Source organism: Drosophila sechellia, chromosome 3R (genome assembly GCF_004382195.2).
Source record: "Drosophila sechellia strain sech25 chromosome 3R, ASM438219v1, whole genome shotgun sequence".
Classification (NCBI taxonomy): Eukaryota; Metazoa; Arthropoda; class Insecta; order Diptera; family Drosophilidae; genus Drosophila; species Drosophila sechellia.
The window spans coordinates 10,918,649-11,166,331 of record NC_045952.1 but is presented as its reverse complement, the minus strand read 5'-3'; the positions used below and the strand labels follow the sequence as shown (position 1 = coordinate 11,166,331).

At 42.8% G+C, this 247,683-nt stretch overlaps 31 protein-coding genes, 1 long non-coding RNA gene and 18 other non-coding genes across 67 annotated transcripts; 27 read left to right on the top strand and 23 right to left on the bottom strand.

Moving 5' to 3' along the window:
- Positions 1-2,545: 2,545 nt before the first annotated feature.
- On the bottom strand, positions 2,546-3,484 carry LOC6616744. Its single transcript, XM_002041045.2, has 2 exons — positions 2,956-3,484; positions 2,546-2,886 (listed from the first exon to the last, which is right to left on the bottom strand). Exon 1 carries the CDS (start codon positions 3,452-3,454, stop codon positions 3,185-3,187), a length of 270 nt encoding a protein of 89 aa, XP_002041081.1. The 5' UTR covers positions 3,455-3,484; the 3' UTR covers positions 2,546-2,886; positions 2,956-3,184.
- Positions 3,485-20,347: 16,863 nt separating this feature from the next.
- Positions 20,348-52,142, bottom strand: LOC6616742 (Down syndrome cell adhesion molecule-like protein Dscam2). The gene is made up of 35 exons (XM_032722079.1): positions 52,083-52,142; positions 50,539-50,682; positions 44,880-45,163; positions 43,976-44,195; positions 40,701-40,843; positions 39,060-39,221; positions 38,679-38,828; positions 38,346-38,466; positions 36,893-37,010; positions 36,284-36,507; positions 34,536-34,663; positions 34,338-34,438; positions 33,811-34,015; positions 31,789-31,920; positions 31,567-31,716; positions 31,327-31,472; positions 30,807-30,942; positions 30,374-30,493; positions 29,859-30,011; positions 29,272-29,794; positions 28,654-28,864; positions 28,250-28,505; positions 28,017-28,160; positions 26,961-27,269; positions 26,729-26,884; positions 26,215-26,394; positions 25,606-25,980; positions 25,080-25,205; positions 24,052-24,367; positions 23,358-23,521; positions 22,930-23,178; positions 22,519-22,746; positions 22,121-22,388; positions 21,556-21,819; positions 20,348-21,392 (listed from the first exon to the last, which is right to left on the bottom strand). Exons 3-35 carry the CDS (start codon positions 44,917-44,919, stop codon positions 21,341-21,343), a joined length of 6,270 nt encoding a protein of 2,089 aa, XP_032577970.1. The 5' UTR covers positions 44,920-45,163; positions 50,539-50,682; positions 52,083-52,142; the 3' UTR covers positions 20,348-21,340.
- Positions 52,143-71,435: 19,293 nt separating this feature from the next.
- LOC6616741 (ubiquitin-conjugating enzyme E2 J2) lies at positions 71,436-73,652 on the bottom strand. The gene is made up of 5 exons (XM_002041042.2): positions 73,217-73,652; positions 73,114-73,155; positions 72,721-73,039; positions 72,365-72,435; positions 71,436-72,304 (listed from the first exon to the last, which is right to left on the bottom strand). Exons 3-5 carry the CDS (start codon positions 73,019-73,021, stop codon positions 71,825-71,827), a joined length of 852 nt encoding a protein of 283 aa, XP_002041078.1. The 5' UTR covers positions 73,022-73,039; positions 73,114-73,155; positions 73,217-73,652; the 3' UTR covers positions 71,436-71,824.
- Positions 73,653-74,106: 454 nt separating this feature from the next.
- LOC6616740 (pyrroline-5-carboxylate reductase 3) lies at positions 74,107-75,974 on the top strand. Of its 2 annotated transcripts, none has more exons than XM_032720890.1 (3): positions 74,107-74,137; positions 75,091-75,756; positions 75,820-75,974. In XM_032720890.1, exons 1-3 carry the CDS (start codon positions 74,122-74,124, stop codon positions 75,894-75,896), a joined length of 759 nt encoding a protein of 252 aa, XP_032576781.1. In that variant the 5' UTR covers positions 74,107-74,121; the 3' UTR covers positions 75,897-75,974. The 2 variants fall into 2 exon arrangements, with proteins under 2 accessions (XP_032576781.1, XP_002041077.1); XM_002041041.2 differs by lacking the exon at positions 74,107-74,137 and adding an exon at positions 74,757-74,900.
- A 17-nt stretch (positions 75,975-75,991) lies between these two features.
- On the bottom strand, positions 75,992-79,001 carry LOC116801429 (nucleolar protein 14 homolog). The gene is made up of 3 exons (XM_032720889.1): positions 78,416-79,001; positions 76,410-78,360; positions 75,992-76,348 (listed from the first exon to the last, which is right to left on the bottom strand). The coding sequence occupies exons 1-3, from the start codon at positions 78,915-78,917 to the stop codon at positions 76,243-76,245; spliced, it is 2,559 nt and encodes an 852-aa protein (XP_032576780.1). The 5' UTR covers positions 78,918-79,001; the 3' UTR covers positions 75,992-76,242.
- A 523-nt stretch (positions 79,002-79,524) lies between these two features.
- On the top strand, positions 79,525-84,156 carry LOC116801440 (splicing factor 1). Of its 2 annotated transcripts, XM_032721005.1 has the most exons (6): positions 79,527-79,832; positions 79,988-80,592; positions 80,673-80,807; positions 81,425-81,500; positions 82,498-82,650; positions 82,721-84,156. In XM_032721005.1, exons 1-6 carry the CDS (start codon positions 79,678-79,680, stop codon positions 83,922-83,924), a joined length of 2,328 nt encoding a protein of 775 aa, XP_032576896.1. In that variant the 5' UTR covers positions 79,527-79,677; the 3' UTR covers positions 83,925-84,156. The 2 variants fall into 2 exon arrangements, with proteins under 2 accessions (XP_032576897.1, XP_032576896.1); XM_032721006.1 differs by lacking the exons at positions 81,425-81,500; positions 82,721-84,156 and having other exon boundaries at positions 79,525-79,832; positions 82,498-82,639.
- A 185-nt stretch (positions 84,157-84,341) lies between these two features.
- On the bottom strand, positions 84,342-85,505 carry LOC6621082 (peroxiredoxin-2). The gene is made up of 4 exons (XM_002045237.2): positions 85,362-85,505; positions 85,189-85,255; positions 84,945-85,086; positions 84,342-84,888 (listed from the first exon to the last, which is right to left on the bottom strand). Exons 1-4 carry the CDS (start codon positions 85,392-85,394, stop codon positions 84,426-84,428), a joined length of 705 nt encoding a protein of 234 aa, XP_002045273.1. The 5' UTR covers positions 85,395-85,505; the 3' UTR covers positions 84,342-84,425.
- A 12,140-nt stretch (positions 85,506-97,645) lies between these two features.
- Positions 97,646-106,642, top strand: LOC6616737 (homeobox protein Hmx). Its single transcript, XM_002041038.2, has 3 exons — positions 97,646-98,894; positions 104,181-104,290; positions 105,793-106,642. Exons 1-3 carry the CDS (start codon positions 98,065-98,067, stop codon positions 106,620-106,622), a joined length of 1,770 nt encoding a protein of 589 aa, XP_002041074.2. The 5' UTR covers positions 97,646-98,064; the 3' UTR covers positions 106,623-106,642.
- Positions 106,627-107,753, top strand: LOC116801698. The gene has a single exon (XM_032722802.1). The coding sequence runs from the start codon at positions 106,650-106,652 to the stop codon at positions 106,989-106,991; it is 342 nt and encodes a 113-aa protein (XP_032578693.1). The 5' UTR covers positions 106,627-106,649; the 3' UTR covers positions 106,992-107,753.
- A 17,401-nt stretch (positions 107,754-125,154) lies between these two features.
- On the top strand, positions 125,155-125,834 carry LOC6616735 (salivary glue protein Sgs-5). The gene is made up of 3 exons (XM_002041036.2): positions 125,155-125,411; positions 125,477-125,665; positions 125,723-125,834. Exons 1-3 carry the CDS (start codon positions 125,198-125,200, stop codon positions 125,746-125,748), a joined length of 429 nt encoding a protein of 142 aa, XP_002041072.1. The 5' UTR covers positions 125,155-125,197; the 3' UTR covers positions 125,749-125,834.
- Positions 125,835-126,145: 311 nt separating this feature from the next.
- On the top strand, positions 126,146-126,920 carry LOC6616734 (salivary glue protein Sgs-5). Its single transcript, XM_002041035.2, has 3 exons — positions 126,146-126,453; positions 126,510-126,698; positions 126,762-126,920. The coding sequence occupies exons 1-3, from the start codon at positions 126,168-126,170 to the stop codon at positions 126,794-126,796; spliced, it is 510 nt and encodes a 169-aa protein (XP_002041071.1). The 5' UTR covers positions 126,146-126,167; the 3' UTR covers positions 126,797-126,920.
- Positions 126,921-127,384: 464 nt separating this feature from the next.
- On the top strand, positions 127,385-127,786 carry LOC116801725. Its single transcript, XM_032722895.1, has one exon. It carries the CDS (start codon positions 127,433-127,435, stop codon positions 127,631-127,633), a length of 201 nt encoding a protein of 66 aa, XP_032578786.1. The 5' UTR covers positions 127,385-127,432; the 3' UTR covers positions 127,634-127,786.
- A 9,410-nt stretch (positions 127,787-137,196) lies between these two features.
- LOC6616732 (adenosine 3'-phospho 5'-phosphosulfate transporter 1) lies at positions 137,197-139,652 on the top strand. 2 transcript variants are annotated; one of them, XM_002041033.2, is made up of 5 exons: positions 137,197-137,417; positions 137,473-137,650; positions 137,712-138,765; positions 139,035-139,160; positions 139,242-139,652. In XM_002041033.2, the coding sequence occupies exons 2-5, from the start codon at positions 137,607-137,609 to the stop codon at positions 139,410-139,412; spliced, it is 1,395 nt and encodes a 464-aa protein (XP_002041069.1). In that variant the 5' UTR covers positions 137,197-137,417; positions 137,473-137,606; the 3' UTR covers positions 139,413-139,652. The 2 variants fall into 2 exon arrangements, with proteins under 2 accessions (XP_002041069.1, XP_032577893.1); XM_032722002.1 differs by having other exon boundaries at positions 137,466-137,650.
- An 806-nt stretch (positions 139,653-140,458) lies between these two features.
- On the top strand, positions 140,459-141,654 carry LOC6616731. The gene is made up of 2 exons (XM_002041032.2): positions 140,459-141,287; positions 141,360-141,654. The coding sequence occupies exons 1-2, from the start codon at positions 140,523-140,525 to the stop codon at positions 141,498-141,500; spliced, it is 906 nt and encodes a 301-aa protein (XP_002041068.1). The 5' UTR covers positions 140,459-140,522; the 3' UTR covers positions 141,501-141,654.
- Positions 141,655-141,947: 293 nt separating this feature from the next.
- Positions 141,948-142,636, bottom strand: LOC6616730 (pupal cuticle protein Edg-91). The gene is made up of 2 exons (XM_032722845.1): positions 142,534-142,636; positions 141,948-142,470 (listed from the first exon to the last, which is right to left on the bottom strand). Exons 1-2 carry the CDS (start codon positions 142,555-142,557, stop codon positions 142,033-142,035), a joined length of 462 nt encoding a protein of 153 aa, XP_032578736.1. The 5' UTR covers positions 142,558-142,636; the 3' UTR covers positions 141,948-142,032.
- Positions 142,637-143,838: 1,202 nt separating this feature from the next.
- On the top strand, positions 143,839-144,524 carry LOC6616729 (pupal cuticle protein Edg-91). The gene is made up of 2 exons (XM_032722697.1): positions 143,839-143,848; positions 144,057-144,524. The coding sequence occupies exons 1-2, from the start codon at positions 143,839-143,841 to the stop codon at positions 144,410-144,412; spliced, it is 366 nt and encodes a 121-aa protein (XP_032578588.1). The 3' UTR covers positions 144,413-144,524.
- Positions 144,525-144,955: 431 nt separating this feature from the next.
- On the top strand, positions 144,956-146,166 carry LOC6616728 (keratin-3, type I cytoskeletal 51 kDa). Its single transcript, XM_002041029.2, has 2 exons — positions 144,956-145,152; positions 145,526-146,166. The coding sequence occupies exons 1-2, from the start codon at positions 145,141-145,143 to the stop codon at positions 145,973-145,975; spliced, it is 462 nt and encodes a 153-aa protein (XP_002041065.1). The 5' UTR covers positions 144,956-145,140; the 3' UTR covers positions 145,976-146,166.
- A 2,254-nt stretch (positions 146,167-148,420) lies between these two features.
- Trnav-cac lies at positions 148,421-148,493 on the top strand. The gene has a single exon. It is a non-coding gene; the product is annotated as a tRNA-Val (tRNA).
- Positions 148,494-148,723: 230 nt separating this feature from the next.
- Trnap-ugg lies at positions 148,724-148,795 on the bottom strand. The gene has a single exon. It is a non-coding gene; the product is annotated as a tRNA-Pro (tRNA).
- Positions 148,796-148,888: 93 nt separating this feature from the next.
- Positions 148,889-149,399, bottom strand: LOC6616725 (protein FAM98B). The gene is made up of 2 exons (XM_002041028.2): positions 149,375-149,399; positions 148,889-149,319 (listed from the first exon to the last, which is right to left on the bottom strand). The coding sequence occupies exons 1-2, from the start codon at positions 149,387-149,389 to the stop codon at positions 148,939-148,941; spliced, it is 396 nt and encodes a 131-aa protein (XP_002041064.1). The 5' UTR covers positions 149,390-149,399; the 3' UTR covers positions 148,889-148,938.
- Positions 149,400-149,697: 298 nt separating this feature from the next.
- Positions 149,698-150,306, top strand: LOC6616724 (glycine-rich protein 23). Its single transcript, XM_002041027.2, has 2 exons — positions 149,698-149,766; positions 149,832-150,306. The coding sequence occupies exons 1-2, from the start codon at positions 149,746-149,748 to the stop codon at positions 150,222-150,224; spliced, it is 414 nt and encodes a 137-aa protein (XP_002041063.1). The 5' UTR covers positions 149,698-149,745; the 3' UTR covers positions 150,225-150,306.
- A 44-nt stretch (positions 150,307-150,350) lies between these two features.
- On the top strand, positions 150,351-150,423 carry Trnaa-agc. Its single transcript has one exon. It is a non-coding gene; the product is annotated as a tRNA-Ala (tRNA).
- A 148-nt stretch (positions 150,424-150,571) lies between these two features.
- Trnap-ugg lies at positions 150,572-150,643 on the top strand. The gene has a single exon. It is a non-coding gene; the product is annotated as a tRNA-Pro (tRNA).
- A 149-nt stretch (positions 150,644-150,792) lies between these two features.
- On the bottom strand, positions 150,793-150,865 carry Trnaa-agc. Its single transcript has one exon. It is a non-coding gene; the product is annotated as a tRNA-Ala (tRNA).
- A 1,065-nt stretch (positions 150,866-151,930) lies between these two features.
- On the bottom strand, positions 151,931-152,783 carry LOC6616720 (postacrosomal sheath WW domain-binding protein). Its single transcript, XM_002041026.2, has one exon. The coding sequence runs from the start codon at positions 152,702-152,704 to the stop codon at positions 152,114-152,116; it is 591 nt and encodes a 196-aa protein (XP_002041062.1). The 5' UTR covers positions 152,705-152,783; the 3' UTR covers positions 151,931-152,113.
- A 374-nt stretch (positions 152,784-153,157) lies between these two features.
- Positions 153,158-153,230, top strand: Trnaa-agc. Its single transcript has one exon. It is a non-coding gene; the product is annotated as a tRNA-Ala (tRNA).
- Positions 153,231-155,215: 1,985 nt separating this feature from the next.
- Trnat-agu lies at positions 155,216-155,289 on the bottom strand. Its single transcript has one exon. It is a non-coding gene; the product is annotated as a tRNA-Thr (tRNA).
- Positions 155,290-155,456: 167 nt separating this feature from the next.
- Trnat-agu lies at positions 155,457-155,530 on the bottom strand. Its single transcript has one exon. It is a non-coding gene; the product is annotated as a tRNA-Thr (tRNA).
- A 421-nt stretch (positions 155,531-155,951) lies between these two features.
- LOC6616716 (attacin-A) lies at positions 155,952-156,759 on the top strand. The gene is made up of 2 exons (XM_002041025.2): positions 155,952-156,149; positions 156,254-156,759. The coding sequence occupies exons 1-2, from the start codon at positions 155,989-155,991 to the stop codon at positions 156,636-156,638; spliced, it is 546 nt and encodes a 181-aa protein (XP_002041061.1). The 5' UTR covers positions 155,952-155,988; the 3' UTR covers positions 156,639-156,759.
- A 238-nt stretch (positions 156,760-156,997) lies between these two features.
- On the top strand, positions 156,998-159,707 carry LOC6616715. The gene is made up of 5 exons (XM_032721218.1): positions 156,998-157,995; positions 158,213-158,566; positions 158,725-158,902; positions 158,956-159,152; positions 159,211-159,707. The coding sequence occupies exons 1-5, from the start codon at positions 157,788-157,790 to the stop codon at positions 159,654-159,656; spliced, it is 1,383 nt and encodes a 460-aa protein (XP_032577109.1). The 5' UTR covers positions 156,998-157,787; the 3' UTR covers positions 159,657-159,707.
- Positions 159,708-159,729: 22 nt separating this feature from the next.
- On the bottom strand, positions 159,730-159,802 carry Trnav-aac. Its single transcript has one exon. It is a non-coding gene; the product is annotated as a tRNA-Val (tRNA).
- A 1,854-nt stretch (positions 159,803-161,656) lies between these two features.
- On the bottom strand, positions 161,657-161,729 carry Trnaa-agc. The gene has a single exon. It is a non-coding gene; the product is annotated as a tRNA-Ala (tRNA).
- Positions 161,730-162,284: 555 nt separating this feature from the next.
- On the top strand, positions 162,285-162,356 carry Trnap-ugg. Its single transcript has one exon. It is a non-coding gene; the product is annotated as a tRNA-Pro (tRNA).
- A 12,372-nt stretch (positions 162,357-174,728) lies between these two features.
- On the bottom strand, positions 174,729-174,801 carry Trnaa-agc. The gene has a single exon. It is a non-coding gene; the product is annotated as a tRNA-Ala (tRNA).
- A 235-nt stretch (positions 174,802-175,036) lies between these two features.
- Trnap-ugg lies at positions 175,037-175,108 on the top strand. Its single transcript has one exon. It is a non-coding gene; the product is annotated as a tRNA-Pro (tRNA).
- Positions 175,109-175,812: 704 nt separating this feature from the next.
- Positions 175,813-175,885, top strand: Trnaa-agc. The gene has a single exon. It is a non-coding gene; the product is annotated as a tRNA-Ala (tRNA).
- Positions 175,886-176,143: 258 nt separating this feature from the next.
- Trnaa-agc lies at positions 176,144-176,216 on the bottom strand. Its single transcript has one exon. It is a non-coding gene; the product is annotated as a tRNA-Ala (tRNA).
- A 912-nt stretch (positions 176,217-177,128) lies between these two features.
- Positions 177,129-198,765, top strand: LOC6616703. 2 transcript variants are annotated; one of them, XM_032720779.1, is made up of 8 exons: positions 177,129-177,557; positions 180,804-180,863; positions 190,062-190,083; positions 190,137-194,039; positions 194,102-194,221; positions 197,876-198,133; positions 198,197-198,388; positions 198,449-198,765. In XM_032720779.1, exons 1-8 carry the CDS (start codon positions 177,406-177,408, stop codon positions 198,518-198,520), a joined length of 4,779 nt encoding a protein of 1,592 aa, XP_032576670.1. In that variant the 5' UTR covers positions 177,129-177,405; the 3' UTR covers positions 198,521-198,765. The 2 variants fall into 2 exon arrangements, with proteins under 2 accessions (XP_032576670.1, XP_032576671.1); XM_032720780.1 differs by lacking the exons at positions 177,129-177,557; positions 180,804-180,863 and adding an exon at positions 183,759-183,823.
- On the bottom strand, positions 185,739-186,311 carry LOC116801420. Its single transcript, XR_004361997.1, has 2 exons — positions 185,956-186,311; positions 185,739-185,880 (listed from the first exon to the last, which is right to left on the bottom strand). It is a non-coding gene; the product is annotated as an uncharacterized LOC116801420 (long non-coding RNA).
- On the top strand, positions 186,633-186,705 carry Trnaa-agc. The gene has a single exon. It is a non-coding gene; the product is annotated as a tRNA-Ala (tRNA).
- On the bottom strand, positions 187,865-187,937 carry Trnaa-agc. Its single transcript has one exon. It is a non-coding gene; the product is annotated as a tRNA-Ala (tRNA).
- Positions 197,593-197,665, top strand: Trnaa-agc. Its single transcript has one exon. It is a non-coding gene; the product is annotated as a tRNA-Ala (tRNA).
- Positions 198,534-200,258, bottom strand: LOC6616701 (transmembrane protein 192). The gene is made up of 4 exons (XM_032720781.1): positions 200,022-200,258; positions 199,774-199,906; positions 199,435-199,711; positions 198,534-199,018 (listed from the first exon to the last, which is right to left on the bottom strand). The coding sequence occupies exons 1-4, from the start codon at positions 200,162-200,164 to the stop codon at positions 198,789-198,791; spliced, it is 783 nt and encodes a 260-aa protein (XP_032576672.1). The 5' UTR covers positions 200,165-200,258; the 3' UTR covers positions 198,534-198,788.
- Positions 200,259-200,656: 398 nt separating this feature from the next.
- LOC6616702 (dual specificity protein kinase Ttk) lies at positions 200,657-203,714 on the top strand. The gene is made up of 4 exons (XM_002041021.2): positions 200,657-200,956; positions 201,272-202,288; positions 202,353-202,908; positions 202,982-203,714. Exons 1-4 carry the CDS (start codon positions 200,760-200,762, stop codon positions 203,111-203,113), a joined length of 1,902 nt encoding a protein of 633 aa, XP_002041057.1. The 5' UTR covers positions 200,657-200,759; the 3' UTR covers positions 203,114-203,714.
- On the bottom strand, positions 203,160-211,981 carry LOC116801428 (ribosome-binding protein 1). 4 transcript variants are annotated; one of them, XM_032720882.1, is made up of 7 exons: positions 211,911-211,981; positions 206,236-207,577; positions 205,486-206,148; positions 205,031-205,126; positions 204,462-204,920; positions 204,276-204,398; positions 203,160-204,214 (listed from the first exon to the last, which is right to left on the bottom strand). In XM_032720882.1, the coding sequence occupies exons 2-6, from the start codon at positions 207,517-207,519 to the stop codon at positions 204,276-204,278; spliced, it is 2,625 nt and encodes an 874-aa protein (XP_032576773.1). In that variant the 5' UTR covers positions 207,520-207,577; positions 211,911-211,981; the 3' UTR covers positions 203,160-204,214. The 4 variants fall into 4 exon arrangements, with proteins under 4 accessions (XP_032576773.1, XP_032576775.1, XP_032576774.1 ...); XM_032720884.1 differs by lacking the exon at positions 211,911-211,981 and adding an exon at positions 211,856-211,909; XM_032720883.1 differs by lacking the exon at positions 211,911-211,981 and adding an exon at positions 209,059-209,441.
- Positions 211,982-212,141: 160 nt separating this feature from the next.
- Positions 212,142-213,210, top strand: LOC6616700 (nurim homolog). The gene is made up of 2 exons (XM_002041019.2): positions 212,142-212,568; positions 212,628-213,210. Exons 1-2 carry the CDS (start codon positions 212,242-212,244, stop codon positions 213,060-213,062), a joined length of 762 nt encoding a protein of 253 aa, XP_002041055.1. The 5' UTR covers positions 212,142-212,241; the 3' UTR covers positions 213,063-213,210.
- LOC6616699 (nudC domain-containing protein 3) lies at positions 213,196-214,352 on the bottom strand. The gene is made up of 3 exons (XM_002041018.2): positions 214,178-214,352; positions 213,587-214,119; positions 213,196-213,525 (listed from the first exon to the last, which is right to left on the bottom strand). The coding sequence occupies exons 1-3, from the start codon at positions 214,276-214,278 to the stop codon at positions 213,239-213,241; spliced, it is 921 nt and encodes a 306-aa protein (XP_002041054.1). The 5' UTR covers positions 214,279-214,352; the 3' UTR covers positions 213,196-213,238.
- A 166-nt stretch (positions 214,353-214,518) lies between these two features.
- On the top strand, positions 214,519-215,077 carry LOC6616698. Its single transcript, XM_002041017.2, has 2 exons — positions 214,519-214,783; positions 214,847-215,077. The coding sequence occupies exons 1-2, from the start codon at positions 214,606-214,608 to the stop codon at positions 214,963-214,965; spliced, it is 297 nt and encodes a 98-aa protein (XP_002041053.1). The 5' UTR covers positions 214,519-214,605; the 3' UTR covers positions 214,966-215,077.
- A 197-nt stretch (positions 215,078-215,274) lies between these two features.
- On the bottom strand, positions 215,275-216,444 carry LOC6616697 (RNA transcription, translation and transport factor protein). Its single transcript, XM_002041016.2, has 3 exons — positions 216,280-216,444; positions 215,883-216,209; positions 215,275-215,784 (listed from the first exon to the last, which is right to left on the bottom strand). The coding sequence occupies exons 1-3, from the start codon at positions 216,344-216,346 to the stop codon at positions 215,429-215,431; spliced, it is 750 nt and encodes a 249-aa protein (XP_002041052.1). The 5' UTR covers positions 216,347-216,444; the 3' UTR covers positions 215,275-215,428.
- A 1,025-nt stretch (positions 216,445-217,469) lies between these two features.
- LOC6616696 (trithorax group protein osa) lies at positions 217,470-247,439 on the bottom strand. 11 transcript variants are annotated; one of them, XM_032720873.1, is made up of 16 exons: positions 247,342-247,439; positions 244,945-246,024; positions 237,239-237,532; positions 236,956-237,174; positions 228,818-228,974; positions 228,366-228,758; positions 227,492-228,232; positions 227,244-227,425; positions 226,919-227,179; positions 225,669-225,884; positions 225,221-225,449; positions 224,118-224,597; positions 223,416-223,575; positions 223,005-223,203; positions 222,818-222,899; positions 217,470-222,748 (listed from the first exon to the last, which is right to left on the bottom strand). In XM_032720873.1, the coding sequence occupies exons 2-16, from the start codon at positions 245,857-245,859 to the stop codon at positions 219,111-219,113; spliced, it is 8,166 nt and encodes a 2,721-aa protein (XP_032576764.1). In that variant the 5' UTR covers positions 245,860-246,024; positions 247,342-247,439; the 3' UTR covers positions 217,470-219,110. The 11 variants fall into 11 exon arrangements, with proteins under 11 accessions (XP_032576764.1, XP_032576768.1, XP_032576763.1 ...); XM_032720877.1 differs by having other exon boundaries at positions 225,221-225,409; positions 225,668-225,884; positions 247,049-247,436; XM_032720872.1 differs by having other exon boundaries at positions 247,049-247,436.
- Positions 247,440-247,683: the final 244 nt, after the last annotated feature.

Genomic DNA, 247,683 nt, shown 5'->3' with positions numbered 1-247,683 from the left:
TTACTTAACAATTTTTATATGAATGCTGTTATGGTAAATTGTTTAAATAGAGCATTTTACCGCTGCTGATGAAGTGGACTATCCGTGTCACTTGATTACGTCGCGGTGTAATTAGTCAGTTTGGCCCCAAAAAACGTCACTGGCTGGCAATGAGACCAAACGTTTGTTAATTAGCAAACGCAAATATACACGTGCGTTTGCCAGGATGTGTGACATAAATCGAACTGACGGATGGCTCAACTGGGCTGTGAAGAGTGGGCGTGGCTACATTGGGAACCCAGCACTGACATGCACATGGCCAAAATGCACAGCTCGACAAAATGTCAGATAGCCGAGCATCCTTCTCCTCTCCCCTCCCCTTGACTAACCCGCCCCTTTCTCTAGGTGCGGAAATGTGTTGAACTCTGCCATGTTGCGATACGACGAAAATTGGGTCGCATTTCAAAAATTTTTCGACTCCTGCTGTCCGGTGAAATGCAGGTCGACAGTGCTGAACCCAGGTTGGGCAAAAATACCCATTAAGTCTGAAAAAATAAGGCTTTAAAATAAAACAAAAGTAAAAGGGTGGGTCAAAGTATTGAGTAAACTTGCCATACTTATTTTCCTTATAGTGTATATTAAATGTGTATTTTTTTAAAACTTAATAAAAAGTGAAGTTGCCTTAAGTCGATAAATCAATTTTATTATATTTTAATTTAATCTGCATTTTCATGGCAACCATTGTTTTTCATAATAAATAAAGCTCGATGTTTTAAAAATATTTTGTGTTATTTTAAGGTCAAAATATCGCTGTGATGGCCAAATTGACAACACAATCACGTTAGTCGGAAAAGTGCACAATTCGCATATTGCTCGATGAATGTCTGTGTCATAGTATGTGTATCTGTGTGACTTTGCGTTGACATTTCAACTTTGCCCCGACCAGGCTAATGCAATGAAAACTTCCAGTTTGCCTTAGTTTTTAGGTCTTTTCCGTTGCTCTTTGTGATTTTTCCCGGTGCCTTTAAGTCGAGACAAGCCAGATGAAGCCGAAATTGCAATTAGACGTACACAGTTCCATAATCGGAGTTCGACAAACTGTGGTCCGGCAAATCGTCCAAACGGATGGCCATAAATGTCCAGCTGCCGGCCATTCGCAATCAAAATTTATGCTGACTTCAAAGAGCTGATGTCGCAAAAATAAAGCCTTGCATAGCTCAAGGCGCAGCGGTAATGCTTCAAAGGCTCACAGTAAACTGCTGCAAATGCCCCAATATATTGCAAAAAAATCAATCTTATTTTTTTCTCATATTAAAACGTGTATGCGGTAGTTAAAATAGCGTTCTGTAGTTTATAAAATCCGCAGAGTAAGGCATTTAGCACGTTATACTTCAAAAAACAAATGTATGCATTTAATAATTTGTTTTTAATGAATTTGTTATTATGGTTATTGAATGTCAGTTTCAACTTTGATAATGTTTCATTTTTAAAATGCAATATTTCTACATTTAAACTTTTTTAATTCGATTTATTAATTATTTTTAGTAATGAATTATTATTTTAGTAATTTTTTTGTTCAAGTTCAGCCGACTTACTGTGCTGAAAATGCCTTTAAGCTCGGCAAAACCTTGGTTTATCGAATCTGCGGCAGCTTGAAGTTTTCCGATGCCCAAAAATAGACCGACCTCGAGTTCCTTTTGCATTGTGAAAGTTTCCTCCTGCCATTTTTATTTGAGTTTTCACTTACCTGGCGCTTAAGTGTTTCTTCTACCAGGCCATTTGCCATTTGTTTCGTCGATGTGAAAAGTTTTTGCGAGAGACTTGTGTGCGGGCTACTTTTATGATTATTGCCAGCCAGCCTGCCATCTCAACCTTGGCGAGAAAGTATCTGCTCTGTAAAGTATCTCGTATCTCGTATCTGTGCGCAGTGGGCCCACGGCATACTTAAGCCTTAATGTTAATTTTAAGCAGCTTGCCCATAAGCTTTTGATTTAAGGCAGCCACAAGGCCGCCTAGACTCCTTTTTTTTTTTACTTTTTCCTCGATTGAGCTCCGGATTCCTTGGCGTGATGCCATACCGCAAAGTACACACCCGACATGGACGTGGACATGGCAGAACAGTTGGAATTGCAATTGCAATTGCCACCCCCAATTTCAAGCCCAATCCCAATCCCTAACCACCAGCCAGCCCATGTGCAGCTGCTGCCCGTGTGGAAGTGCACTTCACTTTGTCTAATTGTAAAATAAATAAATGAGATAAAAATGCAAAGTGGCAGGGGCGCGTAAAAAATGCAAACGGAAATGAAAAACTGCGCTTCGGTTGCGTTCTTACCAAGAACTAGATTCACTGAGAGAACCAGATGCTTGATATTAAAGAAATCAATTAAAAATCGTTTACTTCCGTTTTCAAAATAAACTAATTGGATAATTTCATGATTAATTGTATTTAAATTTGTCCTTGACCCATGCGAATAAGCCATTATCTAGATTTTCTTTAACAAGAGGCATAAGTATAGTATATAAATAAATACAATCTAATAAAATAAACAATTATTTTCGTGTGGAGCATAAAGAATTTTGTATAATTTATATATTCCGTGAAGTTTAAGTCAAGTAACTTCGTTTATGCAAAAATTACTGTGTTCGACACCAATTCATGCTTTTGGTGTAATTTTCTGCTCAGACTCACGAGTCCTTTAAGCGGAGTTCCATGGGGAGGGCTGTCGAAAATAATAAATCAAAGTGACACATTGAGAATGCAAAGGCCCGGGCTCCATCCCCCATTCTATTCCATCTTTGCCCCACCTGGCCGAAAGATAAAGCGAGCGGAGCTTTCAATTTCAACGCTCCACAACGCCAGGACTGACGTTTGACAGACACAAGACGTTGCAGCAACAAGGAGTGCACCTTAGGAAAAAATAAAAAATGAAGAAATAAAAGGGGGAAGATTACTTGGAATGGGTGCAGACACTTTACTTTGCGGGTAGGGCTGGCATCCATCCACATCAACCCTTTCGGCATTGTCAGACGAAGGCGGGCGAAGTTGTTCAAGTACTTTGCGGATAGAATAGCTTGCTGTCGCAATTTAGATAAATTTTAATTTTAATAAAGTGTTTGCTCTGCTCTTCTCGGCCACTAGAGCGGATACTCTCGGCATTATGAATTAATTATGGCAACAGTCATTCCCCGTCCTTGGTTGCGGTGTTTAGCATTTCCGACGTCTGGCGGGCGCACGAGGCGGTTTTGGCGGTATCTCGTAGAAGAGTCCACCCACTTGGCGGATGCTCTTGCAGGCCATGGCCTCCTCGAGGGCCTCCGTGATAACCTTAAAGCAGACTTCGCCTGGAAATCCCGTCTTCCGTGTGACAAAGGTGGCCAGATCGCGAAGGGAGGTACCTGTGGTGGAGTCCTTCAATCCCGCAAGGACGAGCTCCTGCGGCGAGTTAATTGTGCGATCGAAGTATATGAGAGGCATGTTCGATTAGGGGTAAAACGAAAATTTGTGCTGTCAGCTCAGGGAAATTTTTAAAAATACAGTTGTCAATTTAACAAAAATAATAACTAGTAAATGGTTCAATAAACACCTTGATAAATTTATTAAAATTGTTCCGAAAATTAGCTTATTTTTAATTATCTTCACTGGGACTTGAAGCTATCATCTCTCCTTGCCGTTGACCAAGTTCAGGGAATTGAATCCCAAGCTTGGCACGTTGATGCGTTAAGTTGCTAACGCTATTCTTTTTTTGGCCAACGACGACAACTCTTAACCCCTTGGCGCCCCACACTTTCGCTATTTTTCCACATATGCCCTTGCACCCAGACGTTTCCTGTCAAATTAACGCCGCATTTTATGCGCCCCGTGACGCCCCGACTTAACTTTTTTTCGGCGTTCGTTTATTTCGCTGCCTTCGGTTAAATTGAAATTAAAGCAGCAGGCTGTAGTTCGGCTTAACTGGCTACAAGCTGGGCGATTTACAGACTCAATAATACATCGGTGGCGAGTGCCAAAAAGTACCAAAAGGTTCAAAAGGCGACCAAAACTTTCACATTTCTTTCTCCACATCCCTCGGCGAACAATTTGAATGAAGCGCGCAAATTGAATAAAAGGCCATTGCCACAGTTCAAGCTGAAAAACTGCTGGCTGTGATAAAATCATCAGTTTCCATCCTGGCTTCCCGTCTTCATTTTTTCACTGCTGAAGTTTTTTACGGCTCAGTCTAGGTGGAATGAGCCGGATTGGGTATGCTGGTAATAAATTTTTATTGCCCGAACGAATTCAACGAAACAAGCCAGGGAGGAAGAATTGAGCTAGAAATGAAATCGCCGGGGCTTTGTGCTTCTAAATTAAATAATTTTTGGCCTTGTATGGATTTGAAAATATGTGTTCATTGATAGAGGTTTTGGATTTTAAGATTCGAAGTCCACAAGGATATTCATTCAATGAACAAATTTTAATTGTAAAGGCAATTCCTTTATAAGAGTAAGCCTATACTTAAATTTTGCTGTCTAAAAAGCACCAGTTGTTTATGTATACTTCGTAAAATATACAATGCTATAAAAGCTGTTTGATTGAAAGATTCGGATAAATAACCAAAATTTCCATTTCCAAATTAAAATTTAAATTGCTGGCATATTTTTATCAATTTGCCGATGCATTAGTGAGACATTCGCACAGCTTAGAAAATCGCTTTGCCATTGATTACCGACAATTATCCAATCAGTCACGTCTGACTTTGATTTGCATAACCCGATCTCAACGAAGCATTCATATCGATATGCAGCCAGTATTAAATGCAATTTATGCAAATTTCTGCCATCATTTGCTCTAAGCTAAAAATGGTCACTGGCATTGGAAGGGGCTTGGCCACATTGGGAATTACATTAAATCAAAATTGAATGCATTCGGAAAACTTAAAAAGGATGGGCTAGTCTGTATGTCTGTGTGAATTGAATTTAATTTTATGCATTTGCTGTATCAACGCATAAATTATGATAAAAGGCATAAAATATGCGCGCTGGGGTTTGAGTGAGCCCGAACGGAAGTCCGAGTAAATTAAGCTGATGGCGGCGAGCGGAAATGCGAGGAATAGAATTGAATAAAAGCTATCTGCGGGATAGCCTTCCCTCATCCCCAATTTATGCTGTGTGCTATGTAGCGCCATGTCAAAGATCCGCTCGACACAGATGCTCAGTGAACTAGCCAGCGCAAATATTTATGACCATCCCAAAGGCAGTAATGGTACGAACACTTTACGTAAATGTTTGCCAGCCACCTGTTCGCAGTTGTCAGCGCCCCTAAAATGCAGCAAAAAGGCGAAAAAAGCAGAGCAGTTGCAGATTGTAGCAAAAAGCAGCTAATCCGACTGAGCGCCAATTTGGGGCACATGTAGACAGTTTGTGCAGTTGCCAGTTGGCAGTTGCCAGTTGCCGGCATTCCGCTCCCCGTTTACCTTTGAAACTCATTTGGCGCAAAGCTGACAAGTCCTGGAAGGATTGGATAGTCCGACGCTCGTCGTTCAATTAGCAGACGCTCGCAGGACATTCCCATGGCCGTCTGTCTTTTATTAATATGACCCGGGCCTTTTTGGTCCCTGCACAAATAAAAGAGGAAGTAACCAAGCGTATCGACAATTAGATACCGTGTAGATACTAGTAGTGAACCACAGATAAGGCATCGAAATAAATATAGAAGATTGTATGACCACTCCACAATAAATTTATATTCATAAGTTCTACTCTTTAGAAAATTACAGCTCCCTTCAATGTTATATTGTTATGTTGATTTTCCAACTACTTAATAAGGCTCCACCCCCATTATGCATACAATTTTATTCAACCTTTTTAACCACAAATACCGGGCATGGAAAGAAGAACGGTGCAAGAAACAAAGAAGTGAAGGAAACGACAAGCGAAATGCAAACTAATTGAAAACACTTCAAAGGACATCAATATCAAAAGCATAGACGTCGGACAGAGGGCAGAATAGAGATAGTCAACCCGTCCTTCAGTCATCCGGCAAATGTCAACCGAACAAAGCGAAAAATTGTCTCCAGTCCGCAGAATGTACAAAAAAATGGAAACATTCTCAGGACGAAGAGAAAGATTCGCCTCGGCCAGACACAATCAAATCAGAGCTAAGCCAAAATTAAAAATATTTCCACACAGAAGATCAGTCATTCATGCAACTTTCGGACCGCCTTTCTTCGACCCAAATTTGTAATGTTACATATAAACAGTTGAGGTCATGAATATATTACTTTCTGGTGTAAATTAAAAATATATTCGTAATGTTATTTAGCGCTAATGACAATGTGGGACTCATTAGTTGTTGAAGTTTCAATATTCTAACAGAATAAGTGAAGCAACATCATTCCAATTCCCCAATCACACTTCCTTAGCTGTATGAACGAGGTTCGGCAGTTGTGCAAACGAACTTGTGTAGTTTTCATTTCAGGTGGTGGCCAGGCACACGACCCCTGGCAACAATAAGTGGATAAAATCCTTTTCATTTTCCCTCAGTGTGTCCGGCTTTGCTACAAAATCAATTTACAACGGAAGCTTACTTACATAACCCCCCGAGACACATAATCCTGTTTATACGAGTGTGCCTGTGTGTCTAGATGGTAACCGCCCATCCAATCGCCCAATAGCCGATGCATATTGGGGCTGTCTCGGTTTGGTCCTGTGATTTCCTTTGGAATTTCACAAAATATCACAGGTAACTGTCTCTGGACAATGTCAGCACATCCTTTCGTTCAACTTTGCCGCTGCTGTGGTCGGAACTTTTGCATATCGGTCACATTGTCCTCGAGGGCGGCACGTGTCCTGCCCTCTCTGCGAATCGTATTTTCCCGGAGTCCTCTAACATCCTTCCATTCTCGCCCATCACCCTTTGTATGTATGCGTAAAGGCTTCGATTGCAGTTCATAATACGGTTATGCCTGCAAGAATTTATTTGCCTTAGTTAGATTTTGTTTGTTGTGAAAATTTCATAAATATTTACGTGCTGTCAGCTGCAGTTTTACTTATTGTTTATGGCCCCTTTAATACCTAACTGAATAAAAATCCCATCCGTGTGCGATGTGTACAAGTGTGTGTTGAAAGTAGATTTTCCTGTGCATTAGGGCACTTAATTACGACTCCCTGCTGGGGCAACAGTGCGTATACACAATATATACAATCAATTCGTCGTGTGACTTGCGTGATATCGAGGCCAAAAGGATTAACGAATATCGACAGATGTCCGAAGGGAATTATTTTCATTTCGACTTAAGCTGTTTTAAAGCGTCCTTATTTTATATTTCCAAATACTATTTGTTTAACTTTGTGCACAGACTTAAGCTGCAAATGAAAATGGCAGGGCTTGCATTTTCCATTGTGATTACGGTTTTTCTCAGGTAAAATGTGTAGATTTGATAAATTCGATTTAATGTAAAGCCTCCTGTGAAGTATTTGGCAATTAATATCCTAATGCTGTCGTAATAATCTTCACTGAAAACTTAAATTAATGATTTGCAGGATATTTTGTTTTTTTATCGTCTATTGCACTACCAAAAGTATGGCTCTGGTTACTGAAATTTTAGTTGCTATGCGAAAGGACGGAAAATATATTTTTTTATCAGAAGTCAACTGAAACTAAAAGCATAATAGAAATTTGGGCTGAGGTACAGAAAAGAATGAGCTGTTAGAAAGTAAAAGCATATTGAATATTTGGCAACTTAGGCTAGCAAAATCAAGCCGTTCAAAAGCCAAAAAGACTGCCAAACTTTTATGGCTCAACGAAACTTAAGTGCTGGCCAAAAGGGGAGAAATCAAATTTTTAAAGCAAATGAGAGCTGGCCAAACGCATTTCGAATGCAAATAGCACAACGAGCAACTTTGATTTGAGTTTCAATGTAAACCGAAGCCCATAAGTTCCCGCCCGTTGAATATGCGGAATGATTATGTCTCTCTGCCTGAACTGAAGTAGATTAAAGACACCCGAAAGCCACTCAAAGCCAACTGGAGGGCCTGGGCGAGTTGAGTGAGTGAATAAAGTCGGATGGGCACTAGAAAAGTTTTTAAAGTTTGTGCGCAACAATGAGATCCTTGTGCTGCAGCTGCTTTGCTCCTTTTCCTGCTGCTGCACCTTTTATCCTGATTTTGCAGTCAAAGTTGCTTGGCAACATTGCGCCAATTCAATTGATTTGCTCTTCGAGCGCAGTGCGTTTTTAAGCGCAGTGCAAATAAAACTAATGCAATGTGCTCTCTGAAAAGTTGAATGGTTACAGAGTAATCCAGGCCTTAATTAAACTGATTGAATCTCGGTTTTGCCGTTGCCGGTTTTGGATATCTATTTTTCCATTAAGCTAATAGTAGTTAGTTTCCAACAGAATTAATCCAGGCTAAGTATTTTATAAATACCGGATAAATACACAAAATGTCAGTTTGAGAATAAAAAATGTTTTCTGATGAAAACACAATACCTATTGATTTATCTCCAACTTTTTTTTTAAGATAAAAACAAAGTTATCTGCCGTCTTAAATCGCATTTTTTCTCTTTTTCTTGAACAAGTGTAATTCCTCCTTGAAATCGCCGCCAAAAAACTCCCAGTTGAGTTAGGCAATCGGGGGTGGAGGTCAATAATTTATTAGCCTCTGTTTTTCGCAACGCATTTTTTATTGGCATTTTCAGTTTGCGTAACAAGTTTGGCTAATTTATTACACCCGACTACTCGTAAATTGTGCGGAGCAGCCTCTCGATTCTCCATCCATTATTTCCGCTGCCGAAATCCATGATATTCTGGTTTGTGTCCGGCAGCCATTCGCTGAGCAATGAGCCTTTTAATGCAGGAATTTGTGCTCAGCAAACAACTCACGAATTTCATTTATTTCCGTGAAGAGCGTTTTCAACAAGCCGGCTGCAAAATCCCGCTTAATTAGCTTCAATTGTCGCTGTCATAAAGCGCATCCTCCCGGGACACTTAAGGGCCCAATTTGCAAATAAGTCAGTCTGTTTCGCAGGTGTCCTGGTCCTCGTTGCCTCGTTGGCATAACCTTAAGATCATTGGCAAATTAATTAGCTGTCAATTTGCTGGAAAGTTTACTTCGGTTCCTTCGGTTGGCCCAAGTTTAATTGCGTTTTTGTGCTTGAAGTGTTGGGGACCTGGGCGCCTCATTATGACCAACTTTGAGGAGTTTTATTTGGACTGACAGCGGGATGCGAATACCCCCACCGAACAGACACCACATGAATCAAACCATTAAACTAACAAGACCCCAAAAACACACGCAACCCACGACATTTGCTAACGAGAACCCAAGGAAAACCTTCGGTGGCAGCGGAGCATTTGGGTTTATTGAAGCGTTATGAAATCTTGAAAGGCGGAAAATGTTATTTGTCTTCCAGGATGAGCTACAACAATGGCAACAACCACGTGTATAAGCGACATGCTTCTTGCGTAAAGGTGTCGGGTTTTACAAATCGGTGCGATATGGGAATAGGCATCTGTTTTCATGCGGGTTACAAGGATATACACCACTGGGAGTGTAGATGTAACCCAGGGACTTGAACATCAATAAGACCAAGTGGAAGCTGAAATGTTCCCACACAATTTGTACTTTTATTTTTAAAAGGACCCCCCTAGGCCACGAAGCAAAGTTTTCCCAAAATAGTATTAATATCAACCACAATCATTAGAAAGATACATTGAAAACAGTAAAATTTAAAGAAGTAGCTGAACAGATCAACTTTAAATCTTATATTTAAGGTTATTTTATATAAAAATAGTTTGCACACAATTATTTACCCCGGGAAAACTACCTTTAATCAGAGTAAATGTTTGTTTAATAAGGACTCAATGGAATCCTTTTAGAGTACAAACTTTTACCATTAGTTGCTCTACTTGCATTTAAACGATGCATTTAAACGTTTTTCAATTAAACTTTGGCCCAGAACGTGTCACATATTCGCCTGGAAAGTGAACTGATTTAAGTGCTGTGGCCCACATAAATATGCACATACTAATGCTCGTTTTTGTTTGGTATATAAACGTATTTACGACACGTGCTAACTTTGATTGTCTTTGCAGCAAACACTCGTACTTCTATATAGATTCTGTCAATGCCGAGTGGCAAGTATCTCACGTTTTGTTCGTCGACGATAAATCAGACGTCCTTGCAGTCGGACTCGCCTGCCGTTTTCTTCTAGGCAACTTAAGTAACGCAATCAGCGTGAGTGCTTTTTCCAATTTTCCCCGGAAGCCTTTGGGTGCCACTTGGTCCTTAGTAGGTCCTGTCCTTTTCGCTTTGCAGTATTGCATTTAAATAAAATACAAATCCAATTCATTGACCAGCTCTAAAAAGCAAATTGAGTTATTTCATTTGCTTGGCAATTACACGAACTGACTGCCTGCGAACAATGGGCTCCAATTTGTTGCGTTGCACAGCGCTTTTATTCCATTGTAACACTTATTAATAGAAAATTCATATTCACCATTGTTGCAGCTAATGCGATTTTGTTCATTAGAAGGCAATGAAGCGAAAAATTTAACTACGCCTGAAGTTTTTTGTACGTACTTTCTAAATAGTGCACTAAAATCGTACTTTAGTACTAAGTTATACCCACCTTAATGATTTCCGCTGTTGGTTTCAATTTTTAAATATTTACACACAAAAAGCTCTTAATAAACCAACATGGCTTCTAATCCCCAATTCCGCTGTAAATAGACGAAAGTTAGATGGGCCAAATGCCCCGCTGCACAATTGGCATTGCATAAATAATGGCAACGAATTTCGCCGACTCGCAGCCACTTCCATTGCTATTGCCACGCCCACACCCACATCCACATCCACTTCCGCTGCTCCAGCGACAGCTTCCGCTGCAGAAACGCAAGTGTGCATTTCCGTTTGTTGCTTATTGCTAAAAGCATATCACTCCTCGATTGACAATAAGAAATGAAATTTGCTGACAGCACACTGGCAGACAAACTCCGGCACAAAGCTCCATTTGCAATGCCATCAAAAATGTATGAATTTGTTGATTTGACGGAAGCAAATATTTGGCAAGCGGATGTGTGTCGTACACTGGATCGTCCTGCTCCTTTTGGGCCAGGAGCATCTGGAAAATGTATTTCATTTAGCCCGGCAAGACGCAAGCATTCCGCATGCATAAAGCAATCGACTGCCAGCCCTTTGGCCCTTATTGAGCGTCGGCCAAATGCCCATTTATCCAACCTCGCATGCAATTAGTTTGCGCTGCCAGCAAAATGCATCGGCTTCACAAAGCCCCATATATACATAAGTTTAAATCTATTTTTCGTAAATATATCTAAGCGAGCGTTATCGCCGCCGGCAGTCGTGGCCAAAAAATATTTGAACGCATATGCATAGTTGGATGATTTTGCCATCCTCAACGAAATGCAATTTGCGGCGCAGCGCGTGCCCAATCTTTAATGTGGCATATTCCAATCGAACATTCAACCCATATGCTCGTTGAGAGCTGACAAAACGAAAATTCTAAATAAAATGCCAAAAGGATCGAAGCAAGCAGAAGAGACGTTACATTGAGAGACTGTGTCCTTGTAGTTTTATGCGATGGTGACCCCGATGCATTCGCCTAATGAGGCTAATGTAGCGTCGTGTTTGAGCGTTTCTTAGAAGCTGGGTAGTCTTGGGGATATGTGTATAAGGACTTTGATCTAGAAAGAGTTTCTTACTATACGATCCATAATTTATGAAGCTTTTGAAATAATACTAGAAAACCTATTTGATTACAAAAACGTGTATTTTGACAATTATTTTATCATTGTTATTATAAAAAAATTCGTTACTCAACATGTTGCATTGTGTTAGTTACTAAATTAAGCCCTGGGTATCTGATAGTCGTGTTGCTTTTCATCCGGTTAGTTTATGTTTGTTGGTTTGCGTGTCTGCGATTCGCACGCACACACTCTAAAAATGGCTGCTGCACACTGCTCAACTAAGCATATCGACGTCAATAAATCATCCAATAATGCGCTGATGCTGATGCAGTGCATGGCGCAAATGGCGCTGGAAACTCCCTGCTGTCTGCGGAATAGAAAAATGGGTAACATGGAGTTGGGAGTTGTCGGTTACGAGGTGGGGCCAGGGCACCCAGATGACGATGCCGATGCCGAATGCTGGGACTATGTCTTTGGCCATTTTTCGTAGTAGTTACATACGAGATGCTCCTGCCCGCGTTGAGTGCTTTTTAACTTGATGGTACCACTGATGCTGATGCGGATGCGGATGCTGGCGCTGATGCTGATGCTAAGGCTGAAGCGACTGGCTGGCTGTGCTGCACTTATGTTTGCAGATTGTCAGCAGAAAATGCGAGAGCGTAGAGCATTCCACAGATTGAATTTTATTCGGTTGCGGTTATTGCAGCCATTACGACTGCTCCACACACAGAGAAAAACTGCGACATTTTGCAGAGAAGCCCAGGAAATATTATTTAAAATATCTATATTATTGTTAGGATAAATAAAGAATATTGTTAGGCTACCTAAAGTTCACTAAATTTTGAAGAAACAAAGATAGTGATGAGTAAAATGTTACTATTATATTACCAATACAACAATAAACACGTCTATTTTAACTTCTAGCTAAAGTCCCTTTTAATTTATTTTGATTACGTGCCAAATATGTTCGATTTTTTTGTGCTTCTTGTAGAATCTCAGATAAGTTGTTGCCAATTTTGTTTACTTACTGACGGGTTTCTTTCTTTTTTCTGTTGATTCTTACTTAGAGTGTACGCGTGCTATATGCTGTCGAAACTCGCTGTTGGGTCGAGTTCTTGCATCAATTTACTGGATGGAGCTTATGTGCTGCCACTGCAAAGTGCCTGCCATTTGTTCGGATGAATTTCGCTGGCGTCAATTTTGTTTAGCCAGCAGCCACAACCCAGCTAGTCAGCCCCAACCCAACCCTATCACCACCCCAACCGAACAAACGACCACCCTCCGCCAAAGTTCATTAAGTTTCATTTGTTTTTTTCTGTGCAAACGCCCAGCTACTTAACAACTTGTCTTTCCCAACGACCCACATTGATGGCTTCTAAAGGGGTGGCTGGCTGGGTGGTTGGGTGGCTAAGCGATTCGATAGTTGGATGGTTGGGTGGTGCGATGGTGCGGTGAGGTGCTGCGGCAGCTAATCATTTTATCGTTAACGCCCCACTGCATCGACTTGGCCCCATTGGGTTAGTCGCGTGAAAAATAGTTGCGTTATGGCAGACTGACTGACAATCTTCACAGATTTGCTGGCGCCATTAATGCGATTTTAATGCTGCGATTTGATTGAGGCCAATTTACAGTTTGCTAGAGTGCGCCGTGCATACTGCTTCCTGGCAGGAAAATCTAATGGAATAAATAAGTGGCAATCGTAAGCGGTCTTAAAGCAGTTTGCTATAAATGATTACGTGAGGACGTAAGCACACCTCGAAAATATGTCTTATGTTTAAAAAAAACCAATAAGAAATGGACATAGCGATATTAATTTTTGTAAATTTTCAAACATTTTTATTTGTCTGCTAAGTTGGCAAATTAATTTGATTTTTCATCCCGCAAATGCATTTGCAGCGTGGACCGACTCCTGCTGCATCCCCAATTAAGGACTTGCACCCAATACTTTCCAGTTGCATGCGCATTCTGCACAGCTTTGCACCTTTGGCCGTGCACTTGCTGACCGCAGCATCTCGACCAGGTGGGTCGAACGTTTAATTAGACTAATTAAAGTCCGGCAGGGGAAGCTGCATTAATAAGCTGCACTCTGCAGCTGAACCGGCCAACCGCATTGACCTGCAAATCTCCGCTCGACGGAGCCAGGGCGTTTATGCAAATCAAGACAACGTCTCTGGATCTGAATGACAGCGTGTGGCTGTGACTGTGGCCAGTGCCTTTCGGTTGCAGGCAGAAATTGTCAATTTGAGATGCGAAATTCAGGGAGAGCTTTGGCAATTAACGGAATAATTGTCCTCCGGCTTTTGCATCCCACTTAAGCGTTTTTTTACGGCCCGGCTTGGCATGCGAATAATGCTTGAGTAATTGCATGCATATTTCATGCATATTATTAGCATGTAATGAAATAAGGACTCTTCAGAGCGTTGGGGATAATCGGAGCCTGCAGGAAAGGCAGCCGCTTCAAGAACCTTTTATACAAAGGCCTTCTGCATTTAGCTTTTAAAAACATTGCGACTCGTTCTCAATTTCTTAGAATTTGCATTTCTGCCTTTGACAACACTTTTTTTCACTTTTGCCTCCGTTGTATTTCTTTGGCAGTCGCTATCTATTGACATGGGACTTTGTCCGTCCGTCCGTCCAACCGGCCATCCCTAGGTCCACTCGTCCGGCGGAGTAAGTAGCCGGAGTCCTGGGCCCGGCTGTGAATTTCCGTTTCCGGTGGCCTGCGACACGCTTTGCAACAGCACTCAAGCGCAAAAAGTGCCTTTCAACTTATTTTCCTGTTTCCACTGCGCCATCTTCATTCGATGGTCTTCTTCGGGGATCTTCTCTTCTCCCTCGGAGTGTCCCTTTGTTTCGCATTTTTTTCTGATTAGATTTTTATACTCATGAATTTTCATTTCCGTTCGTGAATTTTTTATACGGACATACGTCCATCGCTTTATCTGCTGTTGGTAAATTTGTTCACAGCAAAAAACAGCGTTTATTTCGTAGATTTTACTATAAAGATTATAAGATTATTGAACTATTTATTTGCAGGAAAGAATCTAGTATTCAAATACATATTTCGGTAAAAGAAGGGAAAATAACTGAAATACGTTTTTCTAAGTGCTTAGAATCCTGTTGATTAAAACAAAATGTGCAAGGCCAACTATATAAATAAGAAATGATTGTTGGAAAGTGTATCTGGCGGATATCCGTCTTATCGATAACTGTCTACGTATTTGTATCTGATACTGCGTGTCGCATTTGGTCGCTCCGTTTGCTTTATTCCCCGGCGTCCGACTTAATGCACATTTCAAATTACCGGGCAGTTGTTGTTGACCTGATTACAAAGCCGTTCCCTCCGGCACCACTTACCTTCCTCTTACATTTTGCTGCTGCTGCAACCGTCTATAAATTTAGTGCCGCTTTAATTAAACAGGTTCAGTTTTTTTCGATAATGATTTTGTGGGCAATATTATAATAACATTGATTGCAAAAGCGCCGCAGGATAGGGTCGATATAGAAGGGGCGGAGCTGGCGTTTACAAAACATTCCCCCGATTGTGCAGCTTGTTTATCGAACCGAAATTAATTAGGGATTTTAAAGGGCAAGGTAAAAGCATAGTTCGCCAGACCGTTCATGAAATTAAAGTTAATGGAGTGGATCAAGGGATAAAATGACCCAGCATGGGACTCTTGACAAGAGATTTTATTTTTGGAATCTATCTTTAAACCTTACCTTGAGTAACTAACTCTTTTCTTCCATTTCCTAATAAGCTTCGAGTACTGTGAACAGTTCTTTGGGTTAAGTAACCCATTGTCATTCCTGAATGGTGTATAAGCTGCTATCATAAATGTTTTCAAGTTGAATTAGTCGCTGTACAGTCAATTGGCTTTACTTCCAGTTGAATCGATTTCCATGCACCCCAGGCAATCGAAACGACTCCCAGATGCTGCATCATCGATGACAACTGCACACAAGGCGAACCCACATGGAACTGGGAACTGAGAGTTGGAAACTGGGAAGCCATCAACGTTCGAATGAGCAAAAACAATGGCCTGAGTAGAGGGGTGAAAAGTGCAGGACATAAAGGAAAAGTTGGCGGAAGATAAAAAAATCTGGAGCAAATGACCAATTCTAAGTTTGGGGGTGGCAAAAATGTTCTAGTGATATGGCTACGCATGTGAAAGTGATTTAAAAGCATTCCAAAACGTCTATTTATAAATTTATTTCGATAACTCATTGATTTCTTATCAAGTGCATGTATTTAAAATGTCCTTTTATGCTTATGTTAATCAAAATAATGTTTATTATTTTTCGTTTAGCTTAGAAATCGATTTATTCCATCATCTGATGCTGTTTGTTTGATAATGATATACGCACAAACTTTTAAGCACTCCAAAAAAGTTTCACTTTGAACAGGTGCTTCACTGTGGGACGCATCCCCATTTTTTCTTTGCCATTTGCAACAGTTTAATTCCATTGAATGCTTAAACGAGGACCAAACCAGTGCGACAAAGGCTTTTGTGTTAAATAGTTGAACGGTGCCAGGAATTATAATGAATCCAACACCGCACATGTTGCTCGTTGTGGATGGATAAACCTGTGATAATTCAAATAATCAGGGAGCGGCAGCATCCGGCATTCACAGTCGCATTCGCATTCGCTTCGCACTCGCATTCGCACTCGTATCCGCATCCACATCCGCATCCGCAACCCGACAGCCAGTCAGCCAGGCAATGCAAAAGCACTTTATTTAAGTGAGTCCCACATGAATTGCACTTGGATGTGCGTCCCTCTAACCGCCGTCTGTATGTTTGTCTGGCCGTCTGACTCCCCTGACTGTTTGTATTTGTAACACTTCTTTGCATTTTTTATGCCCTGTCTTTGTGAGGGATGCACACAGGCAGTCAACTCTGTGGTTCGTGGCGCTCCATCTCCATCTCCGCCAGCAGCGCCATCCCATATCCCCAGAATCCCCATCATCAAGTGCCTTTGGCAGCAGCTGTTTGGCATTTCTGTGGCGGCGGTTGCGGCGCTCTCTGTGGCGGGAGCTTCTGATTCCGGTTCTGATTCTCATTTCGCACCATATCCCGATCCCACGGTCCACGCCTGCTCATTACGTTGGGTTAGCTTTGCCTTCGACTGGACGCTGCTCCTTGCTTTAAAACGGGCTCATTTGCTGGCCAACGAATTGAAATTCTTTTAACAATGGTTCAGCAATAATATTAACATTAAGTTTAAGGACTTTTTGAAGTTTTTTATTTAGTATAAATTTATTTATACATTTATTTAATATAAATACGATAAACCATGCTAACAAATGCTAACACACATATCAATTCATCAGTTAACTATTTTAATTTTTTGCACTAAACCTGCTTAAATTCATTATGCAATTACAGTGGAATGCGTTTGAATGCATGCATTTATGCTGAGTGAATTCCATTTCGACGGCTGGGGGGCACATCAAATATGTTCGAAACTCGAATAATATGGTTAGACAGTCACAGCCGTCGTATGGCTATGTATTTTGCAATTTCTTTCGGGCATAAATCAACAGGACGTCGTCGGCCAGCCACAGGCAACGAAATGTCCTGTCATTTCGTATTAAAACAGTTGCAGCAATTTATGACAAGACGTGCGCTGGGTTTACCTTTAGTAATTTGAGAATTTTAATTAAAGGCACTGGTCAACAGCAGGCTGCCTTTCAATCTACGCACTCGATGGGCGGTGGGGATTAAAGGAGCGATGGTAGGGGTCACACAGTTGGGCGTCATGTGCAAATGCATCAAAGGACATTTGCATTTGCCCGGCATTTGTAGATAATGCCCTGCGTCCAGGAGGACAGCCGAACTCGACTATCTCTGGCGTACACACAACAAAAAACTCACTTACTTTGTATTTGTAAATTTATTAAAACATTGAATAGCTTTTATTCTCAAAGTGTTAGACTAGTTAGACTAATTTTCAATTACTCAATTTAGATTACTTCGATTATGGTGATTTCTGAAGAAAATCCTTTTTTTAAAAAAACACTCCCCTGTTTTCTGAGTGCCAAAGACCGAAGGCTGGGCTATCGAGGTCATTATTAAATGCAAGTGCATCAGGAGTGCGGCTGCCTAGCATCCTGCTTTTGTGTGTCCTGTGCACTGAGCCGAAATAGATCATTGTTTTAATACGATGTTAAAAAGGTTTAAATATAGCTAACTTTTAATTTCAGAGGATGTACAACTTATTCTTTCTTTAACAATTTTAAAAGTTAGCTGGTTGTTGATTGGGATACACAATATTTCTCCAAGTGCATGTGTATCCTGCAAGTGCGTTGCAGTGTGGGTGCTTCCTGTGTGCATTACAACTACATGGGAGCAAGTGGGCCGCTTGTACTACTAACCTCTTGCAATTTTCGGTTTTGAATTTGCTTAAATTGCATTATTGTCCTTGTTGTTGCTGCTGCTGGTGTATCTGCTCTGTGCGCTATTGTTGTTGTTGTGGTGCTGTGGGTTGATGATGGTGGCGCCCCCAGAATCTGATTGCCTTCCATTGTGTTTGCTGCTCAAATTTATCCCCTTGCAATTTTGTGCTTATTTGTTGTAGACTTGCCAGGCTTGCAGCTTTAACTAATTGAAATCGATTTTGGGCAAGTCCTTAGCCAGCGACGCATAAGGACACGGCCAGAAGGTTTCCGAGTTCGCTCGACGGGAATCGAGAATCATGTCAGCGTTAAGCCTAAATACGACAAACGCAAAGTGACTGTCAGGATTGCGGTTGCCAAATCGATTTTTGGGGATTTTCGCATTCGGTTGCAAATGAAGCAAGAGCGTAATAAAACTTGCATGTGCCTTAAGTGCACTTCAACTTTCAACTAGCAGAGTAGAATGCCACTCTCTACACGTGGAACAAAATTGAGCTTAATTTTATAAAAGGAATGCATTTAATAGAAAATATAGGGAAATGGAAAAATATCCAAATTTAAATGTTGCACATGTCCAAAGTATTACTTCAACTGCTTGCAAAAGAAAAGGAACATGTCCATATAATTTATTTCACTTTCATATCCTATAATTAAAAATGTCAAAATATTCTAGAGTGTACTTTACTGCAGAGCCGTGTGTTTTCATGCGTAATTAGATGGCAATCGAAGCCACAGAGCGTAAGGCCTTGCCATAATTAATAGCAACAGAGCAGAAAAGCAGTCTTGCACAATGGCACAACATGAACTCCATTTCTGCTTTGATTACGAAAGTTCTTGTAAGGTATAAGGGGGGAGCTCCGAAAACTTTGCCTATCCAAATGCACACGCCTCCAAAATGTGTGGACTCCATAAACAGTTCGATACGTGAATTGTAGGCTTTGCGATTGGTTGTATGCTAATTAGCAGAAGTTTTGCGCTTGGCTTAGATTTAACAATCTAGGCATCGAGTTAAGTACTTGGATTTCATTGGGGAACAAATATCACTGGCATGAATCAAACCGTTTCGGCTTAAGCTGAGTTTTCCGATGACTTTAACAATGAGTTGAAGTTGCCTGGCAACTCATTTCTTAATGCTGTCAAAGCTCATTTGTAAAATCATTTAATTCGAATAGTTTCCCGAACTTCAATATCTAAATGATTTAAAGTGTGAAAGGATATCAGATTACTTGGATTTTTATTTTCCTCATTTTATAATAAGACATTTATGTTTGTGTGAAACTAATACACTTTTTAGGACACAGCTTTTCCTAATTTAATTTTAATGGCGTGCGCCTGAATGTCTCGTTTTCATTGTTAAGTGGCCATCGATGCGTATACGCAACATCCGATGCAAGCATTTATGCTTTACCTCTGTATGTTCCTCGAACTCTTTCGTAATCCCATTAGATTTGACTGGCTGTGTGTCACAATGCCACGCACACAAACACACGCACACACATCTCGGATGTTACCTTACTGACATGACTTCAAAAAAGTTTGAAAACATTTGTGAAAATTGACAAAGTTTCAAGTCGGCAACAAACAGCTGGTAAACAGTGCAGCACCATGCCATGCATGTTTAATATCACTCTGAGTGAGCTGGTGCACCGTAAAAAATGATAATTAGTTTTTTAGTTTAGAAAATTACTATATTAAAAAATATGTTTTCTTTACTTGAAAAAATCTAAATCTTACTTGTACTTACTTTATTCCTAAAAGAAACAATATCGAGTTTTCATTTCCAGCACTCTTTTTAATAGTATTATTTTATTCCAGATCAAATGTGACTACAGCTTGATTGATTGTACTGTGACTTAAGATTTTTTCCCAGTGTAGCTGTGTGCTCGGTGTGCGGTGCTGGTGCGTCTGTGTGTCAAAAGCATCTTGTGGTTGAGTTTACCTAGTGAAATTGAAGCCACATTGCGGCGACCATCGCCAACTCCAACTTCCACTGATTGCCTAAATGACGTGCGTTCTTCCTTGCCATCCGTGTATATTGCTTCTCCCAGTGGGATTTGGGGATGGGATGGTAGGGAATGGAATGGCGGAGTTTGTCTGGATGGCGACCACTGGCTTGTGGTTAGACTGCACTGTATTTGATTGATTTGGCTTGCTCTCATTTGCTTGCATAAATATTTGCACAGCTCTGGAGCAGGGAGAGGAAATAGAATACTGACCAGATAAGTGGAGCATTTTTGCCCAACAGCCGGCTGGCATTGGGCAAATTTGGTTTTTAATGAAATTACCACAGTTTGATTTTGTTTATTTTTACACTTCTTTTATTTAATTAATTTGCCGTACTGGTTTTCGTTCACTGCCGCACCTCATTTCCGCATATATATTAATTTAGGTGTATTTCGTATGTATATATTTTACCTATGGTAGCAATACAATTTAATTGTTGATTATCTACTTTTAATTAAATTCCATAATTATTACTTTTCCAATAAATGCAGTAACAGATTTTTGTCAATTGTACAAATGAATGAAAAAGTCTCTCGAACAAACCAAATGACATCGATTAAATAGCCGGCATTTATGAGTGCTGCGAAAGTGTCAATCAAGTTACGCAGTTCATTAACCTGACATGCTTTTTGCATCAACGCGCACTTCAGAACAATTTAATTTATCACAACAAATTTAATTAAATATATGCGTGTGTATATATGTATATTGGTACTATTACTAGCTAGCAGATACAGTTCAACTCGTCTCGTAACGATTATCAGTTTAAATATCAATAGAAATCGCTGGCAACCTCAGTTGGGAGCATCAGTAATCAATAGTCAGTTAGATCTCTATAGATATAGTCTCTAGATATAGTCTTTAATTTGCTGGATCGAGTGTGCGAGAACTTTGGGTGCCATCTTACAGACTAAATTCTTTATACACCACGTTTATGCGCTTGACTTCTTGGAATGACACTTAATTACTTGTGGGCTCTCAATTATAGCCATGATTTTAATTGAAGTTTGGAAACGCATTATTAATATTGCTGGTAATTAAAGAACAATAAAGTAACTGGTTAAAATGCTTCTTTTTTCTATAATCGTTCCCTGTGAGCACTTTTTTTAACTATTTACACCTTTTTTTATTTGCCACATGTCAGCCCCATAAACGTGGTAGTAGTGTACACTTATTGAACAACGCTTAAGATCTTAGCTAAATGCATTTAAATGCCACATTTCGTATGTCATCGTGTGTGTATTTTTCTGAGTGACACTGCCATGTACAGTGATCACTATTATACGTGTATCGTGTATTCTTGGCGCTCCTGCTCCTTCTTCTCGTGATACCTAGAGGTTCGCAGTACTGGTTAGTATTGGCTCAAGTTCAAGATCAAGAACAAGTTGAAGTTCAAGTTCAAGTTCGGGGTAGGTAGACGCTACAGGCATGCAACACAAGCTACGGTCAAGCACTTTGGGCGGCATTGTAAATTCAAAGCGTCATATACGTTACCTTGCCAACAGTGAGGTCAACTCCTCGCGGTCCATCTTGGCCAGCTGAGAGTCCCCGGTGCTCTCCATCACGCGCTGCACCTCCAGATCCAGCGCCCGCTGTTCCCGCTCGCAATCGCTGTGGTCGCCCGGCTCCCGGCCATCGTGGAATCCAGCCGGCGGGCGGAAACCACCTGAAAGGTCGGCTCCCGCTCCCGACCCCGCCATCGCGGCTATGGAGGCTGCCAGAGAGGCGGCGGTCTCCGCATCGACCTCACTGTCTAAACTAAAGATGGTCGAGGAATATGGCTTTAAAAGTCTGGGATCAAGAGAGTTTCTTGTAAGCTAGTCTAATCTTTAGTAGGCAAGACATTTACTTAATAAAAGCTAAATATAAACTTTAATATTGAGTCCAGAGTCTTAGTTTGAAGACTGTGAGTTACTGGTATAATTTCATCATATAAATTCTATTACACCTTATAGAAGCCCTCGTAAATATCTTGCCTAACCTTACAGCTACACATTTCGATCGATATTCTTTTCGCTAATTTAATTTGGATTTGTTAGGGTTTAGGTACCTGAACTACCTGTTGCTACTACCAGGGCACTTTCTTCGCTCCAACGTTTGGTTGCTGGGCTGCTGTGCCGCGCTTCCGTGCTTCCGGCTGCGCTGTCCGCCACTCCGCTTCTCGGCCGACCCGTTGCCTCCACCGACGCCCCCTCCGCCTCCACCACCACCTAAGCCCATGGCCATGCCCATCCCAAGGACGTGGCGTGGGGTGTTGTGTCGACGCTCGGGCGCCGGCGAGCCCTGGTCGTTATTGGACTCGGTGCTGGAGTCCGGTCGGAACATATCTACAAAATTGCAAAATTATATATAAAGTATATATAAATAATATGTGTAAAATTATCATAACTGTTTAATTGGTCATGCAATGTTCGCAACGCGACCTGAATATGTCTGTCAAATATTACGTATACGCACCTACGACCGCCCGACCATCACTGCTGCGCGACGACTTGCATGGCACTCGATAGGTCGGCATGTTGGAGAACTCGGTGCTGGGACTGATGCTCGTATCCGACTCCGATCCGGCCACCACTCCGCTGCAGGCTGCGCTGCTCTTTGCACTCCGTCCTCCGTTGGATTTCTTTGAGTGTCCTGCCTGCGAACCGGCCACTATGGTCATCGATTTGCTCAGCGTAGACTCATCTTAAATTTACAATAAAACGCAACCAAGTGGATGAGATTACTAATTAATTTGCCTTCTAATATTTGTCAACTCTCTAGCCTCTGGCACTATAAAAAGTTGATAGGTTCTTGATAGTCATAAATTTCCTGTCACGCAATTAAAGCGATTGGGTCAAATGATTTTAGATTTCCGATTTCACTCACCTTCCGTGTTGTAATAGCGCTGTTTGTGCCAGCTGGACTTGCTCTTCACGTGACCGAATCCCGAGCTGGGCAGGAGTGGGTAGGCGGTAGCGTTTAAGTTCTCCCCCTCCGGATGGCCGAAGGTTTTGAATTGCATGGTGTAATCGAGGGGCGTCTGAGCCGCCACGGCACGTGTGGGCGTCTTGGCAGGAGCCCCTGTCCGTCCGCCATTCACGCTGAACGTGGCGTACGGTGAAATCTCGTACATTTCTAGGTGAGACACGCAAGCAAATAAGATTCTATATTGCACTCAGTAAGGATGGACTTTAAAAAAGTTATAAATTGTTTTTTTTCTTTTATTTATAAATTAATTATGAAAGTGTGTTATAGGAGGTTTTATTGCCACCTTTAAGTAAAAGCACGTTTAGCTCCTGACTCAATCGACTTACCCGACTCATTTCCCTTGTCTACCGTTTTCACTGGCGAGGCACTGTACACCTGCTGATTCCGCCGATTTTCGTGGTCCTCCTTGTAGTCTCCGGGTAAAGTCCTGGTTTCGTAGCCCTCGGCAATGGGTCCGCATAGAGTGCGTCGATGTTTGATGGTCAGAGCTCTGGAAGTCGAAGGAAAGAAAATTATGACTTCATTACGACCTTAATTGAAAGATAGGGCTATGCTTCTCTTATCCACTTCCGCTGTTAATAACTCAGAACAGGCTGTGTAGAACAAGTTGGTTAGATAACTAAAATTTTGAGATTTATTAAGAAACCCTTATGAACGAGATTAATATGAAATTTATTTTTTGTATGAGTGTGTAAGTGTTTATTGACTCACTATAATCTGCGCAAGTATCCATTAAAATATAAAAGGAAATCCTTTTGTTAAAATTCCTGATTCAATTCACTCGAGGATTAAGGGGTATCTTTTTATAATGCCTGAAGAGCTCGCGCTCGTTACTTTTCCATTCGCCTGCCAGAGAGTTAATAAATCCTTAATTAACATTCGCAAGCCATTACGACAAACGACTTCGTCCTGCACGGGCCTGAATTCCCAATTCAATTCCCTCTTTCCTCGGAAAATTCATGGTACCAGAACCAACCAGTCCAACCGCCCCCAATTCGCATAAGAGCCGGACGCACTTACATCGTTATGATGGAAACCGTGATGATGACGACGACAATTAGCGTTGCAAACCAATCACCGCTGGTCGGATTTGTTGAGTTTATCAGATTGTTCATCAAATCGTTTTCCGAGGGGAAAACCGATGGCGGCGGAATGGTGATGCCATCGATGTTCGTTGTGCTGAAATGATAATGCTCCGTCGTTTTTCCCGCATCGTTGGTGGCAGAGATTCGCAGCTGATACCACTTGGCAGGCAGAAAGTCGCAGAAGATTAAATTTTCACGGTTTTCCTCGGCGTTCGAAATATCCGATGTGACAACTGTCCACCGTATGTCGCCTAGGGGCAATGGCCGTTGGAAAACCCACGCAAAGTACACACGAACACGTTCCGGAAAAAGAGAGATGGAAAAAAGGAAATTATGCATCATACGCCACGTTGCACGCGGCACGGACTACGGAATAAATTTGATAAATATTTATAAATACAAATGGCTGTAGATTGGTCAGTTAATTGAAAACAAAAATAATTATATTAACTGTATTTAATTTAAAGCAAATTAAACGTCAGCAACTGGGCGACACAAGGCCATTTGTGGCCGGAAGAATGACGCGTGGATACCCTTAATTAAGCAATTGCAATTTGTATATAAAAGCTTGTTGAGGCGCGTGGTCTTGAAAAGAATGTTTTAAAATATGTGTGGTTAAAGATTATAAAATAACTGAACTTCAAAAAAAAAAAGAATTAATTTAATATTTTCAAAGTCGAATACCAGAAAACCGCTGATACTTTTTAATTACTATAACATTTTATACGAACAATTAATAACAACAATTTAAATAAACAATTCAATTCGTTTTTTGGATTTTGGTAAAGATTTTAGTTATATCTGTTAACCTTATATAAATATTGGCTTTGTATGTTTAAAAAAACGTTGTGATCTGCTTCTTCGGTTATAACACGGTATCATTTTTCAAGGACATGGGGCACACAATTCAGATGGGGAACGTGGCCATCTGAAATGCATGCTTCATTACTAATTTGGACTCACCCAGCGGTCTGTGCTCGATGGAGAAATGATGAATGCTGCAGCCACCATTTTGCCACGATGACAGCTTCAAATTCACGCACGTCGCATTTGTGGCAATTAGTTCGTTGGCATTCGGTGCTTGAGAGGCTGCGAATGGAAATCGATAATGTTAATGAAATGAAGGAAGGAAATTGCCATGTTGAAGGTAATAAAAAAATAATAGAGCTATAATACAATAGTTATAAAAATTAAAATAGCTTGGCAATTATTCTGATCTGTTTTTTTTAAGATTTTAGATCCAAACAATAAATACTTAATTTATAACTGCAATTAAAATTAAATCCTGTGTAGTTTAAAAAAACTTCAGTTTATAGTAAACATCTTTTATGCCTATTAAACATTGTATATATTATTCGAACAAAAATTCAAAACTATTCATTTATTTTTTCCCATTTCCACTGTATGACTTCGACATGATTTGTGGTCAACAGACGAAATTTGAATTCAGGACAGGACGACTGGGAATTGCCATCCAGTTCCGACTCACCTTTACCCTTGGTCCAGACGTTAATTTCCTCACTGGCCACCCCGGAGCCAACCATGTTGTGTGCGGACATTTTTATAATGTACTGATTTCCGCACTTCAATCCCGAGATCGTAAAGGCATTATTCTCGGGCAGCAGCTCCGTGATGGACCAGCTCTCTCCGGCCGTGTGGTACGATATGGTGTATCCCTGCAGCGGAGCTCCACCATCGTCGGGGGCATCCCAGCTCACGCGAATGCTGTCGGCGGAAGCGTACTGCACGATGATTTGCGGTGCGCTCGGTGTCTTCATGGCAATCACCTGGTACTGGATCTCATCACTGCCGAACAGATTGTTCGCCGTGCATGTATAATTTCCGGAGAGGCTGCCTTCGACGCCTGCAAAGGGTAACGAGGAAATGGAAAAATCAGTTGTAAATCTACATAAGGAAAAACCTTTTATTAGCTTATAGTTAGACTAATTTAAACTTTGTTTTAACACCACCCTGCCAAATATGAACTAATCCCCCGTGGGCATAGAAATATTTATTATTATTTAGCTATTGAATTGCAAATTTCGTTATCTGATACTTGCTTCGAAATATATTTATTATAATTTGAGTTATCACTTACGGTGAATCTTCAGGTTGCCCTCGTTGGTCACCTCGTAAAAAGGACTAAATGTGACGGGACGATCGCGGGTTAGCCATCGTGCGCGGGGTGTGGGATTGCCCACCGCCAGGCACTCCAACACCAGTCCAGTGCCCACCGCCTTGCGCACCACCTGACCAAAGGAGGCGATTCGGGCGGGAGCTGAAACGGGGGAAATGCCGAGGAAAACACAAAATGAACAACAGAAAGGCAGGACATTAAGTTAGGTGAGCGAAATTAAAATGTTGCGGCCGGTGCGGCTTTTCGCTCGCACGCTGAATAAATGTCAATTTTTAATTAAAGCGACATTTACCGGCTCATTTATATACGTACACTCGGAAAAAGTAGTCATTTCTTTTGTAAATAGTTTGGCTCTATATATACAAATATTATTTTATGCATGTTTTTTCCATTGAATTCGAACTCTGGTCTGGTTCTCCGAATACATGCGTGCAAATATTTGTATGTATATTGTATTTATCTGGATGCAACCTACCTCGCGTATTGGTGGCCTGAGCGATCACAGATGTGGGCTCCCCTTCGCCCACGGATGTCGACGCCGAAACCCAGAATTCGTACATTTGATTCTCGGCCAGGCTGCGTGACTCGAATGTCACCGGATACCCGTTCTCGTCGACACGCACCATGTGAGCTGGACCGGACGAAAAAATTAAATGTCAGTATGCATTTCAGCGCCCCGCGCTGGGCGCCATTTCTTTGAAACTTACTCTTAGCCTGGCCTTTGCGACCCGCCTCCCTGGAATAAACCGTGTAGTGCGAAATTATGCCATTGCGATTTTTCGGCGTGAGCCAGGAAATCAAAATCGAATCTGCCGTCAGGGCTGCTGCCTTAATGGCCGCCGGTGCATCGGGCACGTCGTCATCCGTCTGGCAGAAAAGCGGATGACTGGCCAGGCCATCGCCAGTAGCTGTGTAGGCCAGGACGCGGATCGAGTAGTTGCTGGCCTTGTGTAGTGTATGCAGGTACGTCTCCAGGTTCGATGTGCGCTTGATCTCCAGCTTGGCGGGAAAATCAACTGGTAGAAAATAATACAAGTTTAGGGCAAATATAGTATAGAAGGATCTGTTCCTAAAGATATTCCCTAAAAAATTCCGCACGATACCTACATTTTAAAGACAAAAAGTGTTTTTCTTAAGCTACTGCTGTTAGGATGTCTATCATACAAGTTTTTATCTTAATCCTCTTGCTTCAAAATTAAACAGAAATATCTTTGCAACTTTGTTAATTTTAACGAACACACCAAATCCATGCAGCGCCAGTTGGCGTTATTGATTTGATGAGATTTGAAAAATCAGTGCCAAAATCAACAACTTGCAGTGTCATCAATGGGCCCCAGCGCCAACCCATTGAACCCTACGCCAAAACCAATAAAGTTGAGCAACTCTCTTCACCCTTTCGCCTCCCTCGACCACTTCATCCTGGCACATCTTGCTGCCTGGATATCGTATCATATCTATAGCTGTTTGCACAGCGCTCTCAGGCTCCGGCAATATCAACAAAATCAGCGTCATAAAGTGCCAACTGCAAACTGACGCAGCTGTAGTAAGTGGGGGTATACAGCAGTGGCTAAAATAGTAGCAGCCAGAACTCAAATTGAAATATTTCCTTTGATTTTTTATAAATTATATATATACCTCTTTGTAAGATTGTGTTGCTCTTTTTAATATTTAATTATATTAGATATAAATTTACATTTGTATTTAGTGTTGGATAGTTTAAACATATAATTGTGACCATTATTGTGCTTGCCACATATACTCACTTTGATGCACAATCGGGCGATATAAAATTTTATAGCCCTGTATAATGCCGCCGTGGAACTGCAGCGGTGGCTCCAGCCACGAAATCTTCAGACTCTGCGATGACAGGGCGGTGCAGTTGACGTTCTGTGGCGCTGCCTCGGGAACTAGAAAAAGATTAAGATACACATGCCGCGAATTGCAATACATGTATGCATAGTGTCTGCGCATCGGTCTCATTAGCTTCTCAACCCACCTCCCTCCGCGGTCGTTCCAAAGATAGCTGCACTCCAAGGACCGGATCCAAAGCTGTTCATCGCTCGTATGGTGACCGCATAGCGGGTGTACTTCCGGAGACCCCTCAAAGTCGCCTTAGTCGTCGCCCATCCGCTGACAATCGTGGACTTCAGCGAACTGTTCACCACGCTGATGAAGTTGATATTCTGTTTTTCCTCGCTGCAGTTCACAGTGTAGCCGATGAGCTCGCCGTTCCAGGATTCCCGCGGCGGTATCTGCAATTAGATGGTGCAGATACAGCAAATTACATAATGAGGTAATAGTATTAGAATTATTTTATCGTAACTAACAAATTATCTTCTTAGATCATTAATTCCATATCGACCTTTCATTCACAAGTTCATCAATAGACACGACACTCACCTGCCACGTAACAATCAGCTCGCTCTCCCCACCCGTCTGCACCTGCACATTGGAGGGGGCCTCGGTGGGCGCCTCCTCCTGGGTCTTGAGGACAATGGCCTCGGTGTAAGCGCTCCGCTCGATTTCGTTGATGGCCTGCATGCGAATCAGGAAGGTGGTCGCAGGGGTCAGACCTGCCACAATGGCGCTCTCTCGCAGGTCGCTGTCATAGCTGTCCCAAAGGGCAAACAAAAGGGGCGATACAGAGAAAAACGCAAACATAAGCGGTATAATAGTTCACTTATATTTTTTATGGAAATGTTTTTGATAAGGTAGGTGTGTGCGTCTAACAATTAGCTTAAATGGACGTTTACTGACTATCTATTATTATGAATGCCAAACTAAGTCAAAATCATAATATTTTTTTAATGCAAGAGTTAAATAGTAACTTTTAGTCCTATTATTGAACTGGAATTATTAACAAAAAATTTAAAATTTTCCACATTACAAATTAAAAATGATATTTCAAAATAAAACAGGACATAATAATGAAATAATATTCATTAATAGTATGGCGCCTATTGTTAAAGTGTAGGAGGAAACTGTGGTGCCAAAAAAATTTCCAGTATGGACACATACCTGCGACTAATGCTCGTCGACGGCAGGCTGACGTTGATGACGTTCTGCCCATTCCAATCCCCTCCAGCTGCGGCCAGGGAACCGTGGGACTGTAGGTACTTTAAAGCCTGGTACTGCACTAGATAGCTGAGCACGGGCGAGTTTCCGTCGAAGGGTCGACGCCAGCTAAGCTTCACTGTGCGCGAACCCACCTCGAAGATCTCCAGATGGGAGGGCGTATCTGGTCGCTCCTGAACAGCGAGGAATATAATCTGCTCCGCCCTTCCGTAGGGATTCTCCGCTATGCATCGGTATACTCCGGAGTCGTGGCGGTCCGAGTGACCAATGGTCAGCTGGGAGTCCACGCCCTTTTCCGTTTTCATCTCCGCTATGCTAAACCGGAAGTTATTCAGATCGATGCGTCCGTTATTCTGCGTCCAACCAATTGTGATGGGTTCGTCGCCCTTGGCATGGCAGTCCAAGGTCACGGGATCGTTGCGACGGGAACTTATGTTACGGGCAGATTGCTCGAATCGTGCGGGTTCTAGATGGGCGGATTTAATTATTAAGCCATTACTTCTCCCAATGAAATTTTTATCTGCCATTACCATTCACATTTATACGAATGGTCTTTTTGAGACCAGCTCCGATTTCATTGGTTGCCTGGCACATATAATAACCCTCATCATTGTCCGTCGCCAGATTTAATAGCAGTGAGTGATTACGCATACTCAGGGGCTTAAAGTCCTTTGAGCCTTTGCCTACACAGATGAAAATGTTGTTTGGTATTTAATTACAAACAGTATGAAATAATAAATCGTTCATAATTGTATAAAATACTAACACACCATTTCTTTAAGTTATTTTGAGTATGAATATTAATACAAAAATGAGAAAATGTTGATTTAAAATATTCGGAATTTCTGATTTATTTTTTAATTATTTGGTTTTCCTCTTATTTTTTTTTCTTTTTGTATAAGTCTTTCAGCAAAGTCTCGAAATGTTAATTGATTGAACAGAGTGGGCGGTTCCTAGAGGAGAGCATCCACTTGGCCTCCTTGAACCCATTTAATGAACTGTATACGAAATCCAAACCAGCTGGGACTGGGATTGGCAAACTTACCCTGCCCTTTGAACCAGGTAATAGTCGGAATCGGATATCCTTCCGCCTCACAATTTATCGATATTGTGTTGCCCAGCATAATGGCCGTGTCCATGGGCTCGTAGCTCCAGCGAGGCGCCACTGAAACGTGACCGGGCCACAGGGCGAATGCGTAACGAACGGAATGGCATGGAATAGAGAACAACGAAAACGGCAACAAAATTAACAACTCTCGACCCGTGTGCATGTGTATCTTTGTTTTGATGGCCCAAAAAAGGGGCAAACTTCGCAGCCAACGGCGCACAAATCCTGTGTGATTTATTTAGAAACAGCAGCGCATCGCTTCAATGGACCCAGACACACACACACACCCAGCATCGCATTCCAACCCATCTGGAATCCGAAATCCCGAGTCCTGAATCCTGAATCCTCTCCAGGCTCCCCGCCCACTCACCTCGCACCTGCAGCTCAGCCGTGTAGTTCACCTTGGCAGCAGCGTTGCTGGCATAGCAGGTGTACTTGCCACTGTGCCTCGCACTGATATCCTTGAAGACCAGCAGCGAGTAGAACTCCTCCTTTTTCTCGGTAATCTTGTAAATTGAAAGAAACACAAGTAAGATGGGAGCTTTGGAAATTACAGACTATTGGATACCCAGTTCTTGAACTGGGTTTATGAAAATCTTATGAAAATCTATGCAATAAGTACTGAATTTATAACCCTATTGTAAAAAAAGTACAGTAATAAAAACATAATGCTAAAAAAAGCTTTAACCAAGCATTAAAACCAAATACATAAAAGCAGAACAGAACAAAAATACAGCAGCTAATGAAAAGTGGCATTCAAATGCTGGAATCGTAAGTCCTTTTAAAAATCGAAGTACAGACTGGCAAAAAGTCTACCGGGTATTTCCGAAATAGCAAGGACAAAAATATCTAGGAAACTTTTTCGTTGCACTTCAGAGTGACAGGCTTACCTGCAAACTGCTTGGGATGGAGCTGTCGTCCTTCTTCCAGCTGAAGTAGATGGGCATGTCGCCGGAGGAGACCGCACAGGTGATTTGGGCCCGTCCGCCCTCCTGCAGATTCTTGGGGAACTTGAAGGGCTCGATGACGGGCGGACCTTGATGAGCGATTAGCCGCCAGACATTAATGTCGCTCGAAAGGAGAAAAATAAAAGGGACATCGCCAAGGAGCCGACAGTCCTCTCTACTTACTGTTCACATTCAGCTGCATGTCCCGGCGCGCCTCCTCGCCAGCCCGACTCCTTACGATGCACGTGTATATGCCCTGATCCCGACCCGGCTCCACATTCTTGATGACCAGATGCCCTCCGTCGGCCACCGAAGCCAGTTCGTAGTAGTTGCCTGGTTGTGCGGTTGGACAATAATGTGTTAGACCCTCAGGACTCTAAGTTCTCCCCCTGCAATTTGTCTTACTCGTTGTCAATTCCTGGTGTGCCTTCTCCCATCTAATTTGCTCGACGGGATAACCGGCAAACGGACAGTGCACAATTATATCCTCGCCCGCAACGGCTTTAATCGGTCCAATGGCTCTCACATACGGAGGTCCTGCAAGTATGCAGTGGAAAAATTAAGTATTCACTTGTTCACCATAAATATTTATTAAATTGTATTGATTAATAAATAATTTGGTTCACAATGTGACACATTTTAAAAATATTATTTATCCGGCAAAAGATTTCGATAACCAGATAAGAAATATCCTATTAGTTTATTCCTTAATTTGAATAAATTATAATATTAGTTCCTTTATACTTAATTGGTGAATATTGCAGATAGTTTGTAGTCATCTAGTTTGATTATTGATACAATTGCTTTGGCACACATTATTTACGCAAATTATTTTAGGTGTGTGTGCTTATTTAGGGGCATTGTGAAATTTATTAAATTAGTTACAAAATGCAATTAGGCGGGAATACGGTACGAATGCTGAATAATTCCAATTATATTCGTTTGGCGCACATGCGACGTTAGTACTTAAAGTGCAGATGCTGCGGCAAGATGTGTATGTGTGTGTGTGTGCCTGTGCATTTTTAGTGCTGCTAATGCAACTCGTTGCATGGGTGAATGCGTTGCATAAATTGCAATATTCATAATTAAACAGGCGAAGCGAAGCCTGCGGCTTCATCAGTCCTCAACAGGCCGAAGTGTGTGTGAGTGTGAGCTGGGCGTTGCGGACTGTGGGCGTGGCCGGAGTGTATCAGCTTGTGGCTTGAACTGTTCATAATCATATTATCTCGGCAAAAATCGCGTAGAGAAGGATGAGCGAAGCCACCAGCGCCAAAAGGACTGCTGAGTGTCCACTACGGAGGATTAAATTTCGATATTTATATGCATCCCATCGATGGTTTTATGTACTCAATCACATATTCCCCAGCATCTTCAACCTCTGCCCGTAGGTACCTAATTTGATTTTCAATTTGATTCTTGTGAAATCTCCTCGCTGCAGGGCAGCATTCAAAACATCATCATTTATCATCAATACGCACGCCCACTTAAATATCAAGTATACGCACTGAGACTCAAGCTGCCTTTGCTCCATCATCAATCATTCGGCATATAGGGCGTATGATTTATATCTGTCCCACATCCACTCGCTTATGCATTATTAACACATTAAGATTACGCTCTCGGAACTGCTTACAATACGCAAAAGCTCAGCAGTCAAGAGAATCTTTCAGACGTCGAAGCAAAAGTGGAGGGCACTCTTATCGTCTGATACTCGTATATTTGTGCAGTTTATACGCCGATGTGACAGTGATTATCCTGCCAGATACTCAGGCATTCGCCAGGCAATTCGCACTCTTAAACTTGTTAGCAATGCCATCAGTTCACTTAGAGAAATTTTCAAATTACATTTGAAATACAACTTCTAGTTTGGTAATACTGGATAGCTAACAAACTAAAATATTTGATGAATGGAATCAAACTTTGCTTTTACTTTACAGGTTTTAATATGGCTACAATAGGAACCATATATGTTTAGGGATTTTTCTCGGTGTATCCATGTGCTCTATATCTTGCGACATGATTGAACTGAAAGCAACATCGTCATCGGCTTTCTTGTTGCTTTTGTTGCCAATGTCTCTGCCCCAGGAGATTTTCTTTGACGCGCAGCCAAGCATTTTCCCCATGAATAGCGGAGTTATTTTCCCCATATCCTGAACTCCTTTCGCCACGATGTTTTTGTTTCGTTGCCTTGGCATTATTTCCAATCAGCTGCCGTTTCGATTGCCGATTTTGAAGCTTCTCGGGTAGCAAAGTTCGCGGCCCAGACTCGGCGTCTTTTGTGATTTGCATTGTTTGGCCAGCGCACAAAGGACGCCTTTCGGCGGCTTTGGCGATAACAAAACGGACGCGCAGAAACCCACTTTGTGGGACACAATTAAGGCGACCGGGTGTGGGTAATTGATTTTCCGAGCCAATTTATCAACTCACCGTAAACATTCAACCTGGCCGAGTGCTGTACGCTGCCCATCGAATTGCTGGCCACGCACTTGTAGAGACCACCGTCGTCCGGACGCACGTGCGAGATATTTAAATGGCTTATCACATCGCCAGACATATCGACAAATTGCCCGATCGCGAACCGATGATGCAGCGATACGTCCATGATGGGCTGCGAGTCCAGCAGCCAGGCGAACTGCAATGAGATGGAGGTGGACACCGCAAAAATCAATAGCAGCTCGAAGAGTGGCCTCCAACGGGAGGGCAATCATTTCCGGGCTTAACCAGGGGGTAGCATTTTGTGGAACCACGCGGAGAAATACATACTTAAGTAAATAAATAAATAAATAATATTTAAAATAAAGTAAAAAACATATGTGCTTATTTAGCTTAAAAGTATTTCTTTCTTTTTTCTTTTTCATTTAGCATACATGAATAAATTTTTTTCAGTGCTTGCTTGTGCGTTACAATAATGCATAATAAGGCCAATAAAGCATTTGAGAGTGTGCTCTACTCACTTGTGGAGGCGGCGAACCGCTGGCGGAGCACTTAAGCGATATTAATGGCCCGGGACGAACGTTCTGCTCAATGAAGGTGTAAATCAATTCCGGCACAGTGTCTGCGAAATAACGTGAAAAAGCGGGATGGGGTTGAAACGAAGACGTGATAAATGCCACAACCCGCATCATAAACTATGCACTCCGATGTCAACTTACCGCCCAACTTCAACTCAGCCATCGCCTGGGCACTGGCGCGTTGGTTTTCCACGAGGCACTGATAGACACCGCGGTCCCGCCGTCCAACGTTTTGGACCAGAAGCGAGCTCTTCGACAGGAATCGTATGCTGCCGGGCGGACAAAAGGGGTTAAGGTTAGCGCAGGGGTTAAGGGTTCGCTCGGGAAAAAGTGTTAAAAATGCCGAGCTTGGCAGGCAAGCTTCTATTGCTGAAAACTGACAACGTTGCACAAAAAGGGAAGCGGCGGACCCACAATTTGCCATAAACTCACGCCAAAACAGGCACATGAGTGCACTGACAGAAAAATATGTCACGAAATATGTAAGCCCTGCTGAAAGGGACTAAATATTCTATAAATTTGTTAGAGAGAGGGCAGAAAGTTTGTCTTGAAAGGATATTAAACCCATTAAATAAAGTCCTTTGACGTTAAGTTTGTTTCCCTTGACGAATTAACATCCTTTGTTTTCTTTAAGTGCAAAGGATGTTTGTGTGCTTTTGTGTTGGCTCGTTCGGGCGAAATTTGTTATTTATTTTATTAGCATAAGCATAAAAATTTCTGCTTGATTTGTAATGCTGATTCGCTCGGTCTCCCATTACCCATTCTCAATTCGCATGCTTATCCTTTGGGCGGTTTTTCTTGGCCAACAGCTGGCCAGGCTGATATATTTACATATGTAGATATGGCTATATATACGACGTTAGGTACGCACTTACATACGCATGTATATAGAGAAGTATGTACATACATGCGTTTGGAGCATGCGATGTTTGTTTTTGCCGGCCGAATTGTTTGCCAGCTGCTGCTGTACAAATTTTGCGTGCGAATTTAGTTTGCCTTCGGTTTGGCTTTGGCCCAGGCCCCTCCTGCCAACGTATTATGCTGATTTCATGTAATTTGCATTAAATTATCAAGATGTGTCCAGGCCATTCGGGCGAAAATATGCACAAAGCAAAGGATTTCTCCCAGAGGCCTAGGTAAGCAATGCCAGGATTTGCATAAATTAGTCAGAAAGGACGAATGGGCGAGGGCGGCAGAGGGCTTGATTAAAAATAATATAATACGAGAATGTATCTCCATAGCTGTGAGGCATGCTGCAAACTAATTGCAAAACCAATCGATGCAAAACTGTTCACAAATATTTATGCAGCTGCATTAACAGCGCCAACAATCAAAATCTTTTGAGCACTGACCTTATACACATTTTTTTCTATGGTCTCGCTTTTTCCAACCAAAACAGGGCAGAGCTTTTAAACAATCAACTGAGCTGAACTGAACTGAACTCAACTGGACTCGACTGCACGGAAATCTGAATGTCGGGGGGTGCAGTAAAAATACAAAAATCCCCCGCCAGTCGGCACCAACCCACGTGCATCAATAGTAATAATAATAACAGTAACAATAAAACATTTTCGCCGGTCGAAATGCCCTAACAACGGCGGAGCGTAATCTATGGACTTTTTCCACGCTCCTGTTTGTTTTCCATTTTTTATTTCATATTTTCGGTGCGGTCGGAAGGCTTTTCGCAACTGGCGAAGAACTGATATAAATCGAAATCGGCAATACAGCGTTGCATGCCTGTCTCTCTGAATGTCTGTCTGTCTGTCTGACTGTCTGACTGTCTGCCCCGTTGTTCCTATTTCACACAATCCCCAGTGGAGACCGGCCGTGAAAGCCCCAATACCCAATTCCAGAGATGTATGTATATTTTGGGCTACGGCTATACTTACTTATCCCTGCCGGTGGTGAGTGCATTATTCGCCTGCAGCGGTTTGCCGTTGTGCATCCAGTCGATGGCATCGATCGCTGAACCCGTTGTCGTACAATTGAAATTCGCCGTTCCGCCCGAATTGACAATTTGAACTTGCGGCAATATATGCACGGACACATACGAATTGACACTGAGTCGGATCTCGATGCGCTGCTCCCCAAACTGATTCGAGGCCTGGCAAATCTGCAAAAGGAGCGGCGGGTGTTTAGATGGATTAGGGGAAAGCCTCGGAAAATTAGAAGGAATACAGTCGCACTCTTATAGCAAGTAATGTGTATAGGAATATTTCCGAGAAATATCATTTATAGGGATTAATGGAGTAAAATCGAAGTATAAATTTACAGTAATCGGTGCATATGCCCAACTAAAAACATCTTAGATTACAATGCTTGTCATATGCACTTCTTAAGCATGAGAGGTGAAACCCATCAGCTTGTAAGCTTAGGCTGAGAAAACAACTTTTTAATGAAAATGTTACAATTCCAAGAATCTAGTTTAGCGAAGTTCGACTGTATTCAGTAGCCCGAGGTACAGATTGTCAGCGGTTGGCAGTTGGACGGTTACTTACCCACTTGCCCGCATCGCGTTCGTCAGCATTTTTGATGAGCAGCAGTGTGCGCGAAAGTATCACTCGCTGTGACGAGGGTATGGGATAGAGGGCTGCCGAGTCGGAAACGCGATACCAGCTATAAATCAGAGTGAGTATATATGTATGTAAAGCTGGTTGGCAAAGCCTCTGCCGAAGGCACAAGCTCTTTATTGATTTAAATTTTGGGGCCTGCTGCTCGTCGAGCTGTATCTGCAAACAGTATCTGTCTCACATGCTGGCTAGCTCAGATCAATAAACTTAATTTTATTTGCACAGAAGCACTGCACTTCAATGCTTCCCTCAGGTATTTTTCGAGCACAAATATTATTTGAACAAATACTAACAGTTTTTGAATTGAAAGTAATAAACATTTTGATTCAATTAGCCGAATGCAGTGTTCTAAAAACATATTTAATACAATTCAAGTTGCATAAGCAATACCAATCTAAAAGTTAAATAGGTTTCTGATAACCTAGAAAGAAAGACAAACTCTATTTTGGCTCACTAAGTGAAATGTACTATTAAGGAGAAAAACTCGGCTCTGCCTGGAAACTCAATCAGTTACAGAATCACACACGAAATCAATAAAACCAAGGAACCTAGTTTGTTATTCCAGACACGCCTCAACTTATGCCGAAAACAAAATTATCGCCCTTCTTCTGCGATTATAGTAATCAGCTGGGAATTTCCCCCTCCTTTCAGGCGCTTTTCCCGTCTGGATCGGCATTTATGTTTTCCCAGCGAGAACTTTGCTCTTTGCATGTTTGTCTTGTGTATTTTGATTTTTCGGGGTGTCTGCGTCCTTGTCGCGAAAATGTCCCCCACATGCACCATATATATGTACATCCACATATTCGTGAGGGGCTCATCAAGTGCTTAGAACTGCGTGAAATTTTAATAAGCTCTGCTAAGTGAAACAGACTGTTAAGTTATGCTATCCTATTGAGGTCCTTGCAAACTGTTTTATTTTGCTAATTATCTGTGAGGAGGGTTGAAGTCAGGGGTTACTTGATATGTGTTATAGGCCCAACTTTCGTAGACCCGAGAATTGCTTTTTATTGTTCGGCCAACAAAGTGTTGTGTCCAGTAAGTCAATCCATTGTGAGTGGGTAAACAAGATGATCAAGTTACTTGAAAACCAAGTTACTGTGCGGATTGGCTTTCCAGTCTGTGCCTTTATTAGTTTGTTTTCCTCCCTGCTATTAGCACATGGCCTCGTTTCGTCCATGAAGTCACCTAATTAGCACTAAAACATCAGTCCCTAATATGCAATAAAACCAGCATCCCCAGGCAAACATTCAAATGCACTTAAGGGCTGTCTATAATCTCCAAACCGGAACCTTGTGATGTTATTTTATTGCCAGCTGCGTAGATACTTGGATACAGATACACCCATTGCACAGCTTTTTGGCCTGGTAATCGATAGACTCACGTAAATATGGGAAATGGGTTGCCCTGGATGTTGCACGGCAGATGAACGTCGTTTCCACGCTCCACGTGAATCTCCATCACCGGTTTCTGCGTGGTTCGAGGAGCAAGATTCTTACTTAGCTCTGTGAAAGGTTACGGCATGAATAATGAAATATAATAATAAAATAATTATATAATAATGAAATATTATCACTATAGATATAACATTATTGTCGAATTGTTAAATAACTGGATTCTGTTCTTTGGAGTTGTACCAAAAAGTGTAATTTTAAGAACAAAATATACAGGTCAGGCTCCTATTTGAGCTCTTGTGCAAATACTTTTTGAAACTCACCTTTGACCTGCAGCATCACTGCATCGCTGCGCTGTCGCTCGCCGTTCAGTGTATTTGTCACCAGGCAGCTGAACTTCATCAGTCCGTCCTCGGAACGCACGGAGCGCACATAGAGATCCCCGGAGGCGGCGAGGACCACATAGCGACCCGCTGTTCGGAAATCATACACTCAGGTCACATAGATGACAAAAGCAAGGAAAAATCAAAACTCGCCGCCCGGCACCCGCTGCGTATACGCAACATTCGCCAATAAATGTCATCCGCCCCGTTGCCGCCAACCGCCAGCCCTGAATTGCTGGCGAGCAACAAAACCGAATCGTTGGCACATAAATTTCAGCTGCCGATAAACTCCCCCGCCCGTTAAAATGTGGCAACACTCACCGACATCCGACAGATCCGGCAGGAGTATCTCCTCGCCGCGATGCCAACTGGCCACGCGCACATAGGGCCGCACATACTCCGGAATGGCGCACTTAATCAACGCCGAATTTCCCAAATAGACTTCAGTGTTTTCCACGTGCACGTGGAATTGACGACGCACCACTAAAAGAGTGAAGGAAAAAAGAAATCGAAACAGTTGCAGAATCAGAAAAGGACTCCACGTTGGACTCCAATAGTTGTGGTTGTGAAAATATAACAAGTGATTGGTTCATTTTTATTAAAAAGGAATTAAAACTACATTTAAAAATTAAATTTTAATTAATTAAAGAATTTTCTTCAAGGTTCCAAAGACTTTTTGTTAAGTTACTCCATTTGTGATATGATTTGGAGACCTTCAAAATTTATGGTAGCCCAGCAAAATCGCGATATACTGATTATTATTTTACTCATATTATTTTGACCGCTGCTGTGAGCGCTGGATTGGGGAACTAAAGTCAACAAACGGCAGTGCTGCTGCCTGCTCTCCGTCGCAAACTGCGCATACAGATGAGCGCATAAAACGCTTTCGGGCAGCAGAATCCATGGCTTGCAGCCCCAATGGCACTGGGCCCAATAAACGGGGAACAATGCAGAATGGCTGCCGTTTAAAGGAATGAAATTGCTTGAAATTACATGCAAAGCGGAAGTTGAAGAGCAGCCAAAATACTCGAAGGAAAAGCGACTGGCACTGGCTGAGTGGAAAGCGGGGCGACACAGATGATACACATGGAAAATGCAAAGTGTAAATATTGAATGAGATTTTAAGCGACTATCATGCAGCGTTGGTTTTTTCTGTGGGCCCCGCGGGGTATTGGGCTGGATTGGCGGGGCGGGAATTGTGTTTACTTAAGGCCAGGCTGTGCAAATTCGACCGACGAGCTGCGTTTTTGAGGTCAAGAACTAAGAGGCATCGCAAACAGTGAGTGCATAAAATAATTAAGTTAATTTCGAGAGCCTCGAGAAAGTTGCAGCTGGCCAAGTCTGTGGCATCGATCACTGCTCAAGAGCTGGCAGGACTCTCGCAGGATATTAATGTTACATGAAGTGGAAGAGAAGAAGCGGAGAAAAGTGGCGCACAGGTGACATCCCAAGGGCTGCCAGAAAGCAGAGCCGTAAAGAATTCCAGGACAACGAACGTGAGCAGTTTTAAAATGTTGTCAACACAATGCACACTATCTCTTTCTGTCAGTTAGCTTTGCCATCTTGGCTGTTTTCCAGCCAGATCGGACTACTAAAACAAAAAACTACACAACTTTCAGCAGCACTTTCCTATGAAATAAATAAGAGATTTCCAGAGGTTTATAATAAATTTCCCACCATATTTCAACGATATCTAAAACTGAATTAGTTGTTCGGACTTTCATATAAAAAGTAGATTTGTGTACCGTATATGTTAAACATTTATTTGGCTACTATTTCTAAAAAATCCATAGCTGTAGCTGGATACACTGCTCTCCTCAGCTCGAGGCTCGGGTAAGTAATGTAACTGATGGCAGCAGCGCATTCCGCACTCCACGCCAATGGGCGTTTAGCCACTTGGCGCTCCGCCCGCTCCCAAGCTGGGATCCATTCCATAGCTCTACTAAAGTACATTACACTCACCTGCATGCACCTGAACATTTCGACTGAGGACGGTGCCCGCCTCGTTGCTCGCCCGGCATCTGTAGGTGGCCTCGTGAACATCCGTGCGATAATATTGGGCCAGGAATGGGGGGAAGTGCAGGGTGCCGTTGCCTGATATTTTCCTGCAAGTACAAAAGCATCGCCGGCGAACGGCGAAATGCAATATTTTAGTGGGCACATTCTTTCGAGGTTTCTTCTACATATTTATTTATTTATTTGCATTTGGGAATGGCGAACGTGGCGCACAAATTTGCTCCACAAAAGCGACAGCAAAGTGGCTGCCATTTGCTGGCTTGTATTTTTATAGCAATAGGGTACATGGGGCGCAAAGTGTGAATTTACATAAAAATGCAATAAGCTTAATGCCGGATGTGTGCATGTTGATCTCAAATGATGTGAAACGGCCTAAGCATCTAAGGATTGCACCTGCATTTTTAGAATGTCCTTCCATATAGCAGAACCAACTAAGCTTTAAGCTTCTTACCTACTTCTAAAACAAAATAATTAACAATGCCCTCAGAAGTTTCCATATTACCTCTAACTGACGTTGAGAAATTGTTGCTCGAATCTGTTTCGGTTGTTTGCAAATTATATTCCGTCAAAAATTTCTGACATAACTCAGTTGCTCTGCCGTCATTCAGTTGCCAGTGCATTGCGGCTTGTTTCTGAATCCGAATGCTGCCTAACATGATTTTCGAAATCAAACTTTAAGTCCCCGCAGGGCTTTAATGCATTTGATTAGCTCTCTGGCTTTTGGATCAGGCCAAAACACATCAACCTCCCATCACACAAGTCAGGCAAGTTGCCACAGAAACTACACATTCCTACCCTGCTCCGCACTCCAAATGCAGATGCAGTCTCAGTACCGCTAATCATCTCAGCTGCAGTCGCATCGGGCTAACAAGCTATGACAACGATGGGAGCACATAAAGAAAATCCAGGCTCTTTATCAATTTCCTTAAAATTCAAATTACCCTTATCACGCATGCAAATGAGCGTGCAACCAGCTGCACATATAAGTATGCAACAATTTATTACAACTCAAAGTGCACCCAAGGCGAAGATGCTCTTTTGCTGAATTGTTTTTGGCACCTTATTTTTCTTTGCAATATTTTACATGATTTAAAATATTTAAAAGCGAAATTTATCAAAGTGATCAACGAATAGTGCTTACACCGTTCAGCATGGATCAGCATAAACTATCATAATTTTTCGTGGTGCAGCTGGTTGCGATTCTGGCTTGGCTTGTCCTGGTGTGGCACACTGAATGCTGATGCGAAGGACAACAAGCAAACCAACATCAACATCAACCGAAAAAGGGAAAACTTCATCAAGCGCTGTTTTCAAAAATGTTTAAGTGCCAGCAATTTGTTTACGTCTATTGCGTTTGCATGGAGCACACTGAAAAAAAGAGCCAGATAACTGTGCTCTATGCTCCTGCTCCATGTTCCCCGTGCTGTCCGTTCTCCATTTTCCGGAGTCAGTCCAGCCATCCATCCAACCGACGGTGCAGTAGATAAGTACACGTCCTATATACTCGTCACTTGAACTCAGCCATGCTCTTTAGTAGCTTAAAATAAATTTTGTTTCATTTCTATGCACTGCCAACGCAACTGAGTTTTGTCTACTTTTTGGCTTTTTCGGGTTTGCCAGACTGACAGTCCATGTCGACATATACTCGTATATATAAATATATATATAATATATATATATATATCGCATAGCCGTTTGGAATCCTCGGCTTTCGGACGCCGCTGCGAGATCACGTATTTGAAATGACATTTCATTTTGCGAAACATAAAAATTCTTTTAGTAAATTTGTTGCCATATGCGAGCGGTGAGTTTATACATTTTTATCTTCGTATTTATTTTTGGGTCGTGCGCTATTTTTACGATTTATCTGCTTTATGTGTTTGTCTGTCATTTTCATATATTTGATTATTATTATTTTCTCCCGTTGTGCAATAATCTGTTTAAGAGCCCGTAGAATGGATCAGCGGCAATTTGTTAAAAGAGCTCTAAACCAAACAAAATAAATATATGTATTTGAGTAACAGCCCGCAGTCCACCGGCAAAAGTGCGTTAATTTCTTTTTTTTTTTTTTTGTTTAACTCTACTAATGGATTTCAACAAAATAACCGCAAATTAAGGCCTTACTTGTGCGAGAAACTAATGTACTCTCCGTGATTAATGCTAAACGCGTGTGTACTTTCCCATTCAACTTGTCATCCGCTAACGTCTGCGTTTTTAATATTTTAAATGCTAGCACACATGTCGCTAACAGACGCAGAGTATAGAAAAAGTCACAAGAGGGATAAACACCCCGGGACAAAATAATGGCTGTAGTAAGTAGAGCTTATCCTTAAACTAAGATATTAGTTACTACTTCAATGAAACGATTCTTATATTCCTAAAAAATAATTTTAAAAATGTAATATTTTTAATGGGTAAAGCCATATGAAAATATACCTAATATAAGAAATGATTTTACATTTTGTAAAACAATTACTTAGTGCTAATTTATTGACCCCGCCTGTGTGTACATGAGTATTGCTCTGTCGGCAACTTGGTTGCATTACTTTTGTGTAATTTCTTTGGCTTTTTCAGGCAACAAAACCAAAAGCGCATCTTTTGTCTGGTATCCCGCAGTGTTGTTCTTGTTGCCTTTCAAGCATTTTCATTGAAAATGTACCCACCAACTGGGATGAGGATTGTGGAGAAGAAGGAGGAGGTCGCAGAGACGAATGAATGTTAACATTGATTTTCACAGCTTTTCGCGACGGAGTCTTTGCGCAATGTCAATTAAAACGAAGCAATTCGGAAAATATAACATTAAGGCAACCCGCAAAACTGAAGCCGCAGGAGTGTGACTTTCGAAACCGCCGTCAGGAAGCCAAACGACACATACTTGTAACCGCCAACTCGCAACTATAACAGGTACACGTAGAGAAATAAATAATAAATATAAATAAATAATATAATAATAATAATAGTAATATAATATATAAATAACATAAAGAGCCTTTAAAAGAAACAATTATTTGCAAGTTAATAAGAAAATCAATTATTAACCAATACCTTTGTATGTCTTTTCTGCTTTTCAAGGAAATACAAATCCTTATTTCCAGATAAATGCTAATTATGCTACATCAAAGCAAACATCACTTGGAGAGCTTTACTTTTTTGCCCAGTGGAGGATGTGCATCCGCTTATTACTTGACAAGTTCATTGTTGCGGAGACCGCAGGAACTTACCTGAGGTCCGGCACCTGGGTGGCCAGCGATCCGTCGCGGAGCACCCACGTGACGAGGGGCGGCGGGCTGCCGTGGGCGGTGCAGGTGACCTGGGCGCCCGTGTCGTTGCCGAAGAGCAGCCGGGGTGCGGGCTCCAGCAGGAATGTGGGCACCCGTAAGCCGCTTGTGGCCAGAAGTGGTGTGGCAAGGACGGCCAGCAGCAACGCTCCCAAAAGCAGCGCTATAAAAGGGGGTGAAAATGTCGAGAGGGGGCAGGTTAATTACCAACATTGTGGCTATATGGCTTGTTTAAAACTTTAATGTCGCCGCAGCTGCAGGCATTCCACCATGTGTATGTGTTTTTGTGCAACTCGAGTGCAACTCATAAATGCGGTTAATTTGAATTCGGTTTCGTTTACCCGCCGCCAGCGAGCCCTTGATTCAGATTCAGACTCACATTTGGGCGCCACTTGACTGCTGAGCCGAGTCACTTGCAAAGCGGTTTAGCGGCTGCAACCTGCAGCCAACTTTTTGATAAATTTATGCAGTCTGTGTGCTGTTTGCTCTTATGGCTGGTTGAAGACTGCAGCTGGGGCAAAAACAATAATAATAACGTTGTAATGTGGGACGCAAACAGCAAGCTCGACTTATAGTCACCCACTACTTTATTTAATAACTCTCAAGCTAGTTTTTTAACTTTGAAAGAAAAGTGTTTAAGTTACAACAGTATATATATAAATAAGAAAAGTATTTAAGTTACAGCAGTATATTTAAATTTATACTATATTTCGAACATTTGTTTTTCTTTAATACACACATTTTCATAAATGATTTTCAGGGTACTGTGTAACCAATATGTCTGTCATGCATATTGTTTTTTGCTGGAATAAAACAAACGTAGTATGATGCCTGCTTTGAAACTTACCCTTTTCCAGGACTAGACAAGGAGGCTCTAATAAACTCATTTCGTTGCATGAAAATTCAATGTGTGGCTGGTAGAAAATTAAATTCAGTTTCGTTTCGTTTAGTTTAGTTTTGCAGCAGCTTCTTCTTGTATCCGGGCTTGTTTGTTTATCCAATATGAACGTACACTGTTCTTTCCACGTGGCTTTTCCTATATTTGGCCTTTGTTTAAGCCCCTTTGCTGCTGTTATTATTTCTGTTTCTATTTGGAAATTTACAGTTCAGCTTCTGATGTTGCTCAGCCACCTGAAATGCAAGGAAGATGAAAGCCAACAGTTTAATTTACATATGAATTATGAAAATGTTATCCTTGCTATTGTTTGGCTGCCGAAAATGTAAAAGCTTGCATTTTTAAACCAAAATAAGTTAGCTCAGCAATTATGTGTTGCATAAGTCTGGATGGACTTTCAAATTGGAGAGAGTCAAATTAAAATAAATACACTCAAAAGGATGTCGTCGTTACGTCGAATTTCGTTACGTGTGTTTGTTAGTGACTTTCAACAAAATGTAATATGATGTCTACAAAAGAATAAAATATGTATTCCAATGCAATTCTCACATTTGAATGGAACTAAACAGTTTTAAATTTAAATTTTAAGGCTTCGTCAAAACCCTGTTTTTATTTGCATGTCAAGTTCAAATGATTTTCGCCGTTCAGCAATTCCCCACTAAAGCTTCGTAAACAATGCAAAGGACAATTACAACAATTCGACGTACAGCATACACAAAGTGCTATATAAATATGTCGAAAGTGGAAAACACATGACGACAGAGGCGAGAAATCAGCACGAGTCCTGTGAATTGGGGAGCTCCTATCCTCGCAATGGCCCCAACAGAAGCAACCTTCGCATACGGAAAACATACACACATCACACACATCCGAAAAACACATACATAAATGGAGGGAAATCCTGCGTTTGCATTGCTGTAGAGCTCTTGGCAAATACATTTAACGTGTATTTATGAGCGAGCATACGAAATGAATGACTTTTGCCATCATTAAATTTTATTTCGAATGCCCCGGCCCAAGTTTCCCCTCGCACGAGCTGCCGACTACAATAAAGAAGACATAAACATGTTTTGAGGTCGAGAAGCAGGGGTTCAACAGCCGGGGAGCAGAATCCTTTGCCGCCACCCATCTCGATTTTCCTGTTTCCTTAGCCAGTCGGGCACTTAGCTTAGCGACTAAATAAACATCATCATGACACCCATTACACACAATCGACAGGCATTGGGTTTTACAGTGCAAGAATATTCCTCGAATTTCAAGTATTAATACTGCATTGAAGTTCATTTTTGGATTATCAAAATGTATCTATCGAACTGGAGCTAGAGAATTAGGTTCAGATAGTTATGCTTGGGCACTTAGAGGTAAATCTAGATTCAAGGATCTGCAAGTTCTGAACTGTACTATAGACAAATATGTAAAATTACCGAAAAAAGTAAAAACAAATCTTAATTTTCTGTGTAATTTCATGGATGGTGTGCGCTCAGGATATCAGAGGGCGGGAAAGTAGGCGTGAGGGTCATACTGAAGAGTTCTTTGAATGTTTGCAACTTGACACCTTTTTAGACGGCACATATGGGCGGAGGAAGCGGCTCTGTTTGCATTTAATTGAGAATTTGAAATGATTTGTTTATTCTGGCAGCGTCTTTTGTTGAGCGATTTGCCACGAGCAATTCGTTTCTTTGCTCAGCACTTGGACGGCATCCTTCTCTCCGAGTCCTTGCAAAGCACAAACACACACGCACATAGCTGGGAAAAGACTGTGGTGTCTGTGTGTGTGCTGGTGTTAGCTCTTTATTTTTAATGAGTTTTTATTTTCCACGCCTTTGTGCCGTCCAACTGTCTGACTTCGGGATCCCTGTGCCGGTGGAGGTGGACCAGCTTCAGCTGACAGGATACAAGCCGCATCCGCCCCACATCCTGCACCCTTCGCCCTGCGTCCTTCATCCGGCGCCCTCGCAAAGCGATTACTTTAGCTTGTGTGTCGGGTGTCATAACTGCTAACTGTCAGCAAATTTGACACTAAATATGTGGACGGCGCTTTAGTTGTGTCACTCTGGATTATATAAGCTTTTTGTAACTGGGTGTTGCCGTTTGGCGCAGTTGAGCTCTTGTTTATTTTACTTCGGTGTGATGTGTGGCATTATTATAAGTCTGTTTATTTGTTTTGATAATCCAGTTATGGGAATTCTGCGGTTGTGCAGTCGCGTGTTGGTTGCTACCAGCATTTTGCTAATTGATCTTTAAATCTTTAATCTTTTTTTTTCGAGTATCAGTTTAGTAAATTTAAAAACATGAAGCTTACATTGCAAGACGAAGTTTTGAATTCAATCTAAAAAGATATCTGTCGAATTGAACCAACTAATATTATGAAATCAAAAGTGCCCAAGGGAAAGCTTTATTTAGCAGTGTTGATTTTAATGCCGAAAGGTACTGACATTTTTATTTTCCCTCCCTAATAAGTTGATACAAAGCTTCTTATTCCCCTTGTACTGGGCTTATCCATTAGGAACATTAGGTTCATCTCCGCCAACGTGGAAACAATTCGTAGCAGGCAATCAATCCTGCACAATGGAATTCCCGAAAACATGGCACTTGCCATTGCTGCAGCTCGCCAATGCAACGGATACTCCTTGGGAGTCCTTTGCTCAGCATGCACCTTGAGCTCACGAGTGGATGTTTTCATTTTTTATTTCACACCTCCTGTTTCCCATTCCAGGATTTGTGTGGCGTGAAAGGCTTTAAGTGCGGAACGCCACAACAAACAGCAAAAGCAATAGCGACGGCAACAATTCAAAGGCAACATGGCCATGCCTTCATGTGTTGCCGAGGCAGTCGAGCGAAAATCACCCCCTGATCCCAGGAACACTGAGGAAAATCAAAGCGCATAATGGCACAGTGTTTAATACAAAACTTCACCGTAACTGGGTTGATTTGGGTATATGAACGAACAATATACATTAATTAGCGATTGTATCTATTGACTGCATTGATTTTTTTCAGTGCAGCTCTCATGTCCTGGCTGAGGTTAAACGTTGCTGCATCCGCCGCTGCCACGCCCTTATCCGGTGAAAGGAGTGGGTGTTGGTCCTTGCAACTGAAAAGTGGGGGGCAAGTGGTGGTGTGATGGTTGCCGGTGGTGCAGGCGTTAAGCAATATAATTTTTCTTGCTTTGAGACGGAGCTGTTGAATCGTTTTAATGCTCGTCACCTGCACTGTTTGCCTTCTTTTTGTTCTTGCATGCATAAGGTGTTGCATATATGTACGGTCATGTATAAGTAGAGTACATATTCGCAGCACTTTGGGGCGGATGTGTTTGCGTTTAGCGCTGGTTGACAGCTTGGCAATTTATATGCCCGACTTCCTGCCAGCCGGCGGTTTAAAGGTGACTTAAAGCGGTGCCCCTCCTCGCAGCGCCAGCAATTTCCTGTTGCCAGCACCCACGGTTGGATCCCCGTGCTCCGGCCTAATGCGAAATGCCCGGAACAATGGCTCCATTTGCACTCGCCGAGACTGAAGTGCAACTCTTTGGTTATAGCCAACAAAGGCTCTTGGCCGCAAGTCAAAGAGCATCCGTCGCGGACCACGGCCCTAGTAAATGGCCGGGCTATAGCTCCAAGTACGGCTGCGAAACAAAACGGACTCTGGAACAACGTGCTCCCAACTTGGACAATAGTTCAGGATGAACTGAAATGAGGCTAAGACTACACTTAAAGCAATGTAACAGACTGATGCGAGCTATTCCACTGGCTGGTTTGAAAAGATCAATGCTTAATAGATGGGATACAAAATGAAATTCATTGAAAAGCTTACATATTTTACAGATTTTGTGCAACACATTTTGTTCAGTTTATTCAATTAACAGCTATGGTGAATTTTTCTATTATAAAATCGTTTTTTAATTCTTGAAGTGCCAGCAGTCCAGTAAACAAATGTAAATTGTATTATACACAAAAAAATAACTTTTAATTAGCTTCTGAGAAAATGTAATTATATTGGCAAACAAAAACGAAAATATAATTTAAAGCCCGTTTTTTTTTACAAATTAATTACAATTTTTTTCAATGTGCTTGGGGATGGGCCACCGGAAATGCAAAGGCGACGAGCCACCTAATAACATTGCGCCCTCGCCGACCCATGGAGAACGCCCCCGCTTCTTCCCGCTTCCGTCCCCGATATCGCGTGTCCCTACAAATGTTTGGCCACCTTTTATATAACATCAATTCGGGCACAACATCGGTTGTCTAGGAGGGCAACAAGAAAAATGAGGCACGGCAACAACAAAATGTAATGGGCGCGCATATTTTTTCTGCCATGGCAACTTTCTATTGTTCGCCGTCTGGCGCTGCAACCGTCCCTTTGGGATCCGGATTCTACAGATACATAGTATATCTGCGATGGTTCCAACGGCTCCAGCGGTTCAGCGATGCTGCATTGTCACATTGACAACCCCCCGAGCTTTCTGTGCTGTGTCCCTCTATCTTTGTTCTTGGCCCTCTGGCGTTTTCGAGTGCCTTTGTTTAGTCGCTGTTGGATGCACAGTAACTAATTCAGATTTGCATATAACAATTTGCCATGAGAAATGAAATAAACCTTCCTTAAAACATATCCAGTTACTCTTTCGTTTTTAGTTAAATTTTAAATTTTATAGCATTTTTTTAGTCCCTTATTTTTTCAGTGCACCCTGGCTGCTGTCGTGCAGCACGGGGTACTTGTTGTTATTATGAATAAAGTTGACTTGAGTGTATTGCGAGGACGTTGGCCATGGCGGTGACATCGCTGGCTCGTCTGACAAATAAATTTAATTGGTACAACCGCTGCCAGCTTACCCTGTTCGCAACTCTTTAAAATTTTCCGCTTGATAGCAGTTGGAGGTGTCGAATGAGGAAGTAATTTGGCGTGAATGTGGAAGACATAAAGACGTAATGAGACCGCTAAATGCAGCTGTAATGACAGCAACGATTATATCTTCTAGGAAGTTCAGTGGACTGGATGGAAAGTGAAAAGCTGACTCATCCTCGAATCCAAACCTTTTAAAAATATGCAACTTTTATCCGTTTTCAGCCCTGCAGTCTTTAATAAAAGCTAGAAACCCAACTGGCATCAAACAGAATTGCAGAATGCAGTAACACTCAGAAGAATGGGGAAAAGGTTTGGTTTTTTTTTGTAAAACTCAACCAAATCGAATAGAATTTCCAATAAAATGTAAATTTTTCCCTTGACCACATTCCTTTGCCTTTGTGCACCCGCTATGCCGGATAACTCTTCAAGATTGGCTTCACAGTCGCACCCGCTGCATACAAATATTTTCCGAGATTAAAATTTAATGGACACCCCACCGACAAAGCCACAGCCACAGCCACAGCCAAGGTCTCCGATGGCCGGTCGAACAGAAATTGGCAGCCTTGTGCAACATTTCCAGCTTATCTCTGGGCAATGCATAATTCAACAGCTTGCGGATCCCAGAAGCAAAAACCAAACCAGAAACCGAAAAATGCGAGAAAGCATGGCCGAAAAAGCAAACCAATTCTCGTTGGCCAAGCGAGCAACTCAATTTGCTTAGACTAAGCAACAAAACAAGCGGCGAAAACTGCGAATCATTCAGTGAAATTACCTCGTTATCTTGCAGTTCTGAAATCCTTCGTCCTGGCTGCCGGATCCCTCGCTCATATGAAGTCGTCTGACATAGGATGGTGATTTTATTATTTTTGGCAGCTTGCCCGGAACACTAACACATATGTCTGGCAGCTTACACATGCTAGATGGCGGAAAAAAACATCATGGCAGATTTTGCGGCTGCATTCAACAATTGCCAAAAGGTGGTCCGCAAAAAAAAGGAAGAAGGCATTCGCTGGAGAAAGGAGAACGAATCGCGGCCATAAATTATACGCAGTGCATAGACGGTAAATTTTTATGGACTTGTGAGTGGGTAGCGATTCTGGACTCATTTCTCCATCCCCCTTTCCATTTCGAGCGTTTTTCCACCTCTCCTTTCGGCCATTGTTGCCGCACTTTTATCACACTTTGATAATCGCAAGGCACATGCTTCACGGCACGTCATCGCTGACAGCTCGGTGGCCATTCGATTCAATTTGCCGCTCCATAAATTTCCGCAAAAAGTCACCGCTACATTTGCATTTTTCCCAACGAGAATATTCGCCGGTGTTTTCCCGGTCTTCTTTTTCGCCCGCTTTTTATCGAGGTTCACTTGGCCAACCTTTTTCACACTTTTCCATTAGCCAGCATTCGGCCTGCTTAGCGCTCAAATTATTTCACCTCTTATTCAATTTACTTTATCCACTTGCCCGGGGGGTCCTTTTTCGGTTTGGGCTTGTGCTTGTGTGTATGTGTGTGTATGCACCAGCAGCTTCCGTTTCCGGTTCCGGTTGGGAAGTTAGAAGCCCGCGTGCACACAAAAGCGTAAGCGTTTCAGCCGGCCCAGTGAAAATCCACTTTTGTTACATTTTTTATGAACACATTCGTGCGGACAAATAACCCGTGAAGTCAGTAAAATCCACGATAAAACCAAACACCACTCACACCAACACACACGCACGAATACTCGCAGGAGCGAACAAACAAAATGTCAGCTTCAAAATTGCGCTGCATAGTTTTAGGCAGCGCCACAAATACACATCAAAATCTCACAGTTGCCGAAGCATTGACGTGTGCACTGAGAGAATGTTTGGGTCATATGTAGATAGTCCACTTGCTCGTTAGTCAAAATAGATTTTAAAACTGCAAAAACATCATTCGTTTATATATGAAATGGATTTAAGTGCCCGAATTTCACTGATTTACTTGTCGGCATTTGTATAACCAATTAAAAACTGTAATTTATATTAGTTAGTTTTGGTTTTGAAACAAATAGTTTTTTGCCTTCTTATATAAAAGTTGACTCTTTGATCTACATTCAATAAATGCTTTCTTTCTGTGTACTTATCCCTTTATGCCCACACATTCTCGCCCACACACTCGTGCACTGGCCACTATCACCGTTGGCACTATAGTCATTCCCCGAGGCAGCATCCATTAATGCTTTTTCCATTAAATCCCCAAATAGTGCCTAACACACACGCACACCCGGCGGATAGTTCATCCTGCTCTTTGTAGCTGTGTGTGTGTGTAGCCGATGCTTAACCAATACTAAAACACTACCGCTGGCAACTATTGACGCTATCCCGATTTCATCCGCTTGACACGTCCAAACAGTTCGAAACGCCGGCAATGACTGAATCCTGAAATCGTCCTTCGCTGACGACGTCGCTGCGGCGTCGCAGCGCTGCCCTCATCCTGTCGCTTGGGCTTATCTCTGTCAGCGTAATCGTTTCACACACACATCGCCCCACTTTATTGCCCGGGCAGCCACCCATCCACCCAGCGCCTCCCACTTTTGGGGCCGTTACTGCAACTGTTGCCACTCGTGGCCCACAATCGAACGACGCCGACTGCGGCGCCGGCTGAGCAGTCGGCACTGCGCCGGCGTCAGCGCATCCTTCGGCGTTTCTCTTCTCTCGCAGGACCTTCATTCTCTTTGCTATCTGTCTGGCAATGTCCCTCGGGAAAATGAAAAGAGAAAATTAAAGTACAAAGAGAAATAAAAAAGAACACTAGGAGGGGGTGGTGGGTGGCTTTCACTTGTTGTTGCTCTGCGGTTGTTGACATTTCTGTAAATGACAAAAGTCCAGGGATATCCATACCTTCTTTTAATTCATTCTACAACATCAAAAATGCCATTGAAAAAGGAAAGATTTTTATAGAATGCAGAGCGAGATTTAGTAAATGACATGGAACTAAGTATATACGCTTATTAAAAAGTGTTCGAATACAAATAACTTAAATATATTTTCGTACCTTTTATTTTTTTGGTTATAAACATTATTTAAATATTTGTTTTACCTTTGTAAAACAAATTCTTGTTACCAAACTTAAACAAACCGATAAAAATGTCATTTATTTGATGCAAGATTTCCTAAGAATTAAACGTCAAAGGTTTATATTTAAATCAAACCGGAATTGTTGCGATGTGGAAGTATAATAAACACGTAACCGCAATATTTGATTTCACGCTTTGACAGCAAAATTTGATTTAAAACCTTTCAGCCTTGCATTAGCGAGGAAATAAAATAAACACAGCTTCTAAACTCGTATATCTGCCAGCAGTCTTCGATATTGTTGTATCTCGCTGAATTCCCATTGAATGCTAAATCCGCTTTTACTGCATTTCGACTGCAATGGGCACTTCATCACCTCTGCGGCGACATGTGACATCATAAATCACGCCGAATGTCCGCTGCACGAATGCCACTTTGGCGCCAAAAGTTATGCTACATAAAGCATGATGCACATGCCAGCGAAATGAAACCACCGCACCACCCAACCGAAAAACCCACCACCGCGGCACATTTTTTTTTACATATTTTACTACGCGACTTTTAGCGTAAACTGTCATTCAGTTTTTCGCTCACACACTCAGTTGTTGTTTATTTATTTGTTTACCCTTCATTTTTTCCACCCAAACACTCGTAAAATATTGGCAAGCACGTGTTGCTTCCCTGCGACTTTCTCTGCTGTCAACAAAATCCGTGCGCATGCGCGCTCTTTCGACGTCGGCGGCGGCAGAGCATTCAACTGGCGGCTTTTAAAAAGATTTAAAAAAAAAATACTTGACCTAGGGCAAGCGGTAGGCGAACCAACCAACGCGAACGTTGCATGCCACCTATTTAGACGCAAATGCGTCCGATTGAGAGGCTCTCGAGGGTTACGGCTGTCAAAGCGCATTATGATTTTCATATATCATGCGGAATCGGCTATTTTGATTTTCCCTACATCGCTACATCGTAGTAGCCGAAAGGTGAAAGGCATTACGACGTGCCTGCCCTGCTCATCCTGGCAAAAATGATGAATCAACTCGATTTCCATCATTGCCGCAGACCAGGGGGCTCTGAACTCAAAGAAAATTCAGTATCCCATTCATAATATTAATAAATGACAAAACATTTATTTATAGACACGTGGAAATTAAGTAAAGTAATATGTAAACTTTTAATAGCTATGATCTATGTATTTATTCATTTGTTAGTTAAAAGTTAAGTTTCAAATACATTAGCAATTGTTTTGTAACTTTCTGTTAAAATTAATTTTCAAGAGCGAAATGTATTTAACTTGAAATCTGTGTCATGAGTGCGAAATGAAAACATCCTCTTTTTTGTTCATTAAATCAAACAAGGAATGTCTGCATGGACTTGTAAGAATTTATATTGAGATTGATAATCTAATAGAAAAACATTCCCAACAGTATTTTTTTTCTCAGTACACAATTTGGCCGATAAATCAAAGACGTGCGGCAAATGAAGTTGCATAACTCGATTGCCTGGCAAACATATTTGCCGTGTCATTAATATTTCTGCCAAGTACTCGCATGGCTATGTTTCTCGCATGTTCTTTACTGCTTAGCAGGGATATTAAGTATACGCCCCAGTGTCGTGTGGGTAAAATGCTTTGTAATTAAATTTAAAAGCATTTCATGCAACAGAGCTTAAGTGAATTATTAGCTGACACCCATAAACAAGAGGCAGGACACCAGTTTGCTTATCCCGAAATGAATGTATGCGTGTGCAGGTTTAAACAAATGACTTTGGCCATTTATGAGCCGCTCTCAGATAAATTGCGAAATTGTTATAATTTGGCGGCGCAGCACATTGGCAACAGACCCAAAGATCCGGTCCCACAATAGAGCTATTCGAGCTGTTTTTGCCGCATTCCTGTTGCTTTTTGCCAACTTCTAATATAATGCTATGTGGCGTGGTGCGTTGCTTTTTGCGCCTTTGCGGCTCGGAAATTGTTTGGTGCGAACCCGGGTCTTAGCAAATGGCATAATTTACGTAGTCTGCTTATCTGGGCATTTAATTTTAGATTTACGAGCCTTATGGCCCCTTTGCATAGAGGTCTTGTTGCCTTTGAATGAGTGCGACTCAAGTTGGCATACGTGAGTTTTATGGCCAACAAACGAATTATTTATCATCCGGTGGCAGACGACGGCCTTATAAACGAGTTTTAGAGCAATTGTGTGTTATGTTCGTTTTATGAACAGGAATATATTAAAGTTGGTCATTAATACAAAGCTTCGACTTTATAAGCACTAGAAATCTAAAACATAAATTTGTGTGTCAGGTAATTAGAAAAGCAAACTGAAATGATTACCTGGCCTCTAAATCGATAGGGGCCATTTAAGTAGACACAGTATTGTATTTAAATATTTTATACTCTCCTTATTCACCCTCAACTTTTGTTTAGTTTGTGCGGCTTTTCACACCAGAAAAGTTGCGGAGTCTAAAAACAATTATCTCCAAATTGCTGCCACCGCTTTCGGTTTTCAAAAGTTTTTCGAACTCATTTAAAGTTGATCAACGCATACACTTCGCCCCTGTGAGCTGTCATAATTTGCGCTTAAAGTGTCATTAAGAAATAATTATGCCACAACAATGAAAGAGACCCAAAAATAAGCAAATTATTCAAGTTGCCATTGCTGGCACAATGCTAATACAAACCACACCCAGTTGGATGCTTATCCTTTTGACTTCTCACGGCCCCGCAAATTTTCGCCAGCAATGGATACCCTGAACTTTTCCCGGTCGCCACAAATGCAACAAGAATAACAACAGCAGTCAGGGGTTGTGTAAGGAAAAAGTGTTTGCCAGTACACGAAAACTTTTTCCAGAGGGTTGGGATTGAGATTGGGCTGTGGATGCGCCACTGAGTGTGGGTGCGGATGTGGGTGTAACGTCTGCTTTCCTTGTTGAGTGGTGCAGACCGCAACTGGGGGGCGGTGGTGCCGATGATGATGGCATTGCCGTTTCCCGGTGCCCGTGCCCGTGCCCGTGCCAACAAAAAGCCATAACAAAACCGCATCATTATCATGAAGCCAAGAAATAGAGCAGCAGCATCCAGCATCCAGCACCCGGCATCCCAGTATGCCAGTTCCCAGTATCCGAGGGCCAGGAGTAAGGAACCAACTGCCAGATGGAGGACGAATCGGAAGCGTGGCGCTGCGGCGACCCAGGGCAGCAATTTTGTGGGCTGTGCTTGCTCAGCTTGTTATAACAGCGGCAAAATTTAATAAGCGTTTTATTATATTACGGCAGCAACAACAACCACAGGAGCAGCCACAGTCCAGGAGAATCACCCACACTCGGAGAATTCTCGCTTTCCTGGTTATTAGTTTATGCACTGAATGGTCATTCTAAACACTTGAGCACTTTATTAAGGATAGTACTTCCCTTGGATTAGATTGTTTCTTATTACTTATACCTTTGATGATCTTTAAATTAAATCGCTACGTCCTTAAAACGGGGTGAGTTCTTAATTCTTTCAGTGTTTTTGGCCAGGGAGTCAGCGGGCAAAGTTCATTGCCGAAACCGAAGGAGCAACACTTGTTGCTGCCGCCAACGTTGGCAAGTCAAATGTGTTAATTGTGGAAGTTTCAAAGGGTTAGCAGCTTACCGATTAAAAAGTCACAAACGGTCGATATAGTTTGCGATAACTTCCCTGCGTAGGTCAGATGGCTAATGTTTAGCTCCCGCCTCGGGCGAAATTAATCGTTTTTTGGCAGACTTTCTCGACCCGGTCAACTATTAAATTTTGCCTCGATTCGGCAAAAACTACGCGAACAATTTAGTGCTGGAAAATCCAGGCAGCCAGACTTAATTTAGCACACTTCATTGACTTTTATTGGGACTCTAGAAATATTGTGGCCAGTCATTCCTCTTACCTGTGCCCACTGATAGGTGGCAAATTGTTTAAACCATAAATCATTTAAGCCCACATTTAATATGAGTACTTGGGCATGGGATTAATTACGCGTAGCGAGTTGAGCTGAGACCATTCGCCGGCATAGAGCGCTGCGAGAATGTTTGTTAATGAAACTGCAATAATTTATCGGAACACTCGGATTTTAATGCATTTTTGTGGCTTTTAAATTGCCCGACCGCAGCATGAATGCAGCGCGGTTACGCATACGACACGTTGGCTGGCTGGAGTTGGCGAGTGGTGACGCGCGAGTAGCGAACGGATGACGGGTCGAGATTGGAGGTGGAGCATCGGGCGAAGGACATCGACAGCCAGGCAATTATTGATATCGACTTGTTGGCGCCGCACAATTTCCGTTGATGCGTGGCAATGCAATTATGAAAATTATGCGACAGTCAACTCGACGTCGTCGATTATTCTCGCATTTTATGCTCTTAGCGAGGAATTATAATGTTGTCGTTAAAAGGAAACCCTATTTAAAAGGACATTTTCTGCCCTATAAATGGAGAGCTAAATTAGTCTGTATCTATTGTATTCATTTTTAAATCGACCTTTCATACAACTGGCCAGAAAGAATTGATTCTTTAAATGAAATACTATTTTTAAGGAAATCAATTTAAATAGAAGACCTTATACAAACTAACTTATTGAACTGTAGGGAGAAGAAGTGTTAGCTGCTACCATGGATCAGCACATCAAGGATTAATCAGGGTATTAACTGCTTCGCTTTTCCAAGCTACCTTGTCTTTGTGGCACTCCTCTCCAATCGCTGGCAAATCACTCGGGCCCACAGATAATGTCAATCTTCCTTCCATCCAGAGAAAAAGCTGGAACATTTTGCCGCACACCCAAGCGAGTTTTATAAAGGCGAGACGGGCTTTGACTTTGGGGCGGTTCTGTCAGCGTCTGCTGACATGGCTTTTGTGTAGTTGACTTAAGTTAACCCCCTTGCCAAGGGGGCTGCACATGCATACGTATGTTGGAGTGGGGGTTGGGCTGGTTGTGTTGCGCCAGCATTACTTGTCAAGTGAGCTTCAATTTCAATGACATTTAAGTGTGCCGTCGACTTCTCGGTATGGTTCCGTCTCCCTATGAATCCTGCGAGTCATGCCGCAGCCACTGCTGTGTTGCATTTGACACATAAGTGGCCTTTAATGATATCAAACTTCATGTTCCTGCTTTCACTGCCATCCACAACCCGGTCCTTAGTTTGCATGCCTAACTTTTTCATTGAGTTGTCATTGCGACCCTTTCATTTGTCGAGTTCTGCGTCAGATAAGGATGCTCCAGGACGCTAAGCGGGACAGATGGGGTAAAGGGAGCGGCCAGCAACTCCTTGCGGTGTCGGTGTCGTGGGCGTGGGTCTCCGCAACTTTGGAATCGTTTTGTGACAAATTTTAAAGTCAAACAATAATGTCGGAAGGTCACGCTAAATATAAAGCTAATAACTAAATCGATAAATTATTTTACTATTTATGTGACCCGTGTTGCCAAAATGTAAATAAATATAAATATATATAAATCTATTTATATTAGAATTTGTGTAGAATGCATGCTCCAATCGGATTTTCAATTTCTTTAACACTTAAACAAACTAGTAATATTAACAATATAAATGCATTCTATTGTTATAACAAAATGCATACAACTTAAAAGTTTGAGTCAACGCAAGAAATGCATACATTTAAGAACACAACATTTAAACAATAAATAAAATGAAATATTCCGTTAAATATTTTTAAAGGAGTTTAGCATGAAGAAAGAAATCACATGAAAAGATATGTAGCAGTCCCTGTCAACAAGTATAAATATCTGAAACCCCTACACTAAATTCTTACAAATCCCGTTTTGACTTACTCAGCATTATTGTTTACCATAAACACTTACAAGCTGAGTTCTATCTACTTCATCTCACCAGATTCTTTTATCATTAGCTCTTGACCAGATGTTTCAATAGCCTTGGAGTCGTCAGTTTGTTGCAATTATAATGATAAAACTTTTCAGCTCAGCCGCCAGCATCCCTCTCGGCCATAAAATTGTGTTTAAGCCATTGAAATCAAAATAAATGCCTAAGTGGCTAGGCTCGAAAATACCCTGTACTACTAAAAAAAATACAACAAATGAAAAATATTTCTTTGGTTTGTTTAAATATGAACTGTAGTAGTTTTTTAAATATAGGTAAATATTATAAACGTGTAAGAAATCAATATACGAATATTTAAAAAATTTTATATAGCGCCATAAAAGCAATAGAAATATATAAACTTCTTTGAAAGTGATGAAATTAAGAAAATTTTAATTTATTAGTGAATAAGTACATATTTGAATAGGCATATCAGATTTTCAAATGGATTTATTTATTTATTCAAGCAATGTTATCTTAGGAAGGGATAATTTTCCAAAGCCCATCATACCCCAGTAAGCTGCTAGTAAGGGGTACAAAAAGGAAGGCGAGACGAAAGCCTCTTCGCGGTTTCTGGCCTGTGACCTTTGGTCGCCGGACTACGAAAAACGGACAGTGGACCTCCGGACAGCATCTGCCGTCGTCGTTTGGGGGCGACCCTTGTGAATTTGAAAAGTGCTTAGCCGTGAAAAAACCTTTTTTCCACTTAGACAGCGGCGGCGTGGGCGGATGCGAGTGTGTCCAGACCAAACTGGACCGGACTGGCCAGGGTCGGAAAGTGGCGGAAGCAGGCGGAAAGAGCGGACCGGAATCCGGCAAAGCGTGGCAGTTCGCGCCCCAATCGCATTATTCCAAAGGAGCCCGCCTGGCAGCTACTTTCCACGGCACTTTAATGCGCCAGCCCCAACTTTTTCCTTTCCCGCCTTTTCAATAATGAAGGAATAATAGTACGAGCTCTGAATTTCCAAATGATACACGGCGGAGGACTACAGCCGCAGACAGATGTATATATACATTTGTATATATATATATAAAAACGGGGGCGGACACAGTAAGCCGGCAAAGGAAGTGGCAAAAGCAAAGTTTGAAAAGTGGACGTCGAAGTGGAAAAGGCAAATTAAATTATTTCTCATGAAAATGCAAGACGCGCCGGGCAGAAATTGAAAAGTGCGCGGACGGAAATAAAACTAAAATGCGTTGCGCGTTGGAAAATTACAATTAAATTGACTTTGCCGGCGAAGCGATAAAAGAAAATTAGCATAATTCAAAGTCGTTCGTCCGCCAATCGAATCGAAAGCGTAGCGAAATGTTAAAAAGTGTAGAAGTAACGAGTGAAGGGACAGAAAGCGCATACTTTCAGGTGCTTATCCCGTATCTCTGAGATGGCTTTTGTTATTAATGCCACTTGACAGTTTTTCGCCCGGTCCACTTCAGGTAACTCAAAACTCCCCCATCTCCCACGCCTTGCCGCATCCTTTCTTCTAGCACTTTTGCAAGCCGAAGATGGCATCATATCTTGCAGCTGTGCTGACACTTTGGCCCTTTAAAAGCAATGTTTCCTTATTATTAACGTAATTTGGTAATAAGGCTTTGCAAGGATTAATGTGTTAAAAGAATATTATGAAAATAAATATCATCATATTTGATTCCTTAAATGCGTTGCCTGTGGCTTTGTATTTTTGTAGGAATTTCTTCAATATTTTTTATAATTGTTTTATAAGAATATATATACCAAATATTTAATATATTTTATATTTACTTATTTTAGGCTACTTATTACCTAAAAGTCTACGTCAAACTTTTATAACTTTTGTCATAACATTTAAAAAACCATAACATAAAAAAAAAACTTTTAAGCTTTTGAGCTTATCTCAACTTTACTTAGATCAGTTAAAGGACCTATTAATCTGCAAGGATACTTATTTATTACGACTGATTGTGATAGTACCGAAAGTTCAGCCGCTTTAATAAAGTGCAGCAGCAGCAGCAGCAGTGGCAGACATTCACCGATGGTTTCGGGCCAACAACACAGCGCAAACGGTGAATAGACTGAAGAACTGTGCAACTGTCGCCGGGGGGCAGCTGAGTGGGCGTAAGAAGTGGGCGGTGGGCGGTGGGTAGGGCGAGGAGGCGTGCCGGGCATGCAAAAAACAAAAGGCAGCAAGCGTGTCCTGACTGGGTAATTGAAAGCAACTTTGCGACGTTGCCCGCATGGAATTGGCTACAGTATTTTTTTGTTTCAGTCTGCTACTGCTACTGCTGCTGCTCCTGTTTCTCCGCTTTGTTGTGAGTTCTCGGGGTGCATGCGGAAATTGAAATGTCAAGTGTGCACTGGCATGTGTGCTGAGGCACTCCCACACCAGGCTCTCCTGGTTTTCCCTGGGTTTTCCTCTGCCCCGACCAGGTTCTCCCGCCCCCACGTGACGTGGGATTCAAACTGGGCTTAATGGTCTCGGGGCTGGCTTAAGCGCATCAGCTGATGCTGCCATTGATGGGTTTAATTGTTGGAAATAAACGAAGATCCAGGGACGTGGCAACACGAGCTGATTCATTAAAAGCCTGAGACTATCAGCTCGGCTTCCATTTGCAACTACTTTTTGAAAGGAAAGAGCTGCTAGCCATTCTCAATTGCTTTTAAGTTGTCGATTTTCTTTACTACCAAATCTATTAACCACTATGGTAGGTATATATTTTGCCAGTTATATTGTAAATTGTTAAGAAAAAATATTTTTTTTTTGTATATAATTTATTTTACTTGAAAACATTTTTCAAATATTTATATTTACTTACCTTCTTTTTCGCACGTTACGAAGTAAGCAGTTATAGCTAGTAGGGCCTAAAGCTATGACTATTATCTATATATATAGTTCTTGTAACGATGGCTCTATTAATAATGGATAACTGCACTTTAATTCGCCTATTTTCAAGCTTCTTTTTGTGCAAAACTCATCTGAATTCGAGCCAGGAACGCGGCAGTGTACTACCTTGTGCCCATAATGTGCTTGTGGCTATCTGACTGCTATCGGCTGGCCGCCATTTGCTGTTTCCTTAATGGAAAATACGTGCTTGGGCATAATTGGATTTTTGCTATTTTTGTTGCCATTCGAACGGCGATGATCGCAAAAAAAACACACATACGATACGGCATGGAGCACTTTCATTTGCCGCGGTATGGTTTAAAATATTTTGCATGGGCAGCGCTAATGGTGTTCAATGGCAATTATACGCGATTTGCGATTACAAGCGAACTAAATAAATCGATACTGAAGGCTTACAAGCGACTAACTTTCCGGAAGATAAAGTGCACCGATATCACGTATCTGGTTATAATTAAATCGTATCGTTCTGATAGCAAATTAATTCAATTTCATTTCCGCAACCATCCTTCGGAGCAGGAAAGCACTTAAATCTATGTAAGCCAATGACACCTACAAAGATACAAATGAAAAAACGTGCAAACAGTCAAGGCGGCCAAAATAAATGTCGTCTCGGCCAAAATGATAAACGAGAGCTAAGAGGAAAGTTTTTATTTTGTGTAAAGAGAAAGGAATTTGCGAGAATTGAGATTATACATGAAGAGATGCCCAACTTAGCTTCATTAAAATATTCAAATTCTTCATTAAAAATTTAATGTTTCTATATAATTTTTCGGATGAACATTTCATCTTATATATACCTATTTAATTATGTTAAAACTAAGAGCTTTGTTTTATAATTTTGCTTAAACTTACAACCTGTAACTATACAACATTTTTAATAAAATTTTGAAATTCTTTTTCGAAATATCGAATTTATATTTGTCACCATCACTACTTATTGCAAAAAAGCTAACTTCGATCATAGAACAAATACTGCTTTGTTTTTCGCCCGCAGATAAATGCAAGAAATTGATGAGACAACTCTCGTGCTTCCACTTTTATTTGGTTTTGCCGTGAAAAATAAACCACTTTCTTCTCTCGCACTTATTTCAACTCGGTGCGGCGCTTATTGCAATTTACTGACTTCGCACGTGACAAACGAGCCGCACGTTTCGCTCATTCGACGCGACATGCTGCGGATCGCACATACGCACCGTTGGCCGCCTGGCTTATTTATTGCCCAGTCGGCTAAATGAGCTAACATTCTTGCTGGCAGAGTAAGCGGAGACATTCATTTGAAGCTTGTGGCAAGTTGCTCCCTCGGTCATATTGCAAATTGATTTTATCCTACGCATTAATTAAAATCATGGTCGTGCGGTCAAAATCAGAATTGGACACAGAAATTCTGAAGCCAGCGGGCTGTTGAGATAAATCACAATGGAAAATTACTTAGTGTGTCAGGCGTATTTGATAGTTGGCATGGAGACAACGATACACAGAAAGAAAAGTAATATATGTATGGCTTTTTTAAAAAATGGCTAAGTTCATCCATCTTCCCACTCATCAATAACGTAAATAGTTTGGCGTATCGAAAGTATCTCTGTCTCTGCTAAGTCTCTATTTTGATTATGGTTGCGTAGCTAACAATTTTCCTATGTGCACTTTGTTTACTGACTACTAAATTCATTTTGGCCGGCCTGTAGAAGACGTCCGGAGTTGCAGGCATGCATCAGCATCTTTGGCTAAGATGCCGTATAATATGATACATATGGCAGCTTGTTTGTTGACCAGCTCTCATTTCTGTTTATCTTGGCATCGTCGATGCTTTGGAATCATTAATTTGCGGTACGGATTTCAGCTGCAGAATGCTAACTACGTGCCCAGAACCATAGAGAACAGCTCAGAAGCACATTAAAGTTGTTAAATGGCGCACTAATAGTCACGTTGCCTCGGCCCCGAAAACCAATGACAACAGAGCATCCAAATAAAAATGTAGCCGTATCCCGGTGTTAGCCAGAGGAAAAGCCAGAAATTGGCTCCACCATTCCGGCCGAAACGTGTGAATAGCCAGACGCGAAAAGTCACGGAGCAGCAAGGCGAAACGGAAGGCGAAGGCGGCAGGGAAAGGGATCCGGCGGGACAAGGCGACGTGTCTCTGAAATATATTACCAAAGCTGAAATTGAGGCGAAACAAGGAGAAATTGCCAGAGCAGAACTAGCTGCCACCAAGATGAAACTGAAAAAAGGAAGATATTCAGATTGACAAAGATATTGAAATCGGCCAACGGACATTGTATTAGCATGGGTGAAATAATGGTTTTACAACATGCACTGATTTTTTTGAGCATAGCATTTCACTCTTACTATCACTGAATGCATAAAAAGGTCCTTTTATTCAGCATACTTATATTAGTAATAGCTATGGGATTAAAATTAAAAGGGCTTTCGGTAGGAGCAGATAGTATTGAAACTCAAATAGGACAGGCTCCGCAGTTGAACACCGACTGTAGGTGCCAATAAATGTTGCATCCTACCGATTCGGATTTCGTAATACTTAAAAGCCAGTTTTAAATTTAAAGAATTTCAAGAGGCAAAGTTCCTAGCCTCGAAAAAGATCCCGACAGCGCCGCAAAAGTCCAAATCGTTTCATCTCGAGAGACCTTATCGTCATCTGCGATTAAAGTAGCGCCTGAAGAAAAAAGTTCCATCAAGCTCTCCAGTCGCCGAAAACACCTACAGGTGCTCCATTTGCGGTTTAAGTTGTTGCGGCTCTACTTCATATAAGTATTAATTATACAAGAGTTTAGTTAGGTCCAAGCAAATGCTTTAGCATAATACCAAAGAAAATAATATCAAATTAAATTGAATTGAGTCAGTAGTTATGATATAAGCCAACTTTTCTAAACTTAAATTTTAAATTTTAATATTAAAGATTATTTATCTTCCATAGAAAATGTCAGCAGCAATATTTAAAACCGCTTGCCTCAAGTCAAACCCCATAGTGCGGCTTTAATGCAATAATGCTGTACGCCACCACATAGTTGCCGCTTCGCATTTTTCGGAATCGCTGCATATGCAGGAGAAAAAACGTGCCCCATAAAAGGAGCACCGGAAAGGGGAAACAGTGTGCTAGTTGGTGCTGGCCATGTCTTCAATCAGCGGAGCAGCTGGAGGGGTGTTGGAGGGGGTGGCAAGGACGTTTTGCACTAAATTGAAATACTTTTTACGACTTCCGGTGTTTTGCTGAGCTGCAAACATTTCTTTGTATGGCTGGGCACAGTGTGTGTGAATAAAGTATTTTGAGAGTTTTCTACATGACAAATAACTGCTTATGTGTGTCTTTCCCACCTCTCTCACACGCACGCACACACACAGAGCATTCACACACACACAGATACGCTGATTCGTCGCTTTTGGGGCCGCAGCAACAATGTGTCTTCGTTTCCGTCATGGCTGCCATTTCCGGCTAGCGAATTTCAGTAGCGCTACACCACCGAACCTTTATTAAAAAAAAGTTGAATCCAGCATGCAGAGAGAAAGAAATGGCAGCGATACCATATAACTTGTTATGTTGTTAAAACACTATAAACTATATAACTAAATCGAATCTCTTTTTAAAAATGCAATAGCTAAACTTAACACATTCAAATATCAATATTATTTAAAACTCTGTAAAAACGAGGTTATTTCGCGCAGTGCACACCTACCGCCATGCATATATGGAACCATCCGTCTGTAGCTGCTCATGTGAGTGTGTTCGGGTAAATTGATTGAAATGACCAGCGGCGGATGTGCCCGGAGCGGAGCTCTGGCGCCCAGCGGAAGGGCATCAACTGCTGTTCGTTCATTTCGCCTTTCGGCCGCCTTTGCGCCTTTGCCGCCTTGGAGGATGTAGCTTGTATCTCGTAGGATGTTGCTCGTATTTTGTATCTTTTCTGCTGCTCGGCTCATTGCGGGTCGAGCTTTTATTTTCATTTGTCAGGCAGTTTATTGCCTGCTTGGCTCTGTTGATTTTCTGTTCGCTTTGACGGTCCCTTCCTTAGGCCCTAAAATCGTATACATATATGTTGTTCTGGCCCTCTTTTTTTCCGTTCACCACCCATCCTAGCCCACTCTTTACTATTTCTTCTTTGTTGTGGGCCCCAACTTAGGTGTCCAATTTCCATGATTGCCATTGATGTGTGGGGGCTGTTTGGTTGTTTTGCTGCTGTATTTCGTGTTTCCGGTTGCCTGGTAAATACCGTCATTACCATCTACTGGACACCAGCTGAGACTTGGATTAGGGACCAAGTTGCGACTGCTTAATTTGTTCGGAATTTATGAGCTTTGATTGTTTGCAGGCTCTACTACAAAGGATTTGTCCGCAAATTAATTAACGTTCGCTCCTATTGTTGTTTCAGTTTCGGCTCCTTGTCGATTTATGCTAACAATCCCAAATGTTAAGCTCAATTAGGGAACTTGTTCGCAGATATCCACGGCCGGAAATGGGATTCCCAGAATGGTTAAGTATATTTTTGATGTATGCTCTTCAGCTAAATTTAATTGCTTTAATTTTTCTTTGAAATAGTAAAGCAATATCACGCTGTTCTTGATAACGTATCAATGCAGCTCATTGCGCAATTCTCGGAACCCTCTGATAAGAACTTGCCATACGCCGCTGGTTGCGACTGAATTTTATGGATCAACAAGAAAATAAACAAAAATAATGCCCAAACTTTATCGTGGCCTTACTCTGCAGAGGCGGAAAACTCAATTGAAAAGTTTGCTGTTCATTTCCGGTTGCAAGTGCGGAAGCCAAGGGGCGGGAAAAAGAGGAAAGGTGGGGGGCGGGGTAGAGTGCAAAATGGGGTGGAACCCGGCACGACCGGAAACGGGAGGTGTCGACCAACAGGAAAATGCATTTGAATCTAATATGGCGTTCAGTTTTCCGTTTGCACAGTTCGGCGACAGTTTCAACTATTCCGTTTCGTCCTGTCCCTTTTCGTGCTACATCCTTGTTTGTATCTAGTTGTGCATAAATTAACTTTGTCGCTTTTTATTCCCGTTTTAATTCAGTTTTTGCGCGGACATCGTCGACGTCATTTAGCTCGTTGTTGGCGCTTTGTTAATTCAAAAAGTTTTAATAATTTTACTTTTCAACAACTCGTGCTCTTGCTGCAAAAACGGAGCAACAAGTTGGCGTACATATATATGTGCATGTTGTGCTTTTAACCCAACATCCTTCTGCTTGTTTTTGCATAGTCTAGTGGGGCACTTTCTTTTTACGCGTCTCTCTCTTTGATGACTACTGAAACTGGGAATGTCCTTGAATGCCGCATGAGAAGGAAACTTTTCGACTAGCTGAGCTGCAATGGAAATGATAAGAGTCAACATGCAGAACTCAGCTTTGGCTGGGTGTTAGGAGTAGAGTTTTCGCACCAAAACAAAATATTTTGTGACCCTTAAAAAATTTACTTATACTAAGAAAATATTTTTTTATGTGGTGTGGAAGAAAATGTGTGTAAATAATTTGTACCCCTTAAATAATGTACTTATACCATTAAGCAAATATTTTATATGTTATGAGGAAGAAAAGTTGTGTAATTCGGATTATTTACTAAGCAAGGAATTTAATAATGGACTATTCGTCTGCAATGAGTACCATATCCCAGTTGCTTGAGACTTCCATGGCAGTTGCTTAGCCAGCTTGATCCATCAGTAAATGAAAACACTTGACAAATGTGCTACCTCTGACAGGCTGATCCATAAATGCCAGCCACTGACCACACGAACGCCCCAGTTGGCCCTCCACTCAAGTTAATTCAATGCGAAAGCCTCACACATGGCCATAAAAACAACAAGTAAGCACCAGCACTCGAGGCTTAAAGTCCCCCCAGCAGCAGAAATGGGAGCAGTGCTGGAACAGGAGCTGGAACAGCAGAAGGAGCTGGAACTGCCCAGCAGTAACTAGTAACTAGACATGGAAGTGGAAGTGGATGTGAAGCATCTGCTGGCCGGAAGTGCCTGCCACTTGTGTAAGTGTCGCGTGCTGCATTTGTTGTTGCCGCTCATGTAGTCGCACTCGTTCTTTTCCCTCTTGCCACTTTTATTGTGCTCATAATTTGTTGGAGTTAGGACAGAAGCAACTCGACACTGACAGCAGGCGATGAGCAGCATACACAGCAAAAAATTTCAATAGATTTGGAAGAGCGAAAAACGTGAGCCAGAAGGAAACCGATTGTAGGTAATATACAATATATTCGATTTGAGATTAATTTTGGTCGCCTAACATTCCCTTTTTTGATTACTCATATACATTTTCAACCATCCACCGAACACTTGCAATATGATAACACTAGCCATAATTCAATCTCTTATTTAAGGCACCATCACTCAAGTCCCTCCCATGGCCTCCCATGATTCCATTCCGTGTGCACACACCCTTGACTTTCAAATTTTGGCAGTTTGCTGCTCCGTTCCCCAGAACTTCGGAGAACAGAATGACCCAATCGCCTCTCGACTGGGACAACAATTACACATTGATTGGTAGATCCACTAAATTGGCAAAAGACCAATGCCACACCAAATCCAGTCCCAGGCGCAACTCAATCAGCAATTAGTCAGTTGGCCAAATCCCGAGTTCATAATTCAAAATTGGCACATTCAAATGCCCAAATGCATCCGCACTAATTGAAATTTATGGTGCTGCGGTTGAGTGGCAAGTAAACCTTTTCCACAGCCCTCTACGCATCAGGTCGCATTAGAATCATCCTGCGAATTTTGTCATTTACAATTCGCAGGACAATGCGCCCAAGCAATAAATATCAGACCTGATGATGATGGAGCAGGGCACATCCAGTCCAGAGAACTGCAGCAAGCCCCTGGCACTCTGAGTGCACCCGCTAAATACTGGGTGTCTAGGCATCAAGCTGTATTTTCACGCTCTACTTGGGACAATACTTGATTCGCGTGCGCGCACTCCCGCGATGAGAGTGGTGAGTGGCACCCGCACTCAAAATTGTTGAGTGTGAGTCGAGTGGCAAAAAATGCCACCTTGCAGTTATCTGATCTAGTCCATAAAGCTCACCGAGTAGCCATAGATTAGCGACCAAGTGCACTCCTTCCGCCAGTTAACGAGCTCCACACCGTTGACAGGATGAATTAACGATTGTCCAGCCCTACAATTGGCCATCCACACCACTGCTCATCCTTTCGTTTCATATGAGTACACATGTGGCCACATGGAATGCCCATAATCAGCCCATAATCATTTATCGATTTATGCAAATGTTCAAGCGGAATAAATAAATGTACATATTCTGTTTTATGCAGAATATCTTCTTTTATAGCTGATTGAACTGTAAGCCTAGATGTGAACGAATTCTTTTTTTTTTCGATTTGCAATAGCTCAAAAACAATGGAATGATTATTTACTCAATGGCTAACGAGCACTTGAATTATTTAAATTTATTAAAAGCCCAATTGTAACACATAAACTGTAATAATGCAAATAGTCATTCCTTTTCTATATATTATATTATTAGCTATCAATACTTGCTTCCCGTATTTAACTTTACCGTACCGTACCAGTACGGGACCAGTACCGAGTACGAGACTGAGTATTATATTATAATTATATGAATTTATATGAATTTCACTTAAAAATGATTTTTTTAAATAAAATGTAAATTTAGGAGTGCAAATGGAACAACTATATCATATCTTTTATTATAGCAAAAATATGTGCACGGCCTTTTTTTTGGGTGTGTTCCCTATCACCCTTCATTTCTTATACCGTCACGCTTCCACCCATACCAATTTTATGCATACAGCATCAAAAAACACCCGGGTGCCTAGACACCCAGTGTTTAGCGGGTGCACTTAGAGTGGAAGTGGCTTGCAGCAGTTCTCATCTGGGCACACCCACACACGCACACACTCGCCCACACGCGAAAGGGAAAATATAGCATACATTTCGGCTGTTGCTATTTTCGCGTGGCCTTTGCATGTTAAGTTTATGCTTTATCGTTTATTGCGCACACTGACACAGGCATAAACGTATATTGCCCACATAATTTAACAAACATTTCATTTATATGCGCATCGGCCTGCGATTGTGTTGGTTTTCTGTGTGCGGATGTGTTACATTTACGACCTCCCAGATGGTCAAGTCGCAACACACCGAGAAAAATTATGAACAAATTGTAACCAATATTTAGTAAATAATATATAATAATATAAAAATATTAACATATTTTAATTTAACCGTTTTTCAACATCAAATGTTTGCTTTTAATAGCCTTTATTATATTAATAGGATTTTGTTTTGAAATTATCTATGTATTTATAGGCTCCCCACATACTTTGTACTTATATATTTGATTTGCCATTATTTTTGTTTTCCTTATGTGCAGAACCGAACGCATAAAGGGCAGCTCCAGATGGCCAGGAACTTCGGCTGGGCACATGTCCGCCAATGAGGCGTACTTAATGATTATGGCATTTGTTGTTTTTATTTATTTACATTTATTTATCTGACCGGCCGCCTTGGCCGTGGGCACTCGCTTTTGTTTTGGCCATTATTTTTATAGCCCAGTGGGCCGACTTCCCCTTGTGGCCATCGCATCGAATAGCCGTTGACCACTCCATTTGTGTTTTGTTTTCGGAAGCTTACTCGCGCATATTTATATTTGCTGTGGATAAGCCGCTTAGCCCGGGAGCATCGACATTTATTGCCGTCAACTAATGTCCTGCAGTTATTTGTTGGACATTTAAGCCTGGCACATTTTGGGGATTTCAGCTCGGCGGCGAACAATGAACTCCTTGGCGCTGCGACGCCAGTGACCCCTTTTCGGACAAACTGAAGCTTATAAATGCCAAGAACAAATGAGCAAAAATTGCACATCCGCCCGAGCATCAAAAGGATAAGGCGGAAGTGCAGGAGACACTTCGGCCTTGGACGCCAGTTGCCATCCTGGTGGGTACTCAAAATAAATTTCGAGCAAAAAGCTCAAGCGATTTCGAAATCCCCGCCCATCGGCAGCCCGCATAAAAATACTCGATGACAGGACCAGAAATGTCTCGGTTATGGGGTCTGTGGGTCTTGGACTCTTTGGCAATCCGGGATATCATTTAATGTCTGGTGGTTTTCTCCCTCAGTGCAGCCGAAATTGGATTAAACTGTTGCAAGTTCATAAAACAAACAACCAAATTTGAAAAGTTGCGAGTGGCAGCAGCAGTCGAAAACTTTGCCATGCTGCCTGAACTTGAAATTTACGTTAGTTAAATTATCAACTTCAGCGTCTGGACAAAAAAACTTTCTGTGCAAAACAAAGTCGTCGCTGCGTCCTTGTATTTTAAAGGAGTTTGCCGCGTCTGCTGGGTAATCGGATTTTCTTTTCCTGAATTTTCTAAAAATTCTGGACTCTCTTCTCTATAAATCTGATATTGTTCAGCAAGTAAGTCTTTTATTTTCCTAGATAACTAGTAAGACGACTTTAAATCTATAAAGCGAATATATCCTACAAATATTTAAATTGATTTTAGATAGTTTTAAAAAATCATAGCATTATTTCACTCTGTAGTTTTTACTTCGAGGACATAGATTGTGGTAACCATATCTCACTGTAACCAACGAACTTTGTCCGCAACGCCCACTTCCAGCAGTAATAAGCGTCATGTGTGTAATTTCGGCTTAAGATGGCCAACAATGTAAGCGGTTTAAATGTGAAACATTGTTGGCCACCCAGGCATCAGTTTATTGGATTTGGCGGTACTCAGCAAGTGTGAGGAAAAATTATAGCCGACTGCCAGCGGACTTTGCTTCACACTTAAGCCGCTTAGCCAGCGAAAAGCCAACTACAAATTACAACTTATTATACAAGTTGAATCAACCGACTTCCAGGCAATTTGTGGCGGCTGAAAATGAAGATCCGTTTTATAAGCAGGAAACGCACACATAAATTGGTTAATTTGTACACGAGCTCATATGTTGCCGGACTTCTTTATTCATTTACAAACATATTTCTGGCATTATTCACGTTGCATTAAACTAGGCGTTAATAGTAATGAATACATAACAAAACAAGTTTTAAATTTCACAAATCGAGTTTAGAATTGTGTTTCTAAATTTTGCTGCCGATAATTTTCAGACTAAGTCAACAATCGTGGGAATCGTGGGAATGGATGCCGGGTCTGGTGCGGTTGTTTTTGGATCAAGTGGGGTCTGTAAATACTTCTCAAGCGGTATAGAATCCACGAAGACTATTTTAAAGTAAACTAGATTAGATATGCACACGCATACGGATGTGTAACTATTTCTGTATATAAATATAGAGGCTGTGTTGGTAATTCTATTCCTGATTCAGGTTCTTGATCACGTAATTAACAATGAGGGCAAAAATTGCAAAGCAGATAATGATCACCAGGTTTGAATAGACAGACTGCCAGTTTAGATAGGAGTTCCGTGCACTATTCTGCACCGCCGCTCCTCCGCCGCTGGCCAAATCCGCCTGACCCGCCGCCCCGCCATCGATTGCGTCCGCTGCATTCAGTGGATTGGCCAAGCCGCCCGCCGCCAGATTGCCATCCGCAGATGCCAGGCTCGCTCCGTTGGCCAGTCCGTTGGAACGCTTTACTCCGTTTGCACCGGATCCGTCCACAGCAGCTGCCGCCTGTGTTCTCTGCAGCCGCTGCTTGATCTCGTTGACCATCTCTGGAAACAGTTCACAGAAGTTGGTGTTGCGCAGGTTAAATGCTAGTGATTTTTGAGCAAACATTTGCTTGTCATAGTTCGATGATTCGATGGATCCGAGTGTGGGTGTACTCTCCAGCTGTGAAGGATTTAAGATTGGCTTACTCAAACGCATGAACATGTATTCGTTATAACTTACCATGAAGCTCAGCAGTCCAGTGAGAATGGTGCCTACGCACCAAGTCGGGTTCCAAGTGTCCGGATGAAAATCTGAAAACCACGATAGTGAGGATAAGTTATATGTTTAGAACAATGGAATCTACACAGATTGCAGCTAGCATGTGCTACAGTAAAATCTATTTGAAAGGTCGCCAAAAACATATTTGAAAGTCCATCGGCTTCGTTAAACATAACTAACTATTCAGGGTTCAAAGTATAGTGGTTTGTAAGCCTGTAGTTACTAGCCTTTCTTTAATGTGCCACAACTGTGACAACCAATCCGCTTTATTTCTAGCTGTGTATTCATACTCCTACGGATATGGAACTGACACATACCTGATATACTCAAACACAGTCTGGTGTTGGTCTTGAAACGACCGTTCGGCGTCAGCATGTAGATGGATGGCGGCTTGAAGGGGAACTCGCGCGGAAAAAGCAGGGTGCCGTGGTAGTAGCCGCCGTAGTAAGGCGAGTCCTCCGGCCCCTTGACGCAGTAGTGCCACTCGAGGATGTTGTTGGGCAGCGGCTCGGCGGTGATGTACGGCAGGGGATCCCGCTTGAGGCGCATATAGTCCTGCTTCATGCGCGACACAGCAGTGGGTTGCTTCCGGCCGCCGGACGCCGACGACGAGGACATGGTGTTGTTTTGGTTTTGCTAATTTTTAACGAACTTAATTACTACCGCCCGAGTTTGAAAACCTAAACGATGATCGAACGCGAGTGGCTTACTGGCTTTTCTCTCAGTGTAGCAGATAAGATAGCGACGTGGCCCTGTGGAATAATTTGCAAATCAATTAGACTCGTATCTGGTCGCATAAATACCAATACGTACCGTCCTTCTCCTGAATTTCGAAGCTGTCGAAGGTTCTTGTTCGGTTTGTTTATCATGCGATGGATTTCAGTCTCGCCAGCTCGGTTGTTTATTGTTTGCTTTTCTAGTACTGGCAGCCAACCTCGGTAACAAGTGCGTTTTCTAATTGTTGTTGCTTCTGTTACTGCGCTTTTGTTGATTTTTTTAAATTGCACTGAAATTGAGTGAGAAAACAACGCACACACACACACAATCACACACGTGTGGGGGACAACTAGGGCTGGACTTTGGTGAGATTTGGTAGTGCCACGGGTTTACTCTGCTACAGTGGATGCCCCTAATTTGTATTAATCACTCGTGGGGTTACTTATCCGGATTCTGGAGCTGGCAATATCTTAATTTACTCTTTTATTTTGGCATGAGGAATTTAGTGGTACCGTGTGCAGAAATTAGTTTCATCTCCAATTTAGTGTTACCAGAGTCTATGTTGTCTTGCTCACCACGTGGTGAAGGAGGGAAACTTTGCTGCATACGGTGAAAAAATTGGATTGAGTGGTTGGTGTATCCGCTAATTAACTGATTTTCAAATCTATTCAATTCTTTAAAAACAGTGAATAAGAAAGATCTATAGACATTGAAGCGCGAAAGTGTTTTAGCCAATTTTCTCGACTATCTAATACCTTTACCGTTACTTAGCTTGTTTCAATGCGAGGTAAATTAAGATATGATAAAAAGAAGAAAGGACTCTTCGAAAAGAGAGCATTTTTACGTATTTAGTATACCCTTTCAGTAACGGTACATCTCGGAATCCTTATGACAATATTTTAAGACATACAAAGTAAATACTTTACAAATAAACATGTGTGTTTCGCCTCTACTGTTATCACGCTCTCATTGATAACGATCGTTATCTTTTAAAGTGCGGAATGTTTTTGAAACTTGGTAAGTAAACATTGCCAAACAGTACAGCTTGTTTTTATAGAAATGGAATCCAAGACACATGAAAGTGGATCAACGGACGATTACAGGGATTACAGGGCATCGGCATCTCGCATTAATTTGGACTTCGTCACGCCGATTAATGGGTTAATGAGTTGTGGATGACAGTTGTTCAAACTGATATGGGCATACAACGGAGGCCAAAATATTAGCAATAGCGGAACTTGAACTGTAATTTAAACTACATATTAAATTGATTGTTATATAAACTCAAATCATAAGAGCTGCACTTTAAATGATGGGCTGTAATTTATGATTTTTAAAAATTGAGGTCTATCTTAAGTGGTTTTTAATGACTATTTTTATTCTAATATAATTCGATTGTAAAACAGCACTATTAATAGTTTAATGTTTTCTTTATTTACAATGTGTGAAAAGTTCTTAGTATTTATTATTATTTTGCCCCGCTGTCGATTGCCGAACCTACACATAGAAACCTCAATGATAAGCTCAGATCGCTGGGTTTGTTATTCCTACAAAGCAGGGCATTCGGAGGGGGTTGGCCGGACAAGATTTCTTATCAATCCTCGCGTCTGTTTTTGGTCAACGCCGGCGGCGGGCGCACAGTTGCCGTTCCACCAGCAGAAAGTGCAGTACTCACTGTCCGCGTAATTAACCCATTGAATAATGTCGGCAATCGGAAAGATCGGATTCCTGGGGGGCGGAAACATGGCCAAGGCTTTGGCTAAAGGCTTCCTAGCCGCAGGTGAGAAAGTCCATGAATCCACTACTAAAAAAACTTTGTAGTCTGACATACTTTGTGCTAGACAATAGATAAGACGCATTTGGATATGCAATATTTATATGTACTAACATCGTCTTATAATTAGATATAAAAGGATAGGACGTTAAGAATTTTATCATCTAATAGAAACATTTCCTATTTCATTTCCTAGGCCTGGCCAAACCCAATACCCTGATAGCCAGCGTGCATCCGGCAGATAAGCTCTCCCTGCAGTCCTTTCAATCCCTGGGAGTGGAAACAGTGGTCAATAATGCACCTGTTGTGCAGCAATCGGATGTGGTCTTCGTGTCCGTGAAACCCCAAGTGGTTCCCTCGGTTTTATCGGAGATTCAGCCACTGAGCTCGGGCAAACTATTCCTTTCCGTGGCTATGGGCATCACTTTGTCCTCCATCGAGTCCAGTTTATCTCCACAAGCTCGTGTCATCCGTGTGATGCCCAATCTGCCAGCTGTCGTGTGTTCCGGCTGTTCGGTTTTCGTTCGCGGATCCAAGGCCACCGATGCAGATGCGGAGATTACCCAGAAGCTGTTGCAATCCGTGGGCACTTGTGAGCCGGTGGATGAGTCCCAGTTGGATGTGGTTACTGCTCTGAGCGGAAGTGGACCGGCCTATGTGTTCGTGATGATTGAGGCCTTGGCGGATGGAGCCGTTCACATGGGCATGCCCAGGGATCTGGCCTATCGTCTGGCATCGCAAACAGTCCTGGGCGCTGGTCATATGGTGCGAGATAGTGGTATGCATCCCGGACAACTCAAGGATGGGGTCACAAGTCCGGCGGGATCGACAGCAGCGGCGCTTAGACAACTCGAGCTGTCAGGTAAGTTGGAATGATGACGCACTCGCTTATCGCCGCCAATTCAACCTTTGATGTCGATTGCAGGTTTTCGGGCAGCGGTGTCTGGAGCGGTGGAACAGGCGACGCTGAGATGCCAGCAAATCTCGGGAAAGACGACGTAGGCACATAGGATTATCATATACAGATACGTAGATTGGGGTGGGTCAATTTTGTTAATAAACTTATAGTAGTTAAAGGAAGTCGTTAAATGAATATATAGTTTTATCAAGAAGAATCCTATTTATATTTTGGTAATGTATGTTGTTGCTATAGTCCTTTCAAAGAGCAATGATGAAATATTTCACTTTAATCGACCCACCCTTGTGCTTAATGTGGGTTAGTAGCTTTGCATGACTATAAAAACTGTGAAGGCCGATTTCGTGATACTAAAATATAAGCAAAATGCTATATTCTTTACTCTCAGCTTAGTTTATAGTCTAGCTAAAAATAACTAATTCAAAGTCGAGCCTAAAACTTCTTCTTCTTTTTGGCCCGAGCCAGCTCATTGAGCTCGCCCTGTTGCACGGATGCCTCCTGGTAAATGCGCTTAACCTTCTCGTGGCGCTCCTTGTCACTGTGGATATGAAATACAATAGATTAGAAAGGAGGGGTTGACTTGTAAATGAAACACAAACCTTTGCAGGGTCTGTTTGAGCCTAAGCGTCTGGACGAAGGCCGTATCTCTGCGTATTTCTCGAATGGCACCCTTCTTCTCGCGCTTGATCTTGTGCAGCAGCTTGGCCCGCTCTTCCTTGGCCTTGGACATCTTGGGACGCCGTTTGTCATCGTAAACCGCCTCGAATCGTGGTTCCAGCAACCTGAGAGCCTTGGGCTTCTTTTCCGCCGGAGCCAGAGGTTTCATTTTCTGCGCAGCCAGCTTCTCCGCCAGTTCGGTGGCTTCCTTGTGGTGCTGATGCACATGCTCGGGATACGAGTCCAGTGGAAGACGGGAGAGTAGTCTCAGGAAGGGTTGAGCTAGGTAGCAGGCACCGTCATGCTCTTCCACCAGCTGGAGAGCTTCCTTGATTAGCAGAAGGGAAGTGTCCAGTGCTCGAACTTTGAAGTCTGGAGTGATCGTCTGGGTGACCAAGTCCGACGGCTGCATCCGTTGGGGCTCCAACTTTGTGGATTCCATGTTAGCTGGAAGTGCTAGGAGCTTGCTCAATGGACCATCCCGCTCAAAGGGCGGCGTGATCTCCAACTGCTCCACATCCCTCTTGGGTATGGACATGTGTACAATGCCCTGCAGGAAATTGAATATGGCCGGAACCAGTCTCTTAGATTGGGACACAAACTCCAAGACTACGGTGACCAGGAACAAGCCCATGGATATTTCCTGGCGCGTTCGCACTCGTGATCTGGACAGGACGTGTTGCATGAATATAAAGCAAGGAGTGACCACCGGATGGCGGAAATCGGAAGTCGAGTACAAGTTGGCCACTAGTTTGAAGTACACCAAAGTGTCCAGTGAAGGATACATCTTGTGATTTTTCCTGAACTCTCCGTACTTCTCTTTGATCACCTCCAGCAATGTATTGGACATGCGCTCGGGATTCAGTTGCGTTAATTCATATAAGTGAGGCATGAGCTTTGAAAGCAACTGGAAGTGTTCGCGAATGTCCTGCTCGCTGGCATCCTCAAACAAATCCTTTAGATATTGCAGCAGAAATGAGTACAACTTAACCACGTTCTCGCGGTTAACACCTTCCAGTTTGGGATGATTGCATTTTATGATCCTTTCGATAATGGTGACTTTCTGGGCCGTAGCATGCTTGGAGAGAAGCTCTGTGAAGTTCTCGTATGTCTTGGGCATCTTGATAGTAAACGGAATACTGGTGTCCAAGGAGGCGGGTATTGTATCCGCAGACTTTTTCGCTTTCTTTTTGCTAGCCTTTGGAGCTTCTTCTGGCTCTGATTCACTTTCAGATTCCTTGAGATCGCTCAGATTGTCGACCTCTGAATCACTCTCCTCATCCGAGTCCTCCTCTTCCTCTTCTTCCCCCTCCTCGTCATCGTCGTCCTCATTTTCGTTTCCCTTCGCCTCGGCTTCCTTCTTTCCATTGAGATGCGTGCCCAGATTGCCGTCCAAATCGTAAGCGAGTGTATCATCTCCCTCGTCACCTTCACCAGCCAAGAAATAGCCATCATCCAGGTCATCAGCGGATCGGTGCTTGGGTTTGGCAATGGAGGTCTCCTCTTCCTCCTCGCCATCTGCTCGCATGCGACGAAGCCGCTCGTTCTCGAGCTTCTCTAATCGAGCTGCCTCCTGCTTGGCCAGCTCATCTGGATTGATTAGCTTATCCGCGACACTGCCACGAGGCTCGAAGATCATCTCCTTGAGCAGCTTATCGTAGGCATCTGGCGGTGGCTTGGCATCCTGCACATCCTTCGTGGCCTTGGCGACCAGCGGTAGCAGAAGCTTATAGTTGGCATCCAGTTTCTCGGTGAGATCAAACACTTCATCCTTCTCTTTGGCGATTTCGTTCTTTCGTCGTTTTTGCTCAACGATCATCTCATCGATGGCCGCCTGGCGATCCTGGGCAGAGTCTCCCTCTCCGCCAAAATGGGCAGCAGCAGTGAAGTCGGCTGGAAGGATTTAAGAGTTAGTTGTACGTTGTAAAGTACAAACTTTTGGGTATACCATCTAATGCCTCATCGTCTAGCTCCTCGTCGTCGGAGCGCTCGTCCCTGTACTGTTCAATCTCCTCCAGAGTTTGTCCCCTGTGCGTCAGTAGCTCGTCGTCGTTGAGGTTGAACTTCTCCGCTTTTTGGTTGGAGCGCACTTGGGACATCTTTTCGGCCAAGTAGCGGGCATTCATCACGGACTCGGTTAGCTGATCGCCACTCAAGTGTTTGCCAATTCGATTATCCCTGAAGCGATTGGTCTTGTGCTTCACGGCGAACTGTTGACCCAAGGTCTGTGCTCGTTTCTGCAGGGCCTTGGCCCGCGACACGCCCGGCATTCCTCTGTCATGCTTGCAGATTCTCCCCAGAATCTTGAACTTCTCCTTGTTCACGTGCACATCGAAGGGATTGCCCCGCTTGCTGGACTGTGCCGTCGAGTTGTCGAAGGGATTGGCCGACTTGGTTGTCTTTTTGGCGTAAACCGCATCTGCGCTGGCCTTCTTTCCTTTGGCCACCATTGTTTTATATCGCGTTTTACGGATAAATTAAACCGAGTTCATGGAGCAAAACAAAACACCTCACACGTGCAACCCAATAACGGACTAGCGCGTTTATAAAATGCCGAAATCAGTGTTGGCTAATCCTGCAAACAGTCACGTCCAATGGTAATGGGAACAGTTTCAATTCGAGCTGTGACTACAAATTAATCATAATTTCCTGTATAAGAATGTAGTTTTTCCATGTCAATGTAAATGTTAAACTACACAATTAAAGTCTTTGTTTTGGTAGGTACTTCGAAAAACTATATTATATTAGAACCAAACGGAACATACACTGTATTTAAGTCATGTAACATTAACAATATTAAGGGTAGATCAAGAGTACGGTGCTTTAATTTGAAAATTTCGTAATCAAAGGAATCAAGTTGTATATTTTTGAGTGGATTACTGAATTATTTGTTATATTGTTATATTGTATTGTTATCACATTTCATTTATAATAGCTAAAACGTTAATTCGATATATATAAGATTTCGTGGAATTCCTTGATACATTATCCGCTGAAATGTAACAGTTACCGCTGGTCATCACTAATGGCATGCCTTTTCCAGCACTGAACCACGTCGCCATTTTCGTTTCGTTCCTTGCCACAAAAATTTTCACACGCAACGCCGCATACTGAAAAATTGGTTTTTACTTTATAAAGCGTGTTCGGAGCTTTTATAACTTTGCGTGGCTACAGTCAGTGAGTTCTTGGTGTGAAGGTGGTGAAAAAAGCATGAGCGCCACGCCGCCGGACCTACTTTCGTTGTCGGCGTCCCGAGAAGTCTCGGCCGCAGTCGCCGCCTCTGCCAACGGAGGCAGCGGCAGAAGCGCTGATAAGGAGCGCTCACGTTCCAGAGATCGTGGGCGAGACAAGGACAGGAAGAAGAGGTGCGTGCGTTGTAGGCAGACCGATTTTGTACCCCTGTCCTCTTAGCTTTTCACACCCTTTTCCGGTGTACACGTATTTAAACAATGTGCTTTTATAAAAGCAGGACTTCTATTAATATTATTTGGCACATAATAACCTCTTCTCAACTTTGCAGGGACAAAGACAGCAGGGACCGGGACAGTCGCCGGCGGGACGATCGCGGCGACCGAGATCGTGACCGGGAACGCGACAGGGATTCCCGCTCGCACCGCAGCAAGTCGCGCAATTACGACGACGGAGACAGACGAAGGAAGCGATCGCGCAGCAGGGATCGTGACCGCAAGCGGGACAGAGATCGCGACTCCCGCTCCAGGCGCAGTAGCTCGCGGGGTGGACGTGATGATTATGACCGGAGTCGTCGACGCCGCTCACGCAGTCGCAGCTACGAGCGTCGACGCAATGATCGAGGTGGTCAGAGAGATCAACGAGACCAGCCTTCGCAAAGGAGCAGCCGAGAACGCACACATGTGAACCCCTTCGACACATCCAACAGTCGAAACTCATTGAATCAGGATCACGATCAACCCAGAATCCCGTCGCTCTTCGACCGACAGCAGGGATTGGAAACCATCAGGGAGGAAGGACGTGAGCAGCGCTTTGACCTTACCCAGACCATCCAGGAGCTAATGGGCAATGCTGGAGGCAACAAGGGATTCGCCTCGTTCTTTAATAACCAGAACAGCAACGACTCCACCAGCAATGGAGCATTCGATAACTCAGGTTGGTATTAGAATAGTGCAGAAATGTATATCCTTTGGCTTTAGCATGCACATTTTATTAAATCTTGTTTCCTTATTTAGCGGACAGCGCTGCGGAGCGAAAGAGGAAGCGAAAATCTCGCTGGGGCGGCAGTGAAAACGACAAGACCTTCATTCCTGGAATGCCCACAATTCTGCCCTCCACCCTGGACCCAGCACAGCAGGAGGCCTACCTAGGTAATACTATGCCCCAAATCTTTGCTGATCCCGCAACTAAGTTAGCCCTTAAGCACTTTAACTAGTTCTAAGTTTAATGACAAACTATTAAGGATGAATACAGAGAGAAAGTCACACTTCAGAATCAGACGCTGGGGACGTGCAGCTGCCGCAGATATCGTAAACCAAACTTAAATCTGAAATCAACAACAAACGGCATTGAGCATCATATAATAATCTCTCGTTCTCTTTTTGAAGGGATTCCGGCGTGGCACACAAACGTTACGAAACGATACGACATGAGTTGCATTCCAAATCCAATTCGCAAACAGAGCATTAATATGTCTGTTAAGCTTTTATTTATTTTTGCAGAGGTTAATACGCATTTAAACTAATCAAATTAAACCCCCACTTAATTAATTAATTAATTAACTCAATTGTAACGCTCACAGCATTTTCAGTTAGTTTAGGAGCGGACACACTAAGCGATTCAAGTCTCAATAGCCTCAATATCACTTTACCCTCCCCCCATTTAATTGATATCTCTCCCATTCTCTAGAAAATCAACATGTGACGTTTACTAATGTCGAGGTTGCGCTCGATTTTCTTCCTTCTTTTCTAACGCCTTCTAATTGCAGTTCAATTTCAAATCGAGGAGATTAGCCGCAAGCTGCGAACCGGCGACCTGGGCATCACGCAAAATCCGGAAGAAAGGTTTGATACAGTTCTCTCTACCCCACTGAGTCTCTCAATCTAAGGTCTCGTCCGTGTGAGGCCAATGATCGTTACCAGCCACCCACTGCAGCACTACATCTACCCCGAAATGATGGATTCCGGTCCGGAAGGATGCGCCCATGAGTCCAACAGGTTTCATTGTGGCATGCCATTGATTTCCGGTTGCACATGTATCTCCTTTACCATTTAAGATCCGTTGAGTGGTGTATCACTCTTAATTCAGTTGTTAGTACAGTAAAAGTCGGTTCGTTTCGAAATTAATTTGATCTATAGAGTAGCTTTAAAATTTACTAGTAACCGATATTTATTGTATTTAACATCACATGAATTTAAAGTTATAAAGTTTTGTCCACTTCCGTGTAACGCCCTAACTAGTTAAACCGAAGTTAAACACTCGTGCTTGGAGTGAAAAAAAGGGAAAAGAGGCTGTCTGGAGGCAAAACGAATGATCTGAGTTTTGTAGCTAATTTGCTTATAAAAATAATTATTTTTAACTAATAACACTCTTCAAGGGTTTCTAGAGGCAGCGATCATGTCATTGATCGATTGAATGATACCACCCAAAGGGGCAACCAATAAGTAAGAGCCTGAGGATAACCGGAATAGATTCTACATCTTCATTAATGCCAATTCTTCTTTTCTTCCACTAAGCGTCCCGGTAGTTCGGGTTTCTCGCAAAGAAACTCAGGGTGCGGCAGTAACAGAAACGAAATAGATACAGCTACCGAATCGAACGAATTAATCAAAATTCTTCTTTTCTTAATTCCCCAGCAAATAATTCTTTTCCGCTAATGCTAATGCTAATGAAAACTTGATTAATGAATTTGATTTGCAACTTACAGCATATTCGATTACAGTTACTAGTTAGTACGTACGTTAAGATCAATAAGTCTAGCGCCAATAGCATCCTGTCGTCTAGAAGCTCCAGATCAGTCTCACCAAAGTCGCCTCTTCCCTCTGCTCCTCTCATCCACAGGTCGCCCTCGCCGGAGCCCATTTATAGTTCTGATGGCAAGCGGTTGAACACCCGTGAGTTCCGCTACAGGAAGCGACTGGAAGAACAGCGTCATCAACTGATCGTCAAAATGCAGACGGTCAACCCGGAGTTCAAGCCGCCAGCGGATTACAAGTAAGTACTTTTTATAGTTCGCCGATGGCAATGTTTCGGACCACGTCTAATTGAATTATTGTGTCTTCAGACCGCCAGTCACTCGTGTCAGCGACAAAGTGCTGATTCCACAGGAGCAGCACCCTGACATCAATTTTGTGGGTCTGCTCATCGGGCCGCGAGGCAACACGCTCAAGGCTATGGAGAAGGATACGGGCGCGAAGATCATAATTCGTGGCAAGGGATCTGTGAAGGAGGGCAAAGTGGGCCGAAAGGATGGCCAACCGTTGCCGGGCGAGGATGAGCCACTGCATGCTTTCATTACCGCCCCCAATCCAGAGGCGGTGCGCAAGGCAGTGGACAAAATCAAAGACGTCATCCGTCAGGGTATTGAAGTGCCCGAAGGTCATAATGATCTCCGTAGAATGCAGTTGCGAGAACTGGCTCAGCTGAATGGAACACTTCGAGAGAATGATATCCAACGCTGTACGTGTGGCTCAACGGACCACAAGTCCTGGCAATGTCCAGATAAGCCGATCATCACGAACACCATAGTGTGCACCTCATGTGGCGGTACCGGTCATTTGACCAAGGATTGCCGCAACAAGCGTCCAGGATCCGGAGTACCCGGCATGGCCTGCGAAGATTCCCAGGCTAAGATTGACGAGGAGTATATGAGTTTGATGGCCGAATTGGGGGAAGGACCACCGCCGCCATCCGCTTCTGCTAAGACCGATCCGCCGGCCAGTAATGGACCGCAGTTGCACCGGGCCAGCTATAGCATTTTTGACAAAAAGCCCTCCCAGATGCAGGCCATCCAGTCGCCACCGAGCTCCTCGTCGCGAGATCACCAGCGCGACCTGGGCGGATGGGGAGCGGCGGCGCACGATCACGGCATGGGCATGGAGCACGGTATGGGATTGGACCAGCACGGTTTGGCAGCGATGGATCACGGCATGAGCCTTGGCATGGAGCACGCAATGGCGGCCTATGTGCCGGCACCGCCGGGCACCCAAGCACCGCCTCCGATGCCGCCGCCGCTGATGCCGTGGATGAGCGCACCGCAGCCTCCGCCGCCGGCGACAGAACCGCTGAATCCACCTATACCGGGCACCTTGCCACCGCTAATCCCGCCGCCACCTGGCACCAGTGCCCCGCCCATGCCGCCGTGGGGTGGAGGCGCTTACAGTGGCTGGGGCGGCGGCTATGCGCCGCCTCCACCTCCGCCCTGCGCACCGCCGCCACCAGCCTTGAGCCTGTCGCAGCCGCCACCACCTCCACCGCCATCCGCTTGAGCATTTGGACTCCATAAGATCGATCCCGAGAACACTCAGCTGCTCCAACGATAGTGCTCGACCCTGTGAGACTGTCCCTGCAATCAATTATGAAAGTAATTTTAAACCCAGACCACATATTCGCTTTCACCATAAAAGATAACCGATTCAAACCTACAAAACTAATTTGTATTTACGATGCTTCAAATAAAGGACGGAATTAAATAGTTTTTAATTCGATAAAACCACTAAATCGGCAGTTTGAATAGCAAGTAATCATAGTAATTCATATGAGAAGCTGATTCTCACTAATGAAATGCTTAATTCCCACATCTGTCTAAAATACAAAAATAAGAGATTTATTAGGAATAATTTCCTTGGTATACTTCTGCTAAATTATAGCGAAGAGTTTTTTGTTTTTAAATTGTTATACAGGAAATTCCAATCTTTATCCTCTTTATTCTGCGAGTCTTTTGGTGTAGTGAAATGTTTTGGGTGTATAAGAAATAATCAGATGATCCTCTAGCCGTGCTTGCTGAAGTACTTCTTGGACTCCTCTACATCGGGCTTGATGGTAGCCGGATTCGACTTGGGATTCCAGTTGGCCGGGCACACTTCTCCGTGCTGCTCGACGAACTGGAAGGCTTTGATCAGACGCAGAACCTCGTCGACGGATCGGCCCACGGGCAGGTCATTGATGGAGTACTGGCGCAGGATGCCGTTGGGGTCGATGATGAAGGTGCCGCGCAGCGAGATGCCCTCCTTGTCCAGCAACACATCGTAGTCGGCAGAGATCTTCTTGGTCAAATCGGAGAGGAGCGGGTACTTCAGCTGGCCCACTCCGCCGTTCTTGCGGTCGACATTGCACCAGGTGAGATGGCTAAAGTGAGAGTCCACAGAAACGCCCAGAACCTCGGTATTGATGTCATGGAACTCCTTGATTCTCTCGCTAAATGCAACGATTTCAGTGGGGCAAACAAATGTGCTGCAAATGGGATCGCAGATTAGGAAATAGTTCAATGCAATGTTCAATTTACTCACAAATCCAGTGGGTAGAAGAACAGCACCAAATACTTTCCCCTGTAGTCTTCCAGCTTCACCTCCTGGAAGCTGTTGTCCACCACAGCCAGACCCTTGAAATCGGGAGCGGGATGCTGGACGCGGACTGCAGCAAGGGGAGCGGCTGGAAGGGATTAAGGAAGACGTTTAGGCTAAATATTATACAAAACTTTGAAATTGCCTTATCTGCCCAGATCCCAACGAAGTATAATCTATCTCTACTCACTTTGATGCAGGAGACGGGCGGCAATCTGTTTCTGCTGACTCAGGATGGCCTTGCCCATCAGCGGCACCTGAAATGCATAATATATAAGATTCAGCATTGGAACGCGGGTTCAGCCAATTACGTAATCGCTGCGGCATGTTTTCGAATAAATCTCGATCGTTCGACCAACTTACATTGCGAATCAGCGAGCGTGCTACGAAAGACATCTTGTTCTAATAGATAACGTTTCTACAAGGCTTATGTTAAGTCAGAATTCGACGGAAAGCCGGCAGAACTTTTCGTAAAAAAAGTGAAAACAAACTTGACAGCAGGGTGTAACCAGCTCTGATTAAAGCTCAAAATACACAGAAAGCTGGCCACACAGTACATGAGTTCGGCTATCGATAATTATGTGGCGCGAATTTCAATTTAATTTTTAAAATTTATTATCAATCATCTTAAATAACTTTAAAATTACCTTTATATAGGATGCTAAGATATAAGAAATGTGTTGCTTACAGAACTTCGAATTGATTCTCTTTTTTAGTTTTACATTAGATGATGTTTTTCTTTTTATAAATCGCCCTCTTAATCCTTGCAAAAGAACATGCCTTGAAGATCAGAGATAAGCACGTATCTTCCGATCACCTCTTCACATGTGCTGCTCTGATTATATTAGAAACCACCGCCCCATATCCCTCAGAAGTCCATCTTGTTGTCCTGCCGTGTCCTTTGTGCATTGTCCACGGTGGAATAAGGCCGGCGATGAATAATGGAAAGTGTAGCAAAATATTTACCACGTACTGCACACGCCGCACAATGGTAATGAGCCTCTTACCCGGCGAACCAACCAACTATTTGCATTACATGCGTTTTGTTCGCCGCTCGTTAATCCACTAAATGCGGCTCAGTTGCCCAGGCTTTGGATTCTCTCCCTTCTCGAGGAGGGTTTGGTTTTGTCTTTTCCCGGCTACAATGCCCGATCTAGATACTTTTGTATCCAGCTAGATGCCGCCGCGTTCGGCTTGGTTTGACGAGACAATAACGATAGATACATGCGTGTCCTCAAATATTTTTGCATATTTGGCCTGAAGTTGGCAAAACATCTGACGGATTCCAAAACGCCCACACACCTCGCTCCTTGTCCGTTCCCATTTCCATTTCCATTCCCGAATCCAAGCCCATATCCACCAATGACGCTCGACTCTCTTGCTTTCCCGCAATTAGTCAATTCCCATGTTTGCAATTTCGCTCGCCTCCCCCATTTTCGCATCCCCCGACAGGGGTAACGCCCTGCCACCCAACTACCACCCCCGCTTTTTACAATTTTCACTGCTTTTCATCTGTAATTTTGCGCAAATTACGCGCTCCAAGTGGCTACCAGCCCGCTCGCCCTTCTTCACATCTCCTTTAACCATTCCCGAAAAAAACACGGGAAAAAATAGTTATTAAAAGACTTAACTATATAGTCCATATAATAACAGTTATATTGTAAAAAAAATAAAAATACTTTTTAGACAAAACGAAACTATTTTTGAGATTCAAATTAATCAATCAATCTCATCAATCAAAGTTCAAATTAACTAATATCTTCTGTAAGAATTTCCTTCTATTAATTTATACTATTCCCTTAATTAGATTTTTGCACTTGTTCTAATATGTAGCACTTCTTTCTCTCAGTGTACCTGGTCGTTAACTTGTTTATGAGTTGGGGCCTCGGCACTGGGGTCATGGGGTCGTGGGCTCCGTTAAAAGGCATCGCTAAGTAATTACGGCCAGATTGGCAAGGGGTTCCAAAAGTGTGTGTTTGAGTGTGTGTGTGTGTATAGCAGGGACTTCCAGGAACTCCCCGAGCACGCTTAGAAAATCCATGGCCGTGCACTAATTCCCAGACAGTTGGACTACTTTTACCAATTAAAAGTGCACGTCGCTTTGTCTGCGAGGGTCCAGACCAGTTCGGATCCGGGATGCGTATCGCTATTTGTCCGATGGCCAGCCCGCCCGCAGGATTTGCGCAGATTTGCATAATTTAAACAAACACTTGAGCACTTGAGGCACAGTAGTGCTCGTGTGCCGCTCGCGAAGGATCTGGCCAGGATGCGAAGATTCGGGGGATTCTCTGTAGGCGTTGCCGACATTCACACGCACCTCGCCGTCCCTTTTTTTTCTGACTCGCGCTCTCTCTCTCGCACTTTCATTGTCAAACAGATGCCGTCATATTAGCACAAATCTGCTTAGATCTTTGTTACCATCTCGAGTGCTGCTGGCCCAGATTGGCAGGATCTTGATTTGTGACAATTGTCACAATGCCGGGATGCTTAGGATGCGACGAGGTGCCGAGTGCTCCTGTTCGGGGCAACGCGTAATCCTGATGCAAATCTGGATAATGTGATTCGTATCAGTCGCATCACCACTCCATATCCTACGCCATCTCCATCTCGCCTTGCAATTCGTCGCCCTGTCCCGATGTTCTTTTTTAACACTTTTGAGATTTTGGAAATTCGAGATGTTCGCCAGCTAATTAAGAAAGTGGCAAGGACAAAAAATCGCACAAAAGGCGTGAGAACTCTCTCTTCCGTTGGGGAATCTTTGTCACACCTGCCCCTTCCATAAAAAAAAAATACAATAGGATTCTCTATAGAGTGTCTTAAGTTTCGTTCCTACTTCGATATTTGATTCATATTGCCAATAGCCAGCATTTTTAATTAATATTTATTTAAAAAATTATTATAAATACTGGTATTTATAATTGCATCTCTCTGTTAATCAGAGCATCTCCAGCCCAAGTATTTTCGGAATTTTCACAACGACTTCTATAACATTATCCATTAAAATGGCGTTAAAATTACTGCCATTGATTTTTGCCATTATAGCCGCAACAACTGCCGCAGAATCCATTCTCTTATTATTGCGCCAATTTGAATACATTTATAAAAAGATCTGGCTCGGCCATTAATAATAATTGCTGTGGTTTAAATTTTAATGGCAATTGTTGGTAAACAAGCAGAAAAGTGGGCTGCACTCGGCTGCCAATGGAGCTTCTTCTTCTCTCGACCCGTTTAATTTGTATTTATTGCAATGGAGAGTTATGCGCAATCGATGTGTGTGTCGCTTGCAAATAGCTAAAATGCATTTGCCACTTAAGCCGGGCGGTTATTTCGAAAAGATATTCCGCACGACAAATAAATATGATAAACATTTGATCAGCCCATTTTATCAGAGATCTCGACGTCCATACGGACGGACATATGGGAATTTTCAAGTCGGATTCAACTAGTCACCGTGAGCAATATATATTTAATATATAGTTTATATAAATACATAAATTCCTTAAAATTTTTTAACTATAATTACTGTTTGCATAAGGAGTATAGATATTGTCCAAGGTTTAAAATTATCAAATTACTCGTTTTCCAATAGAATTACAATTTAATTATTGATACATACATCCTAAGAAATGTTCTTATTTTTTAAGAGGGGCGTAATCAAAGCACTAAAACTCCACTCATTTCCACCATTTTCAGTTACAGACGTTGGCGATTTTAATTTAATTTACATTTGAAAAAATAATCGCCCCATTCCTTCGACGCCTTTTTTGATTTTCAAAGCAATCGCAACAATTCAATCACTTTGATGTTTGATGTTTTTAGCCCACAAAAAGAGCGCCTGCCCAGACACGCCCACCCTACACCACCCACCGCCTCCACACAGAAGCGACCGTATGTAAACGCCCATTTCCAGACATTTAAGCGCCATAGTCGTCGCTTTTTAAACATCAATGCGATTGCATTTACCCCATCCGCCCTGCGCCCATCCAGCGGCACATCCTTCTGGTTCGATCCCAACACCCTTGGCCCTCATCCATCCACCCATCCATACATCCAGCTATCCATCTATCCATCCTGCGGACAGGAGCTGCCGGCAACAACATGTAATTTCTTTAATGGTTTTTCCCTCAACCCCGTTCCCCTCACCGGGCCACAATTCAAAACGAGTGTGTCCGAAAATAAATGAAATCAAGTTTCAAATGCATTAAGGTGTAAAAAAGAATAACACACGGGAAAACAATTGGAAAACTCACAGGAAAAAAAGGATAAAGTTAGCAAAAGTTAGCAATGCTTAATGAAGGCATATCAGGATAATGAAAAACAGCTTACAAGATGACACACAAATATTAACTTTTTATTTTAATTACATTTACATCTCTTAATTAATGCCATAATTGTAGATCTTAATTTACAATTAATTTCACTATCTGTCCATTGTAGGCTACTTATTGAATTCATTTTATGAATGTACTTAAAGGAAATATCTGTAAATACTTGATTAAGTAATTATATTTATATGAACATAAACCGATATAACAGTTATCACCACTACCGTGCAAAAAACACTCGCTTATTATAATTGAAGTATATCAAGCCGTAAATGTTTACAATTTAATTACAACCCGGCTATTTCAGCCATTTGCCGTGTTAGTGGGATCCTGGCATCCTGCGTTCCTCTTCCTGTGCTTGTGTTTGTTTGCCTAAACGCATTAAAACACTTCATTATGCCTAATCCTGTGTGACGTAACAAAAGCCAGACACGCACGCACTCTCAAGCTTCGCCCAAAAAAACCCTTCGACTTCCCGTCCGAACATATGCCACTCGACTACACTTGAGCAACTTTATTAACAGCTCAAGGATATGGGAAGGGGGCATACTTCGAGGACGAGGTCCTGGCAAGGGGTTAACGTGAGCCCAGTGAAACTAGCTTCCCGATCGGGGTTCTCGCTTTAATGGCAGCAGAGCTACATGTGACTATTTGCATGTGAGGCAAATAGCTGGAATCACGGGCTGTCAGAAACCATAAAGTGAGTAAATGCCTTGTTACAACTATTTATTTAGCCCAGCTGCACTGAGAGAAATTCTGGCACAATAAAATATACAAATTATGCAATGAATATATCTTAGGACTTATAAAAACAGCAGGTCTGGGAACTTAAAGTAAAATAATATGGAGTTGATCATCATAACCGCTTATTGTGTTATAAAAGTTGCTGTTTTCATTCACTTTATATATGTAAGTAATTCTTTTGAGTGTATCCTGTATCCTTTGCACACGGAGTGCGCGCACGTGACGCGAGGTTTTCAACCACTTGGATGTGCTCCTGTTTGCCCTTAATTTTACGCCTGATTACAAGTCGTGGCGGTCGTGAAGGTAGATGATTGATAAAAATCTCACGGATCGGGTCCGCTACTAGGGTTCATAAACATATTTATTTGAATTTATTCCTTTTGCGATCCTCGAAGTGAACAGCATTTGTTTGGCCAACAGGCAGCACGCTCCTAATTGCACTTTTCGCCGGGGAGACCCCGACTATCTGCGACTATATCTGACTATAACCATCTGCAGCTAACTAAAGTTGAGCACATAATTGCTGGAATCTGGTCGAATCGCGGGCTCAGACTGGCGCCGGGCGACTCAGGAGCACCAAGTCGAGTCCCATTCCTTGACCATTTTAATTGCAGTAATAATTCCTTTGTGTAAGTGCCTGCGATGCAAATGTGGTTGGGCCAGGGAAGAGTAGGGAAACTGCGGGAAGCCCAGGGAAAATCGGGATGCGAAAAGCGGAAAATGGATGAGGGATGGGCAGTGGAGGGAAGGGTGCAGTAGCGGCAGTAGCAATCGCGCATATCTTAAGCCGATCTAACGCCGTTATCCCAGGTATATCACCGCTACTGTTTCTCGTTTGGCTGCCCGTTGCGTTGGCAACAAATTGGATTACAATTAAATTGCATTTACATGCAGCGCAGCACCGCCTTTGTTTGGACCGATCCGATCTCAATTAAAACCTGGCCATATTTTCTATATTTGATATGGAAACCCGGTGGCCTCCAGCTGCGCCCGGCTCGCCAGATAATTGATGCAGGGTGGCCATCGGGATTTGCTCGAACTGCATTCGTATGGGAAACAGGATCATTACGCCTTTGCGTACTCAACAATAAATTCGCAATAAAGTGGCGATGTAAATATTTGGTGTTTCCAAGTGTTAGGGGTTGAATTGATTATCATATCTTGTGGTAGTTATTTTAAAGATTAAAAATAAATGATACTGTTTTTAGTAGAAATATCGCTATTAACCGCACTTACTTAACCATTTGACTTCATTTCTAATAACATGAAATATTGCTGCTTACATTACCTTTTCAATACTTTGTTGTATTTGTTGCATGTCCTTAAACTCCTTTTCTGTCACATATATTTTTTTAATGGTCCCATGGTAATCTAATTAGCCTGTATTTGGCTGCTCCATTGGTTTACATCTGCGGTTCATGCCCAAAGTTTAGCCGGAATCCTTGGGGGAATGAGATTTCGCCTGAAATTGAATTCTAGTTTAGGGCTCTCTTGTCTATCAGCTGTATTTTGGCTTCGAGTGTGGCATTGTGGCAATAACCCGGCGCAAATCCAGCCATAATGCATCATCATTAGCCAAGACGGCGAGCACTGCTGTTTGAGCCACCGCCCTTTGTGCCGCGATTGCGCTGGCTTTTAACATCGCCCCGAAAAATAATTGAATTGTTCTTCGTTATTTATTTTATTATTTTGCTTGTCTCTCATTATTGTTCAGCCCACTTTGGGCCAACCATACGCGCACAAAGCCACCGACATCACTATCATCCTCGGCCACCAGCTCCATTGTTTCTTGGGGCGGAGAGCGGTGAGGGGGAACCGAAGGGGATGTGGATGCGGACTTGGCCATGGAGGTGGCTCTATAGATGGGTAGCACTTTTGCGCCATCAAAACTGCGCGTCATAAAATACGCGAATTGCATTTGCCATTTACGATGTGATTCTCGTTTTATCTTTGTTCTTTTTTTGTGTGTGCTGCTGCCGTCTTGTGTTTGCTCTTCTTTGTTGTTTTGCTCCTTGGTTGGGGCTTTGTCTGATGCACTGAGAGAAACTGTGAGTAAGCTGGCCAAAAAACTAATCATTTATTCTTACAACTGGAGTATCTTACAATATACTCGAAACAGGTGTTTAAGTTGCTCTCAAAGTATGATAGTACATAATCTCTAACTTGTTATTATTCTTTTGATTACCAAGTTTAGAGAGTACCTCGTTTTCAGTGCACCCAGGACTCCGTGCTGATTCCTTTGGGGATTTTGCGCACAAAGCAGTGCGAAATTGAATGTGGGATTTGGCAGAGAGATAGACGGGGGCTGCATCCCCTGCGTTGGGGTATATGTACACATTTGCGTGGGGGAGGTAATTTTATTGCACTGCTTTTTATGATGTGGCGACAAATTGATATTTCGCTTTGACCACAGACCACAGTTGGAGTGAGTGGCAGAGAGGATTCACTGTGTTGTGCAGGGAGGGGAGTTCTTTGAGGGCCAATTGAGCTACAAGACGGCGACCGCAGAGCGGGCTAGGACTGCTTGTTTTAGCCAGGACATGTGGAATCCCACACCGAGGGCGGTCCACCGCCCGCTGAGTTGGCCGCGTCTTAAAAATAATTAAGACTCAGCCTCCATTTGGCCCCTTTGTACCGTCGGCGGTTTGTCTGTTGTTCGAGTGGCTGTTGTGCGTGCGCATCCTAGCGAAATTAAGGACTTTAGCGCGATTTCTACGTATGTATGTTTGCCGACGCCTTTGTTTTGGCCGCCGACACAGGCAGGCTACCGTTAAATGTGAAACTTTTACTTTTCATTCACGATCTGCCCATTCAGAGGGTTCCGCATTATGCTGTTTGTTCCTTGCGCTGAAATCAACTGTAAGTTAATCGCATTAATCCGCGATCGTCTTTCAAGTGGATCGGGGTCCTCGGCGATCCTTTTGCCGGCAAATTATTCAGTTGGGAAATCACAAAGGGTGCTGATCGCTAGAAACAAGGGTTCTTCCATTCACAGCGATCACCTACTGTCTAAAATTTGATAGGGTGAGCTGTCAAGCCATCTTGCTTTTATGCTAATTTGAGAGGAGTACGTTGCGTATGCGTGATATTTCCAGGGGAGGTGGTCATTCTAAACCATTTCCATAGTTCCCAATAATCCGGTAATGAAATGCTCATACTCACTGTGTTCCATAAGATATCCTCGCTGTATCTCGGCACAACTTGCTTTGTTCTTTTATTGCCCCCCTCATGCTGAACAAATTAAACCAATAATTTAGCTGTCAATTTTGCAACGCTGCGCTGGCCACATAGAGGTATCAAATTCATGCGCCAAAACCGTTGTTCCTTCTTGGCCATTGATTTTACCGGGGGATTGAGGATAAAGCCGGCGAAAGGACTCAGTTTCCCGACAATCGTAGCTGGCTCGTTGTATCCTTCGCTCGGCCACTCGAACTGTATCTTCCTCATCCACATCCCTATCCACATTTGGCCGGCATTTCGCATCTGTGGGGATGCTAACTGCAAGTTCCCCCACTGCCGTCCCTTCGATCCGATTGCTGCTGCAAATTGGTAATTTTATACGGTTGGCGGTGCCTGTGTGCTCCGTGTTCGCCCTTCTCGATGGCGTTTGCTTGATTGTGAATAATACAAAATAATTGTTTAAAATTAAAACGTAAATGCTTTCAGCCATTGTGGACCGCACTTGCCGGTTTAATTAGTAATTTGAGGCAGAGCCGGCGGGAAATTTCGTAATACATTTCTATTTTATGCGCTACTTAGTCTTACTCTAACTGACTACCTTATCATATAAATTGATAACATAATTATATTGAATATTAGCATCAGTTCACAATTTTGCATAGCCAAAAAATATATATTGTAGTTAAAGTAATTAAACGAGTTAAATGCTTTTATGGCAAGTTACTTGAAATTGTTGCCAATAAATTTACAAGCAAAACAAAGAGGAATCTATTGTGCTTGTGTTTTTTTTGAGTATATTTTATTGTTTGAGATTTTAAAACGTACATTTTATCTGCCTTTGTTAAGCCGACAAATTTAATGCGAATTCCTAACCCTCTCGGTGCAACATTCTCATATTTATACTCTCCAGAAAGGCACTCAATCTGCAGGAGCAAAAAGGATATATGGAAGGGGAGTAGGAAGTGGGAATCTTGGTAACACACATAAGTAACGCACAAGAAAATCGGGACATAAACGGAAACGAAAACGAAAACTGTTCAACTGTTGAAATCATAAAATATTACCTTTCGCAATACAATTTATTTAAATCAAAGTCTAAAGCGTTATTTACGAGCACTGTGGGGTTGGATGGGTTGCTTTTCGGTGGAAATTGGGGGTGTGCAAGGGTGGATCGATGGGTTTTGGGGGGCTTGCGTGTGGTCCTTTATACATTCATTCCCGCCATTGTTTGCATTCTGAAAGAAGACAAAAGCCAAGCCCCCAAAAGCGAAGGAAAGCGCGTCACACAAATTTGGCTGACTAATAGCCGCAAATAGCCGAAACGATGATAATGATGTGATGGGTGGTCTGGTCAACCCAACTTTGCTATGCCATGATACATACATACAAACATATATATGTACATATTTATGGGGGTTTCTGCCCACGGATGGGAACTACAACTCCATTTGCTTTTAACCATTCCATTTCACGTTCTGCACGTTTATTGTTTTGCCATGCTTTCTGCCTATTATACAAAATGCTACAACAGACGGACGGACAAAAGCATTCTCCATTTGCCTAATGTGTTTGTGTGTGAGTTGGAAAATCGAAATTCGGAAAATTCCGAAATTGAAATGGAGTGTGTCTCGGGAATTTAGCAGGAATAATGTTAGTTTTTGTTCGACTACCTTCAATTGCCAAATTAATTGCAGTTAAGTCGAGCAAGCTAAGCCCAGCTTGCTTGCCCTCTCTTTCACTGCCCCTATTCCCCTCTCTTTCGCATTGCAAACTTTGCTGAGTGTCTGTCTGTCTGTGTGTTTGTGTGTGTGTGCATCCTAAAGTGGAGTCAATGAAAATTGCAACTCCCACTTTGCTCGTACGTCAATTAGACCTCCTTCTCAGCCACCCTCTCCTGTCATCTCCTTTCACTCACTCACACACACACACAGGCAGTGTGTGCCAGAGGCTCCTGTCTTTCTCCTTCTCTCTCTCGCTCTCTCTTTCTCCCGTTCTACCCATCTCTTTCCATTGCAGCTTTAGCTCTTTTATTGCAGTGCAATTTGTTGTAGAAATCGTTTTGTCCGACAGTTGAACAGTTTGTTATTTCTTTTAAATGTTCCCAAGCAAAGGAGCTTTTCCAAATTTTTGTGGCTTGCCTTGGCCAGCGGTCAGGCATTGAGATTAATGGGAGTGTTCCTCTCAGTTCGTCCTTTAAACTGCACAGGCAAAAGGATTTCCTACGATATGTATTTGAATTATAATAGATTCCTATACTAATGTGCTATAATATTCTTCCAGGTAAGCTCTAACATTTCTCTTAATTCTTCTAAAATAATGTATAATGTACAACAGACTTTTTAAAATAAAGAATATTTTTATGTGATCCTTAAATGCCTTAAAATCTTTACTTTTCAGTGTAACCTTTAGTTAACCTCTTTGATGGCATTTCCAATTTTCCCAAATGAGCGCAATCAAATCCGAGCTGAAATTTCCTCGAGAACAGAGCGAAACACAAATGAAATCATCTGGAGTTGCTGAGTGAACGCAATTTCCATTTGTGAATTGAGATTGAAATGGAAATGGGGCAGCGCCTAAGTGTCACTATTTCTGAAACCGTCGAGGTGGCCGGAATTCTTCCAATTCCCCACTCCATTGTTCCCCGGAAAAGACCCATCCCCCATTGGATTTATTTTTTATACACCCCCAATCCCACTCTAAAGTCTTACACGAAAACGAATCAAAAACAAGCAATGCACAGAGGGAAATTACGGAAAAATGTGTTACGGACGCAGGTGATGGCTCCGCCAACACACACACACACACATGCACAGCTCCTCCAAGGGAAAATGTGGAGGTGATGGGTGGCAGATGGGGGTGCTGGGCGGACGGTGGCGCCTTGCCCTCAGCACGTGGAGACGCACTTTGGCAAAAGCAATCTTCTAAACAGGATAAATGTAATTGCGCATGAATTTCTACGCATATTTCGGCGTCGCTGTCTGAGCTGCAAATGTTTGTTACCCATTTGTTTGGTTGTGTTTTTTATGCTCGCTTTTCCCGTCGCTGAAAAGCGTTCTCCGGCATTTCGAGGAGCTGTCACCCCATTGGCCCTCCGCTGGCCACGCCCCCAAAGAGAGTGCTCTCTCCGGTCTCGCCGTCTCTCTCTTTCGACGGGTAATTGACTCGCATAATGTTTGTTTTGTTTTGAGCAAATCGTTTGCAACACTCTTTGAATGCCTCGTGGTTGTCTCATAAAAAGCGAAAGCATTTAAAAATTCAATTTGCCCTCTCTCTCTTTCTCTCTCTCTCCCTCTCTCTTGCGTTCACCCGCTCTTTTTCTGCAAAGTTTGCAGTGCTCCTTTGCAAAAATGGCCGCCTGTTCGCTTTTTGGGGGAGGTTTTCTCTTTGGGGAACGGAACTCTGTGGAATGGAACATGCTATAAGGTAGAAAGCTCAGAGAATCCAAATAAATCAAGAAACGGTAATGCATTTTAGTGCACGATACTAAACAAAACATATGATAACATATTTATAATTACTAAAATATAATGCAATAAAGTCAATATACTATATGTTGAAAATGTTTAATTTGATTTTTTAAGTATATGGCATTTCGATAAACGTTGCGCTCACCTTTTAGAAGCGTAATAAATACTTTTCATTTTTTGGACATTTGGTAAAACCCCTTTTACTTTTCCTTTGCATAATTTATTAGTTGTCTGTTTATTTTTTTCAATATTTTAGCAATTCAATGATTTAACTATCTCACCGAAGTCCATTAGTTGGAACTTTCACCGCTCAATCTGCTAACCGCAAAGTTGCAATCGACTGGTGCATTTTCGGCAAACACTTTTCTGGTCGAAAAAGTTTGCATCTGGCTGGCTGGGAAATTTCAATGGCGCCACAGAGCAACACTTGACCCCTGTTAGGTGGCAATTGATTGATTTTATATTGGCATTTCAATAGACACCAGCCGAGCGAAGCGATTCGAGTCGAGCCGAGTGCGCCCCCACTTTAGACGCGTTCCAAATGCCAAGTGTTTCCCATTCGGGGGGAGGACAACCAAAGCTCACTCCACCAGCACCGCAGAGAAAAAATAGTAAAAGAGGAAAATGCGAAAAGTGTCTATCGATGCGGTTGCCGTGCAATTGTCGAAATAAACGAAAAGAAATTCCGAACTGCAAATGGAATGGAAAAGAGCGACCGAAAGGGTGGGCCACCAGGCGGTGAAAGAGAGGGACAGCGCGAGCGATAGAGAGAGAGTGGGACACACCCTCCCAGGAGGGGTAGCAAATACGCAAGTGTGTGTGTGAGTGCGGAAAACCATTTAGCGCAAAGACCAAAAGAATTTGCAGGGCTGCCAGCCAACCACCTCAGTCTCAGTTTCAGTTCCACGCTCTCCGGACACGAGACCGGGGGTTAAAAATCCAGAGACTGAAACAATAAAAACACTAAACGATCGCTTTGCCACACACAAACACAAGCACACACACACATGCACACGGAGACACACACAAACACTCGCATACATACAGAGACAGAAAGGACGAAGGACTCAGAACACAGAACTCAGGACTTGTGCGTCTGTTAACAGCCGCATTTAAATTCAAATGCGAAACGTTGATCAAACGGTGCAGACGTGTTTTTCCCAACGGTAGCGCTCGGCGTTTTCCCTTAACGAGTATTTCGTGCCACGACTAAAGTGTACAAGGTTTGGAAAATTTTCTATTTTCCTAGCAAATATATATAAACAAGAAAAACAAACACAAGTGCAAGTTAAAGAACAAGAGTGCTGAATTAAACATTTGAACTGCAAACCTAAGCAAAAATCTAAAGCCATGTCTTCCTCCGAGGCCGAAGTTGACATCAGTGTGGTGTCCAGTCCGGAGCCGAGTCCTTTGGGCGCCGCTGCCCGCGACAGTCCGCTGCTGGCCCGCTCGCCGGCCCGCTCCGCCGACGGCAGTTCGCCTCCGGCCACGCCCACCCATCGCTCCAATACGCCCAACACGGCCGCCGGCACGCCCACAACGTCCGCCTCGGGCGGCAATCACTTCCATCACAGTCCCAGCGGAGGCGCTGTACCGCCGGCGGTGTTGCACCATCACCTGCAGCACCACCTGAGCAGCCTGGGCGGCCATCCGGTGGCGCTGCATCACGCGCTCCACACCTTTGGCCACTTGCATCCCGCCCACGGGGCCACACATCCCGCCCTGCTGCAGCACGCCCTCACGCCCACCGGCCAGCAGCAGCAGCAACAGTTGCAGGTGCAGCAGCAGCACCAGCAGTCGCATGTAGAGCGCCTGAGTCCGCCGATGAAGAGTCCGGAGCGGAATGGCGGCGATGAGGTGCAGGGACACAGTCTGAACAACAACAATAGTAAGGCCCTCAATCACAACAACACTTGCGCCTCGGCGGCCGCAGCAGCGGCAGCAGCAGCGGTGGCAGCGGCCAACCTGAGCAACAACAGCAACGACAGCAACGGGAGCAGCGGGTGCGGCGGCGGCAAGAGCACCACCGGCTCCAACGGATTCACCAGCTTCTCCATCTCCAGCATCCTGAGTCGCAGCGAGCCGGCCAAGAAGAACGGCGCCGCCGGACTCATCACCCCGATCCCGCAGTTGCCGCAACCAGGAGCCGGCGGTCCACAGGATGCGGCCATGCTGTCCAGGTAAATAAAAACACTCCAGATTTGCATTGGTTATATGACTCGAATCAAACCAGAGGGCTACCCATTTTAAATGTGATTAATCTTGTAAATATGAAGTCGGTTTATATCTAAAAATCTTAGGTGTTAGTTACTTAAATGTAATCAACTTTTTACTTTGCGTTGGATTTTTAAATCATTTTAACAATTTAATCCACATAATGGACTCATATATTATTAGTTACTTTTGGCGATATTTAGCTATCCCACCTAATTTTGATCCGCAAGATATTCAAAAATTCTTAAATATTTACCAAAAAGAACTAAGACCTCGTTCTAAAAATATCACTTTTTAAGGGCCTGCATTATAATTTCAATCCTATAATTACTGATATTAAGTGGATATAATTTTATATGCCAAAGGCTCTCCCATTAGTTACCTTTTTTGTAATAATAAAAACCACTCGTCTTAAGTGCAAACCGTACCCATTTATTGTTCAGTGTAGGCGACCCAGATTAGGACGTTCGCAGGCGAACTGAAACCAAAAAGTCAAGCCTTCCCTCAATCAGCCAAATGCCCAAAGAGGCTGCCATTCCACTTGTTCGTCCTCGGGTTGGCCAATTTTGTATAATCGTCCTAGGGGAAGACAAGGCAAGGTGACACAAATCTCTTCGCAGGAAGTGCACAAAGAGGAGAAATGGGATGCAGAAGGACTGAGATGGTAGCCGGGAGATGGTCGATAACCGAAAATTGTTGGGCAAACGTTACACGAGACATTAAGTGGGTGAAGATGCAAATGGCTAAAGTACCATGCCATTGTGCTCCGAGGATCTACCGATTCCAGATTCCAGATGCCAGACAGATAAAGCAAATCCAATGGAACAGTTTTTAGTTACTGACCTCGAATGTATGCAGAAAAGGGCCCAATTCGACGGTCTAAACCATTTTTGCCCTGCAATTTGGCCAGACTATCGAGTTACATAACATTTGTCAGATGAAATTCAATGCACCGCTTCGGGAATGAATGTAACCGACTGTCCGGCTGATTGACGGACTGACAATGCTCCAGTATCGTATGCAAAACGCGGTCCTTTCGAATGAATGAACCCTCAGTCCCTCCAAACTGACCCACAAAAACTGGTACGTTCCTACAGCTGTTTGTTGTGCGAATGCAACTTATTGATACACAATGTGCACTGGAAATTAAATAAGTTAGAATTAATATTTTTACAATTTTGCAAAACTTAATAGTGAAGAATAGTACTCTACATTTGTCTACATAATTCTATATTTATTTAGGTACTAATCATTAATAGCCTATTTCTCTTGGAACATATTCCATTGAATCAATTTATTTTATCTCAGTGCACATGCGTTTTTTTATTCATTTCATTCATATCATAAACGCTGGCATATTAACCCCACTTAGCCGGCTTTTTGAGTGAGCGATCGAATTTCCAGGCAGCTCGATTAACGCATGTGTTGAATTAAAAAAAGAAAAACAACCAAGAGAATTTATAAGTTGCACTTTTATTTTACGCGAGGGGGTGGGGGACTCCCCCAGACGTTTTTGGTCCCCGAACTTTTTAATAACGATCATTTTCATTTCATTTACGCGTGCCCGCGTCGCTGATCGTCTCGATAAGGGAAGTCAGGTTCTGTAGCCGAGGGTCGCTACTGTCCCAGTCCACTGGACTGTGGCCCGTGCGTGGTTACCCCAATTAAGGACCTCGTCCTGGACGAAGTGTCGCCTCCTGCTGCTTGGCGCTTGCCCAGCTGACGTGTGGCTGCCTATGTGACTGGCTTATCAGTTGATCATCATCGGGCGGAATGATTAATGCCGGGGGGATATGAATACGAGTATGAGCACAGCAACTTTGCTGAGTGATCGTTTAATGGTTTGAGCCGACTTTCTCCACGAGCTCGTCGTATTTTGACAGTTGCGCTTACGTTTTTAATTAGTCGCTGGGCTTTCCCTGCAGCCTGTACTTAATTACGATTCAGTCGGACGAGCGCGGGATTCGAAAAAGTTGCGGAGCCAGATAGCAGGAAAAAACCATTGAAGAGGTGTAACCCGATATGCTTGTGAGTGGACTGGAAACAATGGGCAATGGCGAACGGAAAGGGTGCTCCTGCATTGTCCTTTTCTCCCAGGATGACGCAAAAAGCAGACTATGACATTATAATTACACACACACACATACAGAGAAAGGTATACATAAAGTAATTACAATCCAATTGCAATCGCAGTGGCAATTGAGGACCTAACCAATCCCATAACATATCTCTTCATCTGCAACTGATTTTCGGCGCTGAGGGGATTAGTGTTTAGTGGTGAAATGCCTTTGATTCCTTATCGCGATGTTGTGGTGGGAACTTCTATGGTCGCAATTTAATCAAAACATATTCTGCAGACCATCAGATGCATCCAATCCGAGTCTGCGGCTTGACTTTGCCCCTTCTCTCGGATTCGCCGGTCACGTGTCATTTGGCGGGGCTTCCCATGGTGGCAAATCGACAAAAGATGAAATAATAGCGAAAAACTAATATCATGCTCTTCACAAATGTCACAATTTTCGGTTACTTTGTTTAGTCGTCTCAGATCAGTGGGACACCATAGCCTAAGCCGCTCCCCAGGCACTAGACTATAGCTAATAATCCCGTTTAATGACAAAAGCAAACTTCGCTGCCCATTCGAGTGTTTAATATTTTGCCTACTTTTGCGGCCAAGTCGAGAACCCCTCGAAAACGGCTCGAAAACCCGTACCGTTAAATGTCAACAATGTAACATAAATTCCTAGTATCGCGAGGGGAGTAGGGAATTTTTGAAGGGGAGATCCCGCACGGGATGGACCAATTAGCGTGTGCAAATCTTTCATGCATGAGCGATTCCTAAGCGGTTTTAGGGCTCACAGATCGCTTGGCCACACAAATTTAAATAGATTTATTTAAATCAATTTCGCTAATGCGGCAATCGTATGAAAAGTGCGGGTAATAACATTTGAATTGGTTAATACTCCACTCGTTGCTTAACTTAACCCCAGCCGCTCGGTTCACATCACTTTGAACTTTCGCTTGGATCTCGACACAAAGAAAGCCCCACAGATGGCTCGGGGACATCAAAGTAGAAACTCATGGCCAACCAGAAACCGATGTTTGACGCCATGTTAAACAACTCAATTGCACAGCCCATTCTATGCCTACCATGCTCTATGATGGCAAGGACAAAGGGATCCCAAGACGTGGAATTATGATGGGTGAGCCGGGGCGAAAGGAGCCCAAAGCGAGAACCGCAAACAATTCATTAAAAGCTAAATAACAAATGCATCAACCCCCCTAAATATCCACCACATTTGACAGCCCGGGGCTGATTGGAGGTCTACGAGGGTCCAAAATGGGAGCAGGAGTGACCCGGAGCACCGCACCCACTTCTAAAAACATGGCCGTCCGCTTCCGCCGCAGCATGACACCAATGCAAATGGTCGTGGAAATGAATACCCAGCTGTCCGCGGTTTGCCGTGGGCAAATTTATTCAGTACTTATTTCATTAACAGCGCGTCGAGCTCTTGATTTGCGTAATTAGCCGAGCAAATAGCTACAAGCTTTTGTTTTGATTCTTCATGGCGACCAACATCGCACAAATTAGCCCCAGTAATTTTGGTAATTTCTTTTGTCCTTTTTTTTGCCTCCATCTTTTCCGAGAAAATGGAAGGAATTTGTTGTAGTCCCTAGTTCAGAACGTACCATAATATTATAAATATATTCTAGTAAAGTCTAGTGCAACTAAGTTAACTTCCCTTTCATCTTTCCAAACAATTTTTTATTGGTGACCATGCTCTTGTTCTTATAAAATCACAGATTTAAAGCCAAAATAGTTCAGATTCAGTTCGATTTTTCTCGACGTGCTCGTAACTTGAGAGGACTTCCTTCTATTTTCGAGTTTCTGCGGCTGTTTGGGTTCTGGCTTCTGGGTGGGTCGAAACTAGCCGAAAGCCAAAGCGGCTTTCTCTCAATTGCCGCTGTAAACATGAAGCCCATTAGAAGTGATTTGAGCTGGCGACTTGGGGAAGCCCCTGAAGGCTCCTCCTCATAATTCGCCAGTCCGGGCTGAAAGTAAACTTAATTGAAAATCATTACTGCTGGCAAGTGAAAATGGAAGTGGGAATCGCTGCAAAGAGAGCGACTGTGGCTATCGCCCACCTGGCTATTGATTTCCACACCTGATGCACCCTTGGCCGCAGCGAAAGAGGTCAACTAAATGTTAATGTCACACACACACATTCTGCCTTTTCTGTCTGAGGTTCGGTTGCAGTTGCACCCTCGAAAAAAAAAGAAATCACAGTCCGAGCACGGGTCACCTGTCAAAAGGGTCAAAGTTTGTCGGGGGGTAGAGCTTAGTCCAACCGCCCGGTGAAAGCGAAATGCGAAAGCAAAACGAGCTCAAGGGGTAGGCACTATAGAATACCATTCCATGCATCACCATATGCTACAAATTGGCATTTTAGAACGGTGAGAATGCATTTCGTGCGGCTTACATTTAACACCAAAGTTCAGTGGGTGCGTGGGAAGCTTAAGAGTCGGTAAACAAAATGAATCAATCACAATCGGGGGACATGGGCAACTTTGGCCAATTACATTCGCCGCGATTTCACCAGTCGCAAAAAAAAAACGAACTGGAAAATCCCACCCAACTAACGCTCCCAAATGCGAATATAGAACACATTATAAGGAAAAGTGTTTCGCCTTGGCAGCATAAATAAATAAAATGTATTTATAAAGATGCTTTTAAGCCAGTAAGTTAAGTTGCACAGAGAGAAAAAAAAAGTAGAAGCGATTCGTTGAAAGTATGTAAATTAAGAAGTATACAAATATTAATAGTATATGTAACAATTTAAAACTGAGGGATATTATTTGGATAATTCATTTAAGAAAATGTTGGTACATTAAAAATACTTTATAATTAGTAGGTCATTATTTTTTTACAGTGTGTATTTATACATATATATACGGTACAGGCAGGGTTGAGTGGGCCAAATTCTTAACAGCTGTTGTCAGTTATGGGGTTGTTAAGGGTCGCCAGCCTCCTTGATTTTCCCTCGCTTTTCCCTCCGGTGAACTTTGATGCTTCAACTTTCTTAGGCTGAACAACTTTTGGCCGTCGGCAAAAATGGTAAATGCCTAATGGCCTCTTAAGTTCGGGCCCGCATTAGCGGAATGGGGCCTTCTTCACGTCTTGATTTTCGGGCAATCATCAGAATGCATAATTGATGGCGTTATTAACCAATATTTTCGCTTCTCTCTCCTTGCAGATTGGGTTTCATATCGCAGTGGGGAGCGTTAGCCGGTCGCTATGCCGCCCTGTGTCCGCCCGGATGGCCCTGGGCCCCCCAGCGACTGCCCTTCCACAGTCCCACTCATGGTAAGTTGATTAAAATCGGCCAGCGGAGTTACCGCCGTTTCCCATTGCAAATTAAGACAACCGAACCGAACTGAGCCGACTGCACAGGGCACATGCCACAGCGGCTTAGCAGCCGTGTTGCATCCGCCTTTTTATTTCGCCAGGAATGTGATGTATCAGGCATTCCTCACAGTACACTCAAAAAGAAATATGGGCTGCTTAAAGAAAGGCATCTCATGATATAAGTACAAGAATATATTAGAAAATGTATTATTATGAAAATTGCATAACAGATCTATAGGAAACCGTTGCAAAAGTCTTTCAATATAAATTATTTTGAAACTATATCATATACAGATGAGCCCATTTAGTATTTCTTTATGGGGTTTAGGCATTAGTGAATGTTATATTAGAGAGTTTTCTGTGAGTGTTGCGGAATTCCGATGCGTTCGACTTAAAGTTAAGTTGCTTAGTTTCGCTGGCAGCGCCTAATGCCTCAAAGAATTTCGCCCCAGAAGCAGACAATGCAAATGTCTTAAGCTCACCCACACACGAAATGGCTTGAAATGGAAGACAAGCGAGACGACTGCTTTAATCGTCATTTGCAATTAATTGCAATTTGTAATCGAGTATCGAGTTACGGACAAAGCGTTTGACATGTTTCGCAGCAGAGCGAGTGTAATTGCAACTGCAACTGCAAGTGCAACTGCAATTTCAGTGGCAACATCAGGGAGCGCTGTTTAAGCCCGTTTAATTGGCCCCTTTGGCATTAAGAGTCGTTGCAATTGCATTTGTTCATGTAAATTGGCCTTAAGTTCATCACCTTGTGCTGCCACTCCGACTATCCAGATATCCAGCTATCCAGCTATTCATCTTTTCTCATAGCTAGTTGAGTTTTTCGGTCTAAAGTTTGCTGGCGGCGTGCTATTAAGAGATTTAATTTTTTCTTCTGCTCGAAATCCATTCAAGGCAAATTACGGCAATTTAAACTTTTCAAATGAGATCAAAACTAAAAGCTTCGATAAAAAGAAAATCGGCCAAGCTGACTGACAGCCATTTTAAATGGTAATTTAATGCGCAGACAGAGCAGGGATTGCTATGCTATATTATACCACCATCAGTTCGAGCATAGGTATACCATATATATACATACACACATCCGTATAGATATTAAGGCACACACATATACTCTTGGCGTCTGCGCTTTAGGAACCCACAGCAATCACGAATGACACAAGAAATAAAAACGCTGGGGCGACAAGTGTGAGGTTAAGTGTTGCAGCTTAAATCTCTGCACATGGATACACAGATGCACAGATACACAGATACGGGGTATCTTGGAGTAGTAGCAACCCTTAGGAGGAACCACCCCAAAACCACCCGGCACACCGCCACCCACAGCGACTGACAAATCAACTAACACAATTTGAGCCGCTCTCCGCCACGCTCGCTCTCTTCTAACGGTCACCTCTCACACGCTTCTCGTTCTCACGCTCCCTCTCTCTCTCTCTCTCTACTTGCAGACAGCTCCTCGACGAACACGACCGAGAATCCGCCATCGCCCACTTCCATGAGCCCGAACAACAACAATAACAACAGCAACACCACTGCCAGCTCGAACCAGGCCAGCAAATCGCCCTCGCACCACCCACTGCACCCCCTGTACCACCCACTCGGCTCGCAACAGCAGCAGCAACAACAGCAGCAGCACCAACAGCATCCACAGCAGCAACAGCATCCACAGCAGCAGCAGCCTCACCAGCCCACCACGCCCACCAGCAGCAGCAGCAGCGGAGGCGGCAGCAGTCTGGCCCACCATCCGCATCCGCATCTGACCGGCTCACATGGCGGATACTTGCTGCCCAGCAGCTCCAACGAATCCGACGAGGAGGGCGAGGAGATCATCGAGGAGGATGATGGTACGGATGGACCCTCCGACAGCTCCTCGCCACATGGCGATGGCAACTCGAAGAGAAAGAAGAAAACCAGGACTGTGTTCTCGCGCGCCCAGGTCTTCCAGCTGGAGTCCACGTTCGATCTGAAGCGCTACCTCAGCTCCTCGGAACGAGCGGGTCTAGCCGCCTCGCTCCGTCTGACCGAGACGCAAGTGAAGATTTGGTTCCAGAATCGCCGCAATAAGTGGAAACGCCAGCTGGCCGCCGAACTGGAGGCGGCCAATATGGCCAACATGGCGCATGCGGCACAGAGATTGGTGCGTGTGCCGGTGCTCTACCACGATGGCACCACGGCCGGATTTGTGCCACCGCCGCCGCCACATCACCACCCCATGCAGTACTATGCGGCCGCACGCAACACCAGCCCCCCGCGACCCCCGCTCTCGTCGCTGGTATAGGGAGTGGGGTGCCTGGCGACGGCGCCCATGTCGCTGCTGAAGCCGCCCAATTCCATGGCCCATCCGCCCCATCCGCAGCCACCGCCGCCGGCGCCGCTCCACATGCAACAACGCTCCTTCCTGGGCTGCGAGCAGCTGACGGAGGCGGACATGGACTCCGACTCGGAGCATGAGCGCAGCCACATGATGGACGACGAGGATGCCGCCATCGATGTGGAGGCGGACGAGGAGCAGGAGTCCGCCTCGCCAGTTCCATCGGCCACGTCACCGAAGAGCAGCCTTTGCCTGGAAAGCAAGGAGAGTGCTGGCCAGCACAAGGAGCTAGCTGCTCCGCCTGTGGACAAGTCCGGCAACCAGAAGGCCTACTGAGCCCAATCCAGCCAAGTGGATGCACGGAGGAGAAGTCCTTCCCACGTTGTATGCTTAAGTTTTTCACAAATGGAAAATATAATGAATGCAACGCGATTGGGGTCATGTAATAGAAACTGTGTTTGAAAACGCTGAAAAGTTTTGAAAATTCGACAGAATTCCAATATCTTACATTCCAGAATTGAGAAATTTCCATATCAGAAATCTCATTTAGATAGTGTTTCAACACTCCGTGCCGGACCACATCAATTGGTTTCAAGTTATTATGATAGTTTGTTCCTAAAATAATCCCCTGTAAATACGAACAACTCAAGCTCCTTGTACATTTGAATGTCTCTTGCTCAATAAGTTTAGGCTTTTAAAAATAACCCCACACCATGTGTACATACAATACATACATACATATATATAGATATATATATATATATATGCCGATCACAAGCGGATTGTGTGGGGCGCTTGGCTCATCGTGTCGTTTTTGTTTTTGCTTTTGAATCTTTAAATTGCTGGTCAAGTGTAGGCTAAGTTCGATATGCTAAGCCGATTTGGTCCCTTTGGGCGATTTGGGCAATTATTGTTAGTCTAGTGCTATTCGTAAGCTGTGTGTCAAGCAATTACCAAATAATTAGTTAAATTATTTATATTTTTAATCGAATGCTAACGTAATCCAAACTTCAACTGAAACCAAACCAAACTCATTAGCGTGCACACACATTCACATGAGATGAAATGAAATGCGTATAAATATACAAATAACAAACTATATATAAACATATTAATAAATTATATAAACAAATAACATCGAAATGCATTTTTATTGCTCTGAGGGAGATTCACGCTTTAAGGTACTTTAGATACCTTTAATGGTATCCTTCAGATTGATATCGTAAGTGGTATAAGATACTACATTGAATACTATGTTTTTTATACATTTAAACACTCATCTACTTCCTGTTCTAAACTGATCCCAATCCCTTTGTGCGGACGCAGTCGACCTTTGCGCGCATCTGTCCACATTCATTGTCCTTGCAACGAATCTTGTGCCCGCCCAGGATTCATGCTCGTGTATCTATGCGATGTGTGGCAATTTGCTGGCATTTGATACAAATGTTTTTCCATGCGGATTTATCCCGCCCACTGCGCCCACTTTTGCCTGAAAGCGACGGCAAGCGCTTATTTGCGTTTAATTGCCAACTCAAATAAACCCGTATATGCGATATATAGATACGTGTGCTTGTAAATCCTTTTACAACAATGCCGGAAAACAGAGAAGAACAGCTTTTGCCACAATTGCTGCAATGCATGTTGGCGCTTTTTGTTTGTTTATTTGTTTTTGCTCGCATTGCAGGCGTTTTAAGTTGCCATTTATTGTGCAGTTTGTTGCAATTTAGTCGCGTCGAGCCCCCATTTCCTGGCCCTCTGGGTCCTTTGGGCCGTTTTCAGTTTCCAGTTACCAGATACCAGCTACCAGCTACCAGTTACCAGTTTCGTTCGCTTTCACGGCGCTTTCGCATCGCGTGTTAAATTGCAAAAATAAATTGCGAATTGTGCGGCGCGCAAATAAATGGCAATAAAAATGCATAAAATGCCTTTTTTCGCTATGCCTAACAAACGGCGGCGGCGAGTTTGAATTACCATACGCCGCCATAACTGTGATTCAGTGGTATATCAGTATATATGTATATGTTTTGCACTTATAAATCAGTATATCTGGATGCATAATTATAGGCGATTGTGTGGAGTGTTGCATTTCACACGACTGCCCATAAATGGAAGGCGTTAAAATGTTTTTATTGTACGAATAAATGTACGTATGACTGTTTGATGCGCTTAATTTGCAGCCAATCGTTTGTTTATTGGCTTGTATTTCATCCGGTCGGTAAACCGCTGAAGGCCGTATTTCGGATTTTGGCTTTCGGATTTCGGATTTGGCAGCAGCACTTTAAGGATTGCCAATGCTCTGTCATCTCGGAGAATTGTGTAATCAAAGCGCATAAAGCTGCTCTCGGGGATTAGGCTTTCCGTTTGCGTCCTCAAAATGAATTTCGCCACAATGGGACCATCGTGGCATTGTCCATTTGGCTTTCAGTTAAAAGCCCAAAAAAGGGGTTCATCCTTGCTATTCCAGCTGGTTTTTATTTTTTTCAAGCCGTGTGCAATCCAACTGAACAAATTAGGCAACCTTTTATTCGGCCAAACTCCTGCCATCGGATGCTACTCGCAACATTTTTGTATGGATGCAGTCAAGTGCTTGAGCATTTTATTTAAGCGCATGAATGGATTTGGCTTACCTTGGCTGAATGCGAAATGTGCCCCGAAAAAGGAGCAGAGCGGAGAAAAAATATTTCAATTCATCTCATAAAATGCCTCGAAATTGTAGCGAAATTATAAAAATTGCCTGCCCCCAGACAAGGAGCACTTTGGTTGGCTGCTTTTTGGCTGCTGCTGCTGCTCTCCATGAATGCAGCTTGGCTTTTTCGTCCTTCTGGGCCACGTTTGCTCATATGTAAAGTGAATTGTTTGGGCGGATTTGGGGAGTCAGTGGGAGTGGCAGTGGCTGGCTGGATTATGAGATCGCTCTTATTTTGCAGGGTAGTGAAAGGTAAATATGCCATGATGGCTAAACGACTAAGATATGGATATCTAGACATATGAAACCCAATGTTAATAATGTGTTAATAATGGAAAATATATAATTTTCTTGACTTAAAACCACAAGAATTATGTGTTATGTATTGTATATTAATATTGCAGGCTAACTGAAATTCGATTCATTTTATACTTCCTACACTTGTTCTTCTTTTTTGGTTTTTTGTAAATTTTATTTTTCGTTCTCATATGTGAAGTGATTTTTTGCAAATAGAAGGCGCCCAAAAACGAGAATGGTGGCCAATTTCGAGGGCGGGTGGTACTGGCGCTTTTGGCAGACGCTTTTTTGCCTGCAGTAATTTCTTAATTAGCTTGCGAACACAATGTGCTTATATACCATATAGTACATACATATATCTCACAGTTTTCGGGTCCTGGGAGTGGTTGTGGGTATGTGTGTGTGTGGGTGTGGGTGTGAGAGTGGGCGTGGTGGTGCACCATTTGCCAAAGCCAAGCGGCTGGGTACTTATTTTAATTGCAGCCTTTTGGGGCATGAAGTGGCGCAACTTGGCTCACAGATTCCACTCTATCCGATTTGTATGTATATTTGTGTAAGGACTTCATGGGAATACCAAGTAACAAATATGTAATAGACAAATATGACTAGCATATAATAATTAAAAGTATGGATATGGTTCTAAAATAGTGTGTGGGACAATTTTTTAAAAACTTGCTTAAAGTATTATTACAACTTTTAAACATACCCTTTCTTTCTGATTATTCCTAAAAGACATCAGATTCATGTTCAAATATATTCAATATTTTTTGCTAGCTTACTATTGTTATATTTACGTGTCCAGTTTATTATATGGTACTACCATCAAATAGCGCAGTTTTTTATGGTCCTGGAAATGGTTGGGCAACTTTTTGACAGCTCTAAGGACTCGCATAAATGGAATTGGCCAATGGGTTTGCCTCGACATGTTTTCTGCCTCACTAGCCATTATGTTTATCTATTTTTGTTGACAGTTCAATTAAGTACAATGGCCACAACAGTTAAATTACGCTTAAAAAAAGGACTCGCACACACAAGGATGTCCTTTTTGTGGCTCGCTTTTTGCCGTTTGCTGTGGAGTGTCAGTTTGGACATTATGCCTGTCGCTCTTTGTACTTTATTATCCATTTAGCACATTTATTTTTATTTCCCACTCGGCGCCTGCTGTTGTGGTTGCTGCCAGTGTCCTCGCATTATCCTTGCTCCCTATATCCTGTTCCCGTTTCCTTTACTGTTTCTGTCGTTACGGCCGCTGGTCAGCCCGCAAATGTGGGCAATTTTTGCTCATCGCGATGTCCCTTTTTTTATGGACTTTATTTTTTACCAGTTGCGAGTGCGTAGTTTTTGAGGGGGTGACTTCCCTGCAACTTCCCTGCCTGCAATTCCTGTCACCATAATAGGCTCATCAGCGTTGCGTCTTTTTTATTGTAGTGCCGCTTTTATTTGCGATTGAGGTGATTTAATCAAATGACAGTTGTGTAGTTGCGAATGTTTTATGGTCCTAAATGGCAGGCGGAATGCTAGGAACAGCAATATCAGTTCCAAGTTGTCATTACTATTTTGTTTCACTTTTTATTGACCAGCAATATGCTGTAATTCCTCAAAGATAAACTTTTAAATCAAATAAATCATACTAAATAAGTTATTGAAATAAAAAAGTTCAAAAAGTTCAAGCTAAAGGGTTCTTATAAATAATATTAAACGGTTTGCAAATTAAGCGTGTTATACTGAAAAGATTGAGCTATTATTGAATGGTCAGAATATTTAAAAGATATAAATAACTTAATTACATAAATATTGTTATATTTATTGTAAAAACTACAAATACTTTTTTGTCTTGTAATACCTTTAAGTTTGACTGAATTATTATATTATTTTTGCCTAAAAGCACGTAATGATTTTTCCTAGTGCAGCAAGCGACCAAAATATCCCAGCACCTCCGGAAAATTCAGCGGTGCAAGATGAGCCTAAGCCGTTTAACTAGTAATTACGGCGCACAGGCACTTACGGCCCAGCGAATGGCATTAGTTTCCAATTGCAGCGCCGAATCGCACTCACAATGGCATAATCAAATTCCATCTCATTACGCGACATATTGTTGTAAATTAATGCAATAACACAAACAATGTCTCGCATGGCGGCTACCGGGAATCCGGTCTCTCGCTCGGATTTCAACCGACTCCCGGCCAAATCGAGTAGAAAAGTGCAAACGGGGCAAGTCGCTGGCTAATTACGTGCACTTTGCCGCTCGGATTACACACGGCTCCTATCCACGGAGCCACTCCAATCCGCACCGGAAGCGTCCTGTTTTTGTGAGGCGTCAACTGTCACACACTGGCAAACACTCATTCGACGAATCGCAGGACGAAGGACGAAGCGCTCTCAGCCAAATTCGAATCCAATTGAATAACAATAAAAATTTGTACTCCGCTGTTTGGTTATTCGATGCCGCGGCATTGTGTCTGCGTTTTGCTGCTGAATGCAGAGTGTACCTACAAATTATGTAGGCCGTGACGATTGCGAGTCCCTGCATTGCGTAACAGGAAGTCAACAATGACGTAGCAGGAGCACAAGCAGAAGCAAAAGCAGGAGCACAAGCAGGAGCACAAGCAGGAGCACAAGCAGGAGCACAAGCAGGAGCGGGAGCAGTGCATCCTGGATACAGTGTGTAAAATGGTTGTAAAACGCTTTTCAAATCTCACCTCCTGACCCGCTGCTTTTGCCCCTGCTGTTGTTATTGTCGCCGGATCGACGTGCTATTTAACGCCATTTAGCCTGCGGCAAAATCAGCGCTCAGCGGATATCGCTTCAACCCATTCCACTGCACTGTAAAAAAATAGAAGCACTTATTATCACATGGTTTGTCAAATTCTTTTATTGGCAAGCTAAACATGTGGCAAATTAAACAATATGAATAAACTTAATACACTCAATTAAAATATATGTTATATATAAAATTTAATATCTATATATTTAGTATTAAAAATATTATATTTTTAAAATATTATTATTAATAATTGAATTTATCGTTTACATGATTTACGTGTTTTAAGTAACTAAATCTTGATACACAACATGTAGCTCTTTCTTTGAACATAGTATCTAACAACGTAAACTAAGAATTTCGTTTGTACAGTTTTTTATCTTATAGGTTGTCAAGTCCTTAAATCTCTCTTCGGTTCTGTAGCTCGACGTAACCCATTTGTTACTGGATTCATTACAATCACACACCCTTTCTTCGAGCACAATCTCTCTTTTGCTGAAACATTTTAATTGCAAAAAATTGAACAAAGTTTTGCTCGTTGACTCGTTTGGGCCGCGTGTTGCAACTGTTTGTTGACGCTTCTGGTTAACGGCAAGTGGGTATCATGGCAGTACGTCTGTAATGGCTACCCCATAGTGATCCCCTCCCTCGGAAAATCGGGTAAAGAATTACATATTTATTCAAAACCGCCGCAAGCACACGTTCGGTCACCGCCCATCGCAGTCGCGGGCATTGAATAAACCGAATTGCAAAATTGTAAATGAATAAATGACATCAAAAGCGTATGGAAAATGCAGAGTGCAGGGGAAAAATGGTGTGAAAATTACTGGTTACGCGACATGTTCAACAATTTCGGTGAATTGACTTTGGCAAGGGTTGAGGGGCGGTCCGGCAAATGGGTTCCATGCGGAGTGTAATTACACAACAACAGACTTACACCACTCCTTCATAGTTCCATTCAGGATATATGGAGCGATAAACGCTTCAAATGTCCTTGAAGACTAACTTAACCAGTTCTTGTGGCATTAGGTAAGAATCGTAGCTATTTACTATTATTTTTATCACTGCATTAAAAAAAGGAAGGTTTGCATATTTGCAGCTTTTTATTTTATTCTATACAAAATGGTTTTGCATTGCATGAAAGCAAATACTTTATATTCACAAAGTAACTTCAAATTCAAAATTTTCAGGCGTATACCTAATTTTAATAACTAATACCGAGATTGGCGCGTCGAAGTGTGAAATTGAAGATTGCCGTTGCCAAATCATTTCTATCTGCTTAGCTGTTTTCATTTTTTCTGCCTTGGCTGACAGTCAAATTATGAAAAGTTACCTTCCAAATCCCCGGGGATGCTGGCAACTTAATGTAATTTATTATCGGAAATGCAAAACACTTGAACTGTGTGCCATTAATAATTCCAACACTCTGCTGCTTATCGGTCCGTTGGAATCTTTGCGGTTTTAAATTACCAATTTTCGAGCGCATAAATTGGCATTTAACCAATTGGACTCGAGCCGAAAACCAAATCAGAACCCAAAACTCGAACCTGAGTCCGAATGCGAACCCAAAACCAGACCGATTCCCCAAGCGCAGTCCCCTGGAATACTCAAGTCCAAGACAAGCAACACTTATCATATTAAACTATGGACAGAAGCCAGGAACCATTTAGCAAATCTTCACGTCCAAACCAACAAGCAACCCCCGGCACCTGCAAATGGGTCGGAATGGATTGGGATCTGATGGCTTGGCTTGGCTTTGCTTCGATGGGATTGTCTGGGGTGGCTAGGGCATGGGTATACAACCCAATTAGAAGTGCCCGAAAAAGCAGCAGCAGCAGCAGCAGCAACCGAGTCAGTCAAAACAAAATCAAGATAAAAGCGAAATTCAATCTGTCAAAAATAGATTACAGACCAATTATGTGCTCTTTAAGAGTGCCTTACCCCACTGTATCCATATGACAGCGGGGAGTGCTTTCAACCCAACCACCCAACGACCCATCCATCTATGTACGGCCATCAGGCAGGATTTTTATATGGCAAGTTGTGTTTTTAGGGTCTGCGGCGTGTAATTGTGACTGCTGCTCGGCAGGGATGCGATGTATAGTAAGTTGTGAGCTCATGAACTGGTAGAAGAGGGCAAAAGGGGATTCTTTGTTTTTATTCGGAGTTATCGTGGTGGGTTGAGTTCATTTAATCGACACCAGACAACGAGTGAGTAATTTGCCATTTAATGGCTCGACAAAAGTTTGTCCTATCTGAATAAATGCAGGATGACAAGGCTGTTCAGCCATGGAAAGCCACTAAAGAAGGGTCCCAATTAGGTTTTAACTTACTAACCGGGGGCTAATTGCCACTGAAACTGCATTCCCAAATATCGAAAAAGTTTTACATCTTATAATATTGCTTATTTCCGATAAGGAACACCTTCTTATTTCAGATTTCCAGTATTTTTAAGGCATAACCTAAAAATTAAATGACAAATGGGTGCACATTTATCTGCAATCCAAGCAGAGCTCTGAATTTTCATTACAATAAGCCATTTCCCGCACCCGTTTCCCTAATTCCCCGCTTATTGCCTGACCAACTCATCACCGCTCCCCGGCTTGGAATGAGAAATCACGGCGAAAAGTTAAACAAACATCGCATACTAATCCCGGGGATATACACACTCGACTTGAGGTCCCAAACCAATGTTTTCATATGATATCAGCAGGACTATAAAAGCACACTCACACACACTCATTCGCATTCGCACACCCCTCCTCTCTCGTTGGCCACGACTACTTTGTTTCCAGTGCAGGACCAATCTCTCCGATTCCGATTCCAAGTCCTGCCAAGCAGTTCAACTGATTTGAGACTCCGGAGGGAAGGACAAACGGGCACCGGTTCAATTCTATTCAATGCCTGGCATTCTTTGTGTGTGTAAAGTACCATTTAAGGGTGATAATCGTTCGCCATTTGAGGGTGCAAAATGGAAAAATCATTGAAAGCGAACATCAGTTGGGAAAGGATGAAGGACGCAGGACGAAGGGGGCAGCCAAGATTAAAAGTGCATTTAATAATAGAGCAGCGGGTAGTGCGGGGGCAGGTGGCCTTGGGGAAAACGCGACCAACGTGCAACGGCCAAGGGGTATTACACTGGAAAAATTTAGACTTGCGACCATTTTAAATTTAAAATAAAAGAAAAAATATTATAGGAATGCATGGTGGATATCTTCATTATGATCTTAGAAAACCATTGCCTAAAGCGATATGCTATTAAATGGAATAAAAGATTAAATGTTTCATTTTTTTCTTGCTGTGTAATTCCTCGAGTAAGCTCCGAGTGGATTATAATGAACATCCAGTTGAGCTAAATGTCTCAATAGAGAACGTCAGCCACCCCTTCGTTCGTAAAAAACCTAATGATTCAGAATTATTTGATTGCGTGGGCGGTCTGTTGGTGGTTGGAGATTGGGTGTGTCCAACTGGGCGATGTCTGATGGGTGAAGGGTGATGATTCCTTCAGGATCGGGATGCGCCACCCCAGTCGGCAGTTAGCAACATATGTTGCCACATCCGCCGGCTGACTTATGTCGCTATAACGTGTAAAGTTGGTATAATTCCTGTGGTTGCCAATGTCTCTGGGTTCCTTAGCCCTCTGCCCAGCTGCACCGGTAGTGTATTTCGTTTAAAGTGCACTGCTCCTGGCTTATCCTGTATGTCCTGCCACTTCCTCACATCCCCACTAGGGGGTAGGTTGCTTTCAATTAATTTGCTCTTTGATAAATCCGAGACACTTCCTGCTCGGCTTTCCACTCTAAAATGGAAAGTAATTAACTTGTATTTGTCAATGATTGTCTCTCAATGATTAATAGCCACAAGTTTGGGTAGCGAACGAAGGTGGTAGTGCATTTGGCTAAAACTGGCTAATTAGATGCATTTGTAGTGGTGGCGTAAATACCACATTTAATTTTCGGTGCTCTTTAACAATTGTAATGCACTTATTTTGCCCAAATGTAAGGTATATTTAAGCACTGACGTCAGCTATTACTAGACCATTTCTGTCAAAGGAATCTAAATCCAATCCGAATCCGTATCCCATTCCCTGGCATTTTGATTTTGCGCACTTTTTGATTGATGACTGGCAGTGCCACGCCCATCTTCCATACCCCACCCCCGCGTCGTCATAAATGAAAGCTATCAAAAGTGTGCGTCTTTTTTCCATTGAATGGGCAAAGAAATCAAAAGATATTTGCGCGCCTTTTGGCGCACGGCTTAGACAAAAGGACAATGGCACGAGAGCAAAAGAGAACAGCTGGGCCAGGACATACATTTCATTTTTCTGCGTTTTTTTTTCGGGCCGTAGCCGTTCAATTGTTCGCGCTTCAATGGCGCTGGCAAATGCAAATTTCACTGAAAAGGCAAATCCCTTAAACAAAAGCTCGGCACACTCACACTATCGCACGCACCGGGCGTTTTAGTCTAATGAAACTACGAGTTCCTTCAATGGTCGCAAAGGCGGTGACGCAGGACGAAAGGATGTGCAGAGCGATAAAAGCTCTGCAAGGATCCTGAGAGAATCTGAAGAAATGCGGAGCTTTTCCATGTGTGTCATCTGCCATGTTCGGTTGGAAAATTAGGCTTAGCTTCCAATTTATTAGGCTTATTTAGTATTAGAATTTCTTTATAAAATTATACACATAACAAATGAATTTCGTGCATATTATGCATAAATTGGTTTAAAGCGATATAAAATAGCAAGGAATAGTAACATTTTCTATAAATATATTTATATTTAATGATAGTAATACTAATACTTGGTTAGCAGAAGCAAGCTAGAATTTAGGGGAAATGCATCCTAATATCAAATAATTTCTCTTAGTGCATTTTTGGATAGTGCAGAAGATGCACTGCGGACAGAATGACAAATCCGCGCAGCACTTGCTGTTTGGCGCTGAGGCGTATGGGAATCTCAAGGCGTCGCCGGCTGCCACTTTTCGCTGTCATTAAGTAAATAGAATGAGACGCCTAGATAGGGCCAATGTAGGCGTTCTGGCCTAAGTGATTAAAACGCCGCACAAGTGCAATTTGTCAAAGGATCCTGTTGGAATAACCCGACGGCATCCTCCGCCCGCTCCCGCCGTCCACAATTGTTCGCCTTTTTTCACGCTAAAGCAACTGAAAAACCACTTTGGCCAAATTGACAACAGGCGCTGATGTGCAGGGGGTTGTTGGCGGAAGTCCTGCCTGCTAACAGCATTTCGCCCAACAAATAACAGCCTTGACAGTCGCACCACCCCACCCCCACCACATTTCTCCAGCGACTCCCGCATGCGTTTAAGACCGCGAGTGCGAATTCTTCACTTCAATACGCCATGTTCTGGCTTTTTGTTTGCCCTGAAATCCATTAAAAAATGCACAAAGTCGGGTAGTCAGGTAGCCCGGAGGCTGTCTCTATAAACAATGCAGTTGCCGCATAATGCCGCACAACAAGCCCCGCAAAAAGCACCGGTAGAAAATGTGGAAAAAAATACTTGGAAATACAGGAAAAGAACAGCCCCCATTGCCTTTGGCTCTGGATCCACATTTGTTGTCATTTCTTGCCCTGCGCTCCAGTAATTCATTTTTCCACGGACTCCATGTGACTGCGGCCTAGGCAATTGTTTTATGGCTGCACTATCTAGAAGCATTTTAACTATATAGATCAGATCGATACGGAACAAGATTAAATAAATACGCATTCTTGTAGTTCCACTTTCTTTGTTCTATAGCTTAATTACAATCCATTAACCCTTTGAGGCGTCCTTGCTATTGGTATATGATTTGTATTACCATTTTTCGTTATTTTGAGATAATAATAAATTTATATTGAATGAAGTGTATCTCAGGCTTCATCGTTATCCAACAGATTGCATTCAAGACTTTGGCTACTTAAAATTATGGTTCTTCGGGTCCGTTCTGTTAACAATACGTTATTGTTATTGCTTGCTTAACCAGAAATATTACGCATACGCCGCGTGTATTAGTTTTAATTAGCACACCGCTCGCAGTGCATTTTAGCCAAATGTTCCGAATGACTTCAATGGGTTTCTCGTGGACCAGCCGGCTTTTGACTGTCATCTGGCTGGGAGGCACATTCCTCAATTAATCAGCAGAAGGCACCCAGAAAAAGATGCGAGCGGCGGAAAAACACGGCTAACACAGCTTTTCACTTTGGCATATTGTGAGGCGACACGCCCCGGCCAGTTGGTTAATGCTCCACCCGCCTTTTTTTAGCCGGTATAACTCGTAACTGATTTTTGCTCTTTTTTCCACCGGCCTTGCTTAGATTTTGGCGGCGCACTGCAATGCGTCATGGTTGGGCTTCCATGTTCAGTCCTTTTTTATGCGGAACAGCAAGCAGGCAGCTTACTTTCATCAATGGTATTTTGCCATTTTTCAGCATTTTCGCTGACAGCTTGGCCCACAAAAAAAGAGAGGAAAAGAAAATCGCAGAGCAGGCGGTGGAAAAACGGCCAACAAATGCCGTAATATGTGCCGGCGGCCATGGCAAGAATTGGCCAAAAACTGGTGCTCGGGAAATGGATTTGATTTATGTAGCTGCCGGATGTGGGCGTGGTCCCGGTCCTGGGGACAGACGCCAGGTGAATGCTTTTTTGATAGACTCGAAATGGATACACGTTACAAGATGATAAAGCAGCAGCTCCAGGTACGGATGAAGCCCCTCCCACCTGCCCCCCCATCCGAATCTAGCCATCCGAGTGCGCCCACAAATTATTTAGGAAATCTGCCACTCATACAGAGCATTCCATATTCATTTGGCTGCTGGTTCGTTGACATGCCTAGCCAGATAAAAACATTTTTTCCATAGTATTTTTTATCCAGCTTCCACCAGCCACACCCCCAACAAAAAAAATGTGCCTCTGTCCGTGGAGATATCTGGTTGGACGTTCTCAAATTTGAAACATTTTTTGTATGCTTGACGAACCAATAATAATTTGTATCGCACGGCTTTTAGTCATTTCTATGCCAACAGTTCGATCCCGACGGGGTGATCACTTAGAAAAAAGGATTTGGCAGCTTAGTATATAGTACAAACCTATATGATGTATAAAATATATATTACCACCGAAGATAAGTTAACTTTAGTTACTTTTACTATTTCTGAAGCATGCTTACTATAACTGTTTGAAGCAGATTGAATATTTTGGATTCGGAACCCTATTAAATATTATACAAACGAACAATTATTGGATTATGTTGTTAAGACTTCTTGCTGAAATTTTTATCCGTGCAGGACGAATGTCCTGGCACACGGGCTTATGACATGCAATTTTAATGGCATTTTCCGGATTCTGCGGTTTTTGATTACCAATTTCGTTTGATGTGTTTTAGTTTCTGGTCTATTTTAATTAACGAGACAGCCCGAAACTGATCCGTGGGCTTTCCATACCAATGATTTGATGCAACATCTCCCAATATTTTCCCACTAATTACGCTTAGTGTGCTAATGCAATCGGACAGACTGCCCTCGATAGACACGCCGTTTGGATGAAAGGATGCGCTCAGGCATCAGACATCAGGCCAACCCCCTGCCCTCCATCCAGCACCCAACGCCCATCAAGTTGGTTACCTTAACCATCAAGTGGCCATTAAGAGCTTAAAACCCGACAAGGGCGGCCATAACCATTAGGAGCCAGCAGGTCTGCTGCTATATAATCATCGGCTTTTTGACGCTTCAGACGCGTGGCGATGTTGTTGCCATTACCGATGTTGTTTGCTGTCATCGGGCTTTGCGGACACGCCCACTTATTATATTGAAACAATCCACAATTTGTAGGGCTGCCGAGAGTTGCGGAGCGGAAAAACTCAAGTGGAAAATACCCAATCCGTACCGGTCCCCTCCCTCCCTCACATTTTCCCATCGAACACGCGCCCACGAGCGTGCGATAATTATGTTGTCATGCATTTGCGGCACGTGTTGGGCTGGGAACCAAAAGTATATTATAGTATATAGAGAGGGGTTCGAAGCTGCAGCCACAAGTATCCATATCCGTATCGACTTCCGCTTGCATAATTGCTACAAATATTTACCCAGATTTGGCTGCAACAAGAGGGTAAATATGCTTTCTGTCGGTTCAAGTGCCACTCGAATGAGGTACACTTGAATTAAAAAGTGGGCTGTTCGTAGGGAAATCATACATAGATGTGTGTGAAACTCACCCCTAAAGATAACTGTTTTTTTTGGAAATATATTTATACTTATAGATACAATTCTTTGAAAAAAATCCTTTCATTAAAAAACTTATAATTTTACAATATGGGTGGTTAGATCACAATGTTCAATCTTCTTGTTTTTCCTTATTTTTTTCTTTGGTAGTTCAAGAGCTCGCAGCCTCTTTCAGGTGAATAATCGCGACCTTTTCGTTCGCTCGTGTTGCCTGCTAATTTCACTAATGTGCGTAATTTATATGGAAGTGAGTGGCGTGCGAAAAGTTTTCTCCCTACCCTCGGATCTGGGATATTTATGGATCGGGCACAAACATTTGGCCAGGCAATAATGCCGAAAGTGCCAAGCAGAGACTCGTAAATAGCGCCTCCCACAAGTCCCAATCCCCGGCCAAGATAGCGCCAATCTCAGTATCCAAGTCCTCCCCCCCCAAATGTCGGATTTCGGATAAGGACCATGCCCACCCACTATGCCACCCCGATTCCCGCCTAATAGCAGGCAATGCCGCATTGGCCCCCGGGGAGCACACAATTTCAATAAATATTTCACTGCATTAGCCCCGTTCTGAGGGCTTGGCCAAATCCGGCCAGCGCGCAGCCTCAAATTGCTTTTTTGGTTCGGCAATAACGTGCATTAAATGTTTTGGCCATTATCATTTCTGGCCAACATCTCCATTAGCGAAAGCCAGCAGCGTCAGCCTATATGCTGACTCAATCTGTAACTCAGATGGTTGTTATAAGTTCGAATTTTAATTTATCAGAAATCAGTTTAATTGGAACAGAAAAAGATGCATATATAATAGTTAATACAAATATTTAACATTTATTGTATTTAAAATAAACGTAAAATAACCTTAACTATAAAATAAATCCATTAGAAGTGGAAAACTGAAACAGTACAGTCATGTTTAAGAAGAGAAAATGCATTGAAATTCTTTTTAGAAAGCATTCCTACCCTCTGAGCCGCAAATGTAGGAATTTTCGAGAAACAATGACAGTGGGCGATAGACAACTGCAATTGTTGCACTCTTTTGCCTTTGCAGGCGGGCAAGAAGACGCGTTGCGAATAGTTGCCTTTTGGCCAACAAAGAGCACCTTGATTGCCGACGAACACTACTCAACTGGGCTCAACTGAAACGGAGCGAACTTGGGGTAGAGCTTTCTTTCATTTACCGACAATAAATTTTCATTTTCTTGGTAAATCGTTGCGCAGTTGATTCCTATGTCCTGGATCCTGAGCCCTGACTCCTGAATCCCTGAGTCCTGATGCTGCAATATCCTTCCCTTGGCCCGTCTCACATATGCCGCATTTTTGCACCACAACAATTCGGTTGGCACAGCTCATTGTCTTCTTCGGTTGTTCCCTGGTATGGTATGGTATATGGCCATGTCTATATGGTATGGTTGCCGGCTCCCAACTCCGGCGGCAATTGCAATTGCTCACAAGTTATCCCAAGTGGAAATTGCTCGCTTAGCCAGCCGTTGTTGTTGGTGTCTGGGCTGGCAAATCGCAATAAAACAAAAGTGATTGTCAAGTGAATGCATTTGTACTCCCACAACATACTATACGTACATATACATACATATATATAGAGCCATGGATATTGCGGTCGGTATTCCCTCCTGGCCGTAATATGCAATTCATCATGTGCGCTCTGCTGCGTAATTCGGAGTGATTAAAATTGTTATTCATATGCACTTGATTGATGGATGCGAGGGTGTTATTATTGTAATCGACAGATTTGTGCTCGGATCGGCGGGCATGGTAATTGAAATGTGCTGATATTCCTGGGCCTGCCTTTTTGCCGGAGTCACGCTCATTTTTAAATGCTTTACAAACATAATTCCGTTTAAGAAGCAGTTCCTTCCGCCGCAAAGCCACACGCAATTTTCGACCAACACGCAGGTAGTTAATTAAGGGTGTGAACTGGTTGAGTTATGCGTGGACTTCTAGAACCCCCCATACATATAAACATATATCCCCCGACTCGGCGAGGACGGCCAAATGGGCAGTAAATAATTCATTAGCGGCTTTTAACAATACATTTTTGTTGGCCACGCTAAATGACCTTTCCGGCCAGCCACTCTGCTATGCACGCAGAAAAAAATAATGAGATAAAATAAAGTAGCTTCTCTTATTTAGTAGTATTATCTAAATGATAAAATAGTAGGAGATAAGATAGTAGAATAAAGAAATTTTAGAGAAATATGGATAAATCCTGTACGCACAAGGATATTATCAAAAGTAAGAAGGACTGCAAGGACTAATAGTTAGACACATTCTTACTCCAATATTTTCTCAGTGCATACCAGCTACATGTATTTTTAGTTGGACACTTATTTTAATGAAGCGGCAGCTAATTAGCTGCATCGGGGTTTGACCTCTGAACCGCTGGCTTCATTAGAGCAGGAATTCGGCGCTTTGTATTTTTCTCGCATGGCCGCGATAAGAAATGCCGATAAGAGATTGCCTTACCACCTGCACATTGCAACAAACAATGCTATATTATTGTTGTACTTCTTTTTTTTACACATTTCGCAGCGGTTGGCAAATTAAAACGAAATAACTCTTCATCAGGAGGGGCCTTCCCCTCGCCAAACAAAAAAGCATGCACACACGTTAACCGAGGGCAGGAAATGTGCTATAATTGAAAAATGTGGTAACAAGACGCTCCACCATCGCACCGCCGCACCACCTGAGCCACCAGCGTGTCAGGCCTAATGAATGCCTCACTTTTTCCGTGTCTTTTGGCTTTTGCCCCGTTTTTGCATAACACGCGAGGAGTGTGTCAGGTTTTTGGTGGATATTTGCTCGGCGGGGTGATAAATGCTCATCAGGCTTTAAGGCTGCGCTGGCAATTAACTTTTACAATGTTGTTGAAACGTAATCAAGTTGTCAGCGGCAAAAAGCCGACTTGGCTCGCAAATTATACTCCTAATTACGCAAAACTTTTCTCGGCGCGGAAATTCCCTAGGCCACAAGCTGTCAGCAGTCTAAAGACAATACGGAAAAGCGGCCAAAAGCGGCGAAAAGCGGGTGGCTTCGGCGGGGAAAATCCACTCTCATTGGCTAATCCTGGGGGATCCATTTGACTAATGCCCTGCCGCAGTTTCCCCCTCCAAGTGCTCGATTCAAATGTCTCTCAGTTGTCATAACAAACTTGGGGACTTCCATCAGGCACTCGCTATAGAGTTATACAGAGAGAAATAAGTTGATCAATTGGTTTTTATTACAATCAATATTAACTCAGGGATATTTAAAAAAAAAAACATTAGTTTTCTTTAAAAAATAGAATAGGCAATGAAGACCAATGCTAATATTTTAATAAGCTAAAAAAGTTAATAAAAATATATCTTTCTATAATAAGTCTAAATAATTAAAAAAGTCAAGGATAAAATATAACTGATAAATAACGAGTAAGCTAGGCTTTAATAATAATTTATAAAAATTTTTTTTATTTTTTTTTTATATGTTTGCCATATTATTTCTTTGAACAAAGCTGAAAGGCATTAGCTTCCCCCCAAAGTCTTGAATTACTGTTGCCGAGAATTGACAATAAGCGGCATAAATTTAAAATTTTATTTTTATCGCATTGCAATTTTCATCCGGTCCGCTTTTCTTTTTCTCTCAAGATTTTCCTCTTCGTATGCCAGTTTGTGTGCGTTTTAAGCCACATTTAAGATACTTGGCTGGTATTATTGACTTGCGAGTTGATAAAGTGCCATAAATGTCACCCCATTAAAAGCGGGGAACAGTCGAGGCAAAGGTAAAAGGTAGAGTAAGGTAAGTCAAAGGTAAAAATACGCGACGCTCCTGGGGGTTGTTGTTGTCCTGGTTGTCCTGGAAAAAATGGGGAGGGAGATAAATGCGGTTGCTTGCCAGGATAATGCGCCTCAACTCAATTGGGAATTTCAAAAGTAAAGTTGAATTTCATGTTCGGCTGCGGCAATTGTCACAGATGGTTTAATTGAAGTAATTACATACGAGACCCGTCAGGATTTGCCCCTCCACCGACACTTTTCACTTATTATTTTATTATATTATCATATACATATATATATATATATATATATATAGCTACTAAGCAGCATCATCATAATCCAGCCATTTGGGGTTTGGGCGGAAAAGGGTTAATTGAGTTGTTTGCCATTGTTTTATCTGCTTTTCCGGGACTTTGCCTTTCCGACTCCTCTAATGAGCTAATGACAACAGTGTGTAATTATTTACCAGGAGAAAACCGGAAAGGTGGACACGTATTTATGCCACAACATTTTAAGTGGGTTTTTGTTGGTTTTTCGACTATTTTTTATGGGGCTGTCGTTTAGGGGTTTGAAAGCGGGTTAAACTGGTTACTGACCTATTAGGGATCGTTAAAGAAAGCTGCTTGAGTGGCTAAATTTAGTTCATACAATTTAACAGAATTTTCCAACGAATTAAACAAATATTTGATCATGATATTATCAATAAATTCGTACGCAAAATGCATCTGGGCAAACAGTGGAACGTCTTCTTTTGCGGTGTATAAAAAGCTGCCCAGCAGCCGAAGTTTCAAGCAGTATCAGTAATTGCACCATCAATCCTCTAAGATGTTCAATATTATCCTTCTGGCAACACTCCTAGTGGGCGTGGCTCAGGCCACAATCATCATTAAGCCCCAAAATCCCGTGGAGGAGACTACCAAGTGCCAGATCTACTGGCGCGAACACGCCTGGGCTCTCGAAGATTGTGTGTGCCGGGTCTTCCAGAACGGCTGTCTTCTGAGCGAGGAGAGCGATCGGCGGGAAAAGGCTGGAAAAACCCGTAAGACGATAAGCTAATCAAACTCTAATATTTAGTTATAACTCATTTTTGTTTTTATTTTTCAGCTCTGGTTCCGGTCACCGAACAGGTGTGCCAGAAGTTCATCAAGCGCAAGTGCTTCCTTGGATGGCCTGTGCTGGCCAAGTTCCCGATTCCATCGCCATGCGGATGCAATGGCAAGCAGGGCAGTCTGGAAATAAAGAAGTTTTTGAATCTGTGCGAACTGCAAAAGTACGCAGCTGAATGCAACAAACGTAAGTTGATGTTTGTATATAAATATAGTTAATAACATAAATAATTATATCTTTCAGCCTACATCAGCTACTCGAAGTGTTAAAAGATGACTTGCGATTGATGATGATAACTTGACTACCTCGAACGACTCTTGTTAAAAATAACGAATAAACATTTTAAAGCAGCAAACCTTTTTGTAACATTTGTCTTAAGAGTTGATTGACTAAGCGCCTAAAACGGCGCATTACTTCTGATTTTATAAGTCTTCATTGCTTAAGTTTTTTAGAGTCTGTTTTTAGGAACCAGCGTGATAAAGCTTTTTTTTCTTGAGTGGAAAATTTACGGCTGTGTTTTTTGGCCAGTCAAGGTTATTTGTGAACGTTCTGCAAACATTTTACTTTCAGATGCACTAAGTCAATAAAATGTGCTTTGCCACAACTGCTGAAACAGGGGAGTGTATTCAATATAAATAGCCAAATGAGGTATTATGGAGACAGTTATATTCATAGCCACTTTTACGACATGTTCAATATTAAATTGCTGCTTTTGTTGTTGGCCGTTTCAAGGTTCCACCATGGACAAGCCGTCCAGGAGACGAAAACCGAGGAAATACCAGAAACAGAACCTGAAACTGAGTCCGAAGTAAAGATCTCCACGGATTCTACACCAACAACGGGCGTCTCAAGTAAATGCAATATTTACTATAGGAACTACCAATGGGTTCTTCAGGATTGTGTCTGCCGTTGTTTCCAAAACGAATGCCTTATGCAAATCGAGAGCGATCAGCGCAAAAAGGAGGGTAGATCCCGTAAGTAAATCAACTAGTTAAGTAATAAGTAATTTATTTATAACTTGTAAATGCAGCATTTGTGCCCGTTACGGAGGAACTCTGCCGTTCCTTCATCAGCAGAAAGTGTAGCGTGGGCTTCCCCGTGGTTGCTGAATTCCCCATTCCGGCTCCCTGTGGCTGCAATCGAAAGCCAGGATCAATTGCCACCGAAAGATTCTACAGTTTGTGCCACCTGCTGAAGTTCTCAGCGGAGAACAGGAAACGTAAGTCCAAGAACTGGGTTCCAAAACTTCAGTAACATATATGTACATTTTGTATCTTTACAGCATTCCTGACTTATTCTTATTGTTGGCCCTTCTAAGAGAAAGGAATTCAGTTGGATCACGTTACTAACTTCTTTGTTTATTTTATTGTTTATTATTTATATGCTTTATTAGTTTAGAGGGAGATGGATTACAAATAATAAAGAAATATATGCAATGACATGCAAAAGTGTATATAACTTTGTCAACAATTATGCAATACATTTTTTTAATATAAAAATCTTTTTTAGACTAAGCTAATTAGCATATGTTTAAACATTAAAAAGCTTTCCATTTTTAAATGTTTTGTTTGAACATCAATTTTTCCATGTTTTTTAACACCTAAATTTATTTTTTTTTTTTGGTTTTGAATTTTAGCTTAGATATCATTATTTTACTTTACAAACACTGTTTTTTAGGCAGTAAATTTAAAAATATTGAACAAATTTACAATGCAATTATAAACGCAGTACGAAGTGTTATCAACCTTGAATTGCCTATAATTTAAAGAAAACATATACTATTGATAAATAATAAGCCACTCGTTTACTTAATCAGCAGTGATAGCCTAAAATAGCATATAAGATCAACTGATCAAATAATGCCCTACCCCTAAGTTAAACCTATAAAGAGTCGATCATCATTCCGCCTTGGCACAGTTTCAAGTGGACTTCGATTCTCTCCAGCCCTTTGCAATGTTCAATATAAAGTTAATCATCCTGGTTGCCCTGACCATCTCCATGGTCCAGAGCTGTTCCGTTGAAGAGCCGGAAGAGGTCCAGTGCGGGTGTAGGTGTGGCAAGCAGCAGTGCCTCTCGTGCGGATCCAAATCCTGCGGATGTGGCTGCAAGCCCTGTCGATGTGCTTCCTCCTGGGGGTGTGGCTGCAAGGAATAATCCAGGACTCCAGTCCTAGCACAAAAAAGGTGTAAAATATTTCATTAATATACCCAAATTCCAGGACCCCTTGACGACTTCACCATTAGAAAACATTCGTTTTTCAAATTGTTTGTTTTTCCTTTTCATTAAAGTACTGCTACATTTTGCAAACTTTCATCTTTTCGCACTTTGTGCACTCAATTGTGAGGGGAGCGGTACAATGAGCAGACAATCATTTTCATTGCATTGATCACTTTTTTATTCATATTCGTTCACTCGTTGGCAAAGTAATTCCTTTGTTCTTTCCACCACGCTTTCTTGATTTCCCCAGTTCCCCGAGTTCCGAAATGGAAAAACAAAAGGAAAGTAATCATATCGGGACCCCATTCGCCTGCCATTTCCCTCGGCTACATCCCGTTTGCACTTTTCTACGTGAATTGCTTCCTTTGTCCTTTTTAGCTGGAGTCCTGCAGTATTTAATTTAATTTGAAGGATTCCAAAGCCAGGCTTGTCATCGATTCGGAAGAGTAAAGAGGGGGATTGGGAATATATCTTTAATGTAACACACTTCGGTACCAATTGGCGTTCTAGTATCCTTGCTCTAGTATCCTTGAAATATGGATACAGATGACCCAACTGGCGAGCCGCAGGATGCCTGCGCCTAATAGCCGTAAAAGCCTTATCGAGTCATTTAGTATGAAAACAAGCAATTAAAATGATGAATATGCAATAAACGTGGATTGTGTATACAGACCCATTCGCTGGCGAACACAACCACTGCCTCTCAAATAAAGGACAACACATACATTTTATATGCTAATGAGCGGCACACAAAAATAAAGGAGTCCACATTTTTTTTTGGGAGTAAAATGAAAGGAATAAGGCGAGCATACATTTGCCTAATGAAAATAGCGCCATTAAAATGGGAAAAACAACTTTAGATACCGAAATTCGAAACACGGCGACGTCTGGCAATTAAAAGGATACGAATGGTACAAGCTCCTATCAACTACCCGCTGTGATGTGGAATATGTATGCATTCCATCTATATATATATATATATATATATATATATATATCCACATGATCACCTAGCAAATTAGAGATTAACACGCATGTGTCGTCCTTTTTGGGCAGTCCTTTTGACTTCTGGTTCATTGACCGCCGCCGTGGCAATAAAACTAAATGTATTTGAAAACTTGGCGGCCGGTTTTATAACTTAACGAATTAGAGCAATTTGAGAAGAACTATAAAAACGTCCGGAAAACCGCAGTGGTATGTTGAAAATGTTTGGTGAAAAATTTCCAGCGGCGCGTGCCGTTTCAGCCAGGTAAGGTGGGCCAAAACCAAGGGGTGTGTTTAATAGGCCACAACGGACATTAGAACGCGAAAGGGAGGATCCATATCAGTGGGAAATTAAGTGCATTTCGAGGACTTAAAAATTGGAAATTAGTTGGGGGAGGGGGAGAATAGGGGGAATGACGGGACACACCCGTGCCAGCTCATAATTGCTGTATTGCTGCATCTTGTGCTATGCAAACATATTAATTAATTCGAGGCCTATGCGCCTGTCAGTTGTCAGTTGTTGGTTGTTGGTTGTTGTTTGTGCATTGCATCTTGGCCCAAACCGATGCAGCGCGGGTCAAGTCGGCGGGTCAACAACTTAATTATAGTGCTTAGTGTGTGTGTTTTGCATTTCAGCGTCCAATTTATTATTTGTTTCTCCAATTGCTTGACCCGCCACGCCCCGCACTAATTTGATAATTGCATAGTTGCAATTGCGTGTGTGCGTGTGCATTTGCGGTCGACGGCTCATAAGCCCGTCTGATGGGTTAATTGGCCTTTAATTTGTTGCAAATTTACCGCGGGCCCAATACGCCACATAGTGTCCAACACAATGTTCGAATTATATTTACAGCTGTACCCTGGACTCTCGATGAAATATTGTGATTTAGGTGCTGTGTTTTAAATGTGATTTGCATTAGCGAAAGAGTTTGGCACTCAATCCCTTTGCCGGAAATTAGTCGCACCCGAAACTGGGTAAGCCAAATAAAATGGCTGAGTGACAAGTGGCTAAACGAAATTGATTGATGAGACAGCCGCAAAATCGAGCTAAAACTTTGACATTGGATCTCCGGGCGGAGATAGCTGGCAGGATGCGGGACTTCAGTCTCGGCAGCGCAATGCGGATCCTTATCACGAGTCCTTTTCGGCACGAGTCGTACAAATATTTTGACAGAAAAAGGGGTCGGTCACGAATGTAAATGTATTGACATTAATGTAGCAATTGTCAAAGGATTTATTAACCGTCCTGCGAGCGAGGGGAGTGGAATCCGATTCGAGGGGTGCGGACCAACTGCGGTGTTGGCCCTAAGTGCTATCAATCATTTGATTGATATTAATGAGCTGAAATTTGCATTATTCCGATGAGGATCACATGTTTTAGTCGACACTGACTTTTGGAAGCGAGTGTTTGCCAAATGTTTGCATATATTCCGTGCCTAATTAAATTTACCGAGCACGATTTTCCATTAGCGCTGGCAAAATTCAATTCAATTGGATATGTATTTTGCAATCAGATTTCATTACTCCGGCTGGCAGCAGGCAAATAAATTATACCAAACACACATTCGCCGCAGAAAACCGTACTCCAAAATATCGAAGGCAGTCGAAGGGAAAAGAAAAAACTCAAATGTAACAAGAAGATCAACCAGAAAGCCACTGGAATACAAATTACCAACCCACGGAAAGCCCGACATCACCGCCCACATCCTGGATCCTGGATGCTGGATCCTGAATCCTGAATCCTAAATATATACACAAATATAGACATACTCACTTACCCAGCCATATAAATGCACAGTTTGTGATGCATATAAAAAGCGGAAAGCAAATTTGAATTTTTAAATTAGTTTTGTTAAGTTTGGCCATTGTTGTTGTTGTTGCTGTTCTGGCTGTTGTTGCTCCAGAGCCTGGAAATGTTTAACGACTCGTAAGGAAATTGCAAAGTAAAATGTCTTCAGGAATTTCACATTTTCCGTATACGTAATAAAAAAGCCAAAGGAAGCGGGCAACAAATGCGGCAAGGAAAAACCACAAGATGGCGTTGAGCGGGCGGAAGGAAGGCTGGGCTCGTTGGTTGGATGGGCGCCTTGCTGGGTGGGTGGCTGTTTCGGCAAGTTGGGGGTGGTTCCCGGGTCTGAAAATGGCGAATTAAATTTGAAATTGCGGTCGGTTTGTGGGGGGGGAATGGAGGATGCCCACGGAGTGGGGGGAAAGGAAAATGTCACAGCAAGTTGAGGTAAAAGTTGCGTCTGGCATTGCTTTTGTTGTGTAAAATATGGAAAAATGTCTCCTCGCCGGATAATGCTGTGCGGTAAGGTATGCGACTACTGCTTATGCATACCAAATGTGTGTGACGGCCTTCTACCTTTCCCCCTTTCCATTCCACCGCCCCACATGCTGCCACGCCCACCGCTAGAAGCGCATCTGAAGCGGCAGCAAGTTTATTTGTTTTGTCATTCGCTGCACGCAGCCCGGAGACCAGTTGATGGCTCGGAAAATAAGCTCAGGGCTTTCCCTAGAAATTTCCAACCATTTTGAGGTGCCCATCTTCGCAGCTCAGCTCATTTGAAATGCAAAGCAGCACTTTGCAAAAAAAAAAAATACAAAATTAAAGTGTGTCATTGCCAAAGCATCTAGGATAATTATTTATATATAATGTAAATAAATCTTAAACTTATAATATTGTCCAAACTCCAAATAAAAAGTATTAGTTTAATATATTAATTATTATAAATATCATAAATAATATTGTCCAGAGCTTGCTCTTAGGATTTTTTAAAAATAAAAATATTATACATTATATGAACAAATCAATAAATTTCAACCATAAGAGACCAGTTAATGGTAACATAATTTACATTTTAAAAGAATCACCATCCCAACTATTGAAATTCCTTATAAAACCATTCAAGATAACATTAATTATCTTTTCACGCAGTCTCTTTTGTCATATTTCCATCGAATCTTGTGAATTCCAAGAAATAAAAATTAAATGCTGACCAATCTGTACAAAAAAGGACCCGTAAATACACACCCATCGAAAAAAAACACACACATGACGAACACCACAAAGTCGGCGCAGACAGCAAAAGAAATAAACACGACAAATCGAAAAAAAAGGACTTTGTGCAATTTATTTTGCCAAGTAAAATTACTTGTCGCCTGGAGGGATGGATATGTTGTGGCATGGGTATCCACTGCACTTACGGGACAGGGTATCCTTGCGAGTAGCGAAAAGGATGTGGGGAAAAAAGCTATGTGGGGAAACATGTGGATGGGTGGACGCTCCAATTTGGACAAACAACAACAAAGGCGGTGGCACACTCAAAGTGAACGCCATGTCACGGAAAATATTAAAATTAGCTTTAACATGTCTTCGTTTGTGTGCAGTGCAGTGGCTCACATTTTGCCTTTGGTGCGAAATGTTGCAATCAAAAATTGGCTGACGACCCTGCCCCTCCGCCCACTCGAAAAAGATGAAAGGCGAAGGACTATATTGGAGCGGGCTAGCTAGCACAAGTAAAAGCCGGAAAACTTTTGATGCTGTTTGCTACTTTTCACATCATTTCCCTGTCAGCAACGTCCTGACCGCACTGTGCTCCTTTTCATTTAAACTTTTTTGTCTTCGCCAGCGCCGCTTTTGATTTCAGGACGGGTCGAGGACATGGACACTTTTCCATTTCTCTCGGTTTGTCAGTCAATTTCTGCAGATTCCAGCTGATAAAAACTCTGTGATTGGCTCTCGGATTTGGCAAGGAAATTATCATAGTCCTACACAGAGAAAAACAAGGCTGCCGCCTTACAGGTACATTAGCTGATTAAAAATATGGTAATAAATATATTTGTTAACAGCTTAAACAATGTATGATTAAATTTATGAGATGCAAATGATCAATTTATTAAATATATGCTATGACTTCAGACATTAACCAAATATATGAATAGTCCAGAAATATAAGTTCAATTGTTTGCATAATCTTATTAAATTTTAATAAATAATTATAATTTTCTTAAATTTTCTTTTGTTATTTTGAATGCCAATCCAATCTCTCTGTGCCTTATTTATGACTTTTTGAAGGACGACTTCTTAAGTATTCCGCAGCAAGTTTCCCATCTCGAGCTGCGGCTGCTGCTTTGCATATAAATGTGCAAGGTTAAAACTAATTAAATGTGCCAAGTAGGCGATTTGTTCTTGTTGCTCAGTCGCTCGGACTGTATTTTTCATTCCATTTCGCAGTGGCACAGATTCAGATTGGGGCGACGGCTTGACAAATGGATGTGGGTGTCAAAGAGCTTTGATAAGTTGCCGGCAATGGCTGCTCTAAACAAATGGCGCCATCAATTTCGAGGTGTGGCCTGTCCCGAGTTGGCGTGGCCCTTCAGCTCGAGGAAAAGGCCGGGAAAAGCGCAGGGAAAGCGCGGGGAAAAGTGTACAAGCTAATTTTCATGCTCGGCACGCGCACAAATGCCAGGAGGTGGTTGATTCACGTGGTTGGCTGGGCTGACTAGGTGACTGGCTAGCTAGCTAGCTAGCTGACTGTGTGACTGTCTGACTGGCATATTAGAGTAATTAAATGGCAAACGCAAACTTAATTGGAACGACTGTCGCTGGCTGAGTGCGAGGGAGTCGGCAGTAAAATAAAAAAAGGACCCCATAAAACTTAACTTGAACGACGACCATTTTGCGGGCATTACCCAACATCGCATCGCATTGAAGTGCGTGCCTATTTATTTAACAAATTAGCATAATTGTTCACAAAATAAAATTCAACTTAAGTACAAATGATGGCCAGCGCTGTTAATTAACATGTGGGTGCAGGCAGGACATCCGAAATGTTGGCGGGGGGGGCGGAGTCAACCTTATCCCGCAGCGCAAATTAGTTGTGTACGCCAATGCTAATTGCGAAATGGCATGTCCTTCGGCAATGAAAAAAAGCTCCCGTTATGGTTGGGAAATATATGAAAATTGTTTTGACTTTAGATAAGCGAGAAAGTCGACTGCGCGTCGGGTTTTTCAACTGGGCTGGGCCCCAAGCATGCCGTGATAGGGACGAAACAAGGACAATCAAATTTATGACCTCCAGTTGAAGATGGGACTTAAGCGCCACTTGTCGAGTTTAATTACCATTCTGTAGCACTTGCGCAAAAGCCTCATCTTGCTTGGGTCTTGCAGCTAGCTATCAACTGGGTCAGGACAGCTGGTCGAGTGCGAGATCGCATCTTCATCATCATCGTCACCGAACCCCTTTCGCAATTGTTGCAACTGAAGCATCTGAACCTGACTCCGACTGTGCGGCTTTGTGTGTGTCCATCTGCGATAAGCTTTGTCGCCAGTTTGCTGACAACACGCAATGACAACTTGCCAGAGCTACCTATGAAGTAGTTCCTCCCCTGTTTTGTCCGATTTTCAAGCCGGAGATACAGCCACATCCACATCCACACCCGTGCAGTCGTGTGTGTTTGTTCAAAGGCAATTTCGAGCGGCACACACAATGGCAAGTGCCATCGTCCTCGTCATTATTGTCAGTGTCATTGTCCAGGCATCGCCTTCTTGGCCCCTCGTCCTTTCTAGTCCTTTAGTCCCTCTATTTTCGTCCATTTCGTCCTTCTCGGCCTTTGTTTAAAGTGTTGGCCGTCGCACCATTGTCCTGTCCTCGTTGGTGGCATTGGAAAGGCACTGTTGCTGTTGCGACGCTTATCGCGCAAACAATTTAACAAATGGCTCAAATTATTGGCTAATATTATTGAGCTGGATAAAAAGGCATCGGAGTCCACTAACATTATTGGCCCAATCGAAAAACGATGTTGTTGTACAATATAGAATTCAGATATTGTTAATTGTTAAGTAAACGAAAGGCAACCAATCTTTAAGGCCATGCAAATATTCCGCCTAAATTATCGTCAATAAAAAGTAAAATTAAGTAATAATATTATTATTAAAAAATTCTTATTATATTAAAAAGACGAAGAAGGTATATCACACAACCACTTTGCAGCATTCAAATGTTAAAATATTGCACGAATTAAAAGATTTCAATATTTACAATAAGTTGATTCATTTATTTTCCTTTCGGATTTCTCTGATTTTCATTACCCTCTTGCAGAACCCGGTTGTAAACTTCGGTGAGCTTTTTGAGCTTTTCCAGCCACTGCGTATACGCGATGAGGGCTTAAAGGGTAGCAGCCACCAACACCACCCCTTACATACAAGCATGTTTACGCTCATGTGTGTGCGTTTGGCTCACGCACACTGATTCCATTAGACGCACACATGGGCAGCTGTGCGTGGAACATTCCAAATTATGCTGACATGCTAATGGTCTTGCACAGGATTATGCTCCCCTGGTACGAAATCTACCACGAAAGAATGTGTACGAGTATGTGACGGACGTATACACGTGTCGCCTGAGTACACACACTGAAATCTGTCGAGTGTGCGAGATGCTGCCACTCTCACAAGGGCGAAATCAAAGACACAGGACCGCGATTTCGTGTGTGCGCACGTGTGTGTGTGAGACGCGACCTTGAGCAGGAGTAGCGCACTTAATGCAGCCGCAAGAGCAACCCCTAAATGGCCAGCAGCCGCAAACAGTGCCGTTCACGATAATAAAATCACAGGAACGAACAACATTTACTTATTAAAATATAAAATATAATAATTATCTTCTTTAAAAATAATAAGGATTTTAAACTTAACTAATAAGAATTCACTGAAAGAAGACAAAAAGTATGCTATAATGTCGTATGCTTCCTAAATATATTCCCGTAAGGGTAGAAAGCTATAATTTGAAATGTGCTGTCCCCCAAATTGTATACACCTTTTCAACACCACGATTCGTATTTAAATATGAAAATTAATAACTTGTGCTACATTTCTAGCCGCAACTGTGACTTAAACCCACCGGGGTGGGTGCATCAATGTAAAGACGTAGTAATGCCGCTCCGGCTGGCCGTTCTGTTCGCCTGGTGCACTAAGGTTGCTCCTAGTTACGACGTAACTGTTAACCGGTTTGGCCCGTCGGCAGCGCTGCTCTCGCATGTTACCGTTATGTAATAGCCTCGACAATGGTAACGTGAAAGAACCCAGCCCACTCGGTGGGTGGGCCAGCGGGGCAGGCCGTACGCTTTACTCCGCCCCGTAGATCACGCCCTTGTGGGCGACATGCGCAATAGCATTGAGTGGCGTTAGGTTGCCCACTGCGATTCCTGGTTGCCTGGTAATCCTTGGGCGTTACCTTAAGAAGGGTTAAACCGCTGATGGACACGTGTCTGTCGAGTTGAAAGTGCTGCCGCTGCTGCTGCTGCTGAGGTTCTTTGCCGCGTTCTTGGCAAAAATCACAAAGAGCCAGTCCGGCGGTGCGGCACTCGTTTTGGGCGCCACCCAGTGCCCGTACTCGCTAATTGAAACGCTCCGCGGTACTCGGAGGTTGACGGTGCCTGTGACCCACCCACTTGGGCGGGCAGAATCGCGACCTGCCATCCACAGGGGCGTAGTCCGTGCCATCGTGTTCCTGTGCCAGTGGTTGTCAGTGTTGCATAACTTCTGGCTGGAAAGTAGACAGATGAACTAAATTAACTTAGCTTTTTAATATTGTATGTACATTTTATAAAGAGAAAATTTTAAATTCCACAAATTTTTTATTGAGATTTCTCAAAAAAATGTTTCATGTAAAATTGCTTTGACTTTAAGTACACTTTCTTATGGTTCAATTTTTGGATTTTGTTTTAGTTTATTAAATAGCCAAATCATCAGCACTAGGGGTTGCACAGCCATCGAAACCCACCCCTAAAGCAAGGAATGGCAATGTCAAGCGACACACCCCTCGCGCACGCACATACACACGCACACATGGGCAGGCAACGAGTCCTTTCGATTTCATTACGTTCGTTATGTGAGGTGTGTCCTATGAATCACACATTCCACACTCGTCCTGAAATTGCTGTGCGCCTGGTATTAGACCTCAAGCGGAATTTCCTTTCGTTTGATTGTAAGTTGTGGGAACGCGCAACAGCACGCGTGATGAATTTCAATTATTAAAATATTAATATCTGGGTAAAAAATTCAGAAACTAAATATTTTTATATAATTGTAAGAATATTGATTAAGCCTAAGAGTTTTGTAATATCAAAACTTTAAATTAATAAAGGCGGAAGGTTTGTTAATGTTAATTTACAGTTTTATTATTATTATTTATTTTAAAAACTACATACTAAGAAAACAGCGGTAATGAAGTATAAAACTATGGTTATAACCAACGACTAATAGTTTAGGATTTTCCAATTGGTTTTGAACAAAAATACATCAGCTTTATAATATGCAAAAAGGAATTCTTAAATATAAAGCAACAAATCAATTCAAGGAGATTTATTAAATATTAATAAAATATTTTCAAATTCTTTTCATACAAAGAACAGTCACAAAAAAGTGACCAAAACTTAACGGTAAATAATTCAAAAGATTAGGGAGTACCCCAATTGGTATTTACTTTTCGACCGTGTGGTATTTTCTATCGTTATCGGCGCGGTCATACTGGTAACGTATTGGTTACCATTATAAAATATTTGGCAATTTCGTTGTACGCGCTGGCGGCCAAATAGCTGCAGAATGTTTGAGCAGCTGGCCTGAGAGCTAGTGCCGGCTGCCCGAGCCCAGTACCCCGGACGTCCAGAACACCTTGAAGCTCCAAACGCACCGCACGCACATCTGGCAGCCGATTGTAAACAAACTCGGGATATGGTAATTAGATGATGCCGATTTGGAGTGTGTGAATCATGCAAAAACTAGTTTTCAGAGCCGTGCCGGTTGTTGAACTCTTGACACTTGACTGGGAATAGATTATCGCCCGCGGGTTCAATAGGAATCGGAGAATCGGTCGAATCAGCACCACCGGGCATTCAATCCGAGAGAGCCAACGAAACGCGCCACATGTACGCCTATAAGATGAGTCGGGTTCCAGAGCTTGTTATATGGTGAGAACCCCACGAAGTTGAAAATCAAATTAAACTAATCCAGTGCTTAAAATCTGAACAGCTCCTTCATTGTGGTCAGCCTGCTGGTCATACACTTCTTCTCGGATCTGCTGAGAGCCTCCCTAGGCGGCTACTACAACCAGGATGTTACACTTTCCCAGCTGGTAGAGTCGCAGAGCCCCGACTACGCATGGTTCCTTAAGCTGCTTGTCAATTGCTTTGGTTATAGCTGCGTCTTTGTGCCGGGTTACTTGATCTACAAATATGTCGGCAGGATTAACTATCTGGAAAGGGGTAACAAGACGTTCCTGCACAAGGCTATCAATATGTGTATCACGGGTAACTCGGGATACGATCAGTTGGATGCAGGGAGCAGCACCGCGGATAAGGATCGTCCGGCAGCCTCTACGGCACCCAAGCGAACGAGTTCCCAAGAAGCCGTGCAGCTATTATGGTGCTTTGGCGGCCTGATGATCTCCTATCTTACCTGGGGTGTGCTGCAGGAGAAGATAATGACGCAAAACTATCTCAACTTCAATGGAGAAAGTGCCAAGTTTAAGGACTCTCAGTTCCTAGTGTTTTCCAATCGTTTTCTGGCCTTTCTCGTGGCGCTGGCCTATCTACAATGGCAGCCCTCATCTGTGCGACACCGTGCACCTCTGTACAAATACTCCTATGCCTCCTTCTCGAACATAATGAGCGCATGGTTCCAGTATGAAGCCCTGAAGTTTGTCAACTTTCCCACCCAGGTGCTGGCCAAGTCGTGCAAGATTATACCCGTGATGCTGATGGGCAAAATCATGTCTAAGGCAAAGTACGAGAGTTACGAGTATGTGACGGCCCTGCTTATATCGTTGGGCATGATCTTCTTCATGAGCGGCTCCTCGGACAGCAGCAAGGCCAGCGGAGTGACCACGCTCACTGGCATTTTCCTGCTCTCCATGTACATGGTCTTCGACAGCTTTACTGCCAATTGGCAGGGATCGCTCTTCAAGGGCTACGGCATGACTCCGTTGCAGATGATGTGCGGCGTCAACCTGTTTTCCTCCATCTTCACTGGAGCCTCGCTGTCTATGCAGGGAGGATTCATGGACTCCTTGGCATTTGCTACAGAGGTAAATATATAAAAAGATATCTGTGAAAAAACGGATAAAGATCCGCTCTCAATTCATGGTGATATCCAAATACTTTAATCAAAATAGCGTAGCATGTTCTGAAATTTAAAGAATATTGGATTTGCTTGTTTTTTGTGGTTTGCATAAACCAAAATTTCAATTTTTTTTTTGAATAACAAGTGATTATAAAAAGTAAACGTTATTTCAAGTAGTATATGTAAAACACCAGATGGTACTATTTCATCTATCTTTTTTGTGTTTTTCTCCAGCATCCTAAGTTTGTGTTTGATATGGTTGTGCTTTCCGTTTGCTCAGCGGTCGGCCAATTGTTTATCTATCACACAATTGATGTCTTCGGCCCAGTTGTGTTTACGATAATAATGACACTGCGTCAGGTGAGTTTTTTTGAGAGTGTGGAACGGGGGTTTGTTTAATCAACTGCCTGCTTACGAGAAATTTCATTCTGCTTCCCACAGGCGGTGGCCATCATGCTCTCCTGCTTCATCTACCAGCACAGCATATCGCTGTTGGGCATCTTCGGTGTTCTGATCGTTTTCGTGGCCATCTTCCTGAGGGTCTACTGCACCCAGCGATTGAGGGCCATTCGGAAGCGGGCCGAGGCCAACAAACCCAAAATGGCTGTCTAACTAGGGACGTAGACTCCCTTCGAATACAACGCACAGACTTCCTAGCTCAGCCTTTTATTGTGCACATAGTAACCCATGGCAGATGCCACTTCCAAAGCCCAAACAGAGGCTGCTCGGACTCTCCAAGAATTGTACAGTTTTGTTTTCATAGTTCTAAGTTGAATGTATACTTGTATCCTAATCATAAGCGTAGACGACTAGTGAATGTGCTTAAATAAACATTTTATATGTACACTGCAATGATAAAAGTTTTCAAAAGAAATTAGATATTTGGTTTTTTGTTTAACTTATAGTCCCACTGTATTGAATGAAATCTGTAGCTATCCATTTCTGAGAATTCAGTTTATTTTTTCCTATGTTTATAGAAACCGTGTTTGGTAAATTGATTATCCAAAAACAAATCACTAAACGGGCTAAAATTTGTAAAATGATTTCAAATCTTTGAATATAGATGAAATGATTCATATTATTACTATTACTCTGGAGGTATACCAATTTAATAAGGCTTATTTTGGCAGCATTTCTTATCAGATATTAATAGTAGTGCAGAGCGTCATAAATTGGGTTGCCGCTGGCGAAAAAAAATTGATTAATGTGAGAAGCATCCGTGCATCCCCCAAACCTAATTAGCTTGGCTCCCATATTAGCGATACTTGGTGCAGTCGGTAAACTCGACATTGACCCACTTTCGGGTTACATTTTTGGCAGAAACGTGGTTTTGGCCAAAACAGCGATGGGTGAGAGCTTCCATCGCTTGGTTCAGGTCAATGCACATGAGTCGCCGAGTGTAACATGTTTTTACTTGGCTATTGTTGTGCCATGTGGGCGATTATACTGATGATGATGATGCCGGTGGCTCGGGTGGGCGGCCTGAATTACCATATCAAAACAATGCCCTGGAAAAATTGAGCCAATAAAAAAGGGCATTATGCAATATCGCCGGTGTCTGGCTGCCTTCTAAGGGAATAGCAGCCAATTTGCCAATTCGAGTTGGTTTTTTCGCGCACGGGCAAGGTGATAAGTTGGGTCGTACTCCGCATTAGAGGAATAGTTTGTGCCCATCCCGCCGAGCGTGCAGAAGTCTTTCAGCAATAGAATCGCGTTTTCAACATGAAACTGTTCCTTCTACTCCTTCTGGGAGCCTTGGGCTATACGTTGGCCTATCCGCGCACCTATAGTTACGAGTATCCCCGCCGAAGGGCTTACTCCACATCGTATTCCGGGAATTCGTATAGCTCCTCCTTGGCCAGTCGGAAGGCCAGGGAAGAAAGTACCACCAGCAAATCGGACAAGGAGAATGCCAAGTTTGCCGGCGCTTCCAATCAGGAGTTGGATGAATCCGGCGACGAACGCACACTGCTGCTTAAAAAGAAGCTCAAGAGGTTGGCCAGGCCCTACCTAGGAGGATATGGCGGATATGGTGGATACGGTGGATATGGCGGATATGGAGGATACGGCGGTGGTCCCTGCTCCCCGTTTGGTCGCGATACTCGAGGTGGTCAGAATCAGAAGGATCCCGCTGAACAGGGTCGCTTTCTGTTCGACGTGAATGTGATCAAAGTCTATCCAGGCGGATGTCGCGGCTATGGAGGCGGTGGTTTGGGTGGAGGTCTTCTGTCGGATCCTCTCCCACCTGTACAACCCATTCCAGTGCCAGTGCGTCCGTACGCTCCATTTGCCACCTGGCTGTCGCTCTTTGCTCCGGGAATTCTGAACTCGGCCGTGGTGCCTGGTGTTCCAGTCAGAGATCCTCTGAGAGATCCAGTTCGTCCTGGTGATGCGCAGAGCGATCCCGAAGTGGATCCCAACTATGCGGCACCACCGCCAGTGAGGCGGCCTGTTCCAAATCGTGTGTACTATGACTCTGCGGGAGCGGTAAGTTCATTTACCTTAATATATTGCGAGTCTTATATTTTTATTTATTTTTAATATTTCTTTTCATGCCAGCCTCCTGTGACACCTGCTCAACTAGTTGGAGGTGTGGCCACCACAGTGAACGGAATCATTCAGCAGTTGACTGGACAAGTGCAGCCAGTTTACCAAACGGGAGGCTATCGGTCAAGGGATCAACGAAGCAGCTACGGATAAGCTACTATATACATATTTGTATGCAGCGATATGTACATTTTTAGTGTAAATAGTTTTAAGTAATAATAGTAGCGATTTTATGTACGAAATATGTTTACAATTATTTAACGAAGTTTAAATAATTAATAAAAGAAGGAAAGTGTTTGTAATTATATATTGGTTTCTTTTAATGTTCAGCGTAACGGTAGGTAAAGTCTTCTATAAAAATCATAAACAAAAATAGCTTGGTATCCGTGTACATTTAACCTCCCAGCAAGATAAACCCGAGGAATTCCCAGATAATTTCGAGGCAATGGATTAGTCAGGCTTGCGCATAAATCTTGGATCTTTGGCCATTAAATTTATGCACGTCGAGTCTGCTTCATAAAAATCAGTGAGAGAATAACCACAAAGGCAGCGCCAAGGACAATATTTCCAACAGGAAAACCGGATTTTAAGTGTCTTGAATTGAGCTTACTAAATCTGGTTATGTTTATTCGTTTATTTTACAATCACAAGTACTTAACTATTCCGGTTGCAAGATTTGGCATCTTTACTTTCCAAAGAAGCCATTGCCTCCATAGCCACCACCTCCGTAGTATCCATTCGAGTACTGCGACTGACTGTAGTGGCCGCCATAAGATCCGCCCTGATTGTAGTACGATCCACCGCCCGGGTAGTATCCTCCGTGGTGATGCGGCCTGTATCCAAAGCCGTAACCTCCTCCTGGATAGTAGCCACCTCCAAATCCACTGCCTCCGTAGCCGTTATAGCCTGAGTAGCCACCTCCATAGCCGCCTGGGTAGCCACTGGCATAGCCACCAGGATAGCCTCCGCCTCCGAAACCGCTGTACAGGCCACCACCCACTCCGATGCCGGCACTAAGGCCCACACTGCCACCAAATCCACCGCCCAGAAGGCCCAAGGTGCGACCTTCGGCCTTGACCGGCGCCGCCCGACCTTGACCGGCAATCAGCGAAAGGGCCAACATCTGCAAAGTAACCAAATCGATTCAGTGCATCCCAATCGGAGCGGAAATAGCAGCCGGACTTACACAACTCACGCGAACCAGAGCCATTGCGATAACGAGCGCTTCTTGGACGAAACTAAATTGCAATTGTGAAGTGCCCACCGCTTTTATACCGCCGCTTCAATCTGGCCAAGAAGCTCAAGTACGCGCTACGCATTGCTAAGTGATTCTACGCAAATTGCAGAACAAACACGGCGAAAGCGAAACCAGTTTGTGACGTAACTTTGGAATCCCCCAAGAGACACTTTGCCTACCAGTGCTTAACTGGGCCTCAGAACGCGTTAATTTTTCGAAGTCACAGACCCAAAACTAAATTATCATTTTTTTTGAGGGTTGTCTTTAGTTGCCGGCCGATCAAGATCGTGGAAAACCCAATAAAAATAATCACTGAAGCGATCGCATACTACAATCACCCGCCGATTTTCAAGACCAACCAGAAAATGTTTAAATACAAATATAATATTCCACTGTAACCGATAGATGACTCTGCAATTTAAAAATATAAAATAAATAAAATAAACTTAAAATATCTTTAAAAAATCTTAATGTAAAGAGAATAATTTTTAAAAAGTGTAAGTTGATAAATAATAATTTAACTATTATTTTAGCCAGTTTATATCAGAATAAAAGGAGTATTTAAAGGCTATATAAAATAATATTATAGTTATATTAATTTTGATAAAATATTTCTTTTAGTGGGTTACAATAGCAGGGTTAAACCCAAATGCTTGTTATAAGGGTATTGAACATCATCGCAATCCACTAGCATGCAAAACAAATGACTTAGACAACGAACTTCAGCGAAGAACGTGCAACGAAGCAGGTCGGGATGACTGATATGCCCGGCCCGCATTCGTCTGGCTCATTAGCACTTGTTACCTTAGCTATTCCGGCAGATCTAAATATATGACTAACTACGTGTCAGCTACGTTTGTATGTGCCCAACTTCTATTGTTTATTCTGGTCAATTGCCACGCCCTCACTTTCGATTTCAGTTTATTCACCTCTAGTTGACGTAAGCGAACCTTCCAAAGTGAGACCATCCCCCAACCTGACTAGTCAGTCAGGAAATTATAGTTAGATGCGATGACAGCGTAGATATCTAACAACATGCTATTTTTATAAACATTCTTTAGTTAAGTTAACAAGTTTCGCAAATTTGCTATAAATTTCAATGAGGATCTTAAGAAAGTAGACAAGCCCTGCAACAAAACATCTATTCTTAAATTTCATTAAATTATTTAAATGTTAATATAAATATTACATTTATAGTTAGCTCTAGTAATTTGTAACCAAAGAAATTTAGCCTGTTGCGCTTGATTGAGGTTAATGAACCACAGTAAGTATTTACCATATGCTAAGTTGTCTATGTGGCTCTGTACTAATGATTATGGTCTCGCATTTGTTCTATAATTATGATAAAACTCATTACTGTAATTGCTGCGAACTTTACTTCCGTTTTTCGGCGACTATAAGAATGGCAATTTTAATCAGTTGCCATTGAGTTTTTTGCCAGCCATGAAGGTGGGAGTACAATAAAGTTTAAGGTGCTCGGACTAAATCGTTAATCTGGAATCTTTTGAAATCTTTGCAGTACCTTTCATTGTCTTTCCTGTTGTGCTGCCTGGTGGCCGGAGCTTTGAGTGCCCCCCAGTTTGGATATGGATTCGCACCATATGGAGGATACGGAGGATATGGAGGAAGCTATGCCTCCGCCTCTGCCAGTGCCGCAGCGAGCAGCAGTGCGGGAGGATATCAAGGATTCGGATACCCAGGATACGGGGGATATGGAGGATTTGGCGGAGGATACGGTGGAGGCTATCGGCAGCAGTACAACCAGTTCAGCAACTACAACAACTACGGATCTTCTGGCTACTACGGCGGTTACCCATTCGGCAGATGAGTTGGGAAAAAACTACTCGTAGCTGCTGCAAATTTCTGCCCCTGTTTTGTTTGATTTCTTTATTTGGCTTTTAATGTGATGGAGGTCAATAAATCGAAAATACCCAAAGTGATTCACCCAAGTGTGCATTAAGTTTTCTATTTGCATGTTTGCTAACACATTTAATTTAAATGCTGATCATACATTCGGTAATAGTAGATATTTCTGACATTTGTATCTAGATTCTTTTGAGTTTCTAAGCTAGCAAAATGTATGGCACGTTTTCCATTGACATTCATTGGTTTTCAGCTCATTTATTTTTACATTTCTTTTCTCATGCCCAACTTTACTCTTGTTGCTCTCAAAAAACCTGAAATTTTCAGGGGCAAATCGCATGCATAAGGCAAATATAAACCATAGCCTGAAGTTCACATCGGCGACAACAACAAAAGCCCAGACAAACAAGACCTCTTCAACGGCTGATTGCATAAGGGCGCTTCGAATCGCTCAGAAACACAAAAAAGCATCTGCGAGATAAAAACACGTCGACTGACGCGCAGCCGCTTCAATTGATCACACGTCGTTGTCCAAGTCCAAGCCAAGATACAAGCTTCGTCATCGTCCCACACAGTTGAACTTGAAGTTTTTACCACAAGATATAATCGTTTAAAAACATTAAAAGACCTGTGTTTTTTCCAAAACAGAGTTTATCAATTAAAGTTGCGTTTAGGCCACTTTTAAAAGGCAAAATGCAAATAATTGTAAGTGATGAGTTGTGATGAATTTGAACTATAGATACAGCATGTGTTGCTAGGAAGTGATTATAAATAATAAAAATGCAAAACCAAATAATACATACTTGATCAACCTTAAATTTTATTTAGGAGTAATACCATAAAGTGTTTATAATTTATTTCTAAAGCTTAAAAATCGAATTGAAATAAATGATCGTAAAAATCAACGAAGATTGTTGTGTCAAGAGTATTGCGAATTATTTATGTCGTTGGCAATTATTGACTGCTCTAAAAGATTAATAGTACAAAAAGAATATCGTCTAATTGATATTACTATTTAGTACTGGTGTACTTATTTTGAAATCGGATTAATTTATTCTTTTCATTATTCGAATTGCAGCATACACCTTTATTACTTTTCCTGGGAATTTGTTTTCTCATCAACCTGGATGAATCGTCTGCTGGAAAAGTTAAGTTACTAGCCTTTAAGGGACCCCATGCCGGATTTGTGGGTCTCAAGGTTCGCACTCCCAAGTTGCTGGGCCTAAAAAGCGGATTGGTGGGTGGAGCAGCCGGATTTGGACTCGGTGCGGCGGTTGGCGCTAAATTGGGCGCAGGATTAGCCGGATTAAAAAGCCATGCTGGAGGTCTGGCAGGTGGTGTTGGAGGAGGCTATGGAGGAGGATATGGCGGAGGATATGGCGGAGGATACGGCGGAGGATACGGTGGAGGATATGGCGGAGGATATGGCGGAGGATACGGAAGGAGCAGCGGATACGAACACCATGAGTACCACGAAAGCCACCACAGTGAAGGATCCAGTTACGGTGGTGGGGGCGGCCAGTGGTAAAAGTAGTGATTATTAGTGATTATTCATGTCCTAGCCATCAGAATCAAACATTAATTTTATTTAGATGTAATTCATTTGTTCATTTACGCCAGTAATAAAAATGTAGTTATAAACCGTTCGCAACTATGTTTTCTTATATCTAACTACACTTATTAGCCCAATAAAATAACATTTTAAATGAGTTCCATGTACGAAACTACGTGTATTTCTTCCACGAGCAGATTGATTTTTAGATTGATACATACCACAATGGAGTTTGCCTGTGAAAAAAGCGAAGAAGCAAATGTACTTAAAAAACAGTCTACATTTCATTCATCAGAGCTTAAAGCGCATTCTGGAAAAAAAAATTGTGTCGTTTGTGGGATTTGAATCTACAGCCTCTGGCTCGTTTAATAAAGCTACACTTCAGCCAGCTGATCCACAACAGGGGGAGACCGTTTCGCGCATAGTTCTCAACTTGAACTCGACCTAATCCGGCTAGTATGATGTCACTATGGCTATATTTCTCAAGTGCTGGTTCTGCTTTAGGACGCTTAAATATACGTTTTTTTTAAAGTACCCCCCCGCGTTGCCATACCCGGCTGAGGCAACACTGCTAACCGCGGTGCACCGAGGCAAAAATCTCGAGCTGTTCATCTGGCCTGTGTGGGGCCGCCGACAGGCCTTTAGATTTTCATGTTAACTATATATACAGTACAAATAAATATTGTTGAGCGGGAGGCATCAATTGTGGCCGGAGCTAGCCTCCTGGATTTTTATGAAAACTATTAATATAGTAAAACGAAAGATTGAACGCAATTTATTTAGCGAGAGGCCTCGAGCTGGGACAGCTAAAAAATTTGGATTTTAATACAACCTTATATATAGTACAAAAAAATATTGAGCGGAGATTTCGAGCTGTCGCCGGAGCACAGACCACTGGAACTTTTATACAAACTATATATATAGTACAAAGATACAATGAGGGCTATGAGGGCTACGTCATCTACTCTGCGATCCAGGCGCAAAAGCTTGGTATCAAACAAACGACTTATGCGACGTTCTAGACGAGTCCAACTGGTAGAACCCATGGATGTCGATGAGGATCACCAATCGACATCGATTGAGCCAATGGATATTGAATTTGAAAATGATTCACAACTGCAGAATACTCAAATTCAGTTGGATCCACAGTCTCGTCATCATGTCGAAATTTCTGTGTCCATGGCGATTGTGCTGCATTATTAATAATATCGCCGTCGTTTCAAACGATACATTTATTTAGCTTCGCACTTATAATTTGACGGGGTTTTTTATATTTTTTTTTCATTTAAAAGCTTAAAATTTTACACAATGTATTGCGTCTACCTTTGCGTAGCGACATCTACTTTATGTAGAATTTAAGATGTATATTGAATGAAGTGTCAAATGAGGCACCACCTAGCGGTGAGTTCTTGCAATAATATCAGGCTTGTAATTTCTTCTTTTTGTGCTTCTCCTTTTTTTTGAGATGTTGTTATAATTGGGAATTTACACATTTTACTGTTGGAACTTTTCCATAAAATCTTTTAATCACAGACTAGAACACAGAAAGCCCAAGCTGATATATTTATTTATTGGTCATTTTATCGGGCTGCTGTTTTTCTCATGCGTTAATATTCCACTCAGATGAGGCACCACCTAGCGGTGAGTGATTGGAATATATTTGAATGCACTGAAAAATAACTCCTTATAAAAACAAATAAAAGAAAAACAGTTTATTCTCTTTCAGAGAATGAAGCAATTCAGTTGGGTAAAAGAGTTTTTAAAGTTTATAGAATCATAAAAGCGTACATTATGTAAATACTTTTGAACTTTTTTGATCTTATATGTTAGTAAGGAAGAGAAAAATTAAGGCTTACAAGTAATCGAGACTTTCCCACTATTTGTCACTTTTACCTCGTACGCGAAGTGTCAAAAAACACAGCTAACAGCGTCTTAGCAAAGGCACTAGAACATTCTAGTGTCTTTGGTCTTAGCCTCTTCTCCAACCAAAGACATTAGACATTAGACATTATAATGTCATTTTACATTTTGACGTCATCTAACGGACTGCCAAACATAGAGGAAATGAGTTCACCAATTAAAACATAGATGGCGCCACCGATTATTTCATGTTATATCATTGAAGGTTAATGTTGGTAATAGTGAATCCCTAGGACAACTTTAAAAGTGTTATTCGGTCTTCCAAATCGTTTTCCTTCATGTTGCAAATAATAAAATAAATCTAAGCAGATGCTTTGGAAAGAACAGAAGAATAAGTTAAACTGCCGTTGAAAAATGTTTTTCTCTAATTCTTAACAATTTAATAAAATTTAAAAATAAGCAAATAGTTCTCCAGGAAACTAAGGTCGTGCGGTTTAGTCCTTTTTGTGTTCTGTGAACGCAATCCGATATACTGTTAGCCTAAACGAAATGTTTTATTACGTTTTCGTAGTGTAGTGGTTATCACGTGTGCTTCACACGCACAAGGTCCCCGGTTCGAACCCGGGCGAAAACAAATTGTCTTTTTTACATTTCTTTTTACATTTTGAATGAAATTTCAGTGAAATTTAGTGTTCAAAACAGAAGACAATGCTATAGAAAAGTACGCATATTTTAATAAGCCATTGGGGTTTAAATCCGTACATATTGTTAACGGGTTAAGCCATTTACTGTCTATAGCTTAAATATTTTCTTTAATTTTCAGGACAATTTGCCAAGAAAAAGTTAAAAAAAAATAATACAGCTGGGCTCAACCGGGATTTGAACCCGGGACCTCTCGCACCCAAAGCGAGAATCATACCCCTAGACCATTGAGCCTCATAACGAGTTGGCAACTGTTCGCCACTTTGGAACTAGGCCGAGCAATGCATTTTCTTGAGTAAGCATTTAAAAGCAAACAAAAATAATTTCTTTGATATAACAATCTAAAATATATATTTAATAAACATAGAACAATACTCTCAGCGCCTCCTAAAGATGCCACCGCCCAATCCGCCATAGCCGCCGCCAAATGAACTGGCAGAGCTAAAAGAGGAGGCAGAGGCAAAGTTCTGGTAGCCTCCGAAACCGCCGCCATAACCTCCGCCAAATCCACCTAGACCTAGACCGCCCTTCCATCCGTGTTTGATGGGAATAACTACTGGTTGCGGGACTGGGACTGGAATTGGTTGAGGAATAGCCACGGGAACTGGAACAGGTTGGGCCACTGGGATTGGTTGGGCAACTGGATATGGGACAAAGTTGTTGTAGACAGGGGCGTAGCCTCCTCCAAGCTTTCCACCAAAACCATGTGAGTGTGCAAGCGCAAAGCAAAGCAGCAGGGCCAGACCGAATATCGTTATCTGCGAATGAAAAATCATGTCATCTGAAGTGCAGATATAAAAGTTACACACTCACCTTGTTTTGCCTCATGTTCTCTATTGGATCTAAGCGTTGCCAAGTTTAGAACGGCCGTATTTATAGCAATGTCCAGCACTTCCTGAACTTCCTTTTCTTGCATAGTTCAAAGAACTTGCGAAAACTTGATCCATAACCAGTTTATCGAACCTATCAATTGTTATTGTGTCAAAACTTAGTCGCAGCAACTAACAGCAAAATATAAGAAACCGTGTGAAAAACATTGAAGTCGGTTAAGTTTAAATGGGTTGAAGGTCGCCTTTTGGTCGTGTTCCGGAGTAATGTGGGCGTAGGTTTTTAAGAACATTGCTATAAAAACTGAAACAATCGGTGGCTAAGCAAGTCAGTCACATTTAAGACGAACTAGAAACATGGTCAAGATTAGCTGTTCGGTGAGTAGTGGCTTATTGTACAGAAGATCAAATGATTTCTAATAGATTGGTTTCTTTTCTATTAGCTGGTGGTGCTCCTTTCTCTTTGCGCTTATTCATACGCTCAATATGAGTATCCACAGCAGCGTCCTTCGCCGGGAACTGGAGCTCAGTCTACTGGTGGGCAAGTAGACAATCGTATCCTTGGAAATCTTCTCGGTGGCGGAGGTGGACTCCTTGGAGGCGGCGGTGGCGGTGGAGGACTCTTCGGAAATTTGTTGGGCGGTCTTTTGGGTGGCAATCGTCCGCAACCACAGCCCTACCCAGTGCCAGTTCCCGCATATGGGGGCGGATTTGGCGGTGGATACCCAATTGGAGGAGGCGGATATGCTGGCGGTCTTCCTGGTGGTTATCCAGGTGGCTTTGGCGGCGGCTTCGGTGGCGGCTATGGCAATCCATACGGTGGATATTATGGCTAAGACCACAATTTTGGGACCTCCAAAAGTATTATTTGATTTATAAGTTGTTGACATTGACCATTAAATTAAAATTCATGAAAAAGACAAGTCCGGGATTTTGTTATTTTCGGTGACCATTTGACATAAGGGGATGTAGCTCAGATGGTAGAGCGCTCGCTTAGCATGTGAGAGGTACGGGGATCGATGCCCCGCATCTCCAGATCTCAATAGTCTTATTTTTTCTTTTTCAAACAAATGTTTATTTCCGTTTTTTAATTAAAGCGGTTTTGCTTGTTTAATTACAAAAGTGTTTTTGTTTGCGTAGCCACATAAGGTAAAATGTGCAATTATCAGCCCAGCGGACAAGCGGCTCAATGGTCTAGGGGTATGATTCTCGCTTTGGGTGCGAGAGGTCCCGGGTTCAAATCCCGGTTGAGCCCGTTCGAATATATTATAAATATAAATATTTTTTAATTAAATGTATTTTAAATTTTTTCTAAACAAAACATAATTAAAAAATAAAGTTGATAACAAAAATTGATATCAAAATATTTTTATATATATGTACGAGAAAAAAAAAAAACATCCTTGGAGATGCGGGGCATCGATCCCCGTACCTCTCACATGCTAAGCGAGCGCTCTACCATCTGAGCTACATCCCCGACGCAAATACCTGTGTCAAAATACCTAAATAGGCAGCGTAGCTGTTCAAATTTATTTCTTTTGGTCAATTCATTTGGTGATTGCCCACATAACTTGTTTTTTGGTCGTAAGTTCTGGTTTCAGCCTTGAATGCTTGAAAGTAGATAAGTATTGAGCGATGTGGGCTCTTTTAAATTTACGTATGCATTTCATTTCCGTTTCCGGTCAGTGAAAGTTGTCCGAAAGAAAGCACAAACACCTGTCAATTGAGTCTGGAGTCATCCCACTTGCTTATTCTTATTGTCCTAGAACAAACATAAATAAACTCCAGGACAAATGCATATGAAGACGGAGAGCACCGGACAGGAGTCAACCAACGCCTCAATATGTGGAAGAGCAGATTCCGGTGGCCAGATGCCTTCACTATCTGCACTTTCACACTTCTGTTTATTCAACTGTCGCATGGTTGTTTGCTTCTGCCACGCCCTTGGGCATGGGCAAGCTCTATTATTATTTTCGCAAGTTATATAAAAATAATAACAGGAGCGGACACGGAGCTGACCAGGCCAATGGATGGCCATCCATTATGCTGCCGGGCATTTATTTGCCAAACAATTGAATCTCTCCCCAGCTCCTTGGGCAGCTTGCAACCACTTCATCAGCCATCCTCGTCTGCAGCTATCTTATGGTTTATGATGGAATCAAAACAAATGCCGGAGCATCGTAGCTCGGCTTTGCTCGTCCAGAACCCCGAGCTCATCCTTCAGCTGGTGAGGATGATGATGATGAGTTTGTTTATGCAGATTGCTCGTGGAGTTTTTCCTTTGGCGTTAATGGATAAATGGACGTGTGAGTGTGTGCAGGGTAACCGTTTTTGAGGATTTTTCCGGGGAGCTGCGCCACTTTCGAAATCTAGTTGGTAATGTAAACAAAATGATTTTAATTGCACAGATGAACGGTTTTAATTTTAATTTATTGAAACCAAGCAATAGAAACACTTAGCGAAGTTAGTTAAGTACACTTTTTTAATAGTTTAATAACATTGCTCAGCACTAAAATAATATATTTTGTAGGATATTGGAGTTTTCTTGCAATAGATTTCGGTTTTTAGTGTGCAAAACATTTTCTGGATTCGAAAACTTAATTTTATCTCTTTTCACTTAACTTTTTTTGACGCACACATTTCAATTAAAATTGTATTGTTTTCTTTTACTTTGTCTGCTCTGTTTACTTGGGCGAGCGCTTCCTCCGGCTACTTGTTTTCCCATTCATCCCAACTGGGGTAAGGGTATTGGAAACGGTCCTGGCCGTTGTCCAGATCCTGCTCCTGGTCCAGAATACCCACCTGCGCTGGCCTGTACCGATCCAACGGATGAGGGCGGCGGCATACCAGGTGGTGGTGGAGTGAAAGGCGGAGCTGGTCGTATCGGCGAAGCCCCACTCAGATAACCATAGCCCATGGGACTTACAGACGTCGCGGAATTTTGATCACTTTGATAGATATAGACATTGCTGTTCCCCTGAGCCTGCTGCTGATTCAGAGGCATGGTGTAAAATCCTGCAGGTGTAGCGTAGTAACCTGGTTGAGGACCAATAGCCGCCGGGTTGCAGCCATATACAGGACAATTGTAATAACCAGATATGGGATAGGCGGGGCCGGCGAATATGGGATCCGGATTGTGATAGGCCATCCAGCGGTTACGCCAGCGACGAAACAAAGTGCCCAGAAAGAAAAACGATCGTCCATCGATGGGTTCTGGTCCTGAATGATCTGGGTCCTCATCCGCATCCAAGTCGGTTTTCTGAGATCCATTGCTGTTGACCAGGATCAGCAAAAATAAAATCTGGAGCACTGTCATTTTCCCAACTGCATCTGCTGAAATCTGTAGGTGGACTACTTTGCGTCCGATCTCAACTCCAACTCAGTGAGTCCCACGAAGACAGGCTGCCTAATGGGCCTTGTAATGAACATTCAAGTGCTGTAACTTCGGCAAAGCGAACAAACCGTGAAATTTTATTAATACAAAAGCATTCAAGGCTGCCCTAGTTACGAAAATTTATACAAGTATTAAAATGCATACTTTAAAATGTGTATCTTCGATATAGAAGAAATTATATAAAACTATTTTCTTCTTTAGGCATTTATTCTAGATGGTGCTATATATAACCTATAAATGGTAACATTTATATGAAAGCCCAAAATATCTTTCGATAAAAAAACTAAAGCAAACAATGCCAAATGTATATTATTATAACGCTAAACCACTAATTCTTTATACATGCACTGCAAAATAGTTAGTGGCGCTCACATCGGGGATGTAGCTCAGATGGTAGAGCGCTCGCTTAGCATGTGAGAGGTACGGGGATCGATGCCCCGCATCTCCAGAAGGATTATTTTTTATGTTTCCGGATTTTCATAGTGGTTAAAAGATAAAATAGGTAAAATAAAAATATTTTTAGACAGAAGTGGCAGTGATTTCCTAGGTATGCCTCCATACAAATGTTCTCCTTTCCCACGTTAATACTCGCGAACCGCACGTACGAGCAATCTTTCATTATTAAATGTACAGAAAAACTCGAAGTTTTTGACTTTTGCTGCTTGATTTTATTTTGCAGCATTACATACTTTTGTGAGGGCAACAAAAACCGTTTTGAGTTATGAGTTCTGCGTGCCAGGTGTACTAACATTTTAAGCAGTTAAAGATAATGCGACGCCTAAACACCCTGTAAGGCTGAGCTGCCCAAGAACTCTATACTCATGGAATCAGGACAAGCACCAACTTCTGAGCCATGCCCGCATACCCAACTTTTAGCGGGAGGCCTGCGAATAAAGTGTGCAAAAAACAGGTGACAACAATCAGTAAGAGGTAAAAAAAGGGAGGAGGCGCACGTCCGTGTCTGGAAAAACAAAAACAAGAACCACCAAGGGCTGTGAAAATTCACGCGCCCGTGAAAATTTCGCACGTTTTTACGGACCATGAACTTCATACACCCCGACCAGATATTCGTTCAAAATATGAGTTATGGCTGCATAGATTAGCTGGCAACTATTTGATTTCTCCAACCCGAAATTCATTTAATTAAAAAAATACGCAAAGTCAACAGAAAAACTACAAACGAAATTAGAGTCTAGGGAAACTTTCCACAAACTTTGTTGCCATCAAAACAATAAAAACCACAATCCTCGGCCGGGCTTTGCCTTTGTTATCGAAGCTCGAAACGGACAATGGAGTGTCCTTTTTACGACAATGCCAAATCCGGCGGAACCACATAAATTATGTTAATGCCTCAGCTATGTACACGCCCACTGTGTGCGACTTTGCCCGAACTGACCGTCCAGGATAATCGGAAAAATACACAGCACACATCGACGAGGGACATTTGCTTAGTGGTTTTGTGAGATAGTTTCTGTACTGTCCTGTCCATTGAGAAAATTGCTGACAATTGCTAAAAATCTCGGGTGACGATGAGGCTTGGATCAGCTTTTTTTTGGGGTGGGCGTTAGAGCATTGCGAATGATATATGTTTGAACACATGTTGTTGGGGCCCAGAAACTGAGCTTATATCGTCTGGGCAAATATTAGGGGGATATTTTAGTGGAGATGGCCAAACTTTGAGATCATCAAAGGGAAATCGTTCAACTAACTTTTGTATCCGATAAGTGAAGTCCCGCAGCAGACGACCAGATAGATATTAATTCTCGGGAGGAAATTAGAAGAGGACATTGCTGTATCCGATTTACAAGCAAAAAGGACGCTGCAAATTAAATTTATAAATATAATATATTATTGTTCGGCTTGTCAGAAGTTTGTTCTTCCCTCCATTGTTACATAATTATATGGCCCAGAGTTATCGGTGGGCTTGAGTGCGTTTGTGTATAAAAAAGCAAGATAAGCCAGAGCCGAGTGCATGTAAATAAATTGAAACAAATAAGCTGACTGCCGGCTAATTGCAGGGAGACCCCTTTATCCAGAAAAGCGAGTGAAATTGAAAAGCCGTTCGTTCCATTTGCAAGGCAAATATACGAGGCCCCGGATCTCCGGACGTTTTTTTTTCCACCTAGCGGTGGACAACATCGCAACATGCTGTCGAACATTTCCGCCGGACGGTTTCCGTTATGCAACGCCACTGCAAGGACAACAACAGGTGGATGTCGAGAAGGATGTGCGAGGGGGTGGTGATTCTGAGTCCGTGGCCACTGTTTACGCCGACCAAACTTTTTGTCAGCTGTCATCGGGGCAGACGTGCAAAAGAAAAACGAGAGTTTTCCCTTTATTCTGATTCCAAAAGAGTGACAGCTGCAACGTACTGCAATGAATAGGAAAAAGTAGGAAAAAAACAATTCCACAACACAATTCGCGCTTGAGAATAGGCCCCGGCGAGATTCGAACTCACGATCTCCTGTTTACTAGACAGGCGCTTTAACCAACTAAGCCACGGCGCCACTTGTATTGAGCCCGAAAATTTGGAAACTTCTGTGGTGGGTGGTTGGAGCTATCAATGATCATTAAAAATAACTCAAGGTCAATTATTGATTTCGAGTGATGATACTATACAGATAAAATTAAAAAGATATGAAAAACAAAAAAATACAAAGACAAGCTCGTGTGTAGGCCCCGGCGAGATTCGAACTCACGATCTCCTGTTTACTAGACAGGCGCTTTAACCAACTAAGCCACGGCGCCATACGTTGTTCGTCTGACCAATTTTTCATAATTGCCTTGCCCAATTCAAATTAAAGTGTCAATAGCTGAAAAGAAATGCTCTTTAAATAGAAGATCTTAAAGAATAATTCAACGAAGTCCACGTATAAAAATGTATGTAAACTACTAGCGTTCTTTGAATGGGAAGAACCATACAAAATATTTTCTTAAGTTATGTATCTTACAATACGTATATCAGCATTTGAGAGTCCCACTGAGATTATACACAATATCTGAAGGGGAAAAACAAATGCATATGGCTGTGTATTATAGGATGATTAACAGACAAGAGAAAATTAATGGGGAAATCACCGAAGATGCGTGGGGGTACTTTTGCGACAAAAGACATGAGAGTATAAAAGCGACCGTCGGAAATATGCAGTCACTCAAACTACAAGATAGAGTGCAAGCAGAAAGACGAAATCAAGGAATTATAAAAGATGGAATGTCAGGCTTCAGGAAACCCAAAGACCGGACAGGCAACAGCCCAATGCGGAGTTAGGGTCGGTGATGATCTTGCCAATGCTCGAGCCGGAGTATTCGCCTCCACTCCAGGCGCTGGTGGTCCAGTTACCAAGGGAGTTTATGGAGCGGTCAACGCGTAAGTCCACTTAATTCCCAGAATAAATGTTTTTCCTTAACAGTTGTTAAAAATGCCAATATCAATATTATAATGTTGTAATCTTTCTTCTCTTCATCCCACAGCAATGGCCATGGTCTCTCGCTGCAGCATGGCCACATCGAGGGCGTGGGCAGCACTACCACTGCCGCAGCCCAAGCCAATCTCCTCCAGAGCAATAACGCCGCTCTGAATGCCACTGCCTTTCACAGTCATAGCCGATCGCACGATCAGTTTGGTGGAGGACTCAATTTGCAAACTGGAACGGGTCACCAGGCGGCAGTTGGGGTCACTAGGGTTCCTCAGTTCGGTATGACCGCCGTCCAGGCTTCTGGCACTGCCAATCTGTATACCTCTCCAAGTGGCAATCTCAACCTCAACGCCACCGGAAGTGCCAATCATCACCTCAGGGGACCGATGCGCGGCAAGTCCGATTTCGGCACCGGAGTTAACTTGCGATATAATTTTTAAATACTTTACAGTTTTATTGAAACTATTCATATTTATATTTAATAGTTGCCAAGAAAAGAAACATGTACCGCATTTATATACATTATATCGAAGCTTAAATAAACCATCTTATTCAAAAATTTTTCTACTTGCTAACACGCAATATCATTGAACTCTTTAAACTCTTGTCAAAGTTCCCATCGATTTCCCATATTTTATCGCGTGAAATTCTACACAATAACCGAGCCACTTGGGGAAATCCTTTGGGGTTCGAAAACCCATCTACATACGAACATAGACCATGAGAAACAAATTTTTGACTAGTCAGCTTTTTGGCATTTTTTTTTTTTGCACCAATGTGTGCAAGCACCGCAACCGTTAAGTGCCATAAAAATAATTCAAAATAAATTGCTTTACATAAAAATTTGGTTTCGGCAGAGCAGCGCGCCCAACTGTTTTATAAGGTGTATAATTTGGCCATAATAATGCGCATCATGGCAGCATCCATCGCGGGGTTGGTTATTAATTCTCGGTCGACGCGTCGTCGAGGCCGAGACATAAATAACGCGTTTTATGCGTGAATATACTTTGCATTTTTCGCAGACACGGCGGAGTCCTAGTTAAGCCGTAAAAATTACACCAGCCAGTCAAGCAGCCCCGACTTTGACTTCCTCGAAGGACCAAGGCAAGTCATGTCAGCTGGCCTAATCCCCAGGTAGATATCCGCCTTGATTGGCCGCAATGAAAGATGCCAAGTCAATACTTTTGATACTCCCAGGGGTCTTGTGAGAACCGGTGGGCGATGGTGAGTGGGATAAACGCTGACTTGTAATGTCATGTAATTAGGGTAATAATCGGCTTGCCACTCGAGGTTTTATCCCGCAGCCCAAAACGACTTTGTTATGCAAATCTTTCTGTTGGGTAAGCAAAGATATTTGAGGAAAATTGGAAAGACTTTAAGTCATCTTTAAATGTGATGATTTTTGGGTAACACAATCGTAATCGGAAAGTGCTCTCGCCGCAACCTTTTGTTATAGTTGAAAATCAATAAAGGACCTTCGTTGGCAACCGTTTCCTGGCAGCCAAGAAGCCGAACTAATAAACAATGTTCAACTTTCAACTATATCAGTATCTGGTGTTTGCATATTTTGAGAGTCTAGATTTGTTAACATGGATTTCACGTACTGCGAATTCCCCAGCACCGTTTCCATTGACACCTTCAAGGCCTATTTCAATCTCACCGATGTCAAGTTGCCCAAAGTCGGCGATAAATCAGTGGACACAATCCATATCCCCAGCGAAGACCAGGAGGACCAGACCAATCAAGCGAAAAGTCTGCGACATCTTGTTCTCAATGCCATCGTCGAGAATTGGAGTGGTGAGCATTTGACTATAAACTCGTCAAGAAATAGCAAAAATTGGCAATTGATTCACTTTAAAATTTCTATCACTTTAAAATTCGTTGCTTAAGATGCATGAATACGTTTGTTTTTAAAATTATGTTTACATTTAAGGCTTAGATATTTTTAGTTAGAAAGTAGCCAGACTGACAGTCCTGGCCGAACTGATAAGATCCAGACATTGCTCATCCGCAGAGTTGCCGCTGTACCGGCAGCTGGGCCGTCGCGAGGACCGCAACTACCTCCTTAGCCATCTGGACGCGCAGCTGCCGCTGCAGCTGCTCAGCGCCCACATCCGCGAGGACTTCTTCTGGCAGCGCTGCTACGGCCACCGTTGGAGGAGCGCCCCACTTCAGGCGCGGGGCAGGGAGCGGCCCTGGATCAACATCTACATGGAGCGACATGTGCAGGAGTTTATTGAAAACATGCCGACGGGCGACTATGAGCAGGATGGCAACGTTCAGGTCGTCCTGGACATCTGTGCGGCGTACATAAATCAGTTGGAGATAAGTTTCCTTCAACCCGCTCCGCCCACAACCGATGCAAATGGTGAGTCTCGAATGGGAAACACCCTGGAATTACTTGTTGCAATGGCATTCTTCATACTTCAAGCATTATGCTTCTCCCAACTTTGTCAAAGTTTATTTCGGAATATTTATCAAATTTACGAGGATATGAAATATTCGAAATTTGCCACCCATCTGCAGATCACATTCCGCTTGATTACCTACTGAGCAATCTGCCGGATTTACGCCAACTGCGGCTGAGCTACAGCACCAAGACGGTGGGTTGCAATTACCAAATGGGCTGCAACCAACTGACTGTCAGGGATATTCTACACTTGACCAAGGGACTCAGTCAGTGCCACGAGTTGCGGAAGTTCTGGTGAGGACCGGCTGCTCCACAAAAGTGCCTTCTGCAATTTTTTTGGGTTTCAGCCTGCACAACACGAAGTTAATGCCATATCAGTTACGATTTCTGGCGCACAGTTTGGATAAAGGATGTCACCATCTGACCGAGATGTCCTTGCTGCACTGTGCAGTGGGAGATGCGGGAATACGCTGCTTCTTGGAGACGTGCGGCAAGGAGTCCTTCGGCACTCTCACTGTCCTCGATTTGACCAATAACAAGATCAGTAAGTACTTAAATAATTGGCATTTCATATCTTACCTCATGCAGTATTTATCTTCCAGCTGAAGAAGGGGCTTACATTCTTAGTCGCACCCTGCGTCATGTTCCCCTCGAGAAACTGGTGCTTCGCTTGAATCCCATTCAAAGTGACGGAGCTGCGGCCATCTTCAACACACTTCAAGTCATGCCCATCAAGGAGTTGGACCTGGGAACTTGTGGAATTACAGAAACGATTACCAAACTGTTTATGATGCTGATTTGCCAACACACGAGCCTGCTGGAAATAGATTTGTCTAATAATTCCTTGGGAGAAGACTTTGGCAAGCACTTGATGAAAATCATTAGCTGCAACAAGGTCCTTGAGAGGTTGGACCTTCGAAATACAGGTTTATCGTTAGATATGCGTAGAAAATTTCAAGATTTTCTGCTTAAAAATGTGGATCGTAAGAAGCACGAGGCCTTGAAGCAAAAGCAGCGTGATAAGTTTAAGGCCATGATGCAGCTGTAAATAAGATTAGATATTTGTATTTTATAACTAAGCATTTTAGTAAATAAATGTATAACAAAAAACAAATTGCAACTGTTTCCGCCCGGGATTGAACCGGGGGCCTTCCGCGTGTTAGGCGGATGTGATAACCACTACACCACGGAAACTCGGATGATGAAGGTTTTCCTCATAGAAAATTTAAGATAAGCTAGCAAATAAATATATCTGATATAATAAAAGCACAAACATTTGAAAGTAATTATAGGAAATAATTTAAAAAGTGCACGCCTATGTAGTGGCTTGTCTCTATCCCACTCTCCTCCCAAAGGCATTGCAACAACTTAAGCAGCGAGCCATGAAGCTACATACCTACCTCGAAGCTTTCAAGCCAACTTTCATTAACCCTCGACCTTGTTGACTTAAGCCAACAAAAACAATGGTAACCCCATCAAGATTGCCAAGGACCCAACTCTCTGAACCCATCTGTCCTTTTCTAATGGCCTGGGCCAGCAACAACGACAAAAACAACAACCAACTAAGTGGAAACGTTTGAAAATGAGTTGGAAAAAAGGTTAAAAGTTGTTGAGAAAATAAATAAAAAGAAAATTCAGTTTGATGCTATTTTAGTGGGTGTTGTTGTTATTTGGCTTGCTCTTGTTTTTGCGAGCTAGTTTGTTGTTTGTTCGGCTGCTCTTATTGGCACCCAAAGTGTAAAAATTGCTTGTGCTTTTGTTAATGGCATTTTAAGTGCGGTTGGGTTAAGGGTCCAAAGGTGCGAAGAGGGGTTAAGGTTTTATAATAGAATTTGCCATTAATTAGATTATTTTCCAATATATTTGAGGTCAAAGGTGACATTTAAAAAGTGTGGTAGCATAAAAATATAAATTACGTATTCTAACTTTCTATTCTCTAAAATATCCGCATGGAGTTCCAATATCTGCACCTTTGTTTTCAATTTACAGTCTTGCTTATGCTGTTGTTGCTATTTTTCAATTAAAACGAAATTGTATTTTTGTCTCGTGCATCTTTTTACTCATTTCGTGCTTATTCTTTTTCTCATTTTGTTTATTTAGGACCTTGTTTTGTTTATCTGCGCAAGTAAAAACCACACCGACGAGGAATACAGACCGTGCGCCAGGATACATCCATCTGACATACATATATGATAATTGCGTTTTAAAGTTTGATATGTGGATGAAGTTTTTTGGCTAAAATGTCCAGGACACCACCACAGTCGCCTGTTGTTTCGCCAGCATATTTAGCAGCTCATAAATCTTCAATGGATTCAGTCGTGTGATTTATAACGAGCCAAAAACTTGAGCCAGCCAAACAATAAAAAGTAACTTGGAAGGAAATAGGTTGTGGGATGAAAAAAGAAATGGTCTTTAAGATAAAAAAAAGTTTCCGACACTTCAAAATCAATATAACGTAATGCATAAATTTGCCAAAGGAAAATCCTTCTTTTACTTCATCTTACATCACCATGAAGGAAATCCCTGACTCCTTAAAATATCCAATTTAAATTTTATTCTTTCTTTTTCTTTCTAATCCCTTAAATTGGCCCCTGCCAACATCAATTAGCTTTGCGCCTAATTGTCATATTTTTCTTCTCGGCTTCAGCCCTCTGTCCAGTTAATTGCATTTGGTGTGGGCGACGGGTGTGGCTATTTGTACCATAGCATGCTACGAAAACTTTAGACAGTTATCATCATTATTTATGATATTCCTTTCCATTTTTTCCTCTATTTTTTTGTGGCCCCAAGGCAAGGGGTTAAATGTACCAAATGGGCATGCAAAACTTTTCAAATTAAATTAAAAGCATGCCAAAAGCGCCGGAGACAAAACAAATTTTGATGAGTCAGCTGCCGTGCTACGAAAAATAATAAGAGCCAGCTCCAGTGTTTAAAAGTCAATAAATCAGCGATCCAGTGATGAGGGTAAGTTGCCGTACAATCTACAATTTTCCAACTCTAATTAAATAAAAATAAAATGGGTATCTGATGAAAGAAAAAAGAACCAACTGGAGATGCGGGGCATCGATCCCCGTACCTCTCACATGCTAAGCGAGCGCTCTACCATCTGAGCTACATCCCCTTCATGGTTTTTGGCGTTTTCGAGGGCTTTAAGAGAAAACCTCTGCAACAATAAAGTTTTATAGGTTTTAACCCTTTGAATGCTAAAATAGTTATATTGATTAAACATGGTTAACTCTATGTTATATTATGTTATATATTTCAATAAGAGATTTAACATTAAATAAGTCAAAAAAGCATACCTCTCCAAAATATTAAATATATTTCGATTGAAGACTGTCAAAAATACAACGATTCAACAATATTTATTGAGTTAACACCTTTCCAATTTGAATTTTTTATCGAGCCTAACAACGTAAAAGTGTTCCAATGATTATGTTTTTTTTTCCAATACTACAAAAAATCAGGTGCGGTAAAAACGGTTGTAGAGATTTCTAAAGAGGTTTGAATGAGTTAATTATTATCAAACCAAATTATGCATGGTATGCAGCTTTGAATGCCATGAATTCACTTAATATGCATGTCGGAAATGTATCTTCAGATGGGCTGAAACAGATATAAATTTTTAATCAGTTTTAAGCTTAAATAGCCAAAAATTGTGGCCGTTATCTTAAGCGGCTCAATGGTCTAGGGGTATGATTCTCGCTTTGGGTGCGAGAGGTCCCGGGTTCAAATCCCGGTTGAGCCCTTGTTTAAAATTTTTGCTCTCTTTTTCCACCCTAAGGATTCCAAGGAGAAAATATAGGCCCTGCTGTAGGGGGGAGTAGGAGTAAACAATAATCATTTTATACATGCTGTGACAATGTGACTTTATTGCCAATACAATAGATAAAAATTCAATTCAGGATTGTTTCAACCCCAGCCAGCATCGGAGCCTGACGTTTTTATGATTATTTCACTCCTTTATATGTGTTTCTGTTTGGTTTACTGGATGACAAATTTGCATATCCCTCGAGTCTGGTGTGTTTGTTGTCCCCGCATATGACAGTCCTGGGAATTGCCCGATACCAAGTCGCAATCTCAATGCCAATCGCATGATGTGCGAATTGCCACAAGGACTCTCGTCCTGCTCGTTGCTTTTGCCATTCTCCAAACAATAAAGAATAATCTCCCCGGGCTCTGGAGTCTTGTAGCAGAAGTTTGCCTAAGCATTCGAATGTGCCACGTTTTATTGCTTGTAATTTGCATGCAAGTTGCCATTGACTAAGTTTTTTTCCTTTTATCGCCGACTTTAAGACGCTCAAATGGAGCGTGCAGCTATGGATGAATTGCTGCAAGAAGTAAGAGAATGCTAAGTATAAAATTCGATCGGCAGGGATGAATCAACCTAAATACATATTTAGTAAATATGTACATACATATATGTATAAATAATTAAATGCATTGTTTTATTTTACCGATCGCACTATAATTACTTGCTTTAAATATCTTCTCTGATCAGAATGAGAATACTCTGCTTGAACCTTCAATTTAAACCTTACATTTCTTACTTGAAAGGATATTTCCTTGGATCCATTCAGTGATTTCTGTTTTGCACTTGTGGATGGATGGTCCCTTTTCCTTTTAGCCTGACTTGCTGTCACTGCGTATTAATCAGCAAACCTTTTCGCCTTAACCATTTGCCCGGACAATATTTGCCAATCAATTGCCACAAACACAAATTGTCCATTTTCCTGTGGCCCGTGGCCCGTCGTCCGTCGCCGGAGCGGAAGGAATTTTAAAATTCAAATATAAAATAAAATGCCCAATTGAAAGCGGCTACATTGAGTTCGGCTCCGTTGACAGTGGCAGTCAGTCAGCGTCCGCAGTTTCCACGATTTCACACCCACAATGGACCCCCAAGATGATGATGGTAGCAGATGGTAGACGGACGGGGGGATTTTTGTATATCGGAAGACCACAGCAAATAATATTGAAAATCCGTAGACAATTGTGTGCACACCGAGGGAGACAAAATGCCGGAATGCCGGTCGAAACCCGCACTTGAGGTCGCTGACTAAATGGGCAAATGAAAACGAAAATGAAAATCAACTGAGTTGGAATGAAGAGAGGTTCGGTTTTATTTCGACTGGGTCTTTATTAAAAAACTTTCATCCACACCCCGGGCATAAAAATGCCAATTAAATGCAAGAATCTGTCCAGCTTCGGTTTCGAATTTTTCCCATGAAATCCTAGACGTGGAACTACCCACCCACAGACTTTCACTCATTAGCACAAATCATTGCTGAAGCATGCTGGCGCATATATCATGGCCTAAAATGGAAAAAAGTGGACCAAAATATATGCAGGCCTCGCAAATTATGAGCATTATCATCAGGAATCAGGGAGTCGGCGGTGGTCAGGGCGCTGATGCCGGCCAAAACCGTAATCCACTGTGGAAATGTACAAATGATTTGCCAGCAAATTGCAACAGCTTTGGTCCTCGGCCTGGTCATTCCTGCTAAGTGGACAAATCTACCACAAATACGAAAATCACCCTCATTATGGCCAAGAGCGTAAAATTCCTTTTTTTCCGCCCATCTTTTTTGTGTGTGTGTGTGTGTGTGTGTTTTGTTATCGCAATGTCGACAAGACCACTGGCCATGTTAAGAGACAACAGTGTACTCCAGTCCCCTGACTACTCCTCAAACCCCAAACCACGATCCAAATCCTCCCGGCAACCAAACAAAAAGGCGACAATGTTCACGAGTCGAGGCAATGGAACTGGACCGCTGTCAGCGGGACTGACACTAAAGTGGTTTAGGGCGATAAGATGCCCGTGGCTAGCTGACTGCTCCCATCTCCTGCTCCTCAATCTTCTGCCGCTGGATCCCCAGTTGGCTGGCTGTCTGCGGGACTCTGAGTTTTGGGTGCTATCGGCGCATCTGGACAAGGATTCCGCAGCGTTGCGCTCCATATGACAAGTTTGAGGAGAATGGATGGGCAGTTTGCCACCAGGATGGATGTGCTAATAGAAAGGTGTTTGAGCAGACGAGTTCAAATATTCTGCTTTGCATACAAAGAGTACTTTTTCCCTGAAGTGACTGAGGTGTGCAGTAATACCTTTTAAGCACTATAATACATACAGAATATTTTTAAAACAAAAGTTTCCCAACTTCATGTAAGGAAACACATGTTTTCCAAGTACTAAATACTATCGCTCGAAAGCACAAAAACTCATTTCGAACAACTCGTCGCACGCACTTCCTATCCACAACCCCGAAGTTTTCCCACTTAATGACAACTGTAAATTACTTATTGGGAAAACTGCTTGAGCAAGCAGAAATCAATCGATTTCCCTTAGTAGCTATCCTAAAATCCAATTGCTAGACCATCTCAATCCGCTTCCTACTCCATGCAAGCCACCTAAATCCGAACAGAAATTATATGCAAGGCATTGTGGCAAGGACTCTCGTGGCCCTTTGCGTTTTTCCATTTATTACAACTAAGTAGACACAACAACACGAGATGGACAAGTATTTGGGGTGGGTGTCTTAAGGACTCGGATTCGAATTCGGATTCGCACTCGGATGTGCTCTTTCTGCTCCTCCTGGCCTTTTTTATTTGGCTCTTCTTCGGGTAGTTTCTGTGGCTAAATGGTTTGAGCGATAAATAATGTCCGTTTGTACTTTTAAACGACTTCCTTTCATTTGTTTTTTTTACTCCCTCCTTCGGAGACTGCGACTACTGTTCAAATTGTTTCAACGCCAATACATAATAGCTGCCACGCCCCCCGCCCAGGCAGAATGGGCAGGAAAACAAGCCGTCAAAGATAGCAATCTTCGATTTTACTTCGGTTTTTCTTTTTGGTTTCGATTTTTTTTTTATACAGGGGTTTCATTTACTACTTGTTCTTGCTATTGCGGCTGTGCGATTGATGTTGGTCTGGATAAGGCCGTATAATACGAAAATGCGACAGGACTACACTGAAATTAAATTAAGTTCCGTCAATATATATTGGTTATATATTAATTTTCAAAGTAAACTAGACTGCAATCTTATAAATCCTTTTCTTTTAAGCACCCTTATTCGAAATTTTTTTTTTTTTTTATAATTTGTTACTGTTATTTAGGCGTATTTTTCTGCCTGCCTCTTCGATCTCTGAACTTTGTGCACCTCTATTGGATTTCTTGTTGTTGGGCGCCATATAAATCGTTTTATTTCCAAAGCGGTATTATTGAGGATTGGATGACGCCTGTAGGAAGTGATTGTTGTAGCCCCACGTTGTTGCTATTGCTGCTATGTCGCGCTTGAGGTTCCAGCGAAGATAAATGGCTCACTTAGCCATTCGCACGGTGGAACAACAAAAACAGCTGAAAAACAAAAAAAATGGAAAAAATACTAGAAGGGGAACATCATCATCATCGTGATAGGTGTGTGCGGTTTAACGCTTCAGGATTGCGTGAAAGGCAGAGGAACGTGCCCGGTATGGAAGGACTTGACAGTTGACTCGGGGGAGCCTAAGACTGACAAATAAAGGTGACTTAATCGGGGGATTTTCATTGCTGCCTGTTGTTGCTTAGCGGGGAAAACTGATGGTGGCGGATTAGCCAGGAAAAGTTGGGGTGTCTGAAGAAGGTTGCAAAATTAAGCAGTGGTAGCTGAAAATGGACGGTCCATGAGTTGTATGAAATATATTATTTAAAATGAAATAAATATATATTTCCTCATTTAAAAGCAATTGAGAATGTTAGCTTCTAATCTAATAAGCTATACATTAAGTTGAGAACTATCTTACATTTAAGCTAGCCTTTTATATATGCCCGATTTACCGATTTCCTTTCACTATTATATTTAAATGAGACAAAAATATACCATATATCCTTCATCTATAACCTAATTAAGCCAAGCATGGATCCACTTGCACGGCTATCAGCATTCAGAAAGGATCTCCCTTCCATCATAAAGCAAAAACATAGCTCATCCTTCTCGTGGACCAGAATTGTGCATACACAGACACATAAATCAAACAATAAGTACTCTTTATTATTATTATTTGCACTTTTTGCATACACGAGCACACGGTATTTGCTTAAGCAGCTCCGGCCGCAGCCACCAACAAATATATAATGGAGCATACTTCAACTTGGCTTATTGAATAAGTCAGCAGTGAGCAGTCGACAGACGCCACCTCGGGAAACTTCAATAACAACACTCCCCAGCACTCCAAAACTTTCGAGCGACGCCCCGTCGTTTCGAAAATGCCACGCCCCCTCGCACTCAGCGAGACATCCATCCTGCCATCCCACCATCCTCCCCAGAGGAAATCTCCAACCGAAACAACATAATTTGCATAAAATTGACGTTAAAGGTTACCAAACAGCCGTAGTAGCAACAGCAGCTACAAACATTTACTTAGGCATCTCCCGGCATTCTTGCTTTTCGCGTGTAACTCTATACTCTTTTTTTTCGTTTTGTGGGTGCCCAGAGTGCTCATATTAATAACCTTAAATCAATTCCATTATGCAGGGACCAAGGAAAAACACGCGTTAAATTAATTTTGCCTTTATTTGCCGCAAAAGTATGCGAAAAGTGCGGAAAAAGGGTTGAACAAATTTCCCACAAATTACATGCGTGTAAAAACGCGCGCGTGTTTTCCCTCGTCTGATTTTTTTAGGAATTTTTTGGCGCTGCTGTGTGAGTCACTCATAAACGCATTATTTTGGGGATGTTACAAGGTATATATATCCCCCTGGTAAAGGAACTGAAACTGATATATATGCGACAGCTAACTCGATTTCCATTATAATTATATCTTTAGCCGTCTCTCCTTTAGCATTTAAACTAATTAATTAGCAAATTTGCAGGCGTTAAAATGTTCGCCGACAGAAAAAGAAAACATACATAAATCTTGTCGCACACCAGGACATCAACACACACACACATGCCACACCGAAATGCCCTCGGGGCGTATGTTTTGGTGTGTGTTGAAGGGTAGCAGATTGCTCATACGCCGTGTGGGCTGGCCCAACATTTCCGTTGATGCCAGGCCATTTAGGCGGGTAGAAGCTAGCTAATAAGAACGAGATGTAGAACAGGCAGAACATTCAGAAACTTGCATTTGGAAGTAAATGGATTTGGCAGCCTTTGATTTAAATTGAACTTGTGCTATTTTGAACTTAAATTTTCTCCCCAAAGCAAATTTTCTTTGCTTACACTGTATTTTTCTGCCCAATTAAAAATGATATTCTGGTACATCCAATTCTGCTAATTTATTTAGCTCTGACCTCTGACCCGAGACCAAACCGAAACAAATCCCGAACCCGCAGCTAATTTCATCTGAAGTCAAGCGTGTAAAAGCGATTACCAAAACGAACTTTTTTTGCTGGTTGAAACAGCTTTCTGGCCAGCAACAATGCGATAAGCGGTTATAAAAATAAAGGACAAAATAATAAACTCGCTGACCACGGACCAAAAGTGTTTCGGTTCGCTCAAGAGTGAAAGGAAATGCGATGATAACGCGCTGATAGGACGCAAAAGGGTCCATCCGCTGAATGGACATAGATACAGATAGAGAAACAGGGCTCCCAGGGGTCCCATTCCAGCCAATTAGGGGCGGTCAGGATCCTTTGGCTCCATGCAAATGTCTGGTCCTTGTGCGTGAACAGATTATCAAATTAGCGTAAATGTTATTGGCCTCTCTGGGAATCGGATCGCTGACACTTCAGTCGCAACTAACGGCCATATGAGGCATTGGGGAAATTTTCAATTTCCGGTTAACTTCTGGTTAGTTGGTACCAAAAGGCGTTGGAAAACCCCAAAAGCCCCGACCGAGACATGATAAAACCCAAATCCTTTACATGATTTAGACGTCCTGGCTTCAACCTTGCCAGTTGTCAGCCATAAAAATAAAAAGCTCATACATTTTATTTGTGAACCCAACACATATGAAAAACAATTTTATGGAATGCAGAGGATGGAGTGCCCTTAAAGCCAGAGGCTATCAAATGGCCCACAACTTTTCGCAAAGCGGCTTAAATGTTATAGTTACTTGGACCGTAGCTCCACCATTTTTCTCATCTTTTCCGACATATTTTGGCCGGACAAAGGTGCTTAAGTGGCTATGTGAGTGAGTTGAGAATGCTGGCAAAAGCGTGCAACGGTGTTGATAGCAACTGTTATTTAAATACATATTCATTTTTATTGTTTTCCCCAAGGGAACTTTCAAAAAGGGTTAAAAGTGTCGAAGAAGTATGGGATTCAACTATGAAACTATGAGTATGGTGTAGTTATATGGTAGCAAATAGTAGTTATTGCGTAATTTGAATGTTTAAAATTTTATTGATAAGCATACGTAGGTGTGAATAAATCCTTTTTGCTGTAAAATTATTTCCTATTTTACATAACTATTTAATTAGTATATATTCTTGTTGCTACTTGATTTAATAAATCTTATATATCCCTTACTCTTTTCCGTAATTTTTAAGCTTCAGGTATAGTATACCATAAACAGTATCCTTCTGACAAAACAATTAAAATTAATGTCCCACTATTTGCACAACAGCTGTGCTGCATTTGATATTTTTCTCGTACAGGGACCGTCATTCGTCATCCTGCTGGTCAACTCTCTTTTTTGGCAACTCGTAAAAAAAAGGTAAGCCTTGCCGCCCTTTTGCCCAACAAAATGCAAATGTTGGTAAACAGCATCCTTTTGTTAGCCACTCGCGACAGCTTCCACCGTTTCGGTGTGACATATGAGTCGAATATGTTGCATGTTCAATATTTGCCAACAATTTTGCAACGTTTCTTCTTGTTTGTTGTACTTTTTTCACCGACTTTGCCTTCTTTTTTTTTGGACCTTGTCCCAAAACGACAGTTGTAGCCGGCAAACAAAAGCAGGAAGAACAACAGCTCTGTCGCAGCCATGAACGAAAAATGTATTAAACAAATAAAAGTTAAAAGCATTTGATGGACCACACACGAAAGAATTAATAAAAGGTTAAGGGGATTAGAGAAGTTGAAATTCCCTAAATACGAGTATTCGTTTTAATTAAACTGAAATTATTTAGATTAGATTTGTATTAAATTGTAAACTATAAATTCCTTATATAGTTTCAGTAATCCGAAGTCTACTTTATTAATACTTTAAATATAACAGAAAATTGTACCAACTAATAAAATACAGAGCATAAAGGCATTATATTTACTTATTGTTATAAAATAAGCTAATTACCAATCATGACTTGCAAAGTTGGGTTCCAAGATCATTTAAATCGTTTCCCAAATATTCGAAGTAACTCCATTAGTGCCCAGTTCTTGGTAAGCAAATGTGCTGCCAGTTATTGGGAGCCCCAATCCCCCCACCGGTGGCCCCCTGGATGGCCGGCGGGCAACTGCTGAAGCTGACCGCCCGAAATGTCTGTTTGTCCTTGCCCCGCCCATGGAAACACCGCCCACACAACGTCCTTCGCTCCTGTTAACGTGTGCTTTGTTTAACGAATCGTGCAAATGCGGGTGGAATCGGAATCGCATTTTGGGAATGGGCTCGTTTTGGGGATTGCTAAGGGACCTGGAACTGCAGGCCTGGAAAATGATGAGCAGTTTATTTTGCACACTGTTTCTTTTTTTTTTTTTATTCCTTTTTTTAAAGGGCTGTTGTTGTTTGGGCATTTATTTGATTATGCCGAGTGTTTTATTTTTCAATCAAAATGCGGCGCCGCACATTAAATTTTGATTGTTTTTCGGCTATGAAAATCACAGCAAAAAGTTACAACAAGTTATTTTGATGGCTACATAATGGCCCGAACTCCCCAAAGACATCCCCTTGATGCCGTCGAAACTTCGGAGCATTAAAAGCGCCGGCCAAGGCAAATCGCCTCAGGCATTTGGCCAAAATGATGATAATTAGCCGGCAAAACCGAAAAACCAGCAGGGAAAAAGTAAAAGTCAAATCAAAAACTAAACAAAAGTGCCGAGGAAATTACCGCGACTCCAGTCGCGGTGGTGGAAAACGGGTGTCAGTCATGTCCCAATGTGAAAATTAACTTGTAAGGATGGCCGTGGAGCCAACACCTCCGAACTCGAGTCCTGCGAGGATAACGATTTACAATCAGGAGCCAGCAGTGAAGGCGCCAAGCGTCAAAATAAAAACTTTTGCATTTCATGCTCGACTTTGTGGCCCGCGAAGATTTCCTCAAGTGCGATTAAATTGTTTTAATGGTTTTTGTTTCTTGGCAGTAGCCAAAAAAGGGGGAATGGGTAGCTGACTTGGAGAGCCGCTTAAAGTTTTCCCTTCTTAATGGTCCACATTTTGTGGTTGTTATTGGAGAAGGGCGAATAATTGTGGCAGGAACAACAAAATCGTTTAGTAGCTTCACCCTGTGAATAAGTAAGGTATCAAAGATAAGGAAATATTTTGGTGGTAGAACTATATTAATAGTAAGTACAATTCATTGATAAAATCAAGGATTCTGATAAAGGATTCGTAAACGAGCAACTAGGTACCTTTGTAGTGCACAATTCCTTTGGCAACAAGAACTCTGAATTACCAGTTTTATTTCTCGTTGCAGTGCCAAGTTCATTAAAATCACCCAGAATACTTTCACCCTTTGTGCAGTCATCTTCAGTGACCAGACTGACCATTCACATGCACGATTCTCCTCAATCTTTCCACCCTCATGAACAGGACATCGCAGCGCAGCAGGATATTCAGCTGAAGTCACCCTGGCACTTGGCTCTTAATTAAAGTTAAGCCCCAAAGAAAATGCGAGCAAGTGTTGGCAACGCACAACAGAATTAACAATTATGAATTTAACAAGAAATTATAATGCCGGCAAGGCCAAATTAGATTTTTATTGTTTAGAGCGGAATTATGCAAATGTGGCGAAGACAAAGGCAATTAACATTAGCTCGAAAAAAAAATGAAATGAAGAAGACGGACTAAATAATGAATGTTCTTGGGCAACCGTGCGTATGAGTAATCTACCCAGTGACTTGTTCTGCTCTTTGAAAACCCCCATCATCATCATCATCACTCGTATAACCATCGTCTTGGTCTTGCGGTTAGCCTGGCTGAGGTTTTGTCAACCTTTTCGAGCAGCTGGTCAAAGTTTTTGCCACCGCCTGGAATTATTCATGGCGGCCCAGGACCAACAGGATCAGGACACGAAGGCACGCCTCGGGCGTGTAGCAAACTAATTACCCCCAATCCAAGGATGTGTGTGGCTCATCCCTCTGCAAGGACACCATCCCATATGTTTGTTTGTTTGCTTGTTTGAGACATGTGTGCCCCGTCTGCTCGCCTTTTAATAGTTTCATAAGCTCCGTTTAAGATTCGCCGACACATGTCCCATGGAATGGTAGAGGTTCGCATACATTATACCCAATCTCGGGCAAGCAACAAAGAAACATTTACATTGACATAAATTGATATCAGAGCGTTTACGTCTTCATTGAGATAAGACAACAGACGGATACGGAACAGACGGGCGGCCAGGGGCGTGCCATTAATTGACATATTTATGAGGGTATCCTTATGGCCGTGATTTGATTAAGGCGTTGAGTGTTGAGTCTGCCGGAGAGAAGGTAATGTCCTGGGCGGAGATTGACTGGATTCGGTGGTAAGAGCTTGCCCATGGCCTCATTCTAAATGACTTTATTTAAAAATAAAAAAAATATATTTTTTATGGATTCGTTTTCGTTTAGACCCGATTGAGAAATATGCCAGCTAATCTATGTCAACATTGAGTTTCTCCCCAGAGTAAATCTATTCTATTAATATTTGTCAAGCCCCATAAAGCATGATCCCCAAAGAGCTATAATAATTGCCCTGAGTTGGGACGTTATTAAACTAATAATTTACATGGACACACATTGTCGTTAAAAACAATTTCGTGCACATAAACATTAAACCTTGGAGATTTATAAGCGCAATGGTTTCTCAAAAACCTGGTCATAAACATATTTAAAGCGATAAAAAAGGTCAGAACCACATCCCTTTTTCCCATTCTTCTAACTGCTGTTCAGCTTGACGTAAGTAAACTTATTGAATGTCTTAAGTTTAGCTTTTCCGTTTGTTGACCGCCTTCTGCTTGTTTTCATTTCATTTTTATGACAACGTTTAGAAATTTGTTGTACATTTTCCCGTCGCTGCTGTTTGTCTTTCCACTGCCTCCTTTTGGCCACATTTAGCCGAATCCTCGACCCCCGATTCCCTGTATTGACATTTGATCTTTATGTTCGTCCTGCTGGATGCTCGTGTGTCGCTTTGTTTGTCTGCAGGCATCTTTTTATGACTCGAGTGTGTTTGCCTTTTGGCTTTTGTGCATGCCATAAAAAGCGGCGACAAGAAAAAGCGTCTTTTGGCCAGGTTTCGGGGTGTGGGTGCCACAAATATGAGGTCATCTGTTATGAACGCCTTCGAATGACTTGAGAAGCCCTTGGGCAAATACAGCTTGGGGTCGAGGCACGCCGACCAAAGATGCCAACTTCCAATGAGTTTCAATTCGAAAATAGAAGCTTATAGAGGATTGCCGAATGAAATGTAGACTATGTTCCTTATCAGTTTTTGGTTTTTAGGGCGCTTTTATAGCACAGCTTCCTACAAGTACGTTTGTACATACATTTGTACTTCTACAACATTTCCTTAAAACGCCATTTTCAATTAATATGAAATCAAGCATTAAAATTGAATTAGCAAACCGAAACTGAGAACAAATGTTTTCTCGGTCTGCCTGGTTTTGGCCGGGTGAAAACTTGGCAGCAACTTTGGCCAATTAGAAAATTATGTTGTTCGGCGTACAAGGACAATATGTTGCCCACTTTGGCAGCGTCTTGAGACGTCGCCCGAGATGCGGAAATGGAACCAAAACCACCGCCCGCATCCAGGAATAGTAAATATTGTATAGTCATTTTGGTGAGCGAAGCGCTAATTTTGTATGTTAGCCGGCGGCCAAAACCTGGCAAAAGTTCAGCCAACAAACAAAAGCGATAATTACAAGAAAACAAGCCGAGGACCAGGAGGATTGGCCGGAGTTGGGTTCTGGATGCCAGGACAACTTGCTGTCGGAAGTTTCTTACCATTAGTTTTGTGTGCGAACGAATGCAAATAATTTTACAAAAATTAAAACCAGAAGCCAACAACTCTGTAACTTGCACACAGCTGTCTTATTTATATTTGATATATATTCACTGAAAAATATTTATAGCATTAATTTTCTCAAAAAAAAAAAAAAAAAAACAAACGTCTCAGTTTACATATGCCTCAAAATAAATTGATTTTAATAACCTATTGACACAAAAAATCCAAGAACGGAACAATACAACTCCAAGAATTATAAGAAAAAAAATACTTCATCCCAAAGAAAAAAATATTTTTTTTTTCAATATTTAGTCACCTTTTTCTTTTGTGTGGGCCAAGTTCGGTGGACAGAAAGGGTTCGCAGTTTATGTGGCTGTCTAACGGCATTTAACCTACGCCACTATAATTCACGCCGTTCCTCGACGTTGCCGGCATTTAAATGCAGCGTGCGCGGAAGCTTCCCCCAGAAATCTAGAAATCCAGGATCATCGTCCCGGGAGTCCCACGATAAGCCAAACATGATTTTACGACAATGTTATTACCATCAGCGGTGGCAGTCTGAACAGCAGCTAAGCGTTCGCAGCAGTCGGGGGAATCCCCGCGACAGCCTTCCTCCGGATTTTGTATGTGTTTGTATTGTGTTTGTTGAGTTAAAATCAGAATGTGGGGAGGAAAGCAAAGGGGCTAGACCCTGGGGTTACACGGATGATGCCGACGTCGCCGTGATTGTTTAAAGTTATGAATAATTAAATATTTGTGCAGGTTAAGGGAGTCGGCAACCCTCGAACTTAGTGCAGGGGGCTTATTCCATTAGGCTGATGGATGCGATGGATGCTCTACAAATTCAACAAAAATACTCGATCAGTCGGTCATGGTCTAATCATGTTTGCAATATAATACATAAGTTTCCGGTTTAAGTACACATACATAAGAAATACTGAAGCTAGATCGATAAGCATATTGGTTTGCAGCAATGTTGAAAGAGTTCAAAAATTTGCTATCAAGCAATGATAAAACCCTATGTTGTTTAAATCTAAAATAAAACAAAAAAGAAAGTTTTACTGGAGATGCGGGGCATCGATCCCCGTACCTCTCACATGCTAAGCGAGCGCTCTACCATCTGAGCTACATCCCCTCATAGTGATTCATTCGCGGGGAGGTGTGTCAAAAATGAAGCACCGCTCTCGTTATTACGGATAAACCGGAATAAACATGCTGATCAGCTTGTTTCAAATGTGGCCACGCTGATAACAAAAGACATTTAAACAAGTTATATGCATTGCTAATTACAATTTCACTATCGTGTCTATTTTATGATTTGGTCAACAATTTTCCCTTGTTTGGGCTATTTTGCCGCCCGAAAACTAAGAGGCTCAATGGTCTAGGGGTATGATTCTCGCTTTGGGTGCGAGAGGTCCCGGGTTCAAATCCCGGTTGAGCCCAGCTATACAATTTTTGGTATTTAATTCTTAAAATTTTGTTCCAGGAATTTGTTAATTTTAATATAATTTCATTTATTTTTCAACAGAGAATAGCTTTTATTCTTGACTCTGTTATCCTATTCTTCCCACAGTATAAGTGGCAATCTTTTAAAGCAAGCTTGCGATGCAACCCCAAAATCGGAATGCCTATTTTGTACATTCTGGCATTTATAGATACCGTTGTTTATACGGACGGACTGTCCATCTGGCCATGTCGACTCGGAGAGTGATCCTGATCAAGAATATACACACTTTTTAGGATCGTATTCGCTTCCTTCTACCTGTAACATACTTTCCAACGAATCTAGAATACCATTTTACTTGTACATTAGCCTGTATAATAAAGCGATGCTATTATCAAGTCTGGGCTGAAACAGTTTATTCAACCAGTTTTCGTTACTGACGTTTCAAAGCATCACGCCGCCCCAGTTGCATAATTATACGAAGCCACTTTCCTAAAAAATAGACAGCGAAATCAAATTGATTTCGAATCAGCTATGTAACTGAATTAAAACCTAAGTGATTTTTACGTGATAAGCTTATAAACGAAATGCCATGATCATGGTCATGAATAGTAATGCAGCTAATCTATTTATGTATATAGCTTATGCATTTAGTTACCAGCCTTACTTTGTTGCAGAACCTATAATCAAGTACCGTTATGTGGGGATGTAGCTCAGATGGTAGAGCGCTCGCTTAGCATGTGAGAGGTACGGGGATCGATGCCCCGCATCTCCAAGGATGTTTCCTTTTTTCTCATATATATAAAAGTATTTTGATATCTCGTATATATAAAAGTATTTTGATATTTTTAAATAATTTTTTCACAAGATCCCAAATATATGCTAACTAATTGAAATCGATTATTTGGTAATTTAATAATATTTCGTAATTTATAAATGACAATCTTTGTCCTTTTATCATTAACTTTAATATTAAACACATTGTTCTATGTTCAATACCCAAATAAAAAAAAAGTATATAGACTTCAAGACTTGGAGATGCGGGGCATCGATCCCCGTACCTCTCACATGCTAAGCGAGCGCTCTACCATCTGAGCTACATCCCCGAGTGATCGCGACTTGCCAAAAACACTTGTGATTCTTCGACACTAAAACGAAATCACTAACTGAAACGATTTGGGATTGACTACTAGAGATGTGTTGCCCGCAATAACAGCCACCCAATTAATTTTTACAAGCTGTTCTGTTTTTCTTGTTTCACTTTATTATTTATTCACTTTGATTATAATTTAAAAATGTCAATATTTACAGTTTGACGTTGGGTTTATTCTGCCATTAAGATAACGAAAGTACAGACTCCGCACAAATTGTTCTCGCCAGTCCTTCTTTTTATTGTTTTCCGGGATTCATTCTTTTTGCGATTCGTCCATTCGCTTCTGCATTCAGTCACCTGCCAGCTGATGCATATAATTATGGAAATGTAAAAGAGGGCCCGAAGAGAACCCCCGAACGAGCACAAATAAAACAAAATGAAAAATCGACGCGTAAAGTAAACACAAGATGCTAAGCAAATGAAAATTTTTACGAATATAAGCGTCAACACATTAGCATAAATTCAAGACAATACAAACGAACAAACGAAATTGTCATGCACATTGATTATTTAATAAATTTCCTTAAGACCTTAATATTTTTAAATTTTGATTGTTTAGTTATATGGAAAATTGTATATATTTGCTGAACTTACTTACTTACTTCAATTATTTTAATTATAAAAGTCGTATATGGATTACATTAAAGGTAGAATGATAAATTAATTCGCATATTATATATATTTACTAACAGTTTTTAAGACCATTCACCTAAAGCGTAATAATTGTAGGGTTTCGTTTTGCATACTCCATTTTCCAGCAGTCACAGTCACATCTGCCAGTTTGAACTGCCGCCAGATTTTGGAACGAGGTGGCAGCGCCGAAACGCTATGCCTTTTTCGCTTCGCAATCGATAACAAGTCAGCTGTTTGTGTCGCTCTCTCGTAAATTTTATAAACGTTCTAGATTTTATTTGATTTATTTCTGAATTCATTTGTTTGCTGTGAAATATCTTGGGCAAAAATCAAAACCAGAATTCAGTTATGTTCTCAGGGAACTTGTCGATTCAAAATCGTACGACTTAATGCACCTCAACAGTACAAACGCGGTCCGCTGGCCAATTGTGATTTGCACATGCCTTAATTGTTATAAACATATTCCTAACGGAATAGAATTGTCATTATATTGCTAAGCACTCCGAGTCATGAGTGCCCCACAGCAGCAACGTGGAGAATCGGGAGGAGGAGCTCCGCCAGACGCCGGCAGGGATTCGGCTAGTCAGCCGGCAAAAAGTTCCACCGCCAGTGGATCAGGACACTCGGGCACCTGTTCTCATGCTCCGAGTCCCAACAACCGGTGAGTAAATCCTCCGAATGACCGTCAACTCTAATACATTTTCTTTGCATTGATGACAGAATATTTCAAGTTTAGTGGATTATATAGTGGAAATATACATTTACATTGCAATCTAGGCTTTACCCCTACTATAATTGCCGATTCATTAAAAGTTCCTGGATTCTACAGCATTACTATTATATTATAATAGTTGTATACTCCTAGACTGCATTGCTAACAATTGAATTTAATTTTTATATATAAAAAAATGTATGGGGTGTAGATTTTTAAAACTCTCACTATGACTAGCAAATGTGGGGATGAAACCCCTCAGAAAACTGCCAACCTTCGCTGAATCCCTATATTTTGCATGATTCTCTGTTATGATAATGAAGGCAGGGCCACTCACGTGCTTACTAATTTTATGACGCCCCCCACTTCTTTCAAATTGCATAAATATAATGTGTTGAGTACGAGATTTTTTCAGCCGCCTAACGCCCCGTTAAATAGCTAACGTAAACGATTTTTTTTCATCCTGTTTTGCATATTCAAGTGCCTGTATTCAGCAGCTTTGAAGTTGCCATCAAGGAATGTGTGACAGATCCTTAAAGTAGTAAATGCATTGTAAAATTGGAAAGATATTGGTAATTTGTTATTGTGATTAGACTTGATACAAATAGGTTATTGAAACAACGAGGTTCTCAAAAAAGAACCTAATTTAGTAGATTTCGATTTAAGTAAACAGATATTTGTATATTTTTCTAATACCGAACCACTTCGATATTATCCCAAGAAATATCATCAGAATATTAGGTTTATTGGCATTTAGCACCCATCTCGCACCCTGACACTTTTGGCAACATCTGCTGGCAAACGGGGAAAAAAAGCGCCCGTAATAAATATAAAATGGCAAAAACGTGTCGATTTCCTTTAACAACTTGAAAATGATTTGTTTCACAGTCTGCGGAGCATATTAACTTCGATTTCCAATTCACAGCAGACTTTGCCACACATCAAAACATGCCATATGGAGAAGGAACAGTACTCCGGGACATCCTTACTACCACCACCCAACTACTTGGCCAATTTTTTGCCAGTTAGGCAAACGCAAAATTCCATTTTGGCCGCAAAAGTTGCCAAACAAGGAAATTTTGAGGAGAAAGGGACGCGGTTTGTTTGTTTGTTTGCTGGGCCAACCAGCTTGTCTCAATGACGTTGGTCCTTAGCCATAACCTGCGGCTCTGTCAGCTCCATCTTGTTAACCAAACAGGCCGAACTCCATCGTCCAAGACAAAGGACCCACAGCGGAGCAGCAAATGCCGAAAAAAGTCTAATTGATGGCCCTGTTCGAACCTGCATCTTGACCATTTCCGTTCGTCTGCGGATATGCATGTCTACTCAATTTTCCGGCAAATGAGTCGCCCTCATCTCGTCCGTAAGAACAACAAAAATTGATTGGAATTTGCAACAAGCGGATACAAATTCTTTCTCCACCTCGTTTTTCTCATTTTTCTGCCACTGTTTTTTACTTTCCTGCTGATTTTTTTTTTGCATTCCCTTTCGACACATCAACACTTGTCTTTTGTGGCTTTTGTTATTTTCCATTTGGTGTTCCCCAACTTTCCTCAAAAGCAGTCAACACATTGAACCTCTCATAAATGTCGAAACTGAGGTGCATATTTCACTAATATGACTAGGGCTAGGAAAGTGAAACAAATGGTTAAATGTGTACTTCATAGTTCAGTTAAAATAGTAAATATTTAAAATAAAATACATATTAATTTAGTGTGTTTTAAGATCGAATTATAACATGCTCTGTACTGAGAATTTTTTGGCGTTACCCTAATAGGTATGCTATAATAAAGTATTTGGCAAATTGCTTTTTCCCGATGGGAATTCATTCCACAAAAAAATGCTGACCAATGGAATTCATGTAATTAATAAGCTTCGGCGACACATGTTTCGAACTTTGGCGATAACCAAATTTTCTAGCTTAAAACAAATAGGAAAAAATGGAAATGCTGGCGAGGTGAAAATTAATTATAAACAAATCTTTTCATGTCACCAAAGGAATTTCCGACACTTTGCCGCATTTTTTAGCTGCCCAACCGAAATTTCACAGAAATTTTTACGGGATTTTCCTTTTCTCCTCGATTTTGCTTCCTCGACCATTTTCTCTTCGGGGCAATTGTTTAGGGTCACTCAAAAGCACATTTCACTTATTATTAGCTCATTTATTACACACCAAAAGGCGCCTGACCCTGGCAGCACCTGCAAAAACTTTGTGAAAAATGCTGCCCAATACAAAAAGGCGGAAGAAAAGAAATGTATAAAGGCGAAAATACCTCCAGAAGTTGCCCACTTCCTCCTCTCGTTGGGCACCTTAAAATTAACACATAAATTTTCAAGTGGGTGCCCAATTGCCTGCGGCAGGCTATCTACGAGATACTTTCAGTCCTGCAAGTTTTTTTACAACAGGGGTGTAGGATAAAGTAGATGGGACATTGGATTGACATAGCACAACAAATCAGAATATGGAGGTCATATGCGAAAATACTTCTAGTACAAGTACTTAGGTTTGCTAAACTTCTTTTTTCAGCTATAGTAATTCCATTTGTAAAAATCGAACTTTCCGCGTAGAAAACCTCCTTTGTGCCTACGCCCCTGACTGTGAACTGCCTGTCATTGTAATTTCCGTGTGAGTGCGTTCAATGTTCAGGTCCCATCATCCATTCCACCAAATAGCCGCGGCGAACTGGGCAATTGACGTTGAAACTACGTGACGTAGAAAGGTAAATTGTATCTGCGGGATTTCCAATGACAGTGACTTTCCTTTTCTCGTTTTTTTATTGTGTGCAAATTGGCCACCTGACATCGCCGCCAACGCAATGCTTTTAATTATAGACCACTAAATTAAAATCCGTGCGGAAAATGAACAGGGGGTGTATTTATAATGTCTGCCTTCATTATCAACTCAAATGCAGGCCGTAAGCATAAAAATCAACATTACCACTCCTCGAAAAACTGATAACAAAAGAAATCCCAAGACAGTGAAGGGAAATGTAAAGAAAGGACCTCGGCAATGCGGAAATAAATAAACGTCGCAACTTTCTTAAAATCTCGAGAAGGGCACATTTTGAATAAGAAAAAATTAACAGCAGCCCCAACCTGCAACCTCTATTCCTCGTTTAGTTATGCATTTCGTTTGCTTCTTTCTGCATTCTTTTGATTTTAATTTTTTATTTATGTTTTCTCCCACATCCACAGGCGACAGAACAACTCAATGAAATATAATTCGCGACCCTGGCAGCGAGGCCGTTCGGACAGGCAAGTTTTTCCTTTTATTTTTCTTCACTTTTCCTTTGTTTTGTATTTTTTATCCCTTTGTCCCATTTGTTTGTGTCTCCCCGTATTTGTTTGTTTTGCGTGAGCTCCTTGGCTTAACGCACGCTTGCACCTTTCCCGCCCAACCAAAACCCAAAAGTCGGGCTGGCAAACTTATCCTGCCAAAGGGACGATCCCTCGGTGGCAGCCACATTATTAACACTTGACTAAATATGCATTTCTTGGGTGGACGCCGTTGACGTCGCCAGAAGCGTTAACAAGGTTTGCATCTGGGGAAGGGTAGGATTGGCTATACCAGGCGTCCTAGGAAGTCTCTTGAATGTTTTCAAGAACTGTCAACTTGTTTTACGAAAATGTCTAATCAACTCATTTTATCCCCAACCTAATAAGCCAACAATGATAGAAGACTATTTCTGTAGGTTAATTTCCAAGGACTATATGCTCCACATATGATTAACTATTTTTGCACTAATAGAGAGATCGATCCTAACTTAAAATGCCTTTTATGTTCTTCGATTTAAAGCTATTAAATAATATAATTTAATAGCCTTAATGATATATTGATAATGACAATATAATAATACATACATATAGTGAAATCAACGTGCATATTTAAAAATTTTACTAGGTGTTTTTTTTTTTTTTTAAATGTCTAAAATCAACTTTGTATATTAAAAAGCTATGCACTTTCAACCAATAAGTAACATGCAGAATGGTTAATAGGAAGACATAAATATGTATATAGGGTGATAAAAAACATTACCTAAAAGTTAAATAATTCTCATTTGTAAGCCTCATCAAAATCGCGAATTTTTATTTGCGAACGCATTCCCAACGTGTAACGGTAAATCGTTACCCACCACCCGCCCAACCGACGCGAGGGGCGACTGCCGCTTGACGCACGGCTCGTAGAACCCGATTACGGCAAAGGTCCGGACCCTGGCCTCAATTTCAAGGCAGTTCTTCCACGCACGCGATCAGCAAGTTCGGACACCCATATCTTATAAATTTCCCGGATAATTTTGTTGGAATCGAAGCGTTTAGAGCGGATCAAAAGCCCCGGATCAAGCGGATCGTGCCAATGTTTAGCTCTTGCAGCGGGATTTCTGAAAACTTTAAGTGCGAGCGATACCAATTGGTTGTCTTTCTTTGAGCCCTAATTGTTCGGATTCGGAGTCTTACAGTGAATGTTATTTAATTGTAGTTGATCTTAAGAACTAAATTGCCTATTTAGATGCATTGTCCCTGGTTTGTGATGGTTTAAGTAAAGTTCACTAAATGCTAAAAGATATGGCTAAAACATTGACTATCGGCATACTTAGTGGCCCTACAATTGGTTACATATTGATTGATTGCTGTAATTAGCGGGTTATAACATTATTTTTCTATGTTTTGATATTTGGCCCTATTAGGGCATGATTTCGTTGATTTGTATCGCTTCAAGAGATCATTTTTGTATCCTTGCGTTTGAGATCGTACGACCTGTGTTTTCATCGGCGAACTCATGGTGTTTTACTTACAGTAGGTTCGACCCAAGCGAACTGACTGATGGAGCGGTGAAATGGTTGTGGTGGCTTTGATATTGAAGCTTAGAACTCTGAATCGTGATAGGATGATGTTTCTGAAAAAATGTTTTTTTGTTGGGTTAATGTGAGCCAATCAACCGTCTAGAAGAAATATATATTTGTTAAGAATTCATTACTAATGCTTTTTATTTAATAATATTTCAGCTTGCACAACACCTTTAAAATGGCTATACTAGCCTTTCGGAAAATACACTTTTCACTTGAATTTAAAGGGTATTGTTTTTCCATGTTTTGAGTGGTTACTTTATTCAGTTCTTATAAACGATCCCTGGTCGAATTTCACCACTGTATTCACCACACTCACTTCAAATCCACCTTTTTCGTAACTTACCTTGATGAGCACGGGGCTCGCACTCACTTCAGAAATTTTTGGTTCAGCCAATTGCCGTCGGTTGGAAATCAAGGAATTTCGACTTGGTGAGATAGATTTACTCTTCAACTAGATTTTGCCGTAGTATTTTTTTTTGTTTCCGTTTTTTGGCGGCTATGCTGGCTTCTTGGGAGATGGAGTTAAACTCGAAGTCGGGAGTCTGGTTGTTGAGACTCAACTGAGCCCGTGCACATGGCCTATCTGACTTTTATAGCGAGGCCATCAAATGGCATGCGCCGAAATTTCATTCATGCTACATAGAGTGGTATGTAAAGGACCCCAGATCCCCATTCCTCAGTCGGTGTCTTGCTTATTGTATTGTTGTATATGCAGTTTACCAAACAAAAATGCCAACACATACACGCAGACCTCTTCCTGACGCCGAGAAGTATGCAACAGCCAACCAGAGAGGCATCTTGGATTGCAACGCTACAACGGTACATTGCAGAAGCGAGAGAGAAATCAAAAGGCAGAGAGAGAGAGAGAGATGGAGAGCATCTATTAATTGCACGTGCTGCAGTTGCTGTTATTATTGCTGTTGTTGGGTTTTATGTTGTTTTGCTTGTATTTTATTTTATATCCCCCATCACTGCTCACTCACTCTCTCATTCCCTCTCTCGCTCTCTCGGTTCCGTTTCGTGAGAAGCGATGTGGCGAAACTGATGCGACGAGGATTTCTCTGCTCCTTCTTGGCCTGTTTACCGTTAGTCGCACTCGGTCTTTCCAGCTCGCTCGTTCGTCCTTCGCTCTGCCAGCGCTGCAAGAGAATGAAGGGAGGGGGGCAGATGGAAAATAATGGTTGGGGGTGGGTTAATTCCCCCCTCCCTCTTCCACTGCTGCATCCTATTTAGTTACATTTTGTTATTGTTGCTGTACTTTGCATTGTTTTGTGCTGTGTTTTGTTTTGCTGCAGCTCTCGGGCCGTGACTTCGTGTTATGTACCGTTATGATCGTCGGCTCGTCGCTCGTTCGCTGCATGCGATTCTGTAAGTGTGTGTGTGTGCCCGAATGCTGTTGTCCTGTTTTATAGTTGGTTATGTACTTGCTGTTGTTGTTGTCGCTGCAGCTATATTGCCATTGCTGTGTGTTGTGCTCTCTAAACTTCGCCCGCCCCCAATTGAAAAAGGAAAACAACGAAATCGTATCCGAAGCTACTAACGGCACTTCCCCCAAAACGAACTGCCCAGTATTGTGTTGTGTAGTGTTGTGTATTGTGCTGTTGCTGTACTAACGGTAAATTTTTAAACCGTTAAAGCCCCATTAATTTTTGTGAAGTGCAACTATAACTGCTGTTAATTGCAATTAGCAATTAAATTTTTGAAATTTGCACAAAGGTACCAAGGTAGAGCTAAGCCAATTTGCTTTATGCTAAAAAAAACGGGTAACAAATGGAATTATAATCCATTACAGAAACTTTCAAACCAAAAATATGTGGTTTTAATGCAAGACTTCAAATATTAAAAAAAAAACATTTCATACATACATATGTACCTATTTCTATCAATATAAAACATTGCCGAACATTGTTTTAATAAAATGTTCATTAGAAAAGTATTTTGTTCTTTGAGTTCAGTTTTAATCTGCTGCAAGAGTAGTTATCACCACAATTGATAAAAAAAATTAAAAGTTTTAATAAATAATTTTCTGGGAAGCTCTTATTTTAATATACTTTAACAGTTCAAATAACAATTGCCTAACTGAAATGTGTATCAAAATAAATCCCCAGTCTCCACCACATGAATTCAGTTTATTAAACAACTAGTGAGCATAGCCTGAAATCAAATCTTCAAAACAAGTATATAATAACCGCGGGAAAGTCAAACGGAGAAAAACGTCAACAGTCGCAGGCGACCAACACACCAACTTCCGTTTCCGGTCTGTCGACCTCACCATGTTGACAACAACGAAATTCATAGCCTAACACGCAGGCTGATTTATATTTCACTCACACAACCGCTGACCCACCCACACATACACAATTCGCCGCACACGCCGGCAAACAGAGAGAGCAATTCATAAACAATTAAGTGATACTTTGAGTTTGAGTGGCGTGTGAATGTATCGCAACAGGAGGCCATTTAACGCCAATGCAATTAATGTGATTGAGTAAACTTTGCCGGACTTCTGAATGTGTTTGTGGGTGTTTGCAAACCGAGTTAATTACGCAAGTAAAATCAGAGCAAAGATCGGAGATATAATATTGAAAGGGTGGAATAATTTACTTCTTTTTTTTCCTTTCTTTGAAATATTAGATTAATGATTAAGTGAAGGCAATTCACAATAATTTTCCGTCATTCCCCCGAAAAATTCACATTTTGTTGCGCCCTATATGAGATAATACGAATTCTGAAAAAATTTATTCAAATTAAATGGAAGATAATTGAATTTATTTCGTATTCTGTCATCCCCTGCAGTTCGACCCTAATTAACCAAAAGCTTTTCCACCGCTCAGAAATAATCATAAAAAATATTCTGTGAAAATCCGATTAGCCGAGACGCTTGCCAGCGCATCTGGCACTTGAAAAGTTTGGAAGTTGTGCGTTTTTCTTATTCTTAATTAAATCCGAAGTGCTGGCATAAACTTTTATTATTGTTGCCCATCATCTTTGGCTCCAGCTTACCTCCTGAGCCTTATCGAGCATTTGTCAATGTGGCAGAAGTGAAATATTTTTCATTATCAAGCGCGATAGGAAGCGACAGTAAGACCAAGTGCCCCATTCTCATTTTCTTTCCCTGCTTGCCGACAAACTGCTGGAGTGTCAAATCATAAATATGCATCTAACGTTTATCTAACGTCTTTATAGCCCAATCCCCCTGGCATTGTCTCTTCTTTTTTGCCAAGGAGCCAAAGAAAATTCCCTTGGCCCTTTAGCTAGAAGTAGACTTAAAAGTAATTTTACGTCTGACTAAACATTAATGTGCTCAATATTTTATTGTTTGTTTGTTATTTCGTACTTTTGCTGTTTCATGGAGTCCTTATCCTTGCAAAAAGTCCAAGGCACAGAGTTGATTATGCGGGAAGCTTCAAAAACTTTTCGGCATGCTGCAATTTTTAAATGGTTTTATTTTGGTTAAGGGTAACTGAACATTAAATATCTGGGTACAAGAAAAAGCTTACCTAAGGAGGCGATAAAGTTTAAGGAGTTTACCTACTAGATCTGCTTCAATTGGTGTTATTAATTGGCTGCAGATAATGTACCAATAAATACAAAAATCTTAGGCGACACTTGCTTATTTAGGCATGCACCATTTTAATTATAAATGTAAATAATATTTTCATATAAATACTTATTCTTTTGGAAAATCTCACAAGCTATGCTTTTAGTTTCACCATTCATATGGATTGTCTTGTAACTCTTCAAAGTGTGATATTAGTTTGATAATTCTAAACCAAAGTGAAATAAATATAACTGCTTCTGTCCGCCAAACGTCTACCATTTTGAACGAATGAATGCTAACAATGCATTTTAAAATTGCCATCGTATAAGCAAACATTGGTCACAGTTATTTTTTTCCACATTAAGGAAAAAATGTTTTTGTTGATTTGCTTCATTAAGCATTTCAATGCAAGTATTGTTAACAAATATTCCCAGTGAAGCCAATGCATTCGTTTTGATACCTCTTGTTTCCGCATAACTTCCGACCTACTCCAACAAAAATCGAAGCCGAAAATAGCCACCAAACGAGCTGAAGTTGACCACAACTTGCCTTTCTCTTGGCCAAATGTTAATTTGGCTTCGCTTGCACTTCAGTAAAACACCTTTTTCGGACACTTTCGGACGCCCACAATGCATGGGGGATGTAGCTCAGATGGTAGAGCGCTCGCTTAGCATGTGAGAGGTACGGGGATCGATGCCCCGCATCTCCAATTGGATTATTTCCCTTTTTTGCCAAGTAAAACACGCAGACGTCGGCAGTTTTGTCTTTTGCATTCCGGGACTTATGTATGTGTTGGGGGGATAAGAAGTTGCCACTAATGAATATTCAAAGGTTGCTTTGTAGCTGCCAAGCGAGCATTATCCGCGGAGTCTCATATCTGCATCCCTTAGAACCCGCCCCCATGCCGACAATCAAGACGCGTAATTTGATTTGCGCCCTCATCACATTATTACACTCAGAAAAGAAGGTAGTTAGACTTTACTTCTTAAATTGCATATAGATTGCAATATATTACGTATTAATACTCGTTGCTTAAAGAATATAATAGGTATAAGAGGTATGTAAGAGGTAGAAGCAAGCAATTCCGGCTATTTGAAGGGTACATAATCTGCATCGGGATTACTACCCATGTCCTTTTTTTCTGTCCGTGCGACCTACGGACAGACGGGTAGTGTTTCTGGTCAAGAATATATACCTCAAACGCTTCCTGTTCCTACAATTTTAACTTATCAAATACATCTTTCTAATCGACGAGAAACGGGTATAAATATGTATGTACTTATAATTATTCGTTTTACAGTTAATATCTGATGGCATTTATAGTATCATTTTAATTTTCCAAGTGTAGTGTATCTGAGGGAAATGGCTGAGAGAACACATTGTCGCACATAAATCAGCACAATATGCCAATGTTTGTTTACTTTCCTGCATCGCAGAGAACTTTGCCAGCAATTAACCAGACGGCCGCAGTAGTCAGAACAGTCAGCACAGTCGGAATCTGGATGTGAAACTGAATCTGTACGGGAGTTGGAGTTGTCAATGGGCCAAAACACGGTCCCAGGACTCCGCGGGCAACTTGCTGGGAACTCCTCTAAAGTCTCAGTCAGACGGGTTTGGTGTTGTAAATGATACATGATGTGCTATTTATGAGAAAAAGCTTTTGTTTTAATTTTTTCCCTACCTTGGCTTTGTTTTTCACAATTTTGCCTAGGACAAAGTTTTCGACGTAAGCTAGTTAAGCCATTGCTGTTTGCGTGTCGTTCGTAAAATTTATGTATTTATTTTCAGGATTTTAATTGTTTTAAGTGTTTGACTGTCAAGAGTTTGTTTAGTTGGTTTTTGAAATATACAAAAAAGAAAAAGTAGGTTGGAGATGCGGGGCATCGATCCCCGTACCTCTCACATGCTAAGCGAGCGCTCTACCATCTGAGCTACATCCCCGTGTTGTGGATTCCTGAAAAGAGGTTCAATATTCACTGCTTTGCCCACTAAAGCTGGACAATTACCCGCAGCTTAAATCAATTGGCATGCAAGTCGACAATCGACCTGGTTACAGTTTCATAGGCCAAGTATGAACTGGTTTGCAGCTTAACGACTTTTGGGTGTGGCGTTTGAAAGACATGGCCACGCTTCAATTAAAGACAGTGGCGTAGTTGAAGAGGTGGTTTATGTACGGGAGTTTATACTATATTAGCAGCATAATAACCAAAATTGTTGTCAATCGATTCTTTGTTACTATTAGCAATTCATTTCATACCAATATATCTCACCACCAAAACGTAAAATTATCCTTATTTTTCGTGCTTCATGCTGGCATTTGGCAAAAAATTAATATGCATAACGCATAGCGGAAAGAAAAAATAAACTTTGGAAAATGTATGCAGTGATGAGTGAAAAAGGATGCCACTTGATTTGTTTGGTCCCAACTCAGCTCAACTCAACCCCACCAGCATCAACAATAACACGTCTCCTTATCGGAACCGGAAACGGTTCCCAAGAAAGAGGACCTGAAAGAGTCCTCAAAGTCACGGTGGCGTGTGTGACAAGTCCTTTCTAATGAGCAGGAAGAATGCACGGAGACTGAAGGGAACCTACTGCTCAAATCAAGCCAAAAAGTCGCCCTCAACTAATAAACTTCGCCCAGGTCCAAAGTCAATTAAAAAAGGAACAAAAATTGTACGTGACACCCGGAGATAGACAGCCAAAAAGGCAGGGAAAGAAGTGGAAATGGAACGAGAGTCCTTTAACTGAAATGCTCGAACTAAAAAGTCGCAGACTGTCTTGAAATTAAAATTACACGACGCTTGAATAACTTTCGTACTTCCACCCCACTTTCGTTCCGCTGGCAGGTAAATGCTGACAAAAGTTTTTGAGGTAGCATTTCTTTTACAATTCGCCAGAGAGTGGAACCAGCTAAAAAGATGCGCCACTTGCTACGTTTTTGTCATTAATTTTGTATATCATTGAGTTTTACGAGGCTCATAAATATGAAAACGTTTAACTCTTGCTGGCTGAAAACGAAATTCGGCTCGGGGGAATCCCCGAAAACTCCCCTGTCGCGTTTTATATGAGACAAACTAATTGTCTTCCACTTGTAATGTGTTTTTAAGCGCAGCCACGCTTCCCACATGTTTTCACAATGTTTCCCCGATAAACAAGGGGAAGTCGGGATTTTGGGGGCAGGAGCTGCAACAATTAGTGGGGGTAAGTTGAAGGGTTCGCCTCCATTTCTCGTGCGCAACAGCTTGAGGTAATTTTCAACTTTTACTCTTTGTTTTGGCGTTGACAAGAAGCGTGTTGTTTGTTTGGTTTTAATTAAAGACCAAAACATATCAAGTTAAAATGTTCCTTCGAAGGAAAGCTCATTCCAGTTTAAGGACACAATTTGGAGAGATGTATTTGTGGCAAAAGAAATCCAACATTCTTTAATTATTTATCAATCGAATTATTGATGTTGTCTAATTTGTTATTAAAATAAGTGTATGTGAGTGATATATGAAAATTAATGTATACAATGCTTTTAATATTTAATCGCTGAAGCTCACTCATGCAAGCCAAATACATTTTCATTCAGATTCTGTATAGATTCACAGGACTTAAACTTCCTTACTTTTTAATTAGTTCATGTTACAAGTGACATTAACGAAAAAGGCAACGGCAAGGATTTGTGGTCGTATAATTTAGCATTTCTTAACGAGATTTTTCGGAAAGGAAAAAAGCAAAAAGAACAACGGAATTCGCACCTTTGCATACACAAATAGCGAGAGCAAAGTTTCGGCGGATGAAAAGTGCTAGGGTATGTAAATGGGGTCAGGGATGCTGTGGTTATAAATTTTAAATCTGTTAAATTAATGCAGCAGCTTTCTTTCATTTCTCCGTCCGTTTTCTTACGTGCCAGAAAGTTACGCCTAAACTCAGAGCACGTCGCTTGATTACATTAATTATTCCTTTATTGTTTGCAAAAGTTTTCACCTTACTCGGCGTCTTTGTAGTTCGTAATTTGTCTAAATGTAATTAATTAGAAAAGATTTCACTTACAATGCATGTTCTTTCTTTTTTTTACAGTGGTCACTTTAACAATAGAGTGGTAAGTTAAGAACATTGAATACTTGATTCTTATAATCAACAAAAATGTTGTAGCATTGTAATCATAATCAAAGGCAAACGCCTTACCCGAAATCAAACTACGGAAATCAGGACCGCTCTGACACCCGGAGTTCAAACCAGGAACGCCAGGAGAGGGAATATACCAATAGAACTGAGTTTCGTGAAAGAAACACTAGATTCTCCGATGAGAGACATTCTGGCAGATACACTGATTATCACCGTAGAAACCATTACAACAGATTTAAGCCATGGCGAAGTGAGGGCCGATCCTATTATAGGGACAAAGGTGCCAGAGATTCCTCCAAGTCACGTTATGATAATGATGTAAATGATTCATCTGAGATCAGGCAAAGGAACGGACACAACTGTGATCCGAATTGCGATGCTTCCATACCTGAGTATGCAGAATATAACCAAAGTTTTATAAATCACAATCAAACCGAAGAAAATAAAATTGATTTTGAGCAATCTAAGGATCAAGGAGCTAACAGAACCAGCCCCACCGAGCAACTTTCAGATATCTCAAAACAATCTAATCCAATTGCATTAGAGGGCGATCAGAACAAACAAACGAATGAGTTGAAGGAGAGCTCCTGCTCTAGCAAGCCAAGCTGGGAAATAAATGAAACTTCTAAGGCTTCACAGTTTCCCGATCAAAAATCGAAGGAACAGTCGTCGGGGGAAGAACTAAACGTATCCGAGTACAGTGATAATCACTCTGGTGCACAGGCTAGTCAATCAATTCCACGTATCCAATTGCGCCCACTTACCAAGCTTCTGAGACAGGAGCTCTTTGCAGTCACCCAGGAGAATCGTCTGATCAAAAGTCCCCCTCCATCCGCATCACCAGCCAGCCCCAGTCGCCTGGCCTTTAAGCCCAACCTTAGAAATCGTCGCCGAACAGTGAGCAACTGCATCTACAATGCTGGAAGTTGTGGTCAGATCGCAGAGAGCGAGGCCGTTTTCAATGATCGCATCGCTAGCATGGACAAGGAGAGTCTAAAGTACATCATCAACAATGGCGACACCATCTTTGAACCACACTTACAACTCCAGGCCAGGCGGCGTATACGTGACGAAATTCGCCGACAGCTAAAGACGATTGAGTTGGACAAGCCCAAGGATTGTCTGGTAACGAATTTAGTCGAGGACGAAATCGTAGATTCCATCAAATTGCCCGCATTTCTGCTTGAGGAGATCGAAAAGTGTTTTGGCATAGACATATCAGAGGGCCAGGCGACCATAGATTCTGCAGCAGATAAAGAAGATACAACAAGGGGCAACGCGAAAAGCCCAGGTCAAGATATCAAAGAGAAAACGAAGGGAACTTGTAACGGCGGCGAAAGTTTACAAGATATAAGAACTAAGAAGACTAAGGAGACTGTTGACGATAGGAATCAGTGCACCAAATTTGGAAAGCTTCAAATTGAAATTGATATTAATGATAACCACCATCAATCAGCAGCCGACGAGCCTAGCAAACCGCTTTGTGTATTGCCTAAAGATAGCGAAGATGACTCTGTAAAATCGAATGGGGTTAGTAAAAAGGTTTTGCAAGAAAACAATAAGAAGACAACTATTAATCGAGAAGCCCTGATAGAAACTCTGCAACACTCTGATTCCATTAAGAGGTCCAAAGGTAATATGACAAGTCCGAAAGCAGTCGATGAGCTCAAGAGTTTAGCGGGAATACACCAACCTAAAAATCGTCAACATTTGCTACCAACCCCTACATGGGAAGTGAATTCGAAGAGTAAGCACATCAAGCCAAGTCAATCCGCATTCATTAAAACCAACAAAAGTAATAATATAGAAACAGCTTCAATAGATTCCCCGTCTGCGATCAGTAAGCCCTGTAAAATGAAAATTAAAAGGGAATCAAGCAGCTCATCCATATCAGTAAGTTCCTTACCTTCAAATGATGTTATTGATTTGCTAAGCTCATCTGACGAAGAGCTGGAAGAGCATGGCGTGGTGGATATGGACATTGATGAACATGAAGGTGATATTGAAAATCAAAAGATATATAAGACCTTGGAAGTTTTGAAGCAATCCGAACCCGTAGCTGTGGACGATGTTGATAGTGATGACTCCGCCAGCTCCCAAAGTAGCAGTAAATCCACAAAAAGGCGACGCAGGCTGAAGCTACAAAACGATGCAGAAAATGTGGTTGACAGTTTCGAAAAATTGATCCTTCCCCATCTTCGAGAGGCTCTCAGCGATCGCTATCGTCGCCAGCATTCTAGTAGCCTGCAGAGCCGATTGCACTTTATCTCCTGCGTAGTGACAAGCTCTGAGCACAATGCACAAACCTTTAGTAAAATTGAGGTAGCCAAGATGCAAATGAATCTCAAAGCAGCCGACAACCGCCAAGCTATTGAATTTCTTCTAAGAGAGATTGTCAACGTGGTGAGTCTGCAGAAACAGCGTCGTCGGGAGCAGGACGAAGAGCAAAAGCTTGCAAATTTATTAAGCCCCAGAAAAACCGTAAACACATCTGAGGAAACTCCTAAGACGTCGACACTATGTCCATTCCAGCACGGTTTTATTCCATGTCAGAAACCTCCATCTTCTCCTGCCCGCCAATCTACAACGCCCATCCAGGAGAATCCTAAGTACTCATCTGGACAGCGGTGGGGTTCAGCTAGTCAGAAAACTCAATCTTCTCCTGCCCGCCAATCTACAACGCCCATCCAGGAGAATCCTAAGTACTCATCTGGACAGTGGTGGGGTTCAGCTAGTCAGAAAACTCAATCTTCTCCTGCTCGCCAAACTACACCTGTAGAAGATGTTTTTGAAAACCCATTTCCTAACCAAGGAAAACTTCCCTCTTCGGCGAAACTGGAATCCTTCAAAGATGGGTTACCATTTCTCTCCATGGATTCTACATTATATAATTATTCTCGATTAGCTTCTGGATCAAAAATAAACGAACCTTTCGGAAATTCGGACGACATGGAGCAGCATTTGGTTGAAATTGAGCGTCAACTGATGAAACATGAAAATCGTTACAGCTTTCTTGACGATATAATAATAAAGTTTCAAAAGGAGAAATCTGAAGTCGGAATGGTTATTCTAGAACTAAAGAGTCGGAAGTTTCTAATTATTAACTCAATGGCTTCTAGAAATAAAGCTGCTTCTGCTCAAGTGGCTGACTCCGAAAGCAAACCACATAAAGCTGAAACTGCTCAAGAATCAGCACACGAGGATAGTTTCAGCAAAGGAGGGATAGCCAGACGAACTAGAAGTAGATTAAGAAGAACTGTGTTGGTCCTGGCACCCAAGCGTCAAGTAAGGGTACAAAAACGAGTTTCCAAAAAACCAAAATCTTCCAAATTAGTGGAGAAATCCCATGAAGAGATTGCTGAACAAACGACGAATAAAATAGATTATGAAGCGTCCAATCAATTAAATATCAATGAAGATCGGCTGAAAGTGTCAGCTGGTGACCAAGTAGCCGATTATTCTCCCACTGCCAAACTTGCACAATCGCGCCTGAGCAAGCCCAGTATTGCTGTTAATCCAACCCATCAACCACTGGCTATAATACCACCACTACCACCGCCACCGCCACCTCCCGAACCAATCTGCCACATGTCCTATGAAGCACCCAGCTCTTTTCTTAAGGAAACACCACACGAACCTGGTCACCACTGGTCAGAGGTCGACTCCAAAGACAAGTGTTCTGTAGATTTTGTGACGAAGGGGAAATTGCAAAATGTTGGCAGCCCCATAACTCAAATAAAGATCTACCGGGAACACGTGATAGCCGCAGCCGAGGATGGAGACATCTACGTGTTTCACCTAGTCACTCACAAGCTGGAGCAAAAGATCACCAAGCACAGCGAGGCTATTACGAATATGTTCCTCAGCGAAAAGGATTCTATTCTTTACACCACCTCAGCGGATGGCTTTTTTAAGAAGTCCTCACTCCTGGTAATTTACTTAAATTTTCTAAAGGATCCTTACAACACATTACACCTACTAAACACTTACAGAATCTGGAGCGGGTCTTTGAAACGGTGTACCTTAAAGAGCCATTGCAGTCAATGGACGTCGCTTGGGGATTGGCCTTTATTGGCAGCCGATGGGGTCAAATATCTACCTTTAACGTGGTGGTGAGTTGAAAAGCTCTCTAGAAAAAGAATTGCATTTTTATATTAACTAAAATATTGTTAAGAAGTGAGGTAAGCATTTTTTTATAAGATGGTATACATTTTTCCCGTTTCTAAAACAATCAGACTAACTGATTGGTCCTCCCAATGTGGAAGTCAATCAATGGCATCATAATAAATTTTCGCCACTTAATTCGACTCATTAAATATTTATCTGTCAAACAAACACTTGAACAATTTTAATTAAAATATTGAGCTCCGTCTCGCGAGTCCTGCCAAAAGGACAGCCACCACACACACAGGATGAGTCCACACCTTGCCCGCGCGCCAACAATAACACCAGGAGTTAACGAATTGGCAATGAGGAAAGCCAAAAACGAAAGTCTAGACAATGGAATTCAAATCGAATTTATTTTTCATTTTTTGTACTCGCGTGAATTTTACAAATTGGATAGTATGGAGAAAGACTGCGAAGGGAGTTTGACCTGAGTTGATACTTGATTATAATATTTTACGTTGGGGGAAGAGCAAAGCTATAAGTCTTAATTTTGGCAGAAATTCGATTTATGGCTGCGACGTGCTGATAACTCACGGTTCGAATGTATTCTACGTTTACTGGCTCTGTGCACAACTGTACTTTATTAGGGAAGGACACGAAAAAAAATCATCGGAGCTGAGTTAGCTGGTGGGGTTAATAGTTTTAATTACTATTTAAATATTTTTAAAATTATAAAAATTCACGAAAAAATCTTTAAGTATGGAATTATAGTTGAAGCTGAGGCAACTGTACTACTTTTTATCTTAATACAAACGGGCTCCAATTATATAATCCTTTGTAGTTTGAGAGGCAGTTTTACTATACTGGAGTGGAGTGGTGGCAAGGGTTTCATTGTGGAGGGGGATGACAAATACTTTTTTTTTACTAAGCAAGAGACAACTGTACCTGCAATTGTATTGTAGATGAAGGCAACTGTACTACCGACTGTAGTGTGAGTAGTTCTGCCTGTCCTCAAGTCGTTGGTGGGTGCAGTCTAAAGCTTTGGTTATTTGGTAAATATGCGAAGACGCCACGCCCCATGTGGCAAGAAGCACATAGGGGGCGTCGCTGGTACTGCAGTTTTTGCAAGCCTTGCTGCTATTGCTCGATATTTAGCTTTGCCTGGTATTTTGTGTTTTATTGTGTCGTGTTTGCTGCACGTTGTTTGGCCGAGGACTACGGCTCCTGGGAGTATATAGCCTCCTTGCAGCGACTGGGTATATAGGTATGTATGTGCAACTAGGGCTAGGGGTTAGTTGCAACAAACAACAGCAAACTGCAGCACTAGCAAGCTGTCTTGCTCCCACACTCATTGGGAAGAAAGATGTTGCTTTCTTGCTCGTTCTCTCTCTCTCTCTCTCTCCCTCTTATTCACTCCCCAGTGCTCTCTATTGTTGTTTATTTAAGTTTTTATGTGTGCCTGTTTAGTTAACGGTATATTTTGCCGGCACTCATCCTCGCCCACTCTCTCTCTCTCACTGGTTTTTTTTTCTGCGCATGTCTTCTGCGCTGCACTTCACTGTTAGTTGCATATAGTTACTGCCATTCGTTAGTTTTTTGGCAGCAGCAAATAAAATGTTTATATGCTATTTACTCAAAACAATTTTAAATAAAATACAAGCCGACGAGGTTCTCTCTCCCCATCCAGGACTCGGGCGAATAACGGTACCTCGCTCGCTCAAGTTCTCTCTCTCTCTGCTGCAAGTGTGAGAGAGCCTTCCAAGGCGCTGCAACTGGAATTGACTTCGTGCCTGTTGCTTGCCTCCTTTCCTTGCTCTCTCTTTCTCTTTCGTCCTCGTAGCTCATGTTTTTGTTGTTGTTGTGGCGTGGGCTTTTCTTGCTGGTTGGCTCCTGTTTTGTTGTGTTGTGTTTCTGGAAACTGACGCCCTGTCTATGGCGTGTTGTTGTCAGTGTGTTGGTGTGCTCGTACCGCTCTCCCATTGGCCGATTTGGCCAACTCGGGTTGGTTGTTTGTACCGTTATGTGTGCCCCCCACTGACTGTAACTCTTTTTTCGTGTTTATGTGAGCTTTCCTATTGTTGTTCGCCGTGGCAAATTGCACACATAGCCATTCGTGTAGGTGTGGCAAGTAGAACAGCTCCTGCAGGCTGCAACCACTAAATAAACTCCCCCAACACTGCAGTGTATCTGATTTCCCCTTAGAAGCAATTTATTTGTATTTCCTTGCCTTGCACTCTGTGCCTGGCCGCCATCTTGCCGAATGGGTGAAGACATAACGGTTGATATAAATGTACTACATCGCTCCATCTCCTTTTTCCAACCGTATTTTTTCTTAGTGAGAAAGTCTATAGCATTTAACCTCCTCTTTTTTTCGTTTTTTATGCACACATTATATTGAGTTATTGCACGAAGATGTTTTTTCACAAGACTAGAAAGCGGTTTCTCCTCAAGCTCTTCTTAGATATAGCATAGATTTGAATTTCACAATTTTCTTGTGCCTCTATCATACTGCTAAATAAGATACTCGATACTCGATACTGGTACTCGACTTTCAAACTCAATAAAAATTTAAGTTATTTTTTATATCAACAATTTTTTTGTGTTTGGTTTTTAACAAAATCTCTATTAAATTTAAAGAATTTATATGTGCCATATTAGCAATAAGAGAAGGAGGCACACAGGGCACGTACTTTCCCTAAGGGGAATCCTATTTGTGTGCAAGTCTTATATAAATAAGTGCATTTTGCTTTGATCATATCAGTCCATTCAAGATGAGGTTTCTAACAGTTGCTGTGATGTTAGCTCTTGTTATTTGTGCTGCCTGCAAAAATCACGAGGAGTGGAAAGGTCAACGACCAGGAGATTATGATCGCAGGCCGCCTTCGAATCCCTATGCCTAAGGCATTTAATGCATCTGGAAAATACAAAGTGCTGAACTTCATAAAAAATAAAAAACAAAAGCGTTTTAAAAATGAAGTAATTTGAAAATAATAAATATACACAATCCATTTGCTATAAAAACATTTTGTTGTTTCTTGAGTTAAGGTTTTTCCCACAAATGGTACAATATATTTTTCTCCACCCAATAAAAGTTATAGATAAGAAACTTATCTAATCATGAACGTCCGCATACGCATTTAAACTTATACATATATAAATGCTTTAAAACCAACGCAATGTCTATTTATACGATCCAAATGTATTTACTGCGCAATGGTTTCTTTTGACCAATTTGTATTGCTAACCAGACCGGCCACACTCTTTAATGTCATGACAATGCACTTCTTGCATTTCAATGAGTAGTCACCTACGGCAGGTAGAGTTGGTAAATGTTACCAAACCTTGTAAGGGCCACTAAAAGAGGCGTATTCACGAAGGGGATGTAGCTCAGATGGTAGAGCGCTCGCTTAGCATGTGAGAGGTACGGGGATCGATGCCCCGCATCTCCAAAGGATTTTTTCCACATATTTTGCTTTTTATAACCCTTAACGATTTTTTTAAGAATATTGGATGGCATATTTAAAATAAAAACAAGCGTAACTTCCTATTTAATATTATACATTTTATAATAATTATATTAGATTATAAAATGTAATTATGAATAAGTTGCTATATTAAAATACGGATCCAGAAAATTAAACATAACTCACAATTTGCAGACGAACAAGGTGATGGAAAAGCCTTTGGTATCAACCGGTCAATCCATCATTGCCATCAAGGCCACCAAAGAAGGTGTGCGGAAGATCCTTGTGCTAGGATGCAAAGGAAACTTTGTCCAGATGCATGATGCGGGTAACGGATTGCTGCTGCGTCACGTATTTATTGCAGAGGGTTTAAATGTCTACAGTCTGCTCCTTGATGAGGGACACATTTATTGCGGAACGCAGAAAAACGAGATATATCAATTGGAGTTTGTTGTAAGTGGTCAGAATATGACTTTCAGTTGGCCGAATATTGACTCCTGCTGTTTTCCGTTTTAGTCTGGCAACTTGGTCGCCAAGTTTAGCTGTGGCAATGGCGCTGTTGCTGTTGCGTCCTACGGAGATCGTTATTTGCTAGTCGGCTGCTACGACGGCTATATTTACGTCCTGAACAAGATAACCGGAACTCAAGTTGGTCGTTTCGCTGGCGCTGGTCGCATGGTTTTGGCTCTTTCAGTTGTAGGCGATAAGGTAAGTTATTTTATAATATTTCCAAATTCGGTATTCAAATGTTTTACTCCATTCTTATAGATCGTCACATCTTCGAAAGATAACTCGCTGGAGATTCTGGAGGTGCCCCCCGATTTGGTAAATGGCTATTAAGACGCGTATCATCATTGGTATAAATCTGCTTTAATTTAATAATTTCTACACACAGACTTGTTTGCATAATACAATTTAATGGTCATAGTCCTTGATTGCGGACTTATAATTCGTTCTCTGTATTTACAATAGAATATTAAATTGTTTGCATTTTTGCAATTGATCTACTTGAAGAATATTTCTTCGCCATGAACAAGTATAAACGAATAAAAAGAGAACATCCAGTAAAATTATGATACGTAAAATTATGTAGTGATTTGATTTGTCTTTAAGGAATTTGTGGCGCTCTCACTGGTCGCACGTTGGTCTGCATTTGATGCAGTTTCTGGTTGAGCTTGTGTGTGTGGTCACGCAGATAAGCGATAAGGTCGGCCTGCTTCTCCAGAAGCTCTTCTGTGTCGCCTCCTGGTTGCATGAGGCCCAGGGAACCTCCAGCGCGGTCCGCACCGCGCAAAACATCCGGGGCCAGCTTGGCGCTGTTGAACTTACGCACCTTGTCTGAAATGGGTAACGACTCTTTAGTCACGGCAATGACAACTTTTGTACCTGAAATTACTTGGCTCTTAATCAGAAATCTTCCGCTTTGGAACCACAAGAAGGAACAAACTTAATAGTGGCTGTACTGAATCAGTTCAATTTTACATACCTAGATTATTTAAGCGGCTCTGACTCATAGTGTGACATTACAATTGCCTGCAAGCCCCTTAATCAGTTTTTAACAATTACCTAGCCTTCCCGATTACTACATTATGCCATTACATAAACTATTTGAATAAAATGTTGCACGTGATCATTTCAATATATAAACGCGAAGGTATTAAAAGATAATGATAACTCGCTCTGGCATGCAAAATAAAAGTCATACCATGACACTAAGTAGATTCCCACACTATCGCTCTATGTTACTTTCTTACCAATATATAAGCTGTGGGAAACGGCCAGCACCAGATTCTCGGCCACGGTGAAGGCGGTCACATAGCTGACCGGCGACAGCCAGCCGGCGGCGCAATGTTCCCAGAAGTTCTTCGCATAGTAGTGGTGGATCAGGGCCTGGACAGCAAGCAGCATGGAGTTCCACAAGGATACCAGCTGAAGGGGAATCCCCTTCTGCATGTTAGTCTCGCGGTGGAAGTCGTGATAGCCCTGCATGCGTAGATTGTCGTGTTGCTTCTTTACGAAGTGATCGAAGAGCTGTAAAAACCGTTGACATTGAGGCAGGTCGGGTTTAACGGACAGCTGATTGGTATATTTACATATGTGATGACCCAGAAGGTGGCCCGTAGGTAGAGCATTATAAAGTAGGCATCGCAGCGCCGATCCGTTGGAAACGAGGCTGCAAGTACGATCCCCACAATAGAGATTGCAGTGGAGATAACCAGATGAAGGCTATGGGTGGACAGAGAATGGATTAAAATATATGCATTATCGGTCGTTTGAAAACGCCATGGATGATTCACTGCCGCCGGCTGAAGTCTCCCCCGTACTCCGCATATAATCTCACCTAAATGCGGGCACTGTATTCAGCTTGTAGCTTCCATTGTCGTTGGAGAAGAGGACGGGGTCCAGGAGCTGATCCGTGTCGTGGATGTGCGCTGGGGACACGCCCGGTTGGACAGCGCCGCTTCCTGTTGCTGGTTGCTCCATTTGCTCTGCTCTAGAATGCGTAGTTTTGGAACTATTTGCTGCTTTGTTTATTAGTCGGCAGGAAAACAACACTTATTTTCCTTGGATGTGGCAGCACTGCCAAAATATTGCTTTTTCAGGGTGGCAGCTCTGTGATGACGATGGAAAACAAGACAACCCTAGAATGTAAACAATGAACTTACTGTTAGAATTTGAATATGTTATTTATTTATTTAAGCCATGCTTACTTTTTAATCATTTTAATGTATTTTTTACTTTATTTAAAGAGCGTGTTTACGTTTTAATATTTCTTTTTGACTAAATTTAAAGAGACTACTTTAAAGACTAAATTAATTTAGGTAGTCTTCAATATTTCTTAATTTAAAAAATTCAAAATTTATTTAAACCCTTATTTTCATTTAATTATTTAACAACTATTAAGTTGTTAAGTTAACTATTTAGTTTTAACAACTATTAAAGGCTTCATTCAGCGCGCTTCGGATGTTTTAAATTTTGAACTTCGGTCACACTTGAATAAAAAACAAATTTAAACCCCGAATTTGATTTGCAATTGGATCTTTAACTATTTGTCGGGCAGAATAAATCGGGTTGCAAGATGACCACGCCTGTGCCCCGCCGCACCAAGGACATGATGGCACTGGGACTGGATTCCGACTCGGAGGACGACTTTAACACGCCATACCGACCACGACAAGCGGCGGCGGGAGAACGAAAACAGCAGCCAGTAGCGTCTTTCCAAGTCCAAACGAAAGGCAAGGAGAACGAACCGCATCCCCTGCCCACAAATATGCTGTAAGAACTGGGACATCAATGTCCAGTATCGCATAATATCACCTGTTCCCTATACATAAGTCCTCCCGAGTCTGCAAGGATCTCAATTCCAGATCCCTTTTGGGTCGTCATTGTCTAAAGGTCTTTTCTATCCAAGTTGGTCTGTCCATCGAGACTAACCTGTATCTTCTAGACATACACCTTCTTCTAGTATACACCTTAAACATCAAACCCACCTAACTTAATCTATATTAACTCACAAGTAAAAGGATTTTTATTACAAGATCACCTAGGGATGGTTATTAATGCTACATTCAACGTTTTTATCAATTCTAGACCTCGCCGAGTGTCCGAGTTGACTATGATGGATTCGGACAGTGACGAGGAGGACATCAAGAGCAATCACAACCTTAACTGCGCCATCCTAAACGATTCCTTTGTGCTGAGCCCATCTCAAGAGTTAACAAACAGCAACAGCAACATTACCACTCGTAGAACATCAAGTGCCGTCCCCCTCAAACAATCCGATTCGAATCTCTCGTTCCTGGGAAGATTCAACGACATGGGCATCAATTGCAGCAGTCAGGGATCACCTGTTGCGAACTCGGAAAAACAAGTGGCCAAAAAGACAGCGCCCACGCTTCAAGCTGCACCAAGTGCCACCGAAAGGCGCCCACTCCAAGAGACCGAGACGCCACTGCGTAATGAATTAGCCTCCACCTCGAAGACGAAGCCGGATGCAGACTTCATTACCCCCCAAGTGCGAACAATAGGTTCCACACTGGCTGGAAAAAGTCGAAGTGCGGTGTCCAATGACTTCCGTGCGCAGAAAGTGCTCTTCCAAACACCCATGACCGTGAGTCGTGCTGCTCCAGTGGCCTCCGATAGCATAAGCTTCTCCCTGTGCGACACCATCACAGAAAGCCCGGACATTCCAGAGCCTCCGAAAAAGGCAGAACCACCAAAGAATCAGCACCCTTCCAAGAAGTCCCTAGATAATGTTTTCCGGGAGACGGACAAGGATAACGCGCCAGTCAAGGTGGATATTGTGGAACCAAAGGAGCTGGTGCTGATTCCGGCAGTTGCTGTACCTCCAGAGCAGCCTTCCCACCCTTCTCACAAGACATCTAATATTTTAAAAATGAAGAATCATGAGTATACGATTGACAAGAAACTGGGCTGTGGCGGCTCCAGCTCTGTTTATTTGGCACGCCGATCGGATTCCGGAAATGAGTTCGCCCTGAAGGTGGTGGATCTGCAGGCCGATCCACAAGTGGTACAGGGGTATCTAAACGAAACCAAACTTCTGGCAAAGCTACAAGGGAACGTTTGTGTTGTGGCACTTTACGATTAGTAAATATTTTTAGATACTGTCTTCTTGGTAACGTCACTGTTTAAGAACTCTTTTTTTCCTTAGTCAACTTGTGCGCGAGGAGTCCAAGCTGTACATGGTGATGGAGAAAGGCGACTGCGACTTGAACAAGATCCTGCAGAGCTACTCCACCAACCTTCCTCTCTATAGCCTGATGAACATCCTGTACCAAATGCTGCAAGCGGTCAACTACATTCACCAACACGGTGTCATCCATTCGGATCTCAAGCCGGCAAATTTCCTGATGGTCAGCGGCAGACTGAAGTTGATCGATTTTGGCATAGCCAGCAATATCGCTGTGGACTCGACGAGCATCATCAAATTCTCGCAGGCGGGCACCTTTAACTACATTAGTCCGGAGGCGTTGACGGACACCTCCACGGGAAATAGTCCGATGCGTAAAGCCGATCAGCCCAAGATCAAGATCTCGACCAAATCGGACGTGTGGTCGCTGGGCTGCATCCTTTACCTGCTACTCTACCAAAAGACACCGTTCGGCCACATCCGAAATGTCTATGCCAAGATGAGTGCAATCACTGCACCGGGCACCAGCATCGAGTATCCCGCCATTCCACCCTACTATCCCATCATGCTGGTTCATGTGAGTGTTGGGCAGGATGAAGCTTTTACACTTAGAAATATTTCGAATCCAACTATCTCTGCTCTATTTGCAGATGGCCAAGAACTGCCTCCAGCTGAATCCCAAAAAGCGGCCGTCGTGCACCGAACTATTACAGTACCCATTCCATATGATCATTCCGCTGCAGAACCTGCAGATACCCAGCAGAACCGCCAACAGCAATTAAGCACGAAAGCTCAGCTAATTATTAGTGAAATGTCAAAGGTCAAATGTCTTTCTCATATGTGTGTGTATATATTTAATTCTCATTTATCGTAAATTAAACATCATAAATCCTTATAATGCTGTTATAGCTCGTTCTTTTGTTTGTTGTGGTTGCTGATGGGCTTGAATTTCTTGGTTTGCCTAATTTTTCAGTATGTCGCATGCAACAGGTTCCGACAATAGATAGCTAGTTAGCATTCGTGTTTAATTTGCGTTTACTTATAAGATAGGTTCTCATTCAGTTTTATATAAAAATAGTTGTTTTCTTGTTTATTTACGCTTAATTAAATGTTGCTGCTGCCATTTGCTCTTCCTGGGATTAAATACTTTGCTCTGCCTAGCGGCGGAAAATTAAAAGTTCACAGAAAAACAGAAAACATTAATGGAAAACATACAAAATTCACAATGGCCCAGAGCATACGTACGTTCATACTATTAGTTTGTTTATTTTATGTGTATTTGCATTTTAAGTAGCTGGGTTTTAAATTCATTTGCTTAACATAAGATACATATACAATTGTTTAAAGCGCGTTTTTAAATGCAAGTATAACACAAAAATAATCGCATGCAAAGTATGGGTTAAATAATAATTAGAAAGTAGCAGCAGCAATGGATTTTTCGCGGTTTCTCCGGGTTGGTTTGCTTTTTCTTGGGAGGGCTTGGGTGGAAATTGCCTGTTTCTGTAATCAGAGTCGGACTTTTCCTTTGCTAGCATTTCTTCTCTTCTCGTTTAACATTGCACAAGTTTCGATTGTTATCATTATCTTGCTTTAGTTATGTGTATATAATTTCTTAAAGCGTTCCATAGTTCTTCATTCTCATAATTGTTGGTTCTCGCTACTATAAAATGTTAAATGTTGCTGTTGTGGGGCATGCTTTAAGTTTACTTTTTCCTCGCCTTTTTTTTTTGTTACATTAACTTTAAACTTAATAGATTTTTAGAGTTGTTTCTTTTTTACTGTTGCTGTTCTTATGGAAGTTGGACAAACTCTGCGGTTGCTTGTCAGTTTATCGTCGTTGTTGGCCTCCTTCCCTTTCCGCATATGTTTCGACATTAAATGTCCTGCAAAAGAACAAAAATATTTTAAACCTAGTTATTATAGACTAGCAACAAAATTCCTTACCTATTCTCCGTTTGAGGCATGCTGCTGCAGCGTAAGGATCAGCTGCTCCTTCTGCTCGACGATGCCACGCCAGTGCTCGTCCTGCTCACGAGCACGGTCTTCCAAGTCCATCAATGTGTTGGTCTGTTCGTAAGATGTAATTGTCACTTGATCGATTATAAATTACTATAAGGCAAAAGTACTTACCGTCTTGGTGACCAGCTGGGTGAGCTTGTCGTTGCACTCCCGCAGCTGCAGGTTCTGTTTGTGCAGCTCCTGCTGCTCGACGGCGGAGGAGGATTGGCTATTCGAACTACTATTATTGCTACTAATATTGTTGTGGGTGCTATTGTGGTTGCTACTGCTACTGTTGTTTGATTGTGTGGACTTATGACTACTGCTGCTCTGCTTCTCGGACTTCTCCGCATCGAGCTTCTGCCGCAGCTTATCCTGCTGCTGCTTGACATGGGTGGCCAGGACCTGTTCCAGCCACTGGTCAAAGGATGCTTGCAGGGCATTTCCCGACTGCGCTTTAACAGCGTCGGGATAAAGGCGCTGGTAGAGATCCCGGATCCTCTGCTGCTCGCTCTTGGCTGAACTGGCACTACCACCTCCATTGGCGGCCACGGCCTTCTGTTGCTGCAGCTGCAGCTCTTTGTGTTGTTGCTGCAAAGATTAATGCATACAATTACAATTTAAAATGAATTAGGCTCTACGAATTTTCAGATGAAATCATATAGGCAAGCAGAAGAAGCTGACAAAGATCATGCACTTACGCCTACGGACTGCGCTGAATTTGTTTTCGTCTTAGCTGTTAATGCTTCGGCATTTTGCAACGCTTCAATCAACTTCCAATTTTTCATACGCACGTCCTGACGAAACACGAATACGTGGCAATTAGTAAAGGATTCAGAAAAGGCACACAAAGGATGCAGATGCAACAGGCAGAACGAACGACGGCATAACAACTCGAATGCAACGCTTCAGGATTACACTTAGTTTGGTTCAAATTGTGTTGAAATCCTTTTCAATTTAATCATCTGTATTCATTATTAATCTTCATGCATAAGTCTTGACATATATATACCATCAATTTTAGGATTTAGGATTACAAAGTAAAGTGCAATAAAGTTTAAAATAGGTGGTTCGTAAATAAGGAATGTAATGGGAATGCAACACAAAAAGAAGTTTTTTAACATATTTCTAGTTATCGAATTCATTCTCTACTCACATTGTTTTTCTCCCGCTGCTCCTGGAGCTCCTGTTGCAGATGTTGCTCCTTGGCCTGCAGCTGATCGGCCCGCTGCTGAGCCTCCAGGAGCTGCGACTGCAGAGCGTTGGCTTGCTTCTGCTGCTGGGCCTGGGCATCCGTCAGCGAACCAACCTGCGAGCGAAGAGCATTCAGCTCCTGCTGCTTCTGGGCCAGCGCTTCGGTCTGAACCTGGGCCTGCTCCGACTGGGCGGCGGTGGCCTGAACCGCGCTGTTGGCGGCTTGGGTGAGCTGTTGGCTGAGCGCAACGTTGCGGGCCTCCAGGACGGACAAGTTCTGTCGCAGCTCCTGCAACTCGGCGGCGTGGACGCGCTGTAGCTCCGACTGAGTCTGTTGAACAGAGCTCAGCTCCTGCTTGAGGTCGGCGTTCTCCGCCTCCAGCTGCTTGCGCTGCTCCAGCTCAAAGATGCTGTTGTTCTGGCGCGCTTCCAGCTCTTCGCGTTGCAGCTCCAGGGCTTGCAGCTGCTGAGCCTGCTGCTGAATCACCTCGTTCTTCTGCTGGGTCTCTGCATTAACGAATGCGGTCATTTCCGCCAGGCACTTTTCCTTGTGTGCGAGATCCTGTTGCAAACGTTGCAACTGAACCAGATCCTGCGAATTGGCTTGCTTCTCCCTCCGAAGGGTCTAAAACAAAGAATGAATTATTTGTAGAAAATTAGAATATAGGCTCTGTTTGAAAATATTCCCATAAACTTCAGAAGCTGTTCTTACCGTAAGCTGCTGTCGCTCAAGCGTCAACTTGTCATTCAGACTGGACAGCTCCTGGTTGAGGGCGGCTAGCTCCTGCTCCTTGCCTTGCAACTTATCGATATAGGCCTGGTTTCGGGCATGCATCTGGGCGCGTTCTGTGTTAACCTCTTGGCGCAGTTCGCGCAGCTTAGCCTGAATTCCGATGGAGGCCTCCTGCTCCTCGGCCAGCAGTTTTTCCTTCTCCTCCAGCTGGCGCTTGAGTTTCTGGCAGATGTCATCCGACCACTCAGAGTGCGAAGAGGGCATATCCTGTTGCTTGTTTAGCAGATAGTCGATGAGTATCTGAATCTCTGAGCGATTAAGCTCGGCACGGGAAAACACATTCATCAGAGCGTTAACGCCAATGGTCTGGTTCTGGTGATCGGCCAGTTTATCCAAAGCATGAGCCAAATCCTTAGTCGATAGGGTTTCCTTATGATTCTGTTTCTTGTTTTGCTGCTGCTGCTTGGTCTTGTTGTTGGCCTGGTTGTGCTGCGTTTTGGGTGAGCCATTCTGCTGCTGCTGCTGTTGCTTGAGGATCTGCTTGGTCACTACGGGTGCTTCAGTTTCGACAGCTGCGACCTTCTCCTTCTTGGACACATTGCCTCCGGCGACCTTCTTCTGACTTTGCTGCTTGTTGTTGTTGTCCTCTTTGCGTTCCTTTTGCTCCTGCTTCTTCAGCTCCACCACATCCTTGGGGACCTTGGTTTCAAAATTATTCAAAGTTGGTGTCTCCTCGGCGTTAGCTGGAGGCTTAACAGCAACAGTTTCGTTCTTGTTGACCAGGATTCCGGCTGTCTTGTTGTTGGCTCCGTTACGCTTATCCTTCTTTCCCTTTTTGCCAGCCCCAGAAGGTTGGTTCTCCTTCTCAGCCACGCTACTAGGTCGTCGCTGATCAGTGAGGACCTCTGCATCGGGTTCAAATTCAACGTGCTGCTTGGACAGACCGGGTTCCTCGCCAGCCACGGAGCCCTGACCCTCCGACTGACCATCGGAGTAGTCTTCGGCTTCCTCTGGTTCCGGCTCGTTGTTCACATCCCGCTGCTGTTCCCGCTGACGTTGCTTCTTTTCGCGCTTAAGTTCCTTCTTCTTGGGCTTCTTGGTAGCGGCGCCACCGGCCGCCTTGTAGAGATTGGCGCTCAGGGCTCGCTTCTCGGCCACCACCTCCTCGAAAGTCTTGCGCCGGAAGATCTTATTGATGAACAGGAACGAGAGCAGCGAGGCGCTGACCACACAACCGATGACGATCAGTATGTGGAAGTCCATATTTGCATAACTTTCCGGTTGAGCCGTGGATTTTTCTCAGGGATCTCCTTTGCGAATGCTGTTGAATAAATAGAGATTCTCGTTAGTATTTTTTCCAATTTAGCCATATTATATGGTATCTATTTCTAGCTATTTGCAGTTGCAGGTGTAAATACTTATAAAAAAATGTTCGATATCATTGATAAGGAGAAACCCGGAATTACGGCCACATTTCCCGTTTGGTTTCCAGGGAAAGCAACCAACAAAGCAAAAAATAATCTCAGGTGTGGAAATGTTAGAAATGCTCTTTAGGGTCACTTGTGTATAAACTTTTGCTATCAAACTCATTTCGTAGCATTATCAGCTTTTTTCAGCCTGAGAACCGCTACAATGTAGTACAAACTGATGACGTGGGGCTCAAAAATCGAAAAACGCCGAAGAAATGCCCACTAAAAAAGGCAGATCAAGAACACTACATTCAATGGCAATTACGCTGTATATAGCCGGATTGTTTGAGTTGAACGTGCTTATCGGTTTACCGGCCGGAAAATGGTTCAGAGCCCAACACAAGTTCTCCTTTTGTATGAACACGTTGTTATTGCTGCAGATGACTGGGTTCGCTGGTCGTTATATTAATAAAACGCTGTGCGGTTGATAATTTCATTGTTGTTTTTGCTCTGCTGAGATAAAAACAAATGCACTGCTGAATCGCTCAATATTCCTGGTATTCCGGATTATACAGTGGAAATCCGCATGGCCCAACCCAATAAATCCCCATGAATTTCAAATTTAGGCAAAAAGGTCATTTGAATTTCATTTAGCGCAGGCAGGGCGATAAGAAATCCCAGCTGGAATTATCGATTCCTCAAAGAACCCAGCTATTAAGAGAAAAAAATGTATTCCGGGCAGCAGAGGGGACCCGCCAAAGTCACAAAGAATAAAATTAGCTTATGAAGCAGCTGCTGGGTAGCCTTGAACGAAAGTTGGTAGACATTCCCAGCAGCCAAAGGTGTTGACGCAGATTGAAAGGAACTCACAAGACAATCCGAAAAACAATAACAATTTAAAATAACTCAAAGTCTAGGTTCTGACGCACACGTATGCAAATTTTCCAATTCGCTCACTGGCAAAAAAAATCAGCACTGTTTAATCTATTTTCGTTAAACTTTACGAGTCTCTTCCGATGGACACGATGCGAATGCCAAAGGCTAGTGAAAAGATTCGCAGCAGAGCTGGGCTCGCAACTAGAGATCTCTCCTCAGCTCTCTACACTTGAAGCAATTCCCAAGATCGACTAAAATTTATGTATGAATATGTTATTTTCTGAATGTTTTCTTTCAGGTCTGGCTTTTAAAGTGTAGAGCAACGTAAGTGAAAGTTACGTTTTATGAGAGCAAGATATTAATGAAGAATCAGCAAACAAAATGGCAATAAGTCTTGAGTTTAAAATATTTAATGACATTACTTGTACCATCAAAATGAACAGTTATCTTTGAAACCTTCAATTAATATATATTCGTAGTTTGTACATTTTTTGAAAGGAAAAGTACTAATACTAACCACAGGAAGTATTATTCTCAGTGTATTTGCGCTCCGTGGCACTTTTCTCTCTTCGCTCCCACCGCAAACAGTTAGAACAAAACTTGAAATTTCGCTGGCTCCGCGAGCTCAGTGGAAGAATTCACAAATTGCAAAAATTTAAATTCAAGGTTGTTGCTCTCTGCGGCTGCGATAACTGGCAGGTCGGGTATTTATTTTCCTCTGTTGGTTTGTCAAGTTCTGGCTTCTTATTTCTGCTGCTTTGCTGGCTCGCGTCATGTTTCTGGCTAGAAGATTCTGGCTGTGTTTCGGTTTCTTCTTATCCACAATCAACAAACATTTCAAAGGGGCTTTCAAAAATACTGGGTTACGTGATACTGGGTAAACGAATAATCCTTATACAGCAAATCTTTCCGGGTTTACTCTATCTATAAGATGGTAACGTTTTTACATCTTAATTTCATTTCCAGACTTCTCTTATTAACAAATGTAACCATTTGCAGTGATTGCAACTGTTGTACTGCGATCGTCGTGAAAATTTAGATGGTTCAAAACATCTTCACTACAATTTATGAAAGTTTTTACAGCTCAAATTGTCTATTATCAAGCCGACATTCATTTCTACGGATGGGTGGACTGACCCCAAAGTTAAATTAATATTTAATTGCACAATGGGAACGGGTTTCCGTCAAACAAATCGATGGCATTTAACGGAAAGTAAGTAAAGTCCGGGCTGCGGATTCCGATTCCGTGCGTATTGTGGCGGGGGAGGAAGAAGCAGCAGAAGTGGCGGCGGCAGAAGAGAGCCAAAGCCAAAAGAGAATAAAAAGCACAATAAAAACGCCGGTAAAGGTCATCAACCGGAAGAAAAGCGCCCATGTGTGTGTGACTGTGACTCGCCAGCGGTTTTTTGTAAGTTTTTGTATAAACGAGTGTGTGAAAGTCGAAATCCTGCTGCCAATTATCATTATGACCATCTATAAATAATTATGTATTATGGTCGAACAGCATGCAAAACACGCTGGCTGCTCGGCCTCGTTACAGCCAACTGACAAACTGGCAAACGGACAAACTGGCAAACTGACATCGAACTGCACAGTTGGCCTAATTTTACCGTTTTTCCTTCTATCTTTCTGTGCCGTTGCTTCCCTGCCTCCCTCCCCCTTTCCTTTCGCGGCGCCCCAGTGTTCAATTAGCTGCCTGCTCACACACACACTCGCACTTGCTGGCACATGGAATTTCTCCCCTGTCGGTGAGCACCGGCCAGAAATGCCAAGTTGACCATTTTCTGGCCTTTGGAGGCAGCGTGTTTGAAGTGGGTCAAGTATTCGCCCCATGCGATTACATCTCTTCAAATGGAAATAAAAAAATTATTGATCCTCGCAACTATGTGAAATTATTAAAGACCTTGTGCTAATTATAAATGTCTTAATGTTTCTAAAAAAATTGCTGTTTTTCATAATTAACTTACATATCTTAATAAATTTTTAAAACTGAAAACTTCCAATTTATTGAAAATTTAACCAGGTTCTCCATTTTATATTTTCTTTGTTCTTTCTTAAAATAATAATTTGAAATTATACTTTTACTAGCTCGCTTTCGCAGCAGCATCACTGATAACGGTGCCAGTGCTTTTCTCGCTCTCTCTGTCACCGCTGACAGCGAGAGCGTACTCGCACTCATTCATTATTTTTCATCTATTTATTCATAAATGCATTTTTTGCCCCTGCTATTTTCAGCGGCTCAAGAGTTTTAATTTTAGAAAGCACTGCTCCCTACTTTTCGTCTTTTTCTCCCGTAATATTTATGCAACATGCAATGCTGCTTTATTTTTCTCTGTGGGAAAGAGAGCGTGGCATGTTTTATTTTTGCGGTGTGTGGTGTCTTCTTGTTATTCCTGCGTGGGAGCGTCAGGTTCCAAGTTCGTCTCCCTAATTTTTTCTTTTGGTCCACAGATGGAAGGTTGGTCTAAAATGTGGAGTGACTCATAAAGGCTATAAATAGGCAAATTGATATTGTCTAAAGCTGGCGGTTAATGGTTATTGATTGCTGACGTAGACGTCGATAGCATTTGTTGATTGTCAATTGGTTTTCCCCGATGACGAACGATTTTTGAGTCCATGATTTATTGGACTGCAGCCGCTCTGCTCTGCCCGCTCTCTCTTTTGAGCTCTCCTCCGCTCTCGCTCCTTTGATAAGCCCGAATATGCTTATGTGTATGTGTGTGTGTGTGAGGTCAGCGCCTCAATTATGCTCATTTCTTGTCTTTTTCTTTGATAAAATCAGCGAACAACAAATGTGGCAGGGCGGGGGCAAGGGCCCGGCCAGACGGCGGCGACCGAGATTTTTGGCAATTCAAAGCAGTCAGCTGTCCCCTTTGCTCATAATTAAGCAATGGGGAGCAGTGAAAGTGTGTCGGCTGCTAATTGGCAGCTTGAATAATTGCACACCGATAAATAAAGTAGTGGCTTCCTTTTTCCTCTCAAGACAAAAGGGCGTCGCACTGCACTTACACACATGCACATACACCGCTCTACCCTTCTTATCAACAGCCTCTATACTTCTAACGCTGATTTTCTGCCGATTTTAAGCCACTTGCAACGTCAACAATTTTCACAACATTTCACATTTACAATGCAGTCTTTCTTTTCCTTCTTCTTTTCTTTTTGTTGGAAACGCATCCGCCATTTGCAAGCCACTTGTGTATGTGTGTGCCGGAGCGCTGCGCCTGTTTGAGTGTGTGTGGGAGGTTGTCGCGTCGACAGTTTTTTCATCACTTTTCTTGGACTTAGATACGCTTTATCAAACTAGGTCTTACTTGCAACTTTTCAACTTTTTCTTAACTTTCTTATGTCTTTCGGCTGTGGACTTACACTTTTTCGTTAGTGGGAAAATTGAAACATTTGCAAACAGAGTGACCGTGGCGACATACTCCAAAAATCCCGCCAGTCACAAAATAATCCTAAATTTTGACGCGTAGCGTTGACTCGAACCACCTGCACGATGCGCGATGTTTTTGTAGCCGAGACACACTATATTGGCAGAGCGATGTTTTATCGTATACACAAACCAAATTGAAATTCTTCACCGGAGATTTTATCGCGACTGTGCCATGGTCGCACTGATTAGCTCACCCAAACGTTCATTGAATTTGTTTTGATTATCTCAAAATAAATACCTATTTTCTCAATTTTCCTGACAAGAATGACATCGATTGCCAAGTCCATAGTGCTATTGGCATCCCTGGCCACATTCGCGTACTCCCTGTACGTGGTTGGGAGCCTGATGATGTTCCTCTCGACGCCTCGTTCGATTTCCAAGGCACACACCTGGATTTTCAATTTACTGGACAACAAGTCGCGCCTGCAGACCGCCTATGGACCCGTGGTGTTCGATACCCTCTACCTGATCGGATTCATCTTCCAGCACAGCTTCCTCAAGTCAGCCGTGGTCAAGAAGCTGCTGGCCAAGTTGGGCTTGTCGGGAGCGGAGCGCACTATTTATAGCCTGACGTCATCGCTTTGTTTACATGTTTGTATACCCACAAATTGGACAGAAATAGCTGCCAACTGCAACTTTGGACATTTCAGTATTTGATCGCCAACTGGCTGCCCGCACAGTCGATTGTTCTGTGGCAAATTGATGTGGAGCAGAGTGCTCCGCTTTGGTGGACCTTCGTGATCACCCATGGCATCTGCTGGGTGGTCATCTTTGGCGGCAGTTTGGTGATGGATCTGCCAGAGCTGCTGGGCGTAAAGCAAGCCTACTACGATCTGAAGGCCTACGGACCGCCCATCAGCTACAAATCCGGGGAATTGCGCAATCTGTACGCACATGTGAGACATCCCTCGTTTGTGGGCCTGTCGGTCATCCTGTTCGCCACGAATGTGATGAGCGTGGATCGGCTAGTCATGGCCTTGCTCCTGACCACCTACATGTACCTGGCCTGGTCCACAGATCAGAACGATGTGGCCTATCAGAAGATTCAACTGCAGCGCAAGAAACTCGAACTGAAGGCCCAGTAAACTTAATCTCCAAAGTGTTCTTACTAAGATCTAGTTGTAAGTTGACATGAGTTTGTATTGAATAATACTTTTATAACAATTTCCGTTTCCGAATCAGAACGAAACAAATATTGAAAAAACTAAAAGATATACATATATGGTTCAGTTATTACTAGCTTAGATATTTATTTTAAAATTTAAGTCATTCTTACGATAGAAGGATCAAAGGGCTGTCCTTTAAACGGCGAACCTTCGGCATCCCAGGCAGCTTTCAAGCGATCCAGGGTTATCGCTTGGTCGGGGCTTGAGGTCTGAATTTCATTTTGTTGCTTGTCTGCTGCCAACTGCTGGACCCTAAGCTTTTCTATGGTGGCCTGAGTTTCCTCCGGCAAATCATTGATAAAGCGTTCGCATTCAATCTTCTTTGCATCGATTTCTGGATCACCTTCGAAGAGCCGCTCCCACCAGAGCTCCTTTGCTTTATCTACAGTTGGGGAATATATATATTAAAATGGTTTATGAAGATGTTTTAGGTGAATGCTCACCGCAACTTATGATCAATCGGTTCTGGTCAATCGTCCACACCGCCTCGTTGTGTTTAATCCGCTGGCTCAGGTTTCCATTGAGGATGACCGTCTCTGGGCTGTGCTTGCTGCTCACTTTGATGTGCTGGGCCTGAATAGAAATGTGCAGCTTCTTCGCCGTTTGATGATCCTTGGGAAGCAGAGCCTGCACCTCCACTTCCTTCAGGGTTTGCGACCAGCAGTGCGATTCGAAAACATCTCCGTTTTTGTAGTCGCTGGGGGAGAACTTTGACTGTTCTTTCCCTTTTTGTGACGGCTGGCTTTCTATGGGTTTCATTTCCGCGTCCTGAGGAACATCTTCGCTTTCCAGAACCACTTCTTCGACGGCAGGCGGAGCCGTTTCCCCATCATCTGCACCGCCTTCCGCGGGCAGGGATTGGAGCAAGCAATCCGGATCGTAGCGCTGCATGGCGCCATATAGAATCTGATCCCTCACGCCTTTGGGAAAGCCTATTTTATCCGATTCATCGCGTTTTGTGTGATAAAAATCGGTGCTAACAAAGGGAAATGGGTCTACAGTTTTGTTAAGGATCTTGATATAAAATTTTTTACTTGCGTCGCAGAAAGCCGAAAATGGAGTCCAGGAAACCGGTAATTGTTTTCCGATCCTGCAGAATTTCCATTAGCATAGCATCGTTTCGCTGAAATTCCATTTTTTTAGGAATAGTAACCGCCGAAAACTAAAATAGTTTAGAACGCTTTAACCTTAACATCTGTTGTGCACGTCTATCGATAACAATACATTTAAAACGGTGATAGCTTATTGATATATTTTAAAGTTGTTAAACATATATAATAATAATAGAAATCTAGTTCTATTAGAAAATAAGGTCAATAAGCCATTTGTTGATAGAATTAACAAATCCTAGTTTTGTTACCCAATCAAGTTGGCAGCTCTGCGTCAAACTTGGTATATCGATAGTTGTCGCCTTACTTCCCAAATCCATTTCCAAATTGTTATTATTGAAATAATTTAAAAAATGATCGGTAGACTTTCTTTTTGGAACAAGGACAACGGTTCCAACGAGGTGGACTGCTTGGCCTGCCGTCTGGTCAGTGGCTTTGGACTCCTGGGAATCGGTGCCTTCCTATTGGCACAGTCGAAAAAGAGGCGATCGAAACCTCTGGAGAATTTCACTATGAAAGGCTTAGCTGCAGGTGAGCCACTTGGGATCTTAAATCCGGTTTTATGTTTACTCCTTTCTCCTTCTCCGCCCCCAGCCGTTGGAGTTCTGGGCGTGGCCCGCCTGGCAGACGCGAAATTCCTGAAGGCAACCGCCGTGGAGCCAAAGGAACAGGAAAATACTGGCACTGATCATCAGTTCTTTTCTAGACGTTAATTCAATTACTTTTTAATTCTAATCGTAGACTCGCTAACTATATAAATATTAATGTTTTCTTTTGTACGACCATGCGGCAATAAAATAATAGAGCTGTTACCTTTTTTAAGAATTTTTTCTATTCAAAATTATTGAAAACGAAACCATGTTTGTTTTATGGAATTTATGATTTATTTTAAATAAATAAATTACAAAGGCGTACATAATATTGCATCTTTTGAAAACATGATCATAAATAAACATATGTTTGTAGAAAATATCTAGAGCATTCTTATTTTATAGCTTTTAAAAAAGGTGTTTGCTTGTTCATAGCTTGGCTGTTGCACATCTATTGATTTCTGCTAAATGTGTTGCTTGGCTTTAAAGGATATTTTATAGATACAATTTCAAAACTTTTCTGTTTCATTCAAAGCAACAAATTTACATGTAGACCTCTGTAATTGTGTCCTTCACTGTTAATCGCCTAGAATCCCACTTTCCCCAGCTTGGTATCAGTCTTTGGATTGGCCGTGATGTTCTGCACCGCCACAATGGTCTCATTGATGTGTGTCTGCAGCTCGCGTAGGCTCTGGATCTGGAGAAGACGTAGGATGCGCATGGGCAGGTCCAGGGCAGGGTCGTTGGACGAGACGACGTCGTTTCCCTTGTCGAAAGGGAAGGGTTTGCCCAATACCGGCTTGCGACCCTTGGCGGCGGGCGAGAGGCGTTCGTGCACCACGCGAGCGATAGCCTCCAGCTGCAACAGATGGTTAGGGTGGTGCTGCACATTCAGTTTGCTGGCCAGCAGACGGACTGCATCCACGAACGCTTTTTCCTGAGCTGGTGGGAAGAAAGAATTAATACTTTTAGTATTTCACCTGATTATTATATAAATTTGAAGTTCCTTAAATGTTAAATTGGGTAAAATGAAACCTTACTATTAATATTTCCCTCGAAAATAGCCTGGACCTTCTGTTGGGTCTGCTTGCCATTGCTTTGGGGTGGCACCTGTTTGCTGTTAATCGAGGCAAACTGGTCAGGATCATCGAGGAAGTCCAGGCGCACGGCATAGCTGAGAATCCAGGACAGCTGCTCCTGGCGGGTCTCCAGGGGCGGCATGTTAAGATCGGCACAGTACTTCAAGTAGCCCTCCTTCCAGATCTCAGGGTTGTCGACATTGCGCAGCTTACAACGATCCTCTATGGAGTAAAGCCGGATCTTCTGGTCCTCCAACCATAGGACTGTGTTGGCGAATTCCTTGCGATCTGCGGAACGGAAAGAAATAAAGAAAAGGATGACTTATAGCCCCATCAGGCGGAAAACTAGGACACTTACCGCTTATCACCACTTCGGTGAAACCGGGATGACCCAGTACATCGAGTTTAATTTTGAGCGACAGCATGCTTGCAACGGATTTCAATACAAAAATCGATTCGCTCCGTAAATTACAAAAAATGTCAGCCGGTTGTGCTTGTACTTATTTAAGGGATGGAACATTAAAAGTGAAGAACTATCGACGTAGAAATTGGACTGCCAACTTGCTGTAACAAAGCTGTTCGAATTTTATAATCTTGAAAAAGTATCGAGATATAATTTTTAAATCAATTTTTTGTAGGGAACTCCTTACTTTCAAACATAATATTTCCGATTATTATTTTTTTTTACACATTATAGTATTCAAATAAGCTCTTCATTGACCGATTAAAATTGTCAATTAAAAAATTGTTCCACCGTTAAATGTTATTTAGCCAACCAAAAAAGAAGATTTATCTTAAAAAGCTCAAATTTATCCCGGAACTAAAAAATTCTGAATATTAATGTAAGTTATTTTAGAATTGTAAATTTAAACAAATTGACAGTATAATAACAATGCACAAATTCCCAATCTGGTAACAGCTACCTCAATGCTGAAAAAACAGGCTAACAACTTTTCTTGTTACTGGACTTTTCAAAACCTTGACATTGTATTTAGGTGCCCAATTGCATATTATCTCGAATATACATTTATCATAATCTTCCGCTCAACAGTGAATGCCCTACGCTGAACAGAAGCAATATAGCTTATAGCACTGAAAAAATAAAAAATGAGTTCTAAAAACTATTTCCACACCAGAAATTATTTATCCCTTATCCCTTATTCGCGATAAGAAACGACAAGTACAAAGGCTGTATTGTATATCATATATGTATGTATATTAATTAAATAATTAAATTAAGTTTGAGGGACATACATTTACATCCTAGCAAATTATAGACTAATAACTACACGTTATATATCGAGATGCTGAGTTATAATATTTGTTTGCAAACAACTACACGAATACACGTATCAACAGCAGCACGTTCCTATTATCTCCCAATATCTTGCAGTTCATCTGGATCCAGAGGATCGCCACCGGAAACCGGAAGGATCTCTAGACTTGCTCAAACCAGAATCTGGAGACAGTTCATGTTCGATCTCTCTTATGTAGCACGTTAATTATGTGTGAGAAAGTTTAGTATACAAATTGGTGCACCCACCCATGTATGGTTTTGCATTAATTGTTTATTGGTTTCCTAACGCCAAGCATTTTGGGTGTGGGTGTGGGTGTGTGTTATTAGTCCTTTTTGCGTGCTTCTCTACAGCTTTATTTCGATTTGCTTCGCTTTGTGTTTTATAGCATTTTATGGTTGCGTTTTGTTTTGCTTTGTTTTCTTGGTTTTATTTGTTTTATATTTTAAATTAAGATTAAGATAAAAACCGAATTATTTATCTTGTCATTTAAGCCTTAAGTAAGTTCGATATAAAATAAAACGAAGCAGCAGCACTTCCAGCAAATAATACAGTTAACATAAGATTACAGCATTAGGGTTTCATTTTTTCGATTTTTCATGTTTCGTTTATATTAATTATGTATGTATATGTTATGTATTTTTATATATTATATCACCTAATTTGATTTCCATTTAAATTGTTTGCTTGCCTTCATCTGTGGGTTTTTCAATTTTGCCTGTTTGCTTGTTTATCTCGCTTAATTTCATTTCGATTCGCCTCCGAGCTATGCGATTAAAACTAAGAAGTTGGAATTTTCGCAGCCCATCCATACATCATACACATAAACATAATACGAAATGCAGTGCTGCCACTTACATGTGCCTTGTAACATTGCGTAAAAATAAAAATACAGTGAAATTTACATAATAGTTAAGTATGTACAATGGTTTTTAGTCATCTCTTAGGATTAGTTCTCCTGCAACACCGAGTCCACATTGAATCCAATAAACTTATATACGTGTTGCTTTTAAATATTTCCGCGTGAACTTCGCTGTTCGTTCAGTTTGATCAGTTTATGAGTACCTATGCTGCACATTGTGGTATTATGTAGGTATTAGTAAGTGGTAGAATTTAAAAACTATCCTGTATGTATTTATATATCAATGTCTAGATGTACGTATGTATGCATTCATCCCTTTTACATACACAATTCATTCTCATGTAATTTAATGTTAGTTTATGCATTTATTTATATATATATTTAATATACGATAAACCGTAGCGTGCGTATGCATATGTATGTGTTAGTTATTCCTCCTCGCTCGTCGCTTCATTTTAATTAAATTTAGTACAATAAGTATGCTGTGTGCTTGAATTTCGCTCTTAACTTTGTTATCCTCCGTTTCTTATCTTCATGTTCGACTCAATAATAATCCCCGATCCTATATCTCGATCGGTTAGTATCAGTGGTTCTGCTCCGAACAGTTTCCGTTTCGAATGATCATAACTACGCTGCTGCAATTTCTTAATGCTTAGGGTTTAGGTTTAGTTATCATATTTACTATTTTTAGATTTGAGTGAAAAAATATACAGTTGTTATTGTATTGACTGTTACAGTGATGGATAGGCGAGCCATTCCATCGCAGATACATTGCAGGCGCTGCACCTGCTGAGTTCCCGTTTACGTATCCTTGGAGTTCGGACACGAGTTCTCGCACACCTTGACTCTCTCCTTGGCGCCATACTTAAGTAAATTTACATGCCCACCCCACATGGATGCAGGTATCATCTTCTGCTCTTGCACTTCGGAGTTGCTCCTGGGCCCGCTGTTCTTTCACCGAACTCCAGCTTAGTCGACTGCTCCTCGCGGGGTTCGTGGCCAGTAGTAGGACGCTGGCATCATTGTCGTATACTACGCAACTGCTGTCGTTGTTCCTGCATTGGTTGGTGGAGGTGCCGCTGGTTGGGCGACCGCTGCTCCAGCGGACACGCTCGACGATGTGGGCGGACCAACGGAAGCAGCTGCCGCCGCCGCAGCTGCTGCTGCCGCTGCACTGGCATTGCTCAAAGCCGCAGCAGCGGCCGCAGCTGCAGCCGCCTTGCTCACCTGCTGCTGATCGCTGGCAATCGCTGCTGCTGTCGCTGATGGTGCTCCTGTTGCGGCTGCTGATGGAGCGGCTACCGTGATCGCCGATTGGCTGCTGATTGCACTGCTACTGTGGCTGCTGTTGGTGGTGCTGTTGTTCGTCTGGTTGCTGCTGGCCGTACCGCAGCTGTTGCTGTTGGTGCTACTGTTGCTCACGTCGTTGAACGTCGCTGCCGGCGGCAACTGCTGGCTACTGTTGCTGTTCTCATCGTTGACCACTGCTGTAGTGGCTGCTGGTGCGGGCTTCGCTTCAGTGGAACTCGATTCCGTCGATGCAGTCTCCGCTTTTACTGTCGCACTTCCTCCTGCACTGGCTGCTTGCTTCTCTGCAGGACCAGGTCGCAGCTGTTGTTGTTGCCGCTGCTGCAGCAGACGGAACTCCACGGAGTGAATAGGACCTGTTCCTCGCGACACTTGGTAAAGAACACGCGAAATAATCAGAGCCACCTGTTGGTCCAGGATGTGCGACATGACCAGACCAAGCAGACGCTGTTCTTGTTGCATGAACAGCGACCGGTTGTCCGGATGCTTGGCCAGATGGAGCAGGGTGCCGGCAGCTCTCCGCAGCATGTCCAGGCTGGTGCCCATCGAGTCCGGATTCTCGCGCAGGTAGTTGATTCCGTGCTGGTTCGCCACACCTAGCGCCGTCTGTTCGGCCTGCTCAATGAAGGCCACCAGGTATGAGATGCACGGAGACTGAAGCGCCACAGTCCGAGCCATGGCGCTGTCAGCAGCGGCAAGGTAGTGCAGCAGGTTCACAGAGAACTCTCGCAGCACCTGATCCTCGTTGCGGCACAGATGTCGGGTGAGCACGGCACACAGCTTTTCCAGTCGGGAGAATGGTGGAGTGGCAATGACGAGGTCTACATTGGCGTCCGTCACGCACAGCTTGCAAAGAGCCTCGAGTGCCAGTCGTTGTGGCGAGAGAACACTGTTGGGTCCGCATGAAGGGAACGGATCCTGTCCATGAGCACTCGGGCATACGGCCCAGTGCAGCAGACCGTCGATCAAGGGGCGGGCAATCAGCTCATCGTAGCGCGACAGCTCCAAGTGTCCAGCAATGTTGGCCATGGCAACCAGCATATTCTCCCGAATGGTAATTAGATAGTCCCACCACCATTCACGTTCGCCCTGCAGCGAACTGCACGAGTCACTGAAGTCCGTATCCTCCTCGCGATCGTAGTTACGCGTCTTCGGTGTGCGCCGCAAGTGCTCGTGGTTCAGGAGCAGCAGTTGACCAAGAACCGCCAGAAATCTGGTAGACTTGGCCAGCACCGTCTCGTTGCCGGGCACAAATGTCAGGTTGCGGAAGATGTTGGAGAGAGCGATGCAGCGCCGCGCTAACGAGTCTTGGCTCTCGCTGACCAGGTGCAGCGACGCCTCATCTCGTGTGTAGCACTCGTCCTCAAAGCTGGAGTCACGCCTTCTCTGAAGCACCCGCGCTTCATCTTTGGCAGTCGTCCGGGGATCGAAACTGGCGGGAGTCGAGGAGCAGGGTGCCACACCATTGGTCAGACGTTGCTGCGGTGCTTCGATATCCATATCAACGGGGCGACAATCGCTGTCCGCCGTACCTGGCTCCTTTTTGACTTCGGCGTTTGGTTGGGCAAATTCCTCACTCGTCAGCTTGGACTTCTTGCCTTCGGCGTGGACTCCGCTGCTGCTGCTGCCTCCGCTTACCAATCGCCGTTTCTTGTTAAACGTCTGTTCCTCGGTACTATTCTCCTCCGACTTTATATCTGGCTTCCTGGATGAGGAAGCCAACTCCGTTCGCTTTTTTCCCTTCTTGTCAGAGCGGATGTAGCGTGCAAATGGAATGTTAACTATCTCCGACTTGAAGACGTCAATAATGCCGTCTAAGGGATCTGGCTCTGTGAACCCGTACGTCCAGGCATCGCTGCCTACGGGTTCTAGCTGCTCATACAGGCGGTTGGTGTCTATGTCCCACGCCTTTTGGCGCTCATCTACAAATATGTCGTTCTCGGCGGGCTGTATGCGCACTGGCACACCCTTTCGCGTGACCATCGTGTAGTTGGGCGTAAAGGAGAGCAGCAGTGAGCGCTCCTCAGGATTAGGCTGTACTCGCACTTGACCCAAATCAATTCCCTCGTCGGCGTCTTCTGAGTCGCTGCCATTGCCGGCTCCATTCTTGCCACTGCGATCCATATTCTCATAATGCCGCCTGCGGTTGTAGCTGCTAATGCTTCGCACACATCGAGGTTGCCGTCCGCTGGTCCGCAGCTTTTCGCACATCACTGTGCCGCTGTCCGCGTCGTCATCCGCATCTTCCGCCAGCAGAGCGGACTGCTCCTCGTTTTCCCGTTCGTCGAACATCTCGGCGAGATTTTTCTGAAAGTGTTCAAGCAACAGAGTCAACAGGCCGGGCAGGTTTGAAATGCCAAAGAACTGGACAGTTGAGTCATCGAATAATAGCACATTAAGCACATCTAGTGCCCACGTGCACTCGGTCAGCAGACCAGATCGCATGGCCATGAATATACGCCATGGATCCACCGGGCACACGTCCGCCTTCGTGAGCCGCTTTCTTCGGTAAAGTATAGGCGTGGTGGATTCCACGCTGTCATGTGGAAAGATCAGCTCCTTCTTTACCAGCTGCGCTCCACCTCCGGGCATTCCTGGAGGACCGTATCCACCGGGGGCAGTCTGGTTTGGCGGCATTTGGTGCGGATGCTGGTGCTGCGGATGCTGATGGGGATGTGGGTGTTGGTGCGGGGGAGGCTGCTGCTGCAAAGGCTGTTGCTGCATTGCCTGTCCCGGCATTGGTGGTGGCTTTTGCGACATCATGCCGCCGGGTGGCCCCTGGCCCACTTGTTGACCCACACCCTGTGATGGTGGCGGTGGCATAGCGTAAGGTGGCTTAACCATTCCACCGGGTCCCACTTGAGGCAATCCTGGCGATGGAACGCCGCCGTGGGATGCCTGTTGCGGCGGTGGCTGCGGGACTCCACCTTGTTGTTGCGACTGCTGCTGCTGTGCCGGCATGCCGGGCATCCTATTCTGCTGGCCTGGCCCAGAGGGCGGGCGAAGTGGTGAGCCCGGAGGTGCTATTCCTGATTGCGCAGTTTGCCCGGGGTTCATCTGTGCCCACTGTGGCGGCGCCTGAGGAGGCTGCTGCCCAGGAGGTCCAGCCACCTGCTGATACGGCGGTTGCTGCTGTTGCTGTTGAGGCTGCTGTTGCTGCTGAGGTGGCGGCGGAGGACCTTGTTGAGGCGGATAGCGGTGCTGATCCCATTGAGCCACTCCTGCCGGCTGCTGGATGGGCGGTCCATGTGGTGCGCCTGGCGGAGGCGCAGCACCGCGCGGCGGAGCACCTCCCCAATTTTGCGGAGCAGGCGATGATGGGTATTGTGGCCGGTACTGCTGGGTACCGCTTTGCCAAGCACCTGATTAAAAATAAAAAGTCCATTATTGGTCATTTGCTATACTCGCAATGCTGCCAAGGATGGACTTACCATAAATTTGAGGCCTAGCATTGTAGCCTGGATAGGGCTGTGAGTCTTTGATAAAATCGGGATGCCTTCGCGGTTGTGGACTCTGCAAAAAAAAAAAAGACAAAGGCGTTAGAAATATTTAGAAGATGGATGAACGTTAGCTGCACACTTATTCTGTTTGGTTATTTCTTAAGAATTCCGGACTTACTTGATCTGGTGGTGGTTGATAGTAGTCCTGTTGGGAGGGCCTGCCCGTGGGATAGGCGCTGCTGGGGGGTGCTCCTGGAGCTCCGCCGGCGGGCGGTCCACCAGCAACCGTCTGCGCTGGCGGCTGAGGACCTCCTGGTGGAGGCTGGCTGTAGGGTCGGCTGCCGTAGGGCCCGTACTGATTGGCACCAGTTGGAGGACTGTGGAAGAATTGAAAAAAACATAAAACAGAAATTAGTAATGGCTCTCAGTGATAAATCACAGCTCTCAAGTTTAGTCCAGTGAGATTATATCGGGCAGCTACAGTACAGAGGTTGTTGAGTGTACGTGGGGGTCTGGATGTGGATGTGATGTCTTTGAGTGTTTGTGTGTGTTGAAGGGGTATGAAGTGGGTTAATTGGGGTGCACTCACGCTTCCCCCTCCGGCCCGTAGGGAGGGTACATGTTTCGGTTCTGCGGCGGATATTGTCCTGGACCCTGTCCGAATGGCTGGCCGGGTGGCCCAGTGGCGTTGTACTGATCGCTCGAGCCGTACTGCCCGTAAGCTCCAGGCTGTGATGGGTAGGGTGAGCCTACAAATATCAAACATAAGCAAGGTATAATGATAAGAACAATTCAACGAAAGCTGAGTATTGCTTGTGTAAGAGAAATATAAAAACGGTTACGAAAAGAGGGCCAATTGACATGTGAAACATCCGTCTGAAACTAATAAGTTGTTAAAGGAAATTTCGCATACAAATTTGGAAACAGTAACATAATTTGAACTGAAATAATAGAAATTAAACAATAGTAAACAATCAATAGTTAAAGTTGGCCACAGTTTGGACTTGTTGTTTTGCACTTAATGATTAAATGTTAAAACCAAGAATCAATACATAATAAGATACAAAAAGTGGCTGAAAATACTTTCAATATTATAATTTAGTAGCTTAGATTAGAAGTGTTAGGTGCACAGGCCATGCAATCATTATAAACTAGTTAAAATTAGTCATTAGCCAAAGTAAGTATGAGTAGAAAGCAACACAAGACGAACGAAATCGATGGCAGATGAAGGGCAAAATGTGAAAATAGGATAAAGAAAGAGATGAGGGAGCAAAATAAAACATGAGTATACCTGGCGTTCTAGACACAGGCGTTGGGTAGCCGGAGCCACCCGGCGGATAAGGTGCTCCGGCGGCTGGGCGCACATGCTGCTGAGGCGACGGCGGCACCTGACCAGGCCCATGTTGCTGTGGTGCTGGTGGTGGCCCACCGCCCACTGATGGTGGTGGCTGCTGCCCCTGCTGCCCCTGTTGCTGCTGCGGCGGTGGTGGCCCCGGCAGGCCAGGATGCTGGTGCTGCGAATGCTGCTGTTGGTGTTGGCCGGACGCCTGTTGGGCTGCTGTGTGCGGTGAGTGAGGGGGCGGTGGATGTGGTTGTGGGCCACCGCCTACAGCACCAACAGCTCCAGCACCACCGGATGCAGCACCTGGACCTGGGCCTTGACCTGGGCCAGGACCGGTTCCCGAACCCGGGCCGCCACCGGCAGCAATGGGATCCTCGAAGGGATTGCTTACGCTTATATTATCGCCGGCGGCAACAGTGGCGGCGGCGCCTGAGGGGCGGCAAGCGACGATTTGGATGGTTTGGTTTGGATGAATCGAAATGAATGAGTCAATGAATCACACAAATGAATTGGTTGGTTGTTGTTGTTTTGGTGGTGGAGATACATGGAAGCATCGTTGTTGTGATGGTGGTGGGTGTGGAGTTATATATTTTAGTAGTGCGCCCACACAAACGTTACAAAAACATAAAAATGAATAAACAAAATACACATATTAAATTAATAATGATTGATCAACATAAACATTAAGAATCGTATACCTAATTACACGTATATATGTACAGAAAGTAGGGTATTAGGTTATCAGAAGTTATCAGTTATCAGAATAAGCATATCATCTATCAGATAACAATTTAGTAATTATCCAAAACAAAAATACCAGAACACAAATTGATTACAACAAAATTAAGTTAACAATATATGTATTAGAGTGGCAAGATGAGTAATACTTTTAACAAAAGTACAAATTGACATAGCTTCAATTTTAGTTAGTGAATGGAATATGAATATAGGTTGGCTAATTGATTTGTACACTCTTTCAAACAAATGTCAACGATCTGAAGCCACTCTATAAACCTTATACTTATCAAAGATACTGCCAAACTGATTCTTACCGGGGTGAGGAGTCTGCGGGTTGTTTTGGGAGGGCGGACGCTGCATCTGACCCGCTGCCGCATAATCCGGCTGCGGTCCACTTGCTCCCGGATACGGACTGCCGCCCGGGTAGCCGGGATAGCCATCGATCGCGGCGTTTGGTGCGGAACCTGGCGGAGCCGGGAACGAGTCCTGTGAGTTCGACGAGCCTGTGGAGTTCGTAGTTCCAGCATCCAAATGTCCACCACCGATTGGTTGCAAATGGTTTGTAGATTGGTTTTTTTCGATGACGTTTTGGAGATGGGGCGAGCAGAAAGTGTGAAATAGTTGTGAGCGAGTTGTCGGGTGGGTGGTACGTACGCAAAAACAAAACGAAAAAAACCGAAAGAAAATTTAAATTAAGCATCGGGTGTTAGGGGAAAACGGCGCAGGACTGCAAGCGTTCTGTGCACTTGATAAACACTTACCTGGCGAAGGAACCGATGCAGCCTTGGCCGTCTTCTTCTTGCTGCCCGCCTCCACCTGCTGAATGATCGGCAGAGGATCGATGTCACCGCGATCGAAGTGGCACTCGAAGGTCAATAGGTTCTTGGTGTAGTGCTTTCGCAGTGTGTATGCCGCACTGCTACTCGCCCCGATGCCTAGGAGTCCGGCAATATCCTTCCAGGTCTTGCTCTTGGTTACCTGACGGAACGAAAGAGTCAAGTTGATTTGAATTATGAGCCAATGTTGGCATTCAAGACTTCATGACGCAAGTGTCGATCGAAAAAAGAGTATCAAAAGATTGCGAGCACAAACGTATTTTGTGTGGATGCATTTAGCAAGCGATAGGAATCAACATTCTATGGTAAACGATAAACTACAAATACAATTTGGTCAAATGGGGTTAGGGTAAGGAAACTACGAAAGATTAAGGAGTAGCACACGCTCGTTATTGAGTTTCCAAATAAAACCAATCAATAAAAACATAAGAAATCTGTGTCATAATTTCTTGTTAACATAATTCAGATTCCGTTTTACGAAGCGAAATAAAAAAAAAAGCAGAAGAGTTGCAAATGAAAAGAGAACCAAAAAAGCACAAGCTGATAATGTAAGAACATTCCAAAATTTAAAATCTCGATAATTCGAGTGGCTTATTGGTGGATGCTTTTGGTGACTATGGATTTCGGCTACTAACTAACTTTATCAAAAACATAAAAACCGAAGACTAATTTGAAATAGTTTAATTGTAGTCGGTAGGAACCTTTTTGAAGTTTTAAAATGAAATCTGACACATGCCTGATAAATATAAAGAGTATTTGAGATCAAAATAGTTAAAGGTAAGGCCAAGATGTGCTCATACTCGGCTTAGAGCATGCAATCTAGGGGAAAACCAAGACTGTACAACGAGTGCTTTGGCATTTCCCAAGTGAAGCTAGCCCACGAAAAGCTAAGCTATACTCAGGATGCAGCTAGAATTTGGACACATGGATCGGAGGCTGATGCTGGGTCAAAAGGTTGGTACATAATTAGCTGGGTGGCTTGACTTTAGTTTGCTTTTTACTGTAGCCGAATCACAATATTGATTCTGTTCTGTATATGAGGAATTTCTTTGATTTGGATTAGGTTTGGTTCGTGTTAACTACGTTGGTGGTGTTTTGGTTTGGTTTGGTTTGGTTGATTTGGTCTTGCTAGTAGTAAATCTAAAAAGAAGTTAGTAAAAGGAGTTACTACGGCACCTTGCATACCTCGACGAATCCGCCACGTTCTTTTACATAAATATATAACCTATATAAATCGAGTGGCTGTTTTGAGATGGTGGGGCAGGCTGTGATCGGAGTGCGCCGCTCTTCCATGAAAGCCCGCAGCTTGTCCAGCCAGCCTCGCCGGTCCGGGTTGTCGTCCATTTCGTACAGTTTGCACAACGAGTCCGACTTCTTGGTCGTGGTGATAGTGCTGCGGAACGGCTCTTGCGGCACCGGAACGTGGTTGAAAACCTGCTGTATAACGACCAATATGAACAATTTAGTATGTACTTGAGATTTAAGGGCAATCTTCACTTACAGGGCTACCAGCCGGACGTGGCCAGTTGGGTGGCGAACTCATATCGTACTCTTCACCGGGGCCACCACCTGGATGCATCACAACTGGGTGGGGCGACGTGCTCGGCGGGGCTAAGTGACTTTGGCTATAGGGATCATTCTTTCGCGACTTTGGTGTGGTGCATTGTGGATCTTCGCCGGATGCTGTGCAAAAATATCAATAACATTAGTCGGGAATCTTTTAAAGTTGTATATCCCAGGCCAACTCACCTGCTGATGCATTCGAAAGCGTGCTCTGCTGACTGACTTCATCCATGGGCGTTCCATCTGGCCCAGTGGTGACCACCGATGTGACCGCATGCATTCCCGCAGCACCCGTAGGTCCCGAGGAGCTTATCCCGTTGTCCTGTGATATATGCTCCGGTCCACCGCTTTCCGGTCCGCCACTGGCACCCTGTCCCTGACCCTGGGGCTGGCCGCCTTGGAGCATTTGGGATTGCGGCGGCGTGCTAGTGGGTGGACCCATGTTGGTGGGTCCGTGCGGGGGTCCCATATGGTGGGGTGGCCCCATTGGCATGCCAGGATGCATTCCGGTCGGCCCGTTGCCGTACCCCTGTGGCCCCTGCGGCGGGGTCGGACTTCCACCATAGCCGCCCTTGTGCTGTAAATGCTGCTTCAGATAGTTAAGTGGACGCGGTGATCCACTGCCCTGCGGTGGTGGTGGCCCGCCCACAACTGGAGGTGGTGGTGTGCCCTTGCCTTGCACGTGATTGCCTACCATCGCACCACCGGGAGCTCCGCCGGGCACGGCCTGTTGCGGCGATGGCGGTACCCACTGGTACGGTGGATATTGGCCAGTGTGGTTGGGCATACCTCGGCCCGGATAGCCACCAGCTTGAGCACCAGAGGGCATGCTGTTGGCACCACCAGCTCCTGCTTGACTTGTGGGTGGCGGAGGTGGTCCGGTGGCGTAGGCGCCAGGCGGATACTGCGGGCGTGGCGGATAGTTTCCTGAAAACAAGCCAAAGAATAGTTGTGTTATAGAAAGCTGAATCTTTTCTTGGCATGGAAATCATGTACATGTGAAATTAACGTGCAAAAACAGCAGGAGCACCTTTATAAATACACAATCCAGGGATCTTACCTGGTGGATATTGCTGTGGCTGCTGCGGTGGATATCCCTGAGCACCGGGACTCTGGCCCGGTCCGCCCATCTTGTAGCCGCCGTGCATGTGCGGTGGCATCGGGTAACCTCCTCCAGCTGCCCCTTGCGGTGGTGGTGGGGGCGTGGCCATGTTGTTCATAACCTGGTTGGGCGGCGGAGCCGGCGGTGGCGTCTGCTGTGGCGAATTGCTCGCCGACGAGGCCGAATTCGATGCTTGTTGCTGCTGAGATTGCTGCTGTTGGGGCGGACCTCCTGGCATTCCCGGATGCGGTGGCATCGGCGGTGGACCTCCTGCCCCAACCGGCGGCTGTTGCATGGGCCCACCGCTGCTTGATTGGTTGCTCGCCGGACGCGAGATTGGATGGTTTTGAGCTGCAACAAAAACGGGTAATTAGGCTGGCTTCAAGATTGAATCAATGCTGAATACTCACCGACTGCCGGGGACATGGAACGCGAACCGGAGGAGCCTGTGGGCGAGGGTGTGGGTCGCATCACCTGTTGGGGATTGGGTGTGCCTGGCGGACCGGAGCCCATGCCACTGTGCGCCCCTCCGCTGGAGCTGTCGTTGCTGTTCTGTCCAATTAGCTCCTGGAAAGGTAAAAGACAACCGGAACCAGTTCCGCTATTAGAGTGCATTCAATCAAGTGCAATGGCATCAAATGCCGGCCGGCAGGTGGCATTTTTTGTAGTATTTATTCATTTAAACGAAAGTGATAGCAACTATGAATTAGCCAAGCGGCAACCGCAATTAAAGCAACTGCCAACGCACACAGATATGGAACACGAGCATATGACTGAGCTTCGGTTTGGGCTGGTAGTCGTAAACATATTCATGGCAATCAGATGTTTTGGGTGGGTATTTCGACCCATTCCGATGCCAAATGTTGATGCCAAACGATCTCAGGGGTTGGGGTACATGTACTCCCCGCGCGTCCCGCGACCTTTCCTGACATTGCCTCAGGAATTTGCGACTCCTTCACCGCTCCCACACCCACTCACCCGTGCTCACAATTATTATAACCCGGTCAGGGGGGAGGAATCCGAATTCATAAACGCCAAGCTGCTCGAACAATAACAACTCTTAAAACAGTCTGCAGGCACCAGAAACTCGGTGCGATGCGACACGACTTTAACTTTTTGCCGCCTATAACTTATAAGAAAATCAAGAAAAAGCTCCACACTAACAGCCCCACTCGCACACTCGCATACTAGCACACATGGTAGCTACAACAACAGCCAGCAGCAGACGTGCACATAAAGCTTAAGTCGACAGCAATTCGAAACACTCACACACGGGGCCATGGCAAAAACCCCAGCGGAGAGAGCTCAGTGGGAGCAGGGGCGCCATCGAAAAGGGGGTTTTAAGATATCACAAAGGTACCTCTATATGATAATACAAAATATAACTTTATACATATTTAGGTAATATAAGAATTATATGTACTTATCAGACTGCTTCAATAAAAAAATATAAGTTTTTCTGTACATCTAAGCCTATAATATTAAAATCTCTCTGCATAGAACAGTTTTCAAGGTATTCGGGTTTCTATCAGCAAGACTCCCCCTTCATAATATAATCATACTAAGCCCCTGACAATCCACAGCGGCAGTAGAAAGAAAAATACAACGAACGAACGAACGAGCGAACGTTGTTCGTTTTGGTATCTGAGAAATTAAGTGAAGTGAAATGAAATGTACGACGACGAACTGACGGCACAAGGCGGCGGCATGGGATGGTATGGTATGGTATGGTATAGTATGAGATGGCGATGTCGATGGGGTGCGGAGACGTAGCTGAGCGGGGCATAAAAGCTATGTGGAACGAACCGAGCAACCGAGCAACCAACCAGCCAACGAGCAAGCGGACGAGCGACAACAGCAAAGGCAAAGGCGACGGACGGCTGCAACTTGAAGCGTTCCAAGGGGCGATTGAGAGGTTGGGATGGCGGCGGGGGTTCTGGCGACGGATGGAGGCTACGACTACCCGGGCATCGGGCAAGTGGCTGTGGTAGTTATGGAGCGCTCGAAGCGAACGAAAGGCAACGGCAACGATGACAAAGACGTAGATAAGGAACAGAAACATGCACACACAGATACACACCCATACCGAGGCACGTACACTCTAAATGTTGGAATATAATAAAATGAAATAAGCAACGACGGCAACGGCGGCACTGCCTGCCAGGCAAGACGACCAGGCCAGGCCATTCGTACGAATTCGAATTCGCATTTTAGCGAGGGGTTTTCTCGAGGGGGCCAGGCGGTACGGTAAGGGTACGGGCGCGGTACACCACTTGCGAGACGATGACGAGAATAGCAAGCAAGCTAGCTGGCAAAAGCAAAAGCAGGCGGGCAGAAGAAAAGCTAAAGGCCAGGCCGGATAGAATGCTTTGTCCAACGGGGCGTAGTGGGGTTCGACTTTAGGGGGACGGACGGACGGACGGGCACAAACAACAAGCGGCCCACGTTTGTAGTCTCTATTTGTATCTGTGTCCGCATCCGCATCTGTGTGTGTGTAAGCCTGTGGTCGCGTAGAAAAATTACTTGGAAAGAAAAACAAGCGCGTTGCGGATACAACAACAATGAAATCATTTATAACGAAAATAATGCGAGGCAAACAAAAATAATAATAAAAAAAAGATAAAAATATGGGGAAACACACCTCCTCCCACACCTCTCTGGCCCGGCACCCTTGGCCCATCAATCGCAATTGAGCAGCTAAATAAAGTTCAGCCAAGATTTGCGCGCCAAAAGTGTTGAGAGTTCGATTTTTGGGCACGATTTCAGAGAAGGGGACTCGCCCTTGGACCCCACTTGAAAGCCGAAAGAGCAAAAAGCAGAGACCCCATCATCTTTCATCGTTCGTTCTCAAGATGCGATGATGATGTAGCAGCATTGGCCACAAGTTCGACTTTTGGCCCTCGAAAGCGCACTTCACCGCATTTTATGCCGTGTCATCTGTGGACGTTCATTTAAATAAAGAATATGCATGCCTACATGTTGGTTGTTGGCTGGATGGGTAGGTAGGTATGTTTATGTCTGGCTGTCAGCTGCTGCCGATGGAACCGCTGGTACCGTCGGTACTGGTGCCTCTGGTGCCTCTGGTGGGACCTTTGTGGCTTATCACCTTAAAACCTTTAGCAGCGAATGTCGCAAGCGAGCGTTGCAAAAAAATAAAAACGAAACCAAAAACAAGGACTGGCATACATGTGCTTGTTATGCGGACAGCGAAGAGATAAAAAATAAGAGAATTAAATGCACAAAGGAGCGGCACACACGAAACCGGCGGAAAGGAAAGGGGCAGCCGGGAATTTATAAACACAGCCAGTCGGAGAGAAAAAGTAATAAACTCGGGGATATCATAAAAATGAAAACAAGAGGGAAGGGCCAGCGCAAGCACAACGCATTCTGAAATACCCTAGCTGAAAGGTTTTGCCATACAAATTAGTAAGTTTAAAGTTAGTAGGATGATGCGTTGTAAAGATTACGCTCTATCGTCCTAAATTCAAATGGCAGCAGGTCCATTTAAAATTTGAGGCAAGCACTATTCCTAATCAGCACCGTTGTAAGAGTGGTTAGCTAGCTATAACTATGCTTCTAGTTAAAATAAACCCTTTGCTAAGAATACCACTCAAGTAGCACAAATTATAATGCCCCACTGCAAAGGGTAAAAACCTCAAAAACTGAAGCAATGAGAATGCGAAACAAACAAAAAATAGTTCACCACATCCCGCATAGTCTCAGTCTCAGTCCCCAGTGCCCGTCGTTTCCATTCTGGCAATCTCCACCCCCTCAAGTGCAATGGTTGGTTTTCATTTTACACAGCTTGTACGCCGGATCGGAGGGGTTTAACCTCAGAGCCAGGGAACGTGATACTATATATATATATATATATATATATATGTATATAAAGAACACAGCACAGCTGAGCGACAGCCAGTCCGACTGTCGCTCATTAGACATCCTCCGCCTCCCAGTGTGGGTGAGGGTCGCTCTACGTCTCCATCTGCATCTGCGTCTGGGTCTGGATCTGTTTCTGATTCTGAATCCGATTCTGGGTCCCAGTCCGTTCGGATCCATGCTCATGCAATTTCTGTTTGCGCTTGCTGGAAATTTTATGAGCGAATCGAAAGTTTGTGCAATTGTGTTGAGTGTGCATGGCGTACATTGCACAAGGCAACCCAGACAGTACCACAAAACGCAGATGAACATACAGTCCAACTTCCCTGTGTTGATCTACAAATCGGAATCATACTGAATTATGATTAGTATTATTGGTACAGAAGTTTAACTTATTATTTTTATTGAATCCAAATTATGAATTTATCAGAAATTCTATTTTTAGCAAGAATGTTATGGAAGTCACGCATTTCGAAAATTATAGCAATAATCAACCATCTGAAATATATAGGGATTTCTTTGGTTTTTTGTTCTTGATAAATAGTTTGAGTTAAGGAAGTTCCACTGTATATAGAGAACAAATACTCGCATATTCGTATACCAGCAGCACAAGTCGCTTTGGATCTGCTCGGTTCGGTTGGGTTTGGTTCGCTTCGTTTTGTTTCGTACCGTTTCGTTTGCTCGTTGGCTGCTTTTGCCAGCGGAGCAGCAGTCAGTCGGTGGCCCCAATCCTTGCCCCGCACCTTCCGCCCTCATCCACTTACAATATGGCAAACTAACAGACTGTCAGACTGACTGGCAATCCGACGCAGCAACAGAGCAACAGACAACCAGCCACGGGCAGCAGTAAAAGCGAAAAAACGAACAACGAACGAACAACAGCCAACGTTGGCAGTCAACCACTTTGAGAGCTCAGACAAATGTCCCATGAATCGCACACTGGGCTCCAACCGAAAACACACGGCCCAGAGTCGCAGCCAGAGCTGCCAGAACCGGCAAGAGCCAGAGCCAGAGCCACAGCCAGGGCAATAGCTAAAGCAAAAGCCAAAGCCATAGCCAGGCCAGGCCAGACCAAAGCGATCCAATCCGACCGACCCTACCCGACTCAACTCGACTCGTTTCGAGCAACGTTTCGTTTCGTTTCGATTCGTTCGTGGTGTGTATCCAAACGAGTGAACTGAAAAACAAGCGCACAATCACACGACTCTCTGTATATATAAAATTTGTATGCGTTCGAAACGAGGCAGTACACTGAAACATAAGCAGGGAGGTCTTTTGATGGTATATTATAAAGAACCACATCTTTAAAGTATGGTTTCTGGTCAAGTCATTTATAAAAGAATGAACTTTGGCACACCATCCCAAGCCCAGAGAAATCATAATACATGGATGTAGAAACTGTATATTCCTTTCAAAGAATTCTTCTCTGTGCATCAGCGCCAACTGAAATGAACGTTCTTTTATTTCGACTTTATTTTTGCCTTTTTTACTGGCTGCGCCGCCTGTTAAAATGAAAAACGATGATGATGCCGCCGCCGCTGCTGCCAACAATAACAACAACGACAACGCAGCAGAGTGGCAGGCACAGCAATGAGTGGAGCACTAAAATCCCAGTAACAACGGACGGAGAAAAACCGGCAAAATTGTTCATTGGCAGTTGGAAGGCACACCATAATGAAGGGGCAGGGCACGGGAAAGATGGGGGGACCCGTTTGCGGAAAGGCCGGCCATGTGGCTCTGGGGCTTTTGGGCTCGCAATCGCAATAGCAATGGCATTCGCATGCCGGTGGTTCGAGTTCGGGCCCAAAGCCCCAACCGTGTGCACTGCACCACAGACAATTTCGGCTGGCATTAAATGAATGCAGCAGTTGTGTGCTGCTGGCTGGTTGGCTAGCTGGCCCGCAAATTTCAGATGCTGATAGGCATACAGATAGATAGTCATGCCAATTGCCCACAGAGCAGAGAGTATATGACGCAGAACAGTCGACTTGAAATAAGTTTCTAAACTAGGACACGTCGATGGGGCTGGCTGTGTGCTCTTGAAAATCAATGGGACTGCCACCAGCCATCAGCCACTGGAAGCTTAAATAACACGCTATATAGCAAAGGTGTCCCAACTGCCGCAGTAAGAGGAAAGCAGCGGCTAAAAGCCATCAGTAGTTAAATATTATTGCTGGCAGTTGGCTTTTTGTTCAGCAACACACGGCGAATTTAAAGCGGCTTACAAAATGCAATTCGAAATCGACCAGCTTAAATAACAATGGACGGGCAGGGACTTCCCCCGACTTCGGAACTTTGGAGTGGCTTAAAACCAGCGTTGGCTGCGGCTGATTACAGTTTTCGTTCGGTTTCGGCTCGTTTCCAGTTGGTTTCAGTGTTGAATTGGCCAGAAACGCGGATTTAACCTTGCAACACCCAATTAAAACGCAAAGGAAAACCGATTGGTTTGATTTTGTAAAGTGATTTGAGTGCACTGGGTTGAGAAAACTATTTTTATATTGTTATACGTTCGCTTTTCATTTTGGCATCCAATGGAACTTTTGGTTATGAAAGTGATGTGGTAATTTGAATCATTCAGCGGTTCGGGTATGACGCAGGAAAATTGGAAATTAAGATACAGATATTTGGTTAGGGGTCTCGAGGTGAAGAGATAATAGGATAGTTATCAGTTATATATGACTTCCCATCTCTTAAGATCTTTGGAGGAGAGTTTATGGCCACCTCAATTATCGCTAATGATATGGATCGATGGCGGCTGAAGAGGACCTGAGTTGATGAGAGTACACATAAAATGTAAACAACCCGCTAAACAACAACGGCAACAAGAACAACATCGACGACGCGAAGGAGATGGAGGTGAAGCAAGAACAAGAACAACAATGACCTTGGCATTGACCCAAATATATGGTAACAGACGCTTTGTGTGTGATCTTGAGTGTAGTCATGCGAGTGTGTTGGTTGCATATACATGCCACATACCAAATATAAAGGGAATGAGGGGGAAAAAACCGAAATACGAAATAAAGAAATGGTATGGGGCACAGGAGGATTGTCGACCGTGCAGAGCAAAGTGCGGGGGATGGGGCTTGCGGGTGGAACATGAGCAGGGGCAGGGGAATCGCAGGAGGAGGGGGAGCAGGGACAGCCACGACGGCCGCGGACATGCTGAATGAATAAATGGGGTACAAAGCAAACGCACACATCCGCAGGCACGTCACATCCACAGCTGCGGCCAATATAATAATACTATGGATACTATGGAAAATGATTTGCCAAATAAAAGTAATTGCATATCGACGATATAGATAATAAATCAAACGACAAATTTTGTTGAAGCCCAGTGAAGAGCATTGTGCAGATATTCCTTTTAAACTTTTTCAATTAACTGAACCCAAAAATGCTGATAACACGTGCATATGCGATTTAAACAAACAAAATAAAACGGAAGGGGTGGGGGGTTAACCAGACTGCCAGCGTTGCGAAAAATAAACCAAAAGACAAAGGGGGAAAACGCCGCCGCTGCCATAAGAAATAGTAATCAAAACAAAATAAAAATCATTAAAATTCATAAAAACAAATCAAGACAGCCGTCGACGACAACAAGAAGAAAAAGCAACGATAAGGTTAAAAGCAATTTTAAAGTTAAGGTAAAGGGAGGCGGGCACATGGTTGGGATACGATAGCGGTTCAAGTTCAAGGGAACAGAGGGAGGTGTTTAGGTACATGTATATATATATAAACAGAGAAAATAACATCATAAGCCCACACAAGTATTAAGATCTGAAGAGCGCTGGGCGGAGGGCAGGAAAATCCGCCAGAGCAGAGCAATCTCAACCCAAAAATAAGTACTAGAGTACCCTCGTGTGGGGGTATGAGTGCCGGTATGAGTACGAACTACGAGTGCCATGGCCAGGCATAAACATTTGACCTGAACAACTTTTGTAGACTGGCTGCCTGCCTCTTGTTGGGCTAGATGGTGGACGAGGGAATGGTGCGGTGGCGGGATGGAGGCACTGGGGTACGTTTTCTGGTTGGGGATGGGACGGGGGGAAATGGGAATCGCAGGTAAAGAGTGCGACGCCAATGTAGACGTATGTGTGACGTCACGAGTCAAGTTCACGTGCTGTTCACGCAGCACAGTTTATTGACCCACTTTCGATGTGTATTATCTAGAAAAGCTGCCAACACGAGTAGTGTAGTGAATAGGGGACTACTTACTGGGTGGTCCCACGGCCAAACATCCAATGAATGTGCAAATAGGAAATGTGCTTGCCCATATAAAGCTGTTATTGTATAATAACATAATATGTGTGAATGCATTACCGCACATTCGATTGGAGCTTACTCATTGAGGTTTCGGTTTCCTCATTTATGGATTACTTTCCTCACAACTTTTACAGTAGAGATAATAAACCATATGATTATCGATGCTTATACCTATTGGTTTGCTAAGAAAATGTTTTTTTTGACAGCTGAGGAACAATTCATTCAAGAACCAATGGACTATATTTTCATTTTCTATATCTGAATGTTTGCTTAGAGATGGAGAAATAATGGAAATGGTGTCCTTGGCGTTGCTTTCGTTACTTCTCATAATGCATCAACTTTCTAGATAATCAACAATCTTTCTCCAGGGAGTAAAACAATCAAATCATATACAATCGCTTACCTGGTGCGGCGAGGGCGACGCCTGCGATGGTTGTGGCGATGGACTGGGCGCATGGCCCGGACTGCTGCTGGGAGGAGGTCCGCCGGCGCTGACGTGTGGCGGTGGTGGCGGCTGCTGCTGCAGTGGCGGCACGTGGTGCGGTGAGGCGGGCGGCAAGGGATGTCCGGAACCGGGACTGGGCGACGACCCACCTGGCCAAGGTCGATTCGGTTCGGGATACTGCGCATGAAGATGGTTGATTGATTAATTCTGAAAGAGACGCTGCTATCTTGTAGCTCCTTACCTGGTGCGTCGAGTAGGCAGTTCGATGGTTGGATCCGCCCGCCGGCAGACCCGGCGGTGTTGGATAGCGTTGCGGGTACGGCGAATATTGAGATGTTGGCGGTGTGTTCTGCTGCGGCGGCTGCTGTCCGGCACCTGGAGGTGGTCCGCCTGGCACAGGACCGCCGGGCTGCTGACCCGCCTGCTGTTGCTGCTGCTGCTGTTGTTGCTGTTGCTGCTGCGGCGAACTAGGATAGGAACCTGAATTTTGACCGTGAGCTGGCGGATAGGGTGACTGACCCCTGGAAGTGTTTGTCTGTGGAAGAAAAATCATTTGGATCAATAAAAGCCAAAAGCAGACTAATAAATATCTAATGAACGTCAAAGTTTAACCCACTACCTCTGAGTGGTCATATGTATGTAGAAGTATACTAAGGATAAAGCTGTTGAATCGTTGAATTCATTATTGAAAATCCAATTAGCACTCCACCACCTACAACACTTTAGTTCTTAGACTTTCAAATGTTAATAGCGAGTTTTCTATCGAGCTACGGACGTGTCACGTGGGTCTTTAGAGGGTTAAATTGGAGAGGCGACAGAGACGTCACATGGGTTTTTAATTACAGGCATCTCGCTCTGTCTCTCTTAGACTCTATTTATATCCTCCCACACTCTGCTTTCCCCTGCAATTCATCAATTATTTGCGTTTGGCTTCGCCGATGCTTCGTCTGTGTGCGAGAGCTGCACATTCCATTTTATTGTATATATCATTTTAATCGATATTCCACAACCGATTCCCGTAAATTCGCGCCCAAATACACACCCTCTTGGTCATGTGTGTTCGGCAGCTCTACAGTGGATGTCCTCGGATTAGGACTCTCTGCATTGGAAATTTCCAGCAATTAATATGCGATTGTGCAGCTGCAAGGGAAAACTAGACGGTAATTGGAATTGACCCCGACTGCACAGCACAAGTGCCCCTAATTATTTGGCGCTCACTGTGGCGTGTGTGTACACTGCACATCCATCGCATTCGGGGGTTGGGGTGAAAGGGAGCGACATCGACGCACCCTCGGGTGTGCTGCTGTCACTTGACAGTCACAAATGCGCAGATTAAAAGGAGACAGTTCAGAAAATATGCTGCCAAAGGATCCTAAATGCTGGCAATAAAAAGTTGAAATACACCAATATAACGGGAAAGCACCTACACATTCGTTTTTACAATGCAGGGCGGAAAGTTAGCTACAGCGGATAGCTAAAGCAAGCTTTTTCCAGTTTTCATTTTAAATTCAGAAACTATAGATAATTTTAGATAGCAAATAATATATATTTTATTAAAAAAAATCTTTAAAATATAACGACATTCATTCCTCTATAAAAATAAAGCAAATTAAGCAATTGTAGCGATGCAATATTAGCAAATCAGATTCCAGAGATATTCAATAAATTTCAATACCATTATAATCTTGGCAACATTCCACAGTGCTAGAAAAGCGACCTGCGTTGTCCACGTCCTTCCCAATCAGTTAAAATTACGAAGCTCTGTCCTGAAGGAGGACGCATAACTTCTAGCTGGGACGGGGGCAGTCGATTGCCTGCCACTCGTGGCTCCTGCTCCTGCTGCTGGTTCCCTCTGCCACTCCGTGACCCGTCACAGCGCCAGAAGAAGAAATCCACTTGAGTGGAATATAAAGTGAAACTTACGGACGCACATACATGAGGATGTGCATGTGCAGAGGCGACCAGACCAGGCCAGGCCAGGCCATGCCAACGACAAAGTTGCAACAAAGCCAGGGAAAAGGAGCTCCAAGACGGAGAGGACACCTCGCTGGAACCTGGCCTGTGGGGCAGACAACTGGAGCAGGACGAGCAAAAACCAGGCATGCCATGTGCCATGTGGCGGTGTATGTGCCAAAGTCTGTCTGTGTGTGTGTGTGTGTGGGAAAGAGCTTTGGATGCCATTAATGAAAGGATTTTCAACTTGACGTGGTGCGACAAGGCGGACCAAGTCGCAACGCAGCACAGAGCAGCGACCGTCTGACATGGCAAGTGGAGAGGCGCTTGGCAAGCTAGCACATAGCACATAGGTTCGCCCTCGCAAACAGAAAACCCCACAGCGGCGTACACACAAATGTAGCCGGGCAACAACATCGCTCCGAATGCCACAGCCCGGAGTAAAATGTGGCAATAAATCTAATGGAAACTCACAGCAATGAGGGAACGAACGAGGGAGCCAACCAAGACAGGGAAGTGCTGGCACCCTAGCTACTTTTGTGGCAAAACTGGCCAGATACATTTTTTGAATTCATGGTATTATTTGACGGGCCTTTAAAAATGTTATTAATTTTCTGTTCAACTGTGTAGCTATATAACCAAACCCGCTATCTCCCTTGGCTTAACACAGTTAACAAAAAATTACAAATTGCAATTTAATTGAGTATATCCCTTGTGTCCCAACTATCTATAACAAAAACACCCTATTATAATTACACATTTTCTATAAGATTGGTTAAAAGAGATAGCACAAATTGTTTTCGAACCCATAATGTGAAAAGTCATAAGAACATAAGAATCTTTGAATGGATATATAGAAAAAGATCTACAAATTTCCAAGAAAATATTCTTATGGAACTTCAAATCTATTGATTATTTTAGAGACATTGCTTATAAGCCCTACTTAAGGCATTGGCTATAATTCCCTCTGCAAACAAGTCAACACTGTTGGCCTGGCCAAAGGTAAGCAATGCTAAGGAAAGGCAAGACAAGGCAACCCAAGGCAAGGAAGCCAGCGCTATATAGCCAGAATCAGAAACAGAAACAGGAACATAGCCTCTCAGCCAGAGCCAGAACCAAGGGCCAAAGCCAGATCCCGTCGTTCGGGTAACGAGAACAACAACGGCAACTCCAACAACAATCGACAACGGCCACGACGTCGCCGAGGATGGTTGGTCGTTCCTCGTTCGGTTGGGTCGGTCCACTGCAGGGTGACAGGAAACATGAATGGATGGTTTTCGTGCTCCGCTGTGTGCGTGTGTATCTGTGTGTGCGGAGCGAGCGAACGAGGCAACGAGAAATAAAGTTAAAAAGGAAAAAAGAAAGAAAAAGGGAAAACTCATCATGGATGAAAATCAAAAGCAGAAACGGTAACGGCGGGTAGAAACTGAAGTGGAATTTGAATTAATGCAGCAAGGGTCGTACGGTGGCACAAACGCACACACACAGATACACACAGCCACACACTCATACAATGACTGTAACGAACGAATGACGGTTGGAACGAACGTCGCTCGGAATTAAGTTCGGGGAAATCGGGATAGGATCGGGGGGATGGGACGGGAACAACTGAAATTCTGAATTCAGGGCTCTGAGTTCTCGTTCGGATGGTGGTAGGTTTTCCAGCTAAAAGCCGGCTACATGTATTAAAATATCGCGGGAACAAAAACAAAGCGCAGCAGCCAAGGGAGTGGTCCTGTTTGCCTCTGTCCCCTTCGCTCCGCTCCGCTCCTCGTCTCCTTGATCCTGGGTTTATAATTTCATAACCAACAGACACACAGATACATACGCACACACACCCACGGGCGGAGGTCGATTGCATATAAATTGTGCGAAGGGAAAAACGTGGTAAATGCGATTTTGTGGCAGTAAAGGTAAAGCCGGCAGTGGCAGTTGCAAGGGTTGTATGTATGTGTGTGTGTGAGGGGGTGGAAAAGAACAAGGGGAATGGGGTGGCCGGGGGAAGGACGTCCCTGCTGGCTACTCCCGCTGTTGCTGCCGGCAAATGGAAGGAATTATGTGCACAGCTCTCGAACAGGCGTAATTTTTAATACAATGTCGCACTCTCCACGCGCCCATTCACATTGGCAGCAGTTGCAGAAAGATAAACAAGGCAACTGAAATAAACCAATGCAGCAATCCCCTCCGACAACTGTCGCAAAATATTACTCAAAAATGTTAAGCGATTACCTCTCACTCCCTGTGTGTTTAATTAAATTTGGTGCTCCTCTGCCTGTTATGATGATGGTTTTTTGGGTTCTTGTCACTTTATATTTGTTCCAACATTTCCTTTTTATAGGTAGTACTTATGATAAATGATTAACTATTGTAACGTTTATTTAAAAGCCAAACCTCACGATTACCTAACGTAGGTTTACGTATACATTAATCGTGAGGTAAGATAACAAATTTGTAAATTTTCTATCATTCATTGGAAAAATGTACATATAGTTAAATTTAAAAATTGTTGCTGATTTTCCATCAGGTTGCATCCAAATAAGGGAAACGGCTGGGCGAAAAAGAGAGTCAGAGAAAAGGCAAATAAAGAAATGAGGAAGAGAAGGATCCCCATCAAGAAGGGACAATAACCGTTAAGGCAAAGGCAAGGCAACGGTTTTGTGTGCTCCACTTTTTGTAGGTCAAACTTTAAAGGCACTCCTCCAATAAAAGCAGGCCAACCCATACATGCGAAGAAACGGCATAAACAAGCCGGAACACAGACATCAACTCTCTCGAAATAAAAAAAAAACACAAAGCGCCGGAGGAGGTGAAGGTAGAGTCGGAAGAAAGCCAAACAGGAACAACAAAGACACAAACGAAAAGAGCGGTTAATGCAATGCCTTTTGCCTTTCCCCAAAAAATAACAAACATGAAGCGGAAGTACCACCAAAAAAAAGAGGCGGAAAAGAGGCCTTTAAGCTCTTTAATATATGCCCAAAAGTGTTGTCGCTCGCCTTGCACCTGTTGACCTCAAAGGAGAATCAAACGGAACGTCAAGGATGTATGGGGAGCATAACGGGATGCATCTAGCACACTTGCACTCGAAGAAAGAGAGGGGTAGAGTGAGTGAGCCAAGGCATGTCATCATAGTCGAGCCCTCCTCCCCCTTCCACATCTACACCTCCACCTCCTCTCTTTTGACTGTGCGCGGTTTCACTTGATTTTCATTTTTATTTTGTTTTGGTTTCTGCTTCCTCCACAGCTTGCCGGCTAACCCCTCCTCCACCTCCGCCCCTTCTTCTTCTGCTTCTCCTACCCCAAAACAGAGAGAGGGAGGGAGAATCAGCTGTGACAACAACAAGTTTCTCTGTTATTGCCTTTGATTACGGTGCCTACTTGGTTGTACCTATGTATGTTTGATACGTAAGTATGCATGCGAGTATATGTATTTATTGCATGCACGCGTAAGTCACACTCTGCCGGCAATTTGATTTCTTTGTTTATGCACACAAGCCCGCCGAGCGAGGCAAACAATCAAACAAACACATGACATTGGATAGCAGCGCTTCTAGACTCTTTTTTCAGTCTTTTTTTTTATTTCGCACTACCTACCTACACATAGAGACACAACCAACACTGAGCCATAAACAAAAGCTCTCGAAGGTCGCATCACATCGCATCGCACCGCATCGCACATGTCTAACCCTAGCGGATCGCTTTGATTTGTGTGTTCACACCTAGATTTGTTTATATTTCTCTGTCTAATCGTCGACATCAAAGTTCGTTGACTCGCATATGAGACATCGCATCTACATCCGCGCCACACCAAACCAAACCATTCATGAAGTACCAAAACAATTGATCCTACTACTGCAGTGACATCAAATATGCCAGAAGCAGACCGATGACTACATAGACACGGAATCGGACCACAAAATATGAGTTTGTTGGGCTGCGGGTAAGCCCCCTAACTACCACACTACCCCACTAATAAAACAATTAACCGGTTTCCGTTTAATTCAAAACGTGAAATCATATCACGTGCTTCTCCATTGGGGCCAATAAACCAAGCAAACCAAACCAAAAACCAACTTCAAGCGCTTTATCGCTTGACACAACTGATAGCAAATTCTTCATATCAGGGATTACAATGAGTAATCCTCTTTGACAAATGTATATTCTTTCAGTGTTTTCAACGCAAAACTAACTGTGAAAAGAAGAAGAAGTCCAAAAAAATCTACAGGTACTACAAGTTCATAACCAACCCAAAACATTCTATTTCTTTTTTCCATTAAAACGTATAAAGTGCAGATTGGTGTTTCCATTAGTTAAATTGTAGAGGATTGTACGTTTTCACACGAGCGATTTTAAGGTATCTTTATGTTCCGTATAACACTTTTTTACATTCGCTTTTAATACTACTATGTAGTTATATCGACTGATAAAAATGGCTCGACTCATTACTGTTTGATATACATACATACATATGTTTTGTTGTCTATAATTATACAGTCATAATGTCAAGAAAAGAGTAAGAAATAACTACTTCATTCACTGCATTGCATGTTTTGAGTAGAGATATCTACTTCTTCTGTCTTTTAACATTTAACACTAACAATGCATAAACTTTAAAATTATTCCAATCAGACACGAGGCCAACAGGCCGTCGATAATGTTGACATGAAGGGAACAGGAAACCCTAAAAACCCTAAAGAATGTGAATGAATGCCTCAACATTTTTGTGTACGAAACTCTTTCTTGTTATTCCGCTGCTTCTTCTTATTCTTTGTCTTCTTATTTTACCGTTGCGGTGCGGCCTTTTGTTGTTATTGTTTTGCGGCGGCAAGTGCCGGTTCTCTGCTGTCCGTCTCCCTCACTCTCACCCGGCTTCGCCCAGTAACAACAACTAAAGCACAACAACACCCGGCACTTAAACAGCGAATTTTCAAGGGGATGGGGGTATCTAAAGGAGGAGGAGCAGGGAACCAAGTGGGAGGGGCGGGCGAAAAAGGCGCGGAATCTGAGTACAATGTTTTTACGTTATGTGTGTCAGTGTGTCTGCCGCTTCTGCCCCTTTTTTATATTCTTTCCTTCGAGTGGGACTTGGCAAATCTTCAGTGAACTGAATGAAGTGCGACCAAGACGAAACCCTAAAAAGTAACAGTAAATATTGCAGCCTCCCTCCCACGCACACACACTCCCAAACGAATACATGTGCACAAAACGTGACGAGCCCCTCTCCATGGAATGAGTGGGCAGTGGGTGTGTGGAGTGCGGTGGGTAGGAGGTTGGGGGAGGGAGATAGCTAGCACAAAGCCACCAGCGACAACCGCACCAACAACAACATGAAACACATGCCGTGGAGGCCTGCACATGGAAATACTCCAGTAAGTAAGTGTGTGTGTGCGGGTTCGGGGTCGATGGAATCAAAATCAGTGTCAATGTCAAGACAGCTCTAAAATAAAAAAACACAAGGAAACCCCTGGCGATAAGATTCTCTGTATTCAGTCTTTAAAAGGTTGCCTTTAGGCACAATGACACCATTTCTGGTGCAACAACTAGATCATTTAATATTATTCTTTTTGGAAAATGGTTATTGTGTTACAGAAACACAACATTTATTGTGTCCTTTACATAAAGTTTCTATCCTGGAAGGCGTTTAAGCTACCATGCGGGTTTTTGTTACTTTAAAGCCGAAGGTTACCCCCGAACAAATATGAAATGAGATACTAAGACTTGAAAAGACTTAAACGCATTTCCTATTTTCAGAAGATGTGAAGTAAAACGAATTTGATAAATACTATAACGTATTACACCAGAACAAAGTATTTAACAAATATGTTACGTTTGGAGACTATATAACTGCATATTATCATTTTGACTTTCAGATGTATCTTCCAAACATTTTTAAGGGCACAACTAAATATACCTTTCAATTTACAACTTTTCTATCCCAAGAAACCATGTATTTCTTTAACCTTGTTATCCCCAAATATCCTCTTTTTAATCACTTACCGGTGGTGGTGTCCTGTACTGCTGCGACGGTCCCAGTTGCGGACTGTAGGGCCTTGGTGGCGGTGCCCAACCGCCCTGTTGCCCTCCGTACGGCGATGGCTGGTGCTGCGGTGGCGGCGGTCCGTGTCCTGGTGGAGGCGGTCCACCGGCCTGCTGTTGCTGAGCCGCAGCAGCCGCTGCCGCCGAAGCGGCCGCCTGCTGGGGATCGTAGGTGTTGGCGTAGCGATGCTGCGGCGGAGGCGGAGGATTCGAGGACTGGAGCAGAGAGTTTAACGTTGGCGTCGGTCCCTGCGGCGGCTGCCCGGGTATATAGCGCTGCTGAGGCGGACGATTGGGTGAGCCACCGGGCCCCGGTTGCTGCGGGGGTTGCTGTTGAGGATGTGGCTGTTGTTGCTGTGGAGGCTTTCCACCTGGCAGCGGCTGGCCATAGCGATAGGGATCCATGTTGGGATCGGCGTGGTAGCGACCGTACGCTGGATGTGGATGAGGCGGCGGCAAGTGAGCGTACTCCTCCTTGACACCGGGCGCATGCTCAGGTGCTCCTCCGGGCGGTGGTGGTGCAGGTCCGCCGTGGTGCTGCTGTTGCTGCATATGGGGTGGTGGCGGATGCTGCTGTTGTTGCTGGTGCAGATGATGATAGTGCATGACTGCAGCTGGGTCCGGTCCTGGTGGTCCTCCAGGACCAGATCCTGGGGGCGGTGGTGCGCCGTATGGATGTGGGGCAACATTTTGTTGTTGCTGCTGGATGCTGGGATCGCTGCCGTTGTTGCTGTTGTTGTTGGGCGTGGGCGGGCCAGAGGTTGGCGGTGTAGCGCCACCAGGTGCCGCTCCAGCCGATGGGGGCGTGGCAGCAGGGGCGGGAGCGCCACCTTGCTGCTGCTGCTGTGTTTGCGGCGACTTTATTTTCTCATTCATGGCTGCTCATCGGCTTCTGGCTGCGCTGCTCCCGATCTCCCAGATTTTCCGGATCGGATTTTCCCAGATGTGTGGCGGCTACTGATGGAGCACCGGTAACCACCAACAACAACGCTGACGCTGATGATGACGACGACTGCAGCGGCGAGTTTGAGGTTATGTTAGCTGCAAGTTATCAAAAACGGGGGATTAGCATTTGGCAAAGGGGGTCTGGCTTATTAAAGGGGTCAGTCCTATATCACTGGGCCTAAATCGAGCGGGTTAAACATAAATAATTTGTACTCGTTCGTGGGCTGTTGTGTATTGAAAAGTCCGCTACTAACACACGCACACACATGCTCACTCGAACAGGCAGCACCAATACCACAACAATTTATTTTCCGCCGCGTACGGTGGGCAAATCGTAATGCGTTGACAACCCTGCCGCAACCGCTCTCGCAGTTTGAGCGCAGCTACTCTCGTTGGCGCTCTCGCTCTCTCTTTTCACATTTGGCGGCTATACACGCACACGCCGTATCCCTTTCCGTCTCACTTGCACTTGCTCGCCAGCCAGGCTGAAGGCATACGGCGCTCTCGCTCGCTCGCTCACTCTCTCCCTTGCTCGCTTTATTAGTTTCTGTGTGAAACGAATGAAACGGGCAGCACAGTAATGATTTTTTCGTAATTATTTTCTATGCCGATTTTTCGCGTTTACACAGCACTGGAATGCAATGGACGAAGGGGCATCATCTCACAATTGTTTAACTTATTTTCTTTTTGTGAGTGGGAGAGAGAGGGGGGCTAACGCTTAAGATTTATAAATAATTGCCGCGCCTGCTTGGCCGCGTTTGTTGCGCGTTCACTTTTGGCCGCTGCCGTTGTCTTGAGAGGCTCTCTTTTTTTGTTCGACTGCTTGCGTTTTCCTACGGTTTTTCGCCAAGTGTTTATGAAGATGATGATGATGATGCAAGGATTCGACATCCAATCATTTGCATATGTATACACACACGCACTCACTCGCACACACACTCACACAGCCTCCAAAGTGCATCGTCGAGAGGAGAGAAACTGAATTTTTCACTCGCCCTCGGGCGAAAGTCCGGCGGCAGATTTGTTGTTGGGCCAAGAAGACTCAATATATATTTTGCGGGGCGCTTTGGTTTTTGGGGCTTTTCTTAACCAGAAATCTACATACACGCACACCACTTACACATAGAAGAATATTCACGCATTGACGACCGTCCACAGACTGGCTATATATACTAAAAACGAACTCGCGTGAGAAGACAGGGACAGGGCAGCAAACTCGGTATACGAACGGAACGAAATGAAACGATTCAAGTAGTAGTGTATGCAAGTCTTGTCTGTCTGCGCCTGGCGTTCTTTTCTCTTCTTTTTTTTCGATGGTTTTTCGCCAGGCTGGGGCGCTGCCAAAACGCTGATGCGGCGGCCACAATCACACGCGGCTGATCGCCAGTTGGGCCCTGCACAGGCTGCACATACTTTTCACTATTAATGCGCTGTATTTCACTTATTTTTCGAACAAATTCGCAGCATGACGAAGAAGCGAGCCTGTACAAGATTAGAGCGGATAGCACGCACGATAGTATCGATACGTAGAGTGTTTGGGACTGCGATACACTATCGGGGCTCGTTTCGATAGTTCCTGATAGCTCTAGCACGAAATTTAATCGCTTTATCCAACTTCATACTATTTTTTATTTATTGTCTTCAATAAATATTTATTTTAAGTGCCGGGTCACTTCTTAAATATATATATAAATCAAAAGGTGGCGCATTAGCGATATTTGAGTGTGACGCAATAATGAGTTTTCATCCATTTCG

Coding starts and splice junctions, on each gene's coding strand:
- LOC6616701 (XM_032720781.1), bottom strand. CDS start 200,164: ATGGAGCAACCAGCAACAGGAAGCGGCGCTGTCCAACCGGGCGTGTCC. Junction 199,712..199,773: donor CCTTCTGGGTCATCACATAT/GTAAATATACCA, acceptor CGGTTTTTACAG/CTCTTCGATCACTTCGTAAA. Junction 199,019..199,434: donor TTCCCACAGCTTATATATTG/GTAAGAAAGTAA, acceptor TACCCATTTCAG/ACAAGGTGCGTAAGTTCAAC.
- LOC6616730 (XM_032722845.1), bottom strand. CDS start 142,557: ATGGCTCTGGTTCGCGTGAGTTGT. Junction 142,471..142,533: donor CTCTGGTTCGCGTGAGTTGT/GTAAGTCCGGCT, acceptor GTTACTTTGCAG/ATGTTGGCCCTTTCGCTGAT.
- LOC6616735 (XM_002041036.2), top strand. CDS start 125,198: ATGTTCAATATTATCCTTCTGGCAACACTCCTAGTGGGCGTGGCTCAG. Junction 125,412..125,476: donor GGAAAAGGCTGGAAAAACCC/GTAAGACGATAA, acceptor TTTATTTTTCAG/CTCTGGTTCCGGTCACCGAA. Junction 125,666..125,722: donor CGCAGCTGAATGCAACAAAC/GTAAGTTGATGT, acceptor TATATCTTTCAG/CCTACATCAGCTACTCGAAG.
- LOC6616731 (XM_002041032.2), top strand. CDS start 140,523: ATGAAACTGTTCCTTCTACTCCTTCTGGGAGCCTTGGGCTATACGTTG. Junction 141,288..141,359: donor ACTATGACTCTGCGGGAGCG/GTAAGTTCATTT, acceptor TTTTCATGCCAG/CCTCCTGTGACACCTGCTCA.
- LOC116801698 (XM_032722802.1), top strand. CDS start 106,650: ATGTCGCTGCTGAAGCCGCCCAATTCCATGGCCCATCCGCCCCATCCG.
- LOC6616697 (XM_002041016.2), bottom strand. CDS start 216,346: ATGCTGTCGCTCAAAATTAAACTCGATGTACTGGGTCATCCCGGTTTC. Junction 216,210..216,279: donor CACCGAAGTGGTGATAAGCG/GTAAGTGTCCTA, acceptor TCCGTTCCGCAG/ATCGCAAGGAATTCGCCAAC. Junction 215,785..215,882: donor TTTCGAGGGAAATATTAATA/GTAAGGTTTCAT, acceptor TCTTCCCACCAG/CTCAGGAAAAAGCGTTCGTG.
- LOC116801725 (XM_032722895.1), top strand. CDS start 127,433: ATGTTCAATATAAAGTTAATCATCCTGGTTGCCCTGACCATCTCCATG.
- LOC6616715 (XM_032721218.1), top strand. CDS start 157,788: ATGGATTTCACGTACTGCGAATTCCCCAGCACCGTTTCCATTGACACC. Junction 157,996..158,212: donor CATCGTCGAGAATTGGAGTG/GTGAGCATTTGA, acceptor GCTCATCCGCAG/AGTTGCCGCTGTACCGGCAG. Junction 158,903..158,955: donor CACGAGTTGCGGAAGTTCTG/GTGAGGACCGGC, acceptor TTTGGGTTTCAG/CCTGCACAACACGAAGTTAA.
- LOC6616744 (XM_002041045.2), bottom strand. CDS start 3,454: ATGCCTCTCATATACTTCGATCGCACAATTAACTCGCCGCAGGAGCTC.
- LOC6616740 (XM_002041041.2), top strand. CDS start 74,822: ATGTCGGCAATCGGAAAGATCGGATTCCTGGGGGGCGGAAACATGGCC. Junction 74,901..75,090: donor TAAAGGCTTCCTAGCCGCAG/GTGAGAAAGTCC, acceptor TTCATTTCCTAG/GCCTGGCCAAACCCAATACC. Junction 75,757..75,819: donor TAGACAACTCGAGCTGTCAG/GTAAGTTGGAAT, acceptor TGTCGATTGCAG/GTTTTCGGGCAGCGGTGTCT.
- LOC6616699 (XM_002041018.2), bottom strand. CDS start 214,278: ATGGAATTTCAGCGAAACGATGCTATGCTAATGGAAATTCTGCAGGAT. Junction 214,120..214,177: donor TTCGGCTTTCTGCGACGCAA/GTAAAAAATTTT, acceptor TCCCTTTGTTAG/CACCGATTTTTATCACACAA. Junction 213,526..213,586: donor CCGATTGATCATAAGTTGCG/GTGAGCATTCAC, acceptor CCCCAACTGTAG/ATAAAGCAAAGGAGCTCTGG.
- LOC6616703 (XM_032720779.1), top strand. CDS start 177,406: ATGAGTGCCCCACAGCAGCAACGTGGAGAATCGGGAGGAGGAGCTCCG. Junction 194,040..194,101: donor TTAAGAAGTCCTCACTCCTG/GTAATTTACTTA, acceptor AAACACTTACAG/AATCTGGAGCGGGTCTTTGA. Junction 198,389..198,448: donor TTTCAGTTGTAGGCGATAAG/GTAAGTTATTTT, acceptor CCATTCTTATAG/ATCGTCACATCTTCGAAAGA.
- LOC6616724 (XM_002041027.2), top strand. CDS start 149,746: ATGGTCAAGATTAGCTGTTCG. Junction 149,767..149,831: donor TGGTCAAGATTAGCTGTTCG/GTGAGTAGTGGC, acceptor CTTTTCTATTAG/CTGGTGGTGCTCCTTTCTCT.
- LOC116801440 (XM_032721005.1), top strand. CDS start 79,678: ATGAGCGCCACGCCGCCGGACCTACTTTCGTTGTCGGCGTCCCGAGAA. Junction 80,593..80,672: donor TGGAGCATTCGATAACTCAG/GTTGGTATTAGA, acceptor TTCCTTATTTAG/CGGACAGCGCTGCGGAGCGA. Junction 81,501..82,497: donor ACGCAAAATCCGGAAGAAAG/GTTTGATACAGT, acceptor TCTCATCCACAG/GTCGCCCTCGCCGGAGCCCA.
- LOC6616734 (XM_002041035.2), top strand. CDS start 126,168: ATGTTCAATATTAAATTGCTGCTTTTGTTGTTGGCCGTTTCAAGGTTC. Junction 126,454..126,509: donor CAAAAAGGAGGGTAGATCCC/GTAAGTAAATCA, acceptor TTGTAAATGCAG/CATTTGTGCCCGTTACGGAG. Junction 126,699..126,761: donor CTCAGCGGAGAACAGGAAAC/GTAAGTCCAAGA, acceptor GTATCTTTACAG/CATTCCTGACTTATTCTTAT.
- LOC6616737 (XM_002041038.2), top strand. CDS start 98,065: ATGTCTTCCTCCGAGGCCGAAGTTGACATCAGTGTGGTGTCCAGTCCG. Junction 98,895..104,180: donor GATGCGGCCATGCTGTCCAG/GTAAATAAAAAC, acceptor CTCTCCTTGCAG/ATTGGGTTTCATATCGCAGT. Junction 104,291..105,792: donor CTTCCACAGTCCCACTCATG/GTAAGTTGATTA, acceptor CTCTACTTGCAG/ACAGCTCCTCGACGAACACG.
- LOC6616732 (XM_002041033.2), top strand. CDS start 137,607: ATGTACGCCTATAAGATGAGTCGGGTTCCAGAGCTTGTTATATG. Junction 137,651..137,711: donor GTTCCAGAGCTTGTTATATG/GTGAGAACCCCA, acceptor AAATCTGAACAG/CTCCTTCATTGTGGTCAGCC. Junction 139,161..139,241: donor TAATAATGACACTGCGTCAG/GTGAGTTTTTTT, acceptor TGCTTCCCACAG/GCGGTGGCCATCATGCTCTC.
- LOC6616702 (XM_002041021.2), top strand. CDS start 200,760: ATGACCACGCCTGTGCCCCGCCGCACCAAGGACATGATGGCACTGGGA. Junction 200,957..201,271: donor CCCCTGCCCACAAATATGCT/GTAAGAACTGGG, acceptor TATCAATTCTAG/ACCTCGCCGAGTGTCCGAGT. Junction 202,289..202,352: donor GTTGTGGCACTTTACGATTA/GTAAATATTTTT, acceptor TTTTTTCCTTAG/TCAACTTGTGCGCGAGGAGT.
- LOC6616741 (XM_002041042.2), bottom strand. CDS start 73,021: ATGTCCTCGTCGTCGGCGTCCGGCGGCCGGAAGCAACCCACTGCTGTG. Junction 72,436..72,720: donor ACTGTGTTTGAGTATATCAG/GTATGTGTCAGT, acceptor CGTGGTTTTCAG/ATTTTCATCCGGACACTTGG. Junction 72,305..72,364: donor CTGGACTGCTGAGCTTCATG/GTAAGTTATAAC, acceptor AATCCTTCACAG/CTGGAGAGTACACCCACACT.
- LOC116801429 (XM_032720889.1), bottom strand. CDS start 78,917: ATGGTGGCCAAAGGAAAGAAGGCCAGCGCAGATGCGGTTTACGCCAAA. Junction 78,361..78,415: donor AGACGATGAGGCATTAGATG/GTATACCCAAAA, acceptor AAATCCTTCCAG/CCGACTTCACTGCTGCTGCC. Junction 76,349..76,409: donor CTCAAACAGACCCTGCAAAG/GTTTGTGTTTCA, acceptor TCATATCCACAG/TGACAAGGAGCGCCACGAGA.
- LOC6616720 (XM_002041026.2), bottom strand. CDS start 152,704: ATGACAGTGCTCCAGATTTTATTTTTGCTGATCCTGGTCAACAGCAAT.
- LOC6616696 (XM_032720873.1), bottom strand. CDS start 245,859: ATGAATGAGAAAATAAAGTCGCCGCAAACACAGCAGCAGCAGCAAGGT. Junction 228,975..236,955: donor CGTCGCCCTCGCCGCACCAG/GTAAGCGATTGT, acceptor TTACCTTTCCAG/GAGCTAATTGGACAGAACAG. Junction 222,749..222,817: donor TGCTAGGCCTCAAATTTATG/GTAAGTCCATCC, acceptor ATTTTTAATCAG/GTGCTTGGCAAAGCGGTACC.
- LOC6616716 (XM_002041025.2), top strand. CDS start 155,989: ATGGAATGTCAGGCTTCAGGAAACCCAAAGACCGGACAGGCAACAGCC. Junction 156,150..156,253: donor GTTTATGGAGCGGTCAACGC/GTAAGTCCACTT, acceptor TTCATCCCACAG/CAATGGCCATGGTCTCTCGC.
- LOC6616698 (XM_002041017.2), top strand. CDS start 214,606: ATGATCGGTAGACTTTCTTTTTGGAACAAGGACAACGGTTCCAACGAG. Junction 214,784..214,846: donor TATGAAAGGCTTAGCTGCAG/GTGAGCCACTTG, acceptor CTCCGCCCCCAG/CCGTTGGAGTTCTGGGCGTG.
- LOC6616700 (XM_002041019.2), top strand. CDS start 212,242: ATGACATCGATTGCCAAGTCCATAGTGCTATTGGCATCCCTGGCCACA. Junction 212,569..212,627: donor CGTCATCGCTTTGTTTACAT/GTTTGTATACCC, acceptor TGGACATTTCAG/TATTTGATCGCCAACTGGCT.
- LOC116801428 (XM_032720882.1), bottom strand. CDS start 207,519: ATGGACTTCCACATACTGATCGTCATCGGTTGTGTGGTCAGCGCCTCG. Junction 205,127..205,485: donor AGCAGCGGGAGAAAAACAAT/GTGAGTAGAGAA, acceptor GTGTTTCGTCAG/GACGTGCGTATGAAAAATTG. Junction 204,399..204,461: donor CCCAGCTGGTCACCAAGACG/GTAAGTACTTTT, acceptor TCTTACGAACAG/ACCAACACATTGATGGACTT.
- LOC6616742 (XM_032722079.1), bottom strand. CDS start 44,919: ATGAGTTTATTAGAGCCTCCTTGTCTAGTCCTGGAAAAGG. Junction 34,016..34,337: donor GCGGTTCGCCGCCTCCACAA/GTGAGTAGAGCA, acceptor ATCTCATTGCAG/TTCGCCTGGCTGCTGGACTC. Junction 23,179..23,357: donor AGACAAGGGAAATGAGTCGG/GTAAGTCGATTG, acceptor TGTCTCACCTAG/AAATGTACGAGATTTCACCG.
- LOC6621082 (XM_002045237.2), bottom strand. CDS start 85,394: ATGTCTTTCGTAGCACGCTCGCTGATTCGCAAT. Junction 85,087..85,188: donor CGCCCGTCTCCTGCATCAAA/GTGAGTAGAGAT, acceptor AATCCCTTCCAG/CCGCTCCCCTTGCTGCAGTC. Junction 84,889..84,944: donor TTCTTCTACCCACTGGATTT/GTGAGTAAATTG, acceptor TCCCATTTGCAG/CACATTTGTTTGCCCCACTG.